General features: G+C 36.0%; 2 protein-coding genes across 2 annotated transcripts; both read right to left on the reverse strand.

The window, feature by feature from the left end:
- Positions 1 to 22,500: 22,500 nt before the first annotated feature.
- LOC137465341 (lysine-specific demethylase 4C-like) lies at positions 22,501 to 140,336 on the reverse strand. Its single transcript, XM_068177359.1, is given in 14 exon segments — positions 22,501 to 23,498; positions 25,245 to 25,337; positions 29,135 to 29,252; positions 47,946 to 48,118; positions 95,411 to 95,472; positions 95,475 to 95,518; positions 108,820 to 108,875; positions 114,916 to 114,992; positions 115,885 to 116,101; positions 117,830 to 118,011; positions 132,516 to 132,594; positions 134,511 to 134,872; positions 136,968 to 137,206; positions 140,112 to 140,336. Coding segments are annotated over 14 exon segments (2,055 nt in total). The 5' UTR covers positions 140,288 to 140,336; the 3' UTR covers positions 22,501 to 23,321.
- Positions 140,337 to 228,162: 87,826 nt separating this feature from the next.
- Positions 228,163 to 256,442, reverse strand: LOC137465496 (lysine-specific demethylase 4C-like). Its single transcript, XM_068177571.1, has 5 exons — positions 256,218 to 256,442; positions 247,698 to 247,873; positions 244,718 to 244,832; positions 236,365 to 236,558; positions 228,163 to 228,396 (listed from the first exon to the last, which is right to left on the reverse strand). The coding sequence occupies exons 1-5, from the start codon at positions 256,359 to 256,361 to the stop codon at positions 228,237 to 228,239; spliced, it is 789 nt and encodes a 262-aa protein (XP_068033672.1). The 5' UTR covers positions 256,362 to 256,442; the 3' UTR covers positions 228,163 to 228,236.
- Between the last annotated feature and the right edge of the window lie 23,795 nt (positions 256,443 to 280,237).

A 280,237-nucleotide genomic window follows, 5' to 3' on the forward strand; every position in this document is an offset into this window, starting at 1 on the left:
GTTCCTGGTCCTGGACAGGACATCCCCAAGAATCACACCATGTGCCTGAGAGTGTTATCCAAACTCTCCTTGAATTCTGGCAGGCTTAGTGCTAGGGCTAAACTGTTTCCTCAGGAAAGTAGTAACCTGTTAACGAAGATGTTTGAAATAAAGCAAACTCATAAGATTAATAAAAGGAGTCTCTTAAGTGATGCAGATGAAAGGGTGGGATAGACATCCAACTGTGTAATGACACCAAGGTGGCTATTCTGTGTCCCATAAGCTGGTTATGACTCTATTTACTTTCACCATTTATTTTCACATATTAGAGGAAGGGCCACACTTCTGTGAATTGTAATTGCTTTTATTGCAAACCCACATAAAGAAGGCACACTGTGGTCTGTCTCCATTCTGCGGCTTGAACAATGTGAGCTATAGGGTAGTAAGGACAGAGAAGTTTGAGAATATTCCTGTTTCATTGTACATGCAGGCATCTAACCTACTCCCTGCTGCTGATTCCACCAGTGAATCCCACAAGCAAATATTTCTACAGCCTTCTTTTCTAGTCAAGAAACTTTAGCATACAATAATGAACAAAACAACCTAACTTAATGTCATTAGCTATGCACCAATGGGGATGTTTATAAATGCAAATCTCTCTCATTATGTCCTACCAGAACTTTCCTGGTGATTTAAGAATTACCTACCCACATACTTTCAGAAGCTCCAAGGCTAAGCAGCAGCTACTGATTGCACTTCCAGATTTAGACAAAGTGGCAGGTAGCTCCCTAAACCCTTTTTGATCTTTCTTCTTATTGTCTCTACATTTTTTCAGTTTCATAATCCACATAAAGAGAAAAATGGATTCCTACATCAGTTTTCTGAAAGCCTAGATAGGTTAGAGATTAAAATCTGCTCAGGTAATTCATCAGCACATGAATACTATTCAGATGTCAGAAACAATGGTAAATTTATCTTGATCAAGCCATTTAATACTCCAAACACAAAGAAGCAAGTATTCACAGGGCTAATGAACCACCTGGTAATGAACAATAAAAAGTTCTTATTTAATTTCTCTATAGTTGAAGGCAGTTTTCTGTCTCCTGTCACTTGGTATCAATGAGCAGGTTTCCAGCACAGCTGAAACAACATTAGATTTGAAAGATGTGTAAACATTGGTATCATCAAGAATATTAGCAGCTATGACAGCCAAACCCAGCTTTTGCCAACAGCTGCAGCTAGTTTCCCCGTTTCGGTACAAAGGCTGCAAGTAAACAACAGCTCACACTGAATCCTGGATGTGGCAGGAGGCAAATGAGGAGATAAGAGCTTCTTCTAATGCAAACTAACATCATCATGGTAGTTTCTATGTGAAATCTAACTAGAACTCCAGACTTTTTTTTCAGTGCTTGATTAATCTTAGAAGCAGTAACTTTAGATACACCCTGCTAGAGTATGTGGGTAAAATAGATACAGTAACAGGTAAGATATTCAATGGCTAAAATTATCTTTCTAATTAAGCAAGATTTGTGCACCAGACCATATAAGTGAGTTGAAACTACATTTTTTAAGTGTGTTGTATGAAGCTAAGTAGTAGTGAAATGTCCTCCACTCTGAAAGAAAAAAATTCTTTGAGACGAGAGATTTGACCTTTACCCAAATTAGATATTATTTTTAAAATAATATTTATTATTTTAAAATTTATATATTATTTTAAAATCTAAGCAACATTAAAATGACATAAAAAAATTCGAATATCAAAACTGTTTTATTGCCTCTTATTCCCTTTTGTTTTTCCAGAGGCACAATTGGACTTTTTGCTACATTTTTATATATCTAGGCCCTATGTTTTAAATTAAAAATAACAAAAAACTGGATCACATAAATAATTGCTACATTGTGATAAAGGGATTAAAACTGCAAACCTGACATGAACCTGATTCTCACATGGAGGATCAATCTTAATTAATTTCACAAATTCTAACCCTGAAATTGTGAGGTTACACAAATCTCTATTCAAAGATACTAGATTATCTTTAAAACAACAGATCTGAACACAGTTCATTGTTGACCACTGTTTTGCACTAATAAACTTAGCCAAACATATATGAAATTGTCTACAATTCAAAATAAGCTAATTTCATTATTTTAACCTGTAACTCAAAGACAGTATGCTTCAGTTCCATATTAACAATAAACAACAATCAACAGAAAAATTCAAGCATAAAACATCCTTTTTTTTTTAGTGGGACCACACTAAATGTGCTTCTGAAATCAAATATGCACATAGCTCTACAAAATATCTTTTGGGATAAAGCTAAGATGTTGTTAAGGTTAAATGTTTAGGGGTCTCAAAGTGGCTCAACTGTGAATAATGTATTACAGAAGAGAGAGGCAACAACCTGCTCAAAATACTTATTCACTTGTCTTGATACATGATGGGTAATTTAAAATAGTTCTCTATATGTGACAGGTAACAGTTACGAACTACAGTTTAATTAGTGCATGTTGGATACACATACACACAGCAACAAAAAAACCTTTTCTTAAACATTTGCTTTCCCAAGGGAAAGTGATTCTTTAGTGGAGAAGTAATCTACAGCCTTGGAACATTGCATTTTGGTCTCTGTCCCACAGATGCAAAGCAGTCATTTAGTATCGGGCAAAAACTGTCTCTGTAGAAACAAGCACATACATAATTGTCCGTTTGATAGTTTAAGACTTATAATGGGGAATACATTTTAATTTGATTACATCATTTAAGTAAAGCCACATAAATATCTAGATTGATCATGTATTTGAAATTGTTAACTCTCAGTGCAAAGTCAACATTTAAATCTGTGTCCTCTAGTTCTGGAAATGGTTTATAAGCCAGCATTTCAAAGCAGGTAGAGAACTAATTCAGTTCCCATGACAGCCACATATTGCTGCTTCTCTACTACCAAAAATGTTGGTTTTCACTTGCAGGAGAAATCCAAAGCAGTGTGTAAATAATACATATCACGAAGGTCCTCAGTCCATCTACAGGATACCTGCCACGTATCTCTCTTCTGATATACTTGTCTAAATGGTTTTTCAGCTTTAAGCAACTTTCTGCATCTTGCCAAGCATAGTTTTCAATATGAAAATGCCCCAGCCCAAAGCAATTTCCAAATCCTCAAGCTCAAACACCAGTGTGGCGCTAAAGGAATGGTGAAAATGTTTCATTTAGTAACTTGAAAACATACTTCCTGTTTAGTCTGCTATGAAAAGAACTGATTAAGTGCTATCAGTATTTACAGACCAATTATTTAGAAAAAAATTATTGAGAAGACATGCTTAGATATTCAGAAAGATGCCCTAACATCTGGATTTTTATTTAGCAGAACTACATCCAGAAACTGTGAAGGATCATAGCAGGAACTGCTCTGCTGTAGCCCATTGTGGTTTTTCATATTATTAATTTCCTTCTACTTACCATCAATACCTTCCTTTTTTTTCCTGATAAATTTTTCAATCTGGTGCCAATACCAGACTGAAAAATAGGGACAAAATCCACCTACAAAGACAAATTTAGCACAAAGGACTCCAATAATTCAAAAGTATTTGTCACCATACACAAGCCTTAAGTAACCTGAAACCCTACCTCTAGAAGAGCTGATTACACTGACTTCTTAATATTAATGGGATTTCTCTTTTCTTTCAAAAATTCTTTGGTAAACAGACCTGTCTAACAAATTCTAATCCAAGGCAAACTGGGCCAGATTTCCCTTAGTGCCAGTTTCACAATAAATTTCAAAATTTAAAATTTAATATTCACAGGAGTAAGAGTGTTAAAAGTTGGTTTATGTTAGCACAACTGTATTTCAAAGCATGCGAGCAGTGTTTCCCAAGTGTGTTACTGTCAACCCAGGGGAGCAGCCTCCCTTCCTGAGGGAAGGGACAATGAAGAATTTAGTAGGCCCAGACTGAGCAAACTTTTTGGACTTCTGCATTTATCTCTCAAAATGAATGTACTGGTGCCCCTTTTCTGAAGATGAATGTCGCTGCCAGTGGTAAGTGCATATCAGAAGAGACCACACAAATTGTACCCAGCTAGATCACATTATGTAGTTTCCTACATCTGCATATCTCTAAAGAGAAATTTAAGTGAATGTGGTTTCTTGAAATGGGTGCTTTTTACAAAAATTCATCAATATGTAAATATCATTAAGGACAAAACACAAATCAACATTTTTCTAACTACACAGAACATTCAGCCAGCCCACTAATAATAATCCATCTAATACAAAGTATGTGTTAATATATTTTTTAATAAAAGGAAATGCTCTTGGTTTAAAAACTTAAGGAATTTCTCTTCAATACTGAATTCTTATGGTTTGAGAGACACTAGTTTTTCCTCTGGAGTACTTAGGGAACTTTGAAGCAATTGCATTTTTTAGTAAATCTTCTTTTTAAAATACATCATAAAGCAAAGTTTGTTCCAACTATTACTTAAACTATTACTCATTTGGGATGTTGGGAAGACTCAGAAACCTGAGAGCAGTGCCTTATAACCACTTCATATATATGCATTATCTGCCTCCAGTCTTAAAAATTCATTTTATCTTGTTCCTGTTTTTCCTGTCTCTACTATCTTTCTTTTTTAACCTGATTTAATAATATTTCATAGTCACCCTGATAAAATACTCTTAAAAAGTTTTAAATTGTTTCACAAGTATTTCCAAAAACATGGGTAACAATTGAATTTGTTTTCATTGTCCAAAGCTTTGGGGACATTAAAGTTGTATAACTCTAACTTGATTCAAAATGTTTTATCATTTGCTCAGTAGCATCCTTGACAGCAATTTTTTAGCATTAAAACATGATTGGGAATTGATTTCTTTAGTGAATTGTATTTACTTTCCCATACCTGCAGTCATAGGGCCAAAATATTGAAGGGCATACGAATCACTGGTTTTCTCTGTTGTTTTGGTTTGGAGGCAGAGTTATGGAAGACAACAAAATCTGATGTCTTGAAGATTTAGAAACCATGAAATTTTATCAAGCAAAGTACAGCTCAACATATACAGCAGAGAACATCTAATAATTTGCACAGTTAAATGCAACATCCAAGAAGAACATTGTTGGACAACACAAGTAGAATTTTGTCCTCTGACATGCATATAGCCCTCTTTGACAACAATTAGCATTATGGACTTGCTTATAAAGAAATACGTTTACAGAACAAGCATATACAAATTACAAATGGTAATTGCTCGAAATGGAAAAAAAAGAAAAGAAAAAAAAAAGTTTAGATATGCCAAGCTGGCAGAGACAAGTCCAAGTAAAATTGTGTCATAAATAGTTCTGATATTACTAAATATAAAAAATACAAGTGCAATTATATAGGACAACAAACATTGAAGACAATGCCTCAAAACAGGACAAGCCACAAAGGCTCTAACAGAGAAAACAGGACTTCATGGTGCCAGCAATATGCTCAATGACAATTTGGGGACTTCACTCCTTGAGCCAATAACCATAAATATTTCCTGATCAACAAGATTTTTCGTAAATCTAAACTATAAGTTACTTTACAGCTTTTCCTAGAACCTGAATTCAGCAGCTTGAGAGAGTTTGTGAGTTGTAGAATTTTGCTGTATGTCTTATATGAATTTTGACTGGAAAGAGTGAAGGGTATCTCTAATTGAAATGTTCTTTCCATGTTAGCCCTTTTTCAACTTACTACATGACTCAAAAGCAGAAATACAGTAAAACTAGTAGGGGTGGCATGAACATCATGTTTATTTGTCCTTCCACATTTCCATCCATGGTGGTTGCAGAGTTCCTGTTTTGAATCACAGATGAAGCCCAAACGTAAGATGGTGCCTGACTCCATAAAAAAACCACAGGTCAGGTTTTAATGCAATGTTAACAGCACTTTTCGTGATACCTACCTTACCAAAGGGAAAAGACCTTTCTAATGGACTGGTAGAAATTAAACATATTGTTTTAGCACACCATCTCTAGTCCAAGCAGTACAGTCCCTTTGGGTATATAGAAAAGAGTGAGATATCTTGCAAATGTGATTAATTTCTGGCAATTCAGGTAGCTTTCTCTGTCAAATTGAGTCTGACACATAAAGATAAAACTTGGTGGTCTTGTGTTGGGTTTTTTTCTCATTTATTACATGAAAGGGCTAGCACAATAACAATGAAATTCATGTCTAAACTGAACCATTTTCTCAGCATGTTACCCTTCAATATTCCTAGGTGTCTTCTTTAGAGAAGTGACATAGCATTCATGGATTTTCTCTGACACAGGTGAATAAGCTAGACTTTCTTTAAATAAGCTATGGGATTCTGTAGTTCCTTTCTTAGCAGATTTAACCTAGTTAACTCATTATACACAGACAGATATATTCCTTTCCATTACATTGAGCTGAATCATACACTGTGGCACTGCATGAACTTTAATGATGTGGTTTTATCAAAGCCACAAAACAGTAAGTTTCAGACTTTTTGGAATATCTCCTGACTGTCCATTTATAAAAACAGGTAACACCAGACCTTTTTGCCCATGTTTGTGGTGACAGGCTGCCAGCATAATGAAAAAATTCTTCTGATTTCATGAAATCCCGTTTCTGATAGATTCTCTTTGGCAAATTAGTCAGTATTTTTCCTGTCATGAAAGGCAGGCAGAAGTGGATAGGTTAACAAATTCATAGACATATTGCTTGAGTCAAATCTTTAAAAGCAGGAGTTTTACATACAATGGATGCTATAGCAAGTATGCTATTTCTCCAAACAAAGAGTTGCAATTGATCTGTCTTGGGAAAAAGAGTAAAACACTGTTCAATGCCAAAAAAAAAAAAATAAATAAAAAACCAAAAAAAAACCCCACCAACCAAAAACCAACAAACCAACTTTGTAGTCATATTTAATTATTATGGGAGAGATTCAGAGCTCATGGAAATCAATGGAACAATTTCAATGCACTTTTTATCAGGCCCATAAATAGAATTGCTTTGTGAATCACTGTGTTGCAGCAATTTAATACAAAATGCTTCAGAGGATTTACTGAACTTCCAGAGAGGAAGTGTTGGAATTTCACAGAAAATAAAGGAAAAACTCCCATGTGATTTGGATTCTTTCAGAGTGTAGCATTCAGAATGGAAGAGAAATAAGGAGTATGGTTGATATTGTTTCAGGGATTAATTACTTTGGCACTCCTTGAATGTAGCACTGCTCCCCACTTTCAGGATCCATTGGTCAGAAATCTAAGCTTTTTTCTCAGGAGCCACGCTGGCTGCTGGACTGATAGTTGAAGAAACCACATCAGTCCTATGTGGGAAGTGTAGGTAAAACCTCTGCTCACAGGTATCTTCCAGCTAAGATGGACAGTGACTGAGTGGCTATTATTTACTCAGGGTTTCGGGGTCTGCCTTCAGGCTTCTGTACCAAATAAGAATTTACCCTCAGCCATGGCAGATCCCAGGTATAAAGGCTCTCTTCTGCTTTTTGTGTCTCATTGTTTTTCGTGTTTCCATTATATACCAAAGTCTCCTAGCATTAAATTTCTCTTGAGGATAGAATGAACTTAGAAATGAGCAGAACTATTGCCAGAATCGGGCATCTTCTCCTTGGCAGCACTTTATAATCACTCTGAAGAATGCGTATAGACAACATAGGGAGGGGGTGTGTCAGGACACTATGAATTCTTTGCTCTGCCGACTTGAACAAAGCATGTAACTTCTCTAACTGTTCCAACACAACCCTTACTCAGCTCCCTGACTGCAGAAGAGACCTGCCTGAGGGAAATTCAGGTCTATAACATTTCTTTTCCATTTGCATGAATATGCTATTTACACATACCTATTCAGATGCTCCAAAACCAACAAAATCAGCTATTTTTTCCATGTTGTTAAGTTTTATCACCTCTGCCTCTGGGTATTTTGTGGTGTATTTTCTTGAAACCAGATCCCTTGTTTCTATGCAAGACCTCAGCAAAAAGAAGCAACAACAATGGGAAATTTTTCTTCTTTTTTCCTGTATTAGTTACTTGGGTTTGATTTCATTTGGATTGTTACTATCATATTAGGTGGTTATGCTACAAATACTGGTCTCCATGCTGCAGTATATCAATTAGTAGTGACACAGGACAAAGAAATGAGTGTTCATTATTTTTTACATTGCTACCCAGGCAGGTTCAATTGATTTGGTTTCTTATTTCCCATTCTTATTTCATGTACAGATCTTCAGGAAAAAGTGAATGGTCTCCCTGTCTGGAACCAACATATGACATTACTGTACTGGGATAGAATAAGAAAACAGCATAGAAAGAAAAGGGTGGCCATATAAACAGATACAAAAAAAGAAAAAAATTCTCAGTGAGTTGGTCAAGTACTAGAAGGATGTTAGAATATTACTCATGAAGACAGCTGAAAAAAGGACAACCTTCTGTTGTGGCACAATTACTTTCAAAGTTGATTCCAGAGTATAATGAGCAATACATTGAATGTACTAGTGTTACATCTTCTGAGAGGATGAAATGCTGCAGTCAAAGGAGGGTATGAAAAGATGCATCAGAGTTAAAAGAAAATCCATGCCACTATATCAATGGCAACATTTTTTCTTGCTTGTATTTATTGTATTTCTGTCTGTGTTTGTTTTTTCATACTTTCTTATTGATGATTTTAGGGAATATTAAAGATAAAATTAAACTCTTTTGTCTTCTTTGTTTCTCTGCTATACTAAATCTAATGAGGTAAAACTCAGATAATATACAAATCACATATGTATCTTTTGAGATTTTAGACACAGACCTAAAGCAATGAATCAAAAACATGGCCAACAGTACATGAAAACACTGTCCTTGTGTTGTTAGTCATATACCTTATAATATTCTGCAAAATTTTGTTGTTGGGTGGGAGGGACAACACACCATCTTGCTGTGAAATTCCATACACAAAGAACAGTCAGCTTTTTCTGCTTCAGACAAATTTATTTTCTACGGGGAACAGCAGTAACTACAGCAATGCTGCAGAAATAGCAACACGAGCAAGGTGTTCTCTGTGAGAATAGTGTTGTGACCCCCACGGCTAGCAAGTTACATAACTGCAAAAAATCTTTATTACTTCCATCTAAGATAAACATGCCAGCCCAGCTAGAGGTTATAGGTACACCATGAAATTCACTTTGAAAGACAAGAAAGAACAGAAGGCACAGCCATTACCTAACTGTGAAAGTTCTTTATTACTTCTTCCAAGCATATTTATTGATTCAGCATATGCAAAAAAACCAAAGCCAAAACCAAACCAACTAACCAAACACACAAACAAAATAAAACAATCAACCAAACAAAAACCCACCTCACAAACAAAAAAATCCACTATTACTTCATACTCCTTATCCCGTTCCAATAGACAGAGTATGTTCAGGGATTCTCTGTTGGGTCTCTCCTCTGAATAACACATCCAGCTTCCAGATATCCAACTTCCTCAAGATTTAAATTGGAAAAACTTTCTGACTGATAACATATAGCCCCAGGTCTAGTGCACACTTCCAATGAATCAGTAAGGAAGGTTAATGTAGTGATCTTACTGCATGTGCAAGGACAGAGAAAAGCTCTCTGTGCTTGCCAGCAAATCAAAGATCAGACAAGTCTGAGGCAGGACACAAGGCTGCAATTCTGGTTGGTTATGTTACAGTAGGAAAAGGATCTGATAAATAAAGGAAAACCGACATATGGAGAGTATATGATGTGCCCAAATAGAAAAAGTGAAAGAATAGGAGATTTATAGCACATTTCAAAATTACTTTTCCTGTTACTATTCCTTTTACATAGCTCTCTCAGGCATTGCTATTGCTTGCAGGCTAGAGGGTTTGGGTGGCAGAGGAGGGCTATCCCTTACTGAGTTTGTAATTATTAAATGATTTATTAAATTATTTTATGATGAGAAGGTAACATTTGAAAACTTAGGAAATCATATGACACATCAAATACATATTAATACTTCTAGAACCCATCTTCATTAAATGCAGCCAAGGTCCTCTCCCTAAGTGGAGAATAGCAGAGGAATTGTAGCATTGCTATGATTAGGGTGGAAAAGTTAGAAACTCTTGTTACAAAAGTAACAAAAGTTAATAATGGTAATGAAAGAGTGGAACAGGATGTCCAGAGGGGCTGTAAATGCCCCATGCCTGGAAACATTCCAGGTCAAGCTGGATGGGGCTTTCAGCAACCTGTTCTAGTGAAAGGTGCCCCTGGCCCATGGCAGAGACTTGGACTAGATGATCTTTAAAGGCCTCTTCAACCCAAACCATTCTGTGATTTGCTGTGAAACTTAAATCACAAAGGTACTTTTCACAAATATGTCCAGGACTCCTCTCTGAGCTCATGTATTTATTTCATAAGCACTGCTGGGAGGGTTCAGTTCTCAAAGTATCAAATGAATCATACTGCCACTGCTTTTATTTAGAATATGAAAAGGCATTCAGCACTATGCAATTATTGACTTTCCTCCACTCTGCCTCCAGTAAAAGGCAAGCTTCTTCAGTCTTTCATTTCACTAGCGTTACAATTTGTCCTGCAGACTGCTACAGTAAATAGTAAGCAAGAGCAGCTCCAGCACCCACTCTCTAGGGTTACTCACTATATTTTACATGGGGAAAGGGACAGATACAGCTGAGAATCTCGGGTTGCAGAAAGATCAAGCCAGCCACAATTACCATTATATTCATTTGCTAAACCCTTCAGTTGAGATTTTAATTACACTAGGACAACTAATTTTATTCATTAGAGCTCAATTAAATTAATTTGAAATTCAGGATAGTAGCATTGTGGTAGTACAGCCATACTAAAGTTGAAATATCTTCTGATTGTTTTCCTCTGACAGAATAGTGCAAATTACACAGAATTAATATAAAGACATCTTCTTTAGCAAGACAATGAAATTTTACAGACAAAACTTTGGATATTTTTAACTAGAGTCATCATAAACAGACTTCACTTGAAGATAAAATGGAAACCCATCTGTTTTCCAAAGAAGGAATTTCATGGTAAATGTTTCCTTAATGTTATTATTGAGAATATTTCTGTTTTCTGACAGAAACTTGCTCCATAGTCCTTACCCTGTAATCAAAGCTTACATACGACTAGCCTTATTCGGTCTGAGGTTTTTGAAGCACCCACTTTTTTACAGCACAAAACTGCAGCAGAAAGAAACACACCTGCCTTAAAACAGTTCTTGCTATTCTTGAGGTATTTTAGACAGATGTTGGTCTAAAGTTTTCTTAAAGACTTTCAGCAACAGAGATTTCACAGTGCATATCACAGCACTTTGTCTTAACAGACCTGCCCCTCAAATGGCAGAAAAAGCAAGGGACAAAATTGCATCTCTGCAGGGTTATTTATTACCAACTTGTCTTGGTAATCTGTGTGATTTCAACTAAAATCATCTCCATCCCCAGTGGCATCTGTGTTTTGGACTTTATTGTGCATTTTATAAATCTTCATGTTGTTACTTTAATTAGCGCAGGAACTGCCAGCAAAGCCAAGCCACAGCTATTAACATCCAGCCAAGCTTCCTTAGGCAGGATTCTCCCTTGGAAAGTAGTATTCCAGTCACACTATTCATGATTAACTGCTCAGGGTTTCTATTCACCCAGGGAACAAGTACTTCTTCATGCAACTAAGTTTGGAAGAAAAATTCTCCTTTGGTGAATGCAGCTCCCTCTGTTCTTCTCCCTTTCCTCTTTGCTTACAAACCAAAAAATCTATTAAAAAAAAGCTTTAACTGGGGATTTAACTATTGAGCAGGGTCTGGTAGTTTCCTCCCAAATGCAAAACTGAAGCTGTGCCTGTAAGTCTGGTGGGGAAGAAGCATTTACTGCCACAATGACTATTTGAGCTAAAAGTCTGCTTAAAATTAAGTTTTCTTTTTTAAAATGACAAAAAGCTTTCATATAAGACTATGTTCCTTGTACTTCATTGAAGAATACATCCAATCTTACTAAATCCCAATGAGATTAAGGAGATACATTGTTCATGCCACCAGTCAACCAACAATCAAATCACAAGAGGAGCAGAGAGCAGAGTGATGACAGGCCACTGCGAGAAAGACAGCTTCCAATTCATCACCAGTACCAGCCACTACAATTTAAGCCTTAAACCCTTCACAAAGGGAGGAGATTTAACTTTCTTTAAAGCTTCAGTGGGATATTTTCATCCCATTTTAACTGAAGATATTTTCAGCATTTCAACTGAAATTCAACAAATTATTTAAATCATGAGTTTCCATATTGCCTGAAAAGAGGAAAACAGGAATGGGCATTCAAAATTAGATATGCATTGATCTATCTGTGGCAAGACAACTTTTTGAAGGTGAGGTGTTTTTTTTTTCTTTTTAAATAAGTAGTTTAAGTACATTCCTTGCATCTTTAGGGCTTAATTGAAATTACTCTAATTTTGTAAAAATTTTTTTACTAAATGTACATGACTAAAGAATTGACGATTGCATCTGCCAGCTAATCTAAAAGGAAAGAACCATTAAGAATTACTTTGCCTTATACTTTCTTTTCTAGAATGTGCATTTTCAGTCATTCAAGAAAAAATTACTTTCCATTTACGCACTTCAAATGCCCAATTCTATGCTACAAAAACATGATTAGAACAGATAGGGCTAAGAAGCATATGTATTCCCTTGTTTTACTTTGCTTCAAAAGCAGATAATCAGGATTAATTTTGCTGCAGAGCAGAGTCTTTCATGAATCCATAAATTCTAGTTAAAATCCAGTGAACATTTATTCCAAATACTTTGGTTTCCTTCTATGATCTATGCATTATATTTTTTCAGTAATGTATGCTCGAGTAGAGCCTCTGTTGTGCTATAAGATCTCCTCCTGCTTTCTCATTTCAGTGCTTTCAAAGCTTGAGAGCAACAGGAGATACCCTATTTTGCAGGAATCCATCGTATTTTATTTGCTAATAGTTTTCTTAATTTCTGCAGCAGGTAGCTCTTTTCCTATTAAAAACAACAACAAAAGAAAAAACCCACAATCAAATAAAACCTCCAAACACAAACAATCCACCTGAAACAAAGTACTCAGACAGTTGCCTTGCATGTTCAGAGTAAAAGCATACAGGCTACTATTGAAGAATGTGTGTTACATTGCAGAACACACTAATTAAAGATTCAACTACCACAGATGTTGCAGCACAGTTCTCACATCTGAGAGTAATTTACTGCATTTTTCATTTTTCATGTAAAGAAAAATCAAAAATTAGAAACTGGAGCTAAATTAATGCTCTATTCCTGCAAAAGTGACCATTTGTCACTAAGCATAATCCCTTATCTAAAAGGACTGCCAATGACAAAATCACTATCAAATGGAATGCCATCACAGCTTCCATTAACTCTCTGGAGAAGCTGCTAAAAGACTTTCAGTTCAAAAGATTATACTGCTGATGAGTTTCTGAAGTTCTGAGTTTTATCTGAAAATATACATATAGAAGTATATTTTACATTCAGAGGCTGCTGCTCCAAATGTCCAGATACAGAACTTGGGTTTTCTTCTGTTACTCTTTTCTTATGAAAATTTTGCTTTAGAATTAGGTCCTTCTATAGATATGTGGGAATAAATTGGTAAAATTCAGTTCATTAAGTACTGTGATAGAAAGTAAAAACTTGCTTTTTCTGGATATATTTTCGTATGCTGTAAAAATCAATGTTGAAAAATACCACTTATAAATCGTACATGTTGTTCATAACATTTTTACAATTTTTTTTAATATATATAAAAATCACCAAGTAATTAGTTCTAATGCAGTTATGGATTGATATTCTTGCAGTATACACCGCAGAAAGATTAAAAGTAGAACAAGAAGGGTATTCATGTGCTGTACTGATTTAGCAAGGATTCTTGAGATATTTCCACTCTGGTCTGAATCTTAACCCCAGAAATACACCCTAACAAATTCCAAAAAGTTCAGCGTACAGTATGTAATGCACATTTAAAATCTTAACTCACTATGCAGCAAGGCAGGAGAAAATCAAGCACATGATGGAAACTAAGGAGGAGTCTGCTACAGACACTACAGGAGTATATACAGAGCTGTATAAAAGGTAAGACTATTTTCAGTCATCAATTCTACCCTGCCTTTTGCATGTTAAAAACTACTGGGGAAGGGAGCACCAAACAGGAAGGGAGAGATTCTACAAGGCAATTATATTGTCTAAGGGCTATATGCAAAGCATAGACCACAAAATCCAGATAAAAAGAAATGGAGCAAAATGCAAAACAGTATTCTTGCCATAGGGAATACCACATAATTCACTAGAGAAAATGGATTACATGGCCTGACAACAGTAAGGGGACACCAGAGACTGTTCTCATATCAGACCTAAGCTATAATTGCTGTATTGTTATAATTCTTATTGGGCAGAAACTTGCAGCTTTCACTCAGCTCTCACATTAGGGCTACATAGCTTTTAACAAGTAATTTCGGCCTCCATTCTCCATTTGAAAAATCTGGTATTGTTCTCTATGAAAACTTTTGACCTTCTTCATTTAAAGCACTGTCAGGCATGTTAAACAAATTGCTGCAATAGTATTTGCAAAGTCAGAAGCTGCTCTTTCACTACGACACCACAAAAGAGTAGAGACATGCGTCTCCCAAACTTGAACTATCATTTCATCCTTTATTCCTAAGGCATGAGACTGGCAAGGAAGGGGAGAAGACAAGCCAGAGAAGCTGTGAAACTGGTGAGCATACCTGTGATATATCCCAGTGCATCTGGTAAAAAATGATCAAAACAGCAAAAAAAGTTGGCAAGGTGCTCCAAACCTTTTGGTCACTCCTTGCCCAGCAGTCATAGCCATGTAGGACCCTCCACTGGCCCAGAAGTAACATCTCCTTTTCAACTACAAACTTTTTAACGTGTCAGAAGATCATTTACTTTAAATCACTGAGAAATCAATTGTGTTGACATACCAGTATTGTGTTCCTCCAGGGCCTCCTTTAGTAACTATCATGTCCTTTCTCTTAAAACACATAATGAAATTAATAATTCAGATGGCAAGTGATTACCCTCCTGGGGTTTCTCAATTGGTTTCTCCTTTCTTTTTAAAACATTACTAATTGACATGAATTTTCTCATTACTATCTCAGCAGTTTATTTGATGGGCACTTTACAAGGAAATACCTACAATAGATTTTTTTTTTTTAATGAGTGCCTATAGTTAAATAGCTTTGGGGAAGTGCCACAGAGCAAAGTGCTGAAATTTGAGAGTAATGCACTCAGATCACATGTTTATGTAGGGTGGGGGTTACATGCATCCCTAAAGCACTTGTCACCTCAACAGTGGAAGCCCAGTCAAATAGCAAGTGAATTTTCCTGAGATACAATCTTCTTTGATTAGAAAAATCTTAGAGTGCTCTAGCACAACAGTATTATTACATATCAGACATCCACCTTGTTTAACAACAAAGATCTTGGAAAGCTCAACGGTTGTTTTAAATCCTCCTTTAGTGTTTCAAAATATGACGGAAAAGATTCTGCATGCATGATTGTGTCTTGGTCCTGCTTGTTCTCTAAGCACACAGAGCACACACCACTGTCTCAGGGGTATCCTGCAGCTCAAAGTTCTTTTTGCACAGATTTACCTCCAGTTACAGCAACTACCTCATGTAGCCCCTGCTTCACTTTCCCTTGGCCAAAAGGAGCTACTGAAGAATTTGATTCATGTAGTTCTTTGCGTTATTTGACAATGTACCTTAAATTTATTATTCAAATACTCTTACTGAACCAGCTTACATGGTCTCACATCCACTAACTTCTTTAAGGAAAGACATGATCTCTGGATGCAGTGTTTGCTTGTTACAGCCTCAAGCAGCTATAGCGCTGGCTAGCACTTCTTTGTGAGGTTGTAGCTGCTATGTTTATGGGTACTCCAGGGTTGCGGAGTATCCCGGCTTGGGTTAGCAGCTTTGGTGGCTCGACACTGAGAGAAAGCAAAGGGAAGAGAGAAGGACACTTTGCCTGCGAAAGTGAGAACCTTTATTCCCCCATGCATGGTCTGAGAGCACGGCTCTCAGCTCCTTGTAAGGCAAAATGGCCACAAACAAAAGATTGCATCAGATTAAATAGGGGGTGGGCTGACAGGGTGGAAACCTGCCTCGCCCTATGGGGTTAAACTGAGGTAGGGTTTCACAACCAATGGTGACATAACAGAGGTGGGTACAGTGTTCTGCGACAAATAGAAATGCAAAGGTAGGGTGATTGACAGAGAACTTTCATGAAGAAGCAGGGAGTGGTTACATGATTGACACCCCAACAAGATTGACACCTCCCTGATTGACAGAACCATGTAAGGAGAAACCCTGGGAGGAGTGAGATGATTGACAGGTGACTGTGGATCTGTGCGGCAGGAACTCTTGGAGTAAACAACCTGGATCAAACCTCTGTGAGGGAGAATAGGGGTACAAGGAACATGCCTAACTAACACTAATAAAATCCCTGACTAAACCAACCTAACCTACAACATCTGGAGACCTGCCCAAAATCAAAAAGAAAGATGGCATTAAAGTCATGAGCTCTTGCTGCGATATGCTGTTCTATGTTGCTTTGTTTCAGTGGATGACAAGGGTGAGGGCATTGGAAACCTAATGATTTCTGGGTTTAGCCTACAGCACCGTTTCCTGTAGCTATGTCTTTATTCAGTAGTCTCCAAAATGCAGTAGTCAGTACCCATTTTGTTATCTGAGATAGCACTGCTTCCCATCTACAGACCATACTGGCATATACATGAACAAGCGAAGCAGAACATAGTCCATCTGTCTCAAGCCAAGTCTTAAGGCATTAGATAGATAAAAGTTCACAGAGAGAACATGGAGACACACTGGAGACACAGAAGTCCTTCCCATTCCAGAGATCTCTGTCTCTTGCATCTTGGCTCCACAGGGTTGTCACAGAAAAATAGGAAGTTGTCTTTTTTTCTGTTTGTGTGTTTGGAGCTGGAAGAATTTTAGCTCATTTTTGACTGCTTTTTGGTGGGGGGCTTTGAACTGGGAGATACAAAACTAGATAAGCAGAGAACAGAATGGCTCCATCCTTTCTTTTGAGAGAACAGAACACTTGTAATAATGAAAAGAGGTATTCAGTGCAGAAATCTATCTTACTGCTATTTCAATATGCCAATAGGAAAAGGAAACTGTTAACTGCTCCTTTCTCTTTACAGCTAAAAGATAATAAATAATGAATTCACTTGCTCCTGCTTTTCCTCTCCTAATAGGACTTGAAGAAAAATACCAGGGTCATGCAAGTCACCCTTGGTTGCCACATCTGGGCTGGACTGAGGTTAGCAGCTTGGTCAGAAGCTTTTTTTATTGTCTATGTACACTACATATGTCCACACAGAAAGGAAACGGTGGATTGCAATGGACTACTTTTGATATGGAAGCTTCTCAAAGATAATTTTGTTTTGTTACATTGTTCCTTGAATCTTTTCTCCTCAGTAATGTAGCATGACATTGCCATTAAATGTTAATACTGTGCCAAAAAAAAAACCTTTGGGAATGCAGTGCCTTGTCTCTATTCTTCTTTGCTTTTAACTCCTGTGCATTCCAGAGAGTCATTATGGTGATTCTTTCCTACAGTTCATCTAGTGACTGGATCTGTAAGGAACATATGAGGAAGTTTAAAGCATTATGTATCTTCTGGGAAAATTTTCACTTTGGCTATATACTTCATATTTTGCATCCTTAACTCGAGCATAGTAATTTAAAAGCACTCAAATACAAAACATGGGTTTTTTTCTAGTAACCAATCTGGGAAAAAAGATTTAAAATCTCATCCTGTATAACCAACTTTCCATCTGTACAGAAGGACCAGATCCTTAGGAGAACAGAGATAACTGCTCCTTGAATTCATGCAGTAATTGGCTTCAGGAATGTTCCTAATGATGTTCCTAAATGCAATCATTCAGTAATTTGCTGGTACATTTCACAGCCATTTGCTTATACCACAAGAAATTTGACCCTCAGGCATCCTGGGTTCCACAGAGACTGTGAACAAATCTCTTTTTAAGAATCTGGTCCCTCTATTTCTTCTCCTTCCAGCTCCATGAATTCTCTATATTTGCCTCCAACTTTTTAACACTTCTGTATTGACGCAGTTTGGGGTTCCTTATATTCTTGCTTGGTTTTGTTGGGTTTTGTTTCTCATCCTGTTTTTCGACACAGCAGCAACTTTAGCAAGGCATTAAGAACAAATAAGAGCTTGCCTCTGTGTTCCACTGAAGTAACTAGGGTGAAAAAAAAAGGACAAAATCTCTCCCAGACTGCAAGGCCAGATGTGGTGGCAATACATGCACAGCCCAGTCCCTCACTGCAGAAGGGTACTGTGGTGGAACGAGCCCTGAAGTGGTACAAGTTCTTCCAAGATTTTACCTCAGAGCCCCAGCCACAGACCAGTTTATGATATCTCAGTCAAATGACATCACATCTACAGAAACACTACACAAACCTACCTCTAAAGTCTAATGGGAATCACTCTTTCAGTCATTCACCAGCAGGTCCCTGTCTAAAGGGAGTCACTTTTACTGCATAAAGGAACCAGAGAGGTTGCCAAATAAAGGCCTGGAAAACTTTGGGACAGAAAGAAGGATGATTTTTTTTATCCTTAATCATCTTCTTCAAAATCATTCCAAAAGACCAAACTGCTTGCAGTAGTTTCCTGACTTTTTCAGACATGAACCCACACATAAAAATTTCAGCTGTAGGATATCCAAATTGCCAAAGTTTTTAGTAACTCAAAACAGGCTCTTAAAAAAGTTTTAGCAGCTACCAGCTCTGTCTACAAATCTAAGTTTAGAGGAAATAGATTTAAGTGTTGAGAATAACAGCAGGATGGCTGTAGGACAATTCAGTCTGGTATTAACAGTGAAGTTATAACTGAGTAGGCTGTATATACAACAGCTGAGATGAACTCCAGTAAAACTTTTATGCCCTACCATAACATCATCATTTTCTTTTTGCTAGATGTGTCAGAGAAAAATGCTATCTAAGGATTTGGAATTCAAGACTAGAAGCCCCAGAGATGGCTTTTGAAATGTGAAGGTGTGTGATAAATCTATCAGATAGTTCTGCAATTTTTGAAAGAGATGGATAGGCCTTTTGTGCATATGTGCAGGAAAGATTCCTTCCCCCCCCCCTACATAAGCTTTCTCTCCTACTACTATGTTGAACACTGGCATTAAATACTTCTGTAGGCTAACAAGAAACAGAAAAACTACTACAAAATTTATAGACTGAAGAAAAAGCAGCATTTCATACCAGTAAGTGAAATTACACTTTTGTCTTCATCTACTATCAAAGTTAAGAGTTGTGATTGTACCACTACACAGAGGTGGCTATATTGAGAAGCACAGATAGCAAATACAAGTATTTGTTATTTAGCACAAATAACAAATTATTTCTTATTATTGATCATTCAAGAAGAATGTAGCTTTTCAGTTATTTTTCCCTATAATATCTTCTGTATTGGAAACGTTTAACAAAATCAGAAAGAGTGGAACTGCATAAGAAGGGACAGCTTTTACCTGGCTCTATTTTACTTATAAATACCACAATATCATACTAAGTCTGTTACAAAACATTGCTGTTCACTTGCTTCACAGTTGGAAATTATAAACAAGTTTCAAAGTAAAAATATTTTGTGGGAATTTTTCTATTACTCTCTTTAATTGAAATTTTTTAACCACCATAGCACAACACAATATATTGCAGAACTCCTATTAAGCATCAACAAAATTGTTTTGCTACCGTAATACAATAGCAAATAGGATTCAAAAGAAGTAATCTAATTTTTATCTAATTCTAGTAATTTGATTTTATCAGACCTTACTTATAGCTGTGGAAATCAGAGTCATAGCATTAAAGCATTCTACTTCACAAGCCAGCATAAACTGAAGTACTTCAGATTCTTCCTTGATATTTTTCAGATGAGAGTGAAAAAAAATAATTTTGATGTATCCTGACCAAACCACTACTTTGTGTTCTCATCCAAGACTCATGACTATACAAAACAGCTACTTTGTTCTTGTACTTATAAGGCAGTAGAAAGAACATGGCCCATCCTATCCTGGAGCATGCTGTGCTCTCTTGCTATTAATATTAAATTCTTGTGGGTTTTTTTGGGTTTTGGTTTTTAGCCAGTCTTTAACAGAGCTTCACTCTTCCTACCCTACTGCATGTTTCTTCTCACAGACACTGTAATTGAAATGGTCACAAATGCTGGCATGCTTTTTTTACTAGAAAAGATGTATCTGTCTCTAACACCAGGAGATGTTTTACTGGAGAAATTTGCTATTGAGAATTGTTTACATGGATAACAAGCAATCCTGTTTTGGTGTCCGTCTACCTCATTCAGTTTGTGGCAAGCTCCTGGCTTCCCAGAGCATTCCACACCAATGTATTCTCTCTCTCATATACCTGAAAGGTCCATACCATATCTGTGGGGGAACAGAAAAATGCAGCTTTTCAGGAATTGTAAGGGAACAGGAATTGACTTTCTAGGCCAGTTGTTTAGCCAATCTAGTTTGCAAAGACCATGAGTCCTGAAACAGGAGGCAAAAAACTGCAATGATGACAATTACACTTTTCATTTACTCAGAAGTATTTTCTATTACCTTACAAAGGTCAGAAATAATTTCAGTGCCTTTGAGAACTTCCAAAGTAAAGATCTTCTTGATGAAAGGTAGAAGGGGAAACAAGCCAACTTTTTGCATGAATGTTCTATAAAAAAAAAATTGCAACCTTTTAGTCAGCAAATTTCAAGGCTCTTGAAGAGAAAAATCCACTCTACAGACATGAGGGGTTTATTCATGGTTTCACAACAGGTTATATCAGATCCAGGCAAAGAATATGCATTTGATTTTTAGCTCTCTTTTACCACATAGCATCACCTATGCAATTACAAAATATTTTAATATGTATTTAACCATTTAATAATGCCATAGTTGTTTTGAACCTTCATGGAAGATTACAAAAGCTTTCTTACCACAGAACACAGTATTTTGAAACTAAGCATCAGTAATTAGGTGTAGTGGGTTGACCCTGACAGAGTGCCAGGCACTCAGCAAAGCCACTCTGTCACTCAGCTCTATAGCTGGACAGGGAAAAGAGTATACAACAAAAAGTTACTGAGTTAAGGACAGGGAGAGACCACAAATCAAATACCATCTCAGGCAAAGCAAGAAAAACTGGGGCTATTAACTGAATTTATTACTAACAAAATCAGAGCAGGATAATGAGAAGTAAAATCAAATCCTAAAAACATCTTCCTCCCATGTCTGCTTCTTTCCTGTGCTCTTCCTCCTTCCCCGCAGAGCTACAGGGTGACACTGAATGGCGCTTATGGTCAGTTCATCACATATTGTCCCTACCGCTGGTCAGGGAGAGGAATCTGTTCCAAAATGGGGTCCTTCCCACAGGCGACAGCTATCTATGAAATTCTCCAGCGTGAGCTCATGCCACAGGCAACAGCTCTCCACAAACTGCTGTAATGTGTGTCACTCTTCGACAGGGTACAGTCCCTCAGGCACAGCCTGCTCCAGCATGGGTCTGTCTTGGAGCCAGCTGGCATTGACTCTGCTAGAAGCTTCCAGAAGCCACTCCTGTAAACCCCACTACAAAAACCCAGTCATACTAACCACATACAACATGATTATTAGCTGCACGTAACTGTAGAAGGCATCAACAATCTTACATTTTGCAAATCTATCATTAGTTTTATCTTTTCTTTACAAGATCAAAAAGAGCCCTGATACTGTGAAATATGCCAGACAGCATCCACCACAACCCAGTGCCTTTAGAGAAAGTGTTATCAATTAGATATACATTCCAATTGTCACAGCTAAGCAATTTCTTAAACTAAAGGGATTCTGAGTGATTTCATGGTACAAGAAAAGATAGTTAATGTAACACAGAAAACTTAACATTGTCAGTTGAGGTGTCACATAGCAATTGAAAAGATTTTACTGCCCATTTGAAAAAATAAGAATAATCACTGACGGGCTTCAATGAAACAAAGATCTGAATGCCTCAGCATAAAAAGGACTAGGTTTTTATACAGAAAAAATCTCTGGGTCCATATATTCAGGTTTTTTGCAACCAGAGCCCTAGAAACAGCAGTGCTCGGATTTAAATTGGATTTTGGAGGGCTCTTTTTCCTTTGGCAGACAGTCAGAAATCCTGCTGACTGTCCAATTTACAAGAAACAGATGATGTCATTTTGATAATGCTCCCTTCTAGGTTCACATACGCTAGTGTTCAGACAAATTCAGCCTTTGTGCTTTCTGTGAAACATCCAAAAAGGTCAAGATACCAAAGAGAAACAGAAAGAAAAGAAATGAAAGTACAGTACTTATCAAATCTGCATTTTAACACTAAGCTGAGTGTGTGTGTGTATTCTGTTGTGTTCAGAAAAATGGAGCATATATTCTTGATTCCTACAGGTATGAAACAACACAGTTCAAAATCACATCAACAGGAAAATGCTGCAATTGTAGTTAAGAATTTATTTATTTTAAAACATTATTACATTGATAGATCATTATTTCAAAATAAAAGCCATAATATATTCATTCAAAGCTAGGCTGTTAAGCATATATATTTAAATTCTAATTTTCATTCACACATTGAAAGAAATTTATATTTTACAAGGAGCTATTTTTAATAGATTTTATGAAAAACATGTTTAAAAATAACTGCCAAAATCTGTCTCTTTAAATATACAAAATATCCTTGCTGTGCTGAAGATACTCTGATACTTAAAAGTCAAAAATACCTAAGTCAATAGCTGAGTCCACATCAAATCATACTGAAACAGTAGTGACATAAAAATGTAAAAGCACTGTACAAAGCAAGTACAGCATTTTTTGTATCATTACTTTACAAATCTGGTTTTGTTTTAAAAATGTTTTATAAAAACTGCTCTTTTTGAACTTAGCATCCTTTCCTGTGTGCAGAAGAAAGTGAGCCACTGACATTACCTCTTTTTACTAAAATGTCTCCTTCTCAGAATTGTGAATCAACGAATTCAAAGGGAATTTTACCACTTATTTCAATGAGAGCAGGACTGAAACTTCTCTTCAGCATATCATATAGTAATCTCACTTGGTTTTCCCCTGGTTTTATAATGCAAAATATTACAAATTCTTAAATACACTAACTGATGAAATCAGAACTCAAGTACTTCAGATTACAAGGCTGGTGTATGGATTAATTCACTGTAAAATGGAGTGTTCTGTTAAAAAACCCAATAGCAAATAATGCTGCATGCTTTTTAATCAAGAACCCTTTTGCTTCTCTTGCTTCCTTTACAGTCCCTTCTGGCATTTCTTTTGGAATGAGCTTTTTAAGAAGATGCAGTTTCCTGGATAATCCACATACTCATTATTAAAGCGAGAACTCAATACTCTCTGCCTTTTCTTCTCTCCCAAGATAATACCTGCTCCATAAAATGTGTCTTCAAATCTCATGTCAGAAGCTGTAGACTAAAACCACACATTAATTACACATACATACTATTTTTATCTTTCCATATTTTGCATGTCCTACTCAGTATTAAATTCTCTATGTCTATGGTGTTCCTTGGAAACACATAACTAACATCTGTTGTTAGTCTGGATTTTATCCAGGTATCACACAGTCATGATTTCTAGCTGAGAAAACAGTGACATGGAAGTGATGCAATTGTTGGGCAGGTTTGATCCTAGCAGTATCATGTAATATTCACCACCTTGTATTATTCAGGAAAGTTTTAAATGCAAGCTACTATGTCATGGATGCCTGAAAAGAAGCCTGGGCACTGCCTAATTTGCAAAGAATCAAGGTCACAGTTTGGTCAGTCGCCATCAAATTTATACTAGTTGGGAATCCCCACTATCAAAGCAGCGGAACAACAAACAGCAAGCCATTTGGGCAGAATCAGAGGCAATACATTTTGGACCAACTTAAACTGCTGGAGTCACAGAAGAATTCCCAAGATTAAGAAAAACTGGTGTCTTTTACTTCAATAGACAGAAACAGGATCATAGGCCGTCTTTAATTTTTACTGTGTTCAGCACAAGAAGGGGAAGGAGGTGTTGGGCATGTCTTGAGGACTAACCTGTATTTTTCTAGAATTTAAGGCACTAGTAAAAAATCATGCAGAAGTATCAATAACAGCTGTGGTGTTTTTTATTCAACTGACCAAATTTAATGTTTTTAATCTATAGTTAACTCCCTAATGAAGTTAATAAACAAATAAATAAAAAGACATATTGATTTCTAAAAAATAATTTTTAAAAACAATAACATAAACCGCATTATTATTATCCTGAGAATGCAATAGTTTGCATTCTAAACAAAAAAAATGGCAATGGTATGCTTTCCAAATATAATAAATACTCCATTAGATGGTTCTTTTAATATTTTCCAAGACATCTATCTTAACCCTAATCAAGACACTGAAAGATTTGTGCATTTATCCCAAATTCCCTGACATAAAGGTTTCTTAACCCAGAATATTTGACCAGTGCACTTTACATTAGAAAGAACTTTCTTAAGACAGGAAAAAAAAAGTCATCTCCTCCAACAAATGTATGGAAGTACTTTCCCTTTTCAACCTCTATGAATCATTCTCTCTGTGAGGTTCAACACATTTCCACTAGGCATACATACATAAAAATGTAGCTGGTGGATGTTGTTTGAAACGGCAGGAAACTTAAAAAAAAAGCAGCAAAGATTTGGTTTTAAATCAAAGAAGACTAGTGAAATTCTGGTAAGTCCTGCCAGCAACATTAATGAGTTTTGATCAGTTGTATTGTGTCTTACAAGAAGTTAATTGCCTTTTTATTAAATTAAGGCTTTTAAAATCACAAAGCTCTGAGAAGCTGGAGTTTTTTAAAAACAATACCTGTTATAAACATACTGAAATAATAGAATGTCTGTCAATTTAAATGTTTACTAACTTGATCATTCCTGATCTGACAGATGAGACAAACACAATGTCCCTTTTAGGAGAAAAGAATAATGTCTGACAAGAGCATTTGCCTGTACTGGAAGAACAACTAACCATCTCACTAGCAAATGGAGACACCTCCTAATTGGGCTGATTTAGCCACTCTTAAGAGCACTGGCTTCATAAAACATGAGTCTATTTAAGCTGAAAATCCAAAATAAATCCTAGTATAGTGTTATTGGTCTTTTGAGCATATATACATATACATATTACAAAGTTAGCATCAGCAAATACTCACTAAATGTGCTTTTACTCTCTTAGGAAGCTCTTCATCCAGTGTATATATTTCTTCTCTCTTCATTACTATTTGAGAACCATCTTCAAACTCCACCTAATTGAAAAAAATATGTATTTGAAAATAAAATAATAATTAACTCTTGCAGGAAGTTCCTGAAAATGTTTCCATATGAAAAGACATATGTAAGCAAAGAAGACTTATATACAGATATTTTGCTATCTGTTTTAGCACAAAATTCGGCTGAAACATAAAAAATGTTATTTCTTAGGAATTGCAACACATACCTCATTGAAAATAATATCCAAGTAAAGAGACTTCAAAATCAGCACTGACACGTATATAATGAAGTAAAATTTTTTAAATTAGGAATGTTGAAGAATAACAAGACAAGCAAGATTATTTTGCAGGAGTGACATATTAAAATAACCTTGTGTAGTTTTTATTTGTCTCAAATATTTTTACTTGCTTCTAAAAACTAAAAAATTAATTTTAACATCCTGTGATTCAAGGTTGAGGAAGCCCATGTCAAAAGAAAGTGTGAGTGACAACTAAGGAAATATCAGTTAACAGAATTTTATTGAATCTGATGGAATTTCTTTTAAATGCTCTGTTCAGAAGATGAAAAGCTTTATCATGCTTAGGTTTAGATATAATCCAATATGAACCCTGTTAGTAGAAAATGAGAAAGGAAATGTAACTAGGTGTGAGGAATGTTAAAATGCTAAGGCTTTGAAGCATTTAAGCTTTTTCAGTAGCTGCTGATTTTTTCCTCTATTTTAATACTTCATCTAACAGTTGTGAATTTCAGCTACTATCTGTGACTGCAGTTTAGCTCCCACAGAAACTATAATTTAAAGTTTGCTATAAAACTAGAAGTCCCATTCTATGTCCGTAGATTATTTAATGAGACTATGTGAATGACAACAGCACACTTGACTAGAAGAATAAGCACACATATAAACATAGGAGAATACTGACTTATCAAAAGTATTATTACAGATACAAATGAACAATCATTTGTTCAAGCATGAACAAGCATTTGAACTTGTAAATGGACTGTGATTTTTTCAAATTAAAAGCTTGCTGTAGCTGAGTGTGTCAGATTAATATGTGAACAGCTGAAAAATACATATGTCCATTCTAAACAGCCAGGTTACAGACTATGATCTATTAACTTCTTTAAAAACAATTTTTTCACTGCAGCTAATAGGGCTGTACAAATCTGGAATGCATTTAAAATGCATAGAGCACACGATGGATAACAAAGTCACAATAATCATCCTTACTCCTTTCTGCTCCTGTTATTAACCCCATAAGCCTACTCTGTTAGCAGTATGTTTGAGGAACTTAAAGGTCAATTTGCCTTAAGCTTGTTTCATTAAGTTATGGCAATCCAGGGTGCAGGAATAGTCTTTCTGCAATTCCTGCTCCTTCCTGCACAATACATTTGGTAATGTTTTTGCATAATACATTTGGTAATAAAGTTTTTTGCATCCCTGGTGAAAAAACTGGGTAGGAAATTAACTCTGACACTCCATGTGATAAGAAAGTATCTTCTTAAGTGGTCAGTATATATGTTTTTATTTACAGTGTGCAGTAGGATGCAAATATTTCATACCAGAGAATGCAATGCTTGCAGTATGAAATACATGGCACATTTACCATGAAGAGTAAGTGGAAGTTCTTTAGGTATCATCCAGCACATCACACTGGAAATAATTTACCTACACTTGACAGTAAACACAAGAGCTTCTCCAAGACTTTCAATAGTATCATGATTCATGCAAAATATAAACCCACCATCTCTAATAGCTCCAATTCAATTCATATTGCAGATCCTACATTTCAAATCATCTATTTTATCAAGTAAGTTATCACACTTGGATTCTGCTGTTGTACTGTGTCTGCATTATATGTTACTATCTTCAAGAGATTTTTTTCTATAAGCACATCATAAATTAAAGAAAAGCTGTTAGAAAGCAATTAATGGAGTGAATAGATAATTTAATACACTCTAACTCAATTGTGAACCTCAATATCAGAAAACATCAAGAAGTCAGATGTAGATCACATTAATAATTTCACTTGAGCACCTGCTCTATTTGGCAGGTTTAGCTCTGCTTAGAGATTGTGTAGGATACTGGCTGACAAATGAAAACTGTATGACACAAATTTTGGTGCATTGTGTCATAGCTCCTGCATGCTCAAGTACTGCTGCATTTGGTACAAATGTCTGATCAACATGACGAAAATTCACAGAATTTTCCAACTAGAACAGATTTGCCTTATGAGATCTAAGAAATCACACAAAAGACTGGGTAAGAGAATCTCAAAGGTGCAACACAGATCACACCAGATGAAAATAATCCTTTTTGTATGTGTGAGTCCTGGGAGCTTTTAGACACTGTTTAGAAAGACCCGAGGAAGAACTACTAGTATGTCTTGAAGTTAATCTTGCACCCTTCCTGTCATAAACTTTTTGTAATCTGTGGCCACAGGCAGCCTCCTCTCTCATCCTGAAGACAAAATACTTTCTTTTCTCTATAGTTCTATGTATTGCAATATGGACTCCCTCTAATCTTTAATTTTGTCATTTCCCCCCATGATAGGGGTTGTTAGAGGCAATTTGCAGGAATTTATGTTTGTTATGCTGAGGAACTCTAAATCTTGCTGAGCCTCCACATACTTATCCATTTTCCTTAAACAAAACTCATTTCATCATGTTGTTCAAGGGGTCTAAAATAAGACCACATTGTTTGTTTTGACTATGTCATATTCCTTCAAATATGAAAGACAACAACATTCATCTAATTTACCTCACAGTATTCCTCAGAAGACTAGTTGTTCAAAAGATTAAATGATTTGAAGACTAATGTTACTATAGAAAAATAATCTTCATACGTTAGAAAGAACTTTTGACCTTCACAACATAATACAGCTGCTAAATATAAGGGAAGAGGTAAGATTTAGAGACTAGTTCAAGACTTTAGGCATTTGAGCACTTGAATTCGATTCCAAGTCATTGGAAAAGTGAGAAGGTCAATGCAGCAAGTAATTTAGCTTCCCAGTGCCTTAATTTATCTAGAGATATAATAGTAAATTTGCCATTTTGGTACAGTAATGTGAGGCTCCCTGATGAAAAGAGTTACATAAGTGAAAATTATTACATATATATAAAAGAAATAGATCTAGACTCTCATTCTTTCAGAAGTGCTATTATTATTGTGATTGTTTTATTGCAGTTTCTACCATTCACTTGGGTACTCAAAGCTGCTGACTGATTTTTCTCAAAGGCAAGCCCAAAAAAAACCAGTAATTGTTACTCTGAAATCAGAAGTCAGCTTTTTAGCTTTGCCTTCAGTGTTCAGCTCCCTTTTGCCTTTCCTGAGGATAAAATGCTCCTTAGATTAATTAATTCAAAAACACCTCAGACAAATGAATGTTATGCTCTTCTTCCTAGTGTCCCCTCTTCCAGCCTCTTAATGAAATGCCTCAGGTTCATTGCAGGCTCATACCATACTTAATTTTATGTCATTAGTTGTATAATTAGCTGTGAACTTACAAAATAAAAGTAAACAACCTGCAGAAAATAACAAATGTCATCTTTCAATCTCAATGTTCCACCTGTTCACCTGAGTTCTTAAAGAAAGCAAGTAATTTTCTTGATTTTGTAAGACCAAGTGAAACCTCTCTCCCAAACAATGCATAGCACCTGCTACCGGGTTAGAAAGTTTTACATATTAGTTAAAGTGTGGTAACAGTTAAAATAAGAGCTCACATTTCAGCCTTCTTCATCTTTGAACATGTGGCTGGACACTCCAGTGGTAGAGCCAAAGGGGCAATTTACAATAAAGACATCGTAGAGCATGGTAATAAACCTAGATACTCACCTGATACATGTGAGCTGTATTTGTTCCCAAATACTTTGCACCATACAGTTTTCCATCAGGCCATTTCACTTGGACAACCTCTCCCTCTGCAGGTGGACCCAGACTTAGGCAATCTCTGCTCTATTTACAAAGAAGGATGGATTTCTCAAATCAGTGAGTGAGCCACTGCACCGAAATTACCAGTAAGATGCTTTTACAACTTGGTAATTGGAAAAGATTTATTACCATGCATGTTTCAAGTTTTATAATCCTGCTAATGGTCTAATTCTAATGTTAGCCCTTATGAAAATTAAATACTGACCAAAGAAACAGTCTTTACAGCTTGATGCTGCATTGGCAAGATAACATATGCATAAATCAGATAGTTATCAGCAACTATGATACACTTCAACCAAAATTAATTTCTAACACACGCTGAAAATAAGGATCAATAAAGTGCAATTGCATATGTGCAACACTTTCTCTTTTACATATCCAAGTAATTAATGTTTCATTAACCATAGCACATTTTTTGCTGGATGCTATCTTTGCTGACTGAAACATACATGGATCAAACCATAAATGGTGAGAATGCCAGTGAGTTTTTTGCTTAGCTGATGGAGAAACATTAAAAGAATCCAAATGCTTGTGAAATAAAATAAGGGGGAAATATTTTTTTCCATAGGATATAAAGCATTTTTGTTCCAATTGTTTGGTCAACTTTTGTGCCTGACTTGTTGAGTATGTCAGAGCATCACTAGCTGCAACATGTTCTTGTAATGGTTTCTTTTGTCCCATATGTCTCAGTATGACCTAAATGACTCATTTTCAGAGCACGCCAACCAAACACCCATAACAGCAGCTGCTCAAATGAGGAAATAAGACAAAGGACCCAAAAATGATGTGACACATCTGGGCTCACCAATTCTCTGTTCAAATCCTCACTCCAACAAAGGCATCTCTACTTCATAGTGACTACATCACAAGACCTGTCATGTAAATTAGTGCTAACTGAGTGGTATTCTCCTGGGCGTGAGAGGACTTACTCAGTGACCACATTACCTGAGCTCATAAGTGGTCTACAGTGGGAAGAGAGAAGATAAAGATAAGGACTCAGTGACAGGACCTGGTGCTATCTCAGGTTGCCACAATACTATCACTGTTTTCTTAGATTTACGTAGAATAACTTAGAAAAAGATTTGTATTTTGCACTGAACAATTCACTTCCAACAGAGGCCAATGATCATAATGAAAAGAACTTGTGGGAGCAAAAATGCACTCCAGTGATCCTCACTTGGACATTATCTTGATGTAACATCATTCTAGCCAAATCCAACCTTTATAAACTGGTTTTAATCAGATTCATCTTAATCCATCAGTTTGATTCAACATGGGATAAAAGAAATTAAAAGCTGGATTTTCACAGAAACACTTTCCTGCATGACAATACTGTCTCCGTCACCCCTCAGGTGCTGTGCAAATGCTTTAAAATATGCCCTCCGTGTTTGCCTGGCAAAGATTGCTGTGATAAACACAGAAAGATATATCCTTTCAATGTCACCATACATTTGGAGTAGGTGGAATTACTGTATTACCCTTCCCAATATTTTCAGGAGAGGCAGGAGGGAAAAGGGAAAGGATGGCTGCTGCAGTGGAATAATTATGACTTTGCAGGGGACAGGGATTACTAAATGCTATCATGGCTCTGACTATAAATTAAATTAGACTGTATTCTTAGTTGTTCTCTCCTCAGTGATGACTGTCAAAATGGTTATTGTCATTATGATACTTCTTCTGCTATTTATTGCAAAAGTGCAAAAAGGAGTCTTGGCTAAGTGTCTTGAAACAAACTTTTAAAACACATCATGGAATGGAATAAATTTCCTGAAAACAATCTAACAACAATGTCAAGCCTAACATTAATTTTCCAGAACAAAAGCCCAGCATGAATTACTCACTTTGCAACTTCCACAAGAAAAAATATCTCACGGACTCTAGGATAGCTAATGGAATTGCTCATTTGGAAAATTAGAGTCCTCATGCAAATAACTAGACAAATGACTACCTCATTCTTCATGTATCATCACAATGTCTTAGTCTATGGAACAATATTTGGTAAATTGGTATTAGTTTTTATTAATTCCTACCAGAGCTCCTACCTTTTATTTTCACAGGATCATAACCATTTGAGATTCTCTTTTTACTGCACAAATAATTCTTACAGCTTTTTTCTTGGGATTGATAAGACCCATTTCTTAGACTGACAAAATGGCAAAAATGCAACCTCCCTTTTTTCTCATACAACGGAAAGTCAGACAACTTATGGTTGGTATAGCAATCCTTCAATATACCCATACCAGCTGTAATAACATACAGTGTGGGCTAAATCTACATTCAGCTTACAAACCACGCACATGTCCTATACAATTACATAATGTATTTTCTTCTTTATAGAAATGGACAAATCATGCCCATCTGAAAATACAATTTACTTACATGTCCAGTTTCACATTCCTGCTGTTGCACAGGTCAGAGCTCCAACTCCAACCATGACTAGCTATCTCTAAAATGAATACTTCAAGACCTCCCTGGGCCATTAATCCAAGCATTCAACATCACTCACAGTAAAAAAGTCTTTTCTTAACTGAAGAAAAATCCTGTGTTGAGGAATTTCCTGTATTTCAGTTGGTACCTGATGTCTTTCTTCCTGTCGTTCTGCATCACCAAGAAGTGTATGGCTTCACCCTCTTTACTTCCCACATCACATACTGACACATTTGGATGAGATCCTTTTGAGTCTACTGCTCTCCTGAACAGTCCCAGCTCTGTCAGTCCCCTCATATCACAGATGCTTGAGTTCCTCCATCACTTTCAAAACCTTTTACGATATTTGTTCCTCTATGTCCATATCCTTCTTGTACAGGTAAGACCATAACTAGACACATTACTGCAGATAGGTCTCCCCAGTCTTAGGTTTACAGCTATTCAAAAGACACTTCAAGAGCATAACCTGTAAGTAATAATAATAATACTTCTGAAAGTTTTCTTGTTTATCAAAGATAGTACTTTCTGGGTTTAGAAACATTTATTTTGGAATTCATTATGTACACTAAACTAAAATAGTAAGCAATCTATTTGCAAGAGATGTTGGAAATCCATGTTGAAATACTGGGGTTGTGTTCCATGATGTCATGAAGGAATTCACATGCAGAGCACTGCAGATAAAGAAGACATTTTTTTCTATTTTTCTTCTGATATTCTATTGTTTTTATCAGAGAGGTTGGTTTGATTTATTAAGGCTGGACACAGAATTTGCAAGTAACAAATCCAATTGCAGTGGCAGTTGATGGTTCACACAGACTAGGAACTGTGGAGTCACACTAAGAAAATAGAAGGAAGACTGCACCTGAGGCATGCACTGAAATTCAGGAAATATTGAAATATTGCAATTCTGCAATATTGCATTGAAATACTGCAATAATTTGAATACAGCCACTGACACTTGAAGAAAATGTCTTCAAATTCTTTCCTAAATTAAGGCAAAGAGGTATAGATATTCTGGTCTAAGATGAACTTACTAAATATTGAGACTATTCTCCTAAGCTGTCAAAACTGATGTACCTTGGACGCCTACAATTTTATTTCAACAATGTTTCCCTGATTATTCCGTTATTAAATCAGCTATCTCAAACTCAATAATTATTTTTAAAATTGTAAGACTATAAGCGCCTTTGACTTCTTTTAGATTTGATCCAAAGGAGCCAACTGAAAACAAGTATCTACCTCCTGAACCTCTCTATATGGGCTTGCAGGATCAGTGTTCCTTTTACTGTAAGCCAAGCAGAGGTTTGTGTCCACCTGATGAAACTAGAAAGGTACCAGTCTGTAAACCCTGGTGATATGCAACCTAGAGTCCAGAGAGAACTGGCAGGTGCTTTTCCCAAGTCACTCTCTATCACATTTGAAAATTCACAGTACTTAGACACTAAGTTCCTGGTGACTGGAAAAGGAAACATCACTCCTATTTTTTAAATGAGGAGAAAGTAGAGTCAGGAAAATACAGACCTTTGAGCCTCACCTCTGTGCATGAGGTGATCATGGAAGACATATTAAGGCACATGCAAGACAAGGAGGTGGTCCAAGACAGCCAGCATGTCTTTGCTAAGGGCAAATCATGCCTGACTGGTCTAGAGGCCTTCTATGATGGGGTCCTGGTTCTGGGTAGGACAGGGTTAATTTTTGCAGTAGCCAGGAGGGGCCATGGTTAGGGCCGGGAGGTTATTCTATAGGCCTCATGTCATTGCTGGGCATAGAGAAAGAGACTCTTTTCTGTAGAGAAGGAGCTCCTTCCAGTCAGTGTGGATCAGGAAGCTGTCTGGTACTGTCTACTGCTGGGGAGGGCACTGGTCATTGCATCTAAAAAACTTGTTTAAAAATAGGAAAATGTGGCCAATATGGCATCTTTTAGGGGAAGTATGAACCCAACAGTAGACAAATGTTTAAAAATGCTGCAGAAAACAATAGTAGTCTAATAGAAAATCACCAACACTTGTCTATTCAAATCAGAGGTCCATCACATCACCTGGCTTTTGTTAATGGTTTGGATGATGTGATTCCACCCTAACTCAAGAGAGGATAGATGAGCTGTGATGATGAAGATCCCTAACGTGATCCTGCAATTGATAACTTAGACTAGTGTGCTTGCTTTCAAAGCTGCTTTTTGCCTCCCTCTCATGCTTTTGCATAAGCATTCTGTAGAACATCTCCTATCAGAATGAATAAAATCAATATTCATTTTGATCAGATCAGAGTGGGAGATTAGTAAACTCAGTTCTCACATCTGTGCTCTTACAGTGAGCTTACTAGGGGAGAACAGAATAAAACATTACAAGGTAAAAACATTTGTAATCCAAAAGTAGCAAGTCTGAAGACCTTTCTCTAAAGCTAAAGAATATTCCTAAGTCATTTTCCTGAACATGGCTCTAAGAATTCATATATATAAAACAACCCCGATACAACGAAGATTAGGATTTCTTTTCCTATGCATGAAAAGATAAGGCCAACAACTTGGAAAGGCGTTGAAGAAAAAAAATTTATGGTATACAGTATTAAATGTGAATATTATCTGCAAGTGGTTCCTTCTTGAAGATTACTCATATTCACCACTAACTCATCTGAATAAGCAGAATTTTTTTTCTTATTGTGTTAGGATAATACAATAAGAAAACTCAGTTTTTAGTGGGGGCAGAGGAAGCCACAGAGGCTGCTTCTGAGAGAGAAGCTCATCAGAACTTCTACTGTGTCCAGCAGAGCCAATCCCTAAAGGCTCTGAGACTGACATATCAGCTGGCCAAATTAGAGAAGTTAGCAATGCCTCTCTGATGACATATTTAAAAAGGAAAAATGGCATGCAATTCCTCTTTCTCGCTCTCCTTGGAGGGGTGAGGGAGGGACCACCAGTTCCCATCCCAGCGGGGCCCAGCCAGACCATGCTGCCAGGGGCCAACCCGACACTGCAAGTGGCCCCAAGACTAAGGCTGGGAGCAGCCAAGGCCAGAAGCAGCTGCCACCATCCCGGTCCATGAGCAGCCCCACAGCCAGGATGCACGACTGGGGCAGCGCCATGTGGCAGCTGACATCTCAGCATGGCTCACAATTAACTTTACTCGCTTAGCCACTTATAGCCAGCTGTGATGCAGACAAAAGGGCATAAGTGGCGGCAGCAGCTTTTCTGGCATCACAGCAGCTGGCACAACTCCTAAGGCAGGGACCATGTGACCAGCAGTGAGAAGCATGGAGTGCAATTCCCCAGTGTGGAGCCCAGTTGGGATCAACCTTTCAGCGCTGCTGAACCCTACAAAAACTTTCAAGTTGATACAACTTGAGAATAAATGAACCTATAGGCACCAATTCTCTCATAGGTGAGAAAAAAGGAAAAAGTGAAAACACACAGGGAGAACAACATGGTGACACTAAGGTCCGTGAAAAGGAAGGAAGGGGAGGAGGAGATGTGCTGGGTGTTGTAGCTGAGATACTTCTGCAAGCCATGATGAGGACTACAATACAACAGTTTCCCTGTAATTCATTAAGTGCATGAGGGGATGCAGCATTCCATGAGAAAAAGGTGCTCTCACTGGAGTGTGTGCATGCTGAAAAGCTGTCATCAGGTGAAAGTCTTGAGCAGAGAGGGAGAAAACCCCTGCTTCCAGAGACAGAGGAAGAGGACCCTTGCTTTTATACTAGAACAGCTCATCCTTAAAAACTACACCCCATGAACTAATTGCCCAAGAAAAAAAAAAACAGCTGTGGGAAGACTGCTTTGCCCGTGGGAGGGACTCACAATACAGCAGGTTGGGTGGGACTGCTACTCGTGAACATTAGAACCACGGAGAAATTCATAGAGAACTGTCTCCCATGGGAAGGGTCCCATGGCATAGCAAAAGAGACTCCTCTCCCTAAGTGAACTGAAGAAAGATTTTCAGAAGTGACAAATTAACTAAAAACCCCGTATTTGTGTCCCTGCACTGTCAGTGGGAAAGAAAGAAGGGTTGCGGGGAAAGTGTTCTAAATGTTTATTTTAATTCTCATTATCTTCTTTTAATTATCTTAATTTTTTCTTTATACCTTTTAATTTTTTGAGGCTGTTTTTCCCTTAAAACTTTTTCTTCACAATCCTTACCTCAACTCATTAACCTCCTTTTTCATAATTTTTGTTTTCCCCTCCTCTGCTCAACTATAGCAGAAGAGAATGAGTGAATGATTTTCCTGGGTGTACTAGCATTTAGCCAATGTCAAACCCATGACACTTATATCACTGTCTACAAACCTGAGGCTTACATTCATTAATTGGCATAAATTTCAAGTAAATTTTTAGATGTTAGAATAACTTCCTCTTTTCCTAAACCATTTAATTCTTTTGAAACTAGTTAAATAATTTTCAAATCTACCATATCATTAACATATCAGTAACATTCTTCCACCCATTTTCCAGGGGGATGACTCTACAAAATCCCTAACACAGAGCAGTCAACTGTCATCAAGCATTAACTAAGACAGAAAACAAATCTGGCTGGCACCTCTTTCTTCAGGAGTGTCTTAACTGAGCAATCCCAATCCTGTGACCAACCTCAGGAGCTACAGTTTTATTTTCCTCAATACTAATAGAACTGTTTATCTGTTTAACTGCAGACACAGCACTGAGCTTTCTTATTTTTCAAATCATTCTCATTTAGACTGTATTCAAAATAAATTATTTTTGTTTGTTTAAATTGCATTCAAGTTATGGTATTTTCCTCAACGTCACCTAGCAAATACTTCTGTGTCTCCTTGACACTCCTGGCTTTCACTTCCTGATTTGCTTTGTTTCAAAAACAAGGTACAAAATGCCCCACTGTTTATTGAAACTGTTGTCAAATACCACTGATGGTATAATTGACATAAACAACACGGGTTAAAAGTGGTTAAGTGTGACTCTTGCAGCGGGTTTTTTGAACTAGTACATACTTCTAATCTGTTTTTTGCTGTATGTCATTGTAAACACAGCAATATAATAAAATAATAGAAATTTAATAAATTATTTCACTTAATGGTAATGGATACGAATAAAAATACACAGAACCTGACTGGGATTATTTTTCCTGGATGCTATGAGTTTAAAGACGGATTAAATGTTAGGTCAAACATAGTATTTGCAACCATTATTTTAGCTGAATGTATTTCTCATCTTTCAAAGTCACTCATTATTTCTGTATCATATGACACCAAAACCCTCTAGGAAGACATATTTCAATCACTCAACAGCAGTTTTCCAGAAAGACTGTGTAAGAATCCATTTCATAGTGCTGCCGCAGCTTTCTGTATTAGAAAGTTCTTCCAACTTTCCAGCAGTATGCTCTTGTCCATGCAATCAGGCATGATGGAATGGCAAAAGGCAGAGGTAAGCAGAAGCTTGTCTTCAGCCCCACAGTGGGCCTAGTGAAGCAGATCCTTTCTGTATTGTCCCACCCCTGCCGCAGAGGGGCCATGGCACAATATTTTAATCCTCCTCCTGGCAGACTGAAAGCTCATAATCTAGCCCTGAGGTTATAAAGATCAAAGAGAAGCAGATATTGGAAAGACTGACTAGAGAAAACTCATATTCTGTAATTGCACTAAACTTGACTTTCCTATGTACCTACATATTATTTTTAGTCTAAATCATTCTGTGTTCATAAATTTACACATATTGTTAGAATTAATCAGAGAAATAGAAATTGTTCATTTTCTGTTATCCCCTGCATTTCTTAAAAATCTAAGAATAGTTCAGACCTTACTGTTAGTCTATCTAGCCACAATTTGCAAAGAGACAGCCATTGTATTGACTTTTATCCTAGAAATGCCATGGTTTCTGAAAAATAACTTTAAATTAATGCATGGTCTCCAAAACTCAAAACATCAAAAACCTCTGTCCTCTTATATTTGAGAAATTGAAATTCACTTTACAGTAAACTGAATTCATAGCATATTCATTTCAATTTAAAACAAACGAGTATTCTTGTGTTAATCACAAAATTAACAGTAACTTCTCAAAACACAGACAAAACACACTAACTACATACAATTTTCACTGGTAAGACTTCAAGTAGTTTTCTAGTCCCTACACTTAAAACATGAAAAAGAAAGAAAAATCCAGGCCTGATTATTTGGCTTTTGCAAAGAAATGGTCCTCATGGTTACTCCAGCTGAACTGCAGGATTAGCTTTTAATTTTTCCCCCTAAATTAGGACCTGAGTTAAATTTACTACCCTATCTCATTGCTTCTAGGATACACATAATGAGATAGTGCTTCCTGTACTAACAGAAAACAGATGAAGATGGTTTAACAAGGAGTGCAGAAGCAAGCACAAGGTGGCCATACCATCAGGAAGTGACCTTTCCAAGGCAACTCTGCAAAAGAACTTCATCCAAATTTTCTTCTCTGTCTACATTCTTCCAGCTAATATTAACTTTCAACACGAATGGTAGTGATTAAGCTTCCACAGTCCTGCTCACTGGTGATTGTTTCATAAAAGGAGCATGACTAATGCAATTACAACCAATACCTCCAATTTAGAAAAGCTGGCCCTACAGACAAATACCACATCGCAACAGCAAACACTGAATATATCTACCAACACCATTAAAATGTAAGTGGAGAAACAAATTGTGGAAACTCTCTCAAACAACTACTAATCTCAACTGTCAAACTGTTTTTCTTTCCAATGCTGACAGTATATACTAGTTGATGCAAATTTTTAGAAACACAAAATTAGGTCTCACATATTCCAAGACAATTTGAATGGAAAGGAGAGTGGTAGCTAATTTGTCACAGTCAGACTTTTATCTAAACAGGAACAGCAATTTACACAGTGTATTAGCATTTCAAAGAGAAAGCCTGATTCCCAGGAGTGCAGTTCTGGGTTTGAATTGGTATAAATTCAGTGAAATCACCAGATTAACAGAATAGTTACTGTAATTCAACAAATTTAGCTTTGAATCATGAAATGGGAGTATAAAAATACTTGAAATTGACGTATAATATGTTGCCTTTAAAATATTACTGAATGTTCTCCTATGAAGTGAATATATGCTTTTACAAAAGAAAACTGGAATATAAATGGGACCATGCATTCACACATAAATCTAAAAATTTCTTACTTTCTATCCAGCTTAGAAAGTTACTGTTTTAACCATTGCATTGCCTTTCAGTGTAGTGTTAATAATACAAATGCATGCATAATGCTAACTGATAGACACATGATTGCCCAGAAGACAACAACTCAAACCACAGCAAAATGCAACTTAGGATGTCCAGGGTAGTACTGGGCATCACAATAAGGCACAGTAGAGAGGACAATAAAGGGTACAATATACTTTTATGGGACAAAACTGAGTGTTAGCAGTAGGAAGCTGAAGTTGCCAAGGACACCTGGATGTCTAATTAGCTATGAGGAACAAGGCTTCTGTAGTGCAGCAGAAAATCCTATCTTATGCTTATTGGAGTCAGATAAAACTGAATGCTACACTAGTGCCTCCTATCCTGCCCACCTGTATATTTGTTCCCTGTAAATCAGTAACAGTCAGATGAGTACAAAGACCAGCTCACGTGCTGTTCCTGCACCCTCCTTAGGATGCAACACAGACACAAAGGAAAATATGAGTCTTCCAACACTTCCTCCACTGACCCTCAGTAAATCCGGTAATAACCTTCTTCTGCACAACAGTGCTGTAAACTAACAGATGAAAAAAATCCTACAATACCTGGATTTTCTCAGAAAATGGGTGGGAGGTGAAATAACACTCCTATCTCAATCCCAGCAGTCCCACCTCGTCTCAAAGATTCCTGTGCAAATTCTAGTGATTTTACCATGTTCCATAGGCTCATCACAACTGTACTCATTGTGGTCTCAGACAAGGACACACATTGTCTTTGCAAACACAAGAAACGTTGTAATATATTCTTCTCTCACCTGCCTCACTGCAAAGTCAGCCATCTTATAATGAACTGCAAATAAATGATTTATCTTCCATTTTGTTTCTCCTGCAAGGCATTATGCATTACCTCTCCTGTGAGGCATTACCTTCAACTCATCTAACATCATTATTGTTAAGGATCCATAAAGCATTTCATCATAAAGCGGAAAAGCTATTCTACAAGGAAATTGTAAAAAGATAATACTTCTATTTGAGACTTTAATTTGCCTATAATCTGTTCAATATTCATTTTTATGCTTATCTACTAACTTGCCAGTCTTTCTGCTGTAATAGGAGACAAAGAAGTAAGAGCAACAGAAAAATTATTTGTGTTCTCCATAATAAAGTGAAAGTGACTCACTTAAATCAAGAGTTATGGTACTGTGCAACAAGTTTTAGATTAAAATAAGACTACTACATCTGTTGATGCTTTGTAGCTTTAAGAGTTAAACAATGGAATAAAACCCTTCAATCTCCAGCCTTAGACCTAGCCCCTGGTTTTGAAATAGCTTGATTTTAACTTAAAAAGAGCACAGTTTTCAAAACAGGAATTAATTTGTATTAGTATTCAGAAGATGCAACAATTATTTACATGTAAAAACCATATCATTCTGTGTATAAGCATTTGCAAATCTAGTGAAAAAGTTTGCAACTACAAAAATGTGTTAAAATAAATTTTCCCTGTTAACAAACTCAAAGTAAATTCTTCATAACATATATAAATCATAAAATTATTGGAGTATTTCACAGAACAAGAATGCCAAATCCTACACAATCTCTATAAATCAATCAAGCCAGAAAAAGGAACCTAAGTTTTTTCGGAGACATGTCACGCAGGACGCAAATTTGCTTTCCAAAATTTTTCAGAATTACTTGTCAACGATCACAACATACAACTTACTGAGAAGTGAGTTCAATAACACAGCAATATTGTAATGCTGCAAAAAACAATTGTACCAGCCCAACATGAATTGCACATTATTCAGTTTATAGACTCAATGTCACAGTTAAAAAACCTTTTAGAAAGTTGCTAAACCAATTATAATTCATTGTGTCTCTTTTTCCACATCACAAAAACAATTCCCACAGCTTTTGACTAAGTTTATACCAAACACAATCTAGCTCTTGCTACCTTCAGAAATGCATTACATTCCTACTTCATATTCTCAGAAATTACTGGTGATGGTGGTACTGGAGTGCACCCAAAATCTACAAATTGCCCAGAAAATGTGCAAATTCAGCCATTCTAATTTCCTTACCAATTTTTACAGATTTACACACCATTATAATAAAACTTGAACAGTAAGCAATTATTGTATGCCAGCAGTCAAATGGATCTTTCACAAAGAGGCAACAAACACTACTATTTAAAACTTTGATTAAAACAGGTAGACAAGCAGAAAAGAGTTGTCAGAAGACATAAAGAGATAAAGGTATACAGAAGAGAAATCACTAGGAAAAAAATGCTGGAAACTAGTCAGGAATTCAGTAATTTATAATGCCAGACAAGGTTGATAGAAGAAAAGAAACATGTCTTCTTTGTAAGACATTGTCAGAACCCAGACCCTTGGGAATTACTAGGCTAGAATCAAAACTTCTGGATTTTTACATACAGATGGAAATTAAATAGGCTCTCAAGACTTATGTGCTAGCCCAGTATCTCCAAATGTCTATTGTTCAAGAAGTACGGTTTTTCAAAAGCAGAGGAAAATGTATTAACATAACAGATACTGAGAAGCTGAGTATCACATCTGCAGACTCATGCTTCCTTCACCAGTGGAAGTCATTAGTCACAGTAAAAGTAATTAGAGAGAAGTTCCTGAAAACAAGATTTCGTTCTTATAACTACATCCTGAGCACTGACACTCACAGCTTTCTAAAGTGAACTACCTTTTCTAATCTGCACATGCAAAAAGTCCCACCAAAATAATGGCACATTATGGTTTTCTACTAGTATTCCCTTTAGCTGGCTTGGAGGAAATAATTTTTGAAAAACTGTCCAGCTAAATCCCATTTGTTCTTCATCTCAAAGGAGGATAAAGTAAATCTGTTCTGTCTCTCATTTATCTAATAATACCCAACTGTTTCAGGACAATCTGTATTCATCCTGTCTCGTTCACCTGTAAATTATACCAATTGCCCCTTGTCTCACATAATTACTAAGGTTATAAATGCATTTGCAGTTTCGAACCCCTGCAAGGAGTATCTAGGCCAGGAAGGATCATGTAAAACCTCAGTAAGAGGTCCATGATAATCAAAGCAGGTAGAATTGGCACAGTGTATACAGTATATGTGTACAGTGCATATACAATCGAGTGTGGCTCACAGGATATCAAAACTTTTTTCGTAATTTTGTGGGATATGAAGTGAGCATTTGTTGCCTAGGATCATAGAGGATTGCAAAGAAGTCCCTCACTTTAAAAAGTTGTGGGTTATTGTTAGCACTTTATTTCATTAACACATTCTTAAACTACATTGTTATCATACTGACAGGTTTTTCTTCAGACACTAGTAACTAAATTGTGGGGATTTTTCTGTCCATTTGTTTTTAACAAAAAAAGCAGGGAATAACAATTTTAGATGCTGTAAAATCTAGGTGCACACACTAAAAAATTGCAGCCCTTGTAATAATTTCAGTGAAGTACTTTGGTTGTCAGAGTTCTCAAGGGCCCTGTTCCTCCCTCACCGGAGAGTGGCAAATTTAAAGAAAGACAGAGAAAGACAGAGTTTAATCTCCTCATTTTCTCTTCACACTCAGGGCTTTCTTGGGTCCACTGCTGGAGGAAGGTACTTGCAATAAGTATCAACATAATTCTGTTAAGGATTCAGGTATCACTGCTGGTATGTTCAAAAATTCACTGCTTGGTGGTGCTTTTCTCATGCTTGAATTTTTCTCAAGATAAGGTGGTATCCACTTAAAAAGAACTGGTAGACAAAAAAAAAATCAAGGAAAATGTCAGACGGAGTAATGTGACACAAGCAAAAATGAACTGAAATTATCTCTGAACAGAGAGATCTAGCTGGAGCTCAGGGAATAAAGAAGAGTTTATCACCTTAACAAAAAGAGGCAGCCAGCTCAGGAGAACTACAAGGATGTTGTGAGGTTATGCAGGGAGAAAATTAGAAGGGCCAAAGCCCAGCTAGAATGTAATCTGTCTACTGCCATAGAAGACAATGAAAAATGTTTCTGTAAACATTCACACCAAAAGGAAAGCTAAATAGAATCTCCAACCTTAACTGGATTCTGTGGGAAAACACAGTGACAAAGAATGAGGAAAAGGCTGAGGGACTTAACTGCTTTCTTTGCTTCAGTCTTTAATACCAGTTGTTCTGTGAGAACCAGTCCCTTGAGCTTTGAGACAGGGATAGGGACCAGAATGAAGCCCCAACAATCCAACAGGAAATGATAAGCAACCTGCTACACCACTTAGACACACGCCGATCTATGGGACTGGGTGGGATCCACCCAGGGGTACTGAGGGAGCTCGTGGAAGAGTTTGCTGAGCCATGTTGCATCATTTACCAGCAGTTCCAGCTAACTTGAGAGGTCCCAGTTGAATGGAGGTTGACAAATGTTACACCCATCTTCAAGGTTGGTCAAAATGTGAACTCAGGGAACTACAGGCATGTCAGACTGAGTGCCAGGGAAAGTGGCACTTTCCCTCAGTGCCTAGGAAAGTCATGGAGCAGATCATCCCAAGTGTCATCAAACTGCATGTGCAGTACAATGACACAATGAGGCCCAGCCAGCAGGGGTTTGTGAAAGGCAGGTGCTGCTCAATCAACAGGATCTCCTTCTGTAACAAGGTGACAAGCTTAATAGATAACGAAAAGGGTGTATATGTTGTCTGCCTTGACTTTCATGAAGCCTTTAATGGCATTTTACACAACATTCCCCTGCAGAAACTGGGTTTCTGTGGTTTGGGCAGATGCACTGTTCACTAGGTAAAAAACCTGCTGGAAGTCTGAGCTTAAAGTGGTAGTGGGTGTAATTACATCCAGCTGGGAGCTGGTGGTCAGTGGTGGTACCCAAGACACAGTACTGGGACCAGATCTGTTCATTAATTTCACTGATGACCTGGACAACAGGATCAAATGAATGGTCAGTCATTTTACATGACTGCAAAATATCAAGTTGGGTGGGAGCGTTGATCTGCTGGAGGGAAGATTCTGTGATTCTGTAAGGCTCTGCAGAGGGATCTGGAATCTGAATAGGCTGGATTGATGGGCCAAGGCCACTGGTGTGAGATTCAACTACAGTAAGTGCTGGGTCCTGCCCTTGAGTCACAACAACCCCAGGCATCATTCCAGGTTTGTAGAAAGCCAAAGGTTTGTAGAAATCTTGGCCTGTACCAGGAACAGTGTGGCCAGCGGGACCAGGGTAGGGATTGTCCCCCTGTACTCAGCACTGCTGAGGATTTGTCCTGTGTTCAATTTTGGGCCCCTCGCTACAAGGCAGACATTAAGGTACTGGAGCATGTCCAGAGAAGGGCAATGGAGCTGGTGAAGGACTTGGAGCACAGATGCAACACTGGAGCACAAGTCCTCTGAGGAACAGCTGAGGGAGCTGGGGGTGTTTAGCCTGGAGAAAAGGAGGCTCAGGGGCAACCTTATTACTCTCTACAACTGCCTGAAAGGGATATAGGCCAGGTGCAAGTTGGTCCCTTGTCCCAGGCAACAAGTTCTGCCATGTGAGATGTGACCTGAGATGTGATAAAATGGCCTCAGGTTGCCCTAGTGAAGGTTTAGATTGGAAGTGAAGAAAAATTTCATCAAATTGATTATCAAGCACTAGAACTGGCTGCCCAGGGACGAGGTTGAGTCAAGAGCCCTGGCTGCAGTCAAAAAGACATGCAGAGATGGTGAATGCCTTAAGCAGAACTAAAATATATATTTTAAAGAGGATGCCTTCTGGATTTTATCAGAACCTCAGAAAATTGCCAAATTGTGGTTCTGCAAAAAATCTTCTTGAACTCCTGAATATAGGATCAATTGTTTTTCCAAACACATTTCATTTCATCAATACTTAAGATGCTCTTGCTTTTAAGGAATAATTACAGCAGCATTCCATAAGCTACCATGTTAAAACAATGTTATTTAATTTATAGATTTTAATAAGTAAATTCACTTTGGGTTGTGGACATGACTACCCACAGTGCAACGTCACCTTCTCAATGTACAACAGCAATATTTATACACTTATAAGTAAACTAAAACACAATGTGTTATGTCATGGCAGCAATTACACCCATTTTTGTTCACCTAGTTTTCTTGATAACCACAAGGTGAATCCATGACATCAAAGAATTATCTGTAAACTCATCACTGAAGGACCAGGGCACTTAAGGGGGCAAGAGCCTGGAAGGATGTTTGCTGTTTCAGGAGATGTGTGCTCTACTCTCCTGTAATCAGACCTCCCAATAGACTCAAAGCATGCTTCACTCTGCAATTATCTTTTTTCTTCCTTGCAATCAATACAATATGGTATCTATCTCCCCCCAAACATGTATACTGCAAAGCCTCCCTGTTCTTCTTGATTTTAATAAGGTAACATGGGAACAACTTCATACAAATCTTACATATATATGTATATAAAGCATATTGGCAGCCACAATATATACACAAATAAATCTTCTAGCTATATATCAAGAGTAATAACTTCTAGCAAAATGCTATGATATGCCAGTGCCATAGCCATTGGGTACCAAAACAAAACAAAACAAAACAAAACAAAACAAAACCAGAAATTGTGGGATACCCTCCCTAAATTATGAGACCAAAGAACTGAAAAACTTCCTGATGCATAATCTGTGAACTGACATCTGGCCTACTAGTCAGAACAGTCCTGTTCCTGGTGCTGTGCTAGGGCAAGTGGCACATAAATGCTGTCTACTGGAATCAGTTACTCAGGACTGCAGTATATGCACTCCCTAGTCATGTGCATGCATCATTAATTGTGAAAGTTGTCATCTCATGTCCTTTAAGATATCATGTACTGTCCCCCTTACTGAAGTCTTCCCATGAATTACAGGAGGAATTTGTCCTCCTGTTGCTTCCAGGAAGAGATTGTATCTATATACTTCTTTACACCTCTTACACCTTCTGGGTTGAAGGAAAACGGGTTGGTTAGCATAATGGACAACTAACTCATAGGTTTAAACCCTGTATTGAGGAGTCATAAGTCTAAGAAATCACGTATAACACCCAAGAAATAAATAATGTTGAAATTTAAAAATCTAAATATGTGTCTATAGTTAAAACACTTAATAACTCCCCACCTCATATATTTAGTTAATGCTAACACAAACCAAGAAAAATACATATGAGAAGAGAACAATGTATACCCTGATTTAGTTGTTACTGAATGCAGAGTTTCATGAAGCTTCAAAACTGAACTTTCCCTGCTCCCTGTCTTCCTCCTTAAAAATAAATCACTGTGCCTGAGCATTGGAATTCTGGTTTATTGTTAGCTGAGCTGAAATTATATAGCGGATTCAGCACATACTGGATGAGCAAAAAGCTCCTGCTATCTTTGTGAGCTGGTTGAAAAGTGAAAACAGATTAGAAAAATAAGTTCTTCAACAGGCAGCAACATTGCCTTCACACCAGATTTTATGAACAAGTCCTCCCAGTGGCACTAACAACTGATATGAACATTGCATGGATTAGTAAGATTTAGTCTAAGAAGAAGAAAAAAAACACTTTTTTTTTTTCAATTCCAGTAACTGCTGCAGGTATATTATCTAATGAAAACACATTTCTCTAAAGAATGTGAAATTCGTTTGGTGTTTCCATCAAACAATTTTATGTTGTTCATCCTCTATCTGAGAAGCACTGAGGCATATCCAGACCTGATTACATTTATTCTTAGCTCCAGATCAGACTTGTCCACTAGGACAACAAGCAGTTCCTCATCTTTGCCTTACCAGATCCTTGATGCAGCAGGTATTTACAAAAGGGGTTTCTAATAACAACATAGCCACATCTACTTAGTATCTTGATCATCCTAAATCACAATGTCGTTGATCGTTAATGGAGACTTTTGCAGTGTTTTGCATTAAAGGACAAATTTTCAAAGATTTGTAAGAGAGATTTGGTGACTGACTTCTATTCAGACCCTTGGGAGGTAAACACCTCAATTCCCAAACACTGATCTGAAATACATCCTCTCAAATACCATATTTTAAAAAGATGCCAGACTTTTCAATAACCAAGAAGCTTCTAAGAACAACAGTATAATTTCCACTGATATATCTGTCAGATAATGCTTCTCTCAGGAAAATATTAGGTCTGCAGAATGCAGAAGAGCTCAAAGATTTTCACAGGAGAAAAATGTGGAGCACTTCTAGTAGTTGTATCCCTTGAGCTGCAAAGCCAGCATTCTCTGGCACTGCTGTGTAAGCCAGGCTCTTCCCCTCTACATACTGAACAGGACTAAGTGAAAAGTAATCTTGCAAGAAACAGCATTTTTGCCCGTCAGTGGTCCCTGGAGGCTTTACCTTCTGTAAATTAGTAGGAAGTACACCAAAAGTACTGGCTTAGCACATAAAAGACTCAAGAGGATCATGAAGGTAAATGAGGATTAAAGTCACATCATAAGAAAGATGTCAAAGGGCACTCAATGAAAGCCACAAAGCTTAACATCCAGTGTATTCATTGCAAACATGGACGGGAACAGAATCTTTCTCCAATTGCAAATTTTGCTCATATGTGCCAAGTCCACAATGTGGTTTTTAACAGTTACGAGAGCCATGGTAGTTTATGTAAGTGCATAAGGGAAATCAAATCTCAGTTGCCTTTTGAAAATGTAAATAAACTATACTACATATAAATAAACTACTATCTTTTCCCTAATGATTTTTATCATTACTAATGTAATCTTACAAATTAAATATCAGGAAGAGTAAATAAGTTGTTAGAACAGATTCTTGAGAGCTGTTCTTCATATTACAGCAGAAGTTTTCTATTCTGCAAGGAATTTTTACAAGTTATATCTAAGTGACAGAGAAGGATATACGGAATTCCCTCTTTCATATTCTTTATTAAATATGTATTTCTTATTTAATTAAAAGATTTTCTAAGATCACTCTTGATTTGTCAAATGGCAAAGACTAATTAGAACAACCATACTTTGGAAGCCCATTAGAAAATAATCATTCTCAGCAGTTAAAGCAACAAACATGAACTAAATACTAAAATGTTATGTCCTCAAATTCATAAGAATTCAAGAGATTCCAACTCTCTAATTTAAAAAAGAAAACCAATCAAATGCCACAAAAACCCACCCCAAAACAAAAAATCAAGAAAACAAACCAGAATGAATAGGAATCTGAGAAAGTACTTACTACAGTCTTCAGGAAAAGTATCCAGACTGAAGGAGCCATCATCAAACATGACTTCATAGAAAAGCTGAGATGTCACTCCTATGACTCTGCAACTATAGTATTGTGTATTTCTATGTTTTGTGATGACGGTCTGCCCAACTGTAATGGCCTTCCCACATACTTCAGCTCTCTTGAAAGAAAAGAAGAATATATAAGAAAAAATAAATTTAAATACCAGCTTACGCAAAAATATTTATTGGTGTAAAAACAGGGTTGATAACAGCTGAGCCCTCAAGATAAAAGCTTCAAATTAAATTAATTTAATTCAATCATGATAACATAATTTCTTTTACTTACAAAATTTCTCCACTTTGTAGGAAAACAAATGACATCTGAAGAATACTACATCAAAGCATATTTCTGCAACTGACACCTTAAAACTATTCTGCATTGCATTAATAATAAATAATTAGAAAAAATTGTTATTTTTGTTTAGAATTTTCCTGAAGACATAAGGTGTCTTCAGGAAAAGAACCAAGAGTATGGTTGTGATTATTTTTAAATTATGAGATTTTGCAGTACTGGATTTCTGTATGATTCCACATAATAGAATGAAATGTTGCCCAGTGAGATGCAATAACTAAACACATATCCAGCTCTTGCCAGAGCTGTCTACAGCAGTGTATGTGAGGAATTTCTTAGCCCCCATTCTGCAGAGCTTTTGTTTTAAAGCTTCAAACAGCACTGACCATTCTTCATCAGTTATTTGCATAGTATATCAGTAACAATTTTTTTTTCACTTTTCACTTATAATTCTCCAGTGCTAATTATATCAATCAAAAGACTGGCAGCGTTCTTAAACTATGCAAAAATTCTACATCAATAACTAATTGATGGATTCTATAAATATAAAACAATGGAACCTTGTAGGAAGGCAATCACTAAGAAGCTCACACCATGCAGTCAACTGTTACAGCTCAGCCCCCAACTACTGTTGAACCCTGTGAACCTTCCACTTTAAAAGCAACCTTCTTCACCAGAAAATATAAAATCAGTATCTTCTCATCCAAGTAACACAGAAGGCACTTCTTTCTTATGAGCTTAACTATTCAATATCTCACAAAGGTCTATTGTTTTTATACAAAGGGGAGCTATTGTGAGTTTGGCTACACCTAAAGAGTTGAACATGTCTGGTTATGTAAGATGCATGTGCACTGGAATACCTAAGGATAAAATATTTTTTATTAGAAATGTTTATATAAACTGTAAAAGAATAATTTTACACACAGTCCACACTAAAGTAATCATAGAATTTCCTAGCCCTGCTTTTGAAACCTTCAAAGGCAGTAAACTCTTCAGTCAATATAATAGTCTTAAAACTGTCTCATGAAAATCTGGAAAATCCTAAAGCTGTAGGATTTTTATCAATAGAATTAAAGAGAATAAAGAACAGCATCAGGTTTTTTAGTTAGATTTTGACTAATAGCAGTAAAGTGAATGCTTTGGTGCAAGAGGAAAAACCCACCCTAAACTTGAAGACTTCTGTTTTTGCACTGACTTCTTGTCACTATTGGGCTTTCTTCTTGGATCTATTTAAGGCTTTATAATTTTTAAACCTCACTGCTCCTAAAAACTAAGGACATACCAAGTACAAATATACTATGCCATTTTTATAGGCATACACTATAGGTCTGTGTGTCAGAGCTCTGCCTGTCACAGACATTTGTAGGATTTAGCTGAGGTCACCTCAGATAGTAAAACTCAATGATGTTCCTAAAGCATTTCCAAGTGTATCTAGAAATAATGTTCTGAACATACTCATGAATTATTTAACCATTACATGTATAATGAAATTATTTCTCCTTCAATTTAGCTGCCTATAGATAGACTAAGTATAAAAATTAACTACATAAATATCAATTGACTGATATTATCATAGGAGCAATAAAATGCCCGTAAGCATGTTTTATCCAATCTTGAAACATATGTAAACATACATGGTTATTTATCTTTCCATTTTTTATTTTATCCTATTCAGCTTTTGGTGGGGGCAGGGGTGGATCAGATGTAAACTAGAGACTATTAATTGATTTATTTCTATGAGAATAGGAAAAGTATTATACTACAGAAACCCAAGGAGATATTGCTCTATTAAAAGGTTTAAATCTTCTCTGAAAGAAGATGTAAGTCTTCAGAGAAGATGGAGAGAAAATTACAATATTTTAAGAGACAATGCAGATTCATTTAATGATAAAATTTTCAGAGAAGGAATGCCATTTCTCATTAGGAAAAGTAATAAAACCCAGAAAAGCATTGTAGCTCAAGGAAATTATTTTTTAGTATGTTATCTTCATAGGATTCTTAATTTATTTCTCAGAAAACATATTCACAAGTATAGTCTGTAATTGATTGCATGTCCTAGAAAACATTTCCTGACAGAAAATCTTAACACTGTATTGACATTAAGAATGTAATTTTTGATCAGAAAGGACAGCTGTTATGTGAGGGAGTCTATCAGATTAAAGAAACGGTTTTAACAGGTAGTTATCAGATTACTGAAAAAGTTGTAGTTTAAAAGCATGATTTTCCTTAATGGTACCAAAGCCAAGAATGAACTAAGATACTGGCAGAAATACAGAAAACAACTAGATATAAAGTAAGATAATCTCCCCTTCTGTGTGCAAACTTCAAAATATAAAAGAGAAAAGTACTTTCTCCTTAATTTTCTATATGGCAGGAAACAAAAACTTTAAATACATAAATTACGTGAATATGAATTCATAATAACATCATGAAGTAGTTATCTGATGTACATCAAAATACCTAGAAACTTTCTCAGGCTGCAGTTTTTAATGGGGGACCCTAAAAGATCTGAGACTTATTCCATACCAAAACTTAAATCTCACTTCATCATTTACTCCTTGGAATTCCAATTTCAGCATAGAAATTATGCATGACATTTCAAAAATAATCCAGCTCATGATTTTTGAATAACATGTCCTTCTGAAGGCATAGCTTAGTCTTTCTGAGATGTTTGGGAGCTGGCAGTAGTTAGCAGACAGTGGCAAACAATGACAGTCCATCATTAAGACATTCAACAGAAAAAGGATCTACAGCTTCCATTCGACAGCATCCCTTCATTCCCTGCTTGCTACAGAGATTAAGAACTGGCTGATAATAGTAGAAGGTAATTTTAAGTAGCTCCAAAAACAACAACAGCAGGTATTTGCATCTCCTGTCTTTGCCTCTTCTAAAGATCATTATTCTTACAAATGCTACTGGGTCTGCTTTTGTTCGCAATTTCCATAGGAAATAGCTGTGAGTACAGGTTTGTCTCCAGCTGGCTTTCTCTGATCTGCAGGGCTTATTTGGATGTTTTGGGGTTGGGTTGATTTTTTTTTTTTTTGTGTTAGAACAGTTGCATACAACTCCTTTTCCTCATTTTCTTGTGTATGAATGAGTGCTTTTAATCAAAACACATCCATCTGCAGCACCTATTCTCAACTGTACTTCCACATGTTCTTGCAGTTTTGATGACAAAAATGTGTGAGGGATATGTTTCATGCTCAGAGACAAGCAGTCAAGGAGAAAAAAGGAAAAAAAAATCCACACCACAACCTGTAAGTAGCAAATCACAGAGCCTTCTTTGCATATTGACAGTCCAATTTACATAAAAAATAACATAAGCAATGACAGCAATAACTTGAAACATTCCGTACAGAAAAATTGTTCTGGTAGAAATAGATAGATAGATATTTTAAAGTTTAATTTTAAATTCCATACTCGAAAAATTAACCTACTCCTAAAATTGGTAAATCAAAAACCCTCTACATGATTTGACCAAAAACAACAGCAAGACTCAAAAATAAAGAGAATAGGTCTGACTGAAATGTCGGGCTAAATAGGACTGCCATATATCATTTGACTTAGCTCCCTACTATGAATCTGGACTAAATATATATGTCTTTGTAAAATGGCTAATCTAACACATTCAGGAAACAGTTTCTGCAACATCCTCAGATAGCCTGTTACAGTGGATAAATCTCTAAGTTAGAGACATTTTCTTTATCTCAAGCCTTTGCATAATTGTACAGCTGAAGGCTGTTCCCTAAGACCATTTTTATTTTTTAGCCTGGTTTTCATTGGTTGAGTATTTAACGTAATGTCAATACAGTAGGCTATATTTTCTCATGTCATATATTCAGACATCATGTCAACAGCCTTACTGGTATCAAGACACACTGTTTGGGTTTTTTTTTTCCCTTTTGCCAAAATGAAGACCACACCAAAATAAATGTCATTATTTCTTAAGTGACACAAGTAATGAGCCAATAAGAAAAGAAGATAAAGGGATATAGGCTACATTAACTAAGTCTGGAAAGTAAGTTCTAATATACTAAAAAAGACAGTACTAGATGAACTGTACCTTGCCACCATAAGACATTAACAAGCCTGCTAGATAGAATAGTTCTTTCAGTAACTTCTATGGACAACTGTTTTATATCACATAGGAGACTTATCCTCTGATAGCTCTCATCATGGCTAACAAAAATACAAACGTTATTGATGATCATGAAATTATCTCAGCGATTATAAACAGATTTTATGCAATGACACAAAACAACAAATTCAATAAAACATACTATTGAAATATTGCTTACTTCCATTTCATCTAAATTTGTTGCCCACCAAACTGTTAAACACACTCATCTGCCTATGTTGAGAACATAAGTAAAAACAATTTTGGTACGTTTTTGCTGCATGATTAATAATACAAAGTGTTTACTGTTAAGTCACATCTAATTCTTATTCAGAGGTGACCAAAGAACTTTATTCTCCATTGTTTCTTGATTTTCTTATTCTGTATAAAACCAGAAGAAATTTTATTGTATAATTCAGTGCTTAAATAGTTTCAATGGCTTCTGGCATGCAGCTTGTGAAAGAAATAATACTTTTGGTAAGGGCTAACCCTGTCTAGGTCACTGGTCCTAGTTCCTGTATCACCCTGAATGTGAAATACTCTTCAAGTTCTGCCCTCACGTTCACCCTTTGAAAGCAAACTGCCTGCATGGCTTTGCACAAGCAGAAATTAGGAGTAATCTCTTAGGGAACTTAGGGAAAAAATTAGGTATTATTCACTCAAAGGACCTGAATTCAGCTCTACTGTAGCACCATCAGGTTTAAAGACTAGTAAGAGGTAAAGACAATTTGCCATTAAAAGAAATGTTTCAGAAACTTTGCTCATGGGTTGACATCTTGTTGCATATTTGTATTCATGTGAGTGAGGTAATTTTCAGGTAACTGGAGTAACTGTTTTCCAAGGGAGCTTAGAGATTTCTTTTATATATATGTATTCAGAACCAACTAAGTGGAACTTCCAGACAGAAAATACAATTGAAATCTAGTACATGTAATATCTAGATACTGGATTCATATAAATAACAGAGCTCCTCTTGAATGTTTTTTCATACAGATATACACAAAGTCAAGAATCAGATTAATGGAAGAAGAACAAAGCACTTATGAATATTACAAAAACCCAAAACAAAGAAAAAACAACCAACCACAACCCCAAACAACCAAACAAAATACCCCAAAACCAAAAAAATTCCACGTTCTGAAATAAACACCCCGAAAACGCAGTTCAAACAAAATGTAAAGAATGAGGAAAAGGAATAAAGTACAGCTTAACTAACATTAACCAATGAAATTGTAACATCACAGCAGGAAATGTTGGTCCCCCTTAAATTATTGTCTGCACATGCACAAGGGAGCAAATATGTAAACATTACAATGTGGTTGCAAGTTTTTCCTGTATCTTAATAAACTATTATAAAACCTTGGGAGATGCAAAAATCTAAAATTGTACTACGTGAGTGAAGCTTCAGAAAAAAAGATGAGCTTACAACTCTATATACATACATTTGCTCTTCTAAGTTAATAATTTAAGGTTTATTACCTTCCAGAAGTAGAAAAGCTGTCAAAAATAAAAGCTATATTACACAAGACAGCAAGAAATGCTGAAAGGGAAGCTGGAAATGTAGTCAGGAAAACTGAAAATGCAACAAATTAAATGGCATAGCCATACCCAATCCTTAGAAATTAGAGTAAAACTACATCCCTCCCTGTAAGAGACCTAAATGAGAACATGTCTGACAAACTGGTATAGCATGAGAAAACATTTCTCAATGCTTTCCAGAGTTTCAACTTGAAAGTACTGAAAACAGTTATTAAAATAAAAAAATAATTATTAAAATAATTATTAAAAAGCAAGCTGTCCAATTACTATTGACTGTATTCTTATTTCAGTCATGTTGGTGCAAAATTTGTGTAATTTGGATGAAGAGTAAAGTTGCTTTAAATTTACTCTTATATAAAAGGGGCACTGCTTGGTCATAAGTGTTTCTGTGAATGCAGACCTAAGTTTGCATGATGAAAGTGAAATAAATCCCATTTTAACCATGCAATAAATCTACCTCACTGGCAAATACAAGGAGGGCAATTGCTACCTCAGTTAACTCCAAACCCACATAAATCTTTTGTGCTACACTCATACACTCTTCAGGTATCAAAAGGATTAAATCATGGATATGAACAGGTGGAGAAATGCAGGAAAATAAAAAAGATCTCCTATTTCTCTCTGTGCTTAAGGAATACCAGAAAAACTATGAAAACCATTCTTCTTTCAAGAATGCAGGAAAAAAATCAAGATTTGCAAATAAAGAAATATGCTTCTTATTTTATGTAAGATGCTGTGTCCTTTGTACAAGCATTACACTGAGGATGATGCAGATGTATCTCAGCTTTACAATGACTCTCAAACTGAGGCATGAATTTTGAAAAGTACACATAAAACTCCAGCGTTCAAGCAAACTACAGCTTGCATAACTGTATTAAGGCAACATCATCCCCCATTCAGATGTAAGAGAAAAAGCCCCTTCATCTTTAAAACTATACGTTAAATACTCAATCCATTTTAATTGATAAATAAAATCAGAAAACATAAACCAAAAGCAGAGCAAGCTATAAAAAATCTGTTTTGCATAGACTTTTGGAACATTAGCTGAACTACATACTAAATTGAGTATTAGCTATAAGTCTATAACTAGTAAACTGAACTGCGCTATGTCTGGCCTATATCAGCAATTCTTTCCCTCCCTTGCTTGTGAAAAATAATGTATTTCTCATAATCTTACTTGGGGTTTTACAACATATGAATTTAAATATGTTTTTAAACTTTTTTCATATATTAATAGTATTTATTATGGTGATACATGAAAAAAAAAAAAACCAAAACAAAGGGAGTATGATGTAAATGTACAAAAAAATAAACAACTAAAACAACCCCACTGAAAGTGACCAAAGGAAAAAGGCATCAGGATCTCAACAGAAGAAAGGGAATTACTGACTGTGAAGACTGAGGTTTCACCCTCCCCCACCTCTTCCCTGAATTCTGACTTTCGTTAAGTTTGTAAAATGAAGGAATCATATAGACTGGAACCAATCCTGAACTATTCCTTCTATACAAAAGGTCTAAACACCTCTCTGTCAGAGCTAACCTTGTATTTAGGTATGTAAGTTTGCTACTTCTGAAACAAACAAATTTGACATACCATGAACACATTTTCTAAAATACAATAATGCTAATTCAATGCCCAAATGAAAGTTTTTCAGTAGCTTGAAACTACAGCTGTTCCTACCAGCTAAAGCAATTCTAGACAGCTAGGAAGATTGTCATTTTGATTTAATGATTGCTAGATATTAGTGCAAAGCAGAGACCAAGGGGAAAGTAGCTGAGGATCAATCTTAATCAGAGATCCAGATGTAAAATGAATTGGAGAATAAATAAAATTGTTTATATAACTGGAGATTTAAGGATATAGGACAGAAGAATGCACTGCAATCTTCTATATTGTGAAATGACCTCTTTTTGCCCCCCAAAAGAAAAATATTCTGCTTCAAATGAATTTCATCATGATGGAATGGCTCTTTAATGTTAATACTCTGCAAATCTATAAACAGAATGGATTTTAAAGAACGAATTTGAGGAAACCGGATGTCAGCATTTTGGAACAGACAGCTCACTGGTAACTTTTATAATAATTTTTATGCATCCTTATTTAAAGGTTTAGAAATTGCTTCCCTCAAAAGGAGTGGTATCTGCAAATAAAATTCCAGTCCCTAAAAGGATCATGAATTAATCACAGTAGCAGTGTTTTCTGATGGAAGGATTTATGAAAATAAGCACAAGCTGAGGTTGCAGCAAAAAGCCAGGGATAAATTTTAGGAAACAATTTTCAGTATTAATTTCTCCCCAAAATCATCTCTATGTCTTGGCAATCAAAATTACTTAAGTGAAGGAGTTGACTGTAGTAAAACATTAAATGCTACAAGAAGAAGCTATTTCAAGAGAGCCTCAAAAAATTACTAGATTTTCAAATATTACTAAAAATCATTCCATAAGAGCTCTGTTGCTGTTGCTGCTGCAGGTGGTTAGTAACTACTAGTAAGTAACTGATTTGTATATTCTCACCCTCTTTTATATATTTGCTGGTTTTTTTGCCTTCTATGTATCATTTGAAATACTAAGACAAAGACACCACTGTAAAATTAAGAAAATTAATGAAATATCACTTCTGTTTTTTTCTGTAATGTCTGCTTTATCATATCTTCATTTTGTAATGAACCTACTTTGCTTCCAAATTTACATTACCAGACAAGCAAAATCACTATTATGTATAACCTCACCCTAGATATGAAAAGTCAGCCCTACTGTAAGCAACAGTACCCATAGATACACGTAGATTTTTAATACAGCAAAGATCTTATAGAAAATATTGGCAGAAGGACGCTCACAAGCTTATCAGCTGTTATCACCTGAGACTTAGAGTATAAAATGAACAGTGAAACTAATCTTTTCCTTCTCCATTCCAAAGTCAGAACATGGAATAAGAGTGACAAAGATTACAGCAAGAGTTGGCCACAAGGTACTGGCACAAAGATTTGTTAACGATGTGTAGCACAGTCAGAAGATGAATATGATGAACACATTTGACACATTATCTGCAGATCAGTGAGCACATGTTGTCTGCACAACTATCTTTTAGAATACAAAGTCAGCACTTTATTTTGGCAGAGAGCATGGTATGTTTCTATGGAAACAATCTCATTACTGCTTTTACATTTTATGTTTCCCTTTATTCCTGATTAATTTAAACCAAGATGAGTATTTGAGCTATGAAACTGACAGCATCAGAATATGTGAAGAGTTTGTTAAATGATATATTCTACTTCATTGTTCAGCATGTTCAGGCAATTCTATAAAATTAACTAGGAATGGTTGTTAGAGAAAGTACCAAGAGACTATTTTGCATCCCTTTGGTATTTCAAACATAACAACCAGTAACTCAGGGGAAAAGCCCTAGAGCTTGTAGAAAACGGTTTGTGATTTCTTACTATTCAGTAAGTCTGCCTATAGTATAGGGCTATGGCAAATTAAAGATGACAGGCATTATCTAGATGTAGGCAAAATTCTTTCAGCTATAAATTTCAGCAGAAACGTAAACATAACACTTATGCATCAGCAGCAATTAGAGACAGTAATCCTATTCTCTAATAACTCTGTGATAATGTAGTTTTGGGTCTACTCTCAATGACTGAATTTATAAATTGTTTAATTTTGAATTAAACATGAAAAGATATTGAAGTCGTGCCAGATATACATGTTGATTTAACAGCTGATAAAAAACTACCAGGACTTGCCAAAATCACACATAAATACCGTATCCATCAATTATTTCAACCAATCTGTTAAGGTAATAATATCTTTTAATTAATAGGAAAGGGAAGACAAAAATACAGTGCATAGGTAAGAAAAAAATCTGATTTCTCCTGAAGCATGGATTGTGTGATTGAAAGTCATTAAATGATAGGTTAAAAGAGAAAGAAAAAGGATCAACGAAAACAAAACACTTGGTGAAGAAGTACTTATTTTGAAAGTACATGAAAGGGTTTGTGCTTCTGTGATACACTACGCAGTCTCAGTAGCTGGTAAAACAAGTGTTGTGAGGCAATAGGTAAGATATAAAAGGCCTTGTTAGAACTTCAGCTGTGATCTCACAATCACCATATCTATGACTATGCCATATCTTGAGAAACAAACTGCTGTATATTTATTTCCAGTATTCTTGAAGTTCTCAAATTCATAATCACATTCCAACACCAAGCACTACCATTGAGTCCCTACTTTTTTCAGGCTAGAGCAGTAATATTAGCACTCTACACTGTCAGAGATACTCTGAAAGCACTTGAGATGTCTCTAATCCTACCATAGAGATCTACTGATGAAAATACCATATAAACATATCTCTACTATCTCCTCAGTTTTATTTACAAGTACTAAACAGAAAACATTCAATCACCAACATCTTTTTTAATAAAAAGAATCCCTATATATATAGGGAATATTCTTCTAGCACATATTCACTGAACACAAGAATAAACCCCTTTCTTCCAGATTCATATACATCAGGTCACACTGAGAATTTAGTCATCCTAACTCTTCTTTTATCCATTTCATATCCACCTGCACTCAGAAATAAGTAATATGTGACTGTGAGCCCAAAGTTTATAAGGAGACTCTCAAGATTTTATCTTAATTGTAGCTTTTACATAGTCATGTATTTTTACACATATTTTTATTAGAGACAAACAAAATCTTTTTTCCAGACAATGTTTCTTACCCTGTAGGTTTGAAATGTTGCAGATCTTGTGGGTTTTTTCCCTCACAGTTTTCACCTTTTATCCTCCAAACTGTACTGTAACAAACACACAGGATTAAAAATATCCTTTTTTTTTTTTTTTTTAGAAGCACTGTGCCTGTATTCAGTGCATCTTTCAGGCATCCTGAACTGAACAAGAAATGATTAATGCTAGTATTGGAAGGGCAAAATTTCAAGCAGATTAATACAGGAAGATGGTAAGAATCTCCTTTTCTTTATTCTTCAAGAAGAAACCTTTTTATTAAAACTTTCCTTCCAATTTGCATAGATCAGTTTGAATAGATTTGCCATTTACACTAAAGCTAAAATATCTGACAAGCTGTGAAATGCCATTTAGGCTGAAAAGCTGATGAGGCATCATTTCACTGCCTCACTGCTGCAGCCTCCAGGCATCCCCAGTATTATAGTTTAACTGTACTTTTTCCAGCTGATTCCTATAGGTATAACTGGAATTTAAGGCAGTGGTCAAGTCCAGGTTTTTTCTGCACTCCAGTCATTCAGTCACACACTTCTAAACCCCAGTGTGTGGCAGAGAGACAAAAAACTGCACAAAACAAGGGAAAAGCTATTCCAAAGAATAATGGAGGTTTGTGGGGACCTCCAGAGCTCATGTATAACAAGGCAGACCTAAATAAGGTTGCATAAGGCCCATCCAGCTGACTTCTGAACATCTACAAAGACAAAGATCCCTCAACCTTTCTAGGCACCTGTTCAAGTGTTCAACTGTCAGCTTTCATAGTAAAAAGCTGATAATAATTTTTTACAACACTGGAATTTCACAACACTGGAATTTACCATGTTCTGCTTTATGTTCTTTGCCTCTGTTCTTTGCCTACCACCACGTACTTCCAATATGCATCCCTCTCTTTCCTGTCTGTATCTTCTGGTTACCTCAGTATAAACAGCAGTGAAATCTTTGCAAAAATGTGTCTCTTTTCCAGGTTGAACACACCCAATTTCTTTAGTCCCTCTGTACACATTCTGTGCTCCAGACCTGACCATCTCAGTGACCTCTCATTGGACTTTCTCCCACATGTCAATAAAAGGCAGACCAGGTGATGTCTTAAAAAAAGTCAAATAAGGGAAGGATGGATCAATACCCTGGGCCTCATGGCTACACTATTACAAATCATGGCCTAGATGCGGTTTGTCCCCTGCTGCAAGGTCACACTGTTGATGCATGCTTAACTTCTCCACCATGATCCCCACTGGTTTTCCTGCAAAGCCAATCAAGCTAAATTCCAGTAGCAGACTTTGTATTATTCAATTTCAAAAGAGACAGATTCCCCATAAAAAAGAGCATGGCTACACAAAGTAGTTAGAGAAGACATCTAGAATTTGCCAACTCAGAAGAGTCTTTAACAGACAATGAAGAGAGAACTTCAAAAGCCTGTATGACCATTTCAGCCTCCAATTCTTCATGAGCTGCCATTTAATGCAAAGTATTGCTCTGAGTAATATCATTATTTATACATAGTACAGAAATCAGCACTGTTTTTACATAGTTTATTTTTTTAATAATTGCATTATGGTACTTCATATATATACATACAAACACACAGAAATTTGCCATTCTATTAAGAAAGCAATTAAATTTAGGCCACCAAGTTGCAGCCTTTAAAGGGTTATATTCTTAACAATATCCCAAAAAGAATTTATGAAATGAAGAAATGCAAAGACAGTTTTTTTCAAAATAAAGGTACCACTATCTAATAAACTATCCCTTTGAGAATGGCAAGTCAGTATAGTAATATCCATAAATTAAAAATGTATTTCCATACAGACACCAAAAAAACTCCAGTATTGCTAAAGAGACAATTGTACAGAATTTAAGATACATAAGTTTCAATGCTCAAAACCAAGAATCTTTGTCAGGCTCAAAAAGAAACCTCTGATGACAATAAAAGCACACATGTCAACATTTTTTATACCTACTACTATGACAGTAATGTGCTGCTTTGCATCTTAAAAGATTAGAAGACAGGAATGGACTTCAGTATATGTCCTCTGGGCGAGAAGGGGTCATGGCCAATTATGTAGGTGAATGCACTTTGCCTCTGGGAAGGAAAATATTGTGCTTGTGAAGCACACTGAATGAGGCCACAGCTGCTTGCCAAGTTGTTCTCTGTTGAAGGGAAGCTGCTGTGGACAGAATACACTACTAGAAAATTAGGATAAGTAAAAACATCTAGTGTACCTAAGTTACTGGCCATGAAATACCTGCCGTCCCTACAGTAAATCAAGCAAATGTGAGCTGTGCCATTTCCAGGTACTAAAAAAAGCATACGAACAACCAAATAAGTCAAAACTTGGAATAGAGGGCTATTTCAGAGTTACAGCTGTATGGGGTATCTTTTGGTTTGTGTGGGCTTCTGGGCTTCTTTTTTCATTCTTGTTGTTTGGTGGGTTTTTTTTTTTTTTTGTTTTGTTTTTTTTTTTTTTTTTTTTTTTTTGCTTGAGGATGGGGTCAAGGCACACATAAGTTTAACACGCACTGTATAACAGAAAGTTTACTTTTTGGTCCTGAAAAGCTTGAGGGACTCCATAGCTCACAAAGAAAAGATTATTTCTGAAGCTTTTACCCAAAAGTCAAAACCTGTTTTTCAGCTGAGTTGATGTTAACATTTTACCTAACCAGAAAATTTGAACAGACAAAAGTGATAAGGCAGCACAGAAAATGTATGGTATTTTTAAAGACATATTAAAATGTATTAAGTATAAGAAGTTTATAAAAATTCTACAATCTAAAATGAATCAGTTTTAGTGTCTAAGAAACAGAAAGCTATTTCTAAATGTTTCCTTCATGTCTAAGTTCTGGACTAACTTCACTAAGTAAATATTCAGAAGAATCAGATGCGCAAGAGGGTGAGTCTTTCCTTAGAGTATTTAGCCATTATAAAAATTCAACAAATCATTGCTCTCTCTAGACTGAAATGTATTAGTTATTAATATACTTACTGGTTAAAATAATTATTGGCAAAAATGCAGAAGCATTGTATTTAAAATTTTTCCCCTGCCCATCTTTTTTTTTCTGTTACTTTCCTCAAGCGATTAAAAAAAATAAAAGAACAGTATGATATCTTTATTATGGACAGGTAAGCAAATGATCTTTTGGTTAAGAAAGTATCATATACATTCTTTGGTTAAGAAAGTATCATCCTTCTTGTATAAACGCAAAAGTATGTGGATGTCAGCACAGCTGCAAAGCGTTCCAATTTTGCCATGGAGAAAACATTCTTATTTCAAAATATTACGACTGCTTACTGCAGACTATTGGCATGAAAGCTCCCAATCCAAGCTCATTGACAGCTTCTGGAGTGGACAGATGAGGCATGGAAGATATTTTAAATTAGTCCATTTATCTTGCTCAGACATGGGAAGAGATGGAGAATTTTTCATGTTTATAGAAAAAAAAAAGCAGTGAGAGAGGGGGAAGAAGGGGGGAAGAGGGGAAGGGGGGAAAGGCAGGGGTAAAGCTGAGTGAAAACATGGAGGAAAGGAAGGAAGAAAAGGTAGAAGGAGGATAAAAGTAAGGTAATAGAAGAAGGGGGATAAAATGATGGGAAAGAGGAGAAAGGTGGAAAGGGAGGAATTGGGAAAAGAAAGCACCTTTTTATATAAATTATTACCAGTTAAGCTAAATTTCACACATAATGCATTTTTTGTTCATTAGAAAATATACACCCCAACACTAGCCAAACTAGCAGATGTTTTTAACTGATTTCGATTTTATCTCCACAATTTTCCAAGAATCAACACTGGGTTTTATTACTGCATCAAACACATCCAGATTTAAATTATTTTTGTCCTAAGTACTCAGATGATAGATATTTTTCAAACATGCTTCAGAAACTCCACCATACACATCCAAGTTAAAGAATACAATAGAATAAATATATATTTATTTAATACAGTGTCTTATTGCCATGGATGCTGTTGGAGCCCAAGACATTATAAGGGAAATTGCTTAAAGGACATTCTAATGTTCCAATGCCTCCTAAGAATATGATTCTCACAAATTCAAAGATGGGCTTCCTCCTCGTGCTTCATACATGGATCACTCTATGGTCACACCTAGAAATGCAGCCTAGTACTGTATGAAACCCCTAGGAAGCTCAAAAATACCTGGTATCTACATGTCAAAATTCAGTGAGAAGCTCTCAGGGAAACTCGCCACAAATAATGAAGTGCATGGAAATATATGTACGAACATAGATTTCTTTTATATAAGAATAATGATAAAACATTACAAAGGTCTGCAATTACTGATTGCAGTATCAATTCTAATTCTTTATATAAAGAGGCTTTGAATACTATTTATTTGAATGTATCAAATAATTCAAATGTATTTCTCATTCTAAGAGTAAATAGAAAAGTGAAATAATGCAGTTCTAAGAGAACCTGAACAAAAATGAATGTGTGTCTTCGGTATTTCCAACAGGGATACCCCCTATGGATAACATTTCATTACATTTTGTACTGCTATTTCCTGTACAAAACTCTAATTTTGCTTCATATAGAAACATGTATGTCTAATGTTTATATTTGTAATTTATTCAGTATGTCTTGTCCTTTAACTAGCTTTTGAGATGCAGTGATTAGGTTTGAAGGAAGTTAATATTTTCCTCCTATCTTAATCTTCATTGTTTTTCATTCTACAATTTCCTGCTCTGAGAAATACTTTGTGTCCTTGATGGACATGGAATTGATCTGTTTAGTGTGAGTATTTAGCAATGACTGTTACTAAAGGGCAAGCTGATCTCTCTTCCACTATGATGCCCTGTCCAATAAAACTGCATTGCAGAAAGAAAATTTTTATAAGCTGATTACCTGTTCAGTGTGTTTACTGACTCATCTACTTGGTCTAAGTGGACTCATTTAGTATGCAAACTATTTTGTTCAATTTTAAAATATCTGTTTTCACATTTTTGCCATCTGGCTGTACACTTTTCTTTCCCAAAAAGCATAATCCATTTACCACTGCAAACAGTACTTCATTAAATTATTAAGTACTAGCCTGGTCCGCTGGCCCAGTTATCCAATCTGGAGAGCTTCTTTCCTTCTGCATTTGTATCTCAAACATTTTCATTAATGCAGGACTCTTTCATGGGGAAAAAAACTTTTAAATACAGACCTAATTTTAAAGGCAATTTTTAAAAATTCCCTACCAAAGGCTATCAGCAACAATATGTAGAAAAGTGTGAAAGCACAATATTTCAAAAAACACAGAACAGGAAGAACATGTAGCATATAGCCTGACTTTTGACACCCATTTTCTAAACTTCTTTTGACTAGTTAGATTTCTGGAAGATACTCTTTCTCTCCACACAGTGCAACCAACTCCTTTGTTAATGTACCACTAAAAGATGCCTCATTGTGTCTTACTGGCATAATACATTACAGAAGTCAGGTGAAGGAAGGAATTACACCTCTCAATCTGAAGACATGTCATATAAAAAGCAATAGCTGATATTTCCAGAAAGAAATACAACAGCATTTGCAAACATAGCCCTGCCAAGTAATTGGTTAACTTTTGAAAAGTTGTCTATCATAGAAAGTATTTTTTATCATTTGTCCAAAATTCAGCTAAAACCTTTAATAAACTAGAGTCTGACTGGAACAACAAATACGGATTTTAATATGCCATTCATTTGTCTAAGCAACTTGATAAATTTTAAGACATGTATAATATTTCAAAGCACAACTTACTTGTTTCAGCTGCTAAATAACCCCAGATTGACCCAGTATACTATGTTTGATCCCTAAAGACATTTTAAATGTTTATTCAGGAATGGATACAGCACAGAGAAGTTTTCACCCCATACACTGTCAATTTGCTAAACACAACGTAGTGACTCAAGACTAGAGAAAAAAGACATGGATATTTGGATGCTTGAAGTATCACAGTATAGAACAGTTAATACAGTGATATGGAGGCACTCATGATATCCAAACTTTATATGTAACTGTGAATCATTGATAAACTTATTTCCACAAGTCTGTGCAACATTACAACTATGTCATGGTTTTACACTGGCTAGAAGTCTGGCACCCACAAGAAATCACTCCCTCATTCTCTTCTGCTATAGTTGAGCAGAGGAGGGGGAAAGAATAATTAAAAGAATAACAAGGTGAGATAAGCATTAGGAGAAAAAGAACATTAAGGGCAAAACAGGCTCAAAACTTAGAAGGTATAAAGAAAAAAATTTATTAACAGAATTAAAAGATGATAATAAGAATTAAAATAAATATTTAGAACATCTTTCCCCCTGCCCCCCTCAGCACTTTTTCCCTTCCCATTGACAGTGCAGGGAAACAAAATACGGGGTTTTTAGTCAGTTTGTCACTTCTGAAAATCTTCCTTCAGTTCACTTAGGGAGAGGAGTCTCTTTTGCTATGCCATGGGATCCTTCCCATGGTAGACAGATCTCTGTGAATTTCTCCGTGTTTCTAATGTTCACAAGTAGCAGTCCCGCCCAACCTGCTGTATTGTGAGTCCCTCCCACGGGCAAAGCAGTCTTCCCACAGCTGTTTCTGTGGGTAATTAGTTCAGCGGGTGTAATCTTTTAAAGATGAGCTGTTCTAGTTTGGAAGCAAGGGTCCTCTTTATCTGTGGAAGCAAGGGTCTTCTCTCTCTGTTCAAGTTTCCCACTAAATTACAGCTTTTCAGCATCCACATGCTCCAGCATGACCACCCTTTCCCACAGGATACGAGTGGACCTCTACATCCCCCCATGCACTTCATGAATTTCAGGGAAATAATTTGTTGCATTATAGTCCTCACCACAGCTTGCAGAAGAATCTCAGTTCCAATGCCTGGAGCACCTCCTCCTCCACCTCACTCCTTTTCATGGACCTTAGTGTTGCCATGTTGTTCTTCCCGTGCATTTTCCCCTTTTCCTTTTTTCTGACTTGGGAGAGAATTGTTGTCCCTAACTTCATTTGCTCTGAAGTTCTATCAATTGAAATAGTTTTTATAGAGTTCTGCAGTGCTGGAAGGTCAATCCTGTCTGAGCTCTGCACTGAGGAATTGCTCACCATGCTTCTCTTCGCTGGAGAGAAGTTGAAGTCCATGTTTTATTGCTTTCACTGCTTCATTCTGAAATACTGTGGGGTTTTCTATTTCTCTCATTTTACCTCATTACTTTACTCATATTTTTTTAATTTATGATTAACAGCCAGTTTTTAAGCTTCAAGGAAGTTTATCCAGAGAAACATAGTAGAAGTTAGCAGATCACACTAAGGTCTCAGAGATATTAATCACTAAGTCAAAAAAAGACAAAGAACATAACCAATTAAAAATCAAAAGTAAAGCTGCTTTTTCCTAATGTGAAATTTTAAAAAAAAGTATTTCTCATCACTCATTCTTTAAAACAGCAATCCTATATTTCTTTATGTTAATGTTCAATAAAAGTGCTAACTCTTGTAAATTTCCTCTACATCCCTTTGCCCTGGACTTACTGGATATAAAGAATCTTGTGATCTAGAGCTGAAAATTAATGACTGTTAAGTGGAGATGAGTGTAATTATCAGCAATCAGGCAAACATCTGTTTTGAACGAAATAATTGAAATTTTGGTTTTTGTTCTATAAAGTGCATTCTGGGATCCTGGCGATAAGTTACACAAAACCAGTTGAAGCTTCTTGGAAATCCACTTCTACTACCATGGCTAGCATGCCATTTCCAGTGCCAGAAATCAAGACTCTGTATGGACTATCATGAACTACTCTAGGCAATTTTGAGTCTAGTCTGTATCAGTTTGATTAGTTTTGTTTTATTGCACTGAGATAGACAATAGGAATTGTGCACTTTCATGTCTACTTACATATATTTACTACAGTACAGTTTGCACACTGAACTGACAGTTCACAAACTGGTTTGCAAATGAGTTCCAGATACCTTTTAGCTTCTTTCATTTTAATACACTTCTGAAAGAGCTCATTCAAAGTTATGAATCCTTGTAGCATTTTTAGAGTTGTTTCTTAGCTGATTTTTATCTGTCACTTACTGTTTTCACTACTTGAGGTCATCTCAGCCTGAACCTGTTTCACTCTATAAGCACAGAGCCAAGACCTTTTAAACTTGAGGAGATCTTTCCTATCATTGGAGTTCCTCTCTCAACATTACTTTCCTATCAACTTTCCATGGCTACATGAGAAAAAGTAGTAATAATCATCTTCTTTTGACTTAATGACCTTAGTAATTTATCAGACACACAAAAACCTCCGAGTTGAAGAAAAAGTGAAGACCTAAGTAAATCTTCTAGGAACTTTAAAATCCAAAATATGGTACATGAGCATTTTTTAAATAAGCAATGTGGTCCTCTCAATTGTCAATAAAAAATAAAAGAAATATGACTGTGTATGTGCAACAATCTTGTATCTACTTTTTTATTTACAAATTAACAGTTTGAGTAGCTTCTTTGTCTTCAGCTGGGTTTTTCACAATTGACCTTCTATTCTTTCCTTCAAACACCCCCAAGCCCCACAAAAGATGGTAGAATACATAATAGGATGCATGAAAATGTAATGTATTGAAGCTCTAGATTCAGTGACTACCAAACCTACTAAAGTGGTGGTAAATATCTAACCAAGTTCTCTCACTTAAACTGATATACAATATAACAACCAAAAGCAAGCAATAAAATTCTGCCTAGTACAATAAGCAGTCAATAATTAGAAAATATTTGAGGTGGGGAGAGGTATGTGTTTTCTATGTTTATGCAAAGTTCAGTATAATTTCATAAAGTCTGTTCTTAGCATTCAAGTAATTTCTGTGTATGGTCAAGGTTGTTCATAATTGTAATAGTCTTTCCATGGCCTGTGGATTTCAGAGGAGCAACAAAAAACCAAAGACAAAGATTCAAAAAGGGTAATAATGTACTTATTGTGGTTCCCATTAGTGAAAACATGACAGTATGCAATTCAGTGTCTCACAAAAGCCATTTATATTTCAATACTGTAGAAATATAAATTGAGCTTAGAATAAATATGATTCATCTTGCATTAGCTGGGCATTATTTCTGCTCCTTCTGCTTGCTGGAGACAAATGATACAGCTTGTCCACGATTAGCTACTGTTTCTCCATATTAATTTTTGCAGATTTTTCAATTCAGCAAACGTGAGAAAAAACTAGCATGTAGCAAATACATCCAGTACAACTGCATGTTACTTTTACAGAAGAAATTAAGAGACAGTAATTTCTCACTAAAAAAAACAAACAAATATCTCAGAAGTAATGAGCACTATAGAATTTAAATACTTTGGGGCATTTTATTCTCTTATTTTTTCAAGCTGTACAAGGAAGGAAATGCATGTAATTACATACCACTCATTATGAAATTATGTTATGAAGTTATGAAGTAATGAAGTTATCATTCATTACGAAATTACAATTAAAACTCTTCATACTTAGTTTATGACTCACAGACATTTACTGAAATGGAATCAGACTGCTCACTTGCTAAGAGAGAAGACTTTGTTCAAGAAAAGGCAGAAGAGAGGTCCCTAAGTGCAGCCTGGAAAGTTCTTAGGTGCTAAATGATTCAACCCCAGGCAAAGAATGCAGTACATGTACCCCACCTGGATATTACAACAAACAACAAAGCAGCAGCTGCCTTTTAGCAATGTGAGAAGTGTTAGAGCAGGCATGTGAACTGCGACTCTTGAAACATGACATCATGAGTCTGCACTGCCTCATGACTTTTATAATGTGAGTTTTTCACTAAATTAACCCAACACATCTGAAACCTGACACAGGACAGGTGAGTTTGGCGTGACAGAAAGATCGTAATCAGGGCAGACTGCTGACCACAACGGAGATTATTTGAATGACAAGATTTCATGAGGTCTCTTCTGCTCATACTGACACTGCATTAGCACTTAATGTGTAAGGCAAAATAATCAGGCCTTCCTGTAACAAGCACATACAACCTGGGGCACTTGATTTTGCCAGAGTGTGTGCTATAAACCACATAGTAGAATAAATGATCTAAAAAAAAATCCACACAGAAAACTTGTTTGAAGTGTGGAGCTTCAAACAAGAGCAACCACATTTTCAAGCACTTGTCAATATGCAGAAACATCATAACTGATGATTAATATGACAAGTATGATAAAGAATAACTAACCTGTGCTTAAAGCTAGAAAAAAGTGAGGGATACTGAAAGATAAGATCAAAGCTACCAGATAAAAATGGATACCTATGACATATTCCTTACAGACGCTAGTTACCAGCAATACAGACCCCAGAGATCTTCAGGAAGAACTCTATGCCAAAAATTCAATTTTCATGTCCCTCCAGAGCCATGCATTGAAACAAAAAGAATCTCAAAGTTTTAAAGAGCAACTCTAGAGAATGTAGAGTCACATACTCATATTGCCTAAGGTTTGTTAATTAGAGAATCCAAAAATGCACACTCACCTACTTTGTACAATCTGAAAATGCACACCCACCTACTTTCTGCCTATCTGTTTTAACCTGCAATATTTCCGTATTCTCTGTAAATCTAATGCAAGACCCCAGGTGTCCATCTTCAATGCAGTGAGCCCACGTATCTGCTCAAATGCATAACGCTCTTTTCTGCCACAGTGAATTTCCAGCAAAACAGCTATTCATGAAAACAGAATGCTTTGAAAAGATATTGAAATAAAAGGAACATGCCACTTTTGCTTGGGCAGAGCTGAGAATATTTTAAGTGTCTAGTGTGTTTTGATGGTTTTTTTAATATGCTGCCTCCATTAATGAATAAAAAATATGTAATTTTTTCCCATACTTTCCATTTTTTTCCCAGAAAAATATGTTCAAACTTTGACTCATGAAATGTCTCTGTACATCTCCCCTGAAAATCAAAAAGGAGTATTAAAAAGTTACTACATTTGATAAATCAGTCAGTTTTTCTAGACATGAATTTTATACATTTTCTATTCCACAGAGTAACTGATGGATTTCACTGATTGATAGACATAGCTTACTCAAACAGAATGCAGTAAGATATAAATGTATTAATATAAACTTATTTTACAAGGATGATACAGCTGTTTCCAGGGAGAAAATGCACATAACAACTCACCCTAAATCCTGTATTTCCAATTGTTTAGTACATAGGCCTAAACAGAGGATGTTACAAGTCCTCTTATAGTCCATGTTTATGCAGGTCCTTATAAAAAAAAGGAGTAAGAGAGGCATCATGCATCCAATTCTGCTGCAAATTTTAAGTAGCTGCAGAACACTTGGACACTGAGGTTGGAAGTATACGTCTTTTCTCAGGTTTAGACACAACTGGTGACAATGCAAGACTCCTTTTAGTCATAGTGGTTTAAACATAATTTTTCATAATCATCAGAATTATTTCTAGAATATAAAAAAAAATCCAAAAATTAGCTTTTGAACTTCTCAACAATTTTAAAAAGCAGGTCACAGATACCTCTGTAAAAACTTGAAATATTTATTAACAGCCAAGATAATAGGTAAAGCCTGCACTATTTTATCTTTTGACAACATTCTTCTCATCACTGTTTTCTGTAGCATGTTGAATAGTGCTTTAGAAAACTAAAATGGCTGTTTCAGATTGAACCATTCTCTTTTTCTGCACATCCAATAACACCAAAAATTTCATGACACCCAAGAAAATGAATATAAATTGTCTAAAAAGATGTTTATTACTTTGTGAAGTCTTTCCATTTATTGAAAGAAATGAAGCTTATGTTGTGTTTTACAACAACTACACAAATATGTGGTAAGTGTTCTTACTGTTAGTTGGACAGTAGCTATCTGGGACATACCTTACAGGGACATGCATATTTCTAGTCTTTTTCTAGAATAATTGTTTTTTCTTTAGTGTGTTCAGAAGTACATCCTAACTACTAATTATGGAGTAAGAATTGATACTTTTCTTCAGCCCGGAAATCAAGACAATTCCTCCATACTCTTTTAAGGAATATATTGTCAGGGTTTAACCCTAGCTGGCAACTAAGCACCAAGCATCCACTTCCTCACTCCTCTCCACTCCCTGGGGGGACTGGGAGAAGAACCAGAAAAAAGGCAAAACGCATGCAGTTCAGATAAGAATATTTAATAATTGAAACAAAGTAAAATATAGTGATACTAATAATACTAATGATAATAATAACAACAATAGTAACAATGGTTATGAAAAGGAGAGATAGTGAAATACAAAACCCAAGAAAAGCAAGTTATGAACAAGACAGTTTCTCACCAACCACTAACTGATACTAAACCTTTCCCCATATAGTAATCAGCCCCTGCTCTCACAGTTTCTATATAGTGGTTATGACATTCTGTGGTATTAATAGCCTTTTGGCCAGCTCAGGTCACCAGTCCTGGCCATGCTCCCTCACAGCTTCTTGTGGACTTCCTCAACTGCTATGGGACAGAAAAAGTCCTATCAACATTATGTTCATACTAAATCCAAAACACAGCACTGCATCATCTACTTAAAATGAATTCTGCTCCAGCTGAAATCAGGACAGATATAAAACAATGGAAGAACATAGATTTGTTTGCGACACTACATGCAATTATTTTCAGCTAAAGCAATTAGCACCTGAAGAAATTATGAGCATTAATCTAGAAAACCCTCAGTTCTGCTTTGCAAAGACAAATGTCTTAGAAATCAGAGGCAAGCAACAAGTCCACCCACATACCTAATAACTACAAAATCATATTGGTACAAAGAAATAAATGTGTCATTCAAGGAGCAATTCAAGAAGCAGTGATTGAAAGAGGAAGGCTCTTACTTTTTCACAACTTCTCAGTGTATCACTAAGGAGAAAGTATTAAATTACTCCAACCCGTTGATTTGCTGCAGCATGTAGCTTGGTCAGGCAAAACCAGGGAAGGTACCTAGCTAAGGTAGGGAATCAGCGTCTCAGCTCTATAACTGAGTCAGTTTCTAAGTTGCATTTGAGGGCTGTACACACTTCACCTTTGCTACCAATAGTACATCTCCTCCCTCCAGCAAGCACGCACACAGCAAACTAAGGTAACACCTCAGGTAACACCTCAGGTCCTGAGGAAGAAAGGACTAAGAAAGGACTAAGAAACTACACCTCTCCATGGCTTGGGCAGAATTTCAGGGGAAATAATTGTAAAGCTGTTCAGTTTAGTTATTGCTGAGGTCTTATTTCTCACCCTATGACATCACAACTCCCTTCCTGCTTTCACACTGATTTCCCTCCTTCTCTTTTTCTCCTTCTCTTTTTCTTCCCTCCAAAATATGAAAGATACACCAACTCTAAGTTACATCTTGTGAGAAGCATTAAGTATAAGACACAACATAAGATGATACTCACCTAAGAGATCTCTGGTATAATGCAAATTACTCCCCTATTTGAATGCACTGCAGTGTGAGAAGCAAGGTTATTCAAACTGGCTCTTAACTGATTTAAAGTGCTAATGTTTTGTAACATGAATTTCAGGAAAGCAGACTTTTGTACCACTGTGCCTCACATAACTTAAATTTATTTTTCATGTTTGGATGGTGAGATAGCAGCAGCCTTGTTTCTAAGAATTAGTGCAATAGGCTAAAACTATTTTTTCTGCTTTATCATTATAAAATGTGTGGAATATGTTTAGAATATATAAAACACAATTCTTAAGGAAATCAAATTTTCTCGTAATCCTACCTTTAAAAACACTATCTTAATTCTATTCTAAAATCATGGTATTGTAGCACTTCATAGGACATGAAATCCATGTGCCTTAAGAGATCTCAGATTTATTAAATAGGATCACTTTTATTACTAGTGATAACTAGTGGTTTTGGCTTCATGCCTAAGTTCCTAATTAGCACACTGTAACAGAACTAGAAAAAAGCAATGTTTTCAGTAACACTGTGATAAAGAACAAATGCAAAATGTATCCATTAATATTTATAATCTCTTTTTAAAGGACTGGATGTATTTGATGGCTTGAGAAAACAATCTACCTTTTCATTTTCTTATCACAAATATCAAATTCAAAAGCTTCTTAAAATAAAGGAAGAATTTCTTTATGGATAGTTTTGGGAAAAAAAAGCTCAGCAGCAACTGTAAGGAATAACAGCACAATAAAAATTGAGTAAGCATGTGAATGAAATATAAACCATATGTAAAGGGGTTTATGATCTCTGAAGTGCTAAATGCTACTGTTTCAAAGATCAGGGCTCCTACAGGTTTTAGATAGTACATTTTTATTATCTTCACAAAGAATCAGGGAATGAGCAACTCTGAAAAAAACCCCAAAATAAACAACCTGAAGACAAAAAAGGTGCCATGGATAAACTACAGATTATAGCAATATGATGCTACTAAAAATAATGAAAAATAAAAAAATCAAAATGGAGTAACTGAAATTCAATATTGAAAGCATTCATCTTTAAAAACTATAAAAACATGGACAGGCAACATTCAGATGTTACAATTATGCTATATACTCAGGAATTGACTAAGAACTTGTATACTCCACAATCCAGCTATGAGTTTCAGCATTATGGGACACAAGTCGCGGTAACTTGGTTCTGCAAGACTTATGTCTCTGTGGCATGAGGTTTTCTGCTGCCCTTGTGTCATTTTGGCTGAAGTACTTATTTGTGCTATAATACCAACAGTATCAAAAATTTATAGACATTCAAATGAGTAACTTTTCCATTATGCCTTCCCCCCAGGACATAGCAATGAAGCCTATCTTAGAGAACATCTAAACTTTATTCTTCAATATATGGAATTTTTAATGATAGTGCTCATCCAAGCTTTTACAATTTATAGAGGAAATATGATTGTGGCAAAGGACTTTTAGCATCTTTTTCACATTCAAACAGCTTTTTAGTATTTTAAGCTTCCAGGGTGGCATGTCTGGTATGCTCATCATAAGGATGCCTGAAAACTAAGAAATGGATCTCTCTTGAGGTCAAAATTTGAAAAGGTAATTCCTAGCTGATGTGAGTCAATTTGTTAGTAAAAAATACTCCTACAAAATAACTTAAAGAAAAACTGGGCAATGTTCACAGAACAGTGTTACAATATATACTTTGTATAGCATTTTGAATGTAAATGCTCTGTGATAATTTGCAATGTTTTCAGTAATACCAATATTGATATATGCTCTATGTTTTACTCATGGTATATTTTCTCTTTCTTACTTGAAATTATTTTTCCTGCTACTTTTCCTTCTATTTTTGGGGTTACTTTTCAAATATAAACAATTAACAATTACATAAAAGTGATAAGACTGTACAAATAACACAATTCCAGGGACTACACTGTAGCAATTGAGTGTGAAACACAGTTCTGTGACCATTATTAAAATGCTAGTCCATTGCAGGAAATGCAATTTGCTTCAAGCTGAATGCTTTATTTGGAAAATAGAATGATCAGCAAACCCTATTTTTCTTACTAAGTCAAAAATATGTAATAGAATCTTCTGAGTTGGAAGGGACCCTTTAGGATCACTCAGTCCAGCTTCTGGCCCTGTGCAGGATACTCCAAGAATAACTTCATGTGCCTGAGCACATTGTCCAAACACTTTTTTGATCTCTGTCAGGCTGGTGCTATGACCTCTTCGCTGGGGAGCTGTTCCAGTGCCGAACCACCCACTGGATGAAGAACCTTTTCCTAATATCCAATCTAAACGTCCCCAGCTTGATGCCATTCCCTTGGGTCCTGTCACTGATCACTAGATATATTAAAAAAAAAAAAAAATATTCTCCAAATCCATCATCTGAATTTCAAGTAAGTCATAATTCAGCAGCCTCAGATTTACAGAAGGCAATCAAGCTTTTTTCTTGATCTTTTAATTGACATAGTTATTCTCTTGGGGAATTATGAAGTCTGAAGTACAAAAATTGTAACAATAATTATAATAGATTCCCCTCATAATTCAGTAAGATAGGTTGCAGAAGATACTTGAAGCTTAAAAAGTCTTCTGCATTATCTCTGCAGACTGTACATTCGATTCCATGGCAAAAACAAGAACATATAGGGACATTCAAATTCAGGATTTTACACAACAGAAGAAAAAAAATATCAAATATTTTAGCATTAGTATGCAGATCAATAAAAAAATAGAAAATGGGTTTAGAACCACTCTGTAACAATTCTTGTAGAGCTTTATTAGACATCTCATTCTATTTCCTGGCTGGTTGTGAAGGACTGCCAGGTTTTCATTTGTATTCTAGCTGTATCTGGTATTGATTTACATCATTAAGGATAGTTTTGTCTTCTAGACAAAAGGCATGCAATTCTTATGAATTATTCTCCTAATTCCCAGCAAATGCAACACAGCTATTATTCAACGAAATTATACTTATTGTTATGGAGGTTTTGAAGCTTAGAGCAGCACAGACAGCTCAAATACATAGAACTGCATACCTCTCCAGTGACAGTCTTCACCATAACTGTCCTTTACGTATCTAAAGAGATATTATGTCAGCGTAATAACATGAATGTGACTGCTGCCTGACATCACAGTTTACTTCACTGCAGATATCGATTTCGAAGTATGACATATTTTGGATTGCTTAAGCACTAAGACAGAAATTTTGAATAGACCCTGTCCTCAATGGGTCAATGATTACAGCGAAGCAGCAACAGGCAACATAAACAGAGCTGTAGAACAGTCTAGTCAGGTCTGAACAGATGTCCACCTTCTATGAAATTCTCCTGCAGACCAACAGGAGATCTCTATTTTCTTCATTGATTTTTTTACTAAATATTTTTACATTTAAATGTTATACATAGAAGGTTCTCCCTTTTTTACCAGTGAATTTTAGGGATTGTAAGAATTTTATGAATCTGGGAAAACTTTACTGTGAAAAACACAAGTTGCTGAAAACAGCAATCTCAATTTATTAGAATAATAATGACAAGTTATACATAGATAGATATATATGAATCACTGATTGAAATATATCAGGAGATTATCTTTAGCTTTCTATTCAGTCTATTCAGTCCTAAGATACAATAGCATAATTATACCAGCTTTCAAAAGAGTGAGAGATATATAGAAAGAAAAAAAGAAATTTCATTTATTGGTATGTTTTGGTCATTTTATTATTGTTGTTAAATCAAACACCCAGTATTGAATTAAACAAAATGTAGTCCGTATGTGTCACTTATGGTACAATTTTCAGTCTTTTTTTTCCTTTTTAAGTCATTGGCTTGAGATAGTCCATTTATAATATAAACCTAACTAACTTCTCTCTTAGAGTACTAATGTATGCTCATTTTTAATTTCACTCTGCATGTATGGATGATACCTCCTATAATGCTACTCTTGCTGTAAAGAAGCAATGCCCCCTATATCCTTCAGTCCCAAATATGCCTGAATACAGGTTCTCAGAGTACAAAAATTTCCACTGATTCTTCAAAAAGCTAGAGAAATTAGTATTTTTTAAAAGTTTATATTCACTTTTAGTAAGGATGATGTACTCCAGAAAATACTTCACATAAAGTTGATTTAGAAAAAGTTTTCACTCTTTTGCTCCAACATATCTAATAGACTAACACTGCAGCTTTTGAGATGAGATACATTTCTTCCTCTTGAAGGTAGTCTTGATATGAGGTGCAGGCCTTTCTGACCTTGGAAACACCACTGGTATAGATGGACCATCATCCACATCATCATCTGAGTTTCCACACCCAGGAACGAAGGCATCTGGAAAGGCAAGGAGGAGGTTTGACTGCCACCTCAACCATACGCTCGCCTCCATCAACTCTATTAAGTTACTGCTGTCTGCCAGGAAGTTGGAGGATAGAGGATCCCCTTGATATTGTAGGTTTTTTTTCTGGTGGCTTTCCCTGTTTCTGTCTCAGAAATACTCTCTAATGCTTCTTAACCTTTTTACTTCCTCACAAAACTCTGACACCAGATTGCAAAGACAAGTGCTTTGTCACACTTCACACCATGGTTCTCACTATTGCCAGCTGCTTACTGAGCAAAGGCCCTGCAATGCTCTGGAGAAAATACTGAAAACCAAAGTTCAGCAAAAGGCGGGCATGTGCTTGCTACAGTTCACCAGGGACAACCTTAGGAGCCACAACATCGAAGTAGCTTGGTGTACCACTCCAAGAGAGACGTACAACAAAGGATGGCATGACATGGAAGAGAAGACATACTTTATTGAAAACAACCCAGCTTTTGAGAATTAAGACAAATGACCCAAAATGGTGACTGAAAGCTGAACTTTGCTTCATTGACTCTACATAAACTTTCTGCTACAGGCTGTCTTGAGAAGGAGGAGAAAGCAAATGAGGACATCTTACAGGCATCTGATGCAGCCTCCAAGTCACAGACCCTGGAGCTTTTGGGGGACTTTACTCCCCTGACATCTGCTGCAGAACCAGCAGAGTGAAACACAAAGCCCAGGAGGTTCTGGAAAGCATGGATGATGGATGACAATTTCCTGACACAGGTAGTGGAGGATCCCCCAGGCAATGGTGTGCTGCTCAACTGATACTAACAAACAGGGAAGGCCTTGCTGGAGGTGTGACCTTGAGAGTGTGGAATTCAGTTCCAGATGAGGAGAAAGCAGGGCAGAAAGTAACCACAACCACAGACTTCAGGAGAGCTAACTTTAGCTTCTTCAGGAATCTTCTTGGAAGAATTCCATAGGAACATACCCTGCAGAGTAAAGGAGTTGAAGAGAGTTGGTTGACATTCAAGGATCACTTCCTCCAAGCTCAAGAACAATGCTTCCAAATGTGCAAGAAAGGGGGAAAAAGACCTGATGGATAAATAGAGAACTTCTGTCATTATTCAGCAGTAGGCAGGAAATATACAGGAACTGGTAGCAGGGTCAGGTCACTTGGAATGAATTTAGAGAGGTTGTCAGAGTAAGTAGAAATGAGACACAAAAAACAAAGGCCCATGTGAAATTAAATCTGGACAAGGATGTCAAGGACAACAAAAGTGGATTCTTCAAATGCATCAATTACAAAAGGAAAAGAAAGGATAAAGTGGGCCCATGGCCAAATGCTGGGCCTGTTGCTAAATGAACTGTCTGGAGCAATCCTCTTCAATGTGCTCTAGGGTGACCCTGCTTGAGCACTGGGTCCCTTCCAACCTGACCCACTCTGTGTTTCTGTCTTTCTGTAACTCCAAAACACATTCTACTTTTCACACCCTCACATATGCTAATGCCTAAAATCCATCAAACTCCACCTAAACATGAAATTACAACTGTAATTTTACCTTCTCCTCTCCCTCAGAAAAACCCATTTTAAGTGTAGTGTAAATGGAAATGGATGACAGGAGATTCCACCTTCATATTCTGGGATGATCAACAGGCTATACCTATCTCCTCCCGCATAGGGATGCTTATTGGGTAAGACTCCAATAATCAGCTCTACCAAGTGCTTCTTCAGGAAATTCAGAAAGCAAGCTTGTGTTTATCATCATACTTTTAGCAATATATATTCATCTCAAAATGTACTGTATTTGTTGTTGGCTCTATTATTCATATTCTAGGTATCCATGTGTTCTTCTATAGACAGTGTATATACCACCGCCAAACCAGTAGGAGCCTGCATTTCTGCTGCTCAGTAAACAACACTATTTTGCACCTGGCCATGCAAGTTACTGAACATGACCACACTTCTAAGTCCTACCACGAGAGTTCATTGGTCACAACCAGGCATACAGTGTATCACACTGTTTGTAATTCCATAATCATGGTAGTTTGTTGAACCCAACCAGATTTACAGTGTCACTTGGTTCTCAATTTCTGTTGCTTAGTGTTTAATTGGCCATCACTTAGTATCTAAGCCTAGCAGCTCCCAATCTCTCTGACGTCAGAGAACAGCTATAATGCAAGGTACTTTATTTTCTGCCAAATTTAACACAATGGAAGAATTTGCTTTTCTCTTAATGCAACACATGCTCTGCACCCTGTGATCTGAACAGCTGCATGTTTTCTTGGGAACTTACTCTGGGTAGCCACATCAGTTCTGGTCAGTGCAGAAGACACAGCTTCTGCCAGGAGCTAGGAGGATGATGATCACCTCCTAGAAGGATGATGATCACCAACTCACTGTTTGAACTGGTAAGGTGTCAACACCATTACTGTGCATCCCTCTGCAGTAACTGCTACACCATTCCCTGGTAACTCACACTCTCCAGGCTGTTTTGTAGATGTATGGAGGTGGCCACAATTCCTCTGGCAATGCCCAGACCTTGTAAGCATCTCTCTCGAGAGCCACCAGATCTGTGTGTGTCTGTCTGTGCTCTGGTACTCCCCTAACTCAGAAAACCCTGCCGTGTACCACAATCTCCTGCTCCACTGAGGACCTGGTCAGCTCTGGAGAAGCTTGCCTTGGCAACTGGTTTACCTAACACTATACTAAGACTTTTTAACAAAACCCACAAACTATCACTTTGGTTATCTAGAGTTTTTCCCTTTCAAGTTTACTGCTTAAGATTTGCCATTTAGCAGGTATTTGAAAATTCTGAAGCTTTCTGTTTAGATAAGAAGCAATTTCATTACAAACTAAGTACAGAAGTCAGATAATTCACCAAAAGCTCTAAGTGGTGTATTCCCAACCTTCCCTAAATTATAAGCTGTAACCTATTGTGGAGAATTATATATTCACCTTCCTAATTATTTTAGAATAAAGATCTACCAAGGAATTGCAGTATAGAAAATTCAGTGATTTATAACCTTGCCACAAAATAAATAAATCCTACTGTTTACACCTATAATACAGCACCAGCATCTGTAATAAAAGCAGAAAAGACTGTATATTGCTACTCTGATTTTAAAAATATTAACTTACTTTTATGTTCACACTGGTGGTTAGTATAGAAAAGACTTTAATTAACATATTTATTCTTCAAACCCTCATTCTTAAAATTTCATTGTATTAAACTGTTCTGATCACCATTGTGAATTTCTTCTTTACAGTTAAATATGCAGATCCATAAAACTTTGCTCTATTTAGCAACATCACTTCTTTTTTCTTTTGAAGGATGTCAGGTTTACGCAGTGAAGTAATCTGACCTTCCAATCAAATCCTAAGGAAAGCAGGAAAATTTTAGATCTGTAAGAGAAGCTATAACTAAGAAATCTAAATAATATCAGGAAGTTCCTATGAAACAGAAATCAGTGACATAGAAACTCAAGAAAAAAAAAAATTGTCAGCTGTGACACCTACTGGCAACTGTAATTTTGATAATTTCTAAATGAAAGACATGACCTTCTAATCACAAAAAATAAAAGAAACCAAAATTAAGCTAAATGTTCCAATCTTTTTAAAAGCCTGTAAAAGAAGTGAAGAATTTAAACTAAATATTTCTCTTTCCTTTAAAAATAATCCTACACTTCCCTGAAGCACTATGCTTTTTCATAACATAAAACCCTTTATACAGCTCTAAAGAAAATCCCAGGCTCTTAAGAAATGTTTCCATCTTAAGTAAAAACATTAATCAAAAAATATCAGGTGAGATGCTGGTAAGCTCTCAAACATGTCTAACAGTATGTTATGGTCATTCCTTACTCCTTAAACACATTCCTAAAGAATAACTGCACAACCTTAAGCTTTTTCAACCACAAGTATTTCCTTGACCAAGGGTCAGCACTGTCAGCTAAGCTCAGATCCATAAGCCTGTGTATAGTGAAAATTTTCACAATAAACCTATTAGCACAGAAGACAGTTTTTTATGTGACCAGCTTAATCACCCATGAGTTTCAGTCACCTACTATCTTAACCACTTTCCACTCTCAAGGAACAACATGTACTACCAAAACTTGTTGCCCAGATTGAGATGATGAAAACAAGGTGGGAAGAGGAAGAGAAGGATTACTACAACAACATACTCAGAATTTTCACCCCTCAGATGAAAGATAAAGTAGTATGTAGGTATCCTTCACATCATTTCAGAACTACTTGAGAGGCTCTGTGATTGATGGAGATCTACATCAAAGATCTACATGCCAACAAAAGGCAATACAAAAAGCCAAGTATTAATACAAAATCATTTTGCTGATATGAAAGGGTCTTTGCAATATCTTTGAGCTATCTGGAATATAATGGTTACCATATTTACACCCAAATATTTACCAGCCCATGAAATCTTCAAAGCAATGGGTATGTAATATACCACAGAGGGTTACCATTGTGCAATAGCACAGTGACAAAATGCAGAGCAAAAGTAGTGGGTGGTTTCTTTAATGTTTTTTTCAGTTGACAGTCATCAACATATAGACATCCATATGATGCATACTAAAATCTTTAGGATCCAAAAACTGTGTTTTCTCTACCTAGATTAAGTTAAATGGGTGATCACATGCATTAAATAAAGAAAAGTGTTATTGAAAGATAAAAAACAAAGCAGGATTTTACAGTGTGATCAGTACACAGTGCTCTGTAAGTCTTAATTTCGAACAGCTAGACAAATAAGCAAGCCAAGAAGATCACCTATGAGATCCCCATTTTACCAAATCTACTATTATTCTCATAGTGACAATGGAAAATCCAATTTAGTGCACATACGAAGATGATATTCATTAACACATATTTAGTTCTATTAAAAAAACTGAGTAATACTTGGAAATGTTGTGATGATTATTTAAAAACAAAAACATTTCTAGTACAGCTATTTTATGCTCAGATTCCCCTGCACAGAAGAAAACAAAAATTTAGAAACTAAACCATTCAAAAATTATGGATCTGGCCATCCCAAATTAACTATATGGACTCTATTCATTCCTCTCAATATATTTATGTTACGCATCTTCTTCCTTTACCTTAGATGCAATGTTCATTTGCACTTTGAAGTCTTCTCTTTTCTCTCAAACAATAGTCACTAGGGTCAAAAATATTTAGCCATTGGCTGCTTTCCTTACAAAGTGCTCTACAGTTCAAGGTTCTGTATTCAGTGATAGGTCAATCCCTGCCTTCTGATCTAAAACAAGAAGAAAATTAGTTTACAACATCAACTCTCCTTTCATCCAGATCAGGTATACTGAAAGTCTACCAAGTCTCATCCATGATCCCATCCCACTGACTGCTCACTAACCATTTCATCATGCTCAGGTTGACAAGGATTTTGATCTTAATATTCCTCTTTTTAAGTAATCTGATAGCAAGGGATGAACATCTGGTATGTCTCCCTTATGTCTATCTTGCTTACCTGCTCTTGTAATCTTTATGCTGTCATTTTGTTCCACTTATTTTGAAAATCATGATAAAAAAGGGCTGAGTCACATATATCTGGAAATACTGGAACAAATGTTTGTAATTTACAAAAAGCTGTCTAGGACAGCACAAAGTTTTGAATTATATAAATATTTGGTCAGCAAGTACTCCTCTGAAACCTGCTTGTATGCTAGTCACAATTACTCAGCTGTATAAACAAGGAAATCACCCAAACAAACTGAAAGACAGCACTCAAAAAACGAAATTGTAGTTTCCTGTATTAAGAAAGATATCACTTCATTAAAGACATTGAGAAGCTAGAGCAAGTCCAGAACAAAGCTGGTGAAGTATCTGAAAAGTAAGTCTTATGTGGCTGGGAGAGTGGCTGAGAGAGCTGAGATTAGAGAATAGGAGACTCAGGGGAGATCTTATCTCTCTCTACAACTTCCTGAAAGATGGTCATAATCAAGTAAGGGTCAGTCTTTTCTCCCATGTAACTAGCAACAGCACAAGATGACACATCCTCTAGGTGCTCCAGGGGAGGTTCAGGTTGAAAAAGATAAATTCATTCACAGTAATAGTTGAATGATTGTTAAACATTGGAATGTACAAACCAGGGAACTGGTGGAGTTACAATCCCTGGAGTGTTTAAGGAAAGACTGGATGTGGCACTCAGTGCCATGGTCTGGTTGACAAGGTGGTGTTGGGTCAAGGGTTGGACTCGATTATCTCAGAGGTCTTTTTTAACCTAAATAATTCTGTGATTCTAAAAGGAATGGCAGACACATTCAGCAAACCTTCATATCCTACATTTTCCACTTACCTAACAAATCAATATCCAGGAGAGAGCTGCAAATTCTCAATTTCTATTTAAAAGCTATCCGATTTCTACTTGCTATAATGAGATAATTTTTTACCATGACTAGTTAAAGAACTAGATGGGATTACTGCAAACAGAAAACTCTTAAGGGAAAAAGAGACATGACAGTTATCTCAAAGGCAGCTTTTATAGTGACCACAGTATTTTTCACATAGATGGGGTATCTTGAAACTATGATGAACTGGAAAGTGCCCAGGCATTATAAGCAGTTCTGAATATGCTGAGCCTGCACTGCAAACTGTGTTACAGCAGCAAAATTACCCAGCCAGCAGGTATCAGTTATAAAAAGCAAACATCTCTCTCAAGGACAGAAATACTCTTCCATGATGGTCAAAAAGCAAAAGGCTCACAACCAAAAGGACATCTGTGATGTAAGTCAAGCCTTCTTAGTCAGTGATCTGGAATTTCTCCAAAATCATAAATGCTGCCCTACTGCAAGACTGCAATTCCTCTATCATCAAGGAATTCACTTTTAATACTGCAGAAGGAAACCAAAAAGCTATAGACCAGATGGCCAGCTACTATCATACAGTATCAAGTAACATGAATTTTTCTGCTGCATGTTCTGCTCTCTTTCTCCAGCCATCACTTCTATGGAGAATATGTTGCCTTAACATCTACAGATAACATAGATGGCTACCTTCCTATTAAGGGGATGACAAACATGAGACACCAGGCTAAAGACTAAGGTTCTTATATATTATCTCTTCCTCAGGATAAGAAGGTCTTTAAAAAAAAGTTTGTATTTGCAATGGCTTCTTTATTTACAGTCAAGCTGATGTAAACTTGCTCAAGAACATCTCCTACTATTGCTCTGATGTGAAAAAAGCAGAGGAATATATAATTTTTCAAACACGGGATATTTTCTGCAGCACCACTTGTGTTCATATGTCCTTGTATCTGCCAAGTTTCATAAAATTAAATTTTCTGATCTATGAAGTTAACATATTCATTACTCATTTTATGAGTTCCATGACAATCTATGTATGATTTTGTTATTAAACTTTCTGACACAGTCCCTTCCTTCTCTGCTGAAAAAGCAGTCAGTAACACTGACTTTCCACCAAGAGAATTTTCTGTCATAGCATCACTCTATAAAATATAGGCTACTGGACAAATTGGAAGATGATGTAGGCTGCAGTTCCATCCTTATGATGTTGACATTGCTTTAAGATTTATACTTGTCAGACTTGGACATTATAGTCTCTCAGCTTGCCAAGTGCTCTGCCGTGATAAGGTGCAAGGAATAAGTAAGCTGCTTAAGCTCAGAACTGACAAGACAGATGTAATGCTTGCTGGTAATGAAAACAACACACAGCCATTCCTGAAGACCACACAGTTAAACATATTGGATGTGCCTAGCAAATGATCTCACATCACTACATGTACAGGGAAAATAAGCTACTTCTCCAGAAACAAAATGGTGTAGTCTGTCATTTGGGGCATTTAAGAGATTCGACTCCTAGTGCAAGCTGTGGCAGCTGTCTAAGAGACCATACTTTCTCCTGGTAACAGAGGGTTCCCAAACAAAACAGTAGCATGAAATAAATTAAATGTTTAAAAAGCTGCACAGTAAAAAAAGGCAGGACAAATCACTAGTCTCTAAAAGACTGTGCCATTTTTCCATCAATAAAACTTTATCTAAAACTGATAACTTATCCTTTCTCTTGGAAATTGCATATATAGAAAGCTTACAGAGAGCTACTTCAGCTAATGGAAAAAAAAGTAACCCCAGGCAGCAGCTCAGCTATCATTTTTTTCTCTTTAAAATGAACATTAACTTGAGTTACTTTAAATCCCCAGAATTTGCTGTGCAAATCAACTTACTACTTTCTTCAGCAGATCCTCACAAATATTACTTCAAATAGCAGTCAGCTTCCTAAAAGGAAAACCAGTATCTGTTCATGAAGACAAGTTCTCAAGCTTATAACCTGAACTGGACCTTTTTCCCTTCGGGGAACAGGTCTCACAGTAATGTTCCAAGAAACTGCATGCAAATACCTTGTGGCAGAGAACTTTTAAGTGAAAGAAACAAGAAAAATTAGTTTAAAGTACGAAAGATCCAAATTTAACTGCTGAAAGTTGAAAATTCTCACTGAACTGAGTTTTAAACTATTTCCAATTATGTCCAAGTAATTAATTTATCAATTACTCATCATTCTGTCCTTAAAATACATCAAATCTGTGAAATGGCATGCAGCATAAGTAACAAGCAGAAGAAGCTAGAAGTGACAGTGCAAATGGAAAGCTATGATCTAATCACAAATGCTGAAACTTGGTGGGGCAAATCACCAAGTGATTGGTGCATTCCAATTGACAGCTACAAACTGTTCAGAAGGGACAGGCAAGGAAAGGGGGAGGGACAGGCAATTTGCCCACTCCATGGACTTGATTGCACAAACCCATCTTTGAAAAACAGCAATTAACAGGTCAAGAGCTTGTGGTTAAAAATCAGAAGCCAAGCCAATAAATAGAATCTCATGGTTTGTGTTTATTACCTACCACCCAAATGATAGGACCCTGTTGACAAAACCTTCTTACTTCACCTGCAGGAAGCATCACTCTGGTAGGCTCTGATCCAGCTGCTGGGACTTGTCAGGACAGTCTCTGACATCTGCTGGAAAAGCAGCTCAGCAAGATGTAAGAGGTCCAGGAGACTCCTGGACAGCATCAAGGATAATTTCTTACCCCAGATGACAGAGAAGTGCACCTGCTACTGCACCTGTGGCTTATCAACACAGATTACCTAACTGGAGAGGTCAGGATCAGTGGCAGCCTGGGCTGAAGTGGTCATGCCCTAGTGGAATTCATGATCTCAGGGATTATGGGCCAAAGAAAGGTTAAAGTCACTACTCTGAATTTTAGAAGCCTGAACTTTTAGTTATTTTAGGAATTAGTGGATGGGACCCTCTGGAACACTGCACTCAGGGAAAAAGGAGCAGAATAGGACAGTCAGATCTTTAAGGACATCTTTCTTAGAGCCTGAGATCTCTCCATTTCCACCAGTGGGCATTCAGGCAGGGAAGGCAGGAGACCAGCATGGCTCAGTAAAGACCTCCTGGACAAAGTGAAATACAAGAAGGAAAAGCACTGGACATGGAATCAGGGACAGGTATCCTGGGAAGAAAAGACAAGTGCTGTCTGGTTGTGGAGGGACAGGATTAGGAAATCTGAGGTATAGTTGGAGCTGAATTTGGCAAGGGATACAAAGAATAGTAAAAATGGCTTCTTATAGGCATGTTGGTCAGAAGAGGAAGATTAAAGAAAATGTGAGGTACTCGATAATTTTGTTTGCCTCAGTGTTCATTAGTAATCTTCCCACATCTCTGTAATCCCTGAAACTCAAGACAGGAACTGGGAAACTGAAGTCATTCCCAGTGAACCAGCAGATCATGTTCAAGACCACCAGGGGGACCAGAGCAAGTCCATAGGAGCCAGTGAGATGCATCCCAGTGTCCTAATGAAATTGGCTGATGTAGTTGCCAAGCCACTCTCCATCATATCTGAAAAGTCATGGCAATCACAGAAAGTGCCCAGTGACTGGAGGTAAGGGAATATTACACCATTTTTTAAATGTATATTTATAACAGAAAATATTTTTCCATAATCTTGCATCACCTTTGTATCTAGGGTAAGGTGAATTTAACTGGAGCATCATTGGAATTATTGCCAGTTGGGTTTATGACACCATAAATTTGTATTATTCAATCTTTTAGAAATTTACTTTTTTATTATATTAAGTCTAAAGCAGTTTTGAATAAATTTTGCTATGCTACTGACCATATACAATTTTTAAAAACCCAACAGTGATCACCACATTACTGTTTTATTCCTTGGAAGTCCCCACTGTTTCATGTCCTCCAGAATCTTTAAACAGTTTGAGTTGGAGGGAATCTTTAAAGATCATCTAGTTGCAGCTCCACAGCCACTTGACCAGGTTGCTCAAAGCCCCATACAACCTGATCTTGAACACCTCCAATGATGAGGCACCCACAGGTTCTGTGGGCAGCCTGCTCCAGCATTATACCATTATATAAAGTGGTATAAATTTTAGTGTAAGAAAAAAGGTCTTCCTTGTATCTCATCTACATCTACCTTCTTTCAGTATAAAACACTTGCTGGTACTCTTGTCATTGCAGGTCCTGGTAAAAAAAAAAATCTTTCCCTGTCTTTCTTAGAAGTTCCTTTTAAATATTAAAAGGCCTCAGTAAGATTTCACCAGAGCTTTCTCTTCTCCAGGCTGAAAAGCTTCAGCCTTCTCAGCCTGTCTTCATAGCAGAGGTGCTCCAGCCCTTTGATCATATTTGTCTTGGACCCATTTTAACAGGTTCATTATTTTTTCTTGTGAGGGGAAACCCTAGAATTGGATGAACTATTCCAGCTGGGAGTACTCTCAAAAAAGCACAGTAGAGGGACAAAGGCCCCTCTCTTGACCTGCTGTCCATGCTGTGTTTCATTCAGCCTAGGATGCACTTGGCTTGTTGGCTTTTGGGGTTTTAAGTGCACATTGACAGCTTGTGTCCAGCTTTATCCCCTGTACTTACACCCAAGTCATTCTCCGCAGGGCTGCTGTCAAGGTATTCATCCATGAGCCTGTATTGATATTTGGAATTGTCCCTAGCCTGAACAGAGATGTGATACAAAATTATGGAAGAATTTTTCAGTTTTAATTTACATTTAAAATCATGATATGTATTCAATCACTATACAAACAAAAACCATGCACGTAACTTGTGCATGTAATAATCAGAGATAAATTTTCCTGGATTCTGGTGCCTGTAAATTCTTTTCTTTTCTTATTCTTTTCTTAAATTCTTCTTGCATCTTTGAATGCAAACCTGGTGCCAGTTTTCTTTCTCTGTATTTCTAATTTCTGCATCCACTGGACACATTTAATCCTTGACAGTTACTACACTTATAACAGTAGACATGTTTATGTCTCTTTCTGTTCATGTCTTCAGACATTATTTATAGTAATGCATTTCTAACATTTGCCGTATCTTTCATAAGACTTGATAGTACTGTACCACTGCAAGATATAAAGTTGACAGTTTGCAATAGGATCTGCACATTACTCTGACAGTAAGTACTATACAGCCAGCAAACTACATTATTTTAATATTGTTATTAAAAATCCTATAACACTGTGTCTAATCATATATAGTAAATTCTATTTTGTGCATGATAGCAAAGAGTCACTACATTTTTAATAAATTATATATTGCAGTAAGCAACTATTGCATTAATTTTAATTTAACACTTTTTAAAGTCAAGTATATTACTAAAAGCTATTTCATAAACTGTTGTAAAACAATTTGGAAATATTTTAAAATCTTGCTCAAGATTTCTGTCTGTTTTAGTCCCATTGCCTGTGAATGTGTGCAATGATCTAGTTAATACGTAATTACATCTACGGCATAATGATTCTACTCAATGGCCCTTCCAGCAATATTTTTGGAAACACTGAGAAGTAATCAATACTTCTTTGTATTACCAGAAATGCATAGCAACACTGGTATACATCATTGCAAGTGCTTCTCTACTTTTCCACAAACACAGCTGCAATAGCTCTACTAGCTCACTGTAGTTTAACAAATGAATTTCAGTACAAATTAGAACAGATTAGATGAGCACTGTCCTCAAATGTCTTTAATCCTTTTTAATCATTAAAACAGAATGACACGTAGGAGAATATGTGCCCATTCTTTTAAAAGCTCCTACAATTTTTTGCTTTCAATCCATTCTTCAGTGCCATACCACTGGGAACCCTCTATATTTTTAGAATTGATGAACCTTTCAATACTATAATCTTCGGCTTTCAAGCTCACTATTATTTGCCTTCAGGTGCAAATTTTAAAGTGTACAGTCTTCTAAAAAAACTTTATGGCTTCAGCCAGATTCTGAAAGGCTTGTAGATCAGTCATCATCACACTAGATTTCTTTTCAAAGTAATGTTCTTCAGCCAGAGTACACTTGTGCTTATACTTGGTTCACTTGTCAAATACAAATCTGAGGTCATCAAAAGCTTCAGGGCAACTTCAGCTATTCCAAAACTCATTTTCTACCTCTATTTTGTTGGAGAAATAGTATTTCAAACATAAAAATAATAGAAAACTCTAAAGACAGAGAAACAAAGGCATTGCACATGCATGTTTCAGTACAGCATTGCAGCAACTGCCTATAAAGACAAAGTCAATCCAACACGCCAGCATTTTAGAACACAAAAAATACCTAAAGGAGAAGGGTATTTCATTATGAAGTTGATATATATTCTATTGAAATAATGAATTTAGAGCTGACATCTCAAAATACATAGGTCTAGGAAGGGATGCTAATGATTCTATTTAAGCATTTCTGTTGTAATTGAGAAAATGTTTAAACATTCTCATTTACAAGGTCTAGATTCATTATAAGTCACATGCCTGGCAAGGCTGAATGGCACTAGGCTCAATATTCCTGTCGGCTTGAATTCCTTGGCCATATACTAACACAAGGGCTTTTATTTAATTCTAGTTTTAAGTCCCATGTTTTATAAAAATAGAAAAACAGACAAGAGAGCACATTCTTTCAAAGGCTGATTTGATATTTGAGAGGTCAGTCTGAATTTTCATCTCCAGAGATTTTTTTATGCAGCTATAATTCATATTTATAATTAAAGCTGAGTAATTAACACTCTTTTGAAAACATAGACTATCTAGGTACTTGGGGAAAAGCTTTTCCCTTCCTAAAGTAAAACTGAATTTTATCATTGACTTTGACACACAAAGAAATCCAGTTTGTTCCCTATGACCCAAAGCCCCATACATATAAATAGTCAAGGAAAAATGGCATTTTTAAAAGCATAAGTGCACACCAAGCTCCTTTTGGAGACTACAGATAAATAGACCAAGGCAAAAATAAATTAAATAAAACTAAACTCAGCTGGATGCCTAAGCTTTGTCTGCTTTGGGTAAACTGTTTGATGGTGTTTAACAGCATTGGGATGGAAGTTGACACCATACTCATTCACAGCATGAATTCTACAAATTGCGTACTTCCTCCAACTTGTCATTAGCAAAACTCTGCCTTTACATTTACACAAATTTCAAGTGGTGCCCCTGCATCCCATCACTTCTCAACAACTTTGCCTCTCTTATCTGCTCCTAATATTTTCACTGTGATTGGAAGTACTTAAGTTAGTATTTGTATTTCCTGTTTTCACACTAGCTCATGTCTGCTGTTAAACTTGGAGACCACTGGAAGAGAAAAACAGCTGAACTACGTGTCCACAAAACAGCTAGCATACTGTAATTTATGCAAAATATTGTTTTATAATGTGTGATATGGTAAGGTATATCCCTTCATCCATTTTGTTTTAGAACCCGTACTTAAATGTCCATATTCAACTCATTTATTTCCTAGCTTGCTAATTACAAATTGTCATTCCATGTGGCTATTTGACCTCAAAGTGTCTGATGGATGTGAACATCATAAAATGAAGAAAGAAAGCCTGACTCTCTGACAAAAGGACACCAGGACAATCTCATTTCTCCATTCAAATATATTTGGGAAAAAAAAAGAGAAAATGAATAATCACAGACATGACATGGAGAAACTACATGTTATAGCATCTTCGTGGCATGCAGCACTGAGGTTGCATAGGAGGTCTTTTGTTTTCACATGAAAAGTCAGCTAAAGTCCAACAATACCATGCATGGGTTTATACCCCTAAAATAGAAGTGATTTCACATGAGTGTATCACATTCTTTTCTTCCCCTATGGAAAAAAAAAAAAAAAAAGCAGCCAAATATTCTATTTATTTTGTCTACTTGCATTCAGGAAAAAATTTCAAAATATTTAATGTTTAATGAAAATTTCACTGTCATTTAAGTTTTCAGCAGTGATAGTACATGACACATATCCTACTGAAAAAGCTAGAGAAATATGAAGACATTGGCATGCTATAAGAACCCAGTAATTTGCAAACGTGAAACAGTTGAATAAAACAATTTTAAAGCTATAAACTACTATTAATATGATACAAATGCTAAGTTTTACTCTGGAAGAAATTTGTATATCTTGAATATTTAATAGTGGCAAGACTGACAGTAAACATACTGATTTCAACCCAAAATCTCTAGTGAATTGAAACTATTTAACTGCAATCACTAGTCTACTAGCTAAGCAATAAAAAAAGCCTACCAGTATGTTCATGTTTACACAGATGTTTCTTAATTTATAAAAAATTTAAATATTGGCTTATTACTTCCTTTGCTGTTCCTTTGTAGATGCTATGTTGTATGCCAGGTTGGTTCAGTTAGGAATCTTAATAAATGTTAGTTAGGTTGATTCTCTGTACCCCTATTTTGCTCTCAAAATTGTTCGCTCCAAGCTGTCTGCTGCAGGAGCCTTCACCTGTCAATCTTATCGCCACTCCCCTCTTCCTCACAGAAAGTTCTGTGTCAGTCACCCCAGCTCTGCATTCCCATTTGTCCCAGAACCCTGTACCCACCTCTGTTGTGTTCCCATAGGTTGTTACATTCTATGTCACTCCCCTGTTCCCTGTCCCTAATGGGCAAGGGGGTTTTCCACCCCTGTCTGCCTGCCCCTTATTTAACTCCATATTCCCTTTGTCCAAGTGGCCATTTTGCCCGCGCACGCAACCTGGGAACAGCTGCTGCGACCACCGCGGCAGCCACACAGGAAATAAACAGTTCTCAGCCACATGGGGCAAGGTGTGCCTTCTCTCTCCCTTCATCTCCTCTCAGCGTGTGGCTATGAAGGCGGTAAACCCACGCAAAGGCTCAGCCCTAGAGCTCTGCACACGTGGCAGCCCCAGTCTCACTGAAAGGCAGCGCCATTAGCCGGGTGCCCCAGCTGCCTGGGACTGGGGCAGAGAAAAACCAAAGCCGCAATGCTATATTAAAGAAAATGTCAGGTTGTCCCCTACAGATCTCTGAAAATAGTAGTTATTCTGCTTATTTGGGCTTCTTACTACTTCACGGAGGAGGAACAGGGAGGACAGGGATAGAAAACATTTCAAACAACTAGAACCATTTGCTCCTACAGTATAATGTCTAATTTTGGTATGGCTGCATGCTAGTACTTAATCTATTCCTTTATAATTTTTTCCACTGTGTTTTGCTCATATAAAAAAAAATCAACAAAACACATCCTAAATTTTGTAAAGGAGAGCTGGCACAGTACAGAGGCCCACATTTATTTATTACATACCTCATGCTTTATCACAAAATGGATTATAAAAATAGATTCAGATTTTTTTTTTAATTATTTCAAATTATTAAATTACTGCTTATGAAAGCTGAATATAAAGGAATTATGTACAACACTTGCTTTTGCTCTGGTAACTCTCTGGCTTGAGTGATGAAGAAGGGTGTTCTTAATCTATCAAATAGGATAGCTGTGAAGCTGGAATTGGCTGCTGAAGAGCAGCACTGACAGTCCCTACAATTTCAAAGGGCAAAACTGACCTGCATCAATTGCTCACATATTCCCAGCAGTGAAAAACTCACTATGCTTTTATAGAAATTAACAGCTAGACAGATGGTATCAACCACCTACTTTCAGGTAGTTGGATTGGAAATGGTAATGGAAAGGAATGAAAGGTATGGATGCAGTGGGGTTGACTGGAGGAAAGAAGAGGCAGGAATTCCTAGAGAAAGAATAAATTTGCATATAATCCCTGGGATTCCCCTGAGGAAAAATATACAATGCCAGTGGCTATGAGAGCTTGTTATTCTATAGCATCAACAGTCAGGAAGTGAAGACTAACTTAAAGGTCATGTTTGAATTGAGAATAATATGGCAAATATACACAAGGCTAGAATATACACAGAAGGCTATTGGCAGCAAACTCTTTAGAGAAGTAGTAACCCCATGTTTCAGGTAACAAGAGAAATATGTTACAATCAGATACACAATATGTATATCTGATATACAGTGGATTAGAGAAATAACCTTATCATATCATATCGTGTCATTCAGGAAACAGTTTAGCTACGGTATTTACTCTGAAACAGAGCAGAGTAAAATCATCAGATGCAGTAATTTAATTGCAACAAAATCAAAATTTAAAAGCAGAAAGCCTGCTGGTGATTTTAGGGCAGATTTTTTTTTCTGCTCCTTTATCCAAGAAACAACATTTTATTGGTCTGTTTGCATTACATCATTACAGAGCCTTTCAAAATGGTCGAACTGCCTACTTCCCTTAAATTAATAGAAATCTAACTATTTCATTATAAATTTAGTGCCAGAAATTAAATCTTGGAATAATAAGGTATAATGAGCCAACCAGGATTCTGGTGCTTCCTTCCCTCATAGAAAGGTGGTCTTCTACCTGCAGCACTACTACATTTATTACTGTTATAAAGTACTCTGCCTCTCATTTCTACTGTATTCAGCCAAGTTCCTTCTTCACAACACTCATTCCACACAAATATACAAATTCTTTTTCTTTAAAAAACAGTGTTAAGGAAAACAAGTACTCTATTTCTAAACTTTTATATATTTGCAAAACACTATAGGCTTACATACAGCTGTATACAATACAAGTGGTTCAAAGTTATTTTATATTGAAGGCATCAAGAACTGAAAAAGCACTAAGGACTAGAAGCAATATTCTATTCACTGAAGGAAAAATAGAAGAAAATCTAAAAATTCCTCAACTGTTCATAACTGATTAGTATAATTTTTTCATATTCAGCAGAAAAACCTAGGTTTGTAAGTCACATAATTTCAGATACACTGGCTCCAAACTAATTCAAGCCTTTTCCAAAAGGCTTCTGTTAGTCTTACAGTGTTTAAGTCATGGACAGTCCACAGAATATATTTCAACATTGAATGAATGCATGAATGAATGAATTTAAATCCAGTTGGTGGCCAGTCACAAGTGTTGTTCCCCAAAACTCAGGGCCAGTTCTCTTTAAAATCTTTATGACCTGGCCAAGGGAATCAAATGCACCCTCAGTCAGTTTGCAGATGACACCAAGGTGGGTGGGAATTTGGATCTGCTGGAGGGCAGGAAGGCTCTGCCAAGGGATCTGGACAGGCTGGATCAATGGGCCAAAGCCAGTGGTGTGAGGTTCAACAAGGCCAAGTGCTGAGTCCTGCCCATGACCTGACCAAGTGGCCAAGAAAGCCAACATGTGGCATCCTGGCCTGTACCAGCAATACAGTGGCCAGCAGGACCAGGGCAGGGAATTGTCCCCTGTATTTGGCACTGGTGAGGCTGCACTTTGAAACCTGTGATCCAAGAAGGATATTGAGATGCTCAAACATGTCCAGCGAAGTGCAGAAAATCTAGGGAAGGGGCTAGAGTACAAGTCCTGTGAGGAGTGGCTGAGAGAGCTGGGAAAAGAAGGCTCAGGAGGAACCTTATCACTCTCTACAACTGCCTGAAATGAGGGTGTGGTAGCCAAGTAAAAAGCAGAAGGACAAGACATGATATCCTTTAAACTGTCCCAGAGGAGGTTAGGTTCAATAGCAGGAGAAATTTCTTTACTGAAAGGGTGGTTAAGCTTGGAACAGCCTCCCCAGGGAAGATGGATGATGTCACCATCCCTGGAAATATTCAGATAGGGCAGATTGAGATGAGGTGTGCCCAATGGGTTTTGTGTTATTCAGTCAAAGGCTGGACTTTATGATCTTGGAGGTCGTTTCCAACAATGTTGGAAACATTAATTAACAATTAATGAATTAACAATTTTCAAGTCACCTAATATTTTTATGTTATATATATACACTCTTTACATATGTCTTTTACATTATTTTTAAAAGGACATGTGAAAACCATTTTTTTTAATTCTGAACAAAAATTCAAGAAGATTACCACTTGAAGGACAAGCTGTCAATTTTAAAGCACTCCAAGTTGCATTTCCACATTTAAATATACAGCTACAAAAAGTAAAAAATAATTAATGGAATAAAAAGAAATTAAAATATAGAGTGAAAATATTAATAGTTCAAAATAAGTGAGTACAAGGTAAGGTCAACCAAGAACCACATTGCAAACAGTGTGGGGTGATCCAGAAAACTTACACTTCCTCTAAGACTTTAAATGGGCCACTAATCACTTTCTTTCTATCTGACAACATCACAGTCATGCACACACTGACAGATTAATTAATTACAGTATAATATAGCAAAAAACCACATTTTGCACTTGTGCGTATCCTTTTCTAGAGTACATCAGCATTCCTGAAGGATACTGTTTAATGTGGGATTTAGTGTATGCATATTTTTCAATACCCTGACGGCAGAGATACCATGTAACAAACAGATCATGCATGCTTTCACCTTCATAAATAGTTGCAGTAAAGATCAATAATAAAAAGACCTCACAAATATGTACTATGTTTTATTCCCTGCCTTTTTGGGTTTCATCACCAATACAACTCCAAAAACAAAACTTTCACAGTTGATAATGGTCAAGTTTGTTACTCTTCTCTTGGGGAAGAACAGGTTTGAAGTACATTTAATAGAGAACCAAAGACTGTTACCACTGCTAATGAACTGTCACTATGTTTCAAAAGGCCCATCTTGGTAAAACCCTTGTTATTTATTTCTTACCTTAAGCATAACTTACTGCTCTTTACCTGGCAATATTCATCACAATTCAGATTTTTAATACATTCAAATACTGGAACACCTTAATAGCAATGCATATACGGAGCATATATTAATATACTACTCACCAATTTTAATCTTTGCAAGGGTATTCTGCTAGTGTCTATCGGAGTACGCTCTGTGACATTACCAATCTGACTTCTGGGATGGCAATTGCACATATTACATGTGCCCACCTGTAAAAAGTGGCAAGTCAAAAATACCACGAAAAAACTCATAGAAATACAAGTGCTAAAGTTGTTGCTTGCTGTGTATTTCACTTTCGCTTTTTGTTTGGTTTTCTTAAACATATCCATCTGTAGTTACTTCCTTACTAGACTTTCTTAAGCTTCATTAACAAATTTTAACAAACTTTGCAACACTACCACTTTGCGTCAATAAACTTTCAGACTGAGATTTTATTGCAACAATTTTTAAGCCTGTTTTACTCTTTATTTAGTAAGAAGTTTTTGTAGGTGTGCTATTCAGATGCATACATAAACACCACACTATTTGGTTCATGTGTAATTTATCATCTACAGCAATTACTAGTCATTATTAACATTACTCAGACCTGAGAAACTATTCTTACACAACAAACATGATTACAATCAATCATGTATCTACTAAAATGCAAAATTAAATGCAAATGTTATCAAGGCCTTCTGTCTACAGACACAACAGCATCCAAGCAGCTGAATGATCAAGCCACCAGTGCAATGCCTAACATGAACTGATCTCCTTTGGTAGCAAAAGCACCTGCAAGTGCCTAGGACCAGTGTTACATTTAAGACTTCAATGGAATATCAGGAGGTTTGTCAGATGATACAACATGCTTCCTATATGCATCAGAAAGCACTCCAAATCCTCATGATACATGAATCTCAAAATAAGAAAAGCTAAAATAAATTTTTAAAATCCTGAAATTAATATTGAAAGTGTGTATTTCATGAAGCACAAGAGAAGCTTACGACACTTTTATTATCAAAGAGCAGCCTTCTGAGGCTACATCTAAAATGTTTTGGGGTAGAAGTAAATCTGAATAAAGGAAAACACTTCAGTTTTTTGACTCATATTTGCCTTATTCCCTGTCATTTACTGTATGTCTGTTTTCATTACCCCATTTGCTCTATTTCTGTAAGCTCTGAATGCTTGCCTCACTCCACTTGTACGTTTTGAAGAAACACACATTACATGAGCATCTTAGCAGATTAACAGGAGCGTGGGCTGAAGCTGAAGGTGATGAAGGGTGATGCAGAAAACAAAAATAAATTCTCTTTCCTGCACTACAGCAGTAATATTTCAGTAAGTAATCCTTGACAAAAACATCTGTGAAAGTATATTATGACACACAGGGACAAAAAAACTCCTGTCACGTGACTTTAAAGTTGTATTGGTCGAAGTGTGAAATAAGACCTGTACATAAAGATGACGTATCAATTAGCAAGTTATACAGTTCAGCCCAAATAAAAACAGATAAAGCTTGCAGATCCAGCCTTTTATTATGGTGACAGTTTCTTCATGTTTTAACTAACATGAAGCTGAGACTTTCTAAAACATTTTTTATAATAGCCATTTTCTTCTCATTGTGACCTGACCACCTACTAAACCACATTGTCTTACCATCTAAGCTTTATGAGACAGAAGTGCTATAAATAAAATGCCTCTTCAATGAATCTTCAACTAAACACTTAACCTCTGAAATCTCTCAACCCAACAGACTCAAAACAATTCTTGTGTTCTGCTGAAAAAAAGGAATCTCAGCTTTCCTATATGGCAAACTGCTTACTGCATGCACACATACCCGACTGATCCAATAGTTTTTAAAAGTATGACATGCTCTTCCTGTATCTCTAATTAGTATGTACACAGTAAAGAAGGAGCAAAGGGAATGCACATGTTAGATTTTACAGCTGTTGGAGAAAAAAGGTAAAATTGTAACATACTTTTCTGAAAACTCAAAATTTTGAAATGATAGCTAATACTGAAAGACAGATTAAAAACTCCACAATGTGTAACAACTATAAGGTGTTACAGAAAAAACTAAAAACATGAGTTCAACTGGTTTTACAGAAATCCCATTTAATAATTTCATAAAACTAACCTACAGAGTGATAGAATGTAAACCTAAAAACCCTAAATATAATTATACAAGAAAAGTGATTTTATGCAAACCTCTGTGGATTTTCCTCAAAATAATCTTATGAGACATTTAAAAAAAAATTAAATTGATATACAAAGAAAGATATACATATTTTTAAAGATTCAACATGGAAGCTACCAACATCAAATATCAAAAGGGCATAATAAATTCTACTGATATAATATTATTGTCACTGTCTTTGTATTTAGCAAGTAAACCAAGTAACAAATTTAAGGGAATTTAAAGCAGAACTAAAAATCAGCTGAGAATTTTAATGTACTGGCAAAAATTGCCATTAAAATAACTACAATAATAATGTTTTCTGAAGGTAAGATATGGCCTGAGTTAAATAAAAAACTTTCTTCTAACTGGACAAGAGTCATGAAATCAATTGCAAACCACTGATAGATAAATTCTTTCCACTTTTTTCCTGGTAAGTGAAAAAGAATGTCATACCTATATTATGTCTTACCACTGCATTCCAAAGCATGAAATAAAGAGATCTATACAATATTGCTAAGCTACTAAGATGAGCTAATTATTTATGAAATTATTCCAAATGCATAAAGACTATTCTACTATTGGGCTTGAAAAAACATTAAGCTGCAACATTTTCCACTTTCGCTAATAGAGTTACTTGCTGTAGTTTCTATCAGCCAGATACAGTAATAATGTGATGTCAGCAATAAAACAATTTTTGACAGTGTGCAACAAAAGTACATTTGGAAAAAAAAGACTTCAGAATTGAAAATTATTTCAACATGATTAAAATTAATTCATTGAAAATACTAGGTTTAGAAGTTCAAAAGTATTGTAATGTAAGAAAATACACTTTGCTGTTTGATGAGACATGCTAACAATGTTAAATGAGCTCTCTCATTTACTTTCTTTCCAAAAAGGCCAGCAGACTAAAATTTGGAACAAGTGTTTGCAAATACTAAAAGAAATGTACATTCTACTATCTAACTATTTAACAAAATGTCAGTGCCACATTTCAATAGAAGTAAGATTCTATTAAAGGGACACTGTCAAGTAATTCGGGTTGCAAATGCTTTCTACATGGAATGGAATGGAAATAAATTTTAAAATAAGCACATATAGTCCTGAAGAATATATTACTTCCTTTTTGTCAGTAGTCTGCTTTAATGCACCACCCCTAAAAATAAAAATAGAGTAGAAAAAGTGAGTTTTCATGATGGTTTACAAATCAGTTCTATTCTTCTGGTCTTGAGGATAAGCAAACTGCTAATGCAATTAATTACTGCATTACAAACTGCCACTTACAAGCATAGCATTTCCTTACAGAGAAAGAAAAGGATACAGTAACAAAAACAACTCATACAACCAAAAGAAAAAAGGTAGTATTACAGATGAAGCGATAGAATCACTTTGAAATGTAATTAAAAAAAAAACATAACAAAATCAACACCAAAAAAATAAAACAAAAAAAAAATCCCCAACATTTTTAATCAGTACTGCCGTAGAAAGGCTGGAAACTGCCACACATTTTACAAAGGTAAAACAAAGTACTATGGGACATAATGAGTTTAACAGAAGTTACTGAGAAACTGACCCATAAGCTATTGATCTACCTTAAATAATTTATTTTCTTTTTCCTGCAGTATACCTTCATTGCTTTGATCTTCAGTACAATTCCCCCTCTTTCAGGGCACTCGGCAAGGTGTTTAGCAGTCCCCAGATAACACGCTAAAAAACACAGCTTTTCCTACCTCTGCTTAAAACTGAGCTTTTGAACAGATACACTCTTTTCGTCTTTCCAACCCCTCACTCCTCCTCTTCATTCTCCTTCATTTCTGAATCTATTCTTTCCTTTTATTTATCTTTTTTATCTTCTATCCCTTGAAAGGAGCTGATGAAAAAGTGTTTTGAACATAGCTATTCTTCTTCCTGCTTCTTTTTCTAAAAGAACAAACGTACAAAACACAGTCAAGATATTCTGTGACAGTATAGCTATAACACCATGTTTTTTGAACGTGTACATTTAAGTTGGCCTTGCAGGACAAACAAGCAAATCAAACAAAAACACAAACAAAGTAAAACCCCAAAGAATTTTCTGTTATACTCCAGTCTGATCTTATCTTAAAAATGATGAAGACTACAAATGTCCGCAAGAACTTTATTTAAATGCTATATTATATTTCCTATGAAAATCATCTTTCCTAACCATAGAAAAACACTTTCTTGTGCCAACTGGATCTTCTTTGCTATTCAAGCACAAAAATTTTGCTTTACCAACCAAAACCATGGAGAACAGAACATCTTCTTATGGAGCGCCCTTTTATCGTAGAGCACCCTTAATATTATTGTAGAGTTTTAAATAAGATAATTGAAGTTCATTATTCTATCCTCAACAATGTTAGGATGGGACCTAATATGTTCCAGATCACATTTCCCTTTCTAAAAGTATACACTGATTATTAAATCAGGGAACCCAAAACCTCAAAACTATACCGCTTTCAGTAAAGTTTGTTTTTGTTCTTGCAATAGTAGCCACTAGGAAAAAAAAGCATATTGCAATAAAAACCTGTTTCAGAGTGATCCCTGTACCGCTTCCAGGGACCAGGTCACCCCACATCTTGACAGACCATTCTTCTCCCTCCCTGAACACTTGTGCAGTGTGGTGGACATCAGCACCAACACAAGCAGAGCCCAGCAGGCATCAGGAGGAGGCAGTGGGTGGTGGCACCGATGCCATATGCATGGGTACTTATCTGCCACTAGAGCAGCTCCAGAAACTCCTGCTTCCCCAGGAAGGTTCTCTCTGTCCACCATCTTTCCTTCCCTTTATCTCCCAGATGATGTGGTTGACTGAATGCACCACCGTAGGGTAGAAAGCTCATGCCATTCTCCCTGTGTCTTTCAAGCCACACAGGCACCCTGGAGGGCGCCACCTTGTAAACATTATTTCCACCACTTTAGGTTTCTTTTTGTTTCCCAGGGCTTCATGAGATTTAGTGATTTTGTATCTAGTGATTATTTACTGTTATGTGTTTTTTGCTTGTTAGTAAACTGTTATTTTTTCACTTACATTTACTCGCATGGGTTCCTTATGGGTGGAAAGGGATTGGTTGAAACTAAGAGGAGGTAACTCATTTTAGAGTGTCCAGCTCTTTAAACTGTCTAAAACCAAGACAGTAGTTCTACAGAGCATGAACTTTTACGATTTAGACATAGAGTAACATCTGCAGACTGGGGAAAAGAGCATAAGTCTAACTCATCAGAAAACTTTGCAGGGAAAAACCTTCTTTCTTTACTTTCAAATGTGAAAGTTCAGGGGATTCCTCATAAATTCTTTTTAATCTGAGCACCTTCTTAACATTGGCCACAAAAATACTTTAACTCTGCTTTGCAAAATAAAGACTGCATTTGCTCCTATTTTAAGAGCTTTGACATTCTTAGGTCACTTTACTTCAAAATTTGTTACTTGAAAAATGACATTTTTCTTCTTCTAATGGGTATTTTTCATTTTTATGGAAAATTTTCATTAGATCATCTGCTGTGTAACTTACTAATGTAACTAGACTGAGAGTCCAAGGACTTGAAAAAATATTACAAATATATTTTACAAACAAATTAAGTTAAACAGCACAGGAAGAGGCAGAAGTCATATCTTTACCTACTAACTACAGAGCTTTGATATTAGGTTAAAAATAGAAAAAAAAAAAAAAAGAGGGAAAATGGAGAAGAGCAGCCCAAGTAAAAGAGAAGGTGGCTCTAAATACCCTCATTAGAAGCTATAAAAAGATTACCCTTTTGCAGGACCTATAGGAACAAAATATTATGTCCTCTACAAAAACACCTATATGTATCTTTGGTAAGCAAAAAGTGTTGGTGGGTACGTGTTCACTGTCTGCTGGACACAGGCTATAAGTAATTAGATCCCTAAGAATTAGTCAATTTCACCATTGTTCATAACAAAGCTGTGTGGGTAGGTACACATGTTTAAAGCCCATTAAAACTATTGTGTTTATTATGTCTGCATTGCAATATATTTTCCTATATAAGACAACATAGCTATTAGCTTAATTTGTTTCAATATACTACAATTAATGAAAACTCAGAGGACCTGACATTTACAAAGACTAATATTCCTAATAAATATATACATGCCATGGGTGGCAGTGAAATAACATGTGAACTAGTAATTATTACCCATGTTATTATCCATAAAGGACATAGACCTGCTGAGGTAGTCCAGGGCTCCAAAAGCACCTCTTCTATGAAGACAGGCTGAAAGAGCTGTTCAGCCTGAAGAAAAGTAGAGAAGGCTTTGGGGAGACCTCATTATGGCCTTTCAATACTTAAAGGGGACTTATAAAAAAGATGGGGAAAAATATTTTGGAAGAAGAAATGGTTCTAAATATCAATGAAACATAAGGAAAAAGTTTTTGATAAATAAGGGTACTTAAACACTGGACCAAATTGCCCAGAGAGGCAGTGGATGCCCCATCCCTGGAAACATTCAAGGTCAGGTCATACAGGGCTCTGAGCAAATTGATCTAATTGAGAATGTTCCTGCTCATGGCAGGGAATTCGGACTAGATAACAGTTAAAGGTCCCTTCCAACACAAACTCTTCCATGATTCTGTGGTTCTGTGTTCTCAAAGAGCATGTCTGTGTATGCCTGTGTACCTGCTGTCAGCTTATTATGTAAAAATCAGGAAAAGAATGTATTTCATTATAAAGCATCACCTTAGAAGGTATCCAATCTCTCTTTCATTATTACTTTGCAAATCCTTTAAACAAGTAATTTTGTCATTCGTATTTGCATTAAATAATAATTTCATAAGCGAATTATTTTATAAGTATCTAAATTAAATCTTAGACCATTCTAAATTGCTCATCTCCTTAAAAAAATCTCTATAACATTCTAGAATTACAAGAAGGTTTTCTCTCTTCCAGTAGCTGTATAAAGTAAGATATCTTCATAAAAATCACAGGTTTTATACAATAACATTTATTTAATCTTTCAGCTTTTTTTGTGGAAATTATGCTTTTTTTTATATAACAATATATATCATATTCAGTGTTTCTGGAATAAATGTTTCCCCTTGTTTTCATGGAAACATTTTTGCAACCAGCAACCCTAATCTCACTTCTCTGCTTCAATCGCTTCAAGAAATTGGTGGAAAAACCTCAAGTCAGTATGAATTAACCATGCTTCCTTTGGTACATACATCCAGAAGATGGATCACCTTTTTTGAAGGGTATGTCGCTACTCAGGCATAGCCGCATATTAATTTTTGTTGCATGGATAAATATTACACAAAACCTAAGCCTGTTCACACTCATTTATATTTTAAAATGAATACACTTGCTAATCTTTGAGCATTTTTTTAGTGTCTGCCAAAATTCAGTCATATTCACAGTAACACTTACAAAAAGCAGTTTTCACACTTACATATTTCCATACCTACTTCATCAGCAATAGTTGTCTCCATTGGAGACAAGAAGCTGTCTGACACAGCAAGGCAGTAGAATTCTGCCAAGCATAGTAAAGGGATATATATTAAGTCATCTAACAGTTATTTTTATTGAAAACTAGGATCATGCACCACACAATTCCTTTTCTTGTTAAACTTCTATTTCTGCTTAGCTAAGGCCCTGTAAATTACAATAGCATCTAAAAATAATTGCATTTATCCAGTTAAATTAAAAAGAAATTCAAGCTTATGTCACTGGAAGACAGGGTAAAATATAATATATATTACTCTTAATGAATTGTGCCTGACACATTTTCAAAAATTTCCTCTTAAAATGTAGTTTCCATAAGCAACCTAATAATCTCATCCAGCTCTTTGGCATCCATGCCATTAGGAAGCTTTTCATTTAAACTAGCAAGTAGATTCCCTGCTTAAGCCTCTTCCTTTTTACTTTATGTAAACATAAAAAGCCCCATTATTGTCCCTTTCTTTTTTTGACATTTTCCATCTATAGACTCTTAGTCAGTTAAACAACCACAATTTTTCCACCTAACTGACTTCATCTGTGGCCACATTCTCCCTTCTGAAATGCAATGAGAAGAGATCTTCAGTGATGTCAGGCAAAATATGTTCCATGATGTCAGGCAAAATATGTTCCATTTTTATTCCACATCTGGGGAGATGTGCTTATACAGCCATGACTTGTGTAGCACACAGACAATAATCTTCAGAATCTTTTCTAGAGCAGCAGCTGACATCACTGCTCCATCCTTTATCTGTATTCTAGCTCCAGTATCTTAAAATTTTCTCTAATTATCTCTTGTTTTCCAGGTTATCTCAGTAATTTATTAAGATCTTGCTCATTTCTGATTGCCCTTACTTCACAGGCCTCACTAAAAATAAGCCAAAAGCCCATCTTCAGCTAACATCTCCTGCAACAGCTTCGGCAAAAGGGATAACCATACAGGCTGTGGCTGGTGAAGCCAGTAAAATGACTGTAATGTTTGACAGATGTGACTGAAAAAATGAGACTTGGAAAAGGGCTTGACTTCAATAAGAAGTCAGTTGCTATTGAAATAAACCAGTAGTAGATTCAAAACAAAGAAAAAAAAAAAAAAAAAAAAAAAAAAAACAAAAAAAAAAAAAACAGAAAGATTCTCCACACGTGTCTGTTTGCCAGATGTGGGTGCTAAAATTTTACATTAGTTGAGAAAGAATCTGCCTAAGTTCATGAAAAAGAAATCCAGCAAAGGTTACTTTTTACTAAGGAAATAGAAAGATACTGCCTTTGGCTAAGACAGTTTCTTATTTCCACATTGTAGGAGATTGAGAAAGCATTAGGAATGCCTGCTCAAGACACATATTCTTCATCAAGTATTAATTTCTTGCTGTGAAAGAGATAATAACAGACTAGAACAGACTTCAGTTTAATTCTTATGGCACATCTTACTGCTCTACATAACCTGCAGTTTTCAACCTTCATATGCAGAAACACTACCTAGATATTATGGAAAACCCAAATGCTTGGCACTAAACACACACTGAAATATATATTACATATCATGTATATTTAATTTTCCCAGTCCATGATCCCAAAAAACAAACAAACAAACAAAAAAACAATTTTACTAATATATTATTATCATTCACTTAATAAGCTGTTGTGGTAACTTTATTGTCACAGCTTTATTTAATAGTGATTTTACCTGAAGTAGTATTTTCAAGTAATTTCAATACATTTTGGCTAGAGATTTGAAGCATTACATTGGAAAGAACATCAAAGATCATCAAGTCCACTGCAATGCGAAGGGACACCTTCCTAGGCCAGGTTGCTCAGAGCCCCATCAAACCTGGCTTTGCACACTTCCAGGGATGGGACATCCATCACTTTTCTGGGAAGCTTCAGAGTAAAAAACTTCTTCCTTACGTCTAGTCTAATCCCTTCAACAATATAAAGTCACTGTCCTTTGATAATGTCTTAAGCACCAAGTAGGACACTACCTATTCAGTAAAAAATGTATTTCGACACTTTTTTCATCAGCTCAAAGTCAATTGATTTCAACTAGCATCTAAAAACCTAAGAAAAGTGGTTAGAGGTTTGGAAAGGTTTTGGGTTTGGTTTTTTTCCCCCTGAAATATTTGTAATAAGAAGTCAAAACAGTTTCAAGAGTCAACTGCTCCAAAGATGTGTCACAATAATGCTAATTTACTAGTCTCCTCTAAAAACAACTAATCAAAACAAGCATCTAATGTTCAACTCTGCTACAGCTAAGTCAAACAGATAAAAATTGCAGGGCTTTAGCTGTTAAATATATTTGGTTTTCTTCAGGCCATTCTGATTAGCTTTATAGATAGAAACCTTTGAACTGAAAATAGGTATCTTTAGTCTTCCATCTCTTCTCTCCATTGCATTGTAATGCCCAAGGACATACTCCTAGTAGTATTAACACAGATGTACATTTGGATATGGCATTGCTACATTTTAGCTATCTCATTTTCCCAGCTTATTCATACTTGTGTCTATATTTATCCTTGTGTAAAGACAAATGGGTTGATGTTTCTCTTGAAAATGTTGTTTTCAGCAATGGTCCACTAATGAATATGCTAATCTTTCTACACAAAGGAATTTTCCATTTTTCCCTTGGTAATTAGCTTTTGAAATTGCTGAATTTCAAAGTCCACTACTGTATCCAATTCAAGCTATTGCCTTCAGAGACAAAGAGACTAACTTCTTTTTTTTTAGTGATAAAATATTTGCAAAAAATAATAACCTGCAGAAAAAATGATATTTATCTAGTAAAAGATTCAGATTCAGTTTCTGAACAGAATTGCTAGATGCTGCAAGTCACAACCTTCATTTGTATTTTAAGTGATAAAAGTTCACACTGATTATGGAGGCTGAGTAATTCCATGAAAGAGATACCAACCACAGGCTAATATTTATTTAACATGTAGAAAGATCTTTGGCTGCAAGCTTAAAGTATGTTCTTGAAAATAGAACATGCCCACGCTTTTTTTTATGGATGAACATTTTACTCTTTCAGTTGCATCCAAGTCTGTTCAAGACATCCACCTCTGAGAATTTAAAGTTTACAAATCATCAGCTACTTAATTTCCACATTTTAGTAACCTAATCCTGCAAACATTCAGTCTGCCCTGCCCTTGATTTAGGGATAGCAAAAAACTTCCGTGCAGTTGCAGCTTCTATATCATACCAACGTAGAGCAACAGTATAAAGAGCAAGTAGTGTTTCACTACACTGTAGTATTATTAACAGTGATCTCCAAGACTGCAAAGAGCAGGAGAGAGCTGGCTAGGATAAGAAGACTTCAAAATGACAGGAAAGGGGGGTTGAGATGGAAAATGGGAATATTGAGACAATTCCACAGCCAGAGAAGGAATGATAACTGAGACTGAGACTGAAATGAGAATCAAAATATTCATTTGGGTAATTGGAGTAAAAAAACTCTCACAACTTGACAGGGTACTATGTGTCCTTTCTCCCTAGAATGTGCATATATGAAGTAAAACACATCCATAAAGTATAAAATTGAGACTATTAGATCCCTGAAGTTAAAGTATTTTCTGTGATAGTGTTTATGAGTCACTCAGATCTAGAAAATCCTTAAAGTAGAAAGAGCAACTGCTTCCATACAATTGAACAAGAAAGATTACATTTTCTCCTTTGAAGAGGAGTCAGAAGGAATGAGATTACCTTTCCCAAAACACTAATAAATAAGCCATTGAAAATACAATACTGATTATTCTTCCTGCAAAATATTGAGAGAATGCAAAAATCACTTTTACACAGAGGAAAACACCTAGGGCAATTCCAAGCAAAAAATACAGGCTGGGCAGAGAATTGATCAAGGCCAGCCCTGGTGAGAAAGAGCTGGAGCTGCTGGTTGACAGGAAGCTCAGTGTGAGCTGGCTCACAACCTAGAAAGCCAGTCACATCTTGGCTTGCATCACAAATAGTGTGGTCAGCAGGTCAATGGAGGTGTTTCTGGCCCTCAGAGACCCACCTGGAGTTCTGCATCTAGCTCTGGGACCCCAACAGAAGACCTGCTGAAATGGGTCCACAGAAGGCCAAGAAAAAGATCAAGAGGGTGGATGACCTCTCCTGTGGAGATAGGCTAGGAGAGTTGGGGTTGCTCAGCCTGGAGAAGAGAAAGCTTCAGGGAGACCTTATGGCACCTTCCATTACCTAAAGGGGGCTACAAGAAAGATGATAAGGCTTCAAACTGAAAGAGGGTAGGTCTAGGTTATATAAGAAAGAAAATCTTCATCCTGAGGGTCATAGGACACTGGAACAGGTTGCTTAGAGAAGTGTAGATATTCCTGGAAATTCCAGACATTCCTGGAAATGTTCAAGGTCAGATTGGACATAGCCTCGAGCAACCTGGTCTAGTGAAAGACCATGTCCATGGTAGGGTGTTGGACTAAATTATCCATAAAGCCCCTTCCAACCTTTCTATGATTCTATGAACACTAAGACCAAATGCTTAGCAAACAAAACAGGAATGATGGTGTATCTAATATGTATTTATATATGATAAAAAATATGTAGGCTTAATCCCATTATTGTTGGCAGCAAATATTAGATTTTAACCTGAGTACCTTCAGAAGAAAAACTGTACCTTTAAGAAAGCAGCATAATACAAGCTGGCCAGATCAAGATATCCTGCTACTGGCTTTTTTTAGCATGTTTTTCCTCTCAATGACTTTGCAGCACTACCTCTAGAGATCAGATATGGTCTCTGAGGATAAATTAAGATTGAATGAGTTTGAGGGAGGTTCTCTGGTCCAATTCCATCTCCACACAGGACCAGATTCAAAACTACATCTGACTGAAATCATAATTCACCCTTCAGGGAATGTCTTCCTTGTAATATGAGAATATCCACATAGCTGGAGGCAACCAAAGCTGTCAAGCCTTTTGACATGGGTATCAATGGCAAAAGTTGTTTTGGCAAACTCCAATGAAGGGAATGAAAGGTCAAAATTAGCTTTGGGTTTGAGCCTTATAGCACTTATTTAAAAATATATTTTCTGAGACTAATGGTCTTCAGTTTGGCTTCTGTTACAGCATCAGAGAAACCTCATATTTACAAACCTGTTAAAATATGTTGTTTCAAAGGTTGAGTTTTGCATGCAACAAATATTCTGTTACTAGTCTAATACCAAAATCAGAAAGAAATATAATGCTCCCCACAACTGAGTCCATACATAGTTACCATCAGCATTTAAAATTTTCCCAGTAAGTATTTTTTTTTCAGAGAAGGTTTGCAAAATTCCAGATTTTAAAAAATAAAAAATAAATATTTTTAAAAAATAATCAGCATGTCTAATTTTTCTGAAAACAAAAAAAACACAGAAATATTTAGTGTTTTAATTTTACTATTATAGACATTTTCCTGTCAAATAGTTTCTTTTATTAACAATATTCAAATGCATTTAAGGCTTGGTAGAAAAATCAGTCTGAAAATTAAGATACTATATCACCAACTCACACGTATTGAGTTAATTTTGGCAGATAACAGGCTCTGAAAACAGCAGTTTATAATGGAAATGATGACACCGTATCAGCGAGAAAGGCACCACTACAAAAAAACATTCAAAATAATTCTTTTCAGTGGAGTGGAATATGGCAGTTTGTGAGCAGGAATGTGGAGAAACTCTTACATGCCACTTTTCTCATGCCTTTGGGAAAAATAAACTAAAAATCCTTTCAATTAAAGGGCTACTCTAACGATTAATGCAAGTAAACCCAAAGACTGATTATCAATAAGTAATATACAAAGCACAAAAAAGTTCCTCTATAGAAAAAGAAATTCTGCTAAGCTATTTCAACATAGGATCTGTTCTCAAAATGACCTGATCATGAAGCAAGCCACTGAAGTGTGTTTACCTGTTTCCTGACTTGCTCTTCTTTCTATTCCTTTCCTGTCCCAAAGCCATTGTTGTCTAAATAACAAAGGTACTCCATGTTTATGTATTATAGCTATTGGGTGACCACATCTTTCCTCATTGTACAGTATATTGCATTCTCTGTAATGCCAGTCATTATTCTTCCTGACTTCACTAACTTTTTCTAGCTGAAGCATTTAAGATTAATGAGGCGTTTGTTCTCAATCAAGGCACTTTATATGAATTCAGTTTCACTTTCTGGATCCATGCAGATGACTTATTTAATATCATTTTATTTTTTTATATTTTTGGGGGGATTGATTTATGGCCATTTTTGTCCATTAGCATAGACCATTCTGCATCACTTTTCTCTTTTGTCAATAACTGTTATCAGGACCTACTGCCTAGTAGAATATAAAGATGTATTATGTATCATAAATGCAGGTATATTCTAGAGGATGAAAATTTGACATAATTTGGCATATTGTAAAGCATACTACTTCAGCTACTTAAAGATGCTGAAACTGCAAGAAAACAGTACGCTTCTGAATCTCAAAATCGGTTTCCTCTCATAATATAAACTGCAATAGTCATCAAGGAAATGTCTGGCTCTGTCAATCTAAATCGATATAGGTATTTTTCTGTTTCCATATTTTAATGATATTCATAGTTGGGATCTGCACATAATAAAGTTTGATTTAGCTATTAAGACAATTCTCATTCCTACAGTGCTCTCATGCTTCATTGCTTTGCAAAGTCATACTACTATACAAAAGCTTAATAGAGACCAAATTTTCCATGAAGTTAACGTAACTGCTATGATTTTAAGAAAGTATAATTTAACATAATTTAAAACAATTTTTGTAAGCAGAAGAATGAAAAGGAATTTTTCCTCCTAAGAAATCAACTCTGAAACAAGGTTGTACCAATATTGCATAACTTCCATTATATTCCTCATTACACAAAACTTTCTCTTTCCTTGTTTTCCAATCAACCTTCTCTTCAGGATTTAATGCCTTAGCCAGAAGGGAATTTCTCAGATGGGTCATCTTCAGCTTAATCTCCTTCTCTTAGGAATCAATATGAAGTGTAGGGAAAACAATTTCAAACATCCAGGAAGCTGGACTTTCAGGAAGTCGGTATTTCGTAGTAACTAAATCTTCCCATATTGAGCACTCTTCTGAGATAAAAAAAAGTAAATTTTGGAAGACATGTGTGTATATAATTCCCACAGAGAGCCAAATCTGTTTCAGATCTTCTGCAACAGCTGCAGTTTTTTAGGAATTATTATCCAAAGCAAAAATTTAGATGAATGTGATTTTTTATTTAATTCATGTAGAAACTTGAAGTCTCAACTGTGTCAGCTGGCATGTAGAATACGCTCACACTATATTCCCTACAGTAAAAAAAAAAAAAGGTTGTGGAAATAAGGAATTTTCTTTATTTGCATCTCCCTCTCCAGAGAGACTTATGGTACTACACAGCAAGTTAAAATACAATTAAAATAATATATGTAAATCAACAGGTATAGGAAACACATTTTGTGTTTAGTCTTGGTCAAAAAAGGTGTAGCCAGGCTGGAGAGGTCCAGAGAAGGGCCATATAGATAACCAAAGGACTGGGAAGTCATTTGTTTGGCCATGAGTAAAGGCTTAGGGGAGACTTGAAAAGGTTCCAGTATTTAAAGATGGAGATTCCCTTTCCTACAAGGAGTCACATGGAAAATATGAAGGGTAATGGGTAGAAGTTATTTCTGGAGACAATCTGATTAGACACAAGAGGAAAAAATTTCACAGCAAAAACTATTGCAATAATCTCCCAAGAGAACCAGTGAGTTTTCCCACGTTGGACACTTGTAATTCATCTGAACAGGGTGTTAGGCTGTCTTGTCTAGATATTGCCAAGAGACGTTGGACCAGGCGATCTTTGAGGTCCTCATCCAACCTGATATTCCATGATTATATGAAAAAATTATGAAAATTTAAAAATTGATTCAGAAAAGAAACATACGCATTTAATTCAAAGGAAGCATAAAACTTTAGGCTGAAGGTTGGTAGGACTAACTTGAATTGCTGATTTTTTAAAAGGGAAGGTAGCACTTTGAGATAGCAATATATTTAATAAACTTGTCATTTTTAATATACAGAAGATTGGTTAAAAGAGAACCATATTATCTTAAGTATAATTCTAGGATTAGATAAAAGAATTGTACTATTTTCAAGTGAAAGCTGTTAGGATAATCTAAGGTTATCATCCAAACTCTGAAGGGACAGAGACATTATCCTAAAATGACAAATACGATGAAATACGTACCAGCAATTATTATCATGCGGATGTCACGACTGAGGTTCCACACTAACAAAAATATACTAGCATATTTAAGATGGATACTGAATTAATAAATTTTTCCCCAAAGACAACTACAGCCACATTGTTTGCAATGAATAATACTATCCAAAAAAGCAAAAGAGAATTATAGAAAAAACACAGTTCAGTATCTATTTTATCATTCTGCCTCAAGGCACAATCAAGTCTTCTTCAACTATTCCTGAAAAATGTTTCCATAATATGTTTTTAAAAATATTAAAGGAGTAGCTTCTATAAAATCTCTATGTATCTGTCATTCACTAGTTTTAGAAATAAAAATTATTAAAAATTCCTGATATTAATATTAACTTCTCCTGATGCAGCTTAAAGTCTCTACAAGTCATCTTGTCCCTAAAAGACAAGAAAGACATACCCTTTCTTACAAGGAGTCACGTGGAAAATATGAAGGGTAAAGGGTACAAGTTATTCCTAGAGACAATCTGACTAGACACAAGAGGAAAAAATTACAGAATGGTAATTGCTTATGTTACTCTTCATTATACGCACATAATTTTACATTACAAAATGTGACTTTTTTTTCTTTCTACCTTCTCCTCATTATACGAAGAAGATTACATCTTTTCAATCCTCACTTATGGAATGATTGACATCTATCAGGAATGATTAAAAGAATTTTGGTTTCTTGCAATTTCAGTTGCAACGCTTGTATCTTCCATCATGGTTTTTTTCAACATTTCATGTCTACTGTTACAATTCTTCAGCTGGATTCTTATCAAAGCTGAAAAGAGCAGAAAGATTGCTCCATGGATTTTTTTCAGGCTTTGCTTCTAGTACAAAGCTTAAGCATCCCTTGTATGATTTTTCAGATTCTACGGAACTGCTGACATATTCACTTTGTGACCAGAGTGGTCATAACTGCAGTGGGCAACAGGAACTACTGCTTAGGTAGAGTCTGACATATTATGTGTGCATAGCCGACAACTTGTAAGTACTCTCCCTGTCTCTGCTGAACTTCATATGATTTATTTTTCAATAAAGTTTAACACTTTGGTAGCATCACCTTACATTAACTCCCCTAGTTCCTGTGCAGTCATCTTAAACAGCTTAAAGTAGACCAGTTTAGATTTCCACAAGCACACTCCAGAAACTGTAGAGAAGGTGCAGTGTATTTCTTTATAAGTTAGCTAACAAGAAGATAGTAGGACTGAAAGAGAGCACCATTTTCAGCATGCAAAGAGTTGACAATATGTGTTATTGGACATCTGGATAGTTGGATAATTTTTTTAATGTAAGCTTTACCTTTCATATATTTAACTGAATAGCTGTAATTTTTTGTGTGTATTGGTTTTGTACAGTTTAATTGCTAAAGCTACAAAATCATCTTTCTGTAGTTCTGTTTTGGTAACCTGAAGGAAGTGAATTTGTACCCCAAGAGAGTCCTTCATTCAGATATACTTGTGGAATAAAGTTCCATTCTTAATGCCTTAAGTCATCATTAGGTTGGAAAGTTTTAATGAAATATTGAAGATTGAATAAACCTCTAGACTAGTGTTCTGCTTACTTACAAACTTGCCCTCTTGTCTGCTGTCTTTTAGTCTTTGTTACTACATGTCATTCACATGCAAACGTGAACTGTTCTTTTTCACCTGCAAGATGTAGGTGTAATAGATAGTAGTCATCCGCTACCCAAGATAATTAGCAGAAATCCAGCTGTTTCAGGGAGGTGAATAATGCTTTGTAAAATACATACACGTGAATGATAAAAACTTCACTTTTTTAATAATATGGTCTTTCAAAAGTTTTGACATGCTGATCTTAAACTAATAGCAGTCTCAGAGCTATTAGTGATTACAAGAGTTTGCAGAGCTTAGGTGAGGTGACATCAGCCTGGAAAATGTATTGTTGTTTTTTAAAAAGACGCGAAATGGGTGACGCGAGGCAGCAGGTGTCAATCTCTCTCAGATAACAAGAAACATATTGAACAAGTGCTGAATCAATCAATTTCTAAAAACCTAGACAATAACAGAATACAAACAGGTATCTACTGAAGAACAGGCCACTGACTTTTTTGCTGTGGCAGATCATGGGAGTAAAGAATAAGCAAAGGATTTCAAGAATCCTAACCCTTCAGATGCTTTTGATGGTGTTTTAAATTCTGATATTGGCAGTGGCAGAAGAGAAATGATGAAAATAATATTTGCCAAACACATAGCAATATGGATGTGCTGTCAACTTTAATATCTCAGACCACCAACTCATCAGACTCTTAACCATTAAGACAATAAATTTCTGGGCATCATTTGCTGATTACTTTTCATGTCATTATGGAGCATATGTGGAAATCTAAACTGGTCTACTTTAAGCTGTTTAAGATGACTGCACAGGAACTAGGGGAGTTAATGTAAGGTGATGCTACCAAAGTGTTGAACTTTATTGAAAAATAAATCATATGAAGTTCAGCAGAGAAAGGGAGAGTACTTATGAGTTGTCAGCCTTGCAAACATAATATGGTAGACTCTACCTAAGCAGTAGTTCCTGTTGCCCACTGCAGTTGTGACCACTCTCGTCACAAAGTGAACGTCAGCAGTTCTAAAACCTCATCACATAAAATTTTCATTCAGCCAACTCCCATATGGAATTGATATATCTTTCACTACTTCATGTCATCTCTTGAAATAATCTGGCTAAAAAACTAATTTCCCTTAAATTCGTATTTTCCTTATTATCAGAAACCTATATGCATCATATGAGAATAACCCCAAACTTATTCAGTAAAATGTGAATAACTCTTCTCAAATTAATGTTTTTCACAGGTGTTAGTATAAATGACTCACCAGACACTTCACTGTTGTTCTTATCATTCACTTACTGCTGCCATCTAAATGACCACTTCAAGATTATTTGTAACCTTAAAATCTTAAAACAATTTTAGAATCCTTTCTACAACACATAATTAACAAATTTTAAGACTGGATTTTGTTCGATGATTTTTTCAGTGACTTTTAAAAAATGTACTAGAGTCAAAAGACACCCATTATTTCCACTCAAAAGTGTTATTTTTATATTGCAGTTAATATTAGGTCCCAAGGCAACATCTTTAATTTTTCAGTGTCTTTAACAAAAAATATGTGATTTAGTCATAAATGGTATTTCATGAATAAGGAATTGATCCTTAGAACTCCCTTATTTCCAAATCATAGCTTCAATGTCCCTGAAAGAAATTACAATTTTTAAATTTTTGATAGAGTAGCAGGGCTTTCTAGCCCCGTTTGTTAACTGATAATTAAATTCTGAGCTCATAGCAACAGACTTACACTTTTCCCCTTTATATTCCCCTGAATCTAGAACAATCATCACGAAAGTATTTCAGAAGTTCCTCAAATTCACAACTGTCTGAAAAGGAAGCTATAAGAGGGTATTCTGGTAACCAATTAAAGACGAAAATTGGATTCTACCTATTTAGGAGAAATCTCATTTTTTGTCTCTTTTACATGCATTTTAATTTTCAGTTGTTTACTCTAACAATGTTTTTCACAAAACTGTATCCTGTTAGCCAATCCTTTTCGTGAGTCTATGAAACTACTCCAAGTTTGTCTATCAAAATGCCATTACATTTTGCACTGAAATATTCTTCTATTTTACAAATTGTTTTTCCCCAGCAATCATGATCAGAAAAAATACACAGGCTACATACCACATGAAATAATGCATATGCTACCTTTTTTTTCCTCCCTTAATCTCTAGTGTGTTAGATAGCCAAACAACTTACAGCTGTCTAGGCTTCTTTTCTGCATTGAGAACACAACCACTCGTTATGGATTTCATGAGAAGGAACACCGTAGCAACCTAGAATAAGACAGCTAGATTGATTATTATATTCTGCCTTTTTATCAATGATGTTAATACAGTTCAATTATACATAAACCTTAATAAAACACTTCTGTCCTGTGACAAAGGACACTTTTACAATCTAGGCTTACTGCTAACGTCATAGTCTGTAAAATATATCTTCTCAAAACCTAAATAAAAAGAACCCACAAAAACCTCCATAAGAGAACCAAAACAAAACCCCAGCAAATAAAAATTCCAAGAACCCAAAAAAACCATAATCACAACGAAGTTCTTATTTTTGTTATTGCAATATCATATCACCAACTCTCCCTGAAGTAAAAATTTGACTTAATGTACTGACATTTATTCTGGGCAAATATACCATATTTCCAAATATCTCATAGACCTTTTAGACTTAACTATTACAGTTCTATAGTCTTTGGGAGATACTGCAGAAAAATCCGTGCATTCATCAGTTACTCTTGCAATAAAAAAAGAATGCTAAGTGAAGGAAAATACTGCATCCCCAAATTTAAGAGCAATATTCACAAGTCCTCCAGGAGAATTTCACCCTAACTACTTAATAAGGACACACTAGCATTGCATAGTGTTTTAAAATAGAGAAGCAAAAGAGCAATTAAATCATTAGGTCAGAAAAAAGAATCAAAAGTTTGGGATCATTGAAAGTTTACAAGACAGTTAATTCTTCAGTATTTTCACAGCAACCGTAAGTTACAGAAAATGTAACACAGTTTTCAAAAAAAATTAGCCAGTGATTGAAGCATTACAAATGGAAGAGTTCTTCAAGTACTTTTAAAGACATGCTAGAAGCCTAGCTTACTATTATTTATCAATAAAACAAAATTTAGAATTACATTTCTGGCAACAGAACAATTGGATTATTTACTTGCATGAACCCGTATGCAACACTTTGCACATGAAATCAGAAGACTTGTTCCATCTTCTTCAACAAAGGCATTTGATGGATAGTTTTCGGTGTTTTCTTCACTATAAATAAAACACATCTCTGGAATAAAAGGTTTAGTCTTCACATTTTCTGTCATCAGTGTTTCTGCTGAGTTTGCTTCACTGAAAGTAGGACTTTCTTCATCCTGATTGTCTGGCTGGAAAATAAACAAAATCTATATTTTACTAAAAGAGAGTCCTGCTCTTCCTTTTGACAGTGATGAAACTATTCCACCCCTCCCAAATTTCGTACTAAGTGCAACAGTTTCATGAGAAAATTAACTGCTTCTAAGTATTTATCATAGTCATCCTACCTTGATCGTTCCAAATAACTGTGACATCTGGAATAGCACTCAGCCTGCAAACCAGTGTTATTGCAGTGGTGTTCAATGGTACTGTACCTCTTGGGCCATTTAACTCAGTCCAGTCCAATAAAGGCTTTCTTCCTAGTTCCCACACTGAGGAAATTCCAGTTTAGCACCTTCCAAATTAGCAATATAGTACTACAACACCATTTTTACTTGCCATTTGACACAGTAATTCCACAAGACAGTGTCAAACAGTGCTCTGCATTAGACTGTTTCTGAGGGAATATTTTTCCTGAGAAGGCTTAAGTACTGTGAAAACACTTATTTCCTCAACACTGAACAAAGGCAGCATAAAATAGGCTCTGATAAAAAGTATTTGGAGATGGATATGTAAGGAAATAGCTAGAAGATACAAACCTACCTGGGTTCATGTAAGAGCCCATCTGAAGCCCCTTGTTCTCCAATCTGCCTTCCGATTGCCACGAGAAAGAATCCCTTCCCCCACTGCAGTTCCGGCTTAGAACAGGACACAGTGCAGGTGGAACCACTGAACCATCATGCTAGCTGTTCCAAACACGGCCTGGCAAGAACTTGGCAAGGAGTTGGCAAGAACTTGGCAAAGACCTGACATGGACCCAGCATGGGACAGCCTGATGCGCAGCCTGCTTCTAATCTCCGTTCTTAAGCCGAATGAACTTTTGGGGGGACTCCCGTGGTCCTTCATTGAAGACCCCTCATCTGCCTCGTTACCACTGTGACGAACAAAGAATGAGAACCCTCCTCCCAAGGACTGAGACTGAGACCCCTACTATAGGGAGGAGTGGAATTTGGTGGTCTGACCACTAATGACATGACCTGTTTTCCTTCAGTAATTTCAATGGACTTATTCTTTATTTTATTCGCCTTGCTTTGGTGGTTTCTGTGGACTCACCTGTTCCCTCGTGGCGATTACAATGGACTTTCATTGTTACACTTGTTCCCCCCTCTTTCCTCTGTGGACTATAACTGGACCCCCGAGTCGACCAGAACTTCGGAGACGCCCCCGACACGACAGACGGATTCCCATCGTCTGGACCACTGAGGATCTCGCCTGTGTTGGTAGCTATTTCCATTCCCCTCTTCTCTCTCCCTCTCTATTCTTTTATCTCCTTTCTGATCCCCACTATCGCATTTACTGTTTTGGCCCATAATAAAGGTGCATTTGTTGTGATTAACTGATAGTCCCTTGTTGTTTGCCTTTTGTACTTTTGGGATCGGTGAAAAGAACCATCACGACACCCCGCAATAAGCGGATTGTGACAGTTCATCACACCTAAAAGTGTAATATCAAGGGAAAATACACACACACACTAAGACAAACCCAGCAAAAATGGTAGTAAGAGGCGTACAGTGTCTGCAGCCAAGGATAGATACAGGTGAACGAAGTATCTGTTTCTAATTTTAATGCCAGTGATTTTATTTATCTCTCTTACAAATGAAATGCGTAAGTGTATCTTTTTTATAATTTCTTGGAAATTAAGTAGCCAGGCAGCTATTTCACACTTCATCCAGAGATGAAGCTGTGAGAATCTTGCTTACCCTATAGTATGGCATGAGAAGAGTGCAAACGGCACAGTGAGGTTCCTTTTTTGCACAAGCTGCATTGTATTCTTTTTCAGCATTGAAACTGGGTAGTCTTGTCTGCCACAGGCAGACCAGAGGCTTGGCCCATGCCTCTGACTCTTGAACTTTCTCTTCAATTAAGGTAGTCTCAGGCAGCTCTAAAAGAAAGCAAACAATGTCTACATTATAGTCACTGAATGAAGATAAACAACAATTAATCTGTCATGTGTGCTAACAAAGATAAAACAATCTTACAAGTCTGTGAACAAATACGGATGCAGAAGTCTAAAAGAATGTTGTGTAAGGAAGAACCCACAATTAAATGCCCTGACATCTCTGTCATGAGCTGATTGCTTCACTTAAAGCATAAATAGCCCTACCATTTACAATTTGTATTTGTATCAACAACATTATGTCTCACTCTCCCACTGTCTCTTTAATGCCTCCAAATTCTATCCCCTCTCCCTCCATGCACACGGCCCTAAATTCCTTATAGATGGAAGATATTGTGTCCCAGCAGCAGTGCCAGACAAATCACTCCACTCGCACAGGATGGCACCTCACAAACTCTTCATGGAGAGTGACACTCATTTTCCAAAGGGGAAAAAAAGGCAAACATTATAGTCAGGGAGTAATGGGGAACAATCAGATCTAAGAAGCAGAGAGAGACATGCATGCTGAATCCTTACGTGCCTTATTAAATCAAAATGGCACTGTAAGTGTCAATCAAAATTATGTGAATGAGGAAAGGAAAATGTGAAAATATTTGAATTAAACATTCAGTCAACAGAAATAATCTATAGCATACTGTCCTTTTCTAATGATGTATTTAAGAAAAACCGTTCACTTCAGAAGAAGAAAATTCCAATACAGAGAAACATTTAAGTACATTAAGCTGATTCATCACATTCCTTCAGCCCACGACTGCTTTCTCCACTTTATGAAAAAGCAGAGGCTTTATGGATCTCCTATGATAAACATCACACATTGCTACAAAATCACTATAAAATCCACAACATTTTTATCAGTGTTGAATAAAATATCGACTAAAATCTTTGTGTACAAGCAAGCCAAATGTAATAAATTTATATATATCTATATATATATCCTGTATGTGATTTTTAATAATTTTTTATAGTTTCTCAAAAGAACTAATAACAATTCAATAAACATTTGCCAATAATCTGGGTAGAAGGGCACAAAGAAAACAACTGCAAAAAAGCTGTCAATATCTAGCAGCAGAGCTTTCGGTTGAAAAACTTAGCTATATTAGCTTCAAAAGAACACCAGTGAAAAAACGGCTGAACACAAGGAGAAGAAGAGCATATGAAATGCCAGCATAACTTTTATAACTTTTTGAACTATTTACTTTGGAAGTTAAAAGCTTAACAAAGTTTTTGCTTAAAAAATCTGTTCAATCATATTTTTTCTACTGCTTGCAATTTTAAAGAACTGTAAAACACATAGCTCTGGAAGTTATTTCTCTAGTTCTCTTCCTATCTATTTAAATTTTCCTTTAAAGAATCATCTTACAAGTAGCTTCAGCCATACAGGTATTTTTTAAAATTTTTCCTTTTACATTATTTTCCTTCAGGAGCTTGTACTCATTATTGTAGATATTTTCATTATTGTGACCTCACAGAAAATTCAGAGCTTGATTCTCCCTTATGAAAAAAACAAAGAGGCACACAGAATGTGTTTGTGTTACCTTCCATACCCATTATCCCCTTTAAAACTGACATCCTTTGATTGAACCATCCTTACCACCACTAAATAATTCTCCCGTGATAGTTGAAGACTTTGCCCAACCTCAGCCTATAATGCTCTTCTTTATTAAAAAATCCATCTTCATATTTGTAGTCCTGAAACCAATTCTGGCTCATATGAGAGTTTTGGAATTGGCCTTTTCAGCGTGACTGGCCCAATGGTGTCTTACCTTTTTCAACTGACTTTTCGGACCACCACAGCCCCCAGTTTTAGGCTATGGCATCGACTTCTGTTCCCCCTCTCAGGGACAGGAAAATGCCTGGATGCCCCTGGACTCCACACAGGTTTGTGGCCTCAGATTCTCACCCTTGGATCTGAGCTTTACCACTGCTTAATCACCTGGAGCCCCCCAGACTCCACACAAGTTTGTGGCCTCAGATCCTCACCCTTGGATCTGAGCTTTACCACTGCTTCTGTTATGAATAAATTTAGGGTTGAGCCATTTGGTTGTATGTTTAACCATTGTTCTGTTTATTCCACAGTTCAAAATTATGCCTGCTCGTTCCACAGTTTAGAGGTTCGCTTGAATGTATTCACTAATTTCACCCCTGTTCATATTTCCCCTACCTGACGTATCTGCCCTTATGCCCAGTTCACACTCCAGTTGTACCCCTCTAGCTTCAATATATATATACCCTGGGGTTAACCCCCTTTGTTGGAACCCCTTTATACCTAACAAGTTGAACCCTCTGTGTCCCCTTCATGGCGTTGGGTAGTTCAGCCGCTGCTCCCTGAGGTGACTTCCTAATTCCCAGGAGGCTTAGCATATGCTACATATTAATTGCCGGACCCCAGCAGAGGACTAAAACTGGACCCAGACCGCAAACCAAAGCAAGGACTGCTCAACAATCAACATCTACAGGACAGGGAAGTGTCAAAGAATCGGAGCCAGCCTTCAACACCCATAGAGCCAGTCGCCATGACTTGAGAGAGGTCAGAACAGAGTCACCCCCTTAGACCAACAAGCCATAATCGAGTCTCTGGATGTATCCCCCAAGGGTGGAGACTCCGACCCTGCCATAATCGACAGGATCATCTACCCCTCCTCTGGGACGTCGACTTATCTGGGAGTAGCAGCGGCGTCGCGAACCCCGTACCCCCGCCCCCTTAGGCTATCTTTTAAATAAAGGCCTTATCAAGAAAGGAGCACAAGGTCTCCTGGCCCTTTTATTTACAACACTTCCACCTTCCAACCAGTTTAACCCAGAAGACCCCCGGTTTTAGGTCATCCCCCCCCACCCTTTTCCCTCCTGCCCGGATCTCCAGGGCCCATGGGAAGATGGAGGCAGGGTGCGGGGGAAGACTCCCGCTCCCTCCTCCCTGCTCTTCCCTCCCCCCCAGCTGTCCAGGGCCCATGGGAATGTGGAGGTAGGGGTTATTCACCACAAAAAAATTGCAAAATACTTTCCCAGACATCATTTTAGGCTATCAGTCACCCTCAGAACCTACTGTGGACAGCATAAACCCAAAAGCGATTCTGGTCCAGCAGTCTAATACTATCTGAACACTCACTCTTCAGGAAACAATTGAAAACTGCTTCTTGTTGGATCTACCCTTGTGACCTGACAGGCCCCTGCTTTCTAAAACTGAAAACAGGACAGACAATCTGCAGGATGGACACACACTTAAACTAGAAAAGCATAATTGTAAAAACTACTTCATGGGGACGGGAGGGAAATGGGGAGGACAGGTATGGGATAAAGGTTTTAGGATAAAGGTTCTAGCTGACGAGCTCTTTTCAGCTAGAACAAGTGAATAGGGATTGGGAAGTGGGGAGGTTACGGGGAGCCAGGGACTCCGCAAAAAAAAAATCTTTTCGGGGTACCCTGCGCCTTTGAGCGGTTTGCTCCCGGTGAACTACCCAAAATAAGGAAAAAACGGGTGTGGATTGCAGAGAAGGATATCATCTTGCTCTTGGAATAACAGGGAAAGGAGATCATGAAGTACAATTTACAATTCAGCTAAATATAAAAGGCTGTTAAAACTGGTATTACAAAATTATTTTAGCTTTGGGTTTTGGTTTCTCAGCTTCTTCCCCAATTCCAGCTCCCACCCTGTGGGATTTGGAAGGTGGAAGGTGGGAATTAGGAGCTGAAGGGGGGGCTGGTTCATGAGAGACAGGGAAGGGGCGGAGCACAGGGGAGAAAACGCAGGAAGAAGGGGATTCAGGAAAGGAGAAAGCAGAAGATGGTGCCATGCCATGTGGCTGGAGCCATCTTGACTGACACGTGGTCGTGGCTATATTGGATAATCCTGGGGTTTTGTTTAGGGGAATGCGAGTTAGGGATGAAGTTAGGGAGAAGGGAGAGCAAGGGAGGGAGAGAGTAAGACTGAGGAAGGAGGTCAGAGAACTGACAAAAGCAGTTTTTGGGGGGTGCTGTGCCTGGATTGTCTGGTGGCTCCTTTGTGGAAAATGGTGGGCTTTCGCCGCTGCTGTGGTCCAGGGCATCGGCTGCTTGGTCTCGGCGTTCCGCATGGTCTGCCAGCTCTGAAGGGGCCCCCCAGCCACCGCCAGGCAGGGGGCTGGGTGCGCTCCGTGCGGCTTCTCTGGGTGCTGGGGCGCGCACGTGCAGCAGTGGGGTCGCGGTGGGCCGGGGCCATTCCGGGGCCTGGGCCCGCGCCGCAGCCGCGCCTTACTGGGGTCGTGCCATGCCGGGGCCCGCCGATGCCACGTTGCAGCCCGGGCCCGCGCGAGGCCGGGGCCGCACCTCGCTGGACCGGGGCCGCACCAACTGGTGGTGGCGGGATTGCGGGGCATCTGCGCGGTGGTGACGGGGCCGCACGGGGCTGTGGCTGCAGCCCGGCGCAGTCACTCCGCAGTGCTGGAGGCAGCACTGAAGCGGTGTTCCATGGGGTTCTGTGCTGTACCAGCGGGGTGGTGGTGGTCTCAGGGTCATTGATCCTCGAGCCCGGAGTTGGGTGCCATTTGTAGCAGCGTACGTTTCGGGGGGGCACCCCCCGGGGGTGTCCCTGGGGGGGCCCCCTAGCCCTAGGTTGTGAGTTTGCTGGTAGCAGCAGGCAGGCAAGGAGACTCCATATGGCTTCTGAGGGTGCTAATTAGATGAGGGTTTATTGGGGGTCCTACCTCTGGAAGGCAGCATGGTTTCTGAGGGAGTGGGGGGGAAAGGGGAATGGGAGGGAAAGGGGAGGGGGAGAGGGGGGCTGAGAGAGCACCAGCCAGGAGAGCTGGCGAAGCGAGAGAGTCCCGTACCCGTGGTACACTTCACAGGGAGATTCAAAGTGGGTGCGGAACAGATTGGGCCAATGGGATTACAGTCACATGATACTTCAGGGGAGGATCACAGGCTTGGAATAAACCATACATTTTCGAGGGGTGAGACAGAGCATACCATTTAACTAAAATAACACAACACAGCACATGAAATGGAGCTGGGGAATCTACCTTGACTTCTGTGTCTGTTGTAACTCAGATCAAGTCACTGACACTTTCTCATAATGTGCTGACAGTAGGTGCATGAATAGGACTCTGCACAGGTGCACAACAGAACTCCTTGGTGTGAATTCTGGTATAACTTTTTTTTTCAGCTTTTCAACTTGAAACGTATATTTCAAATTAAGAGGTAATCAAGAGAAAAGTGAATAAATCATCCTTAGTATTCTTTCATATAAAACTTTCAACTAAACTACAGTACAAAATCCATCTCACTGTCAGAGAGAATAGAAGAAAAATACAGCATTTGAACCCGATGGTCATGACAGGGTAACCTGCAACTCAACTGATAGTACTGTTCAAGAGATTGCACAATCATGCATAACACACAGACACACTGACAAATACCAATGAAAAGTATTTATTCTGCAAGTCTGTTAATATGTTCATGGTTTTTAAACACTCTTATATGAATGAAGTCCATTTCTTGTAACTTCTGCTATGTTTCTGGCTGTAAATATATCACACATTCATGCTGAAGTCTAAAATGGATTAATACCAGTCAAAAAATATATTAACTGGATGATGTAATGCAGCCTATTCGTAAGTATCTAAAAACATCTTACTGTCACCACTAACAGCGCCCAGAGATCTTGAATCCCTCTGAAACCACAAGGGCATTTTTACTTTACAGCAAATATGTTTTTTGTAGTATTAGTTAACCACATACAATCCATAATTAGTTAAATATTTTTTTTCCTAAAGGGTTATACCAAGTGTTCTTTTTTACAACAGAAAAGCAGAAACACTTGATGATACAATTATGACTTTAAATAAATGCATAGCAGCTGATATAAATCTTACTGTATCATATTGTGCTGATTTTGGCTGGAGTAGGGCTAATTTTCTTCACAATAGCTAGTATGGAGCTGCGTTTTGGATTTGTACTGAAATTGGTATTGATACTATAGAGATGCTTTTGTTATTGCGGAACAGTGCTTGCACAGCTTCAAGGTCTTTCCTGCATCTTGTGCCACCCTGACAGTGAGTGGTACAAGAATATTCCAACTGTCTCCCCGATCTGGTTGGTGGGGGAGTGAGTGAGTGAGCAACTGTGTAGTGCTTAGATGCCAACTGGGTTTAAACCACAACACATATAATTCAGCCATAGTATTGCTGACACTGACAGTACAAGGTGATTAGCAATGCTAAACTTGATGAGAGTTTGTACCTGAAAACAATATTTTTATAGGCTCAATTAATCTTCTAAAATATAATTTCAGAAATACCAGTTCTCATGAATGTGATATTCATATGCATCTCTACTCCTTCAAATATTTAAAAAAAGTGAAACAATTCATTAAAACAAACTGTGTAGACAAAAAAAAAAAAATTATAGCCCAGGATCTGTTTTGATACAAAGGAAATTCCTTCCATAGCAAAGTATTTCTAAACAGTCACTATGCTGCTTTCCAAGTGAGTAAGTGAATGAATAGTTTTCACTAATGTTACTGGTTTAACAGTTTGTGGGAAACTTGCTCCAACACACAATGCTAATGCTTTGAATGGTTTTTGCTTACTAAGTTAAACTCAAATTATCAGACAGAAAACATTTGGGCCATTTGCAGAATGGGCTGTTGCCAGCAGTTGCTGATTTAACCCAGCAGATGTGAAAAGCCATAGACACTAATACAGTACAATTTGCTTTTGCCAATCTCAACAATGATTTTGCTCTTTGGGGTTATGTTCCACTCATGTTTCCTGGCATTGTAGAGCAGCATTCTCCACTATGAAGAGCACAGAAGCATCTGTTATTTTTCAGGTAGTTGAGCATAATCCCTGCCCTGGGAGACATTATTTATAACAAGGTTATTTGAATGCATTCAGGTAAGATTGTCCAGAAGTTTTTCACTGAACCAAGACCTCTTCATAAGTTCCGTATATAAGTTATAAGTTAAGTATAGAAGATGCAAAATAGACTCAATCACAGATTCAAATTCATGACAAATCAATTCCCAAATTAAAATTAAAATTTTGTATTTTCAAGCTACAGTTCCTGCAGACCACTAAAACAAATATCCCATAAACACTTCATACACTAGAAAACAATTGCATTTAAACTCCTTCAAGAATCAATTTATTAAATGTAAGTATTTTGTACATTAAAATATATATTACATACACATCTCAGCCAAGACAGTTAGCAAAATCCCTTTGGCATTAAAACTAAGTCACTTCCAATAGTAATGCTTTACAATGCAGCTTCAGATTTTGACAAACGTGAAGATAATTCTATGGACTAGGGTTTTTCTTAAGTTGAAAAACTAAAGTTATTGCTAGAATAACTTACTAGGCAACATTCTTCACCAATACATCAATTAATTAATCCTTTATAAATGCAAGTCATAGGTTTTTTGTCTTTTTCTTTGGACCATAACTACAGAGAAGCTCAGTTCCAAAAGATCACCCTGCAGAAGGGATACCTGTCTCCTTGGAAAACATCACATCCAGTTTGCCTACCAACTCCATTGCTACCCTTGAGAAGAGAACTGTGAGGCCGCACTAATGCAGCAGGAAATCAATTTGCATTTTGGCATACCTGATAAAGAGAAATTATACATGCCTTTCTATACAAGATTGTAATTCTATCCGGTCCTTTATGAGGTAAAATATTATGTTTTAAAGCTAAGAAAGTAGTACAATTAGAGCTGCAAGATTAATCTAGAGAACAGTGACTCTTCAATGATCACAACATGTACCGCTGTCCAGCAAATGAGAATAAATGTTAGAAGAACTGGTTTGTATCCCTATCTGTTGCATCGCGGTTTGGGGTTTAGGTTAGGGGTTCTGATCTGTTAGCTAGCCGTGTTCTGTGTACCCCCGTGCACCCCCCGTGTCTGTTCCCCTTTCCCCCGTCCCTGCAGCTGTTCACTCTGGGTCCCTGGCTGTTAGAGGCACTCCTGTGACCACTCCCCGTCCTGCCTGGAGGGTTCAGTGCCCCTCATGCCGAATTCCCATTCCCCTTCCGCCCCAGAGCGCGGGGTCCGCCCTGGTCCCGTCCCCATTGGGTCCCGTGGTCCACGTCATCGCCACGGCGCCTGCCCCCATTGGGCGGGAGGGCCCCTGCTCTCCTCGCTCTCTCCCCGATATAATCCTGCGCCTCGGAGTGCCCGACGCCGTGTTTCCTCACGCGCAAGCTGGGAGCGGGTCGCGGCGCCTCGGCACAGCTTCCCGCGGCAATAAAGGACTTTCAGCCTTGCAAGCATGGGGAATTCGGACGTTCCTTCACTCTTTACTGGTGTCTCTCGCTCGCAGTGGCGAGAATCCGCTGGCACCCCTGCCCGGACTGCGGCACGGAGCCGAGTCCGGAAACACACAGCGATCCCGGGTCCCAGAGGGAGGCGGCACTGCTCTAGATGCCAGAGCTGCCTGGGGACTGGGAAAACACGGAGATGCCGCACCTATCTTGATCAAAATATTGGCTAATCTTAGATTCTGTAGGTGTCCACTAAAAAGCAGATAACTGCTACTCATTAAATATATCAAGGGACTAGAGCCGCCAGTGGTAATAATCAAAGCTGTCAGTTATTGCCATTTCTGGAGATCAGCTGCTGGTCCAACGGTTGACAAGAATACTGGAAATTCAGGAAAAGCATTCATTTGACATTTTAACACATCCCTTTCCCTAATGACACGCGGAGCCAGACTCTAAAACTCAAAGACAGAGTGAGTTTTAAAGTAGGTATGTTTATTCGGCCGGACGCATGTGGGACATTTTCCCAAATACATGCGTGCCCTTTGCTTACACACGTGTTCTTTTATCCCCTGGAGTGTTACATATGCATTAAGTTTCTTCATGGGTCATTTCCTGGCTCCCCTCCCTCTCTGCTCTGTATGCTAATTAGCTTGTCGGTCCTCTGCACCTGCTCAGCTGTCTCTGGTGGTCGTCCCAGGCTTTGGGGGTCGTAAAAGGGATGAAGTAAGAATGGTCTTCTTCAGGCTGACTTTTCGACCCCACTGCTTTGCACATGCCCATTGATTCCTTGGCCACGGTCCAAGCCAGGGGTCAGGATCCATCTGTTTCCAGAACATAAGGGGCCCCATTTTTCAGTTGTCTTTACACCCTGTATCCTGTTTTCCATATACATTCTTCCTCCTTATCAGGTCTCTCTTTGCTGCTCTGCACGTAGTCTCTTCCTTTCCCATAGGCCAGGATACGGTATATTCTCACGTAACCTAAGGATGTGGCCCTAAGCAATATCCATTATTTTATATGCCTATTACTATTCAATACCTTCTAATTTCTATGAATAATATCTTCTAGTTCTAACCCCATGTTTCACTTAATACCTACTAAAGATTATACCAGATTTTAATAAAATGTTTCTTAGGGTTTTCAGAAAACCACATGCTTCTCAAGTGTCAGAACTTTTTTGTAGTTACATCAATCATACCTTGAAAATTGAATTTAAAACAGAATACAGGTATGTCACGGTTTGACACTGGCGCGATGCCAGCGCCCCCATGAAAATGTACTTTTTTAAATAATTGCTGTGAGATGTGATCAGGAACAGAGCAGAACAGGCCCAAGCTTAGTAACAAAGAAAAGAACTTTATTAAACTACTACTACTATAAAAACTACAAACACTAAATCCTGGATGAAGACCTTCCAAAACACCCCTCCTCCTCCCACCTAATTTCCAAACAAACTCAACACTGAGACACCACCCGGGATCCTGATCAAATTGCCACCCTTCAGATAATCAAATACTCAGTCCTTCAAGGGAGACAGGAGTCTCTCCTGTGCCACAGACCCCCCAGGAAACACAATTGCCACCCTTGTGTCTCCATGTCACACATGGCAACCGCCCAGAGAACATCTGCCACGGTGACACTCTCCTTTCCATGTCACAGTGTTCTCACCACTGTGCATGGACAGACTGCTCATAGGGCTCCTTTAAGGATGCTTTGCCATGGACCAAAAGAGACAACAGTTCAGTTTCTCATCTCGGGACTACAGTCCCCCCCATTTTCCCCTGGGGCTGAGGGTCCAAGACAGAGATCTTCTTCTCCTCTTCTTCTTCCTTGAAGACAGAGGGCCTCTCCACACCTTCTTCAACTCTCCTCCGTTCTCTCCACTCCTCTGTTGGTAATCACTGAAACAGGTGTCTTGGCTCACCAACGCACCCCCCTAAGTGCAGCTTCTGTCAGGAGAATTTGGTTCAGTCTATGGCTAACAAGAAAAGTCCAGCCACAAGCCGCTCCATCATCTCCTTCCAACTCAAGAATTTCTTCTTCCATCATCTCGGATCCCAGACTGTCTCTCTTCTACTTCAAATCAAGGAGGAGTAATATTTTACAAAGTCTTCATTTCCCAAGAAAGGGTTAAAAGTTCAGACTCCCTGGATGGCTGAAATCTCTGCCCAGCAGCCGATTCCCAAGGCCAAGGCCGGGCACCTTCCCTCGTCTCCTTCTCCTCCACGCTGGCAAAGTTACAGGTGCCGTCTGGACTCTCTGTCTCTTCCCTCTGGGGGGGGATGACAAAGGCATCTCCGCTTCTCTCCACCCTTCTGTCCACAGGAGCTGGCTCGGTTCCAGTCCTTCTATCCCTCGGCTCACCTTGACCAGGCCACATGGCTTCCCCTCCCCCACCCAGCCCCATGGCTGGGCAGGGGAGATCTGCACAGCACCCTAACCAGAACCAAAGAGAGCGAGCTCTTGGGAGTTCCTGCTTTTAACCCCCTGTGTTCTCAGAGGCGTATCCCTATCTTCAGTGGTCATTTCAGGTGCCAATATCCAAACTTGACCACTGTTTGGTTTGACCCAACTTCCTGAAAAAAATCACTTCCATGTCAAACCACGACAAGGTACCAGAGAAAATGACAGAAAATACATTTTTCTAGCACACTTAGACTGTTGAAGGGGTAAATAGTGCTGGACTCTTCTGTGCTAAATGATGAGGATATATGAAAAACATACATAAATTATGTCCTTGATTAACCCATGCTAACACAAAAGCAAAGTATTTTAAAGAATTAAAACTTCAATCAACAAAACATTATGGGAGGGAAAGCAATACTGGAAATTGCAATATCAATGTGGTAAATGTAAACATGCCTCTATCAACTGGTTAGCAAAATTTTATCTACCTATGCAACACCAGGAAAAAAAACATTTCTTTCTTAAGTATGTGAGAATCTTCAACCAAAATCTCCCATTTTAAGCTCTGAAACAAAAGAATAGTAACTGCATCAACAAGTATAGTTTTCCCCTATTTTAGTAGAGTTGGACTATTTATGATGTTACTAAACAAGCCTTAAATGGTTTGATTTCTAATAATATCAAATCAAGCACATCTCACAGGATGCTGACAGTGAATGTAAAAACCAAGGTTTCTTCTCATAGCAGAAGCCACTGTTTCCATTTACAAAAGTTCTCTCTTTCTGCTTCCTTATCTTACAAACTAATGAAAGAAAAATGACTATGAAATTCTGAATCACACTTAAAATGCTAAAAAACATATACAAAAGCCCCATACTGAATTCAGTCTATACACTATAATTATATTATTTAGGGCAATGTGAAATTTCAGTCAACTTGAATCTAAAAACAGTTTCTAATGTTCCATGACCAAATAGTGCTGGAAAGAAATCTCTGGGACCAATCAATGTGCATGCAAAGTTAGTATGCTTGCTCCTTCTGCTGAATTTGCTTTTTTGTTGCTTAAGGGAGCAGAAATACAACTGTATTAAATACAACAGAATATTATTACCACAAGTTAACATACTGCATTGAGTATAAAACCAAGGTTCATTACATAAAAATTGTTAGTATGTTGAGTGTGACATACAGCCCATACTGTACTGCTGCACTTATTTTCTTGAACTGGCAACTTGAGCTACAATTTCTCAGATTGATTCCCCAGTCTAGTATTTCTCAGTGCTCAATCTTTTGGGCATTAATTCCACAAGAAGTCAGACGTACACAAAGAAAGGCTTCAGGGAGAGTGAAAAAAATAACACCAACAGAAAACAAATAATCAATTAACCTAATTATTTTTCATAAAGGAATACAAAACATATATAAGAATATACAGTGATAAGAAGAAAGCACAAAACTCAAATGTCCAAGTGATTCTGTAAAAAAAATTCATTTCTGCCAAAGAACTCTGTATTAAAAGTGAATTCAGAAAATCTCTGCTAAGATTTAAGCATGCTCTTCAACACAATAATATTCTATTTGCAAAATTACGATTCTGAAATGGCTGACAGTATCAAAGAATGGTGCCTACATGTTATTAACATCTGCTGATCACCTCTATTCACAGAAATCTTAATAGAATGGTAGTATCTGAAAGACTTCAATTATATTAATGTGAATATATATTATCTGTATTAGAAATGGTTACAGACCGTCAGAATACTTTCCAACTTGTGGAAGGTGATACAAGTTCAATGAAATAAAAAGTCTCTATTTCTTAACTTTTCACAACACCACTAGCCTTTATCTTCTTCCTTTATTTTGTTTGCAGTTATTATTTTACTGGACCCTAATAAATTAAAATACAAACTAATGTACAACACATAAATCTCCCTTGTAACACAGTCAGAAATTACTGTACCAAGAGACTATACTATCATAGTCTCAGCCAGCATCATTTTTGCCCAAAACCATAGAGAACAAGAACTAAGTATTAATGCTGAATTACATTTCTACTAACTACTATCCAGAATATGGATGAAGCACCTTCATAAAGACAAATGTAATCATTAGCAACTTGGTACTGATTACTTCCCTAGTATCTGACACAATCTTGAGAAAACTCAAAATCATCTAGCCATTCATCTTTAACCCTCATGCTATCACGTGTCAGACAATTTAAAGGGGCTACAGCCTGCCAGTCTCCTTCATCTGTTCTTCAATCTTTGTCTTGGATATAAACATTCTGCTCACCAAATGCTACTGTTTCTCTTTTGGTGCCCTTACAAAAGTTAGCCAATAATTAGATTACAATGAGAGACAGGTGCATGAAAATAATAATCCCAGTTCCAGCTAGGAAATACCAAAACTTGCCATGTCCAATAAAACTCCAAATTACTTCCTTCAATCAGTAAGCAGACATGCTTAATGGCTACTGATTCTAAGACAGCTCTTACTTTCCTAACAAAATACACCCTTATCTATTGGAAGGACAATAATCATGCAAAGAGGAAAGACTTTAAGGTGTATGATTTCTTGTCAGGATGTTGCTACTTTCACAAAACATAAATACACCAGGAATTTGGCAAACTACTGGATGAGATAGAGAATGTCTTGGCATTACAAAAATCCTTGACTCAAAACTGTCATCATATCATCATCTAGCCAGATTATATCATACACAATGAATGTAAATAGGAAATTCACAATATGTTTCAAACGTAATGTTGAAAAAGCATCAGCAGGCAAAAGGAATTTAATCTCTAATTTTAAAAGAGCACTTTTACTACAACCTACCACATATTAAGTCTTTAATTACTTTACTAGATGCAATTTAATATTAATATCATCCTGCAAATTACCATAACATTTTCTGAAATATTCTCTGTCTAGCCCTGAAGGTATTCAAACATACTCGTATATGATACAGATCATGGGTCTAAGCTGTCTCTAATTTTCAGAATGATGCTTAACAGCTAATTGAAGTATCATGCTTAGCAAAGCTGCAACTCAGATAAAAAATAAAAGTATAGCTTTCCAAAACTAGTGAGGCAGAAGACATAAATCAATTACTTCAGGGTTGAAACAAGGAGGGAGATGTATTGATGAGAGGACAGTTGAACCTACAGCAGTGAGCTCAACAATGCCTAACTTGCCAACTGAAAGTATAATACTGTTTGATTATAAGGAGAAGAATCAATTAACAGGCATGCTGTCTCTCAAGTCAAGAAAATTTATCTGCAGCTGTAAGAAACAGCTACTGTTAATGAAATGTATTTGAGAGGGAAAAAATCAGGTAAAAATTGCAGGTAAACACTGAAGTATGCAGTGATGTTGGAATCAGACCCGTAGTTACAGACATGGCAAGAGCTCCAGATTATCAAACTATCTGAGGGAGCATGAGAATTAAACTCCAGTTCTGCTAACTGAGGAGATACTGGAAAACAGCACCCGAAACTTTTTTGGTTTACAGCACTAAAATGCTACAGTGATATGAAAAAGGAATATTTTTGTTTTCCATTGTGATCTATACTTTTGATGCACATTTCCATAATCTTCACAAGTTACACTTGATAAAATAAAGCAGCTTTATTCATGAACTTTGGGTGGTTGTATACATGATTGCTGGGTAAAGCAGATTTACTTTTTATATTTACTTCAGAGAAGGAAACCCCTATGTTGGGAAGATTTCTTGGATTTTGTAGCCTGTCTGCACAAGGCAGTGACTCTCTAAATGCCTATATTTATAGTCTCATAAAACCATAAAATTATCATCAGAAAAATGTATTAAATAGTCCACTCACCTTCATCACTAGTTGCTTGCTGTTTAACCAAAGTCATTGGAGATCTAGCTGGGGGTTTATGTAGTGGATGACGCCAACTCTTAGATATTTTCTTTGTTTAAACTTCCTCTGACTGAATGGAAAAGATGCAACTAATTTAGTATGTAATTCTGCATAATTAATTATGAAAAACATAAACATTCTTCTGTAAACAAGCACAGATATCAAGTCTGTAAATGCTACCACAGTATACTTGAAGGACCTTTAGTGTACCAATACAACACTTGCCTCTAATTAAGAATATATATTTTAATTTAAGAAGTGCAATCCTTGTCATACACAAATCATTTCAGGTATAATTTACTGCAGCTCTTCCCAACTTAGCATAAATCCCGTTTTGCTCATGTGATATTTGAGTGGAAGCTCAGCATCCTCCTGATTTTCTGCAAAAAATTCTGCATACCTGTAGTACAATACAGTCACTAACTCTGGCTAGAAAAATGAAGCAGAAACCCACTGGCTTAGTTTGTGAAAGATTCCAAAATTCCTCAAGAATAAAAAATCTAAAAAAAAAAAATCTGGCGTTGAGATAAGAAATCAAGAGTCCTGATAAATTATTAACATGTTGATTTAGTATATGAAGAAATTATTTTCTCCCTCAAACACCCCTATGTACATTAAGTTTTAAGTTATTCAAGCTTCAAGAATTAAGGCCAACACTTCAAAGTCTTGAAGCGCCACTGGAGGAATCCTAAAGAAAATGAGTTACTAGTGGTGTCTGGAGGTTCAGGAGTAGAGGAAGGGCAAGGACACTGGCAGAGGGGTGGGAAGGACTGAGTTTCACACAATTCTTATGGACCACAGCATTCTGTGCCTCAAGATCCTGAATCCAACCTAGCAGACTACACACATGCCCCTTGAAATAAATAAATTATAAAACAACATTATATTTACCATGATAAGCAGAGGGCAGAAGATATGGTCAAAGCACAGGACAGGTTTATGGTCTAGAACAGTTAGTAATTAAGTAAAAAGGGAACTGTCAAGCTTTTTAAATTGCATTTGTACAGTACGCTTCTTCACTTAAAAGAGAAAGAAAGAATACGCAGTAATACTACAGAAAATCTGAAACCTAATATATCAATATAACGTGGTTGAAAGGCACAGGAAGGCACAGGAATCTCTAATACATGTTAATTAAGCACTGAGATGTTTGTACTGCTCCTTATTATGGTGGAAAGGCTGGATCCAAGAGTATCAAAACTTACAACATTGAAAAAAATCATTACAGTTCACATATGTGGAAGAGTCAGCTAGATTTTTAGTTTAGCTTCTAAAATATATTCCCCATGAAGTCTCACAACTTGGCAGTGGATTTACTGCTTTCTCTCTGCCAATTTGAGATTCAGCTCACCACTCAGAAAGCTACTGACAATCACCACAACTTAATTTTTCATTTTGCATCCCGAAGTCAAAGCTGACCATGCATCATAGCTGAATAGCAAGAGGGGAAAAAAAGGTCATGTTTGTAGGTGGCCCAAAAGAGAAAACATTATTAAAACCTACTGTTTAAAAATTGAAAATATATTCCTTTTAATAGTGGGATTTTTTCCTTCAAGTGTTTCCCGTACGTATTTTAGCTCATTTTCAAAATCCAAGAATAGTAAGCAGGTGAAGCTCACAGCCCTGCTTATATTGGCAGGCAGTGAATATGGGAATAGCTTTGAGAATAGTTGCTGACACTTCAAATTCACAAATGTAAAGTGAAATTACTAAACATCTAAAATAACAGGGAAAAATATGTCAATAAGCAAACTCCAAAAACAGTCTGCTTTCGGATCAAAATTGCCACTCTTGCCTAAACACTTCAAAACACGTTCAAATTATCATCTGATTAAAATAATGCACATTCTTAAATGCTTTAATATGGATATCAGATCTCATTAGAAAAACACTCATTCATATTTTATTAAATCAAGAATATATTACTATTATGATGTAATTTGTTTCGCATACACAAGATACTTCCATTCTGTCTTCTTTACCCTTTTTTACAATGGGCAATTCTCCAAGTTCCAAACTACTTCCAGAATTTTCTAGGTTGCTGATATCATCCTCTGTCGAGACACTTTCTTCTCTATCTAGATTTTCTGCTTCATGAGTTTGTCCATCTGCTTTATTGTATGGTATGGATGAAGCATATTGATTCTGAGATTTCAAACTGTCTTCTTTTCTACATCTATCAGAAGCAGTCTTGCTGGCCACAGAATCTTCAAGTGAAAAGGAAAAATGACTGGAATCTATCCTGTCCTCATCTTCCATTTTTGTTTTCTCTAGTACAGGAACATGGCTCAAAATTGAGTCAGAAGGGATGTTTCCTATAAATTAAGATTATGATTTGTTAATAAATGCCACTTTACATTACCATATTGAATTTCACAGCAATCTAAATTATTCAAATTCAAAGCATGGTTCCTCATTTAGAAATCATACAGAAAACCATTTGGTGGAAGGGCATACACAAATGTGGAGCATAGGTTTTATCAAAGAATAAATTAAATGTAAATGGTTTGAGTTTAGAGTATTAAATATAGCTTTCATCACTTAATCAGTATTTTGCATTTGAATTATAGCAGGTCTTCATTTAATTCAAAATAATCAATATTCATGCAGCTTCCTTAGTCTTTACTCAGATCGCCTATATGCAGTTTAAGTCAATGACAAAAATATAAAAGGCTGGTATATTGAACCTTTTACCCTGCATTTTATACCTATTATGCCTGTTTAAAAATGAAAATAACCAAAGATTAATGGTATATAATTACAAAGACATAATTCAAATAGATACCAAGAATATTTTTCAAACAACAGCATCAATCTAAAAATGAAAAGCAATTAGTATAATTCTATTTTTTAAAAATTGGCATAATTGTATATTCAAGTAATTTTGAAGAGTAAAATTGAGTGGATTTTACTTTATAAAAATTCTTCTTCTGTTGATGCTTGCATTGGAAAGACAGAACAATGAGCTAGAGAGATCACTCAAAAAACATTCCTGACGAACTCTGGCATACACTGCAGTGAATTCTGATTCAGGAACACATCCATGATATTAAAGAAAATGGTTTCTGTTAAGTTCCTTGCTATTCTTTCTTCACAAAAGTTATTAACTTGTTTTTTCTGAAAAATTTCCTTTCAAGTCCAGTGAATATAGTACTCAGTAACACAAAGACAATAGTAAAATGTAATCTCTGGGCACAAACAGTACTGCTTCAACTGAGAACAATGGACATACTAGTTAAGACAATGCAGAGCAAACTACCTTCTTCAACACGAAGAAAATGTCTAAAAATATATCTAAAAATGTCCATTTTCCTACAAAAGTCCAGGCACCACACCTCAAGAGGACAAAGGAGAGAGGGCAGCTCTCCACTCATCTCGGCTTTTCCTTCCCTTGTCCATAAACACAGAATGGGTGGTAACTAAGTACTATTTTCTCTGCGGTCATGAACATTCCAAACTCTATTAAAAGTTGTGGGAAGATGCAAAGCAATACCAACTTAAATTAAAAAAAAAAAAAATCCTAGAACAGACCTGGAAATGTTACAATAGAGCACCAGATAACTTGTGCAGAGGAATTTCTAAATTTCCATATTGCAATATCTTGGTATCTTTATGTGAATCAATCATGGTGATTATCACCTCCAAGTAAGCACTAACTATTAACATTCACAATAATTAAACAATGTCTATATGCAATTTGAAAGTGAATTTTCAGTAGCAATATAAAGCAAAATAGGACCTTCTAAACTTGAAGTTAGAAGTCCAGTTTGCCTTATGAACAGGAATGAGGAATTGTATCAGAATTACAATGGAATGTGAAATAGAATAAATTAAGTTCAGAATAGACCAACTTTATTAGAATAAAAATTGTGCGGAGGGGAGAAAAAAAATCTTTGCCTTGACAAGGCCTTAATTGCTGTCAGTTAGCTCCAGAGGAAATTAACAAGAATCTGGAGGCTCAAAATACAGCATTTTTGTGCACAGGTATAGAACATTTATAATTTGTAGGTTCATCATGTAAATACATGTAGCATACTCACAAGGATATATGTTCTGTCCTGTTTGAATAGTATTAAGACATTCTGTATCATTTCCATATCAAAAACATTTTGCTTTAACATATATGACTCCACTGAAGAAATATAATTTACAAAACCTCACTTTTATTGCTCCTTTAAAAAACACTTAATTAAAAGAGTTATGGTGGTATCACTCTCAATTCAGAATATTGACTTTCGTATTTTCTTTTTCTCACCAAATATCAATCCTCTTTGCATAAATAACTCTCTGTGTAAATATTTTAGTATGCTACTCTAGGATAATACTTTAGTTTAACATCCACTGATTTGTCACATTAGAGTATAAACAGCCTACAACTTACATGTGAAACATAATCAGTGCTCATCTCACCTGCAATCTTGACATGATCCAATAAATGCTGATGCACATGCATTCTACTACTGTTTTCTTCTTCCCCAGAAGGCAATCCTGTGTTTACCACTCTCATTTTTTTTTCTGGTTCTTCACTGACCTTGAAGCCATCAGTAGCTGCTTCAGTCACTATGATTTTTGCATCAGCTACCATGGCAGATACTCTCTTGTCCTCTGGAGTTTTAAGCTTTTTAGATCGAGATCTGGTGTGCTGGAAGCTGTTATAGGAGATATTGCTGTCAGAGTAGAAAGTCTGTCTTGGATAAGATAAAGCATCTACCAATGTATGTCCCTTTTACCTGCCTAAAGTGGTAAAAAACTGACAAATTTTCACCTTCTTGTGTTGAGATAGTGCTACAATTTATTAAGTGATAGATTAACAATTGATTTGATTTAACCTTCTAATCTTTTATCACCATTCCCTGGCAAAGCTGTTTCTAAAAGTAAAACCGTCTTTAAATAACTATTGCTTAACTAGTACAAAAACTGGCTTTTTAATAAGTCATTCTTTTGAACGCAAAAAAAGAACTATCCTTACAAGAATAATGAAGACAAAACTCTCTGAGTAGCAGTAAAATCAGGTGATATTTCCAAACCCTAGTGCTAATAAAAGACTAGTCTGAATATCCTTGTAAAAGCTGATCTGTATGGAAGTTTTTTAATTAGTTTTAACAGAACCAACAAGCATCTGAAAAAGGTAAAAATTATGACCAGTAAATATTTTGAAAAGCTACAATATCAAGCAATATATATAATTATTCTGTGTTAAAAAAAAAGTTGAAATTAAGGATTGAGCTAAGTTTTTGCACCCTCAGATGTATAAGGGAAAGCTTAAGGCAGGAGAAATGGCAAACCCATTAGAAATAGGCTCATAATTTATATGCTCAGAATAAATGTAATAGAAAATTAGTCCAGTTTCAAATTCAATTATGTGACACGAGGAGTATTTCATGTCATCATACAGGAGGTTTCAAAGCTCATAACACATTAGAGATAAAAGCACTGCTATTGCAGGTGAATTTTACAAATTTTAAGTGAGTTTTACAAAGGTCTTGCAGCTTGGATTCTACACATCTCTAGAAAAATATTTTGCTGCCCCTTTATTCCGTGTCTAAAAATGTGCATCTTTCAACACACTCTTTTATAAAATAGAAATTTCCAGAAAATTTGCCAAAGTATGTGACAACCATCAGTTCCCATTGTAAATAACAGAAAGTATTATTACTAGTTACATGCAGTCATTAGACGTTATACTTTGCTGGAACTTTTATCATTCCCATAATCAAAATGATAATTTTAACCAACACATTACACTAGAAACAAAGCTGAATAAACATTTTATCCTCCTCTGCAATGCACGCTGTTACCATGCCTGAAAAGAAGCTGACTCAAGATTTAAACAGCACTGGAGCTGTGTTTGTTAGCTTAGCAAGGTGCATAAATTAGCCCATGTGTTCCTGTGATAAAACTTTCAATGCAGTTACTAAAAAGTCTTTGTTTTTACTCTGAACCACCTATCCATAAGTGTACTACCAAATTAATCACTGCTGGTCCAAGCAGGAATTTGCATTTATGCTGTACTATAGATGCAGGGAAACCTACTACAAGGGAAAAATGGCATTCACATTTGATTTAAGACCAAGTTTAGAAAGCCACTACACTGTAAAATTATTTGGAGAAGGAAGATCTTTAAAAAATCAGTATTATCTCCAACTCAAAAAGCCACACTAAAATACCAGGATTCCAATAGAACTGCCCACCTTTGGCTAGGAATTAAGTAGATCTTTGTTAGATAATGAAGAAGAAAATCCATAAAGATCCTGTTAAGTAAGACAGGAAAGCACAATTGTACAAAAAATGTGCAAAGCAAACAAAAAACAAAATGCATCTCAATAAAATAGATGTAAAACTGCTTTAAAAGGTCAAAGCTTTTATAGCTTCAGTGACAAGCTGAGAGACTTTATTCTCCTAAGTGTCTTTATTCTCCTAAATTTCTTCTCCTAAATTTCTGGTGGTGTCAGGACCACCGAGATTAAGACTTTATTATGATCTGCCACTGACCTGTGGTAGACAAAAGACAGATTTTGGCTGCAGCACTGCAAGAGTGTGACAAATAGGCAGTGGTACCTCCTTAGAGTAAAATAGCAGTGAGGGCTAAAACTATTACTAGAGACTTGAAACAGCTAGTAGGATTCTATCAGCTTTATGGTAAATTTTTCCTGTTTAATCTCCTTTTCAGCTCTTAGGAGTCTTTTCCTTTGTTTTTTGGTTATTGTGATCTCTAGAAACAATGGTAACCATCCATACCTTGAAAATTACACTGGAATAACCCTTACTAAAGAAAGATTTTAAGTGACACACTTGAATGCATTTTGATGTTCTCCATAATCACTAACTTTTTTAAGTACACACAAAACTTATAAGTTAAATTTTCACAGTTGCTCTGAAAAAAGACTGGCTTGTCTCCAGGTTCATCTTAAGACAGAAAACAGAAAAACCATTTTTGTCTGAAGGAAATGAATTAAAAGAAAACATGTGACAGTTTAAGCCCAGCTGAAAGTTAAAGTCCATGCAGCCATTCCTCTCTCTCCAGCCCCTCCAGTGAGAGAAGGTGGGGGGGGGGGGGGGGAGGAAGAGAAAGAGAGAGAGAGAGAGAGGTGGGGGGGAGAGAGAAAAGACAGAGATTGTGAGTTGAGATAACAATTTACTGGAAACAGCAACAAGATAAAAAAATTAACAGTAACAGCAACAATACTAATAACAACAGTTTATATAAGCAGGTGACTACACAAAAAATGCCAATTTGAATCCAATCAATCCAGAGCCATGAGGCTTTCTGAGACAAAATGACATTATAGCCCCCAGGCCGTGGGTGCACACCATACCCCCTTCCTTCTCAGAGAATCCCCTTATTTCTGTCCCCCACCAATGATGTGTGTGGTAAAGAACAATGTAGGCACAACCACACAGCTCCAAGCTCCACACCCACACTGCTACTATGAGAAAATAAAACCTGTTGTGGTCAAAACTAAGACAACATCAGAGGAAGTGGCCAAAATGAAACAGAAAGGACACTGGTATCATATAAAGACAATTAAATAGATGGCAAAGAAGCATAATTACCTCTTCGGAAAGTTCTGTATTATCCTTCTTCTCTGTAGACAGATGTTCACTTCAGGTGTTGATTCAGGAGTTGGTTTTGTATGATCAATGGTATATAAATCCTTGCCCTGTTTCCACAGCTGGTATCTCTCTGGTTGAAACTTCCTCACAAAAACATCTATGGATATTGACACCATGTCTCTCCTACAAGCGCACGGTAAGAGAAGAGAGGTATTTTTAAGTGACAAGTACTGGAATATGCCACACTTTGCAGTTAAAAAGCCCAGAACAAAAATCCCACATGTACAAACCAATTCTACTTTAATCCGTATCTTCCTTTTTCACTTTTCCTCAATTTTCAAGAGGAAAGGATTATTCAAAAGAAAACACTATCTGAACCAATGTGTCACACTAGGATTCCCAAAAGTCTTAAGGACACTCCATTGTTTCATTAACTCCTATGGGTTAAGAACAAAAAGAAACTATAGCATTCTTTCTGCGCTATTAGCTGGCTTTGATAATTTTAAGCAAACCTTGCTACCTTGAATCCAGAGATTGCACATACCTTGAGTGACATCAGAATTTAACTTATAAAAATAACTCATGTAGTATCCTGTTGACCCAAAGGTCTCTACAGGCATTTACAGTCCCAGCACTTAACTCTTCAAAACATAAATACATACAAGTACCACATGAAGTTATAGTTTTGTCCATTTTTTTTCTACAAGGAGTAGAAAGGAAGCAAGAGAGAGGAGTATTATGTCTGAGGTCTGGAAGGGTGTGCCATATCCATGTAATCCAATCCACTGTACAGTGCAAACTCTAGAATCACCCGTAATACTTTCTTCATCAACTTTAATCTAATCCCTGACTTTAGCCCCCCCAAGAATTTTTGCATTGTTTTTCTTATGCATCTGCATAGAGTATTTTTGTCCTATTTGAATAGAATCTAAATGGTCATGAAAATGCAAAGGAGCCTCCACTTGAAATATTGTAGATGCTGACTCAATTTTCAGATTAAAGCCATTGTACCCAATATCCAAAAATACTCGACAGTAGGCAACTACATTAAGTAAAACAATACATCTAAGAGCACATAAACTACTATAGTGGGTTAATTCTGGCTGACTGCTGGGTGTCCATCAAGATCCCTTTCCCTTTCCCCTCCACAATAGGACAGGGGGAGAAAATAAGATGGAAAATATCACAGGTCTAGATAAGGACAGGCAGATCACTGACCAACTACTATATTTGACTTCTCTTGAGGAAATTATATTAATGTCAAGTAATAAGAGATTATGATAGTGAGAAAAATTAACAAAACTAAAACCAGCTTCCTTCACACCCATTTTTCAGGCTTTACTTCACTCCTGACTGGTGTCTGCGGGGATGTTTCTTTCACATTTTTCTCACTCCTTTCTCTCACACCTGCTGCAGAGTGATTTTTATTCTTTCTAAATTTGCTATCACATGAATGCCACCAGAGTTGCTGACAGGCTCAGCTTTGGGCAACAGCAAGTTCATTGGGGAGTCAGCTGGATTTGGCTCTGTCCAGTGTGTGGGCTGCTCCTGATCAACAGATGGTGGTTATTAGACACTGCTAAAGCAACTCTACACTACCAGAACCTTGCTACAAAAACCTTTGCAATATTTTTTCAAATTGAAAGCAAATTGATCGGCTAAAACATAGTCTTACATGAAAAAACTTTGAAAGAAATTTGCTATAGGTAAATAACTCTGTTAAAGCACAAAACTGAGACAGTATTTCTTTCACGTAAGAAGAGGTGTACAGAAAAATCTGGTAAATTAATGGCCTGGCTTTATGGTTTACTACAGCTAGCTTTATTACATTTTTTTAAACTAGCAGAAACACACAAAGCACTGAATGCTACTTTCCTACTAGCTAGGTTTCTGCACACTAAATGCAGATTTCTTTACCTACTATTTCCATCTATAATTTCTAGTTCACCCTTCTTCCTCTTTAAATTCATAAGATATATAATGAAAAAGCATCTGAGACGTGTTAAAAATGCTTGCTTTCCTTTCAATATGTCAACACTGATATGCTGTATATTCACAACACTGCCATCTAATGGAGGATGAAATGGAAAGAAGGAAAAAAATTCAAGACAGAAATTGTAGTTTTATGCAGCTGCTTTTAATTATAGTTTTTATCCAAAAAACCATCTGAATGTTCCCTTTTCAAACAACATGCATATACACACTTATACATGCACTCTGTAAAAAACTCAAACATATTGGAAATAGTAAGTTCCATTCAGAGAGTCCTTGATTGGATACAATGAGAGCAAAAAAAAAGCAATGAAGACAGTTCTGTATACTGGAAAAGTGCACAGAAATCCACAGTAATATTTTTAACTTTTAAAACTGAAATTTGTAAAATAAAGACAAACAACAGTGGATTTTCTCTCCCTTTAACGCACAAAATCTTTTCACATTTGAGCCGTGTTGCGACAAACCAATAAGAAATTATGGTTAAAGCCAAAATTTTCCTGTTAAACACCAAGACTTCCAGTGCCTTGACAAAAAATAATTACTTAAGTAAGCACTGAAGCATTAAGAAAGAAAATACATCTAGAAATAAAATGTATTCTATGATGGAATGATAATAAGGTATTAAAATACTCAAATCACATCCAAATGGGACACAATTTCTGTCTTTCAGTAAACTTTGATCAGTTTCCATTTCATTTTAACAGAACTACTGCAGCAGAATTTTAAAATCAGGCAGGTGTTAGAAATACAGTAGATATTTTTAAGTTTTCAAACTTTAAAATAATGCTTTTGAGTAAAAAGTAACAGTGTTAACATCATGCTCAACAGTATCACTGCCCCAAGAAACAGAAGACAGGCTGCTAGGCACTGAAGGGTGGAAATACTTGGAATTACCATATCAGATGACATCAGCAGATAAATTCTGAAAATAATTTCTACTCATATTTCCTCGAATGATTCAAGGAAAAATAAAACACCACAAACACAAAAATTGTTGCTTTGATAAATAATCTGGAGGATCTTCCATTCTTCTTGGTGGTGGTGGTTTTTACTAGTTTTAATTCATTTCTCATTTGGCTGGCTTGTAGCTGGCAGTTGAGTAACTTCCTGCTCCTAACTTGAACAAGTGACTAAAAGATTCTCTCCAAAACAAATCTAAATGTGATTCTGTTGAAGAAAACTCCTGGGAAAACACAAAATGGACATTTCCCTGTCTACTTAAGTATTCAGTGATTTTTTTTTTAACTTGTAATATTTTTTAAAGTAAATGCAAAATCTAAGTAATTGGACTACCATGTAAAAGGCAGCTGATGTTACCATAAATAAATGTCACAACTTTTTTACTGGTAACAATTATTTTCTATATACAATAGAATTAGTTTGATACTTATTCTTCAAACAAAGACTAGGTGTGACAATCAGCATACTTGACTCCTTCACAATTCTTACTATTAAATTCTTACTATTAACATCATCAGTGATGATGGTTCAGGCCAAATTTGGCAAATTGTCCTTCTTCAGGCCAAATCTGGAAGAGAACCCCCAAAGGGGTTCCTCTAGAAGGCAGATTCAATCCTCCCCTCCCCCAACCAGTTCAGGAAAAATACCTCCTTGGAGAAAAGTGGAAAAAAACATTTATTAAACAAGCAAACCTAAACAGTATTAAACAATAAAACCTCTTGCCGCTCCAAAAGAGAGACAAACTCAGAAAGTCCCCTCCATAACCTGCAGCTCAGCTCACTCAGTCTCTCATCAGTCCATCCGGCACTGGAAATGCCGCGGCCCAGGCCTGGCCCGCTGGGCCACAGGTGCGAGCTCTTCTGGGTGTTCAGTCCAGAGCAGGTTTGAACAGGTCCAAAGAAAAGGAAAAGCCACAGTCCAGAGAACCGTTGCCTCAGCTAGCTAAAACTAACTAAAAAGCAAAGGAGAGCTCTGTCTCGCTGTCTGTCCATCCGCAGACAACACAGTCCAGGAGCAGGAATGTGGAGGAGTGAGTGCAGTTTCTGAAAACAAACTGCGCTTCTTCTCTCCCGCTTCACTTCTAGAACAAGTCTTAAAAGTGCAAAACTTATTATTCATCATAAACAGGACAGACAATTGGGGATAAAAGCATCATATAGTTAACCCAGGACATACCACCACTAAAATTATTATTTATCCTGTCATATATATACAGCTTGAAAGTAAGCAATTCAACTAAAATATATTAGGAAAGATAAACCTTTACAGAATTAACTGTAAGAAAAAGGTTTAAGCAACTTTAACTAATTGGCAGAAGTATATGTGAGATGTATTTGTGATATGAGAAAATCACCTATGAGAGACATAGGCAGCCAAAACGATGTTTTTAAACACATATTATTTGTGAATGGAAAAGAGAATAATTATCTTATAGTTTAGATTTTTTTTTCCATTTTGTACTCTGATTAAGGAAAATATAAAAGAATATACAGCAAGCTTCTATACTTATACATATTAAGTTAAACACATATTCTTAAGCACACACTAAAACATATGATGTACTTAAAAAGAGTTTTTATAAAACATTTTTTATATCAATAGGAAGTGCATGCCTTATGGGTCTTTCCAGCTTTTCATCATTAGTATTTAATATTAATATTTAACAATGAAAAGCTCTTTAAGCAAATAAATTACAGAATTTTTAAAACTAGCATAAAAACATCTGTAGAGAATATCAATTTTGCCACAACAGAAAGCTAATAGATGATTTATTATTTCACCAGTAGTAGAGGAGTAGCATTTCTTAGAAGCATAGTTTTAAGCACAGAAATCTATATCCAGAGTCAAGTCTTCGTGGTTTGCATTTTTATTTTTTAGTTCAATGAATTATACCTCTGATGCATCTTGTAAGATATGAACTGATGTCTTTGTTCACAAAAGCAACTTCTCCACCAAAATGTTAGTTGTTATACTACTTAGTATGTTAAAATATTTAACACACTAAGCTTGAAATATCTGAAGGATTTTGAACACTGCACTAAGTATTGGATTTTGTTAATTAAGATGTGATTTTCACTATATCTGAAATCTATTTTAGTTAAAAGTCTTCTGAAGTTTTAATTTGAAGAAGAATAATAGTAGTACTTCATTAGACTATTTTTTCCCCTTCACTTACATAATGATTTCAGAGAGAAAGCATTATCTAATTCACATTCAATTGCACAATGCAGGTATATTACACACCTATGAGACATCATGTGGAGGCTAACAGTCACAGGAAACCACGGAAAATTCTCTTCTTTATAAAGAGAGAATGGATTTTTACAAAACAGTTATGAAAGCAACAAATTAGCAGGATGAGGCAAACATTAGGCTGGTAACCTTCTTTACATTATGTAAGTATGCTCTAATTATTAAATCAAGGGTTTTTTTCAGTTTTACGCCTTCCTAACTGCTTATAATGACTAAAGCTTTCTTCAGAGAACAGCAGCAATGATATATTTATTGGAGACTATATGCAATCAATTATTTCATGCACTATATCCCACTCTTGCAATATTTTCAATGAAGCATGTCCAAAAAGGGGCACCATTTGTTGGGATTCAAGAGGCAAGGATGACTGATTTATGATAAGTCCATTTATTGGGCCCAATATGGCATTTATATAGGACCTCTTAACGCTACAATCATGCAAGGTCCTTAAACATTGCCTTATATGGTAACACCCTGTTCTTCTTGCTTAATCAATAGCATCACAGTTCACCATATATGGATATCCCTGCTTTTCCTTATATCCTGTTTCCACAACCCACATCCACAATGCACTATATCACACTGACAATACTTTCAACAAAGCATGTCCAAACAATGTAAAAAATGCATTTTGATAAGAAACATTTTATAGGTGCTGTGACTGGAACAGCTTCATGTGGACTGCCTGTAGAAGTGCTTGATAGGCATTGTTTGCTAAGAGGACAGGATTTAATAAATCCTGGTAATAGTAACTGTCCTTTGCTATGGAATCAGGCTGTGATGTATTTTCACATAAACTTTCTGGCAACTTGTAAGCAGTGTTGTAGAAACCTTTGGTAGCAGTTAGCCATCTGTACAAGCATTGAGAAAGCAAGCTTTCCTTTTTTGGTAAATCATAGACAGTACACTAATTTCTCTGAGACATCCTGTCATACACAACAAAAATACAAATGCAAAACACCATTCGTTAAGGTCCTTTTTATATAATAGAAAAAAAAATCATCTTAAATTAATTATTTGTATTCATATATACATAAACAAACGGTCGACAATATTTTTAAAGAGTTCAATATTAAATAGTGCCTTACAAAATATCTAGCTTTTTTTCTTAATTCCTATTTCTAATTTATTTTATGTTTACACATAATGCCACCTACATGTTCTTACAAATAAGACTCAGTTTGTATTATGTAGAATTGATTACATCGCCATCAGTTAACATTACAAAAATGTGGTCATTTTTTTTCCATTCCTTTGAAATCTGGACAACAGAAACAGTGTGACAAGACACAACTATAACGCCAATTTTTCTTAAATATTCCACCTCACAGCTCTTCTTCCTCTTTATCTTTCAGTGGTATCTTTAATGGCACTACTTTTACCTCTTGAAAGATTGTCACTATTAACCTCTCTTTATATTCTGATTCAATCTGTATTTCTAGCTTGAATCCTTCTCCTGTTTTGCTCACATTCACTTCTCCGTCTATCCCTGACATCTATACAACAGAAACTCCCTCCCTGGAGCCTTTATCTCTCTGCTGTGTGTCAACTGCTCTTGCTCCATCCTTCTCTTAGCTCCCTGTTCTTTCCTTATTACCTTTGGACTTCGCTTTCTCAGATCCATAAAGTAACAGTTTCTACCCCATATCTTTATCTGCCTACCAATTCGTGTTTTTTAAATTGGAAATATTCTGAACATGCAAAATTAGAATTTATTTTAATGAAATTAATCTCCACCTGCAACAGACCAAAATTAACCAATTCTGAAACAGCTCCTAAAGTAAGAAAACAGTCTGTGCAATAACATGTGTGGGCATATATATTTAAATGTATATAATATATCATTATAAAAAATAACTTCTTGTGCAGTACCTAATACATATACTAGGTCATACATACTAGGTCAGTTATCTTTTTCGTACAAACATTACAGTCATTATCATGGATTTACTGACAGAAAGTTTACTATTATCCAACATAAAAAAGGAATTCACAAATGGCCCAGGTACTGCAATTCCGATGAACAGCATTATTCTTAGCATACTAACTACAGCAAAGGAAGACCTGTAACAATTTGTAGGGTAAGAAGATAATGTAACAGGATACCTAGTAAGGAAACGTTCCTTCTCTATTTTCAAGAATCAAAAGAAAATCAACAGGATATCAATTTTAAAATTCCATTCTAAACATACCACCTGGGGAAAACCTCAAATTAGAACTCAACATATTGCAGATTAAAGGGGAAGATATACATCTGGTATGAGTAAATAGGCTGAGGAATAGGAAATTTTCTTTTATTTTGGATAGCAATTTATCAGTTAAAATAAACTGTTACTCCACTGGATTACTTAAGGGCATTTTCTGGCACAATTAGTATGTGTCCCTGAACTAACATCACCAGTTAGAGTGATACAGCAAGTCAAATTATTGTCAGGACTTTCAGACATCTTTTTTTAAATTTAGGTTTGGGTTTAACAATAATTGACAATTCATGGCAATATAACCAGATTAGTATATTGAATCTTTTTTCCACACAACTCAAATTTTTAGAGAGCTCCAAGTCTAGTTGCCACGATTAAAAACTACGGTTGCGTTTACAGATGGTAAAGCTGAGGGACTAATCATGCTGAAAATTAAATACTATTACTGTATAAACCTCAGAATTGTTGGACAGTCCTCACTGCTATGTCCTAAACACAGCATAGAAAATGGAGCAATGACTTATCCCTATATTTATAAAGTTATAAATTAGTTTTTGAAGTTCAGAAAATATTTTTCTATGTATTTTTCTAAGTATTTTGAGATATTCTAAAACTTCATTTTACATTTTTTCTCGGGTTTCACCTTTTAGCATCTAGCTCATTGTATTAATGGATGCTAAAGCCAGCAAATTAATATTATCAATGGTAGATCAGAATACATGACTTCTGTCTGGGGGAAGGAGAAGAATGCAATGAAATTCCAATCAGAACGAAAAGTTCTGGCCAAGTGTCATTTAAAGCATGTAAAACTCCATCTTATTAAGTTTCTCTAAAGCATATGATAAATTCTTGCAAAAGCATGGCTAATTTTTTTCAATACTGAGATGCCCAAAATTCATCACTCATGTATATCTTGTAGCTTCTCTAAATGCTGAGTGAAGCAGCAGGATGAATTAACCAGTGGTCTTAATACACTAATAATCTCATTCCTTCAACTGGTACGCATTATTTATAACTGAAATTCACAAATGATAAGGCTAAAAAAACTATGACCAAGCAGATTTATTCTAGATTCCCAATCTACTGAATTTTTTTTTCAAAATGACTCTTCAATCAGGTTTAAGGCTCTTTATTTGTACTTTTGCTTAGCAAAGTAAAACAATATTTAGAAAACCTATATACATTCAAATAAAGAATGAAAAAATATGTAGTTTTATGCAACTTCCTTCCAGAAATTTCAGAATGCTTTCCAAATACTTGTGTTTCTTCCTCATAACACAGAAGAAGAAACTAGACCAAAGAAAGGCTTATTTATTATGGTCACAAGGCAAGCCATAGTCAGAACTGACACTGGAACATATTCAATTTTCAAATTCTTGCTTCACATATAAGTCCTGATTTCTAAACTGAAAACAGGAAAACATAATCATTTTTTCCTATTCTTAAAATATTTTTTCAAGACTCTCCTACTATTCAAATTCTATTAAAGAGCAAGAAAAGAACAGCAGAAAATTATTAGTGAAAAAGAAAGTATGAGGTCCTACCATGTATTTTAAAAGGTAAAAAAACCCACAAATATTAAACTATTTGCAGCTATTTATGTAGATTACCCCTTAACAAAAGACAGAAAGTAATTAAATTAGCTATGCAATGTTCTAACAAACATTATGTCCTATTTAAATCTAAATTAAGTAACCAAAGAAGCATCATATTAAGAAAAAACCAAACAACAAAATTTGAATAAAACAAAAACAAACAAAAAATCAACAACAAAAAAAATCCACACACAAAAGAAAACAACACAAAAGACAGCACAAAAACAAAAACCACAACATGGAAACAAAATGCACACCAAGGGAAAAAAACAAACAAACAAAAAGAAAAAAAAAGAAAAAAAAGAAAAAAAAAAACCACACAAAACCAAACCAACAGCAACAACAAAAAAATCTCATATCTCCAACCCACAAAAAAAGTGAAGAAGAGGCAAACCTGCCCAGAACAATGCAAAGAAAAAGCACCAATTCTGGAGGAACTTCAAAAGCAAGAGTTTCTGTTAGTGTTAAGTGACAGAAACCATGCAGCTGTGAACAGTGCTTTGTTGAAGCTGTTTTGAGACACTGGGAAGAGAGGCTTTGTAACAAAGGTTGTTGAGGTTTGAGACAAGAGGAGAGGAAGAGAAAGCACAAAATGTCAGTAAGACAGAAACTGCAGAATTCTCTACAATTTTTCCCCTAATAAATAAAACCTGCTTGTAAATCCCATTTTTTCAGTGAAGACACTGACATGCTTTTGCTATAAAGGCATCTTGCAGGCCTATGGACTAAACTCCTCAAATGTTACTATCAGGGTAGTAAAGTGGCAAGTTGAGCACAAAGACAGCAACAACATTTAGGAATGAAATCTACTTAGAACAAAACTATTATGGCTACTATCTTGGAACACCTGGTTCAACTATTAAAGCCACTCAAATATATAACTTGCAAAAACAGGAATCAAAGAAGTGGGACCAGAGCATTATGTATTTCACCTACCACAAAGAGAGAAGAGTAACTGAAGCAAACAAAAATTCATTGACTGAAGTATGCATTCAAAATAAGTGAAAATACCCTTAGACATTTTTGGAAGAAATGGAGTATGCCTCTGTTGACTAAAGCTCTCGAACAAAAAACCAGACTCACTGATGAGAAACAAAGTCTTTTTTAGCAAGCCCTGGGTTATCAACAAATATATCATTGTCACTAAAGATCCTAGAGAAACATCTGCCAATAGTCATGGAAAATTGAACTCATTCCTAGAAAATATGAGTTTCCAACCAACAAATATGATAGACAAAAAGAAAAGCTCAATGTAAATAGAGATTGCATTCAATTTAAACTCTAATGAAAAAAATGACAGACCATTCACAGCAACAGAATTTTGTTTCACTCAAGCAAAGAAAGAAACAAAGGAAAAATTATATTGACAATTCAGGCTTTTCCCTTCCCTCCTTTTTGTCACTTTTTTTTTTTTTTGTCAAATCACTTTTTTTTTTAATCACTCACCCTGACTTCCTATCGTAAAGCTTTCATGAAAATGTTTTTAAATCATCCTGATTATTATTAACTGTCACCAAGCTACCATTGTGTTGCATGTTACCCAGAGTCAATCACCTTTAACATTAAATCTTTATTGCAAAAGATGTGTTTTAATTTTAAATGAGCTAAGGGAAATTTGTTGCTTTAATGTAAATTTTTGCATGAGACAGGACACAATCTTTATAAACAGTCAGTAGGTTAAAAATGCCTTGTCTCAAATAAATTTAGATGGGCATACTGGGGTACTTCTTCACACAAGACACACAACTTTCTCAGAGAAGAACTTCAGCCATCTAAAGACTGCATTTTCAATACATATACATTCATATAGCTATACTTATCTATATAAAATATACTTGAGACCAATGACATACTAGTGCAACTGCTTTGTTTTACCCTGCAGAGAATATGACTGAACAGCAACTCCTTCACCATTTTGCCTTTAAGAATGAAAATTAGGTTCTACATTCTTTTTCTTCTTTCCTCTGGTCTCCCTTGAAGGAAAAGATTGTTATTCCACCTTTATTGTACCTTTTAATCTAGACATTTTTATTATTGCCTTTTCACTTGTCTTTTTGAAAACAACTGTTCTAACAATTTTATTTAAATGGCTGGAGAAAGGGACCAACAGGAATCTCATGCAGTTTAACAAAAGGAGATTCCAAACACTGCACCTGGGGAGGAAAAACCCCATGAACCAACAATGGCTCAACCAAAAAGGCCCGGGAGGAACACGGGGCAGTGGTGAGAGCCCCAGTTCCCTGCCAGGCTCACTGGGAGTACTGCCGGCCGGGCATGGAGGAATCCTGCCCTCTTCCCTGCCCCGTGAGGCCACACCTGCAGTGCCTCCCAAGAAGCAGACTGACACGCAAGCAAAGCATATCTATGCCAGGGGCCAAAACATAGGTTTCCCACTCCTCTCTATCTCTAAGTCTTACTGGGCCCATCGCAGTCCCCCACTTTCAATCCTTTCCCCAGATACACCAGCATCATATTTGAATATTTCCACAAGCTGCACAACAATCCCCTTTTGCTGTGCTGGGGCAGCCGCACAGACTCTTATCCCACATCCCACATGGGTCCCCAGCCCTGCTGGCAGAGTTCCCACAGCCAGTGAGGTCTCTGCACTGCACTCCTGTGGCATCCCTCTCCAATTGGCAGGGAAGGGCCTGGAGGTCCTGGGGATATCAATATACAAATGACACTGGTGGTGTGCCCTGTGGCCAAAAGGCAAAGAGGCTCCTGGGGGGCACTGGGAGTGCTGCCAGCAGGACAGGGAGGGATCCTAACTGCTCCCCTGGCTAGACCTGGAGTGCTGTACGCAGCTCTGGACTCTCCTCCCCAGGAGAGATGAGGAGCTACTGGAGAGAGCCCAGAGAAAGGCCACAAACATGCTAAAGGAACTGAATTCTGTCCCCTTTGAGGAAAATCTGAGAGTGCTGCAATGGTTCAGCGTGGAGAGGAGAAGGTACATAAGGATCTCATCATTGTTTGTAAACACCAGATGCAGTGAGTAATGAAGAGGGAGCTTGACTCCTCTTGGAGGAGCCCAGTGGCAGAATGGGAGGTAATGTATACAGAGTGAAATGCACTGCATTTCATTAAATACCATTTAAGCATGAGATGAAACTTTTTCACTGTGACAATGGACTTGGACTGGGCAATTGCCTGTACATCTAATCATCATATTTGGCTTTCAGTACCCTGAAGAAAACAGAAGCAGAAGGTAATCTTCCCTCTACCACCTCCCTAGATACTCCATTGTGCAGAATTAACATGTCAAAATAAGGCAAGATCATCTACTGGACCCTTTACACTTCTAAGAGCTGTGATGAAGTTATGACTGATTACCTTCTATAAAATATGGATGAAGAATGCACTGAAACACAGAATAAAGCCAAATTACAGTTCCTGGATGGCAAGCTAAATGTACAAATTAAGGTCCTGACACAAGATGATAACCGGCATTCCTCTTAACTCAGATAATTTACTGTGCCCTAAGACTGGGAAAATGAACATTACTTCACTGTGCTTTACTGCACTTAAGTTTTTCAGAAAAAAGTAAAAATAAAACACACTAATTCTGCAGCAACATCAGATAAATCAATTTAACTTGTTTATCTATTCTTCAACCTATAAAAATGAATGAGAAGCAGAGCAAACTAAGTATCAGCAACTGTTACAATAGCTAAGAATGCATGCAAAACTGCTGTAAAGAGCTCAATGTGGGGCATGCAGGCTCATCATTACAAAAGAAACTGGAAACCATTTACTAGGGCACCAGAATTCCTTGCCATGTTTTTGGTGTAATTTATCTTACTAAATCAGTATATAACACGAATTGTCTCAAACCATTATTCTTTGTCTTACTAATATAGCTAATATCTTCAAATACCAGTATAACTTGGAATAAAAACAATGACTTGTCATTAGCCAATTCAGAGGTAGGCTAGATGATGAAATTACTGATTCAAGAAGTATCTTGTAGCATTAAACACTGCACTGACAATAAAAAGTACAAATCAAACTTTTTCTGATTTTATTCTGAGATTCATGTTGATCTGCATTAGATGGGACTAATACAGAACAAGAAAGAAGTACAGAATGGGAAACACAGGAAATAGAGAACAAAAGATGTTCAATATTTCAGAGAATTATTACCCTATAGCACAGGACATAAAGATAATTTTAGAACCAAAACCTGTGTTAATCTATGTAAAAGAAGAGATGACCACATACATCCATGGTCTTTCTCCCACACTCCTACATCCATGCAGATCCTCTAGCCATTCTCCAGATCCGGGAAGGTAGTATGACCAGAGATATGTGTGATTGCAAACCACAGAAGTATCATCATTTCCTCGGCTAGGTGACTGCACTGTTAACATGTTTATACCGATTTATATACACTGAAACCACCACAACTCCTTGGTGGAGGTTGGGAACATATGTGTTCACAGAGTTTTGTCCTCATCAGCAAATAGTTAGGAATCACTCTTGACATGCCAAGTGTTCTTAAACTAAAATCTCTTTCACTATGCTTTAGTATTTTTAAATCAGCATATAATTAAATTAGCTGGTAATATTTTTTAAAATACTTTCCTCTTATGGGTAGGGCAAAAGGCTGTATAAATGGACAATGAAGAGTTACAGACTTCTCTAGAAAGAGTTAAAATGCAATAAGGATTTGCCAAAAATGCTGATCTTCTGTAGCATATAGATTCAAAATGCATCACACTTATGACAAAGTTATGACAACTTTACTCTTGCCAAACAGTATGCTTAGTTGAGCTCTTTTCCTTTTTTATTAACCAGAACACAACAAAGAATATGTGTCATTTTATCATTATTCCTTATGGGTGGCTGTAAAAGATAAAAGGATCGTTTGAGATCTATATGCCTTCTTTCAATAATTACTTTCTAAAGTAATCAGAATTGCCATCAGCCAATTGTTCCTTATGTTTTGACAAAAGATCAGGATTCTGCTTTTGAGAGTGACATTATGATGTGCTGCTTATTCAATTCTCCTGTCAAATTAATAGGAGATATTTTCCCACAACACTGCCAGAAGATAAAGAACTTCTCTAGTCATAAGGTCTAGTAAAAGTAATGAAGCTTCTACAGGAAGAAACAAAAATGTGGCTAGCTTCCTGTGGGTTAGGTTCACCCCCACCCCCAAAACTGAGATAAATAGTTCATTAAGAGTAACTGTTTGATTTTTTTAAGACGGGTGATCAGATTTACCTCTTCATAACTAGCTTACCGAGAATATTAAATATCAAAAATTTTAACTAAGGATTTTGAAAGAGTGTGAAAAAAGCTGCCAGAAAGAAAGAGTATGTTCCAAAGGTGAGAGATCCTTAAGAATATTTTATTCAGATAGACACAAGACATTATGCCTGGATTTCACATTACTGAGATTCTTACTTTAAAAACTACAAAATGCATTATTTTACTGTTTTTTTGTCCATTTAAAAAGTCATTTTATCCACCTTAAATAAATAAAAGAGCAATTGAAATTTAAAGTATTTAACTTCACAGAAATATCTTGTTTGCATTGCATGCAGAATAATGTTATGTAACATACCTTCCCTTTGAGAAGCCTCTACTGGAGGCTTGATTTGGCAGGGACAGAACTGATAAGACTGAACTAACAGTGCTGTATGATATCCCAGTTGCTTTTTAATCTGTGATAAGTCTACTAGCCACAAAGAACATGCCAAAAGAGTGAAAGAGATTTCTCCATCAACTCTGTATTAGCTTCCACCTGTTCCATACATTTCTATGAAATGTTCTATGCCCACTTGCAGCAAGCCTGAAATCTATCATTAAACAAGCTTGTATCAATTCTATAGGTTAGCAGGCAGTGAAGACCAATCTTACATAATTTAACCTCATTCTAACAAACTATATTTTGTATTTCTGGTTTAAACAAACACCACATTGAAAAAAAAAGGAAAGAAAAAAGAAAAGAAGAAAAGAAAAGAAAAGAAAAGAAAAGAAAAGAAAAGAAAAGAAAAGAAAAGAAAAGAAAAGAAAAGAAAAGAAAAGAAAAGAAAAGAAAAGAAAAGAAAAGAAAAGAAAAGAAAAGAAAAGAAAAGAAAAGAAAAGAAAAGAAAAGAAAAGAAAAGAAAAAGAGGGAAAGAAGAGGGAAAGAAGAGGGAAAGAAGAGGGAAAGAAGAGGGAAAGAAGAGGGAAAGAAGAGGGAAAGAAGAGGGAAAGAAGAGGGAAAGAAGAGGGAAAGGCAAGGCAAGGCAAGGCAAGGCAAGGCAAGGCAAGGCAAGGCAAGGCAAGGCAAGGCAAGGCAAGGCAAGGCAAGGCAAGGCAAGGCAAGGAAAGGCAAGGCAAGGCAAGGCAAGGCAAGGAAAGGCAAGGAAAGGCAAGGAAAGGCAAGGAAAGGCAAGGAAAGGCAAGGAAAGGCAAGGAAAGGCAAGGAAAGGCAAGGAAAGGCAAGGAAAGGCAAGGAAAGGAAAGGAAAGGAAAGGAAAGGAAAGGAAAGGAAAGGGAAAGGGAAAGGAAAGGAAAGGAAAGGAAAGGAAAGGGAAAGGGAAAGGAAAGGAAAGGAAAGGAAAGGGAAAGGGAAAGGAAAGGAAAGGAAAGGGAAGGGGAAAGGAAAGGAAAGGGAAAGGGAAAGGGAAAGGGAAAGGGAAAGGGAAAGGGAAAGGGAAAGGGAAAGGGAAAGGGAAAGGGAAAGGGAAAGGAAAGGAAAGAAATAGAAAAGAAAGAAAAGAAAAGAAAAGAAAAGAAAAGAAAAGAAAAGAAAAGAAAAGAAAAGAAAAGAAAAGAAAAGAAAAGAAAAGAAAAGAAAAGAAAAGAAAAGAAAAGAAAAGAAAAGAAAAGAAAAGAAAAGAAAAGAAAAAAGAAAAGAAAAGAAAAGAAAAGAAAAGAAAAGAAGAAAAGAAAAGAAAAGAAAAGAAAAGAAAAGAAAAGAAAAGAAAAGAAAAGAAAAGAAAAGAAAAGAAAAGAAAAGAAAAGAAAAGAAAAGAAAAGAAAAGAAAAGAAAAGAAAAGAAGAAAAGAAAAGAAAAAAAGAAAAGAAAAGAAAAGAAAAGAAAAGAAAAGAAAGAAAAGAAAAGAAAAGAAAGAAAAGAAAAGAAAAGAAAAGAAAAGAAAAGAAAAGAAAAGAAAAGAAAAGAAAAGAAAAGAAAAGAAAAGAAAAGAAAAGAACAAAAGAAAAAAAGAAAGGAAAAAGAGAAAAGAAAAGAAAAATATGTCAACAGCAGTACCTTTCCATTAAGAAATGCAAAAGCCTTTTTTCCTGGCTGTTTGTCACAGAAAACTGAGAGGGTAAAATGAGATTTAAAAGAAGAGTAAAAAGGATAAATAAGAAATAGTGTTGACTATTGACTACATTAAATACAATTTATATAGATTCAGTATTGCGAAACCCAAATAATGCCATCAAATCTGCTCTTAATGACTTGCACTAAGAAAGTTTTCCATGCAACCACATAATTAAACCATTTCTATCAGGGAACTAACTTATCATAGTACTTAACTTAAAGCAGAATAATCAGAATTTGTTACACATTTCCATCATTTCGCTAGATCTTTTCCTTCCTTGCTGCATGTCTAAAAAGTCAACAACAGTTCAAGTAAAGAAAACAATAGTTTACATTCTGTAATAGTTTTAATTAAGAATTGCAACTTGAGAAACAGAATTCAGTTCAACTTCCATGCAGTGTCCAAATTTCCAGGTATTTCCATTTCACTTTGAAAAACTGATGAAGGAAGGGAAATCCTCAAGTGCAAAGCCTAAAACAGAAGCTCTGCCATCTTGATGTTCAATTGTGCACAAAATAAATGGTGCTTCCTTGCAGACTTTCCTAAATTTAGGAAATATAAGTCTATGTTCTGATTTGCAGAAGCTTTCTCTCCAAGTTCAGATCTGGCATTCTAACACTAATACACTTTATATTGCCCTCATTGAACCACCCCTGCCATTTCATTCAGGCAAAAGCTGTAATTATGTCCTTGTGGTTTTTGGCAAAAGTGAAGACTGATGTTAAGTCACATATCCTGATAGTAGGGCCAACAGGAGAAGAAATTAAACTACAGAAAGCATAGAACTGCATATGCAAATATTTTCAATAAAGGCTGGAAATGACCACAGAATTTTTATTTTTCTCCTAACTTTATTCCCTTATTTCCTGTTAAACATATGCAAGTCCAAATCCTAGAAAATACAATTTAGAAGTTTTGTGTTCAGCAGGGTCTCTGAACCCTTAATAGGGTTTTGTTTTATTTATATTGCGTGTGATAAGACCAAATTAGATCATTAAATTTTAACATTCCATGGAGGAATGATAATGGCTTTCTGGTGATGTCAGAATACTTTGTATACAACTTCTGCATTTACTTTTCCAGTGTGATCAGCATCTTATTTTATTGCACAGATGTCACTCCACCAAATTATTATCAGATTGTTCCATCTCTAAGTAGATAATTCTATGCCATATGTTTTGTAGGAATTAAGATTCTTGCACTAGTACATACCATATTGCTCTCTCTTACTAAATACAGTTAGAGAATTAATGCTTAATAGACACATGCAGTGAACACTAAACCTTCTGCTGGGAAGGACGTGACACAAAAAAGGGGAACATCACTTGATGTTCTTTTCTGCTGTTACCAACCTATTGGAAAAGAACTACCAATTTAAACTCAAGACTTGTACATAATGAAATTCCACCAGGGAAGATAGAAGGACTGGGAATCAAAAGTTTTGTGAACATAGGTATCTTAAGGGGTAAGCAAAACTGGGGTCAAGAGAGTCACAAACAGAAGAAAAATTAAATTAAACCAAAAACAATTTTTGCTGCCTGGGTCAGGAACACTGCATTCATACAAATTAATCACAAGTGTGTGTGAAGTGTTTGTGCTACAGGACAAAAATGTAGATAAAGCTGATCTTTCTAAAACAGATGCCCATCATCCTGAAATCATTTTTCTCTGAAACATTTACTCAGCAAATAAGATACCTGCTACCCTTTATGCTAAAAAGACAAAATGACCATTTCCAATTTCTTCACTATTGCAGACATCTAGAGAAGGCACAGGGGTGGATTTATTGTATGCTATGTCTTCTTCTCCAAGGGCAACATTCCTATGGAAAATGTCAACTGCAGTAAACAGAGAGCTAAAAATCCCTACTAAAAGTTCATATTCTTCATACAGTATCAAGTTAAATGAAACATCATCCAACAAAGGCCTGCAATTACCACAGGAATTCCCACAAATAAGCTCTTTTGTTCAGCACCTACCAAATGCGGTCTGGATTCTGAGGTTCATTTCCTTCTAATGCTTATTTCTTTCAGGCTGATTATGGAGGTAATTGAAAAAAAAAAAAAAACATACCAAGCAGGATATTTCAACTACAAAAAGCTATCTATTTTTCCTGGTTTTTTAGGCACAGGTTTTAACCAGGTTGAAATTTTATTGGTGCTCCATATATGGGAATCTTAACAAGAAAGTGGTTCTTGTCACAAAATGAAAGCAGAATCAAGATGTCTATTTCTACTGCACAAGAAGTAAACACTTTTATTGTATATCCTTTCATGGCCTTATGCTTTTGAACTCAGCATTGACCTCTAGAAAAAAATATGCCTAATTCATTCCTATTATATGGGTTTTCAGTTCTGATTAATCTCTATAGAATTACATGTATGACCTCCTTATGTCTTTTTCCTCGTTTGACCTACCCAGCTGCCCACTCTGAGATTAAGAGGAGGAAAAAAAAATTGTTATCATATTCTAAACTGTTTTTAAAGACCCCAATCTGGAAGTTTACTTCCACTGGGCATAAAAATTTAATTGTGATGCTATCTTAAATATATTCATAGATTGCATAAGTGTTTTTTTCATATTTGTACTGGGATTAACATACTTGCAAGGATAATGTTTCTAAACCCACCAGGTCTGCAACAGAGCTACAGGACTTGATTACTTACAACTCAAGTACATTTTGGTGTCCTGGATCCAGCCTATATGGAGAAAATCAGAAAGATAAAATACATTTATAAATAAAATTGTAGCTTGCTTTTCAATCCAGCTTCTGTACCTTTGTCGTCTCTCTGTGTGCTAACTCTGCCCTTTTCAATAAAAGGGTGTTTTCTTCTTCTTGCTTTCAAATAAGCCTCCTTCCTGTCAACAACTTTTTGAATTAACTTTTTTGGCACACAAATGTTCAGAATTTCATAGTCTTTCAGGTCAATTTTACTGTGGTCTTCTACAGTGATAGTGACAGTATTATATCACTACCACTACAAAAAAAATTGTTATCATAATATCTGCAACTCAATTTCTTTTATTGAATAACATCCTGTATTCATACAGTCATCAGCTACATAGACCATAGTCTTCATAATTTCTAAGAGATGAAGTCCCAGCTGCCACACGAGGTCCATCTTTTTACATCACTGAACAAACAAATAAAATTTAAGCGTTGACACTCTGCTGGCTTGCATACCTCTGCCAGAAGCCGTGCCACATCACTCTCCTGTCACAACAGTATCACTTAGGACCAATGCAACATTTTCCTCCACATTTGAGAAGAGACACCAAGGGGGTGACAGGTTTGCATAACTGGGAAAGACACCTCCCTGCCATGGTTTCAGCATTTTTAAACAGTGGTGGTAATTAATTTCTTCATCAGACAATATAAGACAACATCAGACAATATAAGAATAATTTTTAAATATCTGTGATGCTAAACAGCAAAAAATTACCAGTAAGGCAGTCCCATTACCACCACTCCACAATTTTGTATTCCAGTTTTCATTCATAGCTTGAATACTTGTGCTCAAGGCTTCCTACCCTTGCAGCTGACTTTGTCTGCATCCTGTTACTCAAAAAGGTTTTATTTGTTCAAGTACAATTTTTAGATTTCTGGGAAACATAAGTTGCTCCACGCTTGGAAAATTTGCATATGTTTTACACTTGAATAAAATGAGAAACAGGTAGCAGATTTGTAACTATTACAGGCAAAAGAATCCATATCAATCTTCTCTGCTTCAGCTAAAAAAACTCTTTCCCTGAAGTAACCTGAAAGTTCATGATTCCCACAACCTGCCAGCCAAAAGAGGAAACAAAGCTTAAACCCGTAACTGAGTTCAAACATAACTAGCCAGCCTGTGTGCAGGCCCTTGTTTCAAGATCTGTGACCAATAATTCATGCAGCTTTTCACAGTTCTTTTAAATGAAGGGTTTTAGTCTTAAAGGAACAAATAACTGAATGAAAAACAATGTTTAAACAATGAAACACTGTCCATGGATATCTGTTTTGCACAAGTCTAGTCCAGATACCTAAGATCATGTGTGCAGTCTCAATCTCTTTATCTGCCTGTTCTTCTGCAAATTATTCTCATTTTCCTGGCAATATTACTTTTCTAATCATTTCAATTGTCTGAATTAATGTCTCCAAGCCATTGCATGAAAATACATCACTATGAGCTAGGCTCGGAATGGATGTTTTGTCAATTAAGAATGTGTGCATTGTTTCTTATCCTGACAAGTGGGAGATTCAGTTACTTCACATAATAATAGCCTCATCCTAGCTTCGTTAACATACTTGCTATTGAATTACAGTATCTCATATGCAGCAGAACAGTCATGTGGACCATAAAATGGTGCCACACTACTCTGCATGTTTTGCACTCAGTTCAAGCATAAACTAAAGCCATCCTTCCAAGCCATACACTCTGCTTAAACACTACGAAATACTGGCAAAAAAAGAGAGGTAAGGTTATCAACATAAAATATTTGTTTGATTTCCTACATATTAAAAAAATCTTATATTCCACTCATCTAATTTTGTAAGGCATGGCAACACTTAATGGACACTCTTATAGTTTGCTAATTAACATGGATTGGAGAAAATACAATAGAGCCCGTCATGCTTTACTGCCCCCAGTTTAAGACATCTAACAACAACAAAAACAAACAAAACAAAACCAAAACAACAACAACAAAATCACCCTGTACTCCCTCACCTCCTTTCTCCACTTTGGAAGACTAATTTCCTTTTAGCACCTTTTGCTTAGATCACATCTAGGTAATTGTGTCCAGTTCCCTCTCTTTAAGAAAAATGTAGCTAAGAAAGAGTGAGTTCAGCAAAGGTTCAAGGCAGTCAGAGAAAAGAGCATAAGAAAACTGAGTGAGATGAGCACATGTATCATGGAAAATGTTTTGGAGGAAACCAACAGCACCCCTCTGCTACTTGAGAGATTACCAAGAGAACAGAGTAAGAGTGCTAGATGACAAAAGGGTGAGAGACAGTGGTCATTTATTGAAATACAAGTTGGTAGAGATGGGAAATAAGAATAATTTTTCTCCATGAGGACAGATTTGCCTCAGTGGAACCAGAGCCCTGAATTATTCTTTGATCCTATGAAACACACAAAACAGCTGACAACTTCATTTACATATCTTTACATAGCAGGCTTATAAACATATACTGAAAATGGTAATTTCCACAAGGTTTAAAAGCCAGTAAATTTTCTCCATCAGTGATAACAGAAGGTGAATTTTGAAACTCTTTAGTTATGGTGCACATTAACTTCTATAAATTCTACTAGTTAGCAAAAGAAGACAAATTAAAAGAGATTGGTTGTGTTATGACATAAAATGCAAGAATGATTGTTTAACAAATCATTCTTTAAAGAGCAGCATATTCTCAGAAGAAGAAGTGGGAAATACTTTTTCCATAATACTGATAAAGGGTCAAATCACAAAAAGCAAAAAAATCCCAAGAAAACTCAGCAGGCCTAGTAATAATACTTCACTTGATGTCTGAGTATTAGGTCTGAGGGTTTCTCCTCAACTAATTTAAAACCTATCAATTCTGAATATCAGGAAATTTCAACATTTAAATGTAGTGGTCAACATGCATTGAGTATAGTTACAATAAACTAGTGTGCAAAGACATATGATTTTTCCTCCTACATGGTTATGTACAATTTTAATGTAATCATAAATTGGTCAGAGTTTTAGTAGTTGTTTAGTCCAATACTTTGGACTCAAAACTTCAGTCTTATATTAGAAGCAGACTTTCTTTTGATAAAGTAGTTATCCCTGATATATTTAAGCTTTCTTATTGCTCATTATACTTCATGACTACTTAGAGCAATGCAGACCACTGCTACTTAAAAACTGACATTTTAAGAAAAAACAGACTGTCTGAAGAAAAGAGCTATCATTAATAGCATACAGATTACATAAAGTGACTCATTATGTGGACCTTCTGATAGGATTGTATCCTTGTTCTCACAGGCCACAGTCTAGTATAGGACTTCTATCAGCATGTCAGATCTGAAATGAACCATTTTAACCACAGCTGCAAATGCACACCAAGAACAATGTTTTGAATGTGTTCTTCAGCTTCTGGGAATGACACAAGAGCTCTTTGTTTCCATCAGGTGAACCATCAAGTTTGTTTTAACTGCAAATGAGATCAAGAACCAGGAACTGTATGTGTAGAAAACAATAAAAAGCTGACCTTTTCTCCAACTATAATCTTTGTACATAGCACTTATTTTTTCTTCAGATTCATGAAGTTTTTTGAATGAGTTTCTCAAGAATAAACAATTATAATAAATCAGACTTCTCTCATATAATAATTCTAACAATGGTATCTTTCAAAAAAGCACTGGGTCTTTTGTCTGGGCATTTGGAAATGTGGAAAAATAGGACTCCCTTAGACAACATTTAGGAGCAAAATATACAGAAACACAGCTTTAACACTTTTCCCATGGCACAGTGACCTCAATAACAGCAATTTCATGCATAGCATTCATGAGGTTTTTTTCAGTGCATAGGGATTTTGAAAGTCAAACTAAACAGACTTGAAAAAGAGAGTAGTAATTACAAAGCAAAGCATACAAGGGGGAAAAAACAGTACATATATATTACAGTTCTTTCCCTCACCACTAACTCTGAAGGCAGCTTTACAATTATTTTGTAAGTTTATGTTACAAAAGCTGTTGCCTAAGACTGCAATTAGTATCAAAACACTTATTATTTTCATTAACCAGATTTTTTAATAATAGAAACCAGAAACTTCAGTGTGACTATACAGGAAAAGAAGGTACAGTGGCAGCTTACATTAACATACCTGTACTAACCTCCATGAGTAAGCATAGATTAAAAAGAATTTAAAAAAAAAAGGGGGAGGAACACTAGTTTAAAACCACCACAGCTATCTACAGTAAGGACAAGTACTTTTATTTCCCAGGCATATTAAAATTAGAGAAATTCACTACCATTTAAATAAGTACACATGTGCTAGCACAGACTAAGATTAACTTCCATTTTGCAGTTTGACGTGTGCTACAAGCCAATACTAATGCAATTTAATGCCCTCAATACCTCACATTTCAGTGCAGAACAAGTCAGTCCATATAGCAACACTGTTTTTCCCAAAGAATATGCTGCAGCTTAATAATCAGCTATGGTATCCAGAGAACTGTGTTATACTGCATTTGTCCCTAAGAACAGAAAGGCATATCTTGAATTCCCAGCATAATAAAAACCAAAGCCAAAGTAGCATAGATATAATGTCACATTTTTAAATGCAAATGTGACAGGCATTTAAGGAAAGACAGATTCCAAAATGAAATATAGCAGGGGGATTAGCAAAACCACTATGATTCAAATAACAGTGAATTCTCCAAGGGCTCAAGCTTATCTGAGTCTCAGCAGCAGAATAACAAGCAAAAGTCCAAATCACAGATGCAGGGATTTTAAAGCACTACAGCAACACATATATACCACTAAATAAATAATTATAATGAAAATGTGATTTCTTAACAACAATTCTGGATGAGAAACCTTTGCTTGAAGACTAAAAGCAAAATAAAAGCAGAAACTGAAAATTGTCTAAATAGTATAAATCACCACATTGTGTGCCTATGGCACCATGGTACTGGCAGGGGATAACAGCAGGGGCAGCATTCATGGAGAGAGGCCTGAGGTTGCCCAGTGCTGGACATAACCCATTCCAGCTAGCCCTATGGACCAACCCTGAGGCATGACTGAGCCCTGCAGCCAAGGTGAAGAAAACTCAGAAAAAACATGCTTAACAAAGGGAAAAGCTAGGAGGAGGGAACACAAAGTAGAGTGAGAAATGGCAAGGGAACACCAAGGACAGAGGACAAAGAAAAGAGGTCTCCATGGCAGAACAGGTACTTTCCCAGCAGTCTGTGGAGAGTTCATACCAAAGCAGCTGGAAGCCTGAAACAACTGTGACCTTTGGGCAAAGCCCACACAGAAGCAGAGGAAAAGTGAGAAAAGGCAGAAATGGCACAGAGGAAATTCCTGTACACTGAGCATACACTCTTTTCTCCCCCACAACCCTCAGGAAAGCAAAGGGGGAAAGGGTCAGGAAGGAAACATGAAGTTCAGCCTCAGAGGCAGAGGAAGAAAGGGTTTGTTTTAAAGTTTACCCAATAAAAATATGCAAATGTATTTTAATTGGCAACAAATTAAATTAATTTTCCACAAGTTGAGTCCCTAACAGTAGATGGTGACTGAGCAAGCAGATGGGTGGGTGTTTATCCTTCAGCTAAGGCTAACTCATGACAGTGGGGTGAGTTGAGAACAGGAAAATAAACTATACAAGGAGAAATGCACTGCACTGTTTTCCCTCAGACCTAATAATATTATGAAGAACTGATTTCTTTTGTGGGAAAAAAAAATTTAAGTGTGGCAGACACTGTTAAAATTCTTAGTAAGACACACAATCTTAAAACTCTCAAGAAACTGGAAAAAATTTCCAAGATTATAACTGACAGTTTACTATTTTATTCTGCAAAAGGTGAAGCAGTTTTCTGCGGGTTTGTTTCAAAACTATATTGATTTATGTGATGTATATTATTATGATACTGCACTTAATGCAGACAAAATATTCCAGGCAGAAATCTGTGCTTCATTGATAAAAAAGTAGGAAAATCTGACAGCTAACTCAAGGCAGAAGGATTTATCCTGAATAATTTCAGTCGTAATCCACAAATTGAATCTCTTGTTATATGGTCAAATTAATATTGCTGGGAAATCTGGTCATTTCCACTATCTGTTTTTAACATTATTATTGTTCCATTATGAAATGTTTTGGCCCTCTGTTATCTCTTCTTTGGTCATTCAGATTCTTGCATTTAAGCTTGTAAAATATCTAAATCTTAAATGGACTTACCTTTTGTTATTCTTGAGAGTCAGTTAGTGGGGCCCTACTGTAATTTTCCATAATTACAATTACTTACACATTCTGTGTAAGAAGTTACAATTCTATTGTAAGAAGTTACAATATCAATGTTTGTTTGCTTTTTGTTTCCATAAAATCAGTAGTATTCTGATGATCATTCAGTTTGAGCCATAACTCTATAAGTTCTCCTCTCCCAAAAGATGGCTTTTTATTAGGTAAAGCACAGGGCTTTTACAGTTTCTCACTTTACGGAGTGCTATAAAAAAGAATTATTTTTCTTTAACATAATAGGAAACTTGTTCAACAGAAATCAGCTCATACCTGCCCACATACCTTTTTTCCAAGGCTGTCTCACTTGACTCTTCAACTATCTCCTTATCCAATTAAGCACTGTTGACAAGAGCACTGCTGAAAGCTACGAAAGAAGCCGTATTGAATCTTCCTTGGCAACCATGACATAGGCCACTGAAGGATTATCACTGGGCTCCCAACAGCTATGCAGAAAACCCATGCCAGTTTTGCACCAACATTTTACTAGAAGAATTTTCATAGTCTAATTACTACCAGCCTGTACCCACCCAGAAGCCACAGCAATGTAAGCTACAACATAGGCAGATTTCTATTGTGTGAACTTTGCCCATGGCAGATTTAGAAAAAAACAAAAAAGCAAAGTTGCCAAGAGCTTTCAGCACCTTGCATATGCTGCAGCTCTCACTGCTCCTGCCAGCTGTACAGCTGAACCAGTGATAATGCCGGCTGGAAATTTTAGAGTAAACAGACATGACTCCAAAGGGATAATATGAAATGAGCTTCTGGCAAAATAGTAGGATATTTTTTAAAAAAAAGAAAACCTAGTAAGCTGAATGTACCACAAAGAGCTGAAATAGTTTTGTAGTAATATCTATGAGGAAACTCCTGAATGCATTAGGTAGCATACCATGCTTCTAAACAACTATGTGCCAGGCAGCTTTCACACATGTGCTTTCAAAGCATTATAAATAAAGAGTAAGTGCCAAAGTCATTATCCTCCTTTCCCTGAGCTAAAGAGTATCAGGCACATGCAGCTACTGTTCATGCTAATCATCACTGCTGTAAGACAGAGCAGCAAAGACACAGATCTGCTTGGTGTTTCTAATAATTTCTCCCTAAGAGTAATTTAGCTAACAAAATGTAGTATGCAACAAGCCTTTAGCACCTACAAATTATACTTTGCAATAGCCTTCCTTAACAGTGAGAAATGATATCATTTTATTTCTTGTAATTCATAAGTAGAACATTTCTTTCATGTTCGTCCAGATGAACAAGTACCATCAGTACAAACAGATTGCTGTACATTTGGCCATGACAAACAGAAACAGATGGGCATCCGTTTTCTAGCTACTACATAGAAAAAAAGAACATATTTAGGTTTCTTAAAGCACTGTAAAGAAAGTTTTTAATCAATGTTGGCATTTGCTGTGCACCAGTCTCTCTTTCAAGAATCAGGATTAGAAAATGCACTATAGCACATTATTTTAATAGACCAATTTGTTTGGTCTTCCAACAACAGTGAAAGCCAAGCTGGATTCTCAGCAAGTGTTGAACAGTTTTAAAGACCATAAAAGTCTGAGTATGGAAGAAAGAATACAGCCAACCACGTATTGTAAAGCACACACAGGCATACTCTTAGGAACCAGAAAATAACACTAAACACCACCTGAAAAAAGGCTTTAGCAAGGAAATTGGAGGTATTACACATAGTATAGCAAAACAGGAATGTTTGTATTAGCACAAAAAGAATTCTTAATATACAGATTCTACACTAATATCAATTCATTTTTTGAAAGGTGTCTTTAAAGATAAAGATACTCAGCCATATGTCTCAGTGACAATCTGGCTGAAAAAAATGTTTGTGATGACAAACAAGTTAATTTTTCTCAAACCTTTCATAACATCAAAACAGAACAGAGTTTTAGGCATATGGATTCCATGGCATTTCACAAAAAAATCATAAAAGTCATGGAATAGCAATCTTTAGACTGAATGTAAATTTCTGTGTTGAGAAATTAAATTTGAAACACAGACTTAAGGGAGAGAAGAACAAGAAATCTGAGGTTTTCTCACAAGCAAAATCTTAGGTATTTTTTTGCTATATCCAATATTACTTAATAAGCAAAAAATAAGAAATAACCAGAGAAGTGAAGGACATAAAATTGAGCTGGAACTCACAATTTACTTTTTTCAGTTAAGAAGAGAGTTTTAATATACTTGATAGCAGATAGGCACTCTCTCCTCAAAAATTGCTGAGTTGAAGGTAAAGGACTAAAACCACAACTTGAGCTACTCAACAAAGGAAAGTTTTTAAGGTTGTTTTAAACTACATGGAATTTAAAGATGGCAGTTAATCCTGTTTACTAAAAGAGGGCTGTTCTCTAGCACTACAGTATATGAGGTATACTCGGCCTTTTCACAACAATATTCCTTCATTTCCCTGACACTCGTTTAAATCAGGCCTGAGTTTGACCCAGTCTACCTAGATGCTCTTCACCAATTTGCAAAAAACTATTTTCTGTCACTTTTCCTCCTTAATATGGGAACAGATACCACTGCAGTTGCGATTTTTTCTGTTATTAACTCAGTTTAAGTTCCTTTTTTTTTTTTAATTCTATAATGTATATCCTTTTTTCATCTTTGCAATTAACATATAAGGGTAGCTTGCAATATTTAATTTTTTGATATCTGAGATAATTTACCCAAGCTGGTTAAGGTAAGAAAAAAATGTTAATCGCAATTTGCAATTTTAGCAAGTTTTTCTAACAAAAAGGAAAACCCTAATATGCAATCATTGGGAGACCTTGTTGAGATTTACTACCTAAAAGAAAACATGAGATGATTTCAGCAAAAAATAAATTTTCAATTCTTAAAATAAAGTGTAGAAAACTCAAAGTGTGATAAATCTCCTATAAATTAAGAGGATTTTCTCTTAGAGACAGCTGATAGAGAATTGATAGATATTTACAAACTTTGTCATCAATTTAGTATTCAATAAAATTTTCCAAAATCATAATTTCTCAGAACTTATGTACATGCTAAAAACATTTACCTGCTAACAATAGTATAAATTTCTCATGTAGAACTTCCAGTGAGCGTTCATGCAGACATAAAGAGATTAGATAGACAGAGAGACAGATAGATGGACACATAAGTTTCTAAAATTCCACACACTTTGTGGTTAAATAGCTTTTATCTCTTGGCAAGAAATTCCTGAAGGAAAAATAAATCCATCTCTATTTACTCTCTATCAGATCACACATAGAATGTGTTGGTTGTTACTTGCATTTGCTTGAATACAGGTGTCACACAAAAAGGACTTACACACTGAAACAGTAAATATATTGCAGTTGGGGAACTTCAGATTCCGTTTATTCCGCATTGAAAGATATTTCTCAGAGTTCTTCATACTACGTAAGCTCTTAAAAATATCTAATAACAGGTATTTCAGGATCCAAAAGCTTTTAGTAAGGAAATGTTTTCCTAAAAGGTATTACAATCATATTTCATGCAACTGAAGTATAATCTTTTTTGTATTTTATTTTGCTTGGACACAGAGAACAAAAAATAACACCACCTTTAAAAAAACCTCATGAAAGGCTTGTAATATCGTGCTTCAGTTTTCCCTTTTTCAGACCAAGCAAACCAAATTATTTCATTGTTCATGTAATTCTTACTACCTACTACTGCCTTCTACTACTTTCTCATTTTTATATTAGTATTTACTGACGTCTTCTACCCAAACTGGAAAGAGCCTCTCCAAGTGAGACTTCATCAGCTTCAGGTGAAATAGTCCACTTACATGTTTTCCATAATAATGCTGTTGTAAATGCAAGAATTCAGCAGAAAGGTGAAAATTTTCATTATTCAACCCGTATCAGCAGTACAGGTAACTAGAGAAGAATTTGTGCTAAGTGCTGAATTCTCTTTAACAAATTCAACACATTTAATATCAGGTGTGTACACCTGGCAAAAATCAGTGCATTTAGAAAATGTCAGACTTTCAATTATGTATTGTCATGATAAACCAAGTGCTGTAGTAAGAAGCATTACTTTGAGCTGAAGCTTTCAATAGCACATAGATACTATGTTTTGTTTATACCCAAAAGTATTTCCCTTATGTTTTAAATTTTCTTTCTGGGTCAAAAGTACAACTAGTTTTACCCAGTTTAGAATATTATCTTCACTAAAAAAATGCATGCTGTTGACAATACCATTCTTTGAACACAACAGGAAAAACTGGTAGCAAATACTGCATTGAAATAACCAAATTCCCCATCACAAAGGACCTTCATGATTCCTGAGAAACTCAAAATTTGTGAATGTTTGAAAACTAAGGAAGTCCTGTTCCTTTGTCCCAGAAAATTCTGTTCGGTTATCCTTGCTTTTCCTCAGGGAAATTGTGGCTGTTAAAATAACCTTGTCAGCCAATGTCAAAGACCTAACACTATCTTCACTACTAAACTCTTAACTGTTGAAGCTATTGTGGCAACTATGGTAGGGGGTCTGCTGCAGACACTCCTAATCTCCAAAACCAGCTCTCATGCCAATAGCCCATTAACTGCAGTAGTATTAGAAGGTGGCAGAGTACCTCTTACTTACCTGCTGTATGAAAAAACTGGTTCTTAAAATAATGCCTGAAACCTACCCTCTCCCCTTATGACCTAGCTGTGGGAAGGAGATCATCTAAATCCACAGCAGAAATCAAAAGCAAAAGCAGAAAAGCTAAGAGAATGTTATTTTTGGTAACAACGGTCCAGTGGCCTCAAGCAAACCCACGATGCCTTCAGATACTATATGATGGCACTGGACCTGCAACAAGGTAAGGTGGTAAATGTAAAACAATACCTGGTATATCCTAATGTTTTATTTGCAAGCAAAGAAAACTCTCTTGTAGCAGAGTTATTTTCTGTAAATGCGTATTTAGGCATATTTTGCCTATAATGAAGACTACTTTATCTTCTAACCATGGCAATTACTCTCTATCTTAATTTACCTACATCTCCCATAAATTCCTGTATCCTTAGAATAAAGCTGTTGCAAGATCATTTGACATTCTGCCCAGTAAGATGCACAAAATATATTATTTGCATAGTATGACAATAAACTAGTAGTTTGGGAAAACAGTCATATAATCATGACATTTTTTGCAGATAATATAAACTTGTGCTAATGCACTGGCCCAGATTCTACTCTGTGCTTGAAAGATTCAGAGGAAATCAGAAATGGCTTCAAGTGATCACTATTTCTTATGCATTTCCCTTTCTTTAGTCTGTAGCAGGAGGCCAGTTGCCAAATAATAAATATTGCAACCTTTAGGCTGCTTTTCCTCCTGTTACAACAGTTTCTTTCAAAGAGCTATTCACTGATAGAAACCTCCAAAAAAGAGTGTCTCTGGTTCCTTGCCACAGGTCTAACTGAGGGTGAAAAACAAGATCACCAGCCTACTACAGTGGCTCCACATCACTCAAAGATTCCTTTATGTAAAAAAGTTTCAGCCTGGTGAAGTCTCCCAGGCTTCCTGCTAACACGGAAAAGTGGGGTGAAACACAGGAATTTCTGGATATAAACTATTACCTTAATTTTAATAACTGATATGCCTTAAGAATGTGGAGATAGTATTACATCATCAGATTTTATCAACTGCTACACTTAAAAATTTGAGATAATTGAGGAGGGACATAGAGAGGCAGAGTATTTTTAAAACAATTTTTAAAACTAAGGAAAGAAAAAAAAGGTTGGAGTAGTTTCTACAACGGTATAGTTTTGTGGAGAGGAATGTTCAGAATAAAAGAAATTCAAAAGTGGTTAGAGATTACTTAATACATCTTTTCTGCAGCTTTTAATGTTGCATCGTTCCAAACTCTTAAGAATCTCTAGTGTGACACCTGTATATTACATCCTTTAAAGTTAAATCATCTTCAGGATTGACTCCAGCAGTCTAGCAGCTTAAAGATACCACTAATGCTGAAACATCAACTATTCCTAGTGTTACTAAGGTCTGTGGGATTTGGCAGAAATTTAGCTGCTGTAATTTTCACTCACTAGAGGCAAAAAAGATTCTAGGTATAAATCATAAGACTACTCAAAATTCTTCATAATTAATAATTTTAACTTAAAATACTGTTTGACTACTGTTTTCAAGTGTGTGAATAAGTCCACGATATTAATGTAAACACCTTCCAAGACAGAGTTCAGCTTCAATAACTAGTTTAAATTATTTTCAAAGTACTTTAGTTTTAGTAGCTTATAAAGCAGTTTGTGTAAATTTAAAGATGACTATTTGATTTTCAGATCACAAAGCTGTAACATCCAATAGTGATGTATAAGAGACTGTTAGAGAAAGAACATTAAAATGCAATTAGAGCTTGATCCTGCTAAAGTCTCAGCAACTCTGGAAGGTGCTGGATGCCTTGATGCTCCTTTTGAGTGCAAAAAAAGCTCAAAAAAAGTAGTGCTGTGTCTGAGCACTGCTACATCTGAGTTCTGACTGTGTTCATACAGACACACAAATCCACCAAGACTGTCTCCCCACAAACCATGTATTTTTACAAGTTCTGTGTGAACAACATTGTCAAAAACATTTTCATGTTTTGAAAAGACAACATAAAGAAAACAACACCTTAGTTGTATTTCATTGCATTAGTATTTCATTACATTTGCTGATGCACAGAAACAGACTAGGTTTTTGTCTTATTTTGGGATGGGGAGAGGGAAGAATGTTGCTCACTACTTCACGGGAAATAATCCTGTCACTGAAAAGAGACAGTACCAAAACACTGACACATAACTCTGCCAGGACCCAGTTTTAAAGATCTTGTTTGATTGTCTTTCCTCAAATACTTAAACACATTCCTTATGCAATAAAAGCCACATAAACAAATGTAGAGGGGGAAACGAGGGGGGGAAAAAGGGAAAAAACCTACCATATCTGTCCCATTTATATACAAGAAAGTAGAAACCTCTACGTCATGCATTCTGTGTGAATAGTAACATTTCAGTCATTAATAAGTGCCGCATGGCACTGAGTTTTATTTTAGATAATAAATTGAAATTGCAGTTGCTTTACTATTTTTCTTCAACACATCTTTTTGTAATTGAAAGTGCATTGTTTAGGAATACTTAAAAACATTTAAAACATTACAGCTATATTTTAGAATGTCAACGTTTAAATAAGGCAAAAGTAAGATTGCCCGGCAGCCACTTAAAGATTGTCTAAAAGTGACATGAAATTCACAGACAATGTAAAGTAAACCACTTTATTATCCACTAGAACTATAACTCGTTCTACTGCTTGTCTCTTAGACTGTGCTACCATATCCAATAATGGTTAGCTACCATTTGGTAGGACGTAGAAATAGATCTGAATTTAAACAAGTATCCTACACAAGTAACCAGAAAAGCTCAAACAAAACCCTAGATAAAGGTTTTATTTTGCAGTGCTGAACTTATCACTTATATGATACTTTGTAGTACTGAACTACAAAGGATGTAAACACACTCCTCAAAGAAAACTAAAGTTGTTTTTAAGATTAATTAATACAAGTCTAATTTCTATACAGGCAATGGGGTTTATGGATATAGATGGAAATTCCAAACAAAGTCCCACCATTGTATGTCTGGTTAATGTGATAACAATACCCATAAACAAAGGACAAAAATCTGTAGTAATGAAAAGCATTAATATCTGAAGTCCTGAATGAAAAAAAAAAAACAAAAAAGAAACTTTCTCCCTATATACCATGCCAATATATTGAAGGAAAGAATTCAATATAATGCTTACGATGAAGACACTGACACAAGACAACAGTTTTCAAAAGTGTTAACATAATGAGTATTCTGCACTGTAGTAACTCTTTCCTCTTTCAAGAGAACAAACTAAATACTAACTCTGAAACTGATAAGAATATTCCATGGAGTTGTGATATCCAGGAAAGACACTGCAGTTATCTGGAGTGCCAGAAAATACTTCTACAACCTTCGAATTCAAAAAAGTAGCATAGCGAGTGCTATTGGATTAAGGACAAAAAATCCAAACACATAGGTGCATGGTTATTCATCACTTTCACAACAGCCATCATAGGATGCCTACACAATGCAGTTCTCCCCTACAGAATCAGACTCGATGGCATGTTTCTAAGCAGGTTAGACCCACGAAGTGTGCATCATTCTCCTCTTGAAATAACACATGAGTTCAAAGTCAAGATACAGAGGCATGTTCTAACTTCATCTCCCAGCCTTTCACAAGTCATTAAAAGAGAACAAGAGGACAGCTTTGAGCACTCCCACCTTGTAGGGAAGGAGACTGCACCATCAGATACAAATTCTGGTCATGTCGCATAAAAGCAGGACAGCTGATATCTCAATAATGTACTGCTAAAATCTCAATCCCTTTCTTTACAGAGCTGCTCTACTCTGAAACCCTCTCCCCATTTAAACAGCCTAAATCTGTAAGAGGGAAGAGAGCAATACTTGAAGACTTATAAACAAAAACATACCACATGGAGTTCAAGGTCTACAATGTAAACATGAAAACAAATTTCTAATCCTCTCCTTTCTGTGATTCTGCTCTTGTAAGGAGAAACATTTTATCCCACATTTCTGCAAAAAGTGCTGAACTGTACAAAGTGCCAAATGTAAGGTCACCTTGCTGTGAATGGGGATCAAACTAGCAAAAAAATGGAGTCATAATTCAAACAGATTAAAAAATATAGTCAGTGTCTCTCAAGTGGTTTCTAAAATGTAATTATAAAGGTAAAAAAAGCTTCTTCTTTTCTTAGCTATAGGAAATGTAATTTTAAACTTTTTAAAACTCATTATTTAGAAACAAAATATTTAATGGCTGCCTGAGCTAAGCATCTGACCTAGAAATGATTTTCAGAAGCAAACCCCAGCTGAGCTACTGTGTTTACAGTCACGATTACGATTGTCCAATTTTCTAAAAGCAAACATAGCCATAGAGCATAAATTTGTCTCCAGTGGATATAAGTCCCAACACAGACTGAAGAAATCCTCTCTTATCTAGTCAGTTCTCATATCTTATAATGAGCCCTATCACACAGTGGAGTAATTAAGAGTTGATTTTATATAGGAGAACAGCACAGGGGTTTACTCATGACACAGGTATAAGGCATCCATAATGAAACACTGCAAGAGAAAAGCTAGGGGGAAAAGGATTACTTACAGTCTTTATCTCAAATTACAGCAGGCTTTGTTTGCTAATACCATTAACTTACTGGGTCAATTTTAAATCTCGGAATTTATTTACCTTGTAGAAAAAGACTTCTCTTTATGCACAGAAATTGTATTTACTGTGACTACAATACACCACTTTATTGACTATATTCGTGTTGTAGGATAAATATTTTTGAATCAGATGTGTATTTATATGTATACATATAAATACAAAACTCCAGCGGATAAAACACAAGTCAGACTGAAAGCGTCAGACTTTTTATAATATACATATACAATTACCTGGTGTTTAAAAATTGTTGAACTTTGCTTGTTCCCAGAGAAAGCTCACGTGGCAAAAGAATTTTTATATACTGTTAAGTATCACTAGTGAAATAATTCCCAACAAAAGGTACAGCACGTATCAGAATATAAAGGACACCAGTTTAATCACAAGGAGGAAAGTCACACAACTGGAGTATCTTAAAATGTTGTAGTGAAATGCTGATGCCACATTTCAGTATGTAAATCCTACTATATTTCCCTGAAACCCACTAGCAAAAAAAAACACATTGCAAGTTTAATTTCACACTGTCTACTCACAGCTAGTTCTGTGTACTTCAAAATCTGCTTTGCAAAATGGCAAAAAAACCTCTTTATCTACCTGCCCAGACAGGAAGAGGTTTCAGCTTTTTGTTTTAGTTTTCTTTTTAAAAATGTGGGACAAGAATGTTGTTAAACCGGATGAAGGAATCATCATTATCTCTTGCACTGCGTATCACATTCACTAACCAAACATGCTGCAGGAGTAGCTTTTGTTACTCATCTTTCTTGCGATTCTCAAAATCAAACCTGCCATATAATTAATTTCATTAATGTAATGTATGTAACTCATATTTATTTGCAGCAGGAGGAAAACAGTGCCCAGGAATGCTGCTTTTAAAGATGCTCAAAAGCAAAAGGAAAATTTCACAAGTTCTATGCACACTTCATGAGGAAGTATCAGAAACTCACTTTTAAAGCATAGTAGTTTTACAATGCTTTACACCGTAGTTATACCAGTCAAAGTTCCATGACATTAGGAACTTCTGCTTTCCATACTTTTGTGAAGAGCACCTCACATCAGACATTTGTATCTGTGCTTATGTTGCTTGGTTTAAAATTCACACAAGAGTCTGAAACTAAAATATAAAACTAATAATTTAATACTAATTCATCTATCTGGCTATTTAACACATTAACTTACTGTTTTGTTTTTAATTCAAATATGTGATACTTCACCACATGAGACAGAACTTACATATCTGTACTTTAAATGACATCATTTTAATTAATGAATCTTGGCTAGCTGATCACCATTTTTTCATTTGCTGTCACAATGCTCTGTTTCCAGCTGTGCCTTAATTTCTACTAAAAATGTCAGATACATTCACGAAACAAGCAGTTTTTAATAAAGTCAAGAATTTCAGAAAATCCTTCATTTATTTAAATAAATATTTCATACTTGCACCTTTCTTTTTTTGGCTAACAAATGTATTTATAAACTTTTTAGGTGAAGCCACTATTTTCTTAATGACTACTGAAGTCACAGGGTCATTCCATCAATGTAATTTTAAGTTGATCAGTAGAGCCCCTTAGAAAAAAAAGGACTTGCTATATATTATTATACTGCCTAAACAAATTACCTTGTCATACAACTTGAAGGCAATTTTTAATTTATGTAGAGAATCACATTCTTCTGGTACCTCCAACACTGGAACACATTCTCTGGCATTAAATTTAAGTAAATACTAAGTTGTTTGTTTTTTTTTAATCAGAGCTATAAAAAGGATTTTTATAGGCCAAGTACACTAGTCACCATTCAAAATTGTCCTGCCTCTGATGCTACTCCCTAATAATACCCTGTCTATCTACTACAACACCATCTCACATTCACAATATCTAACATATGTGATGCTTCTGATTTCACCATCTAGACCCCACAGGCATATCCAGGGTTTTTAAAAGAATTCAGATAAAAACTTAACAGAGGCAGAGAAAGTGAAATGACTTGCTAAAATGTCACTGTTTGCCGAGCTGTGGAATGGGAGAAAACATTAAATAAAAAATACTTTAAACATAAAACAAATACAATTTTTAAATACAAATAGAAGCAACCAAATACAAGTTTTTCCCTTTCAGGTGCCTTTAAGTAATTTCTTAATAAGATCAGTCATTGTCTGTTATTCATAAGTAACTTGACAAACTAAAGGAAAACAATTCATTCATATTTTATCACACAAACAGGTGTCTTTATTAAAAGAAAGCCTTTCTTTAAAAAATCATCAATGTTTCCTTGAGCTGTGTTTTAAGATATGTATTTCTCTTACATTATAAACCGTAAGTATGTCACCCATGCCTCAATATACATTTAGGCGACTGTCACTTCTGTTTTTAATGTTCAGCCTTCTCTTCTAGATGGAATGTTAAGAAGTGGCACTACTACTACACTATTGTACACAGGCAGCAGTACTTCAAAAAGCACTGGGCAAAACAACAGATGAGGCTGTAGAAGAATGTTGTATGTAGAGCAGTGTTGAACAGAGCAGATGCAAATCCTAGGAAGAATGCCAGCATAACAGGAAAGAGGCAGGTGCTGAGTGAGGTGGTGACCAAAGCCAGGCCACGCCACAGCTAAGGCAGCAATGGCACCACAGAACATAACCTCACCTAAGCAAAGAATCTGCATAAATCACACAGAATTCAAGAAGAAAAAATCTGTGATCAGAGCTTGAAATTCAGTGTTCCCTTGCCTGCCATATCTCAACAACTAATCCTAGTCAGACTGCTCGAACACATCAGGAAATATGCATACGTTAAAGTTAAAGGAGAATGGCTGTAACTAAGTCAGTGAGCATAATCTACAAAGATGTGAACACAAATAAAAGCAGTTCTGCTTAAATTTTTTTAAAATCACCTTCCCCTCCTACAGTCTTGCACTGAGCTTTTCTGTCATGAGAATGAGTATGAAATACAATTATTTTGTATCTACTTTTGCTGTCACCAAGTACTAGTCATAGGCAGAATGGGCCATTTTTGGCATATCCACTTCATTTCTGGGTTTTCCATTTTCCTGGATCCTGCTTGTAATAACATGACAGTGAAGTCTAGATTGTTTCGCCTCTCAGCTCAATTGATATCTTAAGCTATGCTTTCCAGAAGGAATCACAGCAAAGGTAAAGAAAATAACCACTATTTTTTTTTTTTTTCTGGGCCTAAAGCCCCAACAAAATTTATTTTGTAGACAAAGCAAAAAATCACTAGAGGCCTGGAGTTTCAAATTTAGTATTTCATTCCTCAAACTACTAGATGAGAGAAAGTGCCCCAAAATGCCTAATTAGACCCAGCAAGTTGTCCACTGGGAATGCACACAGACTGTTCAAAACCAGCTCCTACAAGGTAAACAGCTCTCAACAGTAACTGACTCCAAAGGAAGCAACACCTTAAGTCTGCTTGAAAAGGCCTTAGAACAATTCCAAAAGAAGGGATTTTTAAATGGGGAAATGGAGAGAGGGGCAATAAATTAATAAAAGAAACCTTTTGGAAGTTTATGACCCACAAAGATTTTGAGAACTTCCACAAAATGAAAAAAAAAAAAAAAAAAAGCTAATCTCAATCTAATATAACAAGACCTCTATGAGACTACAGCAAAAACTTCAGGTAAAATGATGTAGCTACAAGATTCTGGTGGAATCCAACTTAAAGATTCTGATTAGAATTTCCATTCTTTTTTAAATACTCAGATGGAAACATAATCTACAAAAAAAATAATTTCCACTACTTCTACTGATTATTTTTCTATATCATGCATCCTTTTAATGTAACTATTGTTTCATGGGTTTTGTAACAAACATATGCTCCACTTATTGGCAATGCCACACATGTTGCCTAGAACTATTCCTCAAGATTTGAACTAAATGAAATGGCTGCATACTTTCTGACACTGCTAAAAACAAGAGTACAGCCAAGGGGTCAAAGCTATCCAGACAGAAGAGAGTTGGAGAGGATGGAAAGGCACAGCAGGCAGAGAAGCATGCAGCTGCACAACACTGCCACAAAAGCAAGAAAGAGGAGAAAGCAGCTCTAAAAGAGACTTGGATAAAGGCAGAGAGAAGGTGGAAAAGCCTGTGTCAGAGAAAAACTGAGGGGGAAATAAGATTAAATGACCTTTGAAACCAGGACCTGGGACTTAAAATGGAGGGAGAGGTGAGTGATGAAACAGACATGTGAGCAAGGCAGGATGGTGTACAGCACACACAGAGAGGAGACCAGTGACAAACTGGTCTGCAACCATTGGAATATTGTACTCTCAACACATTTTTTTCTCAACAAAAAATCAATGTATTTTTCACTAAATCCTCAGGACAGATACAACAGGGGACAGAACAAGAATTTTGTAACCATTAGTTTTGCACACCTTTGCAGACACTTCAAGAAGCAAAGACAGCACAGTGAAGAATATTCTAGGCAAATGGGAAATAGCACTTTTAAGAAAAGGGCACACCTATCAGAAGAAATCAATTATTTTCTTTACTCAGTCACAGAGTTCCTGTCTGATGGCATGCAAACCACAAAATCCAATTTTTCATTAGCAGTAGCCAATAAAATATTACAAAAGGAAGCTGCAAAAGTGATGAGCTACTACATTCACAGTTTAAGTCAGCTAACTGAGGCTCAAAGTGCCACAAGAAAATACTAAAATTTAAAACTCAAGTCACTGGCATCTTCAGTTGGATACTTTAAGTCGACAAATATTTCAGCCTTTACACATTTTTTATTTAATGTTCCACAGCTGTAAAATATAATGTTCCACAGCTGTAAAATATAATACAAACTAATAGTAATACAAACTAATCCACAGGAGTACCGTAATTTTAAAGTAATTTTTATCAAGTTTACAGATGCAACAGTGAAAGTATTACAAACATGTCTAGAAGGAATTTTTTTTTTTCTGGTAGCTGGTTTTAATACTGAACAGTATGCCTACACATTATATACTCTGATAAAGGAATATGAAATAAATGAACATTTCTAATGGAGCACAGTCTGTGGAAAAAAAATTCTTCTGTTCAGAAACTTAAAGAATGCATGTTAGCATAACAAGGGTGAACTGAAGTTGTACTGAAACCCTAGTTTTGACAGACAAATTTTTCAATACTTGAGTTTGTAACCTTTCCTGTTCTTTCACACTGAGTTTCTTGATGAGTGTAAGAATTGCCTACTAAGATGTTAACTGTTCAATTTTAGATTTCTCTAAACAAAAAGTAATCAACAACTTGCTGTTATGCAATCATGTCGAAATACATGAACTGTCTGAAAATCTTAGGCTGACATTTTACAAGCACTTGTCTTTGAAACACTATCTAAAGGTATGTTTGGTTTGTTTTTTATCAGTATGATAGGTTCTTCATGAAAATATCTATTTACAGAAAAAAGAACAAAAAAATTTAAAAACGCAAATTAAGTAGCAAATCTTATAGTAAAGAACCTCAATGAAAGGATAACATCTTACAGCAGCTGATTTGTGTTATGTTTGCTTAAAGAATTATTTTGAAATATCTTAGCAATGATTTTTGAAGAAATTTAACCATTTGTGCATACAATCTTTTTAAAAAGCATCTGTACCAAGATGATTACAGAGGTAATCGCAGCTGATTGAAAAGGACCTCTTGAATTCACACCAAGCAGTATTTCACCCAATTGAATTAATTCAAGGCATCTTAATTTTAGTGCACTGTAAAAGAAATGGATATTTTTTTTTTACATTTCTAATTGCAATTGCTCAAACAGAAATGTGTAGTTCAGGTGGTTTGACTTTAACTGGATGCCAGGGCCCCACCACAGCCACTCTATCACTCCTCTTGTCAACCAGACAGTTTGACCTTCAGGTTTCCATAAGAAGGTTTTGCAGCTCCAGCATAAGAATTTTTAGACTTTCTGGAAGTTTCTAAGTCTGCCTGGATAATACATTTGAATGGAAAACCAAAGTGTAGAAGAGAATGTAGAAGCAACAAGGGAGAATTAGTAAATAATTGAAAACAAAACAATTGTTACATGCTAAGGACCCATATGTTGAAGAAGAACATGTGCCAAACTTTTTTTTTTGCTGGAAGACTACATAGGATGAGTGTAAGAAATTTTACAAAACAAATACTGTCAAATGTTTGGTCCACACCTCATGAAAAGCCCTGCCCCTATTTTTTAAAACAGCTGAAAGAAATATCCTTACTGGCTTAACTTATCTCATTTATGTAATCAAATTGAAAATGTTTTTACCTAAATAGTCTAAACTGCACCCTAGAAATTATACTGTCCCTGTAGAGAATGCAGTATATTCATTCACGCATTTCTGTCACAAGTACAGCACTAGAAAAGCTTATCTAATTAAAACACATTTCAGTGTCTTTTTAAAGGAGAGATTTAGTATCTTTGTTTCCAAACATATTTTTTCCTCATGTGTAAGTATTTTTAGCAATTGAAATGTGTTAAAATACAGGAATTGACTTAAATATAATGCATTATCTGAAGTAAAAAAATCTTTCTGAAGGTTAATTTTTAGAAGTACTTTTACACCTAAATCTGCAGGCAGGTATATTCTGGAGTTTCTAGAAGTATACATAAGCCTAATTCACAAAAGCTCTCTGCTTTCATTGGCCAAAAGAAGACCTCACCACCCCATCAACCAATAAATATCTTTTCCCATTATACAAGGAATTGCATTTTCTTTGCACAGCGAATCCACTAGACACTCAAAAGATGACTGTGGATTATCATATCAGAGCTTTATGAAAAGTAAACATTAGTTTCCCTAAGGCACCTAAGAAAGACACACTGATAATGTTAAAAATACCTCCAAGAAATTTCTAACAATATCAGGTAGGATGATTTTTCTCATCCTACACGCCCTCAAGAACCTTTCTCTTTAGCACTCCAATAATAACAATAAAACTTTAAAAATGCATAGTGAATTTACTCCTGTTATATTTTTATACAAGTTATTTACATATAAATCAACATTTAACTCTAACACTTAATACTATTAGCAAGTTACTCCAACAGAAAGTAAAATATCGTAAATAATAATAAACATTAAAAAATCACTGAGCTTAATTTTCCTTTTCCTTTATGCAACATATTTTACAGGGTTAAAGAGAAAATATTCTGCCTAGTAGTCTGCTTTTTCTGATCACATGTATTTCTCAAACAAATAACAAAAAGAAGACTGAATATATAAATGGTCAGGTACTGCTGCTTTTTCATACCTGAAAGTTGTTACAAATGAAGCTGAATGATCCACAGCACTTTTGCTTTCAAAGAAAAGTAAAATGGATTGCTCACATCTTTCCTAGAACTTGTGAAGTCAAACACAGAAACTGGCTTTCAAAGTGAAGTATTAAAATTATTTTAATACTAAGTGTTTTCTGAAGTCTTAGTGAATCACTTCATATACAATTTAAACAATTATCATAGCAATTAATGAAACAAAAATGAATTCAAGGAATCTACTAGTTCAAATGAACTCAAATTAGACTGCAATTAATCCTCTTGGTCAAATATGTTTGAATCCTTAATTTCCCTTCTCTGTTAATATTTTTATTCGCATTTAATAAATGTTATTTTTGGTCTGATAGTTTAAGTCACCTTTTCAGGAAAAAAAAAGCACCTTCACTAAAGACATCCTTTACATTCTATTATCATTTCATTTTTTAGAACCTCTCACTGGTTGCATGTACTGAGTAAGGTGATTCTGTTAAATGCAAAACAAAAGCATATTACATCCCAGTGATGGCTAAGAAATGTACCTTAGGAAAGACACCTACTTCACCTCTTTAGCCTTGCTTTTCATTTTGTTTGTTTTCTAGTAAACATCTCCTTTCTTGGATGCTGTAACATAATTCCTCAAAATAGCATTTTTATTACCAGCAGCACCTCTAGAGCTTGTCAACATGCTCATCTTTGTGAGTCTTCTTCAAAAATTACTTCATTCCAGAAATTTCTATTAAGAAATCAGCAAATATGCCCCTTTTTTTCTACCAATGTAGAGTTCTTTCTGTGGAAATTATAGCTCTTACAATTCCTCTGTGCAAATTCACACAACATACACGCAATAGTTTTACTGGTTGTTTCATGATTCAGTGAATAATGTTTTCCACAAAAATGTTTTATATAAGTAAAGTTGGACTAAACAAAGCTACTCATTGCAAATGTGACACTTAGGATTAAAATACTCATCCCTAAAAAAGTAGGTATGATTTGTAATCTCTTCTTCATTGTTACATTAAATAGTTGTTTCCGTTACTTAGGATTAATTTATTAAATGTTACTGACAAAAAGACAGTATTTTCTCATTGTTTTAAGTTACACTAAAGAAATCTTCCCAGTTTTAACTGGGTGTCTATTGAAATTTAGGCAACTCATTTCTTTTTTTAAGAAACACAAACAAAGCAGTTAAAAATATTTTAATCTAAAATACATACTAAGATTTAGCAGCTATGATAATAGCTGATTTGGCAAATTGCAAATAGAACTTATATCTTTTTGCTTGATGGCCAATAATCATTTGTAAAAAGGTCTCATTCACGTGCTCACAGCATGAATGACAAAATAAGAATAAACACAGCAAGTAAAGAACACAGTGCCAGAATAAAGTAAAAATGCTTTAAATTATTCACAGAGACATAATGTGTTTCTTTATAATCACAGAGCCGTCATGGAGAAAACAAAAGAACAAGACTTTCAAACACAGTAATGTAATGAACTTCAACAAGCTTGTAGTCTATACAGTGCACAAACAACAGAGAAAAGTATACAGAATTCCAGCCTAAGCCACTAACACTGCTATTTAAACAGAGCACGCAAATTTATTAAGCATTTATTAAAATTGAAGTTACCCATGCACATAAACACTTCTTTCACAGAAAGACACGGAATACAATAAAAATCCCAACCTCCTTTCCCAGAATTATTTACTTTTAAAGACAGAATTCTTCCCAGACCACTTTCCCTATTGTTATTTTCTCTGTATGCATTGTTTCCCACATTTTTCTCATTATCTCTATTCCCCTACCTTTTCCATCTATTGCTTTGTAGTTATTCTCTTTTTCTGTTCTTTTATCTTTTTTCCACTGCTGCTAAAGCTATGTTCCAAAGAGGAAAAATTATGTAATGCCCCAGGGAACTTCATGCAGCAAAGAGTGCTCTGGGTACAGTGCCATTCACCAATCTGAGTACCACCTTCCTCCTGTGCACAACCTCTCAGTCCCAGAACATTTTTACACACATGATGTCAAACTGCATGAGCACTTTAGTAGACACACTATGTATTCAAGTAATTCTCAGCCTAGTTGAAAGCTAGGTAACCTACAGTCACAGAGATAAACATGTGGAAATTCTGTGCCAAATATCCCTGTGTGACGTATTCCTTGGTATGGTCACTCACCATCATGCTACAAGCAATGAGCCCCTTTCTCCATGCTGGTCTCACAAGGCTACAGTCCCACACAAGGACACTCTGTTTAAATCATAGAATCTCATGCTTACAAGTTCAGACATCCCCAGCAAAACCCAGAAGTAAGCTGCAACAGGCATGCCTTCCATAAAAAAAACAACAGAAGGAATCTTATTTCCAACATCCTATAACCAGTGTAAGACCCACCTGAATTCAAAGCAAAGATGAAAATTATGTCCAGAAATCAAACAGGTCATATAAACCAAGATGTCACTGTCCATAAAGGCTGGTAGAGCTGCCCAAGGGACATAGTTAAAAGAAGTACACTGTAATTCCCTTATTAAAGGGCCGTGCCAAAGAAATGCTGAATGAGGCTTTTATTCAGTATTTCTGCTCTTCTTATATAAGTGTCAGAAGTTTATGAATAAACTTAGAATGAGCTGTGCCAGAGGCATCTGTTGTCTTAGAAAAGAGCAAAAGTGCATTCAATCAGTTTAGAGACAAATTAGTTTGAACAACCTACTTCTCCCCTCAACCCCTCTTGAGAGCTTTTACTGAAAAAATATATTGGACATGTTTAGAGAATGGATATATTTTTAACTGAAATAATAGTTTCCATAACTTAAGCCATTAAAAGCCTCCATCAGAAACTTTCTTCATTTATAACACACAAAGACTAAAAAATTACATGTATACAAGCTAATTCTACATTGCAAAGTGTTAAATGAGGGTTCACAGAGTCTTTGAAAGATGACTGAAATCTGGTAGCACAGTTTCATACATAATACAAAATCACGAAAAAGGTGCTATCTCTGTCTCAAAAATCATTCCTAAGTAAAATATCTAACCACGATTAGTCTAGGAAATTCCAAAATAGAACACATACGGTCAAGACACAAATCACACAGAACTGACTGAACTCTAACACAGTTTCCTTGTATTGCAGACTTCCCATATAAATTTTACCTAAACACTGAGAATTAAAAAGTAAAGACAGTATGCTGGCGCACAGCACCAAGCACATGAAATTCAAAGATGAATACCAAATCATCAATTTTCTGCAGCTTGGGACATGCTCTTAAGGAATAACCATATTCCCTAAACAGTTTCTGGAAAGTAATCAACATTTTGATTTGTATTGTTGGGAAAAAGTTTAAAACTGTTCCTTGAAATACGCTTGTATGTGGAAGATCTTACATTCTCAAAATAGTATATTCATTTTTTTAATATATCTTACCTTCAGCAAGACAGCAATAAAGTGACAGAAGTTATTTCTACTCAGTGAACTTTTTCAAACATTTTTGACTACTTCATGTTGAATAAGGTCTACACTCAACGGTGTGTAAATATATATTTGAAGTTAAGCTTGGCTGATACATAATAAAGTTCCTAATTAGAAAAAAAATACAGGATACTAGCATATCTCCTTTTGATTAATCTTAAAGCAATGGGCTAAAGCAATGCACTCATTGTCTCAATGACTATGACTCATTGACTAAAGGTCACTGCAGTGATTTTTTTCCCAACATCTGAATTTCCCTTCCACAAGAACAAATGTTTTTAAAAATATTGAAAAAGTTATCAAGACTCATAACAAAGTCTGGTTTCAATGAATATGAATCTTTGTGCAGATTTTTCTTCCAACACTTCCATTGTTTCAAATAAATTTACTAGCTGGCCTCATCTCTCTTATGTATTACCAGAGCAAAATAAAAGACTGTCTATTTTCTGCCAAGTATCTGCTTCTATAAGACCAATTATTTTATTAAAAAATGCCAAGGAATCCAGCAGTGTTGAGATTACTCCCATTAAGACAGCAAAACTGAAGGGAAGAGACATCTGACTATAGCCTCAGAGAACATGCACCAAATAGCATTTTCTTAACATGCTCTAATAGATTCAGGCAGAGAAGAGAATTTGATTTGGAAATGAATTATCAGCTGTCACAAAACATGGACATCATTAAAAGGAGAAAATATGGTTAACATGATACAATCTATCCTTTTTTAAACTACAATCTAAAATAATACCAAATTAATAGTCAAAAACCAGTTAAAATTATTTCAAGATAAAAGTTCAAATATAACTAGTTTTTAACAGTCCTACAATTAGAAATATGAAAAAAACATAAATTCACATTCACTTTTGTCCTGCAATTTCCACCATCTGTACTTCTGGTAACAGACAAAGTTTGAAACCCATTAAACAATTATGTTTTAAGAATATAAAGTCCACATATAAAACCCATTTTAAAAAAATATCAAATGGAATTCCAATCTGAAAACTGGTATACCAAAGATTGTATAGAAAGCAGAAACCCTGGTGCAAAACCAAATGTGAAATCTAACCACAAAAAAACAAAATCTATTGTCTCTTCCTGACTTCGGGAATACCATGTTCCAAGTCAATAAAAATGGACTTTGCATAGGACTTCATTCTTTTCCTTATGTGAAGCATAAGATTTAATTTAATTTTTAGGAGGCATTCTGGATTAAACATCCTTATTTATATCACAGCTCCTTGATGTCGCCGACTAGCATGAAACTGGTAATGGACTGCTGTATTGCCCTGGTTAGTAACCATAATGCCCCATTCTGGGAATCTGTACAATACAGACACGTAGCTACAGGACAGCCTTTCATTCTATTCAAGTACATGTCAAAAATCCATATACCAAATTACTCTGTATGTATCAGACCTGAAAACAGCATTAAGGACAGTAGAATATAATAGGTATCCAAAAGCACGCCATGCTGAAAATGTAGCTTTTTGGCAGAGGATCCCCAAGACCAAGGTGCAGTAGGAAAACTGACACTTCAGGCCCAAGCACCTCTTCTTCTCTATGCAGAAAATAGGGAAAAGTACTTCCCTCACCCTATTTTGTATGGGCTTCTTTTCAAAAACCTTCCCTTTCTCCTCAGCAACACATATGGAATTCAATTAATGTTTCACTTTCCTTCAAGAAATGATTTAATATAGAATCATTGGAACACCAAAATCTACAAATATGTCATGCATGTAGTATGTCTCAGATTGCACATATACAAGTACAAAAGGAGTACAATGTGCAAATGAGTATGCACAAAGAATGCAAACCAGGCACAAGATGAATCAAGACTGTCAATTGTGTGGGAACTAAATGTTAATTTTCTTTAAGATTACTTCCTACCTCAGTTTGTTTCAAGGGAAGAAGGGATGTATTGTTTAGGATGGTAACCAAAAGGATGTATTCAAACACCTTAACACTTCTAGGAAACCGTGTTTCCCAAAATGTACATTCTGCATCTGAACAAGTGATGGGAAAACATACTGAATTTTTATCTTCTCATTTCAGTGTCCAAAAGCACAGCTGATCAAGTGCAACGTTCAAATTGCAAACCATTTTGTAAAAGGCAGGTGGCACATGTCCTGTCACCTAAATAAGCTTTATTCCCAATGGACAGATGTACAGCCTTTTGAGTTACATAATCTAGATAATAAAAATTGATTTAACAGTTTTGAGATCAGAAAACTAATGCAGAACAAATTAATTTTAAATGCTCCCATTACTTCTGTAAGAAAAAATTCTGAAACAATACTGTTCTCAAGAAAGTCAACAAAAAAATAGTGCCTGGGGAGAAGAAACAAAGGAGACAAGCAGAGGAGACCCACAGAAAAAAATTTTTAAAAAAATTAGGAAAACCAACAGAATGTCTGTTATTTTCTTTGTTCATCAATAGTTCTAATTCATTTCAATTCTAATTCATTCATTTTGGGCATGAATGATTTTATCATAATAATTTATGTCATTCCATGAACACACAATACAAGAAGTGATACTTAATATATACCTCCAGTTATAGCTAAAGCCACACAAATTACTGAAAAAAAAATAGACCACCACAAAAAAACCCCACACATGGAGGTGTGTGTTTGATAATACAAATAGCTGAATAAGGTTCGAGACATGAAGTTTAAAAAAAAAAAGAACAACAAGCCTTTTATTGATTTAGACATTACTAGTTAAGGTAGAACTACCTAAAATAAACTCTTATGCAATAACCAGATCAAAATATATCTCTGACAACAAGCTTATCACATCATTACTTCAGTTCAAAAGTAGGTTCTAACAGACAAACAGAGAAAAATGCTACAGATACATTTGTTCATGACTAGTTTACCAACTTCCTTTACAAATCATATCTTCCAATACTATAAAATGTCTGCTGCTGAGACAGGGGGAACTAAGGAAATATGTTTTGAAAGTTTACCTAGTACATTATTACTGAAGAACATCTACACTAAATTAATTAGCCACCAAACACCGTATTAAATAAGTTATCTGGGTACTTCATATTTTAATGAAAATGTACTTAATAAAATTAGTTACATCTCAACTTGTTCTACAGCCCTCAAGATAATGCTCTTTTCTAATTTGTTCAATATCACTTATAACTTAATTATAAAAAGTGGTGTCATAGTTATTTGGTTAGTAACATTTTAACAACAAGGATGTTTAAAACATCAAATTTTTAGGGAATTGTCCTTTGTCTTAGAGCATGGCACAATGCCAAGTGTCTAAAGCTACGGTAGTATGATAACTTATATATTTATTACATTTCAAGACATTAGTCTCTACCAAGACGCAGGAAATTTTCACATACACATGCTTGGCTATATCACTGAGATTGACAATGGTTTAGCTCTGAAAGTCATCTGGTTTATTGTGCTAGCTTCTTCTTCTTTCCCACTTAACCCAGTTAGAATGGATAACAAAATCACCAATTGGAGATTTCTGTGAAACTGTCTTTACATTCCCTGCAACTAATTATTTTTTTTAATTAATCTTTTTAGAATAAGGGAAAAGCCTAGGATGCTTTAGAATAGTGACTTTTAAACTATTTAGCTAACTTACATGTTGCCAGTTACATTTGCATAGATACTGTGTTCTTTTCAACCCTCAAACAATGCATTATTTTATTGACCATTAGTGTATGTTGCAAGATATAACCATATAATCAGCACTGTATTTATGCATGAAAATCCTGCAAGCTTTTCCTAAACAAATTTTTAAAGCCATAATTATTATTATTTGCATTTAAGTATCCCAGCCTATGACTTCAATACCTGCTGAAGTTGATTTTAATTTATTCCCACTTTGCATCAGTGTGATTGTGTCAAAGACTGAAAGTTTTAATCAAATCCTATAATTCGGTGCAGAGCTGGAACTGGAACACAAGCACAAACACCTGCGCAAAAAAAAAAAACAGAATGCAAAAGCTATATTATACCAAATGCGTATATTCTTTATGATCTGTTTTGCCATTTTTATATATATGCAATACCTAAAGGAGTTCTATTGTTATTTGTAATTTAAATGTTACAGCTTAAAGAGAGGCAAATTAATCTTCAAAAGAATTTTAGCAATCAAGATAGACGAGCATTATCCAGTGCATTTCAAACAAAAGTAGAGAGGGATGCTACTACCTAAGGTCATTCAGCGAGCCAAGCTGACCAACAAAATATTTTAATCATAGCCTTGTGTTTTAACACTGGTAAATGCTGCCTGTCCCAGGCTGTTAGCAGGAATTGTATTTATGCTCTGACAGTAGACTTGCTGAATGTTTGATGCCCAAAGGAGAAGATGAAAAACAAGAAACCGTATGTCTGAAGTCTTTCTGAATATGCCTCAATAGCATTAGAAATAGGAAAGCAGAACAGATTTAAAAAAAAAAAAAAAAAAAAAAAAAAAAAGACATTGCCGCACATGGAACATCCATTTTAGGATTCCTGACACATTCTGAAAGAAGAACTAAATGGAAATTTAAATGGCAATAAAAAATCAAAGAACTATCACAATATATTAGTATTGACATGGTGTACACTAAAAGGTTATGGTACACATGCTTCCTAAGGAGTATAAAGGTTCATTTTACCACCCCAGCCATAAAACAAGACTCTTCTTCTAACATGTGGAATGAATGAGTTGAAATTAAGGCCTAAATGTAGTTTTTATTAATTATTACAGCACAGGGATGCAACATCTCCCTACACCTGATTTACAATATATGTACTGAGACTTTCTCAGGTACTACAAGTTCTTCATAAGGGATTTAATCCTACAGCAAAACTGAAATAAATGCAAAAAGCATCCCAAGCTTTGCATGAGACAGTCCTAAGGGAAAAAATACATGTGTCCCAGAACAAACAAACAAACAACAAACCACTGAAATGGCACATGAGCTAATTGCTGGGGGCATATCAGCTAATCCAGTGGAACAGTAAAAATACATTTTGCTATCTCTTTAAAAGCCGGGACATTTTCTGCCTGCTTATGAAGTCAGGGAACACATCCCACAGAGTACAGCTACCAGGAAGTATATATAGGTTTCTGAAAGTGCGTAAGAAATACTAATACTACAGCTCATCGCTTTTTCATCATGAGTTCACATATTTTCTCAGTATTAGAAGTAGGTGCTCCCTTAGTTAAAATTAGAAATAAAAAGATGAACAAATTAAATCCTTTCAAAGAAATGTATGAAGTTATATTGCCCTCTGCTGATGAACAGCTAAAACTGGATATGAAATCAGAGCTTGTGCTCCACTATGAATATGAGTAACATCGGTTACCAAAACTCAAATACTTGTTTTGCTATTCTATAATTCCAAGACATCCCAAATTTTTGTTTTACAAAGACTTTTCAATTAAAAAAAACCCAATATAAAAGAGATCTAAAGACAAGAAAATATGTAAATGTTAGGGGTTTCTTCCAAGAGTTGAAAATTAAATGTTGTTAATTTCATGTTACTCTAAGATAGATTTACCTGCATGATCTCACTTTAACCTAATTACAATAAAAAACAGTCAATGGTGAACATTCAATTTGTTCACCATTTTTTCCTTGAAATGAATAAGAAATTATATTTATTGTATCAATAAGAAAACCAATCTTCTCCAAATTGACTTTAAAAGGCTGATTTTAAAAAGGAACAATATAGAATCAGTTAGGAAAGAACATTATTTTCAGTCTATACAGATTGTTTGATGACAAAGCATAGTTACTTAAACTATAGATCAACCAGTATGCTCTTATATAGCCTACAGATATTACCTTGGTTAAACAGTATTACATTTACAAATATTTAAATCATTAGTTAGAATAAACTCTTGCTGCCTTTTAATTTTTTTTTTTATTTTTTTTAATAAATAGTACAGCTTACTGCTGGTATTTCATTAATACCTGCTGGAGCCAGAGAGAGCTGTGAGCCACCAACAGTTCGAATAAGCAGCAGTGCAGATAGAGTTAGACATACTTTGAAAGGCTAACGTAGATCATATGACAGTCTAAATTTCATTCCAGCATTAAACCTCCTGTTCCTGCTAAAACACAAATTCTTTACATTACCTGCAGTTTTATGATGTATCAATTAGATCACACTAAGTAATTTCATCTCAATTCACATGTTTTAGCATGTGTCTAACAGGCCTCTGATTCCTTTCTATGCTTCTTGAGGTATGATTAACAGCACACACAGCATAATATCACCTTGGAAACAAGGCAGTATGTTCTTTCAGCATATAAACAACAATACTGCATTTTTTCAATAGGAGGATTTAATAACATCCTTTTTGTTTTGTTTAAACCACAGAAGGGCTCAGGACTGAAGTAAAATGGAACAAACAAAAAACAAACAAAAATAAATAGTACCTACAATGTACTCTAAGTAAAAGGGAATTTTGTTCATCTTAACATCAAGTTTTCTTCATTATTCCTGTTTTAAATGCCTCTTTCACCAACATTTACCAAGCTTAAGACAATATAAAACAGAACACTAAGTTGTGATTTTCTGTAACTTTTATCTTGCCCTCATATATATTTTGTATTTATACCAAAGAACTACAAGAACTATTTGAAAAGGAAAAAAGAATATGACAATACTAGTATTTCTTTAACTTTCTTAAGTAGCAGAGCTAATCAACTAACATATGTAAGTGATGTGACTAGACAAAAATATTCAGCTGGCAAAAAAGGTACATCAAAGCCATAAATAAAAGTCAATTACCAAATCAAATTGCCAAAGTGACCACCTTTTTAATTTTGTTAATATACTGACCGCTATTTCTTTTTCCAAAAAAACTTAATATCTTAAATATCTATCCTAGATATCTCCTTAAATATCTATCCAAGAAAGCAAATGTACTATAAATGTACTATATGTACTCTTAAATATCATATTATCCAAAAGATATTAAATATTTCTACAATGCAATTATTATATAATTATGTTATGTAGTTAATTATTCTTTTGTTTATATTACATGTTGTTTCTATAAATATACTATAAGGTACAATTTCAAGTCTAGTCTTACAGGAAAGGGACCGAAGAAGATCATATGGTTCAACCTTTAGTAAGAAAGGTAGCAGAGATTTATCTTCCACCTGAATACATCCCAAATTGCAAACACGGGTTAATGTGAGTAACTTTCCTTTGGACTGAGACCTTGTAGGCTAACTCACCATGTCATAGTATGGTGAAGAATAAAAGTTTTTCAATAAATTCTAAATATGAATAAAGGCAAATTAAGTTTCTTTAGCATATAATTTCAATTCCTTCACTATATATGATTGCTTATAAACACAACCTAATTTTCTCTGACATCTACTGAGAACTTTTTTCCACTGTGGCAGCACAACCGAGAAAGATAACCCTTTACTTCCCTAAGTCATGCTTATTCATTGATCATTCCGAGTAATACCTAAGGCTCTAAAATTTCAATTCCTGCAACCTCCTCTGGTCTTCACCAAACCGTATGAAGTCCATGAAAAATTATGAAGAGTATTTCTTACTCCAGAAATCTCTGAACTGCTAAAAAATCCTTTTATAAAGGCATGTTCCTTCTAAGAGAAAATGCATTAATGCCAGTAAAACAATTCTTATTCTCACTTGTTATAACTTTAAATAATGCCTTCATATCCAGTAAACAACTTGTGTTCAGTTTCTGCCTATACTAAACCATAATAACATACCAGTAAAAACGTATTTTTTTAAAGCAACAAAATCCTGAGAACTACTTTAACAGACTGAAGTTTACTTTTAAAAAGAGAAAGAGGGAAAATAAATGAGAAAAAAAGAAAAAAGTCTTTAAAATGTTTTTCCTCATTTCATTACATTTAAAATTTCAAGAAATTACATATATTTTACACACAAGGGAAGCCCTCAAAACACAAAACTGCTGTATGCCTCCTGACTTTACACTTTAGTGTTAAGTATTTCAGACTTTGCAGAGAACAGTTAATTGACCATTCTCATTAATGACCAGTTTTGAGAAAGCTGTATCAATTCTACCTTGCTTTCAAAAGTCCTACATTATCAGTAAACTTCTGGTATCTCATTTCTTAAGATTCACAGTATCAACAGAGTTCAATCTGATCATCTGAATAATTCTCTGTGGGTTTTTTAGCACACATTCATATATTTTTAATTGTTTACCACTGGCAATAAAACAGAACAGAGACAACAATGTTAAATAGTTAAAACATTGTTTTAAGTAACAAACTAATTCACTTATAAGTTCCATAAAAGCAAAAAATAAGCAAAGCAAGGATTTTCATTATTAATTGTATTTCTAATGTACACATTTGCTGATTGTTTATGGAAAAGTTCTAAATTCGTCATTGTTTATTAAAAATAGACTCATTAATACTTGCAAATTGCAAATAGTGCATCTATATAATACTTTAAACACAGATTTTAGTACTTTACTTCTTGCTGTATCATCTTGGTTAGCAGGACACTCAAGGATAACAAATAAGTACAATTAGCAGTTTACACTAATGACAGGGAGACCCACTGTGCATTATCTTAGGGAAGTAAGAGATTAATAAATATGGTAAATAAGCAACTATGCTGCTTCAAAATGCTTTAACACAACATCTTTTTTAATTACTTTGAAAATGCTTAATCACACATAAACTTGAAAGGCAAGCATAACTAGAAGGCTAGGCAAACACAAATCTGTGCCCATATACAAAGCCACTGAAGAAACAATTTGGAAAGCAAGATTATTTTACTGTCAACTATCTTTCCAACCTATGAATAAAGACAGGAAGAGTCATAACTGCAGAAAGAACTCATGGAAAAATTCCCAGACTTGCTTTCTCCAATGATTTTATCAGAAAGAATAACAGAATGTACCAAGAACCTAATTGCAAATGAAATCTGAGGAGATACAATAACCAAATGAGAGCCCAAAAAGCACCTCGGGACACAAACTGCTGGAGATTTCTGCCTAGTTTGTCAAAATCCCATATAAATTTGATCCCAGCTATAACACTGAAGTGTAATTAGGTCACTGGTTTTTGAGCTGTTGCTCTGATATAGAATCATTTACTTTTTAATAGCCTTAGAATAATCAAGTCCAACCATTAACTCAGCATTGCCAAGGTCCTTGGGAAGCCTGGCCAATGCGTAACAACCCCTTCCATGAGGAAATGTGTCCTAATACCTTATCTAAACCTCCTCTGGTGCTACTTGAGACCATTTCCTCTTGTCCTGTCACTTGTGAGTTAGAGAAAAGCCCAACCCTCACCTCACTTTCAGGTGCTTTCAGGCAGTGGTAGAGAAGGGAGGTCTTCCCTTATGGCAAATTATCTGACAGGATTTTCTTGGTACCACTGCATTACCACTAGCTGAAACAGTTACTTTGAACAAAAAAAGACTTCTGCTTAGTGAAACAACATCAGATCCATCTTTCTGAATGAATTCAGGTAAACTAAATGTTAAAGTTCAAAACATGGTATTTAAGACTACCACTTAGAAAGTTTTGGTTTGCACAAACCAAAGACTTACAAAGACTTTGCAAAGATTTACATTTGCAAAGACTTACATGCACTCTCACATAAAAATGTATATCACCCACCATGATGTGAACTTAACTCTTTTCAAACTGCTAATAGTCCTAACAGAGAAAGGGGAAGACACCAAAGTAATAGCAATAAATCTTAGCTCAGAATTTATGGCCTCAGTTGATACTGCCAGCCTTTCATTCTGGATTGCTCCCAACATAGGCAGTCCTATCAGTGGGCAACACCCTTGCCAGAAAATTATTATGCGAGTGTTCAAGTTTGACACTGTTTCAGTGCTGCACAGATGCTAGCTAACAGGGAGAAGCTCCACAGCAAGTTACAGGATGCCCAAGGAAGTAACAGGATACTGCTGCACGTTAGTAATCATCCCCTCATCTTCAGAGGGTAGTGTTGGCAGCTTCTGAGGCAAGTGGAGCAAAAAAGTACCCACATTGTTTGAGGACTATATGAGGGCTATTCAGGTTGAATTTCCTACAGGGACAAAAGATAAATTCAAGCAGAATTGCACTGTTGTCCTTCTAATAAGTATTCATCTGTATACGATACCTTCATAGGGAAAAAAATTATTACATGCTTTTGGTTTAATAAATGTATGAAAGTGTTAACTTAATTAACATGCTTTTTATTCACAGTCATTTTATGAATAGCTCTGGAAGGTAAAACAAGATTACTGAATCTTAATTAAAGACAAAAATCCAAATGAACTACAGAAGCATAATCAATACAAATTACATTATTTAAATTAAGCAAATTTAATTAAAGGCAGTCACATTAAATTTATTCTAGTTGGATTCAAAGCTTTTCCAAGTCAAACTGTTTTGCAACAATTTTATAAGCAGCGCAGCAGTCAGTAAAATTCCACATTATTCTAAATTAGCCATTATGTGCTAGACACATCATCTTTATGAAACAAAGTACTGATTAGGTTATATATTGGAGTTCAGCAACAAAGTCAGGGTAAGAAAAATCCACTTCACTCTCTAGACTTATTCCATACAAAGTTAATACACTGTTGCTGTCCATTTGATTCTGCAGACCCATGTTCAAAAGCAATTGAACAGTTCCATCCAAGTTATCATCTCTCTCCACTCACAAGGCAAGTACTTGATGAGTACATGGCAGAATACCTGGCTCACAGAAAATATGAATCTGCCTACAAAAAAAACAAGTAACATTTCTCACACAAGTTGCAGACTCAAAGAAATGCAGGAGACTACCAGGGCCCAGTGATAGTAATTATTAACACTAAAGTTCTGTTTGAAATTAAATATAATTTGCTTTTTAGAGGTGGTGAATTATGCTAGCTGTCAATAGGGCACAAATGTTCTCAGCAGCTTCCAAAAGTTAGAAATAGAAAAATTTGGTTAGCTGTAGAATCTTGTCAAAATACATTTCTGTCAAGGTAGCCCAAAAAATAAAAATTCTAAAAATCCTTATTTTTTACAAAGTTAGCATTTCATTTATCTGCTGAAAGAAAAGTTTTTCTTCAATTTATTTCCATATTCTACCTCTCATAAAACCATGAAATTCACAGCACGATAATGTTTCAAAGTTTTTTTAATATTAGAAACCCTCTGAATTAAACCTCAATTACCCCAATAAAACAATTAAAGCAAGGCAGTCATAATTCTGAATATCAGATTCAATAACTGCCGCCTTTATATGACTGAGGGGCAGCTTCTTTTAAAAAGTCTGATAGACCAGGTGGCAAGATCAAGCAACAAAACTTGCCAACACCATTAAAAAAAGACTGCAAGGATCTTTCAGTTACAGCCACCAGAGAACCGTAACAGAGTTTAATCTTTTCTGGGCAGAAGATCCTATAGTAACAAAGAAAAAGTGAAGATTTATTTAATATTTATATCTAAAATGTGTACCTTAGTATAGCTCTGATTTGTTCCTAAGCTTACGAAACAAATATTGAAATTATTTAATACTGAATATATATATATATATATATATATTATTTTTATTATATAATTCTATCATATATATATATGTGTGTGTGTGTGTGTGTGTGTGTATGTATATATATATATATATATATGTATGTATGTATGTATATATGTATATATGTATATATGTATATATGTGCCACAGTGGTAATGGCTAACTGGTTACAAGTTTGTCAATCTGCTTCCCTCCAGCAATACATGGGGAAGTGCTGTATTTCAGATGCCAAAGATCTACAGTGGTAAAGATTAGAAAACTTTTTTAGGTTCTTCCTTTCAAGAAGAACCTTTCTGATTTGACCATCAGAAACTAATAAATATTGATGACAAATTTCCACCTTTTGAGTGTAGAAACTTTTTTTGTTGTAATCAAAATGAAGTGAGTGAAGGAAAGGGGACAAATATGGCACGGCAAACCTTCTACCTGCTCAGCATGCTGCTAATACTGCAAATACTGTATATAATGATGCCTTACTGAAATCCTCTAAATTAAGATTGCGCATCACCTCTTTATTTAGATTTACTCGCTAGTGCTACCTCCTTCTGATCACTTTGCAAGCAGGGGACAGGGGGAATTCAAATATTCAAATAATTTCCTAAAAACACACCAGTGATACTGTCTTTTATGGCATGCTCTCAACTGTTTGGTTTGGTTTGTTCCACAGAACATGCAGGACTTAGGGATCATAAACAGAAAAACTATGAAACTGTCTTGTTTCAAAAATATTACCAACCATTCAGCTGAATCATATACAAGGAGTTGCTGATAACTCCTTTAATTTAAACACAAATTTTTACATTAATTTGGCATTTCCTTTTTTTAAACAGTTGGTAAGAGAACTGCTTTGTAACAATTACAAATAAACCAATGATTTTGTAAAGAAAACTACTTTTATAAGGAAGAATTCAATTAGAATGCTCTTGAAACACAAATTTTATAATATAAACCATAATATAAATAAAATATAACCTTTAAATAGTGACAAGTAAAATACATACAATTTTTAGCTGCTACTGTAAAGTGAATTATGAGAAGAAAAGTCCTGTAAACAAACACACCTGTTCTGAGTCCCTAATTCTTACCTTCATATACCTTCAGGATGGTGTATGAAACAATCAGAAAACAAATTGCCTTGTTCAGAATTTGACATAAGTTTAACAAGGATTATAGGGTGTAGATGTGTGGGGAACAAGTGGTTGTGAATAGCAATGAGAATACACAAGGGCCCATATCCAACTGCTGCTTTATTAAGGCATCAGCAATTACACTTTATTTAATTATGCAGAATACAGACCTTTACTAAAAACAAGGACTTTACTGATAACTTAATTCTAACTTACTCATTTCTAGCCAAACTCTATGAAAACTTGATTTTTAAATGGGCCTGCTACAGCTTCAGAAGAAACCTCAAAATTTTTCCTCTCCAGATTTGGACCAAGACCAGCAGTTGGATTTTAAAGGCAAAAACATCCCAAACTCTCATGGCATTTCTGCATTAAGAAAAAAATCCAATATCTGATTATTGTGCTGAAGTCCAGCCTAAAATTAAAAAAAAAAAAAAACCAACTCAACAAAACACTTCTGATTTTGTGTAAATTTAACTATTTCACTTTTAATATCCTACTTATTCTTGTTCAGGGTATTAAACAACACTTGACACCATTTCTTGTATGAAATTAAATTCATGATGCAGGCAGGTATTTCTTTGAGACTAATCTGTCCTGACACAGGTAAAAAAAAATTATCTTCTATGGACAACTGTGATCAAATAGAAAGAGCACTGAAATAGCAAGTACAGAAGTTCTACGCACACCTCCCTCAATCCTTTAGATGTCTCACTTTTCCCAAGACTACACTTTCAGTGCCTCAGGAACCCATGTCTGTTTCCTTCACTACTTTTTCTCTCTCTCAATTTCATAGGTCCTGCATCTTTTCCATACACACTATTCCTCTGTTTTGGGGTAGAGGATTGTCTGAAATTGAGTTGAAGGTAGTTGCTCCTATACAGGTCTAGTCATATGATGTAGCTTACAATTGGTTTCATCTTTATTCACAGCTTCTCTATCTTAAGTGAAGGGTATATTCCCTATCTCAAAATTTGAAATTTAGCCAAACCCACAATTTAACATCATTTGAATAAAAATCTAAAAATAAAATCCTGTGTAATTTGTTCACAACATTACTTGATCAAGTCAGCTTTCAGTTAAACCAGTGTAACACTGAAGTCAACTTAAACCGTAAACACCCATAATAACATCAAGCAAAATGAAAACTCTTACTCCCTGCAAACTCTAGCACATAATATCTCTAACATCATTATTATCTTTTTGCAGCTATATTCCATGTAGCGCAACCCCATTTCAACACTTACATTTTTTTACTTTTTGTTATTGTCATGCTGATGCCACATGTGATAAAAATGTCAATAAACATTTACTTTTAGAAACATTCAGTATTTTTTCAAAAATCTGACCTTTATCACAATGCTCTTAAGAATTTCTTTAACAGCCTTTTTCAGGACAAAAGCATTTTAGTAATTCCACTACCTCCAAGTAGTTTACTTTATAATCACAGATATAATAGACACGTGATATGCAGACTTTAAGTCAGGTATCTCTGTTTGTTATACTGTCCTTCTTGAGGGTTTTCTATTTATGGCAAGATTTTGCCTCCCTGAAGTAAACAAGAGTCTCTTTTCTTTGCCCATCATGAAACTTGTATAAAATATAGTAACCCTGACAGCCAAACCTTATTCTTTTGTCCAGTGTGACTGAGTGAAAACACTCTTTCTTTACTTTATTCACAGCAAGATCTAAAACATTATTTCTTTATCCTCTTCATCCTCTTCTTATCACCTCTTTGAAACTATACTTACACTTAAAGGTAATCAGACATGAAGTAAGAACAGATGTAAGACTCACTTCTGGCCAAGGTAGAATTCTCTACAGTTTCTAAGTCCATGGAATTTCTTCAGCAAAACTTCAATACAACAAGAAGTCACCTCTGCTTATATATCTCATCCACACAAAAAAGAAATGTGACTATGAATAATTTTGTGAAGCTTTTGCCAGAATGTATTGTATGTAGACTCACTCAAACCACCCTACCCACTCAAACAGCTATCCAATAAGGCTCACAGAACACCAGCATCACCCAGCACATTGTTTCATATCACATTGTAATTTTAAATTTCAGCATTAAAACTAATTTAAATCATCTGAAATTAAATATTTCTTTCATACATATAAAGAACACAGAAACCAACAAGAAACCTGATTTACAAGTACTGGAATAATTTTTAACTTCAGAAACAACTGCCAAATTAACTTAGAATCTGTTTCAAAGACATTCAATAGACATACTAAATGCCACCTATCTGGATTTTTTTAGTAAAATCTTTTACAATCTTAGACTATGAGACATATTTTTATATGCTAAATAACAGCTTAATGGCTAATACAATAATCCCAGTATATCAATACCCTGTAATCACCCACATAAAAAGGGGAGAAGAACACAGAGAAGGGGATTTTGTGATGTTACTTTATTGTAACTTTCCCCTGTAAAAGTAAATTTTTACAGTCTTCCTCAATTCATTGGAAACAAAAACATATAAAGGTTACATTTCTTCTCTACATGTAACATAGGTTCATCCCACAGCATTCATACTAATGCATCAAAATACCCAGACCTCTGTCTTTCTTATATATTATGATTGTTCTCAACAAACCTTGAAAAAGCTACTGAAACACTGCATTTACTGAACTGCATTAACATATTCAACATAAGTAACTGAAGTAACTTCATTGGAATAATTAGGAAATTCCAGCTATAATCACGAAAGTGAACAAGATAAATTATCTTTTTACTTTCAATTCAGGTGTTTGCTGGATATTTCAAATTGGAATGCCTTCTAGAAGCAGGCACTGTTCTAGCTTCCTAGAGCAAACTATGTTTTTCTACATATAAATATGTGAAATATATGAAACTTCAGCTCAAAATTTTCCCTCAGAATTCCAAGAACGTGGGGTGTGACATGGCAAAAGTGAGATCAGGTGATTTTTAAGACCTGAAAGATAGTAATTAATCAGATAAGGTTGAACATATGAGAACATATTACATACAGAGAACAGAGAGTCAGTCTTAGCTACACTTACTTGACTACATTAGTTATAAAAGAATGAAGTAACTTCACTCTCAGGATGAATGCAAGGTCTAGTAATGAACCATATAGAAGTGCACTCTCTCTAAAACTTTAATGTGGAGTTTTTGTGTTAATATTTTGTCTGAATTAAGAGGTGACTACATATTATCAGAAAAAGATAATACCTCCAAGGTGATTAATTCTACCTTTTCTCGCAACAACATAGAGTTTGTTCATACTTCAGGCAGAAAGGCAAACCTTAAAAACTGAATACAACCACTCTAGCACTAAGATCTTAATTCAATTTTCTTGCTATAAACATTTCAGAAATTATTTCTCCTCCTTTTTGTAAACCATAGTGGTATGTTTTGTTGTGGGTTTTATCCAAAATTAAACCAGTGCAAGTTGGACAGTTCATTTAAGACCCTTTCCAAGACTTTCAAAGATTAATAATTTCTAACGAGTATGAATAAGTTCTACTCATTCAAGTAGCAAGCACAGTAGGGAGACTAAATGTGCAGCTGAGGCATTTGCCTGTGTTCAACTCCTGTTTCACATATCTGCTAGGCTACATAAGCTCACTGGTACTAGAAGTAATGCCTAGACTTTATTTACCCTGGTGTTGTTACTGCAGGATGTGAGTATAAAATTTATTTCTCTTCAATCATAGACGCCTTCTCTACTACTCTAAGTCAAGGATTTTGAATTGTGCATTTATATTTTATTTAATGTTTTCTTTCAGAAGCAGGAAATAAATCATGTGGTTTAAATCTATGATACTGCTACTCTTCTTAATTTTTAGATAATATTCCCCAGACCCTCAGAAAAACAGAGAAAATTGCAAGTACATGCTTATCTTTACAATGTTTGGCCTCAGCCAAACTAGCAATTCCTACAGTTGGTACTACTACAGTAACAACTGCAGAACCAGCAGAGGTCTGGATGGTCCTAGTAGACACATTAGTTAACCAAGTGAAAATCATCCTTATACAAAGTTTTGTCTCGATATACAGAAGAGTTGGAAAAGGAAAAAAATATAAAAGAAAAAGCAATCAAACAGAATCCACTAACAAAATAATAAAATATACATTTGGGTTCCAAACTGTGTCAAAGACAACTGAAACTGCATGGAGGAACACAGCAGAATGATTTCTAGTATCTTGAACTCTCTGATGGTTCAAATGCAGACTTAAAATGGTGCCAAATTAAATAAATGAATGAAGGTATGTAACTAAAACTAGTAGCAGTATTTGAAGATTTTGCTTTGTAGTAAGAAAGGTTAGGGGCTGGCGGTTTTAAGGGAACTTAACACTAACATTTAAGTCATCTTTTGGCCTATCACAATAGGTCATCACCCAGTGCCAAAATGCTAAATTAATCTAGCAAGGCTAGAGAACTGACTTCCTCTCAAAATACAAGAATGCAGTTAAATTTTAAGAATGAGTTTTACATTTGCAAAGGGTATAAATAAAAGGAATACAATGACAGGTGACTCAGATCAATTGCCCTGGCATGCACTGACACCTGAACCACATTCTGGTATATATGATGTCTGATTGAGCTCTAAATATTACTCTGGATTCCTCAGATTTATATTTTTCTGCCTAGACAGAGTAAGGAAAAATATCTGAGATGGTGTCAGACACCTGTGTTTCAGCAGCTGATTCAAACCTAAAGAGCCTTTTTGTCAATCTCATATTTATGAAAACAGTTTCTTAGTTAAATTCGACTTTCTTTAAAAACCTGGAATGAAAATAATCTCTCTCTAAAGGCTATGACATTAATATAGAGACTGAAATTTACATAATGGCAAAACTTCTTCCTCAGCAAATTGAGGATAAATATCATCTGCATTCTCACAAAAACTAAGGAAAGGTAAACTGTATTGATTTACTCAAAATTTTAAATAAATTATACTCTGAAAAGGCAAGTTTATTGTAAATTACTGACTTTTTCCTTAAAAAGAAAAACCTTGTTAAATGAAAGTTGCTATAAAACAAAAACTTCTAAACATCCACCAAGTATGCCAACTTGGTACATTTTTTACTTTGATAAGTGGAACCTCTTGGATAACACTTAGGGGAAAAAAAAGGAAGATTGGATTCCATTATTTCCACTCACTCACAGTTGTCAGAATGCACTCCAACATTTAAAATGTTACTTTACAGAATTCTCCTCTCCTTACTTCATCAAAACTGCATGTAACAAAGAAGTGGTAGTATTCTTGGTTCAACTTTTATTTAATAAACAGTGCAGCAGCTTGCATGTGAGCCCTGTGCCAGAAATACACATGCATAATGCTACTTACACGTACTTTACATCACACAGAAAAAAGTTGTGCTATACTTTTGAAAAAGGTTCACGAGAATACAGTAGAATTTCAGAACCACAGAATACACTACACATCACAGACATCAGTACTTGCACATAACATAGCTCAGACTGTGGGAATACAGGGACACTGCCATATGATATTTCATATGATTTTATAATCAGATGCTCTACCAAAAGGGGAAGGTACCAAAAAAAAAATAGAATATTCTTCTACTAGAACAGGTAAAAGTATTGTGATTATTACTATTCCTTTCTACTTCTAAAACCTAATTCTTAATTCAAAATGTCACAGTACTAGGAATCTAGAACTGTGCAAGTTACAACCCTGTGGGAGACTGACAATCTCCCATTTCAGCAATAAATTTTAGAGTGGGAAATTTTAATAGCTGCTATTCTATGGAAACTGTGAGTTTGTGATCTAAGAATTAAACAGAGGCAGTAAATGATGGCAGTAAGGTTAAAAAAAAAAAAAAAAAAAAAAGGAAGAGATCAATGTAAAAGAAATAAAGAAAAAATAAAAGAGAAAATTCCATGACAACTGCAAAGCTGAGAGAGGCACTGTGATTATGAAGTGAAATGTCAAAATGCAGAATGCACAAGATTTGCTCTGAAGTAGTGTACTAACAATCCAAACCAGAAATAGAAAGCATGTCTGGTTCCAGAAAACTTGTAAGATTTCATTAGCAGACAAGTCAATGATATAAGGTGGCTAATTCTGATCTAGCAAGTAAAAACATTGCTTTGTACAGCATGATATTTGTTGCAGACTGGTATCAAATATATCAACATGCAGTGTTTAAAAAAAAGTTTTGAAAATCAAAAAAATAAAATAAGTTGATAGATTAATAACTCATGAGCTTATGCACATAGCTATTTCTGAAATTCAGATCTAAAACACTGCAGTTGGGGTAGGGAGATACTTTTTAAAACTGTACCTTTAAATCTCACTCACATTTGAAAAATAAAATGGTCCACCCGAGTTGGATTTTTTTCATTTTGAACAGACATTTTATTGTTCAAATAACCTAAACATAATCACTGAAAAAAAAAAACCTCAATAAATTTTGAGAGGTGGAAGCATTTTTGTGCAGTAAATATCATTTCTCCTCTGATAAAATCAGTTAAATCATATATATTGTGTCTCAATATATATTTCAAAATAAATATACTGTTTGGATAACATAAGCTGGATATAGCTATCTTCAAGACAATGAGTCTTGTACCCAAATAAATCAAGATATTAAATAACTTTTCTTCCTTTTGAAACAGTCATAATTGCTTGAGGCTGCTGCAGCACAAAAACAAAATATCTTCACATAGGTCTTGAAACAGTCAAGCTGAAAATCTAAGCCAAAGTTTCATTTAACAGCCTGTCAGTTTTTTGATGTGAAGCTAATGAATGCAGTGGCAAACAAATCCATCAAACCTAACATCAAAACAACTGCATTTCATCCCACCAAAGGGAAAAATACAACCTGCAGGCCAGCACTTTGATCTAACCTATCCACAGAAAACAGGTTGCTAAGCAGCTACCACTGAAGAATGCATGAGTAATTACTGACATAATTTTATGAAAGAGAACAATAATACTTAAGTACCCCTAGTTTCAACTAGAAAAGGTTAGTAGACTTCTCAGGTTCTACATATCAGCTAAACAGCAAAAAGCTTCCCAGCACCAGCATCTGAAAACAAATCACGTCTTAAAAGGAGCTGCAGTACAAAAGAATCATTACAATGACTAGTAAAATCACCTAGTGTGACACTACCCCTGAGAGCAGGCAATAGAATTTACATACATTTATACTGAGTGAAAGTCACCAAGTGGTCCCACAAAACAGACAGTAAGGAACAAGAGCAGTATTCAGAAATACCAGTACTTTCTCTGAAAGCTCGTGAAAGCAAGGACGAGGGATGTCTGAGAGTTGAGAGACCCTGACAAGAATTTGGAAAAGCATCAGACAGGGGTCCTTTATTCATCTAGGATAGAATAGTTTCTTCCTAGTAGCCAGTACAGTGCTGTGTTTTGGATTCACTTTGAGAACAATGTTGATAACACACCAACGTGTTTTGGGTTTTGCTCAGTAGTGCTTACTCTAAACATCAAGGACTTTTCAGTTTCCCATGCTATGACAGCAAGGGGATTCACAAGAAGCCAGGACAGAGCATGGCCAGAACACCTCATCTAAACTGGACAAAGGAATGTTCCACACTACAGAATGTCATGCCCAGAGTATAAACTGATGGGAATTGGCCAGGGGGAGCGGATCATGGCTGTGGGAGGAGTCTGGTATCAGTCAACAACTTTCTCTTAGGTTTTATTCCTTTCTCTTTCCTGTCTCACATTTAATTCTTACTACGTTATCATAATAGTTTATTTCAATTGCTGAACTGTTCTTATCTCAGTCCACAGGGTTTAACTTTTTTTTTCCCAATTCTCCTTGGCATCCTACCAGGGCTGAGGGGAGCAAGCACTTTGTTTCAGGATGGGGTTAAACCAAGACACAGGGGACTGAGGGGGTTAAAACAGTAACCAGATGAAAATGAAATGAAATAAACTAAAATAATCTTAACTGTATAAGGAAGAATTAGAGAGCCCTAACCAAAACTGCTAATATCACCAGTCTCCTGTACACACAGAAGAATGATGTGCAAATATTTCTATTCGCCAAAACTGATAACTGAACACCCACCTTTTTTCCCCACACAAGTTACCTACTCAGCACAATTCAAGGCAGATACCTAGAAAACATATAAGCTAATAGCCACTGATTCATCTGCTTTATCAGCAGTAACAAAATCCACTGGAGTAAGGAAACTCAAAAATGCACTTCATGAAGCCACAAAATTTCAGCCTACTCAAATAAATGTAGTACCATTAGAAAAACAAGAAAATTCACAGAAGCCTGAAGGAACCTGCTAGCTGCCCCTATTTCATACCATTCAATTATTTTTTCAGCAATAAATAGCATTCAGCAAAGGAAACTTACAGAATTATGAAAATTATTAAGAGTATCTAAAGCATAAAGAACACCTCATCCTCACAGAGCAACAAAACTACACTTGTATCTAGTACTAGCATTACCTCCTTTTGTTTCACTAAACCTCTGACATATCCACTCACCAGCACTTCACCAACATCCCTCTGCACCACATCCTTTTGCCAAGCATCTTAAGGAGAGGGTGACTAATTTGTTCTTTCCACCAGGATCTCCTATTTCTCTTCCTGTGTGTTCTTGCCAATGATAAAAGACATCAAGAACTACACCATTTCTTCTCTGGAGCTGGGAGGTTTTTAGTATGCCAGTTACTTTAGTTGTTGAGAGGCAGAAGGTTGATTCCTTTTCAGTTTTCCTAAAAAATAGATTCTTTATCTATTTTTTACTTCTACTGAAATCTGTACAATTTGATTTTGTCCAAAAGCAACATAAAAACAGTAGCTGAATTGTAGCAAGCAGCACACTGGAGGTGCCACCCTAGTATTTCTTTTGGTATGTCATCCCAAGGTTTTGTTCTGGTTTCAGCTAGGATAAACTCTTCTCAGTAGCTGTTCCACTGTTGTGTTTTGGAATGAGAATGAGAATCCTGATAACACACTAGTGTTTGGGGTTTTGCTAAGTTGTGTTTATCCCATATCAACAAACTTTTTATTCTTTTGTGGTGCTCCACCAGTGAGGAGGTGAGCGAAAGAAACAAACTGTGAGGGAGCACAGCTTGGGACAGGTGACCAGAACTGACCAAAAGGATATTCCACACCACAGAACATCATGCCCAGTATATAAACTGGGGGGAGTTACCTGGAAAGGGCTGGTCTGGGTTCTGACAACGCCAGACCCCTCTGCTGAAGCAATAGGGGTTGGGCATCAGTCAGTGGGTGGTAAGCAATTACATTGTGCATCACTTGTTTTTTTCCTTTTTATTATCATTAACCATTATTACTATATTTTATTTTATGTTCAATTATTAAACTATTCTTAATTCAACATGCAAGTTTTACTTTGATTTTCATCCCCATTCCACTGGGTTGGGGAGGAAGAGAAGTGGAGTTGATGAGTGTCTGCATGCTTTTTTGTCTCCAGCTGGTCTTAAAACCATGACAGTCTTAAACAAACTATAGAAAACCATCTCGAAGATACATCCCTGCTCGCAGGTTTCAACTATTACAGGTAGTTAGAAGACACACAATGAAACCAAGACCATAAGTTTAGCATTTTTAAAGAAAGAAAATTATTATTCTAATTTGCATTCATAGTCTTTGCTTAATTTAAGTGTCCAATACCAAGAATCAAAAATATCTCTTATTTAGCATTTGCAAGTGATTTCAGAGAATCTTTACCAACATCGCATTTCATGCTGGAAAGCAGTATCATCACACACCCTAAATATATACTACAACTTTAACAAAAATCTTTGTTGGATTTTCCCCCCCACAAAATCAATGAAGAATATTGATTGCATTTCAGGATTTTTTTTTCTAAGATAGAAATCCAGCTGTAAGCAATTAGAAACTACTCTATAAAAAATAAAAGTGTTCCTGTAGGAAGACAAATAATCAGTCATCAGTACAGAATATTCGCTAAGGAGAATACAGCAATGAACTGACCTAGATCATGCTGCATTTTGCTGATGCACACAATTTCTTCAGTACAATACAGAGGAACTAGAGGATACAAAACATTATTTTTAATTAAAATCCTTGCACTTTACACATAAAGAAAGAAAAGACCAGTCAGCTGCAATACCAGTAGTCCAAAGAATGACAAATGGGACTGCAAGGTTGTGTGGGTTTTGGTTTGGGATTATTTGCTTTTTCTTTTAAATAAAATTACTAGACTTGAAAATATAACATACTAAAATATTGGTGTTCTTTGGAGACACCAACTTTTTACCTTTTTAATTAACACCTTGTTATGGTTTGACATTGGCGCAATGCTAGCGCCTTTAAGAAAATATACCTTTTTAATTAATTGTTGTGAGATGTGATTAGGAACAGAGTAGAGCAGGCTTAAGCTTGATAATAAGGGAAAAATCTTTATTAAACTACTATTACTATAAAAACTACAGACACTAAATCTAGGATGAAGATCTAAAACACTCCTCCTCCTCCTACTCAATTTTTAAACAAACTTACAGTGAGACACTGCTTAGGATTTTGATTAAGTTGCTACCTTTTAGATAATTAATACTTAGTTTATTAAGGGAGACAGGAGTCTCTCTTGTGCTACAGACTTTTAGGAAACACAATTGTTACTCTTGTGTTTCCATGTCACACATGGTAACTGCTTGGAGAAAATCTGTTATGGTGATACTCTTTTTTCTATGTTACAGTGTTTTCACTACTATGTATGGACAGACTGCTTATAGGGTTTTTTAAAGGATGCTTTGTTAAGGACTTAAGAAAAACAACAGTTTAGTATCTTATTTTGGGACTACAGTGCCCCCCATTCCCCCTGGGGCCGAGGGTCTAAGAACAGAGATCTTCTTTTTCTCTTCTTCTTTTCTGAAGATGGAGGGCTTTTCTACACTTTCTTCAGCTTTCCTCTGTTCTCTCTATTTTTTTGTTGGTAGTCACTGTAACAGGTCTCTTGGCTTACTACTGTATCTCTTTAAATGTAGTTTATGTTGCAGGAGAATTTGGTTCAGTTTATGATTAATAAGAAAAGTTTAGTTACAAGCTACTCTATTATCTCTTTTTAGTCAAAAATTTCTTTTTCTAACATCTTAGATCTTAGACTGTTTATCTTTTACTTTAAATTAAGGAGGAATAATATTTTATAAAGCTTTCATTTTTCAGGAAAGGGTTAAAGTTCAGACTCCTTGGATGGCTGAAATTTCTGCCTACAAGTCGATTTTTAAGGCTAAGGCTGGGCACCTTCCCCCCCTCTCCTTCTCCTCCGCAGGCAAAGTTACAGTTGTTGTCTGGACTCTCTGTCTTTTCCCTCTGGTGGGGGGGACGACAAAGGTATTTCTGCTTCTCTCTACCCTTCTGTCCACAGGAGCTGATTTGGTTCCAGTCCTTCTACCCCTCGGCTCACTTCGACCGGGCCGCATGGCTTCCCCTCCCCCACCCAGCCCATGACTGGGCAGGGGAGGTCTGTACAGCACCCTGACCAGAACCAAAGAGGCAGAACTCCTGAGAGTTCTTGCTTTTAACCCCCTGGGTTCTACTTTTAGTGGTCACTCCAGGTGCTAATATCTAAACCTGACTAATAATTAGTTTGACACAACTTTTTGAAAAAAATTCAATTCCATGTCAAACCACGACACACCTCCAGGAAGTTTTCTCATGTTGTGATAAAATCTAATCATAGAAATACTCACGGTTTTCTAGAGAAACACTGCAACCAAGAAACAGAGTACAGTCATACAAAATCAAATTATATTTTCTTTTTTTATTATTATAATGGAATCTTAAGTATTTACAGACAACAATGCAATTTTACTTGAATTTATCTTTTGTTCCTGTTACAAATGAAAAATGATCCAGCCAAATTAAAAAATAAAAAGAATTTATTTTAGCAATAGAGATCTAACTTAGCCAGCCACACGGAAAAGGACAGTGCCGAGCCCAGGATCGGTGCTGGGTGCAAGACACAGAGATCAGCCTCAGCAGAGGTTTCACTCTATGCCTCCACACCACCATCCTGGTACAAGTGATTTTTATAGGGAAAATTTTGCCTGAGGCCAGGATTTCAGCATTCAGTCCTTTGTTTCATTCAAAGTCCCATAAGTTGATGAGATTTCCTTCTCGGTGACAAGGTAGAGAAATTCAAAGTCTGGTGTCCTGGAAACTCTTGATGAAATTTACAGGAACAGAGTATTCACATGTATCGGCCTGGGGGGATGTTCCTGATGGTGATCAGCACCTGGGTGTCTCCATATCGTTTCAGATAAGGCCCATCTCCTGGCAAGCCACATCCCCTTGCTTGTAAATCAGGTTTCAACATACACTCAGTTTTGCCTGAGAAGGGAGGCTTTTAATGCCAAGGGTACATCCTAACAATTATTTAATATTATATATATATATATCATGCAAAAAAATGGCACGAATTACAACTGTTACATATAACAGTCCCTGTAGGAAATTCAACCTGAATAGCCCTCATATAGTCCTCAAACAATGTGGGTACTTTTTTGCTCCACTTGCCTCAGAAGCTGCCAACACTACCCTCTGAAGATGAGGGGATGATTACTAACGTGCAGCAGTATCCTGTTACTTCCTTGGGCATCCTGTAACTTGCTGTGGAGCTTCTCCCTGTTAGCTAGCATCTGTGCAGCACTGAAACAGTGTCAAACTTGAACACTCGCATAATAATTTTCTGGCAAGGGTGTTGCCCACTGATAGGACTGCCTATGTTGGGAGCAATCCAGAATGAAAGGCTGGCAGTATCAACTGAGGCCATAAATTCTGAGCTAAGATTTATTGCTATTACTTTGGTGTCTTCCCCTTTCTCTGTTAGGACTATTAGCAGTTTAAAAAAGAAAGTTTAAAATAAGTTTAAGCCAAAGTGATATACATGCATTTTCTTATAAGCATCCAGTGATAAATGTGCAATCTAGATCTGCATCTGTGCGTGTGAAGGAGAAGTCATGTAAAAAAGGCTACTGCAAATGTTGAAGGGGAGAGAAGATAAAAGCCAGGCTGTTGAGCTAATTATAGGCATTTGCCATGTACCTTAACACTAGACGGAAAAGCTGCAGTAATTCAGCTAGTTGAGTTCACAGAGATCTATGCAAATACTTGTGCAAACAGTTCTAAGTGGTAGTCTTAAATACCATGTTTTGAACTTTAACATTTAGTTTACCTGAATTCATTCAGAAAGATGGATCTGATGTTGTTTCACTAAGCAGAAGTCTTTTTTTGTTCAAAGTAACTGTTTCAGCTAGTGGTAATGCAGTGGTACCAAGAAAATCCTGTCAGATAATTTGCCATAAGGGAAGACCTCCCTTCTCTACCACTGCCTGAAAGCACCTGAAAGTGAGGTGAGGGTTGGGCTTTTCTCTAACTCACAAGTGACAGGACAAAAGGAAATGGTCTCAAGTAGCACCAGAGGAGATTTAGATAAGGTATTAGGACACATTTCCTCATGGAAGGGGTTGTCACGCACTGGCCAGGCTTCCCAAGGACATGGCCGTGTCACCACCCTGAAGGTATTTAAAAGACCTGTGGATGTGACCCTTTAGGAATTCTTTAGTGGTGACCTTGGCAATACTGAGTTAAACAGCTGGACTCAATGATCTCAAAGGTCTTTTCCAACGTAAATAATCTCATTATTTTTTAATATTTCCTCTGTTTGTCTTGTTTACCCTATTTCTATGCCATAAACAAATACCAGTAATTTTTAGGGAGAATTAGTTCACCACACTTCCTTTAGTTCTCTTCTTCATATACAATTCCATTTAAAAATATCCTACCATCAGTACATTTTAGCATGTTCTTTTTCATTTAGAAAAGAGAAGAAAAGTAAACTTTGATTCTCATTCTTGTGGTAATGAGTGATAAGAATTAAGCAAATAACTTTAAGGACACTGACAATTTGGCAAAGAAACTGCAGTTCATATTTGACAATGGTATCTAAGATTTCTCTATAGAGGGAGATTAGTTATTATTGCTCCAATGTCTTTGAAACTTGTAGGCATTTCAACTTAACTGTAGACTCCAGAGAAATACTTTAATTTCTAGTATTATATATGCACAACACTGCTCCTATGTGCTATAGCCACCAATCACAGAATTTAGTGCCCTAAGATAAAGGTTTCATCCATACACTAGAGAATTTTGACAAAATATTTAGAGTGTATATGCAAAGACTTCCTAGCTAAAAATTCAGAATTTCAGTAGCACTTTTTGGGGTGACATAAAGAAACACAACTACACTAGCTTTAAAATTATGTAACTCCACTGAATTTAAAGATGACATTAAATTTACAGTATAATACAATAATAGAGATGCATACTGGAGACATAAAACATTTAACAGTTTGTACTGCGGGAAGCTGTACACCAAGTAGTAGACTACTTTTTAAAAATGTAAGAAATATGAAGCCAGTACACTGACAGGGAGATACCTGCAGGCAGCAACACCTCAGCTTTGCTACATCTGAAGATGCAGTCTGCCATTCTTGAAGTTCAGCTGAATTAATTTTAGATCTGCCATGACATTCAAATCTTTTAAAACTCAAGTCAGTTCCACCTGCCACATTCAACTCTTGTGCAGCCATGGTTCCCTCGACTTTGTTACATTGTACTTTTCCTAGAAATTCCAAGTTATCAAATGCATAGGTTGTCAAATGCATTTTAGATTTTAAAATTAACTTTATAGTTACAACCTTACCTGTTAGCTATTAAAAACAAAACTTTCCTACAAAAGGTAGACACCTGTCTGAAAGTTAGATGTGTTTAGAGATTTTCAGTACTTTTTGAGAATTTTCTCATGAAGGTGTTTCTCAGTCTCCAGTGTCTAATAAGAGTTCACTCTCTTTATTAGGCTATTAAACCAGCACAGCTGATTTTGCCCTTTACTCCATATCATTGTATTAACTAATACATTAAGGAGGTTTCTATTGGAAAGGTTTTTTCCAATTACAAACAAGTCAATGAAGAAACTGCCTCTGACTGAAACTTCTTCTGAGTCATACAAACTAAGATTTATATAAGCCTTAACAATTATTAAAATCAGAGATTATTGAAAAATGGTAAAAACTTCTGCTGAAATAATTGCCCACTTTTTTGATTTTCTGCATTTACTTTGTTACTTGTACATCCATCAGTGGACGGCTACAAGCTTTCAGAATGTACAAGGGAGGAAGTAGAGGCAGTGCAATGACTCTGCATTAGGGAGTATTTTGACTGCATAGAGCTCAAGGTAATGATAGGGTTATACAACTGTGGGCAAGACTCAGGGGGCTAACAACTCAATCATCATGATAGAAGTCTACTATAGACCACCCAACCAGGATGAAGAGGCAGACAAAAGATCCTGGGAGAAGCTGGGAGAAGAAATCTCATGACTGCTAGACCTTGTTCTTACAAGAGGTTTTAACTTGACAAATGTCTACTGGAAACTCAACACAGCAGAAAGGAGGCACTCTATGAAGTTCCTGGAATGCATGGAAAGTAACTTCCTGACACAGCTGGTAAGAACCTACCAGGAATGAGGTCCTGCTAGACCTGCAGTTTACAAATAGAGAAAGGCTGGTGGGAGATGTGGTGGAGGGAGATTGTCTTGGGCACAATGATAAGAGTTTTTAATTCTTGGTAAAGTAAGGAAAGGGGTCAACAGAACCTTCATTTTGGACATTTAGAGGGCCAACTCCAGCCTATTCAGGACACTGGTTTGGAGAATCTCCTGCACAGTCCTGAAGGCTCAGGAGCATCCCTATGGGTTGAAAGACAAGATGGTGGAGAAGAAGGTGGCCTGCCTGAACAGGGAGCTTTCACAGGAGCTTAGTGAAAAGGAAAAGAGTTTATGACATTTGGAAAAGGTGGTAGGCATCTCTTGAAGAGTATAAGGATATAATGAGGTCATGTAGAGAGAAAACTAGAAAGGTGAAAGTTAACTACAACTGGCCACTGCTGTGAAAGACAGTAGAAAGTGTTTTTACAAATACATCAACAACAAGAGGAGAGCCAAGGAAAATCTCCATGCTATGCTGGAGGCAGGGGAGAACATTGTCACCCAGGCTAAAGAAAAGGCCAAAGTATTTAATGCCTTCTTTGCCTCAGTCAGAAAGTTTCCCCAGAGCAACTAGCCCCCTGACATGGTAGACAGGGACAGGGAGGAGAAGAGATCCCCTGTAACCCATGAGAAAGTAGTTACTGGCTTGCTATGCCACTTAGACACTCACTTAGTCTATGAAGCTAGATGGGATTTACCCACAGGAGTGTGAGGGAGCCCGTTGAAGAGCTCACCAAGCTGCTCTCCATCATTTTTCACCAGTCCTGGGGAGGTCCCAGAGGCCCAGAGGTTGGCCAGTGTCATGCCCATCAAAAAGAAGTGTCAAAGAATTACTGGCCTGTCATCCTGACCTCAGTGCTAAGAAAGGTTATTGGACAGATTATCTTAATTATGATCACACAACACATAGAGGACAACTAGGAGATTAGGCCCAGCCAGCAGGGGTTTGTAGAAGGCAGGTCCTGCTTGACCAACACGACCTCCATTAATGAGCATCCATGGACTGGACATGGGAAAAGCTATTGATGTTGTCTGCCTGGACTTCAGCAAAGCCTATGATATTGCCTCTCACAACATTCTCCTGGAGAAACTAGCAGCTCATGTCTTGGATAGACACACTGTTCACTGTGCAAAAAATCATCTGTGTGGCTGGGACAAAGAATGGTGGTGGATGAAGTTACATCCAGATGATGGTCATTAACATCTGGTGTTCCCCAGAGCGCAGTACTGGGGCCACTTTTGTTTTAGTAGCTTTATCAATTATCTAGACAAGGAGATTGAGTGCACCCTCAGTCAGGTTGCAGAGGACACCAAGCTGGGTGGGAGTGCTGATCTGCTGGAGGGTAGGAAGGCTCTGCAGAGGGATCTGGACAGGCTGGATCAATGGGCCAAGGCCAATGGTGTGAGGTTCAACACGGCCCAGTGCTGGGTCCTGCCCTTGGGTCACAACAACCCCAGGCAGCGCCACAGGCTGGGGCAGAGTCGCTGCAAAGCTGCCCACAGGAAAAGGCCCTGGGAGTGCTGGTGACAGCAGCTGAACATGAGCCAGCAGTGCCCAGGTGGCCAAGAAGGCCAATGGCATCCTGGCCTGTACCAGCAATAGTGTGGCCAGCAGGAGCAGGGACCAGGGCAGGGATTGTTCCCATGAGACCACATTTAAAATCCTTTGTGCAATTCTGGGCTCCTTACTACAGGAAAGACATTGAAGCACTGGAGTGAGATCAGAGAAGGGCAATGAAGTTGGTGAAGACTTTCAAGTACAAGTCTTGTGAGAGTGGTTGACAGTGCTAAGGGTGTTTTAGCCTGGAGAAAAGAAGGCTCAGTGGGGACCTTATCACTCTCTACAACACCCTGAAAGGAGGTTGTAGTGAGGTGGGGGTTAGTTTCTTCTCCTACTGAACAGATGACAGGATGAGAAAACACAGGCTCAAGCCACACGAGGGAAGGCTCAGCTGGACATCAGGAAGAATTTTTCACTGAAAGGGTGGTCAGGCATTGGAAGGACAGCCCAGGGAAGCAGTGGAGTCACCAACCCTTGATGCATTCAAGAAATGACCAGATGTGGCACTTAGTGCTTTGATTTAGTTGATACATTGGTCTTCAGTCAAAGGTTGGACAGAGTGATGTTGGAATTTTTTTCTAACATCACAAATTCTATGATTTTATGCTGTACACAAAAAAAGGAAGACATGCACACCACAGAACAAGATTTCAGTCTAAAATATTTTCAGTTATACACACCTCAAACAGTTGTTTTATTATCTTGTACTACAAGTTTTCTGATCAGATTTATGATGAGACAAATTGAACCTGTTACTTTAAATTTTATTTGAAGTTTCACTATTTATGTTTCTTTCCAGGTATCAAAATTCCTAGTTAAACTAAAGTGCTTTCACAAACAGTAAAGTTTAAAGGAGATTTAAGAGCAGAAGTCTGTTGTCTTCACAAATATTAACTTCAGTGTATGAAGCTTTGGCTTAATAAATATCCACAAACAGTCATTTTGAAGAATAATAAATACATTAAGCTGCAAAAAAAAACCAGCTACTGACAGGAATGTATGTCGCTGGAAGTATAATACATACTATCAAAATTACAACTATAAATTAAATTTGAATGCCACCTTGATGTATTATCTGATCTAATACTTATCCCTTTCTTATCACCTTCCTGAGATTCTCACAAAGAAATAATCATAGGAAACATTTCCTTACACATCCATTTTCTGCTTACTTACCAATTTTGCTGCTTTTCCATAATCAATCCATCAAACAGTGGCAAAGTTTGTTGACTCTGCACAATTAAATCCATGGTTAAACCCTGCATGGTATCCATATGGGAAAGTGATCATAAATTCTCCTGCCTCTTGGGTAACCTGTAACAGTAAAAAAAAATTAAAAGGTCACAATAAATAAACTTAAAAAAAACATCAAACTAAACACATTACAAAGCATTTTTAGTCCTATAGCAATGAAAACTACATACACCTTTATAACTAACTAAAAAAAATATTTTTTTTTACCTTGTACAGAGATGAGATTTAATTTAAACAGAAACAGTATATTAGAGACAATGTTCTTTATTCTAAAATACATAGCTAAGTGCAAAGCTTAACAAATTCAGAAATAACTCAAAGAAGTTAATCTTGGAGCAGAGGGTGACTGGTAATAAAACCTGGAAGCAACTAGAAAAGACAGTATGAAGATATCATTCCCACTGGCTGAGAGGAAGCAAAGACAGGCTGGATCAAAATACCCACAATTACCATGCCTAAATATTGTGCAGAATGTCTCAAGATAAAGCTATTAAAACACAAATTTTAAGCTGCCACTGTCCTTCCTCTCTTTCTCTTTAGGCAAAATTTTAGAGAGCAGAAGCACTCTGGTGTTACTGGTAACAAGAATTCCAAATAACTAAAGGACAAGTGAGATAAAAGGAGATTCCAAAAGACGAAAAGCTGGACTACAGTTGAATTCTGACATTGTTTTAGAAATTGAGCAAGGGTAATTTCAAAGGACTACAACTAAAAGAAAATGTTCAAGGACCACTGGATCAACAAGATATTATAGAAAGCAAAAAAAAAAAAAAAAAAAAAAAAAAAAGAAAAGAAAAGAAAAAGCCAACCTAAAACTGCACAGTAATTATATTTTGTATATACAAAAATAACCCAAATTCCAACTAGTTTTAAGAGATGTATCAGACTTGAAAAGCTTTTAGAGTAAACCATACAAAAAAATGTGTGGTAACATAAATCACTAGCCAGGTTATTCTCTTTTGAGAGAGAAATCTCATCCTCCTACACTAGGATAGACTGCTGCTCTCCTACATGGAGAAAAAAGGAGACAACACTTCTTGTCAGTCACTAATATTCTCTCCACACAGTGACAGCTTTAATCTCTAAAGGTCAGACCACCAGAGACTTTATCAAGTATAGGCTAGTCTGAGACTTGAAACAGCACACTGTCTTCTGAATTATCTGATAAGAGTTAATTAATAAATTAGATTATACAGAAGTAAATAGTTAAAAGAGATTCTCCATGCTCTGTTTGATACACATTTTATGTGAAACACATATCAGACAACAGACCCACTAAAAATCAAACAGATCTATTTAAATGGAGCAAATAATCTGAGCAGTGACTGATGACTGTTCAACATACGCATTGTTTATTACAGGAAATGAAATAAGGAGACTTCTCAGAGTCTAAATAGGTCATTTTGAGTGTGTGGCAATGCTTTGCATAAGCAATACAGTAAGAAAAACTGGAAGGACAAATATGACTCTTTTTAGGGGCATAAACTTATGACTTAAAATCACAAAAAGGAAGGGTTCAATTTTAAACAGTCACCAAAATTTAAATTTACAACTTCAAACATTTTTCTTTTTAACGTCATGTCCTAAACCTCAACTTTCTACTGGTATAGGTGTCTTACATTCAATTTCTGCTTTTACAATCTCCTTCAAAATTGTTATTTTATCATTTTATAAATTCTTTTTGTGCTTTTTTGCCCAATGCAAGAACACACAGTGTTAGCACTTCAAAGAGGTCTATTTCTGATTGTATTAAGGGATGAAGGAAAGACAGGAAAACAAGAAAAATAGCCAATAAGGCTAGAGAAAAAACCTGGATTTTGCATGGTTAAGTTTTTTGTGGATTCATATTTAGTATATTATGTGCATATGCATATGTGCAAATGCACATATAGTTGCATCTATTGTAACTGTTACTGTAGCACTCCAACAATCGCTGTGGGAATGTTTAAGAAAGATTATTCTCAATGCTAACGATTCCAAAATTTATTTCAATACACCCTCCCACTGCTGACAGTCTAGCAGGTGTTCTATTACAACAAGCAGCAGTTCAGCTGCCACCTGGTAGGCATAGGCTGACTTATCAGCATTCAGCACATTTCCACTCCTATCACTTTGAGCAGTGAGAGATCACAGCCTGGTTCTCCGTATTCACTTTCTCACTGAATCCCATTAATTACAATTATACTTGGGTACAGTCTGCTTCCTCCGAAGACTAGGTGATAGAACCAAACTTAAATATTTAACTGTTTGCAGCACTTTTTTTCTTTCTTCCCCCCTGCCTTTTTAGAGGATTATTATCCTCTAAATTAGAATACAAGAATAATCAAGACACCAAAATAAAAAGATCAACTCCCTTACGCCACCTCAAATGTGTCGTACAGAAAAAAAGTACACTGACATTCTGCAATATGCTACTTTAAACACCAACCACTGAAAATTATACTGTTCAAAGTAATGTTCTGTAAATCCAAAACTATAAATATGGTTATAAAACCATCCAGCTTGGAAAGTTTCACCTGACATTTCATGATAAAGCACAAGGCTATGAAGTGAATCAGTATATTTACCTATATATTACAAAAACTGAACACAGCAGCAACATTTCCATATGGTAATAAATCATTCAGAAAACAAACTACTTATTTTATGAGTAATTTATTCAAAAAAGCTTGCTTTCCATGCAAGCATGCAGTATCATTCTAAATGCCTACATTTCTTCAATTTTACACATACGTTGACTTAAGCATGAAAAGTGAAGTGATGTTCCAAAAAGGCATAAAACACATCTGTGTCTTTATCCCACCTCTGTTGCCAAGAGGATTGATAACACAGAGGTGTCCCAGTTCTTGCTGGTCATGTCTTAAACAGCCTTTTCTGCTCCCCACATCATTCCACTGGTGAGGAGGATGGGGGTGCACAAGAAGGGTGGGAGTGGATACAGCCAGGGCAGCTGAGCCCATGGTATCTTGCTCAGTACATAAAGCTGTGAGAAAAAGAAGGCAGGACAATTGTTTGGAGTGGTGACATTTGTCCTGCCAAGTCACCATTATGCATGACAGAGCTCTGCGTGACAAGGTTCTGCTTTCCTGGGAATGGCTGAACACCTGCCTGCCCATGGGAAGCACCGAATTAACTCCTCATTTTGCTTGGCTTTTGTGCACAGCTTTCCTTTTCCCTATTAAACAGCCTCTGTCTCAGTCTCAAACTATGAGTTTTCTATCTTTTATCCTTCCAGTTCTCACCCCATCCCACGAAGGGTGAGTGAACAAGGACCTGTCTGGTGTTTAGCTTCCAGCTCGTCAAAAATAGACATAAAATATTATTTTCTTTTTCTTTTTTTTTTTTTTTATTTGTTGGGGTTATTTGTTTGGTTTTTTGGGTTTTTTTTTTAATACTGTTAGAAAAACATTAACTAAACCAGACAGGAAGTGCTGCATTATCTTATATTTTAGGCAAGGGAACAAGTTAAGCAAAGTTTGTATACACACACCCACATTATATCAGTAAATAAATAGCACATACACAAAAACAGAAAACTTTACAAAATGTATAAAATAAGTACACTTAAAAGCAAAAGAAATGCATTGAAAATATTTTATTAGCTGACCCCTACATGAAGTTCAAAGTGAAGAACAATTAATACAGAAAATGTTGTAGAAAGCAGAAGAAACTGAATACTTCAGATGTTTTTAAAAGCAGCTATGTATTAAATTCATCCACAAAGAAGAAAGACAGGTATTCTCAGTTTCTGTTTGTACAATGTTCTTATCAAGTCAAAAATAATCATTCATTCATTTTCTATTATGTTACAGCTTCTAAAATATATTTTAAATTAATTAACAGTCCTTTCAACCTCATTCCACCTTAAACCTTATAATGACAAAGTTATATTTAACTGCCTTAGAAAAGCAACATACAGACATAAAGAAATTAAATACTGGTGTTAAAATATTAGGAATACAACTTAACAGAGTGAGTTAAGAAGTGTTTCAGTCAACCAAAAATCATATCCAAGCTAATATGGAAATAAATTAAAAATAAGAAATGTTTGTAATGTCTTAGAAAAAAAATCACAGAAATGCTGTAATGGCTAAAAGTGTTTAATGCTAGAAAACTCCCTGCTAAAACTATTAGAAGTTTTAACACATTTTTCATGCAGCCACTACGTAAAATTTTTTAATTGCCTCACCTTTACTATAACAACATTTATACTAAACACAATCTAACTCAATTCATTAAAGTAGAGTTTAAAAAGAAGTATTAATGTACCTTGTCAAAAGGAATTCCATACTTTTTCAATATTGAGGGAGAAATCAGAGTCATCTTGTGGTGAAGAAAAGCATCATATCCTTGAGAGCTGCTTGGAAAGAACCCTAATAAGGCAAGAAAAGCAAAAGCGTACATCTTTTCATTAAATCAAATAGGAAATCTTTGTAATATTTTTCAATATGTAATACTATTTAAACTTGCTTTAGAATTTTTTATCATTTCATTCCTAGGTTCTGAGAGATTTCACTAAAATCAAATGCACTGCCTAAGTTTTTCAACTGCTTTCCAGGGGGAGGGGCTACAGGGTCTTCCTTATTTGTTTTGAAGTGAAATAATTTAGAATAAATGCGGACCTGCACATTTAAGCATACTTTCTTACCCTTTAGAGAAATATATTGTTGCTGGAAACTTTTTTTATATTAATGCTCATTCTGCACACATGAAAATAAATTGCAGTAAATAACTTTAGAAGGATTCCATGAAGACTAGGTTTATCTTTCACTTACAGACCATCTATACAGTAAACACATACAACGTCCTAACTTTATACAATGTGTAGTATTCCTCTCACATAAATAGTAATTTATCTTTCACAGAAGCAGTTTAATTATTGGAAAAACATTCTTACTCAATAATTTTAAAAAAAAGCTAAATATTTTCAATCAATCATCTGAACATTTTAATGCCTTGAGAAAAAAAATGAACAGTAATTTTCCGTACTATGTAGCTTTCTCTCTAATATTAGATTTAATTTCTTTACTCTGGTGAGTCTTATATATTATGTACACTAAGCACCCTAAAACTTCAGAGCAATCTAGAAGTTATCTTATTATAGTTGTTATATTCTTTGTACAGTCAATCTAGCACACTCACCAGTACTGGAAGAACAATATTTTTCTGATTTCTCAGAAATAAGTTTAGGCAGCACTTAAATAACAAAGGCATAATGTAGACTTTTACTGGTCAATGTACTAAGAATCCTGCTAAGCTGCCCTGAGATAAAATTTTATTCAAATTCACCATTCCTAATTTTTTTTCTCACCAACAAGCACAGAATTCTTTACTCTCTCTTTGAATTGTAAATAATGTTGTAAGTTTCAAATAGTTCTATTTGATAAGTACAGTTATATATATGTGGCTTCACTGAATAAAGACAGTTAAAAGAAACTACCCCACAATTAGTGGACTCCAGCAAAAAAAAAATCAATTATTTTTTCACAATTAATGCCTATAATATAAATTATAGCAATCAAAACTTAGAATCTACATTTTCTGAGCATCAAGAAACCTCAGTCCTGAGCAGTATATTAACAGAAATACATGGCAACTTACTGTGAAAAACATGATTGCAAATGATACTTGAGACTTGCGGGAAGAGCTGGTATGAAAAGTGGCAAAAGGCTTTATTGCTAAAAGCAGAAAGAGTTTAACTGAATTTTCCTTGAGAAAACAAATTTTGCACCAAATTATGTTACTGCAATATGCTTAATTAGCTCAACACAAGATGATAAAAAGCAAACGATGGGCAGACATCCAAAACTTAAGTTGTACCACCCCAGCTCCAAGAGATCAGACGCAGCTGTGACAAGTCCAACCAGAAGGCAGGATTGTTGCTGAATTCCAAGAAAGTCGCAAATAACACAGAGCAGCAGAACACAACCTGCTCAAAACCCACTACTAGAAATTTACAGGAGAACATTTGCTGTGGCTACAGAGCCCTCACAGTGAAATCAAAGTGTAGCGTACACATTCTGTACCATTATAAAATATCTTTTGATTGTCAGAATCTACACTTGTGCACACAGAGTTTTCAGCATCATTCACCTCATTTTTTTCAAAGGAACTCCCCTTCAAAAAACAAGGAAAGAAAGGAAGGTAGTATTTCCTCATCACAAGACTCTCTTTATCAGAAGATCTTTTGTCTGCCAGGCTAAATGTAAGGTCACACAATCTTTTCTTCCAGAAAATAAAACCCCTGTAGGAGAACTGGCTAACAGATGTAAAAAATACTGAATAGAGGACTTTGCATTAGAAATATTATAAGACTCTTAAAAAAACATTAAATGCAGGCCAATTCAAGATATGCCCACAACGTTAAGAATCATTCTGAAATATCAAGATGATGTTAAAATTACCAATTAAAGGGATTACCATGCAATCCTTTATGTTTAGTGAAATCCCACATCCAAAAGAAAAAATACTGGTATCTATCTAGAATGTAAGTACTTTTAAAATACTGCAGCACATTCATGCTTTTAAGGGACACATGAAATTTTAATTTAACCACTAACACTAATCCATTAACTCTAAATCAGTTCTGCAAGAGCAGGTATTTTGTAGGAATTCACACGCAACCCCAGTTTCTTGGATGGTCTCTTGAGTCATGGCAGACCTATTCCCTATTCATTCCTCGCAAACTATTACAAAGAAACAAAATAAGAATTCAAAACAATTACTTCATAGAAGCCAAAGAGAAATAATAAAGCACAGGGTAAAACTGAATAAGGTTGCTCATTGATTTATGTCCATGAGAAAAAGACCATCAAATTGAGAATTCTCCAATCCATGATTTACAGAAACATTAACATTTTTAACAGCTAGAGCAGAATTGGAACAGCCTACATGGTAAGCATGTGTTTCAATACCTGCTGGCCAAATGTTTGGGTATGAACAACTACAGGGAGAGGACATTTATCCAAACTCAAGGTTCCTCTCAGCTTTTTCAAACGCCATGGGGGGATAGAGAACATATTTTTAAAAATAAGTTAAAAACTCTAAATTATTGAGATATAGTAAGCATTGCTACCTGGCAGTGTCATTTTTCCTTTCCACCCTGAGAGTGTCTTTTCACCATATCACATCCAGCTCATATCAGATGACCACATCAATATCATATCTATCACTCAGGCAAACTGAAGTGGATTTGGCTCCATTCCCAGGCTGATTAGCATTTTCAAGATATTTGGCAATGCTCCTCCATGCTTCTAAGAATATGCCCATAATGTTTTCAACTACATTGTCCAGCTAAAATAATATATGCAAATTACAATACTATTCCCAAAAGTATAATTCTACAACTCCATTGGACTGAACAGATTAGTTTGCTATATTTTACCTTGAATGATCAAGGAAATCATAATTTGGTCACAAATAGTCATTATTTAATGACATCCACAAAAAATCATATCCTTAGGAAACTTTCAAAGCAAATCCAGACCAGTGCAATGAATGAAGCTAGACATCCTGTAATTTTCAACACTTCTTTACTCAAGACTTTACCTGAAATTTTACCTGCATTTCTCTTTAATATTATTTAAAATAATGTATAATCATAAAATTCATAACATAAGAAAAAAACACCCTAAATTGCAAATATATTTCATGTAGCTTAAGGTTAATGAAAGTAAATATAAATCAAATTAACATAATTAAGTTCAAGGTTATGATTATTTATTATTTATGCAGACCTTAATTTAAAGGACTAACACAAAATAATAATCATAATTTGCAGATCAGTACTATCAAAACAATGACAGACATTACAGAAGTACTAAGTTTCCTAAAAATTCTCTTTTTAGATTTTACTTCTCTTTTAGATTATACTTCTCTTTTAGATTTTACTTTGGTAGGTGTAAATATATAATATTTATTTATATAATTTATTTAAATTATTTTGCCATGATCTGAACTAATTTGATTTAACTTTCTGTGTGGAATATGAAAGAAATTAGGAGGATAAGTCTACATGACAAGAGCCATCACAAAGGAACAATAGCAATTTGTATGCTACACAAAGCAGAATACAAAAGCCGCAAAGAGGCTTTCAAGTGGTATGAAATACAACTGTAGGTATGCCCAGATTAACATGTTCAAGCCTTAAGTTTATTATTTCTTATTTAAGACTTTTCTAATTTGAATAATTATTTTTTCTGAGAAAAAGTTCAGTTCTTCAACAGCTAAAGTTTTTACATTCAAGATCCTTAAAAGTTATGTGACTTCTACTTCAAGTCTCATTTCAATAATTATTTTAATTTGCTTTCATACATAACAGGTAGTGACTTCTGCATAAAATGAAGTCATGAACATCATACACCATAAAAAGCTTTGTACAACAAACATACATACTTAACAATATATTAAACTTTACTTTAGTTTTTTCTTTAACATAATTGAACATCACAGATTGATGTCATCTCCCTTCTAAAACAGTTTCTGCACTCAAACAATCTATTGAAAAATCTCCAAAATCCTTCAGTCAACATTTCTCATTTGCCATTCTGCCTCTATTCTCTTTATTGTCTATCCCATTTTATGAAACAAAAAATCATTTAAGAATACTGTGGTATTACAGATTAACATAACAACATGTATATAAATTGCAGTTAACAGCTCACTTGAGATTTTTATTACATTTATGTCCATATAAAACTGAAAAAAAATCTACATAAATGAGAAAGCAGCTGAAGGGCAAAATCAAACTGTTGTCTTTATTAGATGCAAGTCTAATGTCTTTCAGACAAGGCATTTGTAGGTGCCACAGTCAATCAAGATTTCAATGGAAAGCAAAAATGAAAGCATTCATGCACAAAAGACATGTGTTGTAATTCTGATGTACAGACAAGATAATGGAAAATATTCTAACCTTCCTTTAATTTTATGTATCAACTCCTGCCTTGACATATGACAATCTGTCATTTTTCATGTATTGTTTTATTATTTGAATTATTTAGGAGCATTCAATTAATTCAGTAGGCATCTGGTCATCAGAGCTAACCTTCCTGAATTACCTACTTTCCTTTTCCTTCAAATGTTGCACTCATGCAAAAATATTTTCACTACACATCATATTAAGTACAAAGGTCTCATTTACACTATGTTTTATTAATGTTTTCTTTTAAGTGACTTGCAGCCATGCAGCTTACTTTATACTTTCATCTTTATAAGATACCTTTTGTGAAACAGGCTGTATTTTAGAAGGCACCAGTTGCAAAGTAGAAGATCACAGCATGGAAACAATAAGAAATGTTAATTTTCAGTTTTAAAAAAAAATCCATTATTTTTATTGTTCACCATTGTAGTATTATCTTCTACATTCCATTCTCAACTATTAGCTGGACCAAAAATATCATGGAAACAATCTACTCACCAAAAAAAATCTCAGAATAAATTAAAATCAAATACTGAAAACTTAGTTTCACAGACAAACTTCTTCAACATTACCTAACTCACCTATCTTATATTGCTGCTACAATAATAATCTCTTTATGAGTACCTAGTTTTCCTAAAGAAATCCAGTTTCATTCAGTAAATGCAATGGAATAAACACTATTTGAAATTTTATCATCTCTGTGCAGTATCTGATTCTATAATCTGTTATTTGCTATTCAAAACATAGTACTGAAATTAAAATAATAAGTTATGATCATAAGCATGATTCATCAAGGAAGTTTTCCATTCACCCCACAGTTCTTTGTAACTTGCACTAACATAAAATTAAGAGCAGCAGTAGACAATTTACTACTGTGCAGATGCGTCCAATTCTGACTAGCACCCGGACATCAAGACACTGTATCCCCAGTAAAACCTACCGCTTTCTGAAAAATGGTAGCCTTGGAGATTTCCATTTTTCTGATGCTTAATTTCCCACTTCTATTACGGTATTAGGCCACCATCAGCAATAAGAGGGCTGTGCATCTCCAAAAGTTACCTACTTCCTGAATTTGTATAGGTTACTCCTATATCTACAGAAATCAAGGTATTTCAAGGAAAGAAAGAGCTTTTTTTTTGCCTACAACAGATAATACCATGCCTCAGTACCACTTCATTTTTAGAAATGAGTGAACACGTGTTGCTTCAACTGCCCATCCTTTTCCCTCACTCTGAAAATAAAGAAAAATTCATTACAGCAAATTTAAACTTGAATGGTTTTAGAACACTGCACAGCCGTTATCAAGCAATATGGAATCTACAGTAAATGCCAAAGCAGCCAAAAAAATATCACGTGCAAAGTCTATCTACCCAAAGATCTTACTCCCATCAAATGTCAGAATTGTGTATAGAGGAGCGTTTACATAGAGCATGAAAAGTTGTCTTCCTCTGACTAATCTAGTTGCTGCTTCAAGATTCCGAAAGCCAGGGGCAGTACCTATGCTCCTCTAACATATTTGTGTGCCACTGTGCTCCAATCTTGCTCAGGATTCCATGAAAATTTTAGAATTCACCAAGGAGAGTAAGGAATGCATACTGTGAAATAAACCTTGGGCTTACTTTGAACCTGACAAGGTACTTCATTTGGAGTCTTTACATATACTGGAAGACTCAATGAACAATAACTTTTTGGTCACCTTGCCCATGCCAGTCATCACAAGATTTTACCATATCCCCTTCCCTTTATTTACACTTCTCCTCATTGAAAAGCTAGAGTTTACTATCAACTATGAAAAGAAAAGGGCAATTTTTTCAACAGTCTTAGTGTCCCTCTGAAATTTTTTCAATTCTCTACTTCTTTTACTCTTTTATCATTTTTTGTAAAAACTAAATTATTGAATCATCCTAAGTCAGTGTCTATTGCCCAGCCTAAAAATTCCAACTTGTTTACCAGTGAAAAACAAAGTGCATAGAGTTCTATATTTTACACTGGGAAAAGAAAGTGGAAGGCAAAGAAAATGACTGGCAACTTTTTCAAATGAAACTATGGTAAAATTTAGGAATAGGAAAGGTAATTATTCAGGTTGAAATCTGTTTTCCTGAGACACACTTTTAAGACTAAGTTCACGGGACTTTACTTTCACATCTTTAACTGCAACAGTTTTACAATAGCTCAGAAAAAGAGTCATGCACCCGTATTCTGAGGAAAAAAAATTTATACGAAAACAAAATGTACACAAATTTTCAGAATTTTGTCCTGATGCACAAGACCTAATTATTAACTTTCAATAGCATTCCTTTCCTCTAATTCCATTTCATTAAGCACTCCATTCCATAATTCCTTTAATAGTTATTAGCAAGCTATAAAACATGGGCTGCCAGGCCATGAAACATCCCTAATTATTCCCATGTTCATAATTTGCACTCTTAATTCAGAGACAAAAATAGAGGCATAGTATTACTCAAAAGAAAACAAATTACTGAGTGAGAATCTTTCTACAGATTAGTTGTTTTTATCCCTTAGTCCTCAACTTTACAACCATATCTCTGCTCTGTCTCCCAAATATTTCTACCACCTCTAAATGGCAAAAGCCAGTATATGCTTCAGCTAAAGTTGATCTATATGCCTGCTGAATAGTCAGCTAGCTGCTAAAAACTAAGACTTAGTGTTTCTACGCTTTGTCTGCTTACCCCTTCACAGAGGCACTAACCAGGACTCCATCCTCTACCCAACCATCAACTTTGAAACTTTTGGAGACTCATCTCTCTTCAATATTTCTATCTCTGTATCAAATTTGGGTAAAAAGATTCAAAAAAGTTGCTGTTGAGAAGAAGCTCAGGACAAGAAATAGCAAGGGCACAGAGGAGACAAAAATACTACCAATGAAATTCTAATGAACAACAAAATACTAAGCCTCATTTTCGTAAGTTTCACTAAGCTATAAGCGTCGGTACAAAATAAAGTTCTGAGAGAAGCCATAAAAAAAAAAAAAAGAAAAACCCAAAACAAATCAAATAACCACTTCCATTCTTAAGAATTCCTCAGGGCAATAATACTGTAGACACATAAAAGTCACACAACATTAAGTAATAAAACAGTAGGTGAGTCAAGAACAATGTTTCTCACTTTCCTCAAGGGCTGTCCTTCAAATACAATACATATGAAAATATCAGAAATCCTGCCTTGAGCTAGTCTTTCAAGCCGTTTCCCATGCTCTGGAGGAATAGCATACCTAAAATTCACATAAAGAACAGGATGAAACGCTTCAAGTCATAACTTCTACATAATGACTAAAAGTCATCATTCATGTATGATAAATATCTAACTATATAGAAGTCAAAAAGATTAAAGACTGGAAAATTACATAGGAAAAAAAATATACTAACATCTAAGGAAAAAATACAGACATTGCGTTTTGGGGGGGCAGAGGTTTGAGAAAAAACTAGCTTATTTCTACTTTAAATATTGTATTCTGTAGTTCCAAAATGTAATATTCACTATTTAAAGTCACATTCATTGATGATATTTGATATTATCACATCACCACAATTAAAAGAGAAACACATATTTTATTTTTCCAAACAAAATTTCAAAATTTAAAATAAGTTTAATTTATACAAGTTTAATTTCTTTGAATTTCAGCGTGCTTTACAAGACACAAGGGTTCAACAGAAAAATATAAGCTTTAAACAGCTATATTTTTTCCTATAGCAAAAGCTGTGGAATAAGACTTGGCCTTGTATAATCACTACAATTAGAGTTTAAAATTATTAAAGAAATAGATTTTCTTCAATTTACAGAATTTTACATATCTTAGAAATCCACTGTTCTTAATGTAATCTAATTTCTAAAAAAAAAAAAATCCACATGCTGTCTGCAACAATTCAGAAAAAAATACAAAAGAACACAATATTTTTAATGTTTACTGCAGCCAAAAAATTGAGAGCTAATGAAAAGTTGTTTCATTTCTGCTTCTCTTTGTTATTAACGTATTTACTGCACCTCATGGACTTATGTATGTTTTAATTAGGATTTATTATTGACTTTAACTGCTTTAATATGTGATATAATAGGCTTTTGTTTCAGTTTAATGTTGCAATAACAGTGGATTGATTCTTCTCTAATAAAACACATGGTTTAGAAAAGAAGGGAATGTATATTCAGCTGTACATCATTAAACTAAGCAAACATGTAGTCTTTCACTACACTGTGAACACATTTCATTCATCAGCCTTGAAAACTCACACAGAAAACCAAGCAATAAACATCCAACTACCTCAAGCTGTTATTTGCACACATGCTAAAATTTTACAATTTTACTCTATTACAACTGAAATTTTTGCATAGAAGGCATACGACTACATAAGTCAGTGCTCCATAAGATAAACATATGTCCACTGACAAACCATTCCAAATGGTATTAAACAAAGAGACTTTCAGTTTACTATGCTCAATGTTTGCAGTTTTAATCAGAATTTTGCTGTCTCACAAAAATGCACTTTGTTTCTCTCCATTTGTACTTCCAAAGTGTTTGTGACTGTTTTTCACTCCATATTACACACATACCAGTCTAAACTATATGTTTGCCATCCTTCACACTCCATTGGAGAAAAATGTTATGTATAGCATTATATACTGTAGTGTATGTCTTTAAATACACAACTCCAGCCACCAACACATGAACAGATACTGTTTATATCTAACAAAAAAACTCAAAACTAGATACTGCACTTTGCTTTGACTCTAATTAAACTGGTGTTCCTCCTAAAATGTTACTCCTTCAAAAGTACATGTTATACAATTTAATAAAAATATGGAGCCACATGCTTCCATTTTTAAGTATAAACATGTGAATATTACAAAAATACAGATGTCAGTTAAGCTGTCCGTAAGTCTTTTGGAAAGACAGTGCATGATTTAACTGGACTACAGGTATTTATTTAGTTAATTTAAAATGACAAAGAAGTACAATACATTAAATGAAAATCAGTGTTTTTCATCATAGTCTTCACTTGAATTGTACGGTAACATCTGCTACTCAATCCTTTACTTCTTCCCTCTGTTGAAATTGCTTGTTCTTCATAACTAAGACAAGGACAAAGGAATGGAGACAGACAACCCTTTGTACTATGACACATCAGGAGCGCCAATGTCACTCTCGAGAACCATTCAGGCTTGATTCCTAACACCATTTATTAGAAAACTGAGCTTAGCAGACATGCACCTGCCTTTCATGATGAAAAACATGAATCTTGCTGGATTCTCAGTCTACTCTACATTAAACAAAAAGCTCCCGAATTCAGATGACCAAGTCAGAGAAAAAAAAACATTCACCATTAATCACAACAGCTAGCTTAAGTGAGAATTTGAACACTTAATAGCTCTTAGAAAAATATCTTCATGTGTGTCCAGCTTTCTTTTAGCCACATTACCAGCCACTAACATTTGCTTGACTTCTCATAGGATAAGGTCAAGTCCAGCCACCTCCAAAGCAAATGTAATGGTAAATCACTAACAGGTCAAAAGAGTGTTTCTTGGATTACAAGCAAATAAACATACAAAAAGTTGAGAAAAGACAAAAGGGAAAATGATGATGCTAACTAAATTTTAATTTTATTAGTTCACAAAGACATACTTGGTAAAGTTTGAAGAGTCTTCATTCATTGATAGTCATACTACAAGGACAGAAAAAAATATAGTACATATATTTACCTAGTATTGTTAATAAACATCTTCTGAAATATGTCTTAGTTCAGCAAATCAAGGGTACTGGCAACAAGATTAACTACAAGTAAGTAATAAACATTAAATCTATGTCATTAACTTGTAATCAATTTTTATATATATGTTTTCAAGATCAATGCTTCTTCTCAGTCACATCAAAAGCAACAAATTGTTGCTTTAGTGTCCAAAAACTGCTCAGCCAATCAAGATGATTATCAGACAAGCAGCCTCTTCTATCCACCCAATCATTCTCATGCTAGTGACCAGAAACGGAATGTGAAACAATTTGAGCTCCATTCTTCCAAAGTCAGGTGTATGCACAGATAATGCTTAAAAGGAAATTTAGTGTGATGCTTAATACTTAACCAAACTACTTCTCTAAACCCCATGTTATATATAGACAAGGTAAAAACTGCTGATGATTTTTCCTGCAGATTGGTATTTTAAAAATTCAAAAGCTGCAAACCCATAAAATGTTGTTATAAGTAAACATTATTAGTTTTTTTCCAAAATTAACCATATTAATTGATTCTATAATTGGCAACAGACAACTTGCAACATTCATATTATATTAAAATAATGCTATCTAACTCCAGGCACTGAGCTCAGAATCATATGACCCTTTTAACAGCAACTGATTTACTTTATTATGTAATGTATTTAGGTGGTTCATCTTTATTATACATAAATCTGATCTATACCTTCTTAAAATATAAGCAGATTTAAATTTCATAAACTTAATTTAGGAAGTTAATACATTTATTGGTTTGCACAAGTCTGTTGCCACCTAAAAATCTAAACCTTCCTATTCAATCTAAATATTTTAACAAACAAAATCCTCTTCCACAGGAGAAAAACAAAACAAATAAACAAATAGAACTTTTCCTTTTCTTCTAATCCCTGACCAAAGTTCTTCCACTTTGTGAAGAACATTGAAACTAGCAAATGACTGCTCTGTTTGAAGCATGATACTCCATCTGAGCTGCTGACAAACCACTATACTATTTAATTTCACAACTAGAATCTCTATTTTATTACAGGCATCCTTGTGACTCATAGTATTTCTAATTTTTATAACAGTTTTCAGCAAGAAGTCTGACTAATCCTAATGGAAACTTTATACTTTAGTCCCATTTCTGCCATACAGTTTTGACTTCCCTGTAGTTTTCTGCATCTATTTTGTTTCCTAGACATAGAACATAACTAGCAAACATGTCCATACCATCCGCGGTATGCACAACTTTTCCAAAGGTACCAAGACTCTTCCTTTTATGATGAACTTTGCATCACTTGGCCAGACTTCAACTAGTTTTTGTCTGTTGCTGATTACACTGAAAGTTCTATTAATCCTTCCTCAGAAGGCCCTCTAAGGACCTAGCTGAGACTCTCTAAATCCATTTACCTTATTGCAATATTTGTTCTTAAATCATACAATGTCAGCACCAGTCTGAGCATACTTTTCCTTCTTCACCTTTTTTGTCTATAATTTTGTCAAAAACTAGTATCAGAATGCCATCCATTTTTATCCCATCACACTCATAATCCCATTACTATTTCCCCTGCTACTGGGATTCAAAATCTGAAAGCCTTCAGATGAAATGTTTCAAAGACTTCCACAACCCCTACTGTGTAACTATGTATTTTTCCTGATTTTTCCACCTCATTAAGCAAGATGAAAAGGTATTGATACACATTCTATACCGACAAATCCCTAAAAACAGATTATAGTCATGGCAATGAAGAGACAACAGTAAGGTTGCTCCAAGTATAAATTTTAGGCAACCTAGAGATCAGATTTCTTGCCATCCTGTATCCACTGAAATCACGACTAGAGCTCCTGCACCTAAATCCCTGCTTTATTTTGATTGTCACAATAGATTTATTTCCTCTTACAACTTAAATAAACTGTCAGGTCCAGTCTCACTCTCCTAATCCATCTAATTTTGGCTGTCTAAGCATTCTTTCTTTAACAATCTGGTCTCTTTTTCTTGATATGGTCACAAAGATGGAATTATCTCCTCCTTCTGTAGCATTTATTCCTGTTTACTTTATGACTGACCAACCCTGCAAGGCATTTTGTGATTTATGAAAGACATTACTAAATAGGAGAGTTTTTTTAACATAATGTTATTATCTCTTGTCATTTTCAGTCTTCAGAATAGCTAGGAAGAAAAGACCAGATGGAATGTCACAGAAAAGATGCTAATTCATACGTAAATTATTGTTTGTATCATACTGCAAGTTTGCATAGTGCCCCTTTCAAGGGAAAGTAAAAACCTAGTTCTTCATGCAGAAAAGAATTCAGGCCTTCACCATCGGATATAAAAGATAAACAAACTGAACACCGTATTTTAAAGTATTACTTTCTAGAGTAAAATAATATATTCTCTATACATCTTTTCTTTTTTAAAATAAAATAGGAAAAATTGTTCTATTATTAATATTATATTTTAAATACTCACAATGCCATGAAAATAATTACTTTCTGCCTGATTGAGAAAAACTTCCTTATATTCATTATTGTTCTTCTTCAAGAATATTTATATCATCTCAACACTTAAAAAAATTCAATACATGTTGTTCACAAGTCAGGTAATCAGAACAAAGAGTAAACCATGTTTTAAGATATTTAATAAACCCAGAATTATTTTCAAAAAATGTGTATGTCTTGTTCAGATTTTTTATTTATAAACTTATAATGGAAATTGAAGCATTATCTATATTTTACAAAGGATATAGTACATATATTAATACCATAGTATTTCTACTAGTAACAAAAATCTGATCTCTGCTAAGCATTAATTTTCAAGAGCACTTTAATAGCTGAACATGACAAAATTCCTCAAATTATTACACAAAACAAAAAATAAATTATCTTAAGGCCTATACCCCTGAAACAATAATTACAATAGAAAAACAGTATTTAACGACAAATGCCAGAGTGAAGGAATTTTTAGTATGAGTAAGCAGTTTATAAATACCATTACAAAACACACCAATATCAAGAGATAATTGAATTAATAAGCCACACTATCAATCACACCAATGGTTTGTCTTGCTAATAAGAACATTTACTAATAATAACTTTTTCTAAGAAACTGAGATATAAAATGAGGTAGCATTTTCAAGGTATCTTTCCCCTCAGAATGCAAAGAGAAATTGCCTAATAGTAAGTAATTTTAAGTCTCTTTCCAGCAAATCTCTCCCCACCATATCCAAATCTCTTCTGACCTTATATTATCCTATTTCAGGGTTTTTAAGTTCCTTCTTCTCTTTTAAGGTATTTCCTCTTTAGCATATTTTTGCAAGTTAAGAAAAATCTATAAATTAATGTATGTATTATGTTACACATGTGATACACAAATATATGCCTAAACATTTAAACAGCTGTAATCCTAATTTTGTAAGTTATCAGACACAATTTTCCCCCATGTTTCATATGAGGCAGTCAATGAAGGAATTGGTATGCATATCATAGAACTATAGACTTCTCTGTGTAACACTTGAAGTAGAAGTATGAATTATAATATGTAATGCAAGTTAACCTACGCCTAAGCACTGCAGAAAGCTTCAAATTCTATAAAAACTGCTACAGCAGTCAGACTCAGCTGGCTGGCCACTAATAGTGGCTCTCAGATATAAATGGCTGTCCTTTCACAATTCGGAGAAAATACACTGCATGTTAGTTCTCTGAAAGACCAGTGCATCTGTCTTGAAGAACCACATGTACAACCAGTAAAATCCAAGAATATGTATTACTACTATGTATGTCAAGTTATTTTGTTTCACTAAGGATTGTCAAATCAGTTGAATTAAAGAGTAGATATTTTCTGTACTGTATCATAACATTCAGCTCCTATTCCACTTGCTTGAATAAAATATTATACTAATATCACATTAAAACAACACATTTTACTGATAAATGAACTTTGCATAAATTATTGCAGCATTCCTCCAGTAACAAACACATGTGTAACATGAAATAAATCTTTAGCTGTCTTTCATTAAACTTTCTTATAATGCTCTATTTCTTAAAAATATGGGCCAATGTGGTACAGAAAATGAATTTGTATCCACCACTATTTATTCAAAATATGAAGAGGTCAGTGTTTAATGATTTTGTTCATTAGAAGCATAAACAAGTATCTGTAAACTAGAAAAGCATTTATCTTGTTATTGACTCATATCTCCTTCAAAAATAATTAAAGAAGCTTTCCTAGCTTTTTCTCGTTGTAACTAAGGACTCCAGAGTTTAAGTTCTCTACTGTTTGGAATTTCACTGTTTGTTCTTCAAACAGCACTTTTAAAATTCCTAAGAAGCAGAACAAAACTCTATGCAATCATTATATTATTTACATTTTCTATCATCTTGGAACATTCTGAAATCACTTATCTTTACATCCATTTTTTTAAAAGATATTGATGATACAGTTAACAAGACTTTCTGTATGTTTAATTCTATCAAAGAAGCAACCTCACATACCAATGTATATAATTTATCAATTTCAAACATGGACCTGCTTTACTTCAATAGGTGGTATTCACCTTCTCTGCCTTAACTCAAGAGATCCATTACATAAGCAAAGCAGGCAAACATAAGGCAATGATCTAAGAGTGAGCATCTGACCAATTTACCACACTCACAGTATAAATATATTATAGGTATTTGAATTTTGTATGGGTATATAAAAAGAAAAGTGACATTTTATGGAATTACAAGCTGTACATTTTCTGTCCACATTTGGATGACTAGAAACTGCCAGAATTGAACTATGCATAGCTTATCTTTTGCATATCTTTTAATGATTTTACACTCTCTTCACAGGTGTTCTGAAAAAAAATATTTTTTTAACAAAAGGAATATATTTGTCTTATATACTCGGGATACAAGTATATCCCAATGTATTAAACCACATTGTCTGTTAAGGCTGTTCAACCAAAAATCTAAGATTACAGAGAAAAGACAGTAGAAGTTTCATATGCAGGAAGTACCTTTAGCTCTGAATCTTACATCCCACTGGTCCAGCTGAGTTAACTGCATAAAATATGACTCTGATTTTAAAAACCAATTAAATGCATGTTCAATCCAAAATATGGTAGGTAGCCCCAAAAGGCAACAGAACCAAAAACTGATTTCAAAGAGTTCTTTCAGAAGTTCCTCAAATAGTCTTGGGGGTCCCAACATATTAAGCTACTTATATTGTATCTTTCAAATATGTTTCTGTTGAACTCAAGTAAGTCTTATGTAATTATCTGTCTTTCCCTTTAAATTAAAAGAATGTATCAGTGTGATTTCATAGTATTATGAGCTTAAAAAAAACCCTCACTGAACTACTATCTTAGCTTTTTAGTAAAGTTTGCCACTGTGAAGCAATCATAACCCATCTGTTTGGCTTAGTCAGCTGAAATAAACAGAAGTCGTCTTAAAAAAAAAACAAAACAAAACAAAACAAAACAAAAAAAAAAAAAAACTTGCCATGACTTTGGCTCCCTGAAATGGAGATAATTATTACAGTAGAGATCCATGTCTTCAGTGTGCCACACAAATGCTGTTTTCCACATGCCAAAATAAAGATATGGTGTATTTACACCCTCGATAGAAATTCCACACTCTTCTCCTACAACATCTAATATTGTATTAAGATGGGCAATATTCCATTCCTCAATACCCTGAAAAAGATACATAATAAAAATATTACTAAGCTTATAAAGCAATGTAATTTTATATAACAGTCCCAGTCAAAAGATGCACACTTGGTGTAGCTTTTCAAAAGATAGTGTGTTTATACCTGTTTGTAAGCACTTTAGAAGACAGTTCAAGTTACTTGAAAAATTCTCTTGACCTTAATCAGTATTAGATGGAGTTATAAGTCTGAAATGTTCAGAGCAGAGAATACAGAAAGTTCCTATCTGGTTTACAATTTTATATCAAATCTAACATAGACTGAAACACCACACTACATAGAAAAAGGTACACAAATAATAGCTGTAGACAAAACCTTCAGTGAGTTGATAGCTGGAAGCCACTAAGTTTTACAGGGCCTATCTATGCTTTTTTATTACTTACAAAGTAATACCAGGTAGCATGAGAAAATGGTTTAAAATTATTTTACATGTGTAAATTTACCATTTCTCTGCAAAATAGAAAAACTAAAATGTTTACTTCAGATGTATTTCTAATCATAATGATGTACTGCATAAGAAATATACATCATAAGAAATCTATTGATTTCAGGGGATTTAAGCTGTTCTCCTGTGTTATTCCCAATAAAATTCATATATTAAAAGTCATTCATTAAGCAATACATGTGGCTTTTGTTGCACTTCAGATTCAACTGCAAACTGCAATTCTTATTTCAGGTAATACAGCACGTAAGAGACAGTATAACCAAGATCAAAGCTACAAAACTGAAGAGAAAAAATTAGACTTCAATATAACAGCAATTATTAGCACCTCCAGGGAAGACATTAGCTGGTGCTCAAGCAGTCAGAAAACCAAGAAATATAATCAAAACGATTAAAAACTCAATTCAGACAAGTTTTATTGGGAAGACAGCCTCTAAGCACACTCTTAACCATGAGCTGCTCTGCCCAATCACTAAATCTATAGTTCTGGTAATCTTTCTGGCATATGAACTGATGGCAGACTGCAGCCCTGATGCAGCTGATTAAGACTAAGTATGATGATATTTAATAGTTGGACAGCTGGAATAGTAAGAATACAGGTTAAAGCAAGAAGTCAGGAAAATTTAATACTCTCAGTTTTGATTTGTTTTCTGGGATTTTTATGTCAAACATGTTATTTATGAAGCAGCTAGAACTGATAGACAAGAAGATAACATCTGTATGAAGTTGAGACTTCTCACTGAAAAAGCTCTTCTAACCACATGCTTCGGCTATTTCACTTATTAAGAAACACTAAGTTATTTGGAATTTTACAAGTGAGTAACAATGTTTATAGAATTATTTCATATCAGACAGCATTTTTTTCTTCTTTTAAAATGGAAGCTTGGGTTTGATGCATTTGTGAAACAAAAAGGCACTTGAAATTTAAAAAGTAAAAAAAAAAAAATGATATCCCAATAAAATAAAAAACACCAATCTGAACTCAAAAGAATAGACACTGGTAAAATCTGCACCTTTCAAATATGAAAACTGGCAGCAGCAAATTAATACAGCAAAATTATTACCAACTGTAAAATAAAAAATTTGAAGCAATAATTTTTAAGTAATAAGTCCTCAAATTAATTTAAAAATTTTATTTTTTAAATCACATGAAATTTATCTTTGTTTACAAATGTTGCAGTTGATTTGGAGAAACAAATTAATATAGCAAAGTAAGAGCAATGATTCAACCACAGATACATATACTGGATGAGAAGAAAACAAGAAATACTTGTAAAAATCAACTGTTAACCTAGGTAGTTACTCTGACAATGGCCAAACACTGCAAGTACTGAATGATTTGCACTTGAAGGTTTCTTCAGACAGAAGAAATGTTATATTTCTATTCAACAGTATTCCATGGGCTTTTTTACCCATTATTCGTCCCATTGCAGCATTTCACCCATGTAAGCTTCTAGCAACCCTAACATCTTGAAATCTTAAGTCTTCTACTAAAAATTAGGTAATAGCTAAGAGATTTTTTTTTTAACAACACATCTCATCCTTGCACACTGCGTTAAATTGTATCACAACTAGTCACCAAGCAAACTGCTAGTGATCTGCCCTCAAACAAAAGCAATTCCTATAATGGAGATCAATCCTAGAACAAATAACTTGCTTCAAAATACCAAACATACCAAATAAACAATAACAACTTCTACACTCAAGATAGATGAGCTACTTCCTCTTCCTAAAAACTATTTTGGACAAGTATTCTTAGCTTAAAGGGAAATGTTCACTGAAACTGGCCAAAACACTAAAATCACACTGATTAATTTAAACTCCTCCTACATTCCTTAGACTTAAAACAATAAATTAGTTTCATATTTATGCCCAGATTGTTACAAGTAGTTATTACAAATTATTATTAAAGATGTTACTTTACCTCACAGATGTTTTTTAATATTCAAAAACATTAGGTAAAATGCTTATATGATTTTAACATAAAATATTGATTCTTATTTTCACAGTAGTTGTATAATCATCTTTAGATGTAGCAATTGCAATGAACACTAAAAAGATCCCAGCTGTGAAAGTGCACTTTAATAGGCCAATACATAGCCATACTTCTCAAATTTTAAGCATATTTTTGCAGGTTATGCTAAATTTAATAACAATTGTTAGAACAGCAATACATATATTACTTGACCATGACATATATCTGGTAGTTTCTTACAAATACTTACAAATACATTTAGACATTATAATCTATTCAATGTTAAGAAAATACAAAATATTTATTCTTCTCAGAATATAAAAAGACTACCAGAATATTATAATAATTTCAAAGGAATATGTCAAGATACTGTTTCTAATTTATCCATATTTCTGATGGTAAATTCTTTAAAGAATACCTGTCATCACTTACAGCTGTACCACACAATCCAATAACTAGCAAAATTTTACTTTTCAGCAATTTTCCTTCTATAAGATGACAAACAGGCTTGAAACACCTCACCAATTACTGTCATTGCTACACATGCCACACTTACCTTGTATTTCCTTAGAGAAATATTATAAGGCACATAGTAGTTTATACATAAGACTACTATTCCAATCTTCATTCATTTTGAAGGTGATTCAAACTTACTGTAAATTACTATAAAGAGTTTTTATTACTCTTAACAGCCTTTGCATCTGGTTTTAATGCAATGTGGAGACAAAGAGGGACACCTGACAAGCATTTCTCATCTGAGTGCCTGCACACTTTGTAAGGAGTTGACCCATTGTTTTCCCAAAAACACAAAGAATAATGTTTATCTCAGTGCATTGGTAAAAAGTGAAGTTCACAGTTGAAAGCTTCAATCTCTTTGCAAATAAGAATTAAAAAGTCTTCAAGTGCAACAATGCTTTATTAATTTTTTAAGTACTTTAAAAAGTGACATGATGCTAGTCTTTTATTTAAACCAGAAATTAATGGTTCATGATTTCTGTATGCATACATTATTACGCGCAATCCTTTTTCAGTGTTTATTTTTTCCTTTGATTATCTCACAGCTGCATTTCAAAATTAATCTGGTGAACAAGACATCAGTTGCACAACTATGATTGAAGAGTCCTTATGGCTGACTGTAACAACCCCAAAAATAAAGAGGAGTAAAAAAAACTAATTAAGAGACAGAGTGAAAAGGAACACAACAAACATTAGAGAAAAATTTGTGCTTGCTAACCCACTCCTCTCTCCACATAGCCATGCACTCACATCAATGAATACAATAAAGCCACTGCCTGGCTTTTACTGCACATTTAAAATCATTAAAACAGAGGAAGAAAAAGGCTACGAACCAAATCTCTACCATAAACACGCAGATTAGGAAATACAATCTGTCTCATTAGATTGTTTTTACTTCTCATCATTTCTGAGGATATAGTCATTGCTTTTTACGCCCCCTTTTGAAGGGTGGGGAAGTAGATTCTTTGGAAATCACATCAGAACCTAAATTACTGCTCACATTGATCTCAACTATGAGTAGATCACAGAAAAAGATGTCATAGAATAGAATAATTTAGGCTGCAAAAGACCTTTAAGCTCATCCAAAACCGCCATTAACTTGGCTCTGCCAAGGCTAAACTATGTTCCCAAGCACCATACCTACAGGTCTTTTAAATGTGCTCAGGGCTGGTGATACAGGTACTTCCCTGGGCAAGCCTGCCCCAGTGATTGGTACGACTTCCTTTCCATGAAAAAGCTTTTCCCAAAATCCAAAGTAAATCTCCTCACTGGCACAACATGAGGCAGTTTACTTTAATCCTGTTGCTTGCTACCTGGGAGAAAAGGCCAACCCCCATCTGGCTACAACCTCTTTTCAAGCAGTTGTAGAGAGTGACAAAGTGTCATCCCCACCCCACGACCCCCCCTTCCTCCAGGCTAAACAACCCCAGCTCCCTCAGCTGCTCCTTGTAGGACTTTTACTCCAGACCCTTCACCAGCTCCATTGCCCTTCTCTAGACATGCTCCAGCATCTCAATATCCTTCCCAAATTATGAGGCCCAAAATTGGACATAGCATTCAAGGAGTGGCCTCACCAGTGTCGAGTACAGGAGGACAATCCCTGTCCTGCTCCTGCTGGCCACACTATTGCTGGTACAGGCCAGGATGCCATTGGTCTTCCTGGCCACCTGGGCACTGCTGGCTCATGTTCAGCTGCTGTCACCAGAACCCCCAGGTCCTTTTCCTCTGGGCACCTTTCCAGCAACTCTGCTCCAGCCTGTGGCATTTCCTGGGGTTGTTGTGACCCAAGGGCAGGACCCAGCACTTGTCCTTTTTGAGCCTCATGCAGTTGTCCTTAGCCCACAGATCCATCCTATCCAGATCCCCCTGCATAGCCTTCCTACCCTCCAACAAAGCAATATCCCACCCAACTTGGTATCCTCAGCAAACTGACTGAGGGTACACTCATACGTATGCTCCCCACACCTTATACCTGGGACAAGGTAGGAATTAGGAATTGTCCTGTTAAGAGAAATAAAACTAAGAGGAGAAAAATGAAAGTAAAATGTGTCTTTCAGACAGCAGCTGAGGAGAGTGGTGAGAGAGACACAAAACAGTATTTATACATGCTTCTTCCAAACGTGGTTTTTCTCTACAGAGTAGCAGATACTATTGTCAGCACATGTTTTATGACTTGTTATAAACTTTAAATCAGCCACTTTTCTTTGGAACTACTTTTGAAACCAAGATTTTCACATTGCCCCCAGTAGCTAGATCAGTCCACGTAGGGATCATGCCTTTCCTAGAGTTTCCTACACAGACACTCTCCTAGAAAGCTGTCGTTAAATGTAACAGCAATTAGAATACAAATAACAGAATAATATTTCCGGCAAACCATCAACCTTCTCAAATTATATAATTTATTTTCTATAAAGCTCTATAGAGCACACAGAACACTTGTTTTCACAGATTATTTCCTTATTTGTAGATTTAATCTGAGTTCAAAGCCATCAAATAACAATTAAGACATTTACAATAGCTTCTGGAATAATCCCAATAATACAAGGGCAAAATTGAACCATTGAACCACTGTTAGACTTCAAAGCATGCACTTATAACTTTGTTTCTTTATTTCTTTATTTTCATTTCGGTTTGGTTTTTTAAGGGTCCTTTTTGGGATTTTTTGGGTTTTTTTGGCAGCATCTTTTTCTCTTTCATGTAACACAGCCTTTAGAAAATTTTGCCCTATCTTCCAAATCCCTCAGAACTTATCATCCTGTGGTCTAAAAAAGCAAATACTACAAAATCTATAATTTCTCTGGCACAATGCCAACAAGGTGCTGGATTTCACAGACAACAATAATGTTTCTTAAATTATCTAAATAGTACAAATCAAGGTTCCATCATGCTTCAGATCTAAATGTCTCAATAAAAAATTTATTGTCACCAAGTGGAAAATAAATGTAATTGGTAAATTGTTAAACTGATTTACAGAGCACAGCAGTATTTCTCACTCATTTTGATGACCCACATACACATATGTACCACATTTTCCTTAGATTCCTAGCAGATTTTACCTGGAATTCTGTCAGATATTTACTTTAAGTGTCAGATATTTACCGTAAGTGTAACACACCATTTTCTACAATATGTATTTCATAAAAAGTAAGCATTTGTTTCTTGCAAGTAAGTTGCCATGACAAACTAATCCCACCATACACTTTCTCCTGAATACTGCCCAAAATGTCAATGAGTTGTATTCATCTCCTTTTCCCAAATAATCACAATCCTGAAGGAAATTGAATGAAGACATGAGAACAATCTCCAATTTCAAACAAAATATAAAAGATCCTTCTTAAGACTATCTTCAAGCACTAAAACATATTTCAATAGTTGTGCAAGTACACCATCTGCTGGCCAAAAATTAACTGCAGCAAAACTATTCTGAGAGACAGCATATTGATCAGCGGCATCATAACTTTCTCACCAACACTTTGGTACCAGAGTGTATTTCTTCTTCTCCTCTATACACCAAGTGGGCTGTATACCAGCACCTGGCTGTCACATTAAGTACTGAATCTGTTCATATTCTCCTTTCACTAACATTTCTCCTTCGTTATTTATTTTTAAATTATACCAAATTTATTATAGGCATCAAGGTTTCTTTATTCTACCTTTTATTGCTTTCTTCTCCAGTCACTGCAGCTTTCAGTGCTTTGTTTCCTTCTCCTATGCACTTAATATCTGAGTTAGGATCCCTAAATGCTGCTTTTCTCACTCTCCTCTTTGCTTTTATTTTACCTCCCTTCCTCATCTTTCCAAGAGTGTAATTCTGTAAGAAGGAGATCTCTGACCTTCTCTTTGACCAATCAGCACCTTCAAATTGGATATTATTGCATTCATTCTCTTTCCTTTGGAAATGTTGCTCATGCAAGAATAAACTAAGATACTCAATACAAAAAAAAACCACAATCCAAAAAAAATGCACATTTGTAAAAAGTTATACCGTAAGACATTATCTGCCAACCACAAAGACACAAAGATCAGTGATGAAAAAGGGCAAGCTTCCATTTCTTGAAACACTTTTTCTGTGTCTTGTGTTGGTCTTCACAAAGCAACTGCCACCCAGAATGTCTCTCCACAGAAACATTCCAAATTAGAATCTTCAATTATTTTCTAAACAATTTCTTGAAGCAGCTATGTGGACACACAAGGGATTTTGAAAATGCTTTCTCTAAACATATCAGTGGACATTCTTAGCTGTCTTTCAAAGATCACATAATTCAGTGCAAAAACTGAATTGCCTTCAGCCATACTAGCTGACTGTATTTATCTCTGGACAGTCTTCAATTTGTCTTCTGTGAAGAACTGTGAAACACCAGGAGAGCCTCAGACCATCTGCCACAGCAAAATCATACATTTTTTCTAATGATTGGAAAAGGCAGTTACATAGAACATGAAATAACCCAAGAACCTCACATATGGTACTTTCCTTTCATGCAAGATTGTCCTGTATTTTTTTAAATCCTCAAATCTTTTCTGAAATGCTAATATATCTTCTCTTAGACTCATTGCTTAAATAATCCTTTAGAAATCTAGTTCCTGTCTTACTTACATAGCCTAATTGATATCAATGGATATCTGTAATTCTTTGGATAATGAGATCTGTTTTAAAAGTCCCTTTATTATCCATGGAGATTTTGCCAAGTAAGCAGCAAAATTAATTTCCTTAGGAAATTTTAATTTCATCTGTTTTATTTAAAAGGTAAACAGTATGAGTAAGTACATTTCCAGGAAACTGCAGACATTCCAAGCATGAAGTATAGCCACCAATATTCCTCAGTAAAGAGGTATAAAAGTATACATCTTTTAATTTTAAAATAAAACTTAGTTAAAGTATCTCTAAGTGTCCACAGATACACACAAGAAGCCTATGTACCAGAATGTTAATAAACAAATAAGTAGGAAGAAATCTCAAAGTTCTGGAGAGTTTGAAGTGAAGAAAGAGAAGAGTCATGATTAGGAAGAGTAGCAATATTCTACTGCCTAAGGACAGAACTGTCTGACTCTTGCAGATGTAGAGTTAATTTCAACCTTAGTTGGAGGCTTTAAGGAGTAACACAAAGATTCAAAAGACAGATTCTCAGTCACAAAGCAATAATGTATCCTCTAAGTAGAGTACCCTTGGAAAAGAGGGCTGGAAGGGATAAACTTCATAAAAAACTATGCATACTTCATCATAAATGGTCCCATTGATATCTGCTCCATAAATTGATGCCACAAAAGTCAAGTTCTTCCAGTATTTACACTCCAGATCTTCATAGTCTACATATCTTGGAGTACAGTATCTGCAGAGAAAGAGGCAAAGGTTCATCTTTCAACAACCACCTCTACAATGGACTACACTTCTATGCCATGGACGATAGACTATGCTATGAACTTTCAAGATGAAGTCACTTTATTTCAAACTCTCTGAAACAGAAGAATTACCAGTTGTCCTGAATTCTTAGTTTCATGATTAACCATATCATGGAAGCCTCCTAACTGGCAGCTACAGTAACTAAAGTCATCCGCCAACCCACACAGTATTTGCTTCAGTCTCCTGCAGCAAATCAGCCCATCTACTAACCATCCTTAGCCTGAGCTCCTCCCTTTTATTTCTCTTCTGTAAAAATACACTTATGGAAGACAAAATTAAAAAGTATTTCTTGTTTTCCTACCTCACTACCAGCTCTGCAAAGACTCATATATAGGTCCTGTACAAGCTTGTCTAAGAACAATATAAACTAACTCAGCCATGCAGCCCTCACAGGCAAAACTAATACTTTCTTCTCTTCTTCCTGCCCCAGAAAAACCTTTCAAGAAAAGCTGTTGTTTCAAACACTGATACAAAAAAAAAAATCTACAATGCCGAAAAAAGAAATATTTAAGGGAACTTTTACTCACTTATAACAGTACAAGATACATAACACACACTTACACGCTTAAATATACTTATGTAAATACTTTTGAATTGTTACTCATATAACCTTTTAAAATCTTGTGGGAACAACACCAGCACACTACCATAGAAACAGCTATCAACAGCTTTGCCTCAGGATCCTTTGTCAGACCTCTGTACTTCCATATTTAAGTCTTCAGAAAAGAAAACTTACTCCCCCATTAGTGCAACTCTGAGAACTACAATTTCACAGTAGAACTGCCACTATGCTACACTTGAACAACTGGAAAGAAAATGCAAACATACAACACTGTGATCAAATACCAAATACATTTACATCATGTAATACCTCTGAACAGAGACAAAAAAAAAAAAAAAAAAAAGAAAAGCAAAACACATCTTAACCAAAGCATTCTCAACAATAGAACTGGTTTATTATTTCTAATGATAGCTCCAGAAATCAGATTGTATTTCTGCTGGGCCCTGAGTAACATGCATACATGAATGCCTTGATTACACATTAACTCCTCCTATTTCCCAGAGGTCAAGCAGAGAAGCACTTTGGTTCAGTGGAGAGCTGCAAATGTCTACACAAATAAAAGACAAAATGCATTAGACTGAGTACACATGATCCTTTTAAATGCAACTGTGATTTAATTTAGATGGTCATGGCCCTTCTCTCTTACCCAAAGGAAACAGGAAACATCAAAATACTCAAGAAGAAAGTCTTTAACAGAGAAGTCTTCTCCTTTAAGGAAAAAATTATTTTTATGGGAGTAAAGAGGCTCTCAGCTACTTGATAGTTTAAGAAATATCAACTGCCATAAGAGTGTCATAGAATGTAATTCGACACATTTTCTCAAGAGCAGCAACAAATATTTGGAAAGACCTCCTACAGCTAGTAAGAGACAAGAAGTCCTCCCAACTATTCTACATTTGCATGCAAAATCAAGTTGCCATCTGATTTCAGTAAAAACCATAAAAATTGAAATCAGAATCACTTCCAAAATATATTCCATGATGAATATAATAAACTTAACAAACAATATGATATATATTAAAAACTTCCCAGCATTTCTGCATTAATTAATTACTTTAAGAAATTAGTGTACCTCAGTTCATTAGGGGCTAATAAAATGTAAACTTTAACATCTATGAAAAAGTATTATTGAAAATCACATCAAATACCATACAGGTCTTATGATTTACTCTCACCTCTAATATTTACTAAACAAATAATTTCAAGAACTACAAAATAGATTCCCATTTCCAATTACCAAAGAAAAAATACTGTGCACTGAACTTAATTTTGCACAAGTAATATATATGTGCTATTCTTTGTAATTGGGGGGAAAAAAAACCAAAAAGGTTGTTAGTTTTGTACTATCATGAAGGCATGGATACTGTGGAATGTTTGGCAAGAAGCCTCCTTAAAAGCTTTAGATGTCCTAGTTTTTTCTGATCTTGATAACAGCTTCTACTCTTATAACTAATTTCCTAATGAACCGATAATAGAAACTTGCCTTCAAACTAAGGCAAACCTTTCCTCATTCAAGTGAACTTTCCTCATTCAAACTAAACCTTTCCTCATTCAAGGACCTTTTGTTTCTAAGATCCTTTGACTCATCTTCCAGAAACCACTTGCACTCAGTTTTGAGGAGATAGTCAAGTAAAATATATTCTTTTTATGTGGCCAAAATGACAGGCAATAATTCCTTCTATCAATTCCCTCTTCTTGGAATGCTCAACAATTTGAAAGATTTCAGTACAGTGCCCAGCCCTTCACAAACTTTTTTCCCCTCTCCCATAATATCTATCTTGCCGTAACCATAACACTGACATTCATTAGATACCATTGAGTTCTCTTAGATTAATGCAAAAGCTTCTGGAAAGGTTATAAAAGACACTGGAGTTTTCAGAATTACATGGTGATAGGCCATTCTAGTATCTAGGAATTACACATTAATAGGTGTAATCAACTTTAAACTCAGACACACGTCTATATCATCTTCACTATTTTCTTCATCTTCTGGAAGATAAAGGAAAAAAGGTAGAGAGAAAGAATCACATCTCAAGTTCTTCAGATGCTTTCTTACTGCCATGGTATCAGATGCTTTCAACAACAAACACAAACAATACTCACATTGTGGTACCCTTCCATACCTTGAGAGACAGGGAAAAAAGTAAAAGAAATTACCAGCTGCCTTGCACAATTCAAAGAAACCACAACATGTGAAGATAAATATTTGTCTTACTAAGCAAGAGTATATACTTGTCACTGTTGGCTAGATCCTTGAACTCCTTCACTGTCATGGGTTTTTTCTGAATATTGTATTGTGTGAAAAGTCCAGACTGGCCAGTGACCATCTGTTGAATTGGAGCGGGAATCACCAAATCTTCAATATCATCGTAATGTTTTCTCGGCTTCCACTCCTTTGGTGGGATAACCTTTAAATTCAGGAAACAAAACAAAATATCACAGTTGCGATAATAATTCAACACATCCTGGAAAAAAACTGAAGGACGTTTGCTTACCAGCTGTTTCACATTAACTGATACTGTAAGTGCTCTTAGGCAATGTAGAAACCCATTCAGAACATGCCCAGTATCACCTCATTTCACAAGCAGCAACTCACCAATCTACAGCAATTCATAGACAACTGTGCAAAAATATACATTTACAGTAACAGAGTTGACAATTTTTTTCCAATCATAAAGCCTTATAACTGAGAAATAGTTTGCAATTCATGACATCACATATGTTTAGTGTTAAAAAAATGTATGGATGTTGCATTTAGAGATACATTTTAGAGGTGAACATGTAGGTGCTAAGTCAAAAGTTGGGCTCAATGATCTTAGATGTCTTTTCCACACCTAAAAATTCAAATATATAAAATTTTTATCCTCAATTAGAATAAAAATTCCTAAAAAAAAAGTCAGTCCCCTGTCTAAACATTATTTGGTATAAACAGTATATGTAACTCTACTTTTTAACTGAAGAGTGAAAAAATACAGCTGTTTTAGATTTCAAAATCTCTTCAATTTACTCCCCATAAAACTACAGGGTACAACTCTATTACAGTAAGCATGTGCACTAATTTAGATACATTAGCTTTTAAAATTACATTATTTAATCCTCATAATTGAAGATTAAAGCTATGTGCAGATTAACCAGCTGTAAAGTTAATGCATTTATTTCAAATACCACAGAACTACCCACAGCCTATGAAAACTCCTCAGCAGATTCTGAACCGTTAGCAAAAGAAATCATTAAGAATTTCAAAGAAGCCTGTAGTCATCCAGTCTTCTTTAACAGGCTGAGTAATTTTGAACATTTCTTGCATATATTATTTCAGCAGAAAACAAATAACTCTAGATGTATCACTTCTAAAACAGAGCAACAAAAAAAAAAGTATATGTATTTTTTGGTTTCGTTTTGTTTTTGAACTTCTATTTGTCCAAAGGCTTAACGACATGTTTTTTTGATCCACTCACTACTTTCATTCTTCTGCTAAGTTCAAATCAAATTTCCACAAACAGTGGCTTGGAAACTTTTAAAGTATCTTACAACAAAGTAGGGCAGCTCTTATAAACATGCAACAAATGAATTATATTATTTGAATAATTAATTCATAATTCAGAGGTAGTGTGAGATACTGAAATTTTATGGTTAAAGGCTTAAACATTGTTCTCAAGGACTTCTTCCCTATTATGGTAAAACTGTATATAGAAACTGTGCCCACCTAAGCACACCCCTCCCTGAATATGCCTGGAACTTTGGACTGTGAGTTTAAGCATCTAAGGAAAGATAAGATACTGTAGTTCAACTGACGCAATTGTTCAATTATCTCAGGTCTAGGGAGAAATAAGCAAGGCTGAGGGAGAAGAAGGCATCCACAAGAAAGCCAAACCCAGCAGCTGTCCTGAAAATCAGCTCTAGGTGGGTTTGGGCTGGGGGAGGCTGTAGCCATCTGCTGAGGCCAGGTTTGCTCACATGTCCCCAGTGGGGAGCAGGAGAAGTTTTGGGGCTGTGGCATAACCTCAGGGCAGAAGGAGTGAACACCCATACTCCTCCCTTACACTCAACTAGCTCAGTTGCAAATTCCCCCCAGCCCTGGATGGCCATATCCACAGGGCATTCATGTGAGAGGCAGCTGAGGAGGTGTCATAAGCCACCAAAAACCCTGAAGCACCCCCAGAGTCCTCCCTGAGGGAAAGGGATGCAACAGATCCAGAGTCTGTTGCAAGAGATAGTATCAAACTTGCACCCTGGGAGGTCAGCTACCTGGGCATTCCCGCCTGGCCCAAATGTATATCAATATACTGAATTCTGCGGGTTTTAGGGGATCCTCACCACCAAGAAGACCAGAAGAAGGTGGTGAAGATGTTGCTGGAAACCACAGTGGTGATATTTCTACTTAACCTGTCTCTCTGTCACTATCTTTCTCTTCCCCTTTTCCCCCCTCCTTTTCTGTTTCTTTCTATCTCTCGCATTTACTGTTAAACAAAATCCATACTTCTGACTTCGGCATATGCTCTCATTTGCACCTTAATTCAGGCACTTTTAATAACAGGATCATAATGAGGCTGTCCTTAAGCTAGGCTGTTTTCTTACAAGCATTTTAGCATTCCATCTATAAGAGTCAACTAGAAATTTCACAGTTTCATCTTTCCATGACAGTAATTAAATTCTAAAGCAGATAGATCCTAAGACCATTTGCTAGCTTTGGAAAACAATCACAAATAGGCATATTTTAATGTTAATGTACTCAAACAATCCTAAGAAATCCAGTCAAGACCATAAGTGCTAAAAGCACAAAGCAAAAGACAAACATCAAGCCAAAGGAAATTTATCTAATAGTTACATACTTCCATAGGTAATGTTTTTATTTTACATATAAATAGGTGTTTTTATCTAGTTTTCACACAGATGCAACTCTCTTTTCCTTCTCAACTTCCACAGGACTTCGGCTGTACAAGAACTATTTAGCAAGTTTCAGTGTTGTCTGCTTTTAGAGAAAAAAAAAACAATCCAATCATCTGGTGATTCCTACTTATTTCTTTCACAGAACACTTAAATTACACTCACATTAACAAAATATGAAATATTAGTTTGGAAGCAGAAAAGTCATGTTTTCAGAATATAAGCAGATAAATCAAATATGTGCATAGAGATTTCCATTTTCATGATTATTAAGCATGAAGTCAGAGGTTTGGCTCAAATATATGAATACTGAAAACCAAAATTTGCATTATCTTATTTAGTTCAAGGTCAGTGCACTTTAAGCAATAAAAATATTTTTGTGAATACATTTCAAAATATCCCATTCCAGCTAACTGGAGTATGTTTATTGCTGTTGTAATTAGAGTGCTGGCTAGAGAAGTGAATTCTGTGTGGACTGATAAGCAAAAAAAATTTTTAAAAGAAGATAAAAATAAACTTCGTTCCCCAAAGAATTTACATTTTCTAAGGAAGATGAGGACAAAGACTGAAGATGTCTGTGTTTTTACTACTAACCTATCCCACTGAAGCCTCTTCATATTTCCCTTAGTAAAAATAGCCTCTTCTAAGTCAAGCAAGTTAGATTTATTCAACGGGAGTAACCTAGATCAAATTAATCAATCATGTTGTTGAATGCTCAAATATGAAAAAGGAAAAACCTAAGGCAAGACTTTTCCATTTACATATTTATTTATCAAAGATCCTAACTATATTAATAGAGTCTAGTATCATTTAGTGTGATAAACATACAGTTTTAGATAGGGATGTCTTAGTTATACCAGTCAGTCTCCTGCATGAAGACTGGACTACTCAGTATTACTGAGGTTAATGCAGAGTGCTATCAGCACATACATGTAGCAGAATTTCTGAGAGAAAGAGGACATGATTTGTACATTTAGAGTGAAGGTTGAGCTACCCCAGCCTAGGCTTCAGATACGGGCCTCAGTGAGGCCTTGAAGCCTGCAGCACAGTTAGAAATTCTGTTAAGGTGTAACACAGTATAATGAGCTTTCGGGGTGTGAATTAGTATTTTCAAAGGCAAGTGAGCGAAACAAATGTTCTTGAACATCTGCTGGTACATCAGGAGCATCCTTCAAAGCAGCTGACAACCTGTCAATGAACTGTCCATATGGTTCTGTGGTTCCTTGTTTTATGGCTGTATAAGCTGCTGCCTTTTTCTTATCTGGTACTGAAAACAAGGCTTGCTGGGCCAGCTGTTGTGACAATTGATGCATTTCAATTGGGTGAGTTGTACTTTGTTTGTTGCATACAGTCCATGACCAGTCAGCATACCTGGTTGGACTCCATACAAAGGATCTCCCACTACTGTAAGTTTGTTGGCTTCTTCAATAGCCAACCGTATCCACTCTCTTTCAAACATGAGGAACGGTGAAGGTGTCAGCAACAAGGATGCAATGCTAGGTGAATCAGCAGGACAAAGCACATCTACTATAAATATATATTGAATTATGTTCCTTGCTGCCTCTGATCTGATCCCATAATTTGTGACTGTTTGTTTGGCTGATGGAGAATTTTCCATTCATGAGGTTCCCAGACTGCACTATTATTTCTTACAATGACAGGACAGGCTAAAGATTTGGCAGCATCCCAGTCTCCATCTAAAATAGCATTTTTCACCACTGAAGCCCACCAGGACCACATTGGATTTTGTAAAACAGCTGGTAATGTCAATTATTGCTCAGATGAAGGTTCCTCTAATTGAACCTGCTGATTTGAAAGGTTGGCAAGCTGAGCTATTTTTTGCTGTAAAGTATTTGTTCTCAGTATCTTATTCTGTGATCACCTCTTGTTGCGACAATTAAAATTGGGAGGATCCAAATCTGATTCGTCTATGTCAGTGTTCGATGGAAGAGGGCACTGCTGCGCTGCAGCGGTGTGATGTGAACTGACTGCTGCGGGCTGTGTGGTCACTTCTGCTGTCCAGCTGCCGCGGACAGGTTCGAAACCGCCCCTCCGCGCATGGGTCTCTGCTGTCAGTTCTGGGCAATGCAGGGCTGTTCCCCCCGCCCATGCGTGCTCTGCCTCTATGGCCACGCCTCCAAGAGGGTGCAGGGGCAGCGCCGCTTCGCTCCCGTCTCCACCTTGGTCTCCGCTTTGGTCCCCGCACCAGTGTTCCATCACCTGAGCCAGACCCATTTCGTCATCAACTCCGCCTGTCTCCTCGGGTTTCACCCCACCGAAAGAGTGGGACGGCTGGCCCACTTTCTGTTGTGCTTCATTCTGCCTGGCAGATGGCTGAGTCACTTCCACTGCCTGTGCACAACTTTCCATGCGGGCTACAACCTCCTGCACTGAAGAGCGGACTGGGGCCCTTTGTCCTCGCATCAGCCGCATATTATAAACACCAAAAAGTTTTCGACCCAAGATGGCTTCTGCATTTCTGTTTTTTCTGTCACAGGTCCCTCAAACACCTGAATCACGGCCTCTGCTGCCCATTTCTTGGCAGACATACTTTGCAAGGTACGTAAAACTTTCTTCAAAACCTCACTGAACTCCAATACTGTTTTCTTATCTTTTCCGCCTTTAATGGCAGAATCCCAGAGCAGCTGCCCTAGTTCTTACCAATTGGTCTTGCTAAAGAGGAGTGAGGGCTTCTGCAATTTGCCATTATTTCTGGCCCATTGGGTCAACTATTCTAAATCAACCTCTTATCTTTTCACCTCTCTTTGAGAGAATATACAAAAGAAGCCGTAGTGCTGCTTGCCAATCGCTATCCATTTTTTACTGTCCTTCTCTTTGCTTGCGGCTTACCTTCCAACCAGTGCGGGCCGCTCCGTATCTTCCAAGCGACACAGCAGCGACACTGCTCCCCTGTGGATTTGGATCCAGCCCCCCTGCTCCATCTCATCCACCTCCACCACACAGTCAGTCACAGGCAATGCGTGAACCACAGGGGCTACTGTAGGTTTCCTGTCGCAAAACAAGCGATTTGGAAACCTTTTTCAAGAGGTTTCAATGCTTCAGCATTCCAATCCCCATCACTATAAAAGCAATTTGGGATCTGAGTCCCCCGTCGTGCTCTCTTTCACACGATTTGGAGACCATTTCCCGTCACTATCATAGAAGCGATTTGGAAATTCATCGGAGACTTCCTGTCCCTGTTCGGGCACCACATCAATCGGGGACTTCATAAAAAGAAGATGGCTGGACAGGAACGAACATAGATCTGAACCAGTGTGGTTAATCATACGTTCTCCCTTAATTGTTTATACAATGGCAGTTTATATACACTTCAAGATAGTTTACAATTGTGAGCACACTCTCATTGGCAAGCAAACATTGTTTGTCTTTGTCTTAGGGTGGTTAAAGTTTCACACTGCAGAACTATACTAACTCACACCCAGAAAGCCCATTATACTGTGTTACACCTTAACATAATTTCTAACTGTGCCACAGGCTTATTTCCAACTGCACCATAGGCTTCAAGGCCTCACTGAGGCCCATATCTGAGGCCAGGCTGGGGTAGCTCAACCTTCACTCTAAACGTACAAATCATATCCTCTTTCTCTCAGAAATTCTGCTACACATGCATTTTTGTTAAATCCTCTTTCATAAATGGGTAATCTCCCATAGATCTGATTCTGAATGGCACTGGCTACTACTTCTATGTAACTATTTCCCCCCAACTCATCTGAAAATTGTTTTTATTGCACTTGCCAGTATCTATTTTCAGCACAGTGTTCTGAAATTACTTCTCTACTTGCCAGTGTGACTGAAAATTCATTTAACTCTTTTGCTCTGTATCAATGCAGTTTCAGTTTTCAAAACACCTCACTCTCCAGTAAAGACAACTAATCTATCAGTGTCCCTTGCTTGTCATTTGTTCTATTGTTTCCAGCCTCTGTCTTCTTTTTTAAGTATGGAATCCTCTGTAACAGTAAGACTAAAATAGATTTTCTATGCCTAAAGCTCATTTCAGACTTTCAAAAGCCTAATGGCAATTTTTTTGCCAATTTGCACAAGGGATGCCACAGTATGGATCTGCTTTGGCAATGGTTTGATATTGTTTGTCTAGTACCTTAATTACTTGTTTCAGACACAGCATTAGGAACTTCAGTGGTGGTTGCAGTCTTTTTAACCTTTTATTTCCCATACTACTTTCTTCAATATATGTAAGCCTTATAGCCATTTCATCCCCATTTACACACACATGTTCTTCTGCACAGGTAACAGGTCTTCTCCCCTTACATGTTCACATTTAACCTAAAGTGTTGGGTATGCCTACTCTGATTGTGTTCTCTGCTTAGAGCTTAAATTACTGTTTCTGCAAATGCATAGAGTTCTTCTGGTAGTCATTATTCTTCTTGCATTCATACCTGAGAATGTACATGCTGGACTTTAAAAAAAATTAGGTTCCCTGTAAGTTAATTTTCTATTACTATCAAAACTGATACCAAATTTTTTTTCCTGTTATTTTAAAGCCAATATCCAAAACTTAGAAAATGTCCCTTAAACTTCTGCAGCATGTATTATTAACTTGATAAGATTTGTTTTAAAAAATACTTAGCTGGTTAGCTTTTATTTATAAATTTTTGAGATATTATCAAAATATAGTCAAAAACAGAATATAAAATTCTCAAGACAACCTAGTAATGTGTTGCAAGTACCTGACAGACTGAAACCAGCAAGAGATGCTTTAATTGTTGTTCAACCAAGGAAGAAGATACCACTACAATGAAGGTTACTGTTCAAGATTAAAGGACTGCAATATGTCATCCCCATACAGACAAACGGGTTCCAGAATACAGCTGAACATAGGAAAAATTTAGCACAGGCTTTCCACTGTTGCTTATTTATCACATTTCTACTTCTGTTTACAGAGAAAATTTTGAGAATATAACCTATGTACTCAATCGACTGATCTTAAAAAAAAAAAAAAAACACCTACAAGGCTTTCAGAGAGTGAGGACTTCAGTTTTGCTTTGTTTCACAGGAAGCAAGAGGCAGGAGTGGGCAGGGAGGAAACCAAGAATTTCAAGTTTTGTTCCTCCTCACTCAGATTCTAAATGTCTTGACCATGCAACATTACCTTCAAAACCCAGTGACGGAGATAGCTATTCCCACAAAGTACTTAAAATAACTAAGCTGCTATTTCTAGACCTGCACTGGTTTCTGCTGGTTTGAAAAGTGGCAAAACGGACACAGCATAAACAATTGTACCACTAAATTACATCAGACTGAACCTCTGACAATCACTCTCTGATAGGGGAGGAATTTCGGCTCTAAGGTCCTAGATGTGCCATTGTTCAAAGAGCAATACAGCAGCAGCTAGTGTGCCTGAAGTTCTTATTAACAAGAACATAACTTGATCACTAATAAAAAGAAAACTATTTCCATTCAAACACTACCTTACCATCTTTATGTTCACCATAATGAAGTGGGATTATTTGCTCCAGAAAAGCTTTACACAACCCTAAACCACCAAGTTCAATACCTGGTATATCAGGACTACTTTAATTTATACTGTCAACTCCCTACTTTTTTCTGATTTGACCAAAAATAGTTTAAATCTACTTAGAAAGATAACCTATTTTGCTATTGTAAACAATTTACAGTTAGAGAAAAAACACTATACAACACGTTCATTAGTCTGCATGAAATATCAGACACCGAAAGGCTCTTTCTTAAAATAGTAACAAATCATTACCTACTACTTGAAAATAATTTGGAAAAAAATATAATAAAAAGGTCAGGTTTGTAATGAGCAAAATACAAGTAATGGGAGATCAGGTATTAGAAGCAATTTTCTTCTATGTTATACATGTTTACCTTTGCAACTCTAGCCCTATGAGCACCTTGTGATTCCATGTGTGCTAAGTATTTGTTGAATTCCCTGAATTCATCCATCGAAGGCCAAAAAGTCATGATTTTGCAGCTTGGGTTTGGAGGACTATCTGAGATAATAGCAGCCATTCTGGTTCAGTTTCAATCCACCTATTTAAAAAAAAATCATACACTGTAGAGAACAATCTGTAAAACCAATTCTGACATTCAACATACATTGTTTCAAACAGAAAAAAAAGTATCTACAATTATCCACCCAGGCCAGTATAAAAGGCATCAAAAAAATGCTTACTTTTTATCCTTACACCTTTGAGAATACTCAGCCTTTCGCCAGCACAAACACTATTGTAAATTACAAGCCCACAGTCCAGTCCATACCTCTGCTTTTAAAGCATGTTTTCTCAAGTTAACCTAGAGTCTCCCTGTGTAGATCCATCTGCACATTCTCTGTCTAGAGAGTTACATTACACAGGCATAACCCAGAGTAACAAAGCTACATCTTTGATAAAATATCATTATTTCCATTAAGTAAATGGAGAAAAACAATGCACTGGGTCTAGCGGTAGCCAAATGCCAGTGCACCTACTAGAATAATTTACTCATTTTTTGCTGCAAGATAAAGAAGAGAACAAAGCAGGCTCAAAACTTTAAAGGGTATAAAGAAAACTTTTATTAACCAAACTAAAAGAAAAAATAGTAAGAAATCAGAAAAAAGACTTCAGAACACTTCTCCTCCCCCCAAGTCTTCTTTCTTTTCCTACTTACAACATAAAGAGACAAATCTGGTATTTTCAGTCAGTTTACCACTTTTAAAATAATCTTTCTTCAGTTCACTTAGGGAGAGGAGTCTCTCCTGCCATGCCATGTGGAGACTTTTCCACAAGAAACAGTTCTCTCATGCTTTTAATTATCATGAATAGCAGCCACCCAGAAATCTGCAGTCGTGAAGTTCCCCCTATGGTGTGGTAGTCTTCGCACAACTACCACCATGGGTCATCTCAGTTTATTGGGGTGCAATTTTAGGATAAGCTGTTCTAGTACAGAAACAAAAGTTCTTTTATCTCTGGTGTTCTGGTTTGAAAGCAAAACCAGTGAGAGACTCCAAGTCAGAAATACAATTTATTAGGAATAGGGAAAAAGAAAACAAAATACAATACAACTTGACACCCTTTTTGGTCAGGGTGTTGGTAGCAGTCCAAATTGGAATGGCTGCAGTCCTCCTGGAAATCCAGTGGAAAAGCCTGAGCCTGTTGTCCCAAAACAACAGTCATATACAGTTAGGAATGCTTGGCTCCTCCCTCTAGGTGGAGCATCTCACAATGGGATGCTGTAACTTTTATCAGTCATGCAGTGACATTTAATAGCCCATTATCAGCAGATGTCTCCCTGGAGGGAGAATTGGTTGTGGAAGAGATAAGGAAAACTGCCCACTTAAACAGAAGACAACTGCCATACAGATGGCAAATGGAATACATCTTGCCTTGCAATCTGGGACATCTGGGAACAGAGAATTTCTTCTCCCATCCCTGGAGCCAGGTTTCTCATCTCTCTCATATCTCTGTTCACGCTTCTCAATAGATCACAGCTACTTCAACATCTGCTTGCTTCAACACTGGTGCTTCTGCTCACAACTGTAGTTACAATGCTACATCCCCCCAAATGTATTCCATGAGTTACAGGGAAATAAGTCTGATGTATCAATTATATATTCACCATAGCCTTACAAGAGAATCTCAGCCCAAGACTAAAGCATGTCCTCATTTTCTTCCCAGCAGGGATTTGACTCCTTCTTCACCGACCTTGGTGTCTCCATGTTATTTTCTTTATGTGTCTTCACCTTTTCCTTTTTCTTTCACTTGAGAGAGGATTGATGTCTGCAAGTTTTACCTGTGCACTAAAAGAGTTAATATCCCACGCTGGCCAATGGATGGTCATGTGATCTCTGCTGGGCAGCAGCCATTCTGGCTGCATGGCTGTCTTCTGGCCCCTTCCAGAAAATTCAATTCCAGCCACGGGGCTGCTTTTCTGTGCAGGGCCACCTCTGTTCTCAACTGCATGGTTTTTCATGGTGCCAGCAGGATGGCTTGGCAGCTCACAGCTGGAGCAGAGCCTCGCTCGGCTCCACCTGAAGCCAAGCAGAGCCGGCCTAGCCCACCAGCCATGGTTGGAACTCGGTGGTGGCAGAATCTCAGTCAAGTCATGCCACGGGTCAACCTGGCCATGCAGCAGAGCAGGTCCCAGCCCAGCCAGTGCTGCAGCAGAGCAGAGCCCAACCGTGCCAGGCCATGTGGGCCACGCAGTGGAGCAGGGCCTAGCCTGGCCAGTGTCCAATTACCTGTTCAAAGGCTGGAAGCAAGAGAGTTTTTCCCAGGGCTTCTTCATCTTTAAGTGTGATTTCACCAAGGCATATTCAGCTATCTTAAGTGGTTTAACAGAGTGTCAATATTCAAAACTAGCTAGCTGATTGGTTCTGCCAGGGCTGCAGGAAGATGCTTACAGGGAATCACTTCCGTAGCTCGTGAATATTTTTCCTTAACTAAGAACTCAACTACATTAAACCATGACAACCATTATTCATTTCCTGCTCACACTGCAAACACAGAGGAAGAGCACTTGGATTTTCTAGTTCTCACCATCAGCAATTTAACAGGACTACATTCCTGCTCATTCTCTGAAAACTTCAACAGGGAAAAAAAGCAAGTAAGCTATACACATAAAATCAGCATTTCCTCTGATTTTCATTTCTACATTGAGGCTGATTAAAAGAAAAAGTAATTTCTATTTTGTACCAGAATATAGTACTCTTGAAAGGACTGAACTTTAGGCAAGTGACAGATACATATTATCTTCAGATCAGAAGGTGCTGCAATTTCCAAGTATAAATCACCATGTGCCATCTGCCGTTCACAAAATTCTTCACTAACCTTACAAAAAACTGGTTGTAACAAATTTCTTCCAACATGCTCTGATCAGATCTGTGGTTACCTCAACCCTTCATGCCAAACAAGGGGTGCCAAACTGGCAATTAAATACCACACAGCTGATCTCAGTTCCCCCATCCATAATGAGACTGGAATGAGAATCAGGAAAAAAGCAAAAATGTATGAGTTAAGAACAGCTTAATAATTGAAACAAAGTAAAAATTATTTTTATTTATTATTATCATAGAGAGAGAAAGAGATAAAACCCAAAAAAGCCCAGGTGATACACAATACAAACTGTCATCAGCCCCTCTTCTGAGTAGCTCACCCATGTTATATACTGGGCATGGCATTCTAGAGTATTGAATAGCCCTTCAGCCAGTTCAGGTCATCTCTCCTTGTCAGCTCCCTCCCAGGCTTTTGTGCACCTCCTTACTGGAAGAGTGCAAAACACTGAAAAGTCCCTGATTTAGATTAAGCACTTTTTGGCAACAACAAAAACATAAGTGTGTTATCAGCATTATTATCATACTGAATCCCAAACACAGCCCCGTACCAGCTAAGCGCACAAGCTAGTATTAATTCTGCCAGTTAATACTAACACACAAGCACACAGTGTCAGATGTCACCTGCATCACCTTTCACTACATCACAGATGAAGCCCATTTCCAAAAGCATAAATTGATTTACCAATTAACTTGCAGTTGCTATGTAAACATATGAAATTAAATTATGCATATAGAAAATCAGAGTCAAAAGGAAACCTATTATCAACCCTTTAATCCTCATCTTCTCTGTGGGTGAAGGGCATAAGAAATTACAGTGCCTGGATTCATTCCTATAAGCCTGAGGCTCTCTCTTCTTTGCAATTAATTTTTTTTTTAATGTGAAAGGGTAAAAGTCTTAAATACATCTGATTTCCTGTAGTCTTTATGCAAAAGGGTAAGGAGACAAGAAAAATCCATATTCAAGTGGTTCAGCTATTAGAAAAGCTGCAGGATTATTTTGGCCAATGTCTGATTTCAAGCACCAGGCACAACAAAGTTATTATAGCATAAATTAGCATGATAAAAATTCCTCTTAACCAAAACATGTCACCAAAGCACACCAGTTTTAATAGATAAGCTGCTCTAAAAATAGCCCTGTACCAAATCAACTGAATATACCCTGGCACTTCAACACAATGAATAAATTCAGTTATTTAAGGATTGTTAATCGATTGTTAAACTATGATTAACTCACACTAACTGTCACAATCACACATCAGCATTCTTGCCTGGCTACCAGACTCTTTAAATCCTGTTTGTGAAGACACTCACAAGATTATTCCCTTATCTCTCTGTAACTAAGACCACACTTAAGCATGTAACATATCATACTGTGAAGAACCTCAATCTGTATCACAAGCAGAATTAATAACTTTCAACTAATTACAAAGACATGTGTAGAGCATTAGAAAGGCTGAATTTTTGCCCAGCTTCATTGCAGTGTAAAAAATACAAATCCTGCCCTTCACAGATCTTTTTTCTACCAGCTTCCATCTATCTTAGGGTCCAGGCCCCTAAGCAATGAGCACACAGACCAGCCATGCTGTCATCCAATCCATGCTCTGGAAGTGTAACACTTCTTCCTCAGTTAAAAACACCTTCTCACTAACTTATTGGGTAAAGCTGCTCCTTGATAAGCACAATGTTTGCAAGAACTCCCTAAGAAGATTCGACTGTATAACATCTTTAGATCAGGTGGCAGAAAGATCATAAAAGCTATGAAGAATTTGCTATGCTGGAAGTCCATTAGATGTTTCTTAGTAACTCAACACCTTCTTTATAACTATGATCTAGCAGTTATAACTTCTTAAATCTGTTTTACAATTTCATTATTGCTTTTCTTCATTACAAACACCAATCAGAAACAGTAGGCACAAGTACTGAGTTAAACGGCCTGAATTTAGCACAAAAAATAACGCTATGATACAAACTAATCAGAAAATGTTGGCCTTCCAATTCAATTCTATTAACTTCTAACACAATATGTAATTCTTTCAAGGACTTTGTGGAACTCCAGTCATACATTCTTTCTCCAAACAATGCCTATGGTATTTTTCTCACACACAAAAACTCAGTTATACCCTGGCCAAATCATTAAGACAGCGTAATATATACTCCTGTGTCATAGTTAAGAGGCCTTCAGAGGTTCTTCTGCAGACAAAATCACAACTACTAGGAGACCATTCTCATGCAAAATCTGCACTGCAGTGACATTATTGCTGACTTAATTATTGCACTTGGGTGTCTACGTAACTACCTATTGTGATATTACAAAGCTGTACAATCTAAGACATAAAACTTCCAGTGCTTTTATTGACTACTACACAATGAAAATGTGCAAAATATTAGAAAATACAAAGTTATAAAAAGAAGGCAAACATGCCCAGGATGCACTTTATGAAATAGAGAGACAAGTAATATATACACAGGGAAATTTTACTGTTATTTTAAGTCCCTCAAATCAGCATTGTAATCAGATATTTTCTGTCCCCTTCCACGACAGTACTGCACGCTGACAAAGATGCCCATAATTACCCAGAAAAACAAAAGGTAGTGTGAATAAATGTGAACAAACCTCTCTCAAATTATCATGCATTAGTACTTTACATAACATTGAAAGAAGCTTTTTAGCTAATCATGGGAAAGCTTTAGCCAAACAAGCCCAAGCTATAATAAACTCCACAGCCTGTCCATAAACATTCAATTTCTTGGTGACCAAGTAGTCTGCCTATGTCTTAAAAGTGTCTGATTAAACAACTCAGAATTTAAATAAAATACAAGCATGTAGTTTGTCCAAAGTTACCAGCTAAAGAGCTAAGTTGTCTAGCCAGTAACTAGGTTAAAGAACCTAATCCTTCTTTTGAAAAGTTTATAGCCATTGTAAGGCCCTGTTAAATCCTCAAATGATCAGCTAGGGGAATATTAATGCTACATTAGTCTTAATACTGCAGAAGTGAAAACATGAAGTCAGCAAAGTTCAATCAGCCACATTTATGCCAGTATGTAGCCCAAGAAATCTGATGAACTAAAACCACCAGAGTTCAACACTAGAAAAGCTCACATAAAGCAAGATGAAATCTCATCAATTGTACAATTATTTACACAATCCAAGATGCAAATGCATTTCACTAGTTATGATGACAGGAAAAGTGCTTTCTAAACAAATCCTGCACATTCTGAAGTGCATGACTTGTACATAACAAACCTGATACTAAAGAACAGAAATGTATATTACATGCTTGATAGCACATTTTATTCCACATGTTTTTGGTAATTGCAAAATCTACATAATTGTTTCTTCTATATCCTAAGAAAAGGGAAGGACCTCTATATCCCACCACAGTCAACTAAAGCTTGCCTTTACAAATTAGTACCAGGCAGCTACAATTTCCAGCCCCCACTGCCAAAACATTGAACTGTTTCTTTGTAAGGTCCACACACTAGAAAAACAGCATGTGTTAATTTGCAGTTAGTTAAAAGGCACAAAAACCTGTAGCCTTCACTACATTAAACCACCTTTCAGTATTACAGTGTTCTCTCTCTGCCTTAATACTATGTGCTCTGAAGGCTATACACTTCTTTTTGCTTCTAGTCTAAAATAAACTAACCATTACTGTGGAGTCCACCCATCATCAGTGGGGAATCCAAACTTTCTGGCTCCAGACTACACAAGACTTGACAAAATAGTTCTTCCTAAGATGCTCTGGGAGGCATCTCTTGACTGCCTACTTTGGGCAGTACCCTCTACTGAAAGCACTGTTGAAAGAAACGAAAAAGCACAGACTAATACATCTACTCCGCTATACACAAAATTATTAACTAACATGGAAAAGTAATAAATAACTATATGCCACAGCATCATAAAATACATGTGTTCACATTTTGAAAGATGAGATTATTTTAATCGGTGTGTTCTAATATATAAAATTGCAATGTCCACAAGCTTTACTTCACTATCAAAATTAAACAAATTACATAAAGCAAGCTCCAGCAGAAGAAAAAAAGTATGAAGAAAGATGGAAAAAAAATCAAATCTCTTAAGGTCACCACTTCTCACAGATAAATTAACTAAAACACACTTTTTTTTTCCTTTTCTTGAAAATTTTCACCCACACTAACTATGGGACAACAAACATTTGTCAAAGAATTCATCCTGGGAACTTTTTTTTTCAGTAGATAACAACAAGAAAACAAACTTGTCCAGAGAAAGGCATGTACAGGAAGCCCCAGCATTTTTTTTTGAGGCTGTTTTGCAAAATAACCATGTTTGCACCACTAGCTCTGCACAAGCAGGAAAGGAAACAAGTAGTAGAAAATTGTGCCTTAATCTATATTAGTTTCAGCAGCAATTTTACTTAAAAGTAAAAACTCTGTGAGTAGATTCATCATTTTTAAGAAGTTGTTAGCATATTCTGTAAGTAGGTACCATCCAACTCCTTGTACTGTTTGGCAAAGCAAATTCAAAAATCCAAAATACTGCATTAATGCACCTTCAGGTAACTGGAAACATAAAAGTACAGTTTGCAGGTTCAACTGTTACTGGGCATGCAAATAGTTAATTCTCAGTGCAATTTGGGTTTGCATACTTATGTTTGAATTGCTCCTTTTCATAACAGTAAATGTGCAAGCAATTATGTCTGCCTACTTTATGTATCCAGCTTCAAAAGAGATCCTATCTATCAGGAACTCCAAATCTGTTACTTAGGTTATTTGATTGTATTAACTGTGAAAATAAATATATGGAACATAATGCTTTTTATTTGTGATATGACACCAAATCTCATGGTTAGGTTTGTATTCCTCAGATATCCACCATCATCAGAAAGACTCAAGTTTATAAATGTTAGCAAAATTGAAGATTTTAATAGATTCTGCAAACTTAAGAAACCAATAATATGGGCATATAACCATATTCTGAAGATCCTGAAACCACCTCTATTTTACCACAAAGCTCTGAGTAGTTTGCAAGCTTCATTACAAGTTTATATTTCTATGTCTGGTACTACCCTACAGCAACAATGTTTCAAAACTAAAAATCGGCTTAACTTGAGCCCATAAATTTTGAACTGCAAAATGACCTGAATTAATTCTGTAGATATTCTTCTCCCAACCAGGCTCACAGCATGAAAAACATCTTGAAATAAGTGATCTGGGACAAAGGGCAAGGGAAAAAAAAAAAAAACCTACAGAAAAAGTATTTTTCTAATTTTTATCTGCCACTTATGATTCAAGAGTTTCTACTTTTTTTAAATTAAAACACAGGTATGAAATCCATAGTCCTAACTGGAAGCAGCACGTAACAGCCTTCAGCAATGGCAAAAGAAAAAAAAGGTTATCAAGAACCTAACTAGTCTCCACATCTTCACAATTGCTAACAGCAGGTATCTAGATATAAATAAGTGTAAGGGTAGCTTATAATACACATTTTCAGAATACCATCTAATTCTTCAGCAATGTATACACCAAGGAATCCTTAAACACAGATGATATTACTGCATTTTGCAGAGTTTGATGGTTTTTCCCCATGATTTTGAACCTCTGTAGGCCTTTAATATCCAAAACATTTCATGATTAAGCACTCTACAAACAACAATATGCTAAGTGATATATCTTCCTCTGTGTATGTTGAATATTTCACATTTTAGTTTCATCTCATAGCTTATGTGTAAGCTGAGAACAACTATCTAACTGCTCTTATCTACCTTCAGACCACACAAGTCTTAGAGATCTTTACCATGGTCTCATAGTCTATCTCTCTCCTAAGCTGAAAACTTCTAGTCTCACTACAGAAAATCCATTCCATATTTCTGATCATCTGGATCTCTACCAGTTCCAGTAAATTACTTTCAGCCAAGGGAAAAGAATATCAAAGCTGAAAGCACTATTTAAGATGCAAGTAAATCATCAACTCACACAACAGTGTAGCATTTTCAAACTTGGGTGTTGTCCTCAAAGAGACCAGACAGTGGTTTAGCCTAGCTCTCAGTTTTCAAAAAGTTAATTTACAAGTACCTAAAATTTCAGGAAAATATTAATTGCTAGTGCAGCCTATGATAATGCTGGGGATAGAAATCACAGGTGGTAGATGTGAACTCCTTCCTAATTAAGCACTTTTTAAAGCACAGTTTTAGTAGGCCTGTCACTTCTGCCTATATGGCATTTAATTAACTTCTTTATTAACAGGTCCCCTCCCAAAAGATACCCTTATAGATTGGACTTCACAAATCCTTAACATCAAAACATATATCTTTTTTTCAGGGATATGCTACAGTAACTGTGACAATAATTTTCCCAAGGAAACACCATATAGCAAATCTTTTATTAGAAGATGAATAAGGACAGTATGAAAGGGGAGGAAAAAGAATAAAAAAAAACAGGAAACACATAAATGAGGTTCTATAACCTGAGAAACAGAAAGATGTACTTGTCTCTATTAAAGCTGCTTAGTTACGGAACATCTGAAACTGCATTTCTGCACCAGTAAAAAAGTTCACGTTCAATGAACACTTCCATTCTCAAAAAAAATTTCATAATCCAAAGACTAGTTGCAATTCCACTGCCCTCACATTTTGGTCTGATTTACCACAGACCAAATATTTAGTGGCCAAGCCATATCCAGCAATGTCATGTCTTTCTGTTGTTATGACTGAAAGCATGCACACTAAAGCAAACCACACATATGATCAGCTTGCATGACCAAAAGCTCCTCACTCCAGACTGATCCCAGGCCCCTGAAATTACATACCATTTAACAGGAGTGGCAGACACCTAATGAACTCACAGAATGGTATCTGGGAACTACATGGCTCTTACCCATAGTATTATATCAGACAAATGGAGCAAGTTCAACTCTAAAGGGTCTTGAAGGGAAGCCGTATGAGGAGCAGTTAAGACCACTGTTCAATCTGGAGGAGACTGAGGGAAGACCTCACTTCAGTCACAACTTCCTCATGAGGGGAAGAGGAGGGGCAGGCGCTGATCTCTTCTCTGTGGTGACAGTGACAGACCAGAGGAAATGGCCTGAAATTGTGTCAGGGGAGGTTAGAGGTTGGATATCAGGAAAAAGTTCTTCACCCAGAGGATGGGTGGGCACTGGAATTGGTTCTGCAGGAAACTGGTCATAGCTCTAAGCCTGACCGAGTTCAAGAAGCATTTGGACAATGCTATCAGACACACGGTGTGATTTTTGGAGTGGTCATGTACAGAACCAGGAGATGAACTCAGGGGTCCTTGTGTGTCCCTTCTAACTCAGGACATTCTGTGACTCTGCACAGAGCTGCATCACAATAAATCTAAAGGAGATTTCCACACTGTGAGTTTAGAAGTTTCACCAACTCATGTAAGTATAAGCTATACTGTTGGGGAAGATGAAATAGGAAAACCTTATAAATATGATTGCCTGGCAAAAGATTTGGGAAATACAGACACTGAGATGAGAACTAGATTTGATATAACAAACCTTGACTACTGAAAAACTAGAAAACAATAGTATAGCCAGGCTGAAAGCAATCCCCCTTTCTGATTAAACAATGCCATTTACCTGCAGATAGGTCCAAAGGTCAAATGGAACGCTCTGTCTCACCCCCAATGTATGGTCCATCCCACACCTGTAACCCTCCCCTGAAGTATCAGGTATCTGTGACCCCATTGGCCCAAGTCCTGTTCCAGCCCACCTTGAAGCCCCCTGACAAGGTGTGCCCGAGGGACCGGACGCTCTCTTGGATCTTCCCCTGGGACCCTCACCTGGAACCCTTGCTCCCTCTCTCTCCCTCTCCCTCTCTCCCTGGGGCTGCCACGAGTTGCGCCTGGCAACTCCAAGCAGGGCCTTTCACCCCTTTTAATAAACCATATCTTCTAAGACATGACTTCAGAGATCTCTCATCCATCTAAACTGTCCTGGAGTCCCGCGCTCTCTACACTATACTACAACTTCGAAGACAACAAATCTTTGCAAATGTTGCAAAGAGAGGCAAATGTTAAGAAAATGTTTTTCCTCTGTTATTGTTTTTCCAAGTTTTAAATATTTTAATTATCTCCATTTTGAAATATGTATCATAATTTATTCAAATCAAATACTCCAAATACTTCCATCAAGTCAAACCCAGACATAAAAAGTCTGATTTCTAAAACTTGGAGTTTCTCCCAAGTTTCTGTTTCTATGCCTTTATTTGTAGCTTAATTTACAGACTTCTACACTTTTCCCCAATTTAATTTTAAATGGAAAATACCCTTTTTCAAAACAGTTTTTGATTATAGACAATTTTTCCAGCTACAAAGCCATAGGCTCATTTACCATTTCGGCAACTTACATGCTTTTTTAATCAAAGAAGTAAACTGTGAAAGTGAAACAAAACCTGACCGAGCACAGACCGACAGTAATGTCTGTCATACAACATCTACCCTGAATATAAGTATTTATCTAGGTCTTTTCAGAGACAAGCTAACTTCTAATAACTAGTCTTTTAATTTTATTATACAAAATCCTGCAGGATTTCACAGGTGTAATGAGGTAAGTCCCAACAACCCAATCAAGTGACTCTACATTTTACTGGCAGGAATGCCACAAAGGACCTGGAGCGTATTTTGTTTGTAAAAGTTCCCTAAAATATCTGCATCAGTCAATGAATTATCCCACCTTGTCTGAGAATCAGAAACTGACTAGACACTGGAGTTTTTCAGAATTCAGTTTTCACTAAGAGACGTGTTTTGAACTTTAACTCTGGCAACTTAAATATAAAATCCTGACATGTTTTCTAATCTTTGTTTATATAGATTATAATGATTATATAGATGGTCCTCACTTTTCAGGGTATACTGTCCTAAATACAGTGTCCCAAGTATATTGTCCCTAATATCCTGTCCCACAAATGCTGGACATAAACAAAATTACAGATAAAATGAGTACTTGCATAACTCAGTAGTACAACTACTCACACAGACAAAGCCAACAACTCAACTGCTATGTGCAATTCCACAATTTTAAACTGGTGAAAATAAGTCAGACGAAAGGGCAAGACTATAGCAGAATTAATTATGACATACAATGCCACCTGTGAAACCTGAAGCAAACTGTAAGTCTTCATACAACAAAACTACAATAAGACTTCATTTAGAACAGATATTGGGACTTTGGACCAGCAAATTCTTATTAACACCTTCATTATATGATTTGATTACACAACAATTACTACTCTCCAAGTATAAAATATTGTTTATCTTCAAAATATCTTACATGTCTTCTGTGATTCTAAACAAAAATCAAGAAAAGGACTCACCACATCACTTGCTGATTTTGAGATATGAATTAACAAACTATCAAGTGACTGGAGGTTTTTTACTAGAGAAGTACTAAAATCTTAGAATTTCAGAACATCATTTTTTGAACCATCCTTGTGATCATTGAGAGATCTTGCAAATACCTTATATTGACAGAATTATAGTAATACATCTTCCCTTTGAAGTTCCATGTGTACTGAATTCAAGTTTCAAAAGTTGTTAGGGTGAGGCTTTTTTAATTTAAATTGGAGGTGGTAGGATGGAAATACCACCTTTAACAACCCTACTCCCATTCTGTTCAGCATTATGTTGATGAATATATCTCACTAAAAGAAAACTAAGAAAAAAATTGAATATCAAAGTGAATTGAATATCAAAGTGCAGAACTAAGAATCAGACCAACTAAGAGCTGCTTAAACTCAGAAAGTCCTTAATCTATAACCTACTCGACCCAAAATTTTATAATACAGTTAAGCATAAAATTGCATTTTTAATAATTACTATGTTTGCTAATATTACCGTAGGAATATTCTAATAATGAGCAGTTGACAATATAATTTTATTATTTGAATGCAATACTGATTTTGCACTCAGATTTAGTGCAGAACTATTGTATTTGATTTGCTTAAAAATTAGCTCAAGAGATACTAAATACTCCATGTAAAACTCAGCAGTAATTAAAGAGTAAAACTTACAGGATTTAATTTTTTTTCCTATTTTGTCATAATTACCATTTTTAAAAAAGACATCAGAGACCAAATCAGATTAGGTTTTTTTTTAAAACAAACACTGACCAAAGACTTTTCTCCCATATACTTTATTCCAACACTGATCCAACAGCTATTTAACTATGTCCACACATTTGGATGATACATATTGTTTCCTGGGTCAGTCTTTAGAAAGGAAACTGCTAGCACCAACACCACTCCAAATCTAAGCTGAGAAAAAAAAATAGTATGAGGGTCAGTAGTCCAACTTACTCTCACTTCAGTTATTGAAACAGGAATCATGCTTGTGTTTTCCATCTTCTTATGCTTGGAAAATACTTCTCTGAAGCAATGCCACCAGCTATTTATGACAGTACAAGCAAAAATAAAGGTAAAGCCCAAGTCAAATTTTATCCGATATACATAAAAAACCCAATGCATTAGATGTCACTAAGTTTCTTTCTTGTGCAAAAAGTGATTCCACTTTAAAAATGCTGGTTTAGTAGCCACTAAATAGTAACTTCAGTTCCTGTAGTTGGTAATTCTCAGCAAAGAATCATAAATCTGCATTTCAAAAAGTAAAATATAAATGCTGTTTATTCACTGAGCTAGTGTAATTGTTTTCAAAAACACATGGACACACAAGTATTTTTCCTAACATAGTTAACCTTTGAGAAATAAAATTTTGCACACACTTCCCACTCACTTTCCCAGCTAAAATCAGACGAGCGAAAGCTCATTAAGAGAAGACTACTACCACGGCAGATACCTGATCCCAAAACCAGCTTCGAAAGCGTTTTATGACCACGGGCAGATGTGGAACAGGTGCTTAATTCAGTTCTTCACTCAGCGCACAACCCTGAAGTCTTAGCTACATGCAGAAATTAATGAGCTGCACCAAAAAAAGACTATCTGGAAAGCCCGCAACAATTTAATGTCAATGTGTCCATCAGGGCCCTTAAAACTGATAGAATGTAGGCTACAAAAGCAGTGCCTTTTTACATTCAGAGTTAGCATTTGAGACTGCAAACAGTTTTCTTATCTCATTGCTGCTTCCAATAAATTGTTCTTATCTCAGCCTTTTGCACTTCCAGTTCTTCTCTCCAACATATGCCAATGAAGGGCAAAGGGAAAGCAAGGAAATGAAAAGCAAATAGGAACAGCAAAGCAGAACCAAAATAAAAATCAAACTCAAACAAACAAACAAAAAAAAACCCAAAAAAAAAAAAAAACCAACGACCAAAAAAACCCCACAAAAAACTAAAAGAAGCAGGAAAAGAATAGGTATATAATGACATAAAATGACATAACTGAGAAAAGGATAATTATAATTGCTCAAAGTGAGAGTCCCTGAAATCCACTGATATATTAATTTTCCCAGATTAAGTATGGAAGGCAAGTTTTTGGAAGAATTGGATTTCTAGGGTCCTGCCTTGTGTCACAGTCTAGCTGCTGACTGCAATCTTCCAATTGAGTTTGGAAGATGGAACACCAATCTGCTATTCCTTCACAAAAACACAAATTGTAGGAAGAGGTTGCCATTGCAGCAAATAGCTTTATTCCCCTTTGGGCACAGTGGATGCCAAAAAGCAAAAGCATTCCATTTTTTTGCAGTATTCCTGTTGTCCTGAGTAGAAATCTACAGATAAATTCCATTCTTGCCTGGTTGATTTTTTTAGCTCTTCCATTTGTAACTCACAGTAATTTTTAATATTTTTCTGGCCCTTTTTTCCCCCTTTTTTGTCATCTGAAGCTTGACAAAGTATAGTCAAGTCATTTTTATCTGATACATGCTTTAACAAAAAGTATGATCACTGATAGAAAAAAATTCACACTTAGGAAAAAATGTAAAAGGTTTGATCTTGCATAGTTACACAACTGTATACCCTCTTAGCAACCTGTCCTGACCTGTGAGAAGCTGGAATATTTTTTTTTTCTTTGGGCTCTAGCACCAACCCTTGGACTGCTTAACTGATTTTTCAAGCTAAAGTGATGTGGGACAATATAACCATGACCATCACAGAAGAATATAAAGCTACAAAAACATCAGAAACAAGTTGCACTCTGCACATAAGACCATTATGGGAAAGAAGAGACTCAACTTCTTACTTTTTATCTGTGGAAAAAAATGTTGGTAACTATCTACAAAGAGAAAAATATTATATTCCATATAAAATAAAAAGCAGCTGTAGTGCAAACCCTAGTTAATATGGGAGTGAAATGACTGTTAGAATATTAATTACTGGAAAAGCATCTGAACTATACAGAAATATTTTCAGAAATTTCTGAAAATAAAAATAGAGAGATAAAATAAAGGCACTTTTCTAATAAATAGAAATATATTTGTACTGTCTACCAATTATCTATTCTGTATTTATTTAACTAAAAATACAAGTCATTTGACAGTCTTGGATAATCAAAAGCTCAAAATACTGGCCACATTTCAGAACAGAATTGACCAAGTCTGGAAGATGGTCAGCATTAATATAGCGCTTTTCATTGTTGTTATTTCTAAGAACAGCTATGAAACAAACGTTTGTCACACTGTTCATTGTTATTTTTAAAACTGATGTGCTATCCAGCTTTGTGTATTATTTGTATTTTTCTCTGAGTCAATGCAAAGTGACACTCAGATGTAACATTTTGTACTTTCACAAGCCCAAGCACACACTGATAATATTTACTTAGAGGGAAGCTGGCAGATTCCCTCCCACCAAAAGCCTCCCTTGCTCCATTGAAATGTCTTTTCCATGGTCCTTTATCTCCCCAAGCTCTCGAAAACTTGCAAAGGGGAACACTGTGATTTTTTGGAAGGCAAGGATTTTGAGGAGGGTGAGAATTTACTCAACCCATAGCAAGTGAACAGGATGTAGTTCACATCCCAATACATCCTACTTCAAAATATTCTGTCAGAACAAGTTCACTAGGTTCTGTAGGGCAGAGGAGCATGTAGCGAAATATGGGTGGGAGTAGGAACAGACAAAGACACTGGGGGACAGGGATGGGTGGCACAAAGGAGATTTGATTTTACATTAACTTTTTACCTGCTAGGCATTTGTGATAAATTCTCTGTCAATTGTATGGCTGCCAGTGTGTTGGCCTCTGTAGGGTCTTCCTTAAGAAAATAATTATGAAGAATCTTATTAATAAGAACAGGAAAAAATTACCATTTTTATATTACTTGATACCAAGTAATTTACTTCATATTTTATTGGGCAGCCAATAAAAAACATTTGGCAATTGGCTCAAGATACCCAGAAGGAAGGTTGTCAATCTTTTTTATTCGCATGATCTTCTGAACAGGACTAAAATTTCAGATGAGTAAAATTATTTTTCAGGGAAATAGAACCCTTAAAGCTGTGATTTCAGATTGTTTTAGTTAAACAGGCTGTTGGAAATTCTCCAATTTCTTGACAGACTATTTCAGACAATTTCACTGAACATTTAATTGTTTTGTTGACATATATTACTCTTCATATACATTTCCATATACATTAAAATTGCAGAGCCTTATACTTCTTTACATTCTCTTACTACCATGCAGGTTTTTTTTTTGCATCTTTTCATCCATTTTTCATTTCTTCTGTTATTTCCTACTAAGTAATTGCTGAAATTGTCAGGCTAATTTATAAACAAATGTTCTTAGAGAAACATGACACATACTCCTTGGTACTGGTCATAAAATTAAAATGTAAGGTAATAAATTTCCAGGTTTTATTACCAACTTCTTAGCAATGGGTGACCTGAGTTTAACTATTTGCTTATTTAATATATGACTAAATGGGTTAATGAGATATGTCCAGGAGAGCAAATTGATTCTACTATTTTGATTTCAATACCACTACTACTTTTTATTACCTTAGGTGTTTCTGAGTACTAAGTCCCATTTAAGAGTGCATATTGCTTACCTTGATTAAGAATTGCTTAGACAAGGAGGTACAGACTGTATTAGCTAATACTCCTTGCCTAGTGTTTTCCCTACCAATGTATCTAGACTATTTCTTTGGAAAGACATATTTCTGGCTTTTAATTTTGTTCTACAGAATACAAAACTTCTGTTGGAACAGTTAGGAGAGTTATGTGTTTTTTTGTTTCTGGAAGCTCCTTGTAATTACATGGTACATAGTATTATGTTTTAAAAAGCAGCTGTCATTCAGACAAGAAAGTGTGATTGTGGTCTTACCTTCCGCAAAATTTTCGGAGGCTGTATTTCTAGTCCATGGAAACCTTAATCAAGTAAAAACCAAATGTGATTTGATCCTATTATTTATTTCAACGTTTTAAAAAGATTACCAAACACAGAATTGCATAATGCCATTTTGCAATTGGCAAATGTAAGCACAGAGAAGATTAATTATAAATATTTGCACTTAGGCAGGCTAATATATTAGCACTGCTAGAAGATAGTGATATCTAATGTTCTCATACAGCAGTAGTAAATTAACAGGCTATCCTTAATTAACTAGGTGTACATAGGAAAATGAAGATAGAGAGATTAATCCGTGGGCAACAGGTATAGAGTGCTATAAAAGCAGATTAGTGTGAAACTATACAATTTTCGAAGCTAGTGCTATGGAAATTCCAGCTTCCTCTAGCTTCTGTTAATCTATTACTTAACATTTTGCCATGTCATCCTTTGAGAGAGTGGCTGTAATGAGAAAATTATATGAGACAATGTGTTCTTTCTTTATCATCATTATGTTGAAAAACAGCAAACAAATTGTTAGTAGCATCTGAGATTTCCCAGCTTCACTCGTCATTGTATATGGCCATGCTAATTTAATTACCTGTTGGCTAGCTTTACATCCAAATCAATTGAAGCACTGAAAATCATGAAATTAAGATTTAGGAGTTCCTCTGCAGGTTTTATCTAGTCTCTAGACATATGCATTAGAATATATTTTTAGAATATTTAAGATTTCTGTTTTGTCCCAAGGACGGATACTTTATTTAGTAAATAGGTAGATATTTGACGATTTTTTCAGCATTAGATTCCCTATTGCTCCTAAATCACTCTCAGTTTTTTCTCTTACTCTTTGCCACTGATCAGTCCTGTTGTAGTTTCTATTCTGATGGAATAACTAACTGCTTATTCCATCACCCTTCCACATAAATTATATTGACAATGACCAGCATTTCCTATCAATCTGACAAGTAGATATCCCAAGCTGCATTCTTCATTCTCTTGCTGCAGTCTGTCTTCCCAATTGCTGCCCAAAGTCTGAGCATTTTTCCTTCTCCATATGAGTCAGGATATTTCCTTACCATGCTGCACTAAAAAGAAAATTCTGGATTAGTTGAAGCTCATTATCATGTTTAAATGCTGTAGAGAGTCAAAGTATGTTAATGCAGTACTGCACTGAATCAACATTAATGCATGCTCTGTGGCCAGAACTGCAGAATCATGACTGTACAAATCATGTGCAGTCTCTGGGGGATCATAAATGAATGGCAAGTCATGGTCAGGTAAGGCATGCTTACTGTACTTGGCATGTTTACAGGAAGTATGGCTGCATCCTAAGGAGGTGCACCCTAGTAAGGGTGTGTGAGCCAGTCCTTTTAAGAAGCTTATATTGCAGCCATGATTGATAGTTTTTACTTTCTTTTTCTTTTTTTTTTTTTTTAACAGGAGCAGCAAAAAGATATCTAATACCACAACCAGGACATTGCAACATCTTACTCTTTTTCCAAGTTATATGTTAACTAAGATATTATGTAACATTAAAGTATTTATTCACTTTTGATTTCAGAGACAGATTCTTCACTGCTGGTTCAGTCTTGATCTATATTTAAGAGTTCATGTAGATATGTTCACTAGGAGTTTGAAAAATACCACATACTCTAACCAACTGCAAATGGTCAAGAAGATAGCTGAACCAATCTTTGCAGCTTCTAGTTTGTTATCAGAAGAACCAGTCCCATTTCCTTCATTCCCCGATACTCACCATGCAGTGCCACTTCCTACCTTGTACTGCCTGTGATATTAATCTCCTGTGATCATTTGGTAGGCCAGCAAAACTTATTCATCCAAGAAAATCACCCCTCTTTTTAGGATGGACACTATAATGAAATCTTATGTTGATTCATTCAGGAACTTCATTGGCATTTAAATGGACAAATCTATGTATATGTAGGCATAGTCAGACTATGATCAAACACAATGCCATAACTAATTGTAGGCCACCTAGAGCCAGATAGAAAGTATGTCTTGATGGAATCATTTCCTGCATTTGCCGAACTGGTTTCAATAATCCCTTAAAATCATCAATCGTTGCAGTTCTGAAAGCAACAGCTTTCTTTAAGCAGATGCAGAAACTCCCCAAAAGGGAAGTTCCCCTAAGGAACTGCATAATTTCTTCTTGATACAAAGATACAAAGATGAAAGAGATTTGCCGTATTGGAGCTTCTCTGATTTATAGTGAGGAATTAATAAACTCTTACCTCAGAGATAAGGAAAATGGCTTTGTAGTAGATTGCCTGTTACTAAGGGATCTTGTTCAAACCCTTAAAGACAAGCAGCTGTGACCCAATCGTGCAAGAGGAGGAGGATTTTTATTCTGTGTTTTTCAAGATGAGTAATGGCTTCAATAATATCTCTTGGACTGATAATCTAGACAGACATCTAGGATTTGAGATCTTTTTGAAAGAAAAGTTTTTGCTGAATCTGTCATCTCAGCAGTTTGTATAGGTGTGCTGGCTGAAGAACAAAGAAAGGTAATGATAATTCCCTTTCTACTCTAAAAATAACAAAAAATTTCTATGCATATACAAAATCTAGTCTTCTGAAAAAAACAAGTCTCAACTTTTAGACTTCCTGAATTTGCAAAATCTGTGTATTCTGTTGCGTAATACCTTTAACTCCTAGATAAGAATAAGAGAGGTCAGATGTTTATTTCCCAAAGAATATCTCAGTACCTTGTCATCATGATACACCTGTTAGGGTCAGCAGTATACAGGTCTCTCTGTGCCAGGGAGAATATTTTATTGCCTAATAAAACTAGATTAGGCAAGAGAAGTTCTTGTAATGCAATGCCTATTACATACGTATTCATAATAACAGATAACACCTCCTGATATATTTACATAGGCATTGCTCTTATCATATAGCCATATTCAGTATTTAAAAGCCAATGGACACAAATAACATGATAAAAGGGTTAACATACCCAGTATTAAGTAACTGAATTTGCATTAAACGTCTATCAAGCTTACCTTTGAACCAACTTTAAAAAGAGCAAATGGCAGAAAAGAGATACTAGAAAATCACCTACACAGCAGCAAATAATTTTGCCTTTGTAAGAAATCCATTGCAGCTCCTCCTGGCCTTCTTGAGAAGGTTTATAGAGGACATTAGTCGGCTTTTGTAAGGATTGACAGTGATAATACGGAAAAAAAAACCTATGTATTTGATTGTAATGTGAGATTTAGGAAGGAGAAGTGTTTGCCATAGACTGAGCAGCAGCTGCCCAGCTTGGCTATCTGTCAAGGAAGTGTCTGTCAGTTCAGTTAGTCCCAGCATGAGTGAGCAAAGTGGCAGGTGGAGATCAAAACGGTGATGGTTGGAATTAATGCTCTTGATCTCTTCTGTGGAAATCCCCAACTCCAAATATAAAAGGAGGCAAAGTATGAAAAAGGTTTAAAAGAGGTTTAAAAGGTTGAAGGATTAAGAGATTTTTTTGCCAGAGGAGTGGATTATTAAGGCAGGTTTAGAATCATTTAAAAGCCTGTGGGCAAAGCCTACAGAGGGTCCCTACCTAACCATGTGATTGTTATAGGAGAAAGTCCAGCCACCAAGTGCACCTCTGGAATTGCCTGACCTTGTCCAGGCTCACACAGGCATGCACACACTGCTTGTGAGCCCAAGGTCTCAATTTCACCACAGCCCTAGGGCCTCATCTGTTTTGCCATATGTTGGTCTCCAGCCTAGTCTGGCCCTGCTTTTTGGGCAGACCTCAAACCTACTTGGTAGCTAGTTTTCCTCCTGAATGTAGCTCTCAGATGTCCATTGCCCACTGTCTTTAGTCCTGCTGCATGGACTTCAGATTGAAGATTAAACTTGATCTATCATCCTACCTGTAGTCTCATCTCCTTTTACTCTTGCCTGGACGTGGTTCATCTCTTGCCTGCGACTATCAGTGGATCCTACTACCAACAACTGGCTCACCCTGCTATGACTGTACCTGTGGGACCATGCCCTGGAGCTGCTCTTTACTCCTGGAACACCTAGTTGGAGGGAAAAGCAGGACTGGTGCTCTCTGACAGAGGAAATGCAAAAAACAAACTAATACCTAGTACCTTAAAAACCTTCTGACACTTGTTTTCTTCAGCATTTGTCCACACATGAAATGGAATTGGAAGGGTTTTACTCCAAGGTTAATATTCATGGATACTTACATGTATATTCAGTGAATATCCCCAGTCCAGTGGAGTCCCAGCTGACTGGAAAAGAGGAAGGATAACCATTCAGTAAAATATGAAAATAAGGAAGACCCAATGAACTACAGGCCAGTCAGTGTCATCTCAGTGCCAGCAAAACCATGGAGCAGATCCTTGTGGAAACCATGCTATGGCATGTGGAGGACAGGGAGGTGATTGGTGATGGCCAACATGGCTTCACTAAGGGCAAATTGTGCCTGACAAATTTGGAGGCTTTCTATGAAGGATTATAGCATTGGTGGATGAGGGAGGAACAACTGACATAATTTACCTGGACTTGTGCAAAGCATTGAACAGTGTCCTGCCCAATATTCTCATCTCTGAACTGGATTTGATGGATGAATTACTCAGTGGGTAAGGAATTGGCTGGATGGTTGCATTCAAAGACTTGTGGTCAATTGCTCAATGTCTATGTAGAGACCAGTGATGACAATACCAATCTGTTTGGTTCAGTCAACATGCTGGAGGGCAGGGATGCCATCCACAGCAACCTGGCTTGAAAGGTGTGCCTGTGTAAACCTCTGGAAGTTCAACAAGGTCAAGCGTGAGGAACTGCACCTGGATCAGGGGAATCTCAAGCACAAATACTGTCTGGGCAGAGACATATTGAGAGCAGCCCTGAAGAGAATGACTTAAGGGTATTGGTGCACAAGAAGCTGCATTGTTCTTTATGACAGCTTCTTTCATTGTTCTTTATTGACAGCCATAGTACTTTTCAAATATTATTTTAAACAAAGAACCATGTTACAGATATATTTTCAGAAGAGAAAAAAATTCTGTGTTAAAGATGTCTCAAATTAAAAGGCATCAATACAGTACAAATCCATTTACACTTACACTACAAACCCATTAGCAGAAGCAACCATGGAGATATTAATTTAAACTGCTAAAAACTTTTTTTTCTTTCGAGGAATTTCTACAGAACAAATCTTGCATGAGAACAGAAGTCAGCATATGTTGGACTAAGTCTGTAGTGATACTCACATTTTTTCTTTTGCTTTACTTGTTGAAATGTCCTTAATATTATGAGCGCTTTTCAGTACTTTAAGGAATTTTAGATAAAGGAAGAAAGGATTTTAATATGACTGCTTTTGAAGAGTAAACAGTTATATTTATTCCATTAAGAGTTTGCATGGATTCAGTGATCAGCTGAACAAATTTAGGGAAAAAGTACACTAAGGACTACTAAATGCAGAAATTCCAGAATGGTAACTGAAATATTGCAGATTGGTATCAGTACATCTTTTTGCCTAGTCTTGTGTTTCTCCTTAGGTAGCTGTCACTGGCCAATATCAGAAATTGGTTATGACTACAGATAACACTGTAATCTGACCCAATCTCTATGTTCTCTGGTACAGTGGTGCAGAGGCACATCAGCTAGCATCATCTGTGGGTTATAGGAGGGAACTGGAGTGAATCTTAAAAGAATTCAACACCATTTTCTTATTTTGATAATTCATTATTTTAAAAGAGCAATAGAAGGGTAGTTCCATCACCACCCATGAACCTTGCAGTATTAGAACTGCAATAGATCTTATGTCTAAATCACAATTGGTGTCAAGACATTCAGAGAAAGCTTAAAAATATCAGCTTAAAAATATCAGTGTTAGAGAAAGTACATGTAACGTGTCACTTGAATTTAAAGGGTATAGGGCACTCATTTTAAAGTCTTGTGCTTTATCTAATTGATGTCCCAAAAATATACATAACAGCTCACATGGTCAGCTCATCAGGCAAACACATGGGCATCTCTGAGCTTTGTGCAAATAGCTATAATAATAGCAAGATGTGTTTTCTCAATCCTTTCTTCTCTTCCAAGAAACCTTCCTTTGCTGATATACATGAAGAAAACAGCTGGTTTTGTTGGTGATGTATTTTGAAGTGATAAATTCATTCAAAGCTACAAGACTAGCTAGCTTTTCTTGGTTTAATATCAAAGCACTAGTCACCTTTGATATCCAAGCTTCACTTTCTATTGCATCTTTTGTTCAAGATTCCTATTTTGCTAGTTAAGGCAATAAATAATCATTTTCAAGAGGCTGCTAAGAGCTATCTAACTGATCAAACACATAAACTGGGCTTGTATCTCTACCACAGTGATTACACATAGCCCATGCTAAGCTGAAGTCTGTGCTGATGTTCTGATTAAAAAAGCATTATCCATAGAGTGGCTTAACAAAGCAATCCAGATGTGGTGCTTTCCAAGGTGAAGTTGGGCATACCTTGACATTATTGTGTGGCACACCTCTCCAGTCTTTCTGCTCCAATGCATAGTTTTCAAGTTGAACTAAACCTGGGTTAGTTCTGAAAAATAAAGAAATATGGATAAAAAATATATTGTTTGGGATGCTTCTCTATTTCCTCAGACTTCACTTCCTAAGACAGCTATAAAACTCTGACCTCACACTGAAGAAACAATTCTGTCAAAGTTGTAATTTTGAGTGGGCTGACTGTAATGTCTTCATTTGTGTGAAACACCATCCTGATGCAACCTGACAGAGAAAAGGGATACATTTTTAAGAACACTTATCATTTGAACATAGTCTAAAAGAATATTTGAACACAATCTGCAATTTTTTTCAAAAAGCTATAGAATCACTTGAAAAAGGAATTATGTA

Source organism: Anomalospiza imberbis, chromosome Z (assembly GCF_031753505.1).
Source record: "Anomalospiza imberbis isolate Cuckoo-Finch-1a 21T00152 chromosome Z, ASM3175350v1, whole genome shotgun sequence".
Lineage (NCBI taxonomy): Eukaryota > Metazoa > Chordata > Aves > Passeriformes > Viduidae > Anomalospiza > Anomalospiza imberbis.

Bases quoted from the DNA above. Each gene is read 5' to 3' on its own strand.
- LOC137465496 (XM_068177571.1), bottom strand. From the start codon at position 256,361: ATGGCTGCTATTATCTCAGATAGTCCTCCAAACCCAAGCTGCAAAATC. The intron at 244,833-247,697 runs GTATATACTCTT...CTTTCTCTGCAG, and splicing joins GATCTAGCCAACAGTGACAA to ATACTGTACTCCAAGATATG. The intron at 236,559-244,717 runs GTATGCATAGTT...TATCTTTTTCAG, and splicing joins ATGGGACCATTTATGATGAA to GGTATTGAGGAATGGAATAT.